Raw genomic sequence first — 250,725 nt, 5'->3', positions numbered from 1 at the left:
TACAGTAACAAGAAATGTAAAGCAGAGAGAAAAAAACCAATAAATGAGTTTAGAACGTTTAGAATCATATGCACATTTTCGTGATATTCTAACCTCAATCGCTCTTTACTCTCAGTTTTACATTCTTTATATCAACAATTATTTTATAATTTAAACAGGAAACGCAAAATGGTTTAGTGCGATGTATGCCAGCAGAATATTTCGGGAAACATTTACAAGCACAAAAGAGTTGAGCACAGTTGGGATCGAGGTGGTATTAAATTGATTAAACAGGAAGATAAAACTCTGATCGAAGCTATACAAAACGAAAAAACATTCGTTGGACCTTCGCTGTTATATTTGAAACGTCTCGCAAATTATGCGGTAACACAAAATTTTCAAGCCACATTTTTTGGAGTCGACTCACCAAAACCAGAACTTGTCATTACAACGGGTACAATTGCAGAGAATAGGAACTCTCGCAAAATTGCGTTATGAAAATAATGTGTTTATGGTTTTGACAGATTATTAATGTCAACGTATACGTATACGTAAACACTTTCTCCACATTGTGGAGAAAAAAACAGATATGTGGCATACCAAGAGATGGTGTTGTATGTTATGAATCTTTTTTCATTGTTTGACATCAGGGGGGGTTGGTTACAACAATATGCGACAGTGGAGGGTTTTGTTTACAAGGACCACATCCGTTTGCGTCACTAGAATGATTTTCATTATATTTCGACAGTTCATTTGCCACAGAATTTCACAACGGTATGAGATTTCATACTTTTTCTTATGTCAAAGACGGTGCAGTACGTTTTTAGCAAGTCGCTCGTGTAAAGCGATAAAACTTGATGTAATTGTGATTCAAAGTCACTTCAATTTGTTTCAGTTTCAATCGCAATCGACAACACTATCATCGGCCATGAAGTTATTCCTGTGGAATGATCGAAACTGGAAAATTGTGGATGAAAACACCGACTATGATACAGAGGACTATGTGATCGCTCGAAACATCTTTGTTCGTTGGTTTCCACACGTAAGTGTAAATTGTGGTAATTGTTTTTCTAAATCAACCGAATCAATCAATGGAAATTAATTTTCCAGCAACTACCCGGCTTGATCAATGAACAAATTCACGAAGTATTCAAACAATTCGGTGAAATAGAATCAGTTCAACGCTCAAATGAAGACGATGTATTCGATGGTACGTACAAAGCGATTGTAACATTTACGCACAGCGAATCTGCATACAATGTTTTGGTGGCTCATCACAATGGATCGTTTATTTCGGAGCATTTGATTAGTGTAATGCCAGCCGACACATGCCATCAAATCAATGTGCAGCCAACGGAATCGGAGCAAATGGATACGTGTGATGAGAGTGATGATGAGCCACATATCAAAGATGTGACCAATGATTTTCGTGAATTGTCATTGCACCAAATGGACCATGGTTGCAACAATATCGACAATATACTCGAAATCGATTTGAGCCTTGGATTAAACTTAAAACAGATTCGCTCACGTATTTTCGAAGCCAAATCATATCAAAATCATTTGATTTTGAGTTTCTACATTGAATCCGATGATTCAGATTCAGATGAAGATATCCCATTGTTTCGGCTTGATAAATTGGAGTTTGAGAAGCGTGTTTTGCAAACGGTCGCAAAAATCGGTGCCAAACGATTTCGAAAGTTGACAATATGTGGTAAAGATCAAATTTCCATTGAGTTTTTGCAATTGTTGAAACCATTGTTGATGCGACTCAAGATTTTGAACATCGAAACGTATTCAAATAGCCAGATTCTGCATGCGTTACCCAAATTTTGCATGAACGTGAGCAAAGTACAATTCTGTGGCTTCAAATGGCGTGGTAATATCATTCAAACGATTGATGTGAAAGCTTGGCCAACACTGACACAATTGGTTTTGAAGTATGTTGAATTGGATATTCGAAGTGAAACGGAGAACGGGCAACAATTCCAACGATTCATCGAATTGAATCCACAATTGCAAGTTTTGGACCTTGAACCGATTGCCGATGCAGCGCTGTTTAATTGTATTTCAAGTAATTTGAAAAATCTGCGATCATTGACGGTCACACGGCCGGACTGCAGTGATACAGCAAACATTGCCGATTCTCTCAGCCGATTGAAGTATTTGTCAACTGTCATGATCACGACATTGGTTGTCAAACAAGGCGAACTACATTTGATTTCAATGTGCACGGAACGGTTTCATGCTTTTGAGCTGGTTATACTCATTCAAAACTATGAGACAGATGAGGAAGAAGACTTTGAACGATTGGCTGATTTCCCAGCAATATATCACAATGGATGTCTTTGCGACTCGGATAACGAGCGAAGTGTTAGTTTCGGAGAATATTTGGACGAAGTGGCGATTCCAAAGGAACAACCAGCACTAGTTTTGATCGTCAATACACCGAATCCAAACAAATCAATTGATGCAACACACCATGATGACACGATTGACATGTTTGAAGATTCAAAGAAATTTTACCCAAATGCTATTGAACTTCAAGTGCTGAAAGAGGAAGATCACTTTACCTATGTCCATGTGAGCAGCGCATAGATATCCGACACAGTCATTCATCAAAGTTCATTACCTGATTGCGTTACATTTTAGTTTTGTATTTTTGTTGCATATCTGTATTGCTAAATATTTTGCCACATTATTTCTTTGATAATGGACGTAAGAGTCCAAGGTACTTACAAGTCGATAAATTATGCAAATTTTGTATTAGTCATTTGTTAGTGAATAAAATGAAAATGTAAAAGAAAAAAAAAAACCAAACACCAAATTTCGATTGATCAGTTCAGAGATCAATAAATTAAATATATTCAATAAATAAATTAAAAAAAGAGTGACTTTTTTTGTGTAAATTGTACAATTATCGATTAAATCGATCAAAAGGAATCATCGGTATGTGATAGTAAAAAGGAAATGGTGACGTCGTCAAGTACAAGTGTCCAACAATGACCATGTTTTCGTAGAAAATTCATGCACTCGTCACGCAATCGATTTCGTTTTTTACATCCAAATGGCAGAAAACGGTCTTTTTTATTGTTTTGAATGTATCGATAATGTGGATCATCGATTAAAAATGAAATGGGTTGTATGACGGCTGTTGCAGCGCATCGTTCACATTTGCACTCAAACTCCCAGTGCCGTTTGATGTGTTCCTGCCGTTGCACTCTGCTCCCTTTTATTTTATCACCGATATAGTTGATGAATATTTGTTCATCTTGTTTGATCGGCCGAATTGTGATGATGTATCCCTTGCCGTCTTTGAAGCCATAGCAAGCATTTGGAGCACAGCTGTGGTTGAAAAATGACAACGTGCCATAGATGGATTTTGTTCCGGCATTATCAATAAATGCATTGGCTGGAATGATTGCCGTATAATGCAGAACCAAGTGCATCAGAAAACGTTTGCTGCGATCTGTGTTGAAACGGCTTGTGATGAAATCCATTGTCATCAGACACTCGAATGCTCGATAAGCGCGTAGAATGGTATTATCTCGCTCCATTTTCGTTAAATTTAACATAATCCATTTATGTTGCGTGTAATTTTTGGCAAGATTAGATTTTTCAAAACTATTTATCATGCCATAAGCACTCGAAAAAGTTTTAACAGTCGTTAAAACCATTTGAATGGCCAATTTCACATCATAAAATTGATCCGAAATCTTATGAGAAATTGAAGTGCATTCAATTTTGTGGATTTTATTCGCTGAACGACATTCTTCGCTGCAAAACATGACATCATCGCAACGTTCACATTGGACGGTGACATTGTTTTTATGGCACGTCAAACAATTCGATGGCAAAGAGCTATTGTTGTTTCCATCGATCGATCCATAGATGATTTGTGAGAACGGCTTGGCTACACCAATGATTTGGCCCACATCGATGTCACAATTGGCGACAATGTGACGACCAAATAATTTGCTCGTATCCACTTCAAGTACATTGGCCAAATCTTCGTAATTTTTATTTGGTGGATAACTTAAACATGGCACAAACCGTTGCAAACGTTTTTCATATTTTGGCCTCAATCTCTCCGTTTTGCTGTATATTTGCCGAATGCCATTCGTTTGCTTCTCCAAAATTCTACTGCTTCGTTTGGGCACAATCTCTGGTAGTGGTTGATTTGCCTTTCTTTTCCGAGTTTCACCATTTTTTGATATTATTTTTGGTTCGGACCGAAAGCCACACAGCCAGATAGCAACCTCTTCGACAAAATTCTTCGGAACGCTGGCGAAACAATCAATAAAAAGTGCATGCGGTTCAGAAGCTTCTTTTTTCCATAGACTTTGCATATTTCCGAGAATTTTTACAGCAACAGCAATTGGGTACTGTGGAATGGAACAAAATGAAATTGAATTATTTTCTTACACTGAAATTTATTCCTGAATCTTTCAAAAATCATGAATTTTCATACAAATATCGCATGGCTCATATTACAATAACAAAACCGTTATCACATGGCAATATTTATATTTATATTACTATGTTTTTTCAACGATTCCAGAATATGAATTTAACTTACCTTTCGTGGAAAAACACTCAAACTTTCTTTTAACTGCAAAACAATCTCTGATTGCTCAAATAATTCCTTTGGTTCGACTATTTTGATTTTTCAACAATGATAGACAACAATGATAACACGAAACACACACCGTAATAAAATGTCACAAATTGACAAGTACAGCCAACCAGTTTCATGTGTCTATGTAGTTTGGCGCCAAATTTGCGCTGACAGCACAGCATCTTCATCTCTTAATTGAACGTATCAGTGTATCAACGTCCCAATGTACAATTAACGTCCGTCATCGTGAATGTATTTGTGTGCTGAAGCAAACACTCGCAACGTCAAAATTCATCTCATATTGACGCGTGCATTCTTCATTGCAAACATCCAAAAATTGAATTCCGCACATCACAGCATAGTTGGAGAGGTTTAGTGCTAAATAATACACATAAATTTTCAATTTTCGTTTGGTTTCGTTTCGTCATTTTGTTCACGTTAATTGTTAAATCATAAATACAGTGCACTGTCGGCTAGCTTGATTTCTGTTTTGTTATCCCGAATTCATTTGTTTATTTGATGTTAGTAATTTGCGTTTCTTTTCAAAACCGGCAACGAGCGTATCGACGATAAACTAACACCATACAAGGTATAGTTTTGTATTTAGTTTAATGCCAAACAATATTAAACAAAAAATAAATTCCATTTGCAACATCAATGGCGCCGATATCAAGCCAAATATTTCGTTTGAATCTCAACGCTTCACGCAATTGGTGTATTAATCATTGAAATTGATTTTCGTTTCGATTGTAGATCATATTTTCCGTTCAGACATAACACTGGAGTTCGAACAAAATGTCCAGAAAATTATTCATTTGGAACGATAGAAAATGGAGACTAATTAATGCAGAGGACGAGTACGATAAAGTCAATTTTTTCATCATCAAGATATTGTTCGTACGATGGAAGATGACCGTAAGAAAAGTCATTTTTTCTGAAAAAAAAAAAATCTATGTTCAACCATCTTTATTTTTATTTTGTCTATTTTCAGCCCGTTGCAAATGACGAACTCAATGCCGTTAGAATCGAGCTCAATAAAAAAATTGGCGAAGCATTTGCACAATTTGGCAAAATTGAAGTGGTTCAAACGGTATGCTGTTTTTATTTTGTTTGTGCTGCGAAATTTCGGTAGTTTAAAACGTCATGTGGCCGTCATTTATTTTAGGTATGCAATTGTTCACCAACCGATCATGATGTATATGTCACATTTGAACGCAGCGAAGATGCGTACAAAGCGTTCATGCACAATCGTTTTAAGCAAAAGGTGTCAAACGACTTGGATTATGTGATGCCAATAGATACATGGAAAATTTCGACGCGACAAACTAAATTGGAAGAAGTGAATGCATTGTCCAAACGAATTACTGACGTTGATAATGAGAATCCACAATGCATATTCAGAATTGACATAACCGGTCGATTTTTGCTTAAATTTTTCCGTTCATTGCTTCGCCTTTGTGCATTTTCAATAGAGGGTAATTAAAATAAATAAATATCATCTCCACAGTTTGGTTCATTAAATTTTACATTTTTTCAGGATTGGATTTGGCATACAAATTAGCGCCTGGCGATGAAGACTATGAAGAATCCTCTTCATTGGAGTTTTTTCCTGTGGGAGAGGCGATCAAGGAGGTAGAGAGAGATGAAAAAGATGATGAAGACACCGACGATGAAACCGATGCATCGGAATGCTCTGTCGAAACAGTCGTCCCCCAAAATCCCGAACCTGATGATTATTTTGACATGGAAATTGAAACAGACATATATGGTGATGAATATGATGCTAACATGGAGGACGGATATTATTGTTTGGAAGATTACGAATTTGAAAAGAACATCGCCGAAATTGTGTGCAACAAAGTTGGTCCAAAATTTAAAACGTTGACAATTCGACACGAGTACATAACACCATGCATGTTGGCATCTTTTGTGCCTGTTTTGCAAATGTTGCATACATTTAATATTCATACGGAGTACAATGGCAATCTGTTCTTTGTGTTGCCCGCTTATTGTCCGCAAGTTAGAAGTTTTCACTTGAATGGAATTGATATGGATGGAGATTTCAACGAAGCGCCCGTTTTAAAATGGCCAACATTGCATGAACTCTATCTATGCACAAGCGATTCCGATGTTAAATTTCTTGAAAAATTTCGAAAATTCATTGAACTAAACGACCAACTGGAAGCCTTGCAAGTTGAATGTGATCTTGATATTCCGACAATTCAAACCATCGGCAGAACATTGAAGAACTTAACGACGTTGGCACTGATTCGGCGCACGTTTGAAGGATTGAATGGCCTACTTGACTCTGTGGTCGGTTTAAGCGAATTACGTGGCCTTAAATTATCGGTGTTGAAAGTTGAAAGGCATCATTTGAATGCTTTAGGAAAATGTGCTAAACGTCTGTGTCGAATGCCAAACATGCAATTAAATACAATTTTTTTGAATTGTGAAACGGAAACTGATGAAAAAGAAAAATTCAAAAATCTTGAAGAATTCTCTATATCACATCATTACAATTGCAAATGTCATGGAACAGAGCGTATTGTCATTTTTCAGAATAAATGTGTGAAAGTTCCATTTGACAGTAACGTTTTAGTCTTGATTGTCAACACAAAAAAACCTATAAAAACTGCAGACAGAAAACTTGAAGCCGATATTATGGCTGCATTCCGAAAAACAACCAAATTCTTCCCAAACACCGTCGAATACCTTGAAATGGAGTCCAAAAACAACTACATCTACATTCAAGTTGGCAGCGATAAACCAGAGTAAAAGATCCGTTGAATTTATTATTTATCCAATAATTTTTCATAATTTTTTTTTTATTTTGTTTGTCTCTGAACGTGCATAAAAATCAACAGTGAATATACTTTGGTAAAAAAAGTGTCACTAACATTTATTCGTACATTAACATTTTTCTCGTCTTCACATATTTTTTTTCGTCAAATAATTTATTGTAGAGAGATTTTCGTATTATGAACATTCCACCCAATACAACTAAATATTATTGATAAATTTTAGAAAATTGTCAAAAACAAAAAAAAATCCAGTAAAATCAAAAATTAAAAATGATTCTTTTAGCAACTAACACAGAGGCAAAGTTTTGCTGTTTAAAAAATTTTTATAAATAAAATGTCTTTCTATTTTCTGTCAACAAATTATATGCGTTATCAAATTTAATTGTAATTGTAGCTGTAATTAACTGTCACGAATCACTGAGCGAAGTGAATAAAATGACTCAACTAATGCATTCTTTGGCTTTTGATTAACAATCAACTATTTTTTTATAAAAGAAAAAAGCCCGAATATTATGCATTGATAAGTCTACAATAGTTTATCAATGAAAATATATTTAGAATTTGGTTCAGAAAGAAAACTAAAACATTCCTCACCATAAAAAAACTTTTTCACATTAATTGAATCATATACATCATACTGTGTATTCTCGTATGACAATCGCATTAGGAATGAATATTGAAATTGAATGTGATGTATCGATGGAATGAACAAGATGAATGGATCGTTTGGTTCATTCGTGCCCACTATAATGTTTTGGACCGTTATAATATGGTATTCATTTCTGCTTTCCGTTTTTTTTTCTGAGCATGAATTACTGTAGCATGGAAACTTTTTGAAGGGAAAAAACTTTCGGCGAACAGCGATTAAGAAAGGCAGTAAATCATTGAGATTCAGTGGATAGAAGTTTTGTCACTTGTGCAATTGCCAATGAGTGGAAAGCGAGAGAATGACTTTGAGAGAACTACGGAAATATACATGCTTTTGCCATTTCATTCACTTTTCCACAAAATGTTGCTTAATTCGGCATTCGATGAGATTTTGTTTCTTAAGTTTTCGTTTGGTAGCTATTGAATTGATACGGCACGTCTTGCAAAGCCTAAGAATCGTCTTTTTACTTGAGTCGACGCGTACAATGTACCATTTTATGAAATCAATATCATTTTCTATACATATTGCACACATATATCTAAAAATCTAGCTAACGAATATTCCACTGAGAAATACGTTCAAGTAGAATGAGAAATTGGTGGAAGAAAGTACAAAAGCAAACAATATCACATGAAAATAATAAACAATAACACAAAATATAATAACATGGGTTTTGTTAAAACTTTGTTCTTTAAAGTTTAAAGTTTTTGGCATCGTTGTTGCGTCCTATCGCCTGAACACTTGCACAAAAGTTGTTGATGTACAAAACCGGCGCATGTATTCTCCATTATATAAAAAAATCAACTAGAAAGAGTGAGTGAGAGAGTTATGAACGAAAAAAGATGGTTTTTGTAGTCTGTTCTGTGTTGGGTATTTGGTGTTGATGTAAGCGTTCTTCGGTTACGTAGCTTTGTGTGTGTCTGTGTGTGTTTGCTTGCTGTCATAATGTAATTCGTTTTTCGGTACAAAAATGCCGTGCTCGTGAAAATATTATAGACAAGACTATTTATAAAATTGTCTGTTGCCGTCGTCTTCTTCCTAGCAACTTGGTCTTACAAACTACTTGCTCATGCCAGCGAGCTATTTTCTCTCTCACACACACATACTTTCTCTCTTTGATGCTTGCAGCTTCATCTTTAATGTTGTATATACTCAGAGCGTGGATCCAAACAAACGATAAAATGAAAAAAAAAAGAACCATGCACCGGTGTAATAAACATACGTTATATTTCAACATACACACATCAAGCGCCCATGGGAGACTATACATTTTACACTATTCCATCCATTAAGCTTATTCTCAAAATACACAATTTTCTGCACACAATGAATCCATTCGAAGAGAGTAAACTTTAGAGTTTTTGAACGTCTTTTCAATGCGTAACCAACATATTCTCGATTGTTACGAATTATGAATCAGCACAATAAGTTATTGTTGCCTGGACACACATACAAAATGAAACAAATTGATGAATGAACGTGTATAGAAGAGCGAAACAAGAGCAGGGGTTCGATTGTTACACAAAACGTATGCTTTTGAATTCAAGAGATAGTTGATATTCGTTAACTGCAAAACCATTAAATTTTCAACCCTCTCTCTCTCTCTCAATGCATATTTTCATACACCTTTCATCCATCATATAACGAAAACATTGACAGACAGACTCATGGAACATCTAGACTGCTGGAAATGTTGAAATATTTTCCACAAGTGATAAAAAGAGAATAATATTGTAATTTCTACTTTTTCATTGATGGAGTAAATACGAAAAAATAAAGAGATATACTTTTCATACGGTTCAATGAGAGAAAATCACATCAAAGCCATTATTATGCTCTACAATGGAAACGAATAATGAAAAAAATGCTGCTGATTCATTAGGTTTGTTTATTATTGTGTGTTTGTATGAGTTGCCAACAATTACTCCGAATCCAGCAGCAATTTTTCATTGTAAAATGTGTGCAACAATACGTACAATCTGGATTTATTTTAATATCATTATACAATTTCATTCACTAGTTTCATTATCATTATTATTCGAGGCGTTAATATTACAACATTTTCAACAATTACAATACCATAATTAGTACAATTATTTTTTCGCTACTTTTTTCCATAAATAATGCCGAATATTCACAAACTGCTTTTCTGCTTTCATATTATGCTGGCAAAATTTACAATTTTTTTTTCTATCATCGTCACTATTCGAAGGTTTAATCATCTCTTATCACAATTGGAAATTATGCTTTTCGTACTCTATAAGTTGGAAGAAATGGTAGATATGATGTCCATTTGCACCTATTAAAAGTAATCAGTTTTATTTTATCTCGTTAATTTTACGAACAAAAATACATTTTTTTTTATTGAAATAATCATTTTTGCATTTTACCTGCGTAATGCATCCATTCCAACTGGAAAATCAAATGTCGATGAGGTCGGCTCGTTTTCATTCGAATCACTTTGGGTCAGTGACATTTCCTTTTCCCATGCGACCAAACCGCGTTCCTCTTTTGTTCCTAGCAATTCAATTCGAATGAGCATATATTTAATACAAAAATGTTGAATGAAAATAACCTGGGATAAGATTATCCAGTAAGCAGCCCAAAAAGCCTCCCACTAAAATGGTTGTACTTAATAACACAGACAATGTACTATCTAATTCTTCGATGCCCGTGTTGATAACGCCTTGATGTTTTTGCATCCACTGGCATAAGACCAATGGGAAAAATAACGAAATTCCAATAATGTACAGATTGCGTGATGATCTCAAGTCGACATATTGTAATGCTGACAAACCAAATGCTGTTATCATTCCAAACATCACGCAAAATAAACCACCGACAACCGGATCAGGAATCATAATAAATACAGCACCGAATTTATTGATAACACCTTGTAAGATCATTATTAAGGCCGCCCATTGAATTACTCGACGGCTTCCAATCTAAAGAAGTCGGTAGAGAGATGCAATGTAATAATGAAAAGTCAGAAAATAGGCTTGGAATTTCATTATTTGGGATTTTTCCTCTTCAATAGTCAAAACAGATCTATATTTACTTTTGTAACGCCGATAGCACCAACATTCTCACCAAATGTATTTGTTCCGTTTCCACTGCCCCATAGACCAGCTTTGAATCAAATTAAGACAATCATTAGATAGTTGTTCATATTTCTGTTTGAATTAAGATTGAAATAAAATACCTAAAATTGTGCCAAAACCTTCAATACCGATACCACGGTTTATTGCATGCAATGGCGGTGGGGGAGCGTTGCACATTTGCGACACAGTTGGATAGTAGCTTATTGATTCTACTGTACAAGCCAAAACTCCAGCCAACATTCCAAGAACACCTGTTTCGATTTACAATGGAGGTAAATTTGAAATTCAATATTAAAAATTACAAAAAAACATTAATAAAAAAGGTAAACAAACAGGTTCCAAAAAATATCCATAAAATCACAAAAAATAGTATATTCTCACCTGCGATTGTAACGGTGGGGGTGCCAAATTGTCCTGGATATGGAATGTAAAACCATGCGGAATCAGTGAGAACACGTATACGAGCATCTGTTCGTGCCGGATGTCCTTCTTCAAGTATATTAGTCACAGTTAAAATGGCACACAAGCTCCACATAATCGATATCGTAAGCAGAACCTATAAAACGACAACAATCATTATTAATCAAACGATATAAACTGGTTATCTGAAATGATGTAAAATGGTTATCGAATGGAGAAAAGAAAACAATGTTATGCAGGCTTGTCGGATTTTCTTTCTCGCTGCGAATAATTTGATATTTTTGTGGATTTTCACTTCAAAAACTCAAACTCGGTTATGAATAAATAAATAAATTGTGGATACACTCAAACTGTAGAGATACACATCATCTTCATCATATTATAGTTTTACTCTAGCTTTGTCTCTGCGGTGTATTTCTATCCATAATTTGAATTTTGAGTGAAATTCCACAAAATTTTCAAATCATGACATTAGTAAAAAAAAATCTCAGCTCGTAACAAAATCCGACAAGCTTAATTTAATGTATGTTCAAGAAATTTATCACGAACCGGAAATAGTTTGAATAATCCACACCAACGTATTTGAAGTCCTTCGTTTTTACGATAAACTGGAAATGGAAATTTTACATCGGCCATTACTTGCGAAAATAGTGTCAATAGAAACGATGTGCTGTTTCAACGAACGAAAATAAATAAATGAAATTATTGTTGAATGGGAGGTGTGTGTGTGCATATATATCTTTTTATAGCCTTTTTGCAATAAAATATAATAAATCTGGTCATTTGAAAATACCTAACAGCAATTCCCCAGTGTTTCGATGCTGTTTCACCCGCATGCTGAAACAGTGTTAAACCAACAAGAGCCACCGTTGGAACAATTGTGAGGGGAGTAATAATTTTCAATAATTTCCCGACAAAACCCGTAAATCCAATCACTAATTGAAAAACAGCTGAAACAGCTATCGCACCCGATATCTCACGCATCCTTAGTTGCCATAATTCCGTACGGTCTTCTGGTGACATTGCATTCAGTTTATCTGGATTTGGGCATTTCCATTGTGGCAAATTGAGAATAGCAAGCACCGGCACAAGAAATGAAATTGTGCCACCCTTTGTTTGTTTCAGTGAAAGTAGAGCACATGAATTTTTTTTAGAGAAATTTAAATTTGCCATTAAAATTCTTCAAAGATATATAATACCTGTACGATTGGCAAACGACATCCCCATGTGACTTGGATGTAAGTAACAATCCCAGTCACAAATATCATTGTCGAAATAATTAGTCCACGAGCTGGGTCCTCATCACTCATGCATAAAGCCGGTGTTAAAATAAATGGAATCGACACAATTGCTCCAATCATTGTCAAATAATGCTGAAACGCCATCGGAATGCTGAGATACCATGGTGGAATATCATCGATTCCATACAAGATGTTTGAGCCACGTTTTTCATCATCACAGATGCTGACGCCATTCTCCTGTTCAATAAAGTAAAATCAAAATGAGCCTTTTCTGTTCCGAATTGTTCATCGAATAAAAAAAATACTTTTGTTTGGTTATTTTGTGCTTCAGTTGCATGCAAATCGCTCAAATTGTAATTTTCCATCACAAAATAAACTCTAATTTAATTCGACAATTTTACGGTTTAAAAATATACTCTCTGTGTAATTACCACTATTCGCGACGCGACGCGACAAACAACAGATCTGTGTTGAACAACGGGATTTCCTAAAATGTACTCGTCCCGCCAATAATTTGATTTTATCTTTGAGCGTAAAACAATTTCAAAAGTCGAACACGAGCGATAAAGAGCGTTAAGTGATTTGAATGATTTGTCTTGTTCGACATTCAAACACACAATCGACCATCATTCATTTTGACTGTAGCCAAATACACATGCACGCACACAATCAGTGTGGCACTGTTTCAGTGTGTCAAACTATATAACTACATTATTAAAACAATCACAGCCGCGTAGTGTTTGTGCATCTCAAGTGCCCAACAAGAATTCGGCGACAGAACGAAGTTTTGTCATCATCGGCGGTGTTTGTTGTTGTTGTTTCTAAATGTAATCGCACGAGACTTGTGAATAGCATTGAACTTGTAACACACACACAAAAAATGTTTGTGTCAAATATATTGAATTCACTCCGAATTGAGACTAAATGAAAATCACACATGAAGCGACCGCGCTCGCGCCCGCTCGATTTCAATGTGCAAATTATTATTCGTTTGCTTAAGTTGTCTATTATTAAAATTTAATTAGCAGTAATGCAATTTCATTTCGAAGCGTCGGCAACAAATTTTGTTGTAAAGTGTGTGAGAGAGAGAGAGAGAGAGAGAGAGAGAGAGAGAGAGAGAGAGAGAGAGGAAAAAACACATTTATTTATTATACTATGCAAACAATTATACGAGTTTCATTATCAGAATTATCATCATGTGTGCTCTGGTGCTTGCAAATCAACCGTGATGATCAGATGAAATTTAATCTATGTACAATTGTAAAATTATATTACTTGAGGTAATTGATATTGTTACGATTTTTGTGTGTTGATTTATAATTGTTTTATTTACTTTCGATGTAAAAAAAAATTACTGAACAAATGGTGATTGTTCGGATGTAATGAAATATTTTTATTTTCTACAAATGATATTTTGCATATGTCGAAGTTTGAGATGTGCTAAAAACACCACTTTGATTGAAATTAATTCTGATGCTGAATTCATTAAATTAGTACGGTTGTGTGAATGAAAATAAATTCTGATTCGAAGGTTTGTTTTATTGATTTTTACATTGCGCACATAATCACTATTGCTTACACAGCAATTCCACAACCATAATTCGTCTATTTTCAGTTCTTTTTTTGCCGATAATATTTTGATCAGCGATATCTGTTTAAAATTCATTAAATATTGAACATGACATTTATTTTTATGAACACGTGCTGGACCGCATTTTTGGTTTATTTATTTTGATTTTAATTCTATAATCTCTATTCTCTTGGTTTTGATTCTATTCAACCGCTCTTTTCATTATGAGAACACTAGAAAAAAATATGAGAAACCAAAAAATCAACAAATATTATTGATTACGTCGAAAATCAACAAATATAATCTATGCGGAAAATCTAACAAGTGTAACCACATGAAACCCAAGAAAATAAAAACTCTGCGACAAAGAAAAGCAAATACGGCATGTAAATTCACGAGAAAAAGAGATGACTTAACGAGCGTTTGTTTATGTATCGTGGATGGCATAGGCTGTTAATGTTTTGTGTAAATCCTTGAAACGTGTGTGAGATGACATTGAGTCGTGGTGGCACGTCTGAAAATACTACATTAAAATTATTATTCCTAGTTGTGATTGTAATTTCTCTCATGCTCCACCGAAAATATTTTGTCATGGTTTACTTGTTTTTTCATCTCAACCATTAAGCAGCCACCCATTATTATTCTATTCCCCCGAAAGACATCGTTTATTTTTTGCTGTTTGCAAGGCAAAAAGAAAGTATTCTTCTTCATAATCATGTTCTATTTTTAGTATGTTCGTCTGTGTCATCACTTCACATACGACACCACTCTCAAAAAAATATTTACATAAAATGTTCGCCGTTTAATTCCTCTAATGTCATTGCATTAAACACGCAAAATATGTTGAGACTGTTGAACTCAAAATATGCGCGTGTGAGCATTGTCACATTTGGACGATGCTTTTCTCAGTTTCGAAACTCCGTTGACACTTTATCATTGAGGGTGTTTGTTTTTTTTGCGCTCGAAAATCAAGCATATTTTCGCAATTAAAAGCGTATATTTTCATTTTGTCACATTGTCGACTATGACTCTTCGGTATCAAACCCACTTCGAGATGTTTCGCACATACATACGCACAATGTACGAGCATAAATTTCCACATATGGAAAAACATCAACTCATTTAACCTTTGCACCACGAACAACATTAGCAGCAATAGTCGCTTCACATCTCCGTGGATATATGTACGCATAAAACCGGAAAATGAGTGTAAATGAGAACTTTTTAAAAGAGTTTAATTCATTTGTTGTGTTTGTGCAAACGTTCAGTAGTTGTTGCTTTCGGTGTGAATGTCTTTACACATACGCAGACCTAAGTGTGAGTGATGGAAAAATTGAACAAATTCACAGAGACGACGATGAGCAAAAACACATACATTCAACAAGCCAAATCAGAAAAAAAAAACGAATTCGACTTAAACGTGGGTGTGTGTGTGTGTGCGCTGGCAGTTGAAATGTGAACTGTAAAAAGTTTGAAGTGTGCATATTTTATGTGTGTTCCGAATTATACATCGTATTTGCGGTTGGAATTATCTGTACTTTAGGTATTTGACAACGTCAAGAGCAAATGGTTGAAAGATTTCGACTCACATACACACTTGTTCTCACATTTAAAACTTTCTTGCGCTTTGCTGTACATCAGCTACATTTGCCATTATGAAGCCATTATGACACTTTGTTTTTCATCAATTTGAATTAAAAGTCTCAAAGCACACACACACACACGCTCACATTCGAATGCACTCCATTCAACGCAATTTCCACTCATTAAAGTGTACCCATTGTTCGCTCGAACAACTTACTTTGATAACTACAAAACTGAAATACAATAGTTGCAATTTTCAAGCGACACATATTTTTTTTTCTTCGTCTTTCCACCACTACAGTGGCCATATGTTAAACGTACAATGATGGAGTTTGCTGAACAATTTTGAAGCATTTAATTCTTGAAGATTTATTTCAAAGCGATGAAGAGATCCGTTCTTTATTCAATTTTTATATCAAATAATAACACAAATTACTTGAAACTTTAAAACTCATACTTTTTTAATTTAAATTTTTCAGTGTTCATATATTCAATTAAATTCAATGGGGAGTTTTGATAAAAAAAATTAACAAAAAACACGATTCAACCCCGAGATTAAATTGAAGCACATTGTTAAATTGCAATATTTTTTTTAATGATTTGTATATTCAATGTTTTTCGCTTCGAACTCCATTTTTTTTAACCACGGGGCATATTTTTTATTATGTGTGTGTGTGTTCTTATTGTCCGGTATGCGTCAATTTTCGACATTAATTTTGGGGTTTTCATTTCAAAAATAATTGTGATATAAATGTCCCCAAAAATTATAGCGCAAAATATTTTTTTCGTTGATTTTCTGTTCGATTCCATTTTGTGCGAATTATGTGTTAATTTAATTATTGCAAGAAAATAAAAAATGATGAAAAAAATATATCATCTCAACATATTTTCAGTGCATATCTCTGCTCGTGTATGGCAGAAATATTTGACATAATTCGGAATATTTTCGAAATATTTTAATCTATAATACGATATTGAAAAATACACCAATAAAAATGTCATTTCACAGATGTTTGCATCTTTTTTTCACTCATCAATTACCACGAGTGAGTTATTTATTGAAACCACGTACCGTTCATATGTCAAAACAACACCATCGGAAGTGTATCGGAATAAATTCTGACAATTATGACGCATTTTTGAAACAAACAACCAATTGTAAAACTTAATAAAGGGGTCCCTTTTTTAATGAGATAGTAATATTCGTTTGTTTTTTAAATAAAAAAATGGTTAATTGCAACTAATTTATTACCAACGGTGCTAGAATTATTACTGTTAAAAATCGGTTAACAATGTTTCAGGGAAACTGAGAAAAAAATCACGTGGCAAATAACATCTTATTTTGTTTCATTTTAGGAGGTGTAATGCGCGGATGAGCATTGAACACATTTCCACTTTATATTAATAAAAGAAGTAACACTTCTCCTCAATGTGATCATGGTAGAACTGAACGATATCAAATGACATCAAGTCTCAGGAAGCGAAGAATAGGCATGAGAATGAATCGTTTGATTTTCCCACAGCTCCAAAAATAACCTAACGTTATTTGATGCCGGAAATTTCCATTTAAAAGTATTATAAATATTCATTTCGATATGTCATTTCTCTTATTTCTAATTAGACGAAAAATTTTAATTAAAATATCTTTCTGTCTAACGAATCAAAATACGGCGCATAAGTTGGATCATTTAACAATGAAAATGAATTGGCCAAAGAAGAGAATGGTGGAAGAGATAGAAAAATATCAGAATAAGAGTGGATATCAGAGCAGTAAGATATAGGTATCTATCTACCCACCTGTGTGTTTACTGCTAATTTTATCCGGCAACAAAATACTTTCAGTCTTCATCGTCTATAAACATCACATCCGCCAAATTCTTTTGAGTTCCTGTTTTTCGTTCGCACATTCACATAAATTTCAATATAAAATGATGGACCATACGAATGAACCGCAACCTCAACATCAAATGAATTTGCAACGTGACAACCAGCAAATGCTACGAACACACGTCACACATACAAAACCCTGGCTGTTTCCTGTACAACAATTTCACAATGCAACGTATTTGTGCGGTAAGTGTATAATCGGAAGGAATGAAATGTAAATAATGCGTTTACAGTGTAAACTTTAACTTTTAACTCCTGCCTCAAAATACAACGCGGAGAGAAAATGATTTCCATTGTTTGCCAACGCTAATGAAATGCAAATTAATTCAGTAAATACACCGAATTAAATGACATACAATGAGAAAGTTTTCTAAATGTTGCAACAACGGTGGTGTTCTTGCAAATAATAATCTTGTTTTACAATGTCACACCGCCGTGATAATTTTGACTTTCTTTTTACGGCCTCGCTCAGTTTTGATATTTTGTGTACACATTTTTGGTGTGGACTGTTTTTTCGCGATGTCGTTGTGGCCGAAAAAGTTTGGAAGTTTTGAATTGCTTGGGAAAAAAAATTGGATTACTTGATTTGCACCAGAGCTGTTGACAAATTAGTTATTTTCTTGTCAGAATATGATTGAATGAATCATGTTTTTTCCTTAATGAAACATGTCACAGTTGAAATTAACATTTAGTCATCACTCCGGTTTTACTGTCGTTCTACGTTCAGACGTGTGTTTGATGATCTACTGAATTTTCTGTTTTTATTTGGTCGTGAAATGGTCATTGGCCCTGTTTTTCCAATACATCGTTTTCATCTTTCCCGTTGAAAGATGAATTGTGGTGTCATAGTTTTTGCATCACATGCATCAAAGATGTGTGAAAAAAAGACTAGCGAATTTCAATTCAATTGATGTCGAAAATAAACGGGAGCTGTCATCTAATTCATCCATCACCGAGGATGGAACATTTCAGCGCGTACGTCTAACATTGTACTTTTCTACCATCTTCCATGTTTCAACTATGCATGAGTTCATATTTGAAACCATGCTCAGGGGTCTTTCCCAATAATTTACACAATAGTTTCGAGTGTGTCTGTCGTGCAATATACCATAATTACGTATTCAGTTTCGAAACCATCCAGCTGATGTCAATGCAAAGCCGATTCAAAGCCATTTTTTCCCATTTACGTTTTTCAATTTTGTGAAGAGTAGAAAATATACATGTGCACATCGACCATTTCACACCAAAAACGAAGAGAACACAAAAATATGAAAGCAAATAGCAAACCAATCTTATTTAGCTCTGTACACACCGCCAAGTACACACACACACACATAGCAAATCTATCAACTAAAAAACCCCAATCAGCTAGATTGTATGCACCGGTTGTACTCGACTTTCGTTTTTGTTGTTTTTGTCTCTGTATGCTTGCAATCAATTTGATAACGTTCGTATGCCATGAACACGTCCGCAATAGATAAAATCCAACGCTACAAAACAATCTATTCGAAAGTCGTAATCCATTCAGATGCCATTCCCCTTCTATTTCTTGTTTACACCGAAACCGTAAAATTGACAGTCACACCGACGAAGAAGAAGAAAAAAAAATGGTGAAAAACTAAAACATTAAAAAAAAACACGAAGAATACGCTTTGTTGTTACATTCTCCAGAGATTGAGGCTTATCAAGGCCACAGTTGGTTTAATCTGTTGAACGAAAAAAATGAGTTTTTCATCAGTTTGACTGCAATTTGTGGGTGGAACTTTCCATCCGTTCAGGGGGATTTTTCTACACACGCACTTTTTTCGGCTATACAAAAATTTTCACTTACACGAAAAACATGAGCAACAAAAATCGGATAATATACAACTTGTACGGAGCAAATAACCAAATTTATTATAATATTCAGTGTAAACAGAAAGAGAAAAATGCGGGCTATACCATCGATTTATGTGCAACGAAACATCTGTTCCCAATACACACATTATGATTATTATGCGTACATATTGAGTTACGGCGTAGCACATTTTAAGTGAATATGTTTGTTTGCGTGCATTTCACTTGCATTCATGCAATTTAGCGCACTGTGATCCGGGGAAAGCATCTAACTAAATAAAACTAATAAATAACAGATTAGTTCATTCGTTCGACTAAAAATGCATCAATTTCAAATATCTCACTGTTTTTCCGCTTTCTAAAGAAGTTACATATGAACAAGGGTGAAACACGAAACTGACGCGTAAATATTTTGAATTGAAGGGGAAGCATATAGTTTCAATTCATAAATAAAGGAACATAAAAAATGATTTTCAAAATCCTACCTTGAACCTCTTCAGAACACTTCATATTAAACAAATCATTTGTTTCAACTGAAGTTTTTTTTTTTTGATAATTTTTCATTCTTCAAATTTCTTTAAAAAATATTTCGTAAAATATTTGCTCTAAACCGATAATACCATATATTGGCACTAAACCGCCACTTCATGGAATATTCATAAAAAACACATTACCTTTCGAAAATCTAATACAGATCGGAGATATACGATAGTAGTCGCTCAAAAAGTTGCTTTCTTATCGATTGTTGAAAACAGAAAAATAAGAACAAAACCAAATGACTTTTGAACAACCGTTTGTTTGTTTTTGCAAACAGTAATCCATCAGTCGAATATAAATAGGAATAACTCATCTGTAGACATGTAGACTAGTCTACAATAGTAAATATAAACTTATTTAATTGGTTCAAATTAATTTTCATTACGATTTCCTCTCATTCAATGAACATGAAATTCAAAACTACAGTTCAGTTGAATTCGTGAGTGAAACTAGAACACTTATTGCTTTTTCAATTCAATCGTTTTGCTTATCAATCGATAAAATGTTATAGATTTATTCAATATAATACTGGTTTTAGCGTTTTATTTACGCGCAATAAATGCTGTGTCATTCCATCCGATTCAACTTATAAACACGCCTCAGCTACAAGCGTGACAAAAACAAGTATTTTTTTAGTATAAAAATATTAAGAAAGCGTTGAGTAACTTTATTTGTTGTACAATATTTGTACAATGTTGAACCAAGTGTTTATCGGAGTTTTTAAAACGTATTCAATAGTAGAAATGTCACGTTTAAAAATAGAAACAATCAAGTTATTGATTCTATTCTCAGTGTACAAGTGTGTTTTGACAAAACCTTCAATTTTCAAGTCACCGGATGATGGTTCGAAACTAATTGTTATTTCTATGGATGGTTTGATGTTCAGCCAGGTTCAAGAGAATGTTATGCCATTTGTCACACAATTTTATAAAAACGGAGTTCATTGCCCACGGCTGCAGCCAGTTTTTCCAACAAAAACTCTAGTTAATCACTTCTCTATTGCAACAGGTATTATATTATATAAACCGATTATTTCAGCGAAAAAAGTGTAACACGTACATCAGTACGAATTGAAAAGATGTGAGAAAAAAGAAAGAAAATCGTGTGAAAGTGTCAGTAAATCTGTTTTTGATGAAAAAGGATCGATATTGAAGAAAAAGGTTTACTTTTTTATTCTTACTCAATGATTCTTTTCTTTTTTTTATACTTTGTAGGTTTGTATGCAGCCAATCATGGCGTAACTGCCAATGAAATCTACAACAGAGAAAACGGTCGATTGCTTAAATACTCGCGTGAGCTCTTTATGTTGAAAGACGACATAACACCAATTTGGACGCTCAATGAATTGGCCGGCAAAAAATCAGCTGTATCCATGTGGGCTTCGGCAGAGTTTGATTTTCGTGGAAAATCGATAAGCTACCATGAGCGGTTTGATAGAAAAGTGCATTGGAAAGCACGTATTGACAACATTATACCGTTGTTAAAGCGAAATGAGTCACAAGTAAATTTTGTGATGTTTTATATCGATGTGCCCGATTTTCCAAGTCATTCATTTTCTATGTTTTCAAAACAAGTAAGACCACTTAAATGAATTCACATTGCTACCATTCGATAAAAAACAATATTTTTTCATTTCAAAATTTTCCGTAAATTCACAGGTGACGGAAAGTTTGCAAGATATGGATAATATGGTGAAGTACTTGAGCGAACAGTTGAACGAAGAGGAGCTCTTGCATAAGACTGATATAGTATTATTGTCAGATCATGGGATGGATACATTCTATTTCAATAATGAAAGTGTCGATAAAAATATAATCAATCTTTATCGAACGTTGAGCAATGACTCTTGCAACATGTATGGAGCGTCACCTGTCTTTCAAGTCATTGCCAATGATGGATACAATCAAACTGAAATTTGCAAGCGGTTAAAAGAAGGTGCAGCCCAAAACGGAAATTATAAAGTCTATACAGATGATGAGTTGGATGAAAATAATTGGCACATTCGAAATGAGCAACGTTTCGGACCTTGTACAGTGGTGGCTGAACCAGGCTTCGTTTTTCAAGACCTATGGGTTATGTTGAAGAAGTACACCGATTATGATAGTTGTAAGTATTTTAGTGTGACGTTCATCTCTATCTATCTGTTGAATGACAAAATTGTGTAATTTTAAAATAATCCGGCCAGTAGATAAGTTATGAATTAACACTCGACGGAGTGATAATCAATCATCCTAACAACATTTTGCTGTTTTTAAATGATTATTCGATTTAATCTTGAATATGAATTTTTCTTTTATCTCAATAGTGACACCAGACACAAGGTTTGGCGTCCACGGATATGACAACAGAGCACCGAGCATGCAAGCAGTTTTCATGGCAAATGGCCCGAGTTTTAGGAGTGGTGTTGGGATTCCGCACATGCAAAATATTGATTTGTATCATTTATTTGCGAGACTTCTAAACATCGGAGAATTGGCCACAAATCTTAATATTGATGGTGTTGATCGACAAGATATATGGGATCAGATGTTACAAAAACATTGAACAAAATATCTGTAAATTATCTGACATCAACTAATTAAGCGTAGGCTACAAAATATTTACTCTATTTGAGAGAGGTAGAGAGAGAGAGCGAAATGAAACATAGGTATGATTGGAGTTGAAGAAAATAAGATAATAGGCATACATTATTAATCTCAATTTGAGATAGTACTTAATTGTTTTTTTTTTATCATCTTCTAGCAACCTACTTGATACATTTTTTACTCAATTTTTTCCATTCCATTTAATTGACATCTTGTTAAAAGTTTAAAGTCGATAATATTAATGTCATTAACACTTACCTCGTTGTTTAAAAAAAACGCCTTTTAATTGCTTTCCTGTGTCAATTTGGTTAGTGATAAGAAAAACATGGTTTATTTTTGAGATAAAATATTTCTTTATTTCTATTTATGTTTCCATTCTGTGTACGATTTTTTTTGTGTGAGAATTTCTCCTTGTAATTAAATACTTTTTTTTTAAATATTTTATTCAATTCAATTTGTAATCTTACATTTATGAATAGCATAACTTAAACTGTATCAATTGATCTCTTCTTCAATAATGTCCGAAGAGACATAAAATGTATTTATTTGAGATGTTTGTGTGCAAATTGTTTCTTCCCATCTGATAACTTCTTTTGCAACTTTACAAACTCAATCTCTATAAATGTATTTTGCCACCAAAACCAAATGTTAGCGTGTGTGTTAGTCTTTATTTTGTATATTTATTTCCAAAAAAAATCGTCTATCGACTTGTAACAAACGTTGTTATGTATTTTCTGTTTGGTAGAAATGAATTGAAACGTAAAATTATTATCGCGCGAATAGTTACAAAATGTGCACACATTTTAATTGATATTATTTCTCTGGACCTGCTTAAATTGTGCGAGAGAATTAATAAATAACATACATGCTTCACAAAATACAGAATATCGTCCATAAAATATTGTGGGCAGTTGGCATTGTGTGTGTGTGTGTGTGTTCATGAAACATTTATGATTTGTGAAAATGAATCTAGTAGTTAATATTATGTGAACGCTATGATATATTTGCAATACTAAATGCTATGCTGTTGTTTGTGTACGGAGCGGTGGTGTGTAATTCACATATACATACCATCTCTCACATATTATCGATTAATTGTTTGTGCCCGTCCGAAACAACAAACCGTGAATAAAAATCAGTTTTACCCAAAAAAAAAAATTTTTTTTTTGCTTATTTTTGAATTGTGGCTCTGACCAAAAGCTGAATGCTAGTGCTGCCGATTGGTGAACGGCAGACATAATGTTATTCGACAGAAACGCGATAATAAGTTTTTCGGTCAACGTGCAAAAATGTTCTCTCGTTGCGTTAGTTAATTTTTGCGATATCCTGTTGATGATTAAATATTTAATGAGTTCGGCGAGTGATTTTGCTATTTTGCATGAATTTGGTTTTTGTTCATGTGTATGTGTCTGTGTGTGTATTGGGTTTTTATGTTTATTTTCCAGTCAAAATATTGCACATGTTTATTTAATAAAGTGTTATTATTCATGAATTTTCTCTCTACAATCGACTATAACTCACTGCTTACGTTCTACTGCATTCACAAAAAAACCCTGGCTTTCACCACTTTTGCATTATTTTTTCGTTTGTTTGTTTTTGAGGAACAATTTTATTTGATGGACCAAAAATCGGTTTGGCAGCAGTTTTGATATATTTTATACTATTTTAATATGAAATGAGTGATTGGAAAAAATGAGTACATGTTCCAATGTTGCATTAATAGAATTTTTTTAGTGAAAAATAATTTTTTTCATCAGAAACTATTTTATAAACATAATATTTCCAATTGAATCGAATCAAGCATTGAACCTTTGCAACTTTATTTTTTATTACTATTTGCATTTTCAATGCTAATTTATAGTGTGCATAGAACGAAAATATTCTGGAATTTACGCATTCAATTTAATGGAAAATAATTTCGCTTTACATAGAGATATTTTTCAAATAAAGTGGATTTAAATTCATTTACACGAAAAATGTTAGAATTACAATAAAAACAAAACAACTATATATCGCATTAAAAAAACACACACATCAAATTCCAAATTCATTTGAATGGGATGAAAATATTCGTTTGACTGAACATTTCAATTGTCTGTTAATAATTTTTTGTTGCAAAAGTTGATAAATATTATTTTAATTATTTAAATTCCATTTTCCATCTCATTCAACCCATCTGATTCAACCAAAATGTATTCAAAGTGTTGTCAATTTCACATATACTTGACGAATTGTTTCGTGTGAAATATTTTTTGTTGTTGCAATGATAATCAATAAAAGTGTCAAATTTATTAAATGTATTCAATTTCAAAAAATGTACGATTATTTTTTCGCGGAAAAAAATATATATTTGAAATGAGAATCAGGTAATTTTAAATATCGCTGTTTATCAATTATGAAGCCAATTGCAAAATAAACGACAATCTAAAATTGGTTATTGATTAGAATCCGCAAATAGTGTATTCATTGTAGGCAGTATTTTCTGTTTGGAATGGTGATGAAATATAGTTTTTGTTTAAATCGTGCGAACATTTATAATTACATTTAGTTTTCTATTTCAAAAGTCACATCGATAGAAATATACTGATCGTTAAATATACTTTTTTTTAAATTATCAATTAACGCTAAGTGTGTGTGTTTCTGTTTTCTTTTTTTAATTTCACTGAAACTTATTCACCGAATATATCAATAGACTTATGAGCTTTTGCACCATCATCATTTACAGATCTCTTCCACCTTATTCCTTAACTCTCTTTAAAACTAACCTTAGCTACGTACGACTATTTAATGAAAATTTCAATAATTTATCCTACCGTATGGGATATTTTGAAAAGATATTTTTTCATCTTCTTAATTTCTCCATCACTTATGTAATTTTGGCTTAATAATGCTGTGACCGTAATAATTTAAATGTTTACCTATTTACACTTGAAATTGTGTTGGTTTTGGTTTTGTTATTTTAAATTTAATACTACGAGTGTCTGTGATGGGGTCTAAAAAAACAGAATCAACATCGATATGGAATGTGAAAAAATCGACGGTGTGTCACAGGAAATCAAGAGGAAAATTGATATATTTTAGTATTCATTTTTCACAGATAGAGAAAAGTGTTTTTTAGGTAATTATTTTGCAGCATTAATTTTCACATGTTTTTTTTTTGTCTTCTCTTGAAAAGTTTTTCATTTTCTTGTTCATTTTTATTTAGTAAATTGAAAAAGGCACAAGGGAAATTTGTATTGGGGAAAAATAGATTTAGAATCATTCGGTGTGTGATTTAGCTTTGAATGTGTTTTGTTAAATCTAAGGGGAAAAACTTTCGAAAATGTGAAATGAATCACATTTATTTTTTTTTCGAAGAAGAAGAGATCTCAAAAATGTTTCGAAAATAAATCGATTTTCGTTGACCTTAATGCAATGGATCTAGGCGATTAGGTGGATTCAGGCGTTGTGTGGTGAATGGTGACTCTTGAATAAATGTGGTATTCACTGTTCCAATTTCGGTATTTATTGTTGTGTAACGGACACATGTATGTCGGACGTGATTGGTGTGGATTAATTGATTGCGGAAGCGAAAAAAATAGAACGGTAGCACGCAATCATAAATGTACATTTACCGAACTAACAAAGACCATATTTTTTGGTGTAATTTCATTGTTTTGCAACAGCATTCTTAATTTGTATACGTTATATTTACGATAGGGACCACTAAAATGTATTCCAGATGCATGGATAAATGGCTAGTGCATACCTTGTGATGCTTAACATGACATTTATCTTCGTTGTGCACATCCTTGTGTCGCATCATGTGTACCGAATTCCGTCGAGAGAAATAAAGAAATGAAGATAACTGTGTGGGGAGAAAGCGTAAAACACAAGCATATATTCACACACACTCATGCGAGTTATTGAGATGGAATAAATATTGCACGCATAGCAAGAGCAGAAGATGGTACGTGTCATGTGTTTACCTGAAAATCATGACGAGCGCGATAGATATGCGAAGCGTGGAACGTGTATATTTTTCGGTAGTTCGGTGTGTTCGGTTCCGATTTGTGCCACCAAAAGCAAATAAATAAATTATACGTCGAGTTTTGTGTGTGTTAGTGTGTATGCATTTGGATAATGGGCGAAAAAAATACCACACACATATCCCCCCTCTTTTTAAGAGATAGGGAGCATGCATGCAATGTTAACGTATTATTTACTTAAATTTGAATTTATTGGTGTATCCATGAAAAATCGTCTGGCGCAACGAAACAAACACTGGTGATATGGTGAACCTTGTTGTCGTCGTTGTTGTCGTCAGACTATTGTATCGAAATTCATGCAATTCCACCTTTAAAGCGCATTACTCGAGATGTGTATACAAGTTTGCATGCTTTGCGAGTGAGTGTATGCGACATAAAAATCCCATAGTCTCAAAGCAGCAATGGTGCAAATGGCATAGACACACCATACCACCGTCATCACCACCGAACGAAAAAAATATACTAACTACTACCAAAAATGCGCTCACATAACTTTTTAGACGGGGGTAATGCTTCCAAAAGAGGAAGAGAAAAACGACAATGACGACGACGAGAGATCGAATCGCCAGTGAATTGAATCGAACAAATATCATGTTTCAGGATACTTAAGTCGTTTTTTTGTCAACCACCTTCGCTCCCCCTTCGTTTTGGCGATATTATATCTAGTTTAGTCTCTTGATCATATGCATTTTGCATGCACACGAATTTTTTTCCATCGGTGTGTGCATGTATGTGTGTTATTTATTCGGGTGAAATTTACCAGACCAAACCTCAATTTTTTTTTCCCGTGCACGTGTATTTATAGTCTATTATAGACATTAGGTTTTACATATGAAATGTATTCGTGATTTGCATGATAAAATCATAATGCGCTTCTCTTTCCCTATGAAGGCGCAGAGAGGAAGAGACACACATACAGAGTCAGGTGTATGCAACGGCTTTATCAACAAAATCAATACGTATCAATGCATATTTTCATACGAGAGAGGAAAAAAAAAACATTTCACTCGCAAAGCTATTTAATAAATTCAGTAATATCGCGTGTGTGTTTGTGCATTTGTGAGAAGTTGACTCGATAAAATGCGCTGTTCATAAACTAAATTCAAACTAGAGTGAACAACATATTACCGAAGAATTTACGTGCGTAACGAACCCGTGAGTGGTTCGTTCTTTTGAAGTGATACTTCCTTCCGTGATTCAATGTCAATGTTTGATATAAACCGTGTTTGTCGCTTGATGAAATTGTTGCGATAGCAGTTTTCATTGAAATCGAGCTCATTACATGATGCGTGCGGAAAAAAATTCACACTTTATTAAATAAAACGTCTTTCTTGCGAAAGTGATTTCAATGTAAAATCTGTACCTTTAAGGATTTTGTCTATGTTTTTGCTTTAAATTTGTGAATCACCACAGCAACCGCCAAAATGAAGACACAACTACCGACGTTCAATGGCCTCTTCTACTTAAAGTATGAAAAAAAATAACAACGTTTCAATTTCATTTTCTGCAAACGCATTTCTGCCATTGCTACAATGCAAACATCTGTTTGGTTTCATTGGTTCATGTCCAATTGTTCGCACATCCAAAAAAAAACCTAAAGGAATTCATTCAAAATAGTGGTTCAGTGAAGTATATTGGAATTTTGCCCAATGTATAATGCCCTGCTTAGTTTTGAAGAAAAAATATTCAATTTCTTTTATGCTCGGGAATATGACGCGTTGGGCATAACAACACACAAAAAAAATGAATACGAAATTAAAGGCTTTGACGATTTATACGTTGGAATATGTCTGAAGAATATTTGTTTAAAAAAAGTGAGCGAAGGCATTTAGCAACCATCTGAATGTGTTTCCATGTGGTTTTATGTGCAACAAAAATGCTTTCCACCAAAAAATCGATGTAGGGTCTTTTCTCTTTTTCTCTTATGCTGAAAGTGTTGCTTTGAGACGATTATCAATTTGGCTCCCTTTTGTGTGGACATTAGTATTAGTTGGGTTGCTTACAGACAGAAAACAGAAAATCTCCTTTCGATTTATATCAACCATTGCTGCGTAACAATGGTTGTTGTGGTTTTATTTGTGATACAATTTTTTCTTCTGTCAGTTTATCCTATTGAAAATCAGCGTCATGGTTAAAAACGAAGCGCACCGGTACACAAAACTTACTAACTCAGCTTACGTGCATTCAAAATGGTGCACACTGAATGTGTCTCTTGACGCAAAGTTGTATACATATATCGAAAATCCACAATCCTGGATAGAAGTAGAGATATATATAGTTCGTGGAGTATGAGCAGGGGGCACAACCTGGTTTGCTGCTTTTATTTTTCATTTGATTTTCGTTTTCTCGCCGTGTGATAAAAAATACAAATACACATTCGATGAATTTTTTTTTTTCACTTGTTCTCAGTCCCGATATGCAATTCGATGACTTTAAGTTTTGTTTGTTGACTTGGCTTGGTTTTTTTTTCTGCTCTCGTCCTTCTACATATAATATGGGTTTGCCATAAAATTTACATTTCAGCTGTTGCCGTTCAGGCATCCCAGATTACCGCAATTCGACTCTAGTTTTATTCACGTACCTTATGCCCGACAAAATATAAATATAAATTTTTATTAAATTGAAATCGGAAAAAATGCAGTGCATTTCGAATATGAGAGAGCGTCATACGAATGGGGACTGTCGACAACACCATCGGGTCACAGAATGGGGAAGTGAAATAAAAAAAAGAGTCAAAGCTGCGAACAAGCCATTTCAATATGTTTTTTGCACATGTTCTTTACACTAAAATGCCTTCACATGCAATAAATACCGAGCAAAACAAATGGGCTTTCGCTCTCATGAAACAAACAATACGCGCGCACACACATGATACTAGAGAGATGTGACAATGCACGATGATATGTGTGTGGGTGTATGGTCATGACGAAAACGGAATCGAAATATCTTCAAAACAAATTTCTCGGGAAAATTGTAATATTGGCCAATATTTGATGCAATATATTTCGATATTTATGCTATTGTGGTGGAGGTGGTTTTTTTTTGTCTGTTCATTTTATCTGGAAAAATGGGGGGTATGGGGGCTTGTCAAGCGTTTTGTGTGTCGAAGAGTTTGTGTTTGTTTGTAAGTGTAAAGCGGAATATGGAAGCGTGTGTGTGTGTGTATGTTTGTGTATGTGTTATATTACGAACTATCAAAGCAAAATAAATACGAGCACAGAAAACTTATTATAAAATCCCAGATTTATAACGACAGCAATTGTAACAACAACAAACACAGTAGATGAGCTCAATGTAATTCCTTTCCATTACTACATTTTCTTCTTCCTCCTTCTTTTATTTACGTTGCATGGCTTTCAATTTCCATCAATTTCTTGCTTCCTCTCTTCCTTTTCTTGCTACTTCTTCTTCGTCTATTTCGATTTCTATATTTTCACATGACTATAAATTTTCCTGTGGTTTTGCACATTTCTTCCTTCCTCTCTTCGATCATTCTTTCTCTCTATCGCTAAGTTCAAATGATAAAATATCTTCTAGCTTCAATATTTATTTGTATAAAACGCACGGAATGAATCAATGATTGAAACACGGAACGAGTGAAAGGAATATGATAACAAAAAAAAAACCAAATTGAATGAGAGAGAGAGAGAAAGCGAGCGGGATGAAAAACAACGACTGAGACAAAACGATGGAATAACATTTTCATTCCTTTTGTTCAACGTTCAGTGTGTCTCGGCAGTGATTTTTCTTGTTTGTGTAAGTTTTGCATTTTATTCTTTTCTTTTCGATTATTTCTTATCATTCGCTCTTTGCAGCACAATTCCATGATAATCGATAAATTTTTATTTGCTTTTTGTCTACAAAGTGCATGATTTTAACGTCTTGGCTATTGTATAATATGACTGTGTCTTCTATCGAATTATATTACGCAATGTATTTTTTTATTTTCTATCTGGATGTGTGTGTGCGCGCCTTGATGATAATTCCTAGCTCTTTTTTTGCTATTTCTCAATTGTCATTTGTCCAATTCATTGGTATGTCTGGCGATTCTCATTCGTATTTTTTTTCTTTCGTCATTCACCAGCAAATTGAGAATACCATTTTGCATTCATTGAGTCTCAAGTACTTCTTTCTGTTTGCATTTCTCATTTTTATTCCCTGTTTTTTTTTTGCTATTATTATTATTCTCTTGGTAGTTTCGTTATATATATTTTTTTGTTGTTTTTTGTCGACGCCAGTCATTACGTATTCTTTTCGTACCAATTTATTTTTCTGTCACTTTGTTACTTTGATCTAGAAACTGCGATCAGTATTGACTTTATATTTTAGCACATTTTTTTTCTGTTCACTGCCGATGAAGACGACACTGTTGTTGGCTATGTCTGTTTATCTTTCGTTAATCCCGGTGTTCAACTTTCGAATGCAAATCGACGACTTTTCACTACACTAGTTAATTTTCTCTCTCTCTCTCTCTTTCTCAATTCATACTTTTTCTCATTCTGAACGCTCACATAAAATTGTTCTTCACGTAGCATTATTGAATGGCCATTCTGAATGATTGGTTATCGATTTGTGTAAAATTAACATAAATTGTTTCTCTTTGACCAGATTTTTTTTTTTGTTTTTGGTCGTATCTTCAGCTTCAATGATTGAGACTGTTTTTATCTTCTTTAACATTCCGTGATTACCTTGTAAGATTTGCTGGTGTTACCTATCAATAAAATACAATGCATATTTCTTCACATTTCTTTTACTCTATTTACAACCATAACATTGTTAGTTCTTTAGTTATGCTTATAGTTTCGCCCGCTAAATGTAATTGTTCAAAGTGTTTTAGGAATGCAAGTTAAAAATTAATTTTCAAATTTATTGTTATTGTCAAAAATTCAATTCATTTACCGTGCGAATAGCTCTTGAGCAATTATTTCACCATCATAATAAGACATGGCGATTACATGTGAATGAACGTGTATGTGTATTGCCTTAAAGACGCGTGTACATTTCAATCGTTACCCATTTTCCATATTTTTAGCTTAATAAATTTAACAGGCAGTAATTTCAATGTAAGTATATGTACAGGTTGTCCAAGGATGAGTTCAAGAAGTTAAATGTGAAAAGGCAAGAGAAAGGTACACATTTTTTTGCGGAATAGTGAAAGGGGAAACAAACGAAAAAAAAAAAACAAAAATCAGAGAAAGAATTCAGCTGAAAGGGGAAAAACAAAGCGAAATCAAAACTATTCTACAACACATAATGGATGAATTGTATGAACGCAAAATAATCTACAAATAAAACATGATTGATTTTTTTTAGTGAAATTGAAATAATTTGTTTTTATTGAACATTTTGAATAAATGTGTTTTTAAAATGAGAAAGGAGACAGGACAGGCAATGTTTAAAGATTGTTTCAAAATAAAAGATATGATTATGTGCTAAATATATTAGTATTATTGACGATCTTATCGATATAAATAAATGTGAAAAATACGCTCCTTAACAAATAAAACTGCTTAATTGTTTTAAAACACAAAACGAAAGAACAAAACTGCCAAACATTCTATACACTTGCTGCTTAAGAATTTTCAAATTTGTCTCTCTGTTCTCTTAACATCTAATTTTGTGTGTATGTGTGTGTTTTTCTTCATTAAATGTGCCTAAGTGTTTAATGCCTACATTTTTCTTCGACTCATTCATAAAAAATGGAACAATCAAACACAATGGTTCGATGTTCCATCATCGGCGTTTTGCTTGGTATAGCTACTTGTCTTACGATTCCATGTTCGATGCGGGGAAATGTATTCTTTTAACATAAATCTACACGCAAAATTGTACAACTATTTAAACTGTTTCGCTGTCTTAGTTCAAGTTTTTTTTTTTAATTTTCTTTTATCTACAAGAAGCTTATTCTAGTCTATCTGTGTGGTGATGGTGGTGGTAGAAGTACACAAATGGTATGACAGAAAGAGAGAAAATTCATTAACAAAATAGTTAAAAGACACAAAGAATGAATATCGAGACCCCGAGTTATTTTAATGCCAACATAGAAAGTTTAAAAACGAACGAATATTTTATTATTTTACAAAAACTGTGCGGAACATTAAACGAAAACTATGTTTAAAATTCGAAATGATTATGCGCTTGTTGGTAAAGAAAGTAAGAAAAAGAACCACAATGAACTAGGATCATTTTAAACTGAAAGTAATTTTAGTTCTCTAATGGAATTTTTTTTTGGGGAGCTCGGCGTTATGTGGGCAAAACTTTGTTGACCTCGTTTGGGAAATTTGGCCATGTTTAACTATAGTTCGGTGAGTTAATTTTAAATCCGAGTTGGGAAAATAATCAGATTTAATTGGATTCCGTGTGTCTATTTTAGTTTAGATAGTTTTTTGTTCGTCATACCGAGTAAATGTATGCATTTGATGTTTTGGCTGTGTTTGTGTGTGTGTGAATCCATTTCGAGATGGCCATTGTAATTTTCAGTTGCTTGAATATTGAATGGATTGTTTTGCCCAATTTTGAAAGTTGATATTTTGCCGAATACCATCGATATAGCATAATTGAGCAGCAATAGAGATGAAACGGGGCGGGTTTTGTATACAACGTATTGACTGAAATCCACATTGATAAATGCCATTTATGGTATATTTCAAATGCCCGTAAATCTATTGATAAATCTATTTTAATTACGTGTTTATTTAATGATTAAGCACATGCAATTTTCCGTTTTGCTAAACGCATCTGTGGGTGTTTGAGTGTGTGTGTACAGCGCGATGCACATGTGAGTGCGTTCAATGTTATTATTTTAGTTGAAGTCATTATTCAAACAATCAAGTCAACATTAATAATTCCGGGTAAACACTACAATTACTATTCTATTTGTATATATATACTCTTTGTTTTTCTCTCGTTTTGTCGTTCATTTGTTCGAATCGATGGAAAACGACCGATTGTAATAATAATTTTGTTTCTTTCCGCATACAACGTTGTTATGACATTTATGAAAATAGACAGCTTTTTTTAAAAAGTTTCTTTTGTTTAATTATGATATCAATTGTGTTGTACCGTGCACTAAGTTTTACATGAATTGCAGACGGTGAACCAAAACAGATGTAGTTTTCTGTTAAATATTACTTTTAATACACATTTTAAATAATGATGCTTTTTTGTGGTTGTTATTTAAATGATACATCAATTAAATACACACACACATTTGCATACATAGTGTCGATTGCACCATATTGCTGCCGGTTTTTTTTCGGGGGCAGTTTTTATTATTTAGCAAACATTTCTATGTTATCTCATTTTCCACTTATTTTTTCTTGTTCCAACTTATTCTATGCCATTGAGTTACTTAAACATTTAAATTTCTAAAAATTCACTATGATACACGAATTGGAATTTAACGGTTTTTAATTTATACAAATGGGTTTTTCGTTTTACTATTTTGGAAAATGGGCATTTTGTATGATAGAGAAAACCAAATTTCTCTAATGCGATCTGTTTTTATTTTAGCGAAGATTGTTTGTTTGAATTTGAAATTTAAAAAAAAAGATGAAGAAAGATACACTTATCGTAACGATGACTTACTCACAATAGTTATACAAAAGCTGATGAGACAAACTGGCAATCTTCATCACAAGATGAACGCATTGCCTGTTTGACTCGTTTTGTTTATTCTTTTGTTTTTGCTTAATATTTAGTGATTATCGCAACCGCGAGACCTTGTTTTCATGAAATGAAATCCATGTGATTTATTATACATTTACAATTTTTTACGCTCCCTAAATTCTTCTCAATTTGATCGTGATCAATTGAGTTTTTCATTATTTTCTTTCAATTATGAAACACATATCTTCTGATTTTTATAACTGGTAATTTACATTGTTGTGTGATGGGGGGAAAAATATAATTGATGTTGCTGGTTGTGGTGGAGGTGGTGGTGGTGGTGACGTGCTTAAGTGTTGCTTATCATTCTGTATATGCCTTTAATTCTTATTTGCTCTCAATATTAATATATGAAAATTCACGAAAAAAAAAACTTGAGATGTGTATCGTGTTGTTCTTTATCGTAACGATATATAGTTATAATACTTAACACAAATGAATTGTTTTGAGTGTTTAAATGCTTTTCTTTTTTCTCTTTAAAAATTAAATTAATACGATTTCGTATGAACGATGATATTTCTTTTTGTTTATTATTTTATTCCTTTTCCCCTAAAGACTAACAAAACTAAAAAATAAAATTTTAAATTGTATGTGTCTGTTGTTTCTAAATGTTGTTTATGGATCAATTAATCTCCATGTGTTATGTTTTGTTTTAGTACAGTAGCATATTGGTTGGCTTGTAACCCAGATTTTTTCGTTGTAAAAACAAGTGAATTTCACGGAATTTCGGTCGATCACTTTCGTTACGTTGCCAGCATTCGCACATCAAATCGTAAATTTCACGTGGACAATTCGGTGGCATCGGTGGTAGAACCTATTTTTTTTTGACGACCATGAACGGATTCGGATCGACGAAAAAAAAATGACAAAGGACAAAAGAAAATACATAGAAATAAGAAAACCATAAATAAAATTCATTTTGATAAAATGTTTTGTGTTTGTGAAATAACAAAAAAATCATAAACGGGTTAACAAATTGAATAAAATGAGTTTGTATGTGTCTTTGAATAGGACAAAAAAAGAGGTAATTCAACAACTCTTGAAATTATACAAAGTGAGATAGATATCGAGTGAAAGCGGAAAAGAGCGAAAAGGTTTCTATTGCTTTCGAGAGGTAAATTGATTTTAACATTTATTAAACGACAAAATGGAAAATGTGGGTCGCCTGCTCGTTCGTTTTATCACATTCCGAGATAATCTTCGTTTGTTCTACTATTTACACTTTTTTAATAAAATTTTCTCTTTGAAGATGTTATCAGTTCAAAATTTAATTTGGAAATGAAAAGTTATTCAAGTACTCTTGTACAGTTTCGATACTCTGAATTCCGGTATTTTAAGCTCATTTATTTCGAAAAACCCAGAGCCATCCGCATTATATTCCATGTCAAAAAAGATGATGTTGAAGCGAGGCGACCGTTATCTTTGTCCTTGCATAGCTTTTGAAGTATAATCTGCTCGTTGACCGTAGTCTTACACAGTGAAACAGATTATGAGCGCCTATTAATACTGCGGTCGAGCAAATTCATAATGACGCATTATTTTTGAACGTTTTGCCCAAAACACACACAATAAGATGAGGGTTTCTTCACCCACATTTTTTTTTTCATTTATTTCGAACCGAGAGTGAGACTCAAAACGTGCAAAGATAATGCCAAGAGTGAATCAATGTTTTTTTATTGCGCTATCGTTTCATCAAAAATATTATATGAATATAATGAAAGTGATTAAAATGAAAACTTTTCCGTTGACTCTTTGTAAAACATCAGAAAATTACAGCAAAATTATTTTCATTTGCCCAAAATTTGATTTGAAAGTTGTCCAAAGCTTAGAATTTGCCTTCGCCTTCCATTTATTCGTTTTGTATTTATTAGCAACGCAAATTCCCACTTTTATGAAAAAACATATCGTCAACGGTATTCATAGGAAAAATGCGTGAAGCCTTAGAAAATATGCGTAATCTTTTCTTTTAACCACATCAAAATAGTGAAAATTCCAGGTAAGCTATACTGATGGCATTATACGCATGAAGTAATTCGTATCGCAAATGTTGAAAACAATGAAAAGCAAGATGAGGTTTCCGGATTTTGTTGGAAATCCCTCACGTACCCGAAAAATTCCTTTGATAATAATGAGATGCCATGTGATTCTTTGAGTGCATTTCAACAATATTTTTGCGAAGAAATTATACGGAATGGTTTCGAGCATTTTTTTGCTAGTATTTTTTACGTTTTTTTTTTTACCACAAAACATGGTTCTCAATCATTTACCTCTCGGTATGGGTCGAATACACAGCAACAGAAACGAAACAAAAAATGAAACAAAAACAATGAAGAAAAATAAAGCGAATGGAACATTCCGTGATGCCTAGAGCAAGCATAATATTATTATGTTTTATCTCATATTTACGCCGAAAAATGTCTTGGAATGCACCTTTCGATTATTCAAAGATATTTCAAAAAATGAGAAGAAAAAATGGAAAGCTACGCAACGAAGACATGACCTCGCAGAAATTTAATTATAAAATGCATGTATGTTTTGATCGACTGAATACCACATAATCGAATATATGTGAGTTTAAAATCAAACTAAAGAGATAAAATTGCTGATATTTCTGCAAAAAAATGTTACTTACATGTTTTTTGTCGTCTTTGTAAATGTGACCAAAGTTCTCCACGACCTTTTCATCGCTGAGATTTTCGAACGGTTGTTCGCGTGCGAATGTCAGAATCTCCCAAAGTGTAATGGCGAATGACCATACATCTGATTTCGTACTGAATTTACCCTGTAACAATGACAGATGAGATTGAAATTAATGGGTTTTCGATTTCGTAAAACGGAGACGTTATCATTATCGGCGTCGTCATTTCAATCGTTAAATACATGAATAACAACTAATTTTCGCTTGAATAGAGAGTTACTTTAGATACAAATTAAAAGGAAATTAAGATTCTTATCATCGAATCGCTTTTTGTGCTTGAACAAAAGGCCGCGTCAATATTTCCATTGCATATCTACACATGTTATTCATGTTATCCTTGAAATACGACACGACAGACGTCTAGACATCATTCAGTTATTTTGTGAAAATTCCATTTTGTGAAATAATTCCAAAAATTACTTGAATACTTGTGCACAAAACTAACATTAAAATAACATTCAACTCGTCTAACATATCGAGATAAAATATTGTGAAAGAATGAAAGCAAGAAAGAAGTGAAAAAAAAACGCTTCCGACTTGAAGACGACAATATAAATGAGAATGTAATTTGCATTCTAAAAACTTACCAGTAAAACGCTTTCCCAAGACATCCATCGAATTGGCATGGGTTGTGACTGGCGTCCAGTACCTTCCAGTTGGCAATAGTCTGATGGATATGCAGTTCGATTTATCACAGTTCCAAGTGTGCATACCTTAACTTCTAGCTGCGGTCCAATTATACAACTCCTATGTGTGTCGAGAAAGAACGAATATTAAGTAAAAATTGCGATTAAAACTACTCAAACGGAAATTATTCAGCAAATATTTCAAACAAAACCAAAATCAATTAATAAAGTCACTGGATTGAAATGCACGCATGTATATAAAAGCTACTAGTGCTTTTGTAAAATGACATTGCAGAAAATAAAAATAAAAGCTAAACGAGAGTCGTAAAATGCTAATTGTTTTCATGTCATGAGTATTTGTGTTCTCGTGTTTTTGGCGTCAAAGGGCAGTGAAAACCGATTGCTATGTGAAATTTTTTATATTGTGCTGTCATAGAAACCGAAAAAACCACCACACACAGTTTCATGACAATGGTTTTCACACTGACGAACTGAGGAGAATGATACAAAAAAAAACACACACACAAACCAAAACGTAATAAAAAACGTTGTTGTTGTTAATGCAACCAAAAATCAAATGGGCGATGAATGAGCGAGAGATGAAAAAAAACAGTGAATGTAGAGAATTTTCCGCTTGCTCAAATGTTAAAAATTCAATTCAAAACATATGAATTCTTTGAATTGTTTGTACCAAAATGAAATGTTGTACATATATTTTATTTTGTCATTTTATTTAAAATTTGAGCATGGGCCTACCGGTGAGCATCCAATGTTCACATACACACAAATAATATATTTCATCATTCAAATCCACGCATGGTTCTGTCATTTCCATAATTAAATATTTTCATATTACAAAACATTTTGATGTCAGTACAATGTACCGATTTACCATCAAATCGCAATTCTATTTTGGTTTCGGTTTCATTTTTTGGGGATGAACATACATGTTCTCTTTCTCTCCCTTTCTATCTCCATGTTCGGGACTATGTTTTTGGTTCACTTGTAGTCGTCAACGCTGATGTAGGATTATCATATTAAGTCGGTTGATTGAACTGTTTTTTTTTTTTTTTGCTTACACACAATATAATATTCGCAATGTTTTTTGTGGCCATGTATTTTTCACGTGGTTGTTTGAATGCGAATGATAAGGTTTGACAGATACTAACCATAAAATGATTTCTAACTTTCATTTCATTCAGCCCAAAGCTACTGTTTGTTGAGCGTGTGTTACGGTGTATGTAACTTTTGTGCATTTTATTAAAAATTTAAACCCATTAAGAGCGAGTGAACAAACGAGATCCATAAAGAGAAAAAAGTGGTTACGTTGAACAAATGCAAACATACGGCAGATACATTATGTATTAATGGATATTCATTATTTTTTGGGAATGACCCATGTCTAGCGTATCATAAGCAGCCAGCATCAAATTAGGGAATAACATTCGTATCTAATGGCATTGAATCCAGGCAGCAGCACCACCGAAAAAAAACAAAATCAACAACAAAAAATTGATGCTGAAGTGCTTTCCACATGTGCATGCCCGCGTGTAATATGTGTATGACGAGACGCAAATTTTATGTTGTATTAGAATTAGCTACAATTATAGGAGCAGTTATGTTACAATGTTGTTGTTTTTTTTTTGATCTGGGTTTTATTCGTTCATCGACATTGTCCCTTTTTCGCCGAATCGCGAATACACATTAAAAATACCACTGAACGACAGAAAGAGGAGAATAAAAAAAACAACACAACAACGCATAAGCCCGATACATGATGAGGGTCGACACATACACTAGCACACAACATAATCTCGAGGGTTGAAACCGACCACGGATACACAAAATGATTAAATATTTCTTTGTATGACGTCAACGAAGAGAGAAGAGAGAGCGTGCGCGCTTATTCACTTCGTAACAATGCGGCTTTAGAAAATGAGAAACAATAACAACAAGGCGATTTGAATAATAAGGCAAGTTATAAGTATGCATTAGGATTACATTGAAACCGATCACCATTAAGCCATTTGATATGTTCTTGGCGCGCGCGTCATATACCATTCAAATAATGAGTCGTATCAACGATTGCAAGGTAAAATGGTTGTAGTAATGATGTTAAGCTGATTTTTCTTTTTTTCTTTGTCTTTTCTGAACAACAAAATACTTTTAACAAACAAAAGAAACATATTCAAATTCATTCCCAGTACATATTTTAAATATGAGCGTAAATTTTCCGCACTTCAATTCCTATTGGAATTGATATATTTAAAATGAAAATGTTTATTGTTGAAATATGCATATTTTTTGCTCACAATTCAAAGGTACTCCGTTAGAAATCTCGTCAATTTCATTGTTAATCAGACAACATGGACAGCAAAAAAAAGACGTTGTTCAAAATCCAATTAAATTGAGTCATGCCTATTTTTTGCTCTCTCTCTCTCTCTCTCTCTCTCTCTCTCTCTCTCTCTCTCTCATTGAAATATTCGAATAACCCGGAGATGTATCAATTTTATCCATGTAACAAGTATTTGTGAAATGTCGATCAAATTTGACATTGCTGAATAACTCTATTGCAATCGATTTAATTAAAAAATATTTGTTGAATGGATTCGTCTCGTCATTTTTGTATCTCGCTCGCTCGCCCTATCCCTTTCCATTATTTAGCAACGACCAACCTTTTATTCACCGTAACAAGTGAGATTGCAACAGAGCAGTAGCATATGGAAAATGTTGATTGGTTGGCATTTCAGGTAGAAGAGATAGATATTATTTACATGAGTCAATGGTTTTATTACGAAAATTGACCTAATAACTGTCAATAGAAAAACGAAAAAGAGATACGGTACAGTGCACATATTGTGTGGGTACAAAATGAATTACACTTGGATTGCAATTGGCAATACAGTAATATTGCACTTCAGATCGCTTTTGCTTTCTCATTTTTCCGGATGGGCCACCCTGTTTCATGCCATGCTTCTCTGCTATATCTGCAGCCGATGAATGTTGAATGCAGGCAGAGAAATAGAGATGAGTATATTTGATATTAGTTTCCAATATATATAAATATATCAATAGTTTGAAAAAGTATTTGCAGAGAAGCGTGCGGTGATTATTATTCTATCAATAGAGAAAATGCCCAGGTTCATTTGACAGCAGATTACACATTTACACCAACAACTAAAAAATATATACATCACGAACGGCATCTGTCCAACGGTTGATGTTCATTGTACTCTTATAATTAAGAGAGTGAGCGAATATGTCAACATAATTTAATTAAATCGATGGATAAAATGCATAGTGACACATTGCAAAAATGCAGCAACTTTGTATAATGTTGATATCATGTCGTAAATAAACACGATTACACTATATAATAATGATTTTCCAAAGGCAAATAACCGATATAATGATAAATAATGCCTGAATGAAGGAGTGAACAAATCGAGGAAAGAAAAAACTATACCATGTACCCATATCGTGTGTATTCAAATAATTATCTCCTGTGTGTCATTACGATGGCAGCGAGTAAGTGTGAAGAGTGTGTTCACGATTTCAGAAAAATACAATATATGCACATTGAAGAAGCACACTGATAATTGCAATAAATTTTGCACCATAAGCCGGGATGTCGAGTTCGCGGGCGACATTGGCGGTGATGTTGGCCGACAATCAGAGCAGAGAAAAAGAAGACGACAAAAAAAAACTGTACATCCCAATGAGTTATGGATCGTCGAGTGTTCGATAATCTGGTAAATGCATGGAAGTCGTAAAGCGAATCGCATTTGCTTGAACGAAAGGTGTCATCGTGGGTGCTGTTTTTCATTTTGCAGTCATCCATGCAGCCCGCTTTTCAATATTCAACATATACATCAGTAAACAAAAAGGTTAACCATTTTCTCGCTGAATGAATCGCAATTAATATATATATGTATTCAATGCTCACTTTTGTCATACACTCTATACGATTTTCTCTGTTGTTCGGTGCTTGTTCACATTTTTCATATGTCACGATTGCACAAGTGTTCCATAAAATGTTTTTAAGTTATTGCTTGCAGCCGCTCGAACTTATCAAGTGTGTGATTTTATCATAAACCCAGCGAATCCATAAAAATCGCGAACTCACAGACCCATTACATACTCAAACACCGAAGTGATGCGATAAGATATGGTGGAACAATTTTCACTTTTTAACGCAACTCATTTAATGGGCTCGCATGAAGCGACAACCCAAAGTGCGAATATTATCGCACAATCATCATAAAGTATCGTGACGAAGCGCATTTTCATGTATGCGGTGGTGTGTATTTTTTTTTATCCTCGGCGCTTCCTTTTTGGGGAGGCATAAAATGTGAAATTGCTCATGAAAATTGCTTGGATAGATGTATGCTTGCGATAGAAATTTAAACTAACAAGGAAAGAGCAAATGTAGAGTGTGAGGCACGGCTCAGAAAATAGAAAGACCGAAAGAGTGTGTGTGAGATTTGTAGAGTCATCTGAAATGAATATCAATTCAAAACCGCTTTCATATCCCATTGAAATCACTTTTGATTCTTGCGTCAAGTGATAGAATTGAATGCGCTGAATAATCCACATTTTAACTATATAGAATTGTATTTATCCACCTATATAGAATTGTATTTATGCCATTGAATAAGATCGGATAGGACAGGTATGCGCCAGTTTTACACTTGGTCGTTATCGTTATCTCAACTAGTTTTTTTTCCTGTTTGTCTGTTGCAAATGCAATTATGAAAATTTGCCGAATGGGCAAATTGTCATTAAGAAGCAGAAAATGAGATGCGCACAGCATTTCTTTGTTTCGCTCTCGGTTTTACATTTCACATCGTTTCATATTCCATTGAATCTCAATTCAATGTTAAATATTCTTAAGGAAAAAAAATACCAGAGTTTTTTCGTGTCTGCTATGAAGATGGCAAATCAAAAAGGCAATAGTTTAATCGCAAAAATGCCAATTTCGACGCTGATTTCAAACATCAAAGAGAACGAACAACTTACACAACTAATCTTGTGCAGATATTTAACGATAAACTTTTATTCAGGTTCGTTCGCTGTATGTGTTTGTGTGGAATTTTTTTTCCTCCGGTAAATATCGAAATGCATTATGAGTGTTCGTTTTCAGCTAAAAGTTGCGCAATTTTTCTTTGAATGTTATTCAACTGCTGAAGCCTGAAATGCAATTTTTCCAATGCACTTTTCCATTCTCTATCATTTGCTCTGATTCTGTTGCTCTTTTACTCTTGCTATTACACTCGCTCTTGTTTTCTGTAGAAATACGCCATTTGTCAATAGACGAAAGAAAAACACGACAACGACGACGACGACGAAAAAAAGACTCGGGAATTCGATTGTAAATCTTTATTTTCTGTGTCATGCAAAAATCAAACGAAAATTCTTTTCCGATTTGTTGAAATAAATTTGAAATTTTAATACGTTGAATTGTTGACATGAAAAAATGAACAAAAAAAAACAGACGAAATGCAATCTCTTCATTCCGTATACTATATTCAATGAAAACAAACAAACAAAAAGCAAATATGAGAGAACGAACATGAATGCAAGCAGTACGGAAGCGGAGATTATAACTTTCGTACATTTCATTTTATGCTACGTTTGATTACTTTAGAAGAGACATAGAGAGAGCGAAGTTTATATGTATATCTCAAGCAAGTGAACAGCAGGTAAACATTAATCGTTACATTGGCTCACATCTGTGTGGGAACAACAACGAAAAAAATTTGTCAAGGAATAGTATCTATCTCTCATTCTATGGTAACCGTTTTTATAGATGAAAAAAAAATAGTAAAAGTTATTAAACGAAGAACGACAGTCGAGTGGAGTATGTTATGGAAAGTGCCAAAGACATACGTTTTAACAAAGTTCACAAGTGAATAGTGACAGAGTGTGTTTGAGAGAGAAACACGATAAGGATGTTACAAGAAAATCTAATAAAACTTGTGATTTCGCTATTTGTAATCCGATTGAATGAAGACAGAAACCGCTCAACGGCCGTGGCCGTATATGTCAATTGATATTCATGCGGAAATAAGAAGAAAGTTTTTAAATCGAATCATAAGTTTTCGCAAAACCCCATATTTTCAACTGCATACACGGTATCCGCTTTCCGGTTTCCGTTTAAAACTCGAGAAAATGTAAATATTATTCATTTGTCGATGGTTTGCTATTAAGTGCGGTAATTTCGTTTTAGAAAATTTAATGAATATCCCCATGTCGTTTTTCTCATTCCATGTGCCCTTATCATTATTTGCGACAACGACTACGCATTTATTGAAGAAAATACGATTTATCTCTGTTTCCCATTGAAATGGCCAGCACCATTTGTCACGACCACCGCCAACATATATCGGTAACAAACAAAGTCGAGAATGTTGAAAGCTGTCGCATGCAAAAGTATTTGATGTTGACTGTGACTTCAAGTATGACATAGGCATATGGTTCCATTTTTGGTGAAAATTTAATCTCTTAATGGTCACATAAAATGATATTTTACGACATCTTTGCACGCTCCGTCTTCAAAAATCACTTTTGTGAGTGAGAATATGTAAGTGGCGGAGAGTTTTATCTCTTTTAAAACAACGAAACAAAAGAAAATATTCTGACAAATTATTATTGCCATTGAACATCATCAGCAATTGTCGGCTTTTGGTTCGAACATGCAAAGTGACGACTTTTTGATTTCAAATCCAACTGTCGGTTCTTCTTCAAATGGATTAATTCGATGTTTTTTTTTCTTTTCTTCATTCGGCTAATTGTGACCGACCGAAAATTGTAACAACTTTTATGTCCATGACAAATGCCACGGCGCCGCCTATACATTTCGTTTTTTTTTCGTATATTTTCAATTTCGTAATTGCAATTTCAATGAGAAAATTGCTCTTTTGTGAATGACAGCAACGAATGAACTCGCGATGAGCGTAACAAAATACATTTTTTTCCAGATTTTCCATGGAGATTTATGTAGTCTTTGCTCAATGAATAAACATTGCACATTAAAATTGAAATGTCCCAATCTAAGACACCGTCTTTGGTTGAGACAATAAATATTTCGGAACAACCTGATTTCAGGGGCCGGTCGCAGACTGTGTGCGTATGCATTCGAGACGGTACATTGGTTTTTCTTTCTGACATTGGGACACACATAAGAAGCTTAAGTGATTTAAAGTTGAAAAGTGTAAGTGTCGAATGTTCGCTTCAATGCACCGCACCGACCGCGCCACTCCCCGCAAAAGGAATAGTGCGTTTTCCCATTTTGACTGTATAATCCATCTTTGGGTTTTTGAAGTCTCAAACTCTGCACGTAGACAGATCAAAGCGTTGCACATCACATGTGCACGCATTAATGCTGATATTTTTATTCTAATGAAAATGGCAAAACACATCTGATGTCAGGACTTCGGCGTAATACACACACAATTACTACCAATGAAACGGCAAGTGAAAAAAAAATCGAAACCAAATGAAAACGTTGGAAGCGACAAATAAGAGGGAAAGAGTATAGTGCAAATGATTCGATGTGTTACTTTTATTTGTTTGAAAATAATTGCGTCAGAGAGCGAATGTACGATTGAAAAGTGCATACGTAAGTGAAAAAAAAGTATATATGTGAAATCGATTTGTTCCGTTCAAATGAATTGAAATGGCATTGTGCACGCCAAGGGTAAGATATATATATTTCAATGCCCCGAACAAGATACATGCATACACATACAAACACGGAAAATCGAATGCAATGAGGACATATTTCACTTTGATTCATGTTGTTAATCACGAAATACACAATCAACGATGTTCGTAGCAACGGTGAACCATATAAAAAAAATGCTATTGTAAAAAGTGATTGAGAGTGCATTCATCTTCCCCTATCATTTGTGCGCATTCACATATACACAGCACATCTACAAACACGCACACACACACGAAGAGACACATACACACACATCAAAGAGCACCATTCGTTCGCATCAGAACTCGTCATGTACTCAAGTAATCACCATTTAATATTCTTACATAAAATGCAATACAAACACGCACAATGGATCCCGAGAATAGAAAAAAAGACTGTGTGCGCTCGTTCGTGCAGACCAAAACTTCGTCGGATGCATTTAGTTAATCGGGTAAACCAAAATACGGTTTCTTCTATTTGAACATTTTGTTTCATTTCCACCCGAACTAACTCACTCACTCGATCTTCTATGAGTTTCGTGCAACGCTTCCCAGTTTTTAATTCATCCATATGTTGTTTGTGCAAACAACAAAGTGACTGTGTGTCTGTGTATGTTTTCTTTTTCTCTTTGCTTTATTCAAATTTTCCATTCATGTTATTTATGCAGTGGATTAGGATTTCATTTCGATTTGGTGTACAACCATTGACATTCGATGCATCGAATGCATATTTATATTTCTCTCTATGACTTTTTGTTAATCGGTTTCCGTAAAATATATGTATTTGTTGATTCCTATTCGATTTTACTTATTCCGCTTGTAAATACCATTGCCATATGGATGTTTTTCATTTGTATTTTCACCGATTTTTTTTTTTCGCAATATGTTTCAAATCTATAAATCAGTTTTTCGGTAATCGTTTCGAATAGAACGAGCTTCTTAGTACCAAAAATATTGAGAAAGGTATAGTTAGAGAAAGAGAAGAAGAAAGAGCGAGCGTAGAGAGTGATTATTTTGTACAAAATAATACGGTAAATAATTTTATGATTTGAATAAAATGATTGTTCATCATTTTCATCGCGTGGAAAATGCAAGAAATCGTCTTTGACTTGGGAAAAACGCCCAAAAACGAGCAGTACTTGTTGGTACGATACAAAGGAGCTATGCATCGACTGTGTGCCTTACACATTGAACATATGCAACGATGCAAAGTGCATTCGTTCATCTTTTATCGATATTGAAATTGCTCGACGACAAAAGAATTTATCGTCTGTGCATAACACTTTTGGGGAAAGAATGTTGCGGCATATTTTGTCATCGTCGTTGTTGTTGGTGGTGTCTAAAAATGTGCAGCCGGTTGCCATAGCACTTGTACGTACATCATACGTCCCGATTCATGGTGTCACTTTGGATAATTTTATTTTTCGGGTGTAATTTTCTATTAAATTAAACATCGTTCGGGAAAAAAAGACAAGTGCACAAAACGGCATCCAAGCCATAAATGTGTTAATAGTTTAGCATATTAAATAAAAGTGTTTTGTCGTGCATTTTTTTTTGTTCGTCTTGTCTTTCATTTCGTTGTGATGTTGGCAATGGTTAAACAATGATGTGACTGTTTCCTTCATTTAAGAATATGCTTAACAATTTTATGAATAGACATTAGTTTAACGGACACAATCGATTAAAATTATGTGCCATGGTAAAATAGATTCAAAATCTGTGTGGCATTGAATGTCTAAAACAGCAGCAATAACAAGACTCGTCTCTTTTGCTTTTGTGTGCATTACAAAATTTGTAGCACCCTCGAAGCAAAACAAAATCATTAATCACAGAATGAAAACTGTACTATTCTCTGGCTTCGTCTTCTATCGTGCTTGCTGGTTATTCGAGAGTGGAAAAGATGTTATGTGTGTGTGTGTGCTTCGGTTCAAAAGCATTGAACTTGTGAATGTGCAGCATGATTATAACCACAGGCGTACAATTTATATCATTATATAATGATGTGCTCTAGAACCAAGACTTTCTCTATTGCTCACATCCACTCCGCTAAACAATGCCGAAAGAAACAATAAAATGAGCAATGCAGCAAAGGATAGAAACGACGAACTCAACAGAGATGTATATATTTTGTTGGTTGAAAAATTGGACGAACCAAACACCGACATAAATTCATTTTATCCTTGCTCGATCCATTTGTGTTTAAATCTAATTTTTCTTTTTAGTCATTTTTTTTTCGACGGGTTTCGACTCGCTATTTGATTGTTATTGTTGATGATGACGTGAGAGTGGTGCCCATTGCATATATTGGTCACCCAATGCATACACGCCTCAGCAATAAAAACAACCTCCGCACCACCGAATTGTATGAAAAAAAAAATGATTATACCAAAAATATGCTCTCATCTATTTTATAAATTGTGGTTGAAATTATGTATACCTTTAACGACTCTAAATATACAATTTATCAAGTAGCGCAATTAGAAAAATGGTTGAAATACATTCACTAGATTAACCAAACGAATGAGCGAGTGAGCCAGCGAACGAACGGGCAATTGCATGTATCCAAATGTCGAATTAGCTGAAATTACCCATTGTCTCAAACAAAGATGCACACTTTGTTTCATCATCACGGAAACTTCGATGCGCAACACAAAGTAGATGTATGTGTGTGCGCGTGTAGATTCTCTCATCCATTAAGCGTTTAAAACGAATTATTCCATAAAAACGGATATAATATTCGTTTATGTTTTCGCTCGAAATTGTAATAAATGTTCTAGATGATGCTTTTTACCATTCTATCTCTCTTCCACTCGCTCGCAATCTCTTGCCCCAGTTGAACGAAATAAAGACAGATAAAGAGAGCAAGCACAAGAACTTATTGGCGAGATGGAGAGTGTGTCTGTAGATGTCAGTGTTTGGTGATGCCACAAACATAGCAAAAAACTTTTTCGACCCGTATCCGCATTGTGCAACTGTGTATGTATGTGTATTCATTCGCCCATACAATTCTAATTTATAATGATAATTTCACCAACAACGGCCATTATAATAAACTTTGTTTGGTTGAACAATGAAAATCATGAAAAATTATTATGTTTAACTTTTCGCATGAAAATTTTTCAATATGTAAGTAGTAGAAAGCTCTTTGCGAATGTATGCTCGTGTGTGTGCGAGTGTGAGGATGTTTGGTGAAAACGATAGGGCATCTAAAACTCATTTTAGCTTATCCAACCAAAATGAAAACCTTCAGAGAATAATCATGTCATTCATTCCAATCGAATTCACATGCATTCGTTGAATTTTGTGCTTTGTTTGTCTTTCCGTGTGGTTTAAGTTTTTGTTTGCTACAAAATTATGTGAAATGTATCATTCTCTCAGCACTTTTGCTTTAGGCACATTTCAAAAATGCTTTTCTAATAAACGTTTGCGGACGAAACTTCATAATGAAATTAACGCAATGCAATAATAATGGATGTTTGTTTTTTGGTGAACGATTCAAGAATCCCTCTCTTCTTTGGCACGTCCACATTCACTAGTAGTCCCGATTCTCCATTTACAATTTATTTGTTCACACACACACTCTTCCTCGATGAGTTTCTCTTTTTCTCTCTCATTCTCTCGAAAAAAACAATCGAGCTGAAAGTACGTAATTATTGTAATAAGAACCATCGATGAGATCGTTTAACAAGTGATGTTAAGTGCAGACTCTCGTTCGCTTGTTCTTTTCTCATTTTTCCATTTATGCCTCTCTCTCTCTGCCTCTCTCTGCCTCTCTCTGCTTTATGGCTCAATTTCAGATTTTTTAAAATCGTTGAGTTTTTGAATTTTTCGAACAATTTCTGTTGCCAATTGGCCGGAGATGATTAATGCATGGCTATATTAAAGTGAAATTACGCAATTTTTTTCCCAATAAACAAGAGCGTATTTTATATTATTGTACCCCGGAAATCAAGCCATCCATCCGACGTTTTCGAAAACGGAACATTATTTATTTTGTATTTTATTTTTGTACCGAAAAATGGTTTTCATTAAAAATAAATATAATTTTCCATTGGTAGAGAGAGCATGTGCGGCATTCTGTTACCTTTTAAACCAATTTATATCTTTTGCTTTTCACACGAATTATTTTCCAGTGAAAGCCACACGAGTGTATTTGAAATGGATCGACTTTGTAATGTTGTTGTTTGTATGGTTTTTTTGTTTCTTGCAAATTTTCGAGCAAATGGTTTCTCTTCTACCTGTGTACGGAATTTGAGTATTTGCAAAAGGTTCGAATGTCATTTTAACATCATTAATAATGTAATACATGTCCAAAAATTCATGAAGAAACAATGTTCAAAAACAGACATTTTCGCATTCAATAATTCATACGGATGCTCGGCTTCCGGTTCATGGAACTTTTCATTCAATGAAAAAAAAAAGTCGATGTATATTTTGAGTGACAACCACTCAGTCCGCTGTCTATTCACCGACATCATTGAATTGATTTATTAAAATTGAAATTATAACGATTCACGTAAAGATAAATTGATCTGTTTTATGGAATTCGTCATTCACATGCATGATTGTGTGTGTGCGAAACAATTACGGCCCATGTCCAAAAATATATTTGGATCCATTTTTTTCCGTTGGATCACCAATTGTTATTTACATCAATTGAAAATCAAAAGCGTTTCATACAAACGTTTAAATGTTATTATCATCAAATGAGTAAATAAATCATAATCTTTTGTTTTGCATAGACCACAAAATATACTGAAATACTGAGTGAGAGATAAAGCAGCAACTGTGTGACCGAAAGTAAATAAAACTGTGGAAAATCAGTCATAATTATGATCTGTTATGATTTTTTTTTTGTTCGATTGTTAGCGTGTTTTTCAAGCGCACACACAGACAGGTCATTACGATGACAAACATTGTGATTAAGATTTATCGTGCAACGGTGGTGTTTTTTTACTCTCTTTCTCCTTCTCTTTCTCTCTCTCTTTGTCTGTTAGTTCGAAATAATATTATAGCCATCCGTTTTGTTGTGAGTTTATGAAAGCCTAATGTCGCATGAAAAACCAAAGATAATTAATATGTTTATATCGTCTGTTTTTCTGTGAGCATGTCGTTCACAGGTTTGTTCATTGCTGTGTGCCATTTCTTTTTTCATGGAACTTTCTGTGAAATGATGTTCATTTCAAAATGAGCAGCACTTGGACACAGCAACATCAAAAACCGCATGACATTTCACGAATGCAATCAAGACACGATGAGTTGAATAACATACACAAACAATGGGACAAGAGAGCGACTCATCATCATTCATTTTTCAGGGTTGCCGTTAGCAATCGAAAATACCAGACACATGCAAGCTTTACCATTGCTACCACATTCCGTTGCAAAGAATGTCTGAACACATTTATTGCTCATACAGAAAGTGAAGGCGCGCGCTAGCATACAAGTGAACGCGCATTTTGTACAAGAAGTGAAAGGGTCGAAAATTAAAGAAAATTCCTCCATTACAACTCGACAAAGCAAACGATCACTACAGATGAAGAAAAAAGCATTTTGTTGAAGATGGGTACACACACACATTTGCCTCGCTCTTTCACTCTCTGTATTATGTGTCTGTGTTATGTTCGCAATTTTGTTTTGTTACAAGATTTTTCATTTTCTTCATGCCTTTTGTTTTCGTTTGCATTTTCTGGAAACCGTTATGAAGTCAGTATTTTGTGTTGGGGAATTCTTTTGCGTTGTTGTTTTCATTTGACATCATCTCCATCCTTTAGCAACCACATTCACAGTATGTTTTGCTCGAAAATACTTGGGTTGGTTTGTGTTGCTTATCATTCTCTCCTGCCATTGAATTCTCTGCTGTGTTCGATGCTTGACTAGTGTTAGCTTGCTACTTATGATATGAGAGAAAACTAAAGGAACCATTGTAATCGTTCGTCGGAATGAGAGTGAAACTTTGTGTGTGAAAGAGGGTATAGCAAGCGAGAAAGAGTTTAATTTAAAAGCAATAAATCAGTATTATGCTTCGCGTAAAATGGAAAAATATTCGAAATGGGAATGGTAGCAAGCGAGAGTGGCAAAAGAGCTGGCATACAACAGTAGAAAGGATTGAAGCGGCGAGAACAAAAACCAGCGACTGTAAGTGACGAAGTTGTGTATGTGAATCGCGTGTTGAGTGCTCACACTCTCTTCAAAATCCGAATACTCTCTTCAATAGAACACAAACGAACTTGGATGACGGCAGAGAAAGAGTGAAAAAAAAGAGAAGAAATCACGTAATATACAAAACAAAACATGGTGCAGCCACAAGATAAATACGGCATTCGCACAAATAGCTCAAACAATAAAGATAGATTAATATAATGGGCACCGCGTGATATTTAAAATTATTAAACAGTGTGCTGTAGCGCGAATGTCTTTTTTCCATATGAGATTTTTCCTGGCGCTGATTTTCAATTCCCCCATCGCATCCGTTTGTATTTAGCCGAAGGAAACGCAATCGGTATGAGACCTCTCTTGATTTTCTTATTAACTTTTTTTGCACCGATCGTGTGCCATTGTGTATGAATGAAATAGAAAAACTTGTGTTGAAGTCATCGTAATGATTAATTTGCTCAGCAAGATTTCATTTAGTTTTTATGTTTGTCGGGCAATAACAGAAACCGGCTCATGATTTGTTTATTACATCATCGAAAACACATTCATTGTTTGGAAAGCGACATGAAAAACGAAAGAGTTGCTGTGCAAAACACAGTCAAATGGCGAAAAATCAACGTGTTTTGTTCATTTGTGTTAAAGCATGCATTGATTAGATTTAGGGGCCGATCTCACTTGATAATGAATTATTATTCATTTTTTTGACAGCGTTCGCAACATAAACAACGCCAAATCCACTTGTCTGGAATGTATATATATCATTGCAGCACCGGCGCCTGATGTCAGAATGCGATATCATCGAAATCTGTTTTTAAATACCTAACCACCGTTTGGTGCTGTCGCTTCGCTTAGATGCGCACAATTCAGACATCATTTCTTATTTAATTAAATGAGAGATTTAGCAAAAGTGGCTTCTCTTTGCGCAATAAAATAACTCATCATTTATATCCATTAAGTTTGGTGGGAAAAATGACTTACTTTTAACCATTGAAATGAAGTAACTCGGTGTGCATCCGAAAATTATGCATTATTTGACCTAATAAATTGAAATCGCCAATAAATCTTAAACTCTGAACGCTTTTGCTTACTCGCTTTAAATTGATTTTCTCCGAATTTTATCCAAATACTCGTATAATTCCATGTTGCAATTGCTTCTGCTGTATTTGTCGCTGTGAAAAATATCCATTTGTTGGTTAGAAAATATTTCCACCCCAAAATCCAAACTAATTCTCGAAGTAATTTATTCAATTTTTGAGCTTGGGCTGCATTTCCATAAAGCATAATCAATTTGCTTGCACATGAAAACTGCAGGTCGTTTCGGAATAATTGCCAAATTTATACGTAAATACTTTCGGCTATTTTCGACTATGTTTTACATCGAATCGTGTGGAAAAAGGGTAACCAACTCATACACATATGCAGTTGATGACTCTATTGGCCAGTTTCATGTGTGCCATTTCCGATGGCAAAGTAACTGCAATAACGATAATAATAATGATATATTTTATGTGATCCCTTCTCGTTACGACAAGAATGAATTAACCGGTTCCGAATCGAAGACAATTAGCATGAAAATATTCATTGCCTTCACGATTACGACTCGACTACGAGTGCTTTGTATGATAATTTTTGCCAGACCAGAGTGCTCTAGTTTATAAAATAAAACCGAAAGGCAGAGAATGAGAAATAGAGATTGTGTGTGTGTGTGTGTGTTTCCAAACTGCAATTTACATTCGGTATGGCCAATTCATAGAAATTTTAATTTGTATGAATTGTTATTCGACAATAATGAATGAAGATTATTAAAATTGTTAGCACAATCTACCACTCTCTTTCTCTATCTCTCTCTTCCGCTCAGTTCAAACAGACAGAATTAAATTGTCTACCAAACATAATTTTACAAAAGGTCAGGGAATAACATTTTAAACGAAAAAAAAACTGACGGCATAAAGACCCTTCAATTGAAATGTTGGCTAATTAATTTTGCAATGGAAAATATGTTTTGCACAACGGCGTCGGAACCGTGCGACGGTGAAAAAAATGCTACAAACACACACATTGATATTTACTTAGCGCAAGTAAATTTCTTTTCAAGTTTTTCCGCTCAATTTCATCTTGGTTATTTTAATTGGATTATGTTTATTTATGTAATTGAGTTGAATCGACCGAACATAAATGCGTTACAAATTGGAATTTGTTCAGTGTATCGAATAATAATTTTCTGTTTTTTTTATTGATAAATTGCTACTGAATGGGTTCTTTTCAATACTCCAATACTTCACGTGATTTACTTTAATATTGGTATTTTGTGATACAAAAGTGCTTGGCAATAATGTAAATCGCTGAATGGAAATATGAATTGCTAATATCTCTTTCTCGAAGCTTCAAGGAACAATGAATCGATGCACCATTTTTTTGAGAATTGAAAAATATTTTTCATGCTTACACTTAAGAAACGTTCCTATCGCTTATTCGTTTCGATAAACTTTAAAAAATTGTAACTGAAACACATTTACATCCCACTTTAGTGTGTGGGTTTCCATGTGAAGGTATTGTGCGTGGTGCATAATACGAAAACAATCAACAAAGGACTCTCAACACAAAAAAAATCTCATACAATGAAAAATGAAGAGAAAAGCTTGAAAAAACACACACAACAAAATGGAAACATTTTTCCATTCATTTTTTTCTCTCTTACCTTGTTGCTAAATCCCTGTGTACAAAGTTCATTTGTTCCAAATATTTCATACCCGAAGCTATTTGTGTAGCAATGTACATTAAACAGCCATAACTGTTTGAGTGAGTATGTTGTTGTTGTTTTTGTGCAGCCACCGAGATAAGCGTCGAGTCATGACACGGACAGAAAAAAAAGAGAAAGAAAAAAAATTAAAATGAAAAATACATAGTTTATAAATATTAAAATATTGTTCGTTTCTGGTACTCGTTTGTATGTGTTCGAGCGCAATTGTTGGGTTTGGGTTCGATTCGGTAACGGTGTGTATGGTGCATACACTTTAGGAAGGACACTCATATCCAATTTCAATGGAACCACTGTTTTTTCCACCATCGTTTGAAGCAATTTTATAATTTTTCTTTTAGATTGTCTCATTTTATTCACTTTGTTCTTCTGTGTATGTGTTACTCTTTTTTTTCTCTTGGATTTGCTTGTTGTTGGGATTGGTTCGACAATTCCAGGAAAAATATGCGGAACATTTGCAAAATGAAGCGAATAAATAAACGATGTAGCGAACGCATGAATTCGTTATCAGAAAGAAACGAAATGTCCGAAAGCATATTTTACAACAACAACAACCGAGACACAGAACAAAAAAAAAATCGAAACACACACAGAAAGAGCTCGAAATCAGAATGGTTGCTGAACATGAATCGTTTGCTTTTATGCATGTTCAATTTTTGATTGAGCTCAAAGGCGAAAGAGAAAACACATTCGAAATAATGAAATGACGACAACGATGACGCTCAAAAGAGTATTGAAATGAAATATAAATCATGAAAGAAAGGACTCTGAATCGGATTTAAAAAAAAAAACAATGTTCTTCTGTATTTCGGATTTTTTTTTCTCTTAGGTTGAAATAGAAATTGTAATTGAATTTGATCCAGAAATTGAAACTAATTTGCTTCAAATCTGTAGAGTATTAACACTGAACTATTGTTGGTTTGTTTTTGGTGTTGTTTTCACTTTTCACATTGGCAAAATGTATTTTTTGGTGGTTGTTGTGAATGAATTAAGGCCCGATAATGATTTAGAATGGATTAAAAACAATGTACACTTTCCCATAGACCGAAAACCGAATCGAAATGCAAACTAATTTCTTTAATGCCACTACTTAAAATTCTATAATTGCAAGCACACAAAAGAGACAAAACATGAACAGTTTTCAACTAGCTAATTCTTGTTTTATTCCAGCTACGTGTCCGAAACGGATGGAGAAATGTAGATAAAAGAAAGAGAACAAATATCATTGTTACGTACCTCAGTGATTTGTTCTGAACGCCAACCGGTCCAGTTTCAGCGACATGCTCCTGTAGAAATTGATTTAAATCCCCTTGGCAATCGCTATAATCGAGCACAATACAAATTGGTTCATCGCGTAAACATGCACCCAACAATGGAGCCACATTCACATCCTTTAAGCGACCCAGGTGTTTTGCTTTGGCACGAAACTCTTTTTTCGTATTCTCGGAAACGCCGGGCCGTAATGTTGCAACCGCTACCAGATTATAGCTGCACACATACACACAGGCGTTGATGAAAATGAACCACAATATCGAAAGAGAGAAACGAGATTGTGAATGAGAAAGAGAAAAAAAAAAATTACAGAATGCACAAATGAAAATTACGATAAATTGGAAAATAAAAGAGTACTTTTTTTCGTTTCGCATGACAGACACATACATAGCAGATACAAATGAGCGGTTATACGCTATAGAAACGCTTTATCGCAATAAAGAGAAAAACAACAAAAAAGCGACATACGGCAATGATCAAAATTACAATATTAAAGTGCAGCCGGAAATGAAAGAATGAAAATGCGCTGGCTTTTGTTTCAATACCACTCGCAAGAGAGTGAAAACGATACGGATTTTAATATGCAAATAAAAGAAATGAACAGAAAAAAATACGCGTACACAGAATGTGAATGCGGGAAATTGCCCGAGTTCTTTTGGTTAACGAAATAGACTCCCATTTTAATTCGATGCTAAATTATAAAAGCGCTCTTTTTCTCCGATAACACACACAGACGCGATGCCATTTTCTTTTCCTCTTTGTGTTCCTCATTTTGAACTGCGTGTGTCTTTAGTCCGTCGATGAAGCGAAAAACAACACCAGAGAGTGAGATAGAGCGAAAATATACTGAACGATTTGCAAATAAATTTCAATAAAGTGTGCACCGAACTATCGTTTGATTTGCACATAACCGTTTCGTTACACTTTCTACCAGCACCAACATCATCATCATCATCGAACCAATTGCTTCATTGTGTCGAGGTGCTTTGTTAAGAGTGGGTATGTGTCATGAGAAAAGTTTGTAATTGAAATTAATGCCTGGCAATATCCATTTTCGATGGAATGGCTGCAAGCTCACGAAATCCTTATAAACTTTGAGTACTCATGCGACAATCGAAAATGTCGAATGAAAATTAACTGGCATATCGATACAGCAGTGTGTGAGTGTGTGTTGTGCATGTGTCGCTTTCCTTACAACCCATAAAATGTTTGCTTCGTTATGAGTTTATGCGACAATTATCGTTGCCACTTTTATCGAGTGTGCAATATAGAAAGAGCATCATGCATTCACTATCCATTGCCCATATAATGGCTGACAATGGTTTAGGATAATTCAAAAATATACGATGCTATTTTAAGGTTTTTTTTTGTGCTATATAGATTGCCCTGGTACTTTCGATGGGCGACCGATTCTCTTACACAGAGACAGACGATGGGCAAATAAAGGACAATTGTTATTTTGTGCAGAGATAACATCCCTTGGCTCTACTATTATTTTCTTGACTTGAACGAACGCAACGTTGTAATTTATAAAGACAAAGTCGAAGGCGAATGGCTTCGGTGAAAGAAAAAGCCCTTCAAGCTTCATTAAGAGAAAAAAAAACCTTTTTCTCCCATCAAAGGCACATCAGATGATTTAAATATATAGACTTTTCAAAATGTAATGGCATATTTATCTTCTTGGAAAATGACACAACTTCGAAATTAAGTAGGGTGCTTTTCAATTTTGATGAATAATGTTATCCATTTCAACGTAATACTTTTTCAAAATTGAATAAATAAGTACTCGACGTGAACACCCAATGTTCCAATGAAAAATGATCTAAAAATTACTCTCTCTCTCTCTCTCTCTCTCTCTCTCACACACACACACACACAAATGCAATGGAATCGAATTTCACCTGACATTTTAGTGATAGTTGATGATATATTTTATGATTTTATTTTAGTCTCCATTTGGTAATTTTTATACAGCAATGCACACCTTAGTGAATCATCATCAACTACTGATGGTTGATTTGCCGTATAAAATAATGATAGTGTATTTTCAAACTTAATACTGGATAAAATATCAAATTCACTTGACTTTAAATTGCATAAACGTTGTGTCATTGGATGCCATAAAAATGCACCGTGTGCACCGCGCCGTGTGTGTGTAAAAGTGACACACAGAGAGAGAGAACCAAATTCAGAAGAAAACGACAATTTAAGTGGTTCAAAATATATGCATTTGCAAGGTTGTTTCCGTGAAAATACACTTAAAATGGTTTCAACGAGCATAAAGATATTTTAGTGAATTGCCTTATTTTAATAAATTAACATTTTTCCAAAATGGTGCACAACAAGAAGACGAAAAAGTAAAAGAAAAAAAAAATGCAAACCCTGGCTTGCCAACAAACGAACGAAATACTATCAGTTAGTCGAGTGTCGTGTTTCGCCGATTTTATCACGTACAATCCGCGTGCACACGGGAAGTTGAAAGACTATCTGAGCCCATTTTAATAGATTCATGTAGTTATAGTATGTAGTACTACTGGCTGACAAACTGCGTATAAATAACGGGACAAGCTTAAAGCCCATTAAATGTTTAGTGTTATTTTCATTTTTGAGACGTGGCTGCTTACCACTTAAATGCTCATTTAAATTTATTTTAAACTCTCTCGTGCGCACACATACGCTCATTCACGTGTATCAATTTCAGGCACGAAACGATCGAATCGCAGAGATAAAGCAATAAAGTGACACATAATGCGCTACTAAATTATTATTATTTAAACAGACTGTAACTTCTTGCATGTGTGACGTGCCGGAATTCTCGGGAATTATTTATCAATGAAATGGCTTTGGTATAAACCGTTTTCGGAAAATAATAATGTTGAATGAAAAAAAAAAGAAGATAAATGGAAAAATTGAAATGAGAATGGTGTATATTGTAGCCTTACCTTAATCCTTTTGTTTCACATAAATGCAATTCGCCGAACGCACCGCTGCCAAGCTTCTCCACAATAACCAATGAATGTCTGGGAAATTCGTTCAATTGCTGTAAATCATCGTCGGTCGATGTTGCATCGGTATCATTATATGAGCTGAGCAGATTTGTTGTAGCCGTCGGTTGTGCAGCCGACGTCGTTGATGATAGTGGCATTGTGTTGGTCGTATGAATGTTATTCCCATTGCCGTTTGTTGCCATCGATGTAGCCATCGTTTTACAAATGGCAGTCGTTGCATAGTATTTTTCGGTTGGCGGCGGAGGAACGGGTGGCGGCTTTGGAAATATGCTTTGCAAAGATGGCGGCGTATTACGAACGCTCATATAACCACCTGGTATTTTCGGTATTAAATTCTGCATATTCTGTGGCACAGCATACTCTTGGCAAACAATATCAGGAACGTCTGAAAATTCAGAACATTAAATAAATACAGACATATACAACTGGATAGAATGCGATGCGTATATGGAATGAGACAGCAGCCAGAAGAGAGCAAGAGAATGAGTACCAACCAAGCAACGATAGAGGCGATAGAAGTAGAAAAAAACACGTCGAAAATATTAATAGAGCGAGAGTGCATCCAAAAGTAGAGACATAATAAAAGAAATTCGTAATGGAGTGGAAGCAATATTACGTACGATAGTCTCTCAAAAGCGCTTCAGCATATGCGTTCGCCACTCAACAGTGGAACAGTATATAAAATCACAAAATATTTTTTTTTGTATTATTACGAATGACAAAAAAAGGCTAAAGTATATTATAATAAAAAAACATATTGTACCGTTGTCTTGCACTTTCACAACACAAATAAAGCTTGAAAATAAAATGGGCAAAACCAAATTATTTTCGTTAAGAACACCTACACGTAAAAAAAGGACCGCACACTACAATTGTTTGTTTGTTTTTTTTTGTTCTATCGCTCGTCTGGAGCAAAGGCACTTAGATGACATTTTTTTTACTCTGTTGCTATTACGGCGAAGACTAATGTGCTTATTTGCATAATGTCTCCGACGTAGGAGTTTATATAATTTGGTACTGTATTTTTTTTCTATTTTCGACTGTCCTTACGAAACGACGCCGATTTTATTTTCGTTTGTTTGAAATGAACAAGAACCGGCGTCAAGTAACAGGTGACAGTAGTAAATTTAATTAGGATTACATCCAACGCATTGACTATACATCGATCTTCATTAAATCCTTTCCATTTGTGACTGGCTGGCGGTTATATTGTTCTCGTTTCTTTTTTTATGTGGAAATGTTGGTAGTTAGCTTTAATTATGTTTTGGACGCCGGGATCAATTTAAATTATTGGTGGTTTCAAAATGATAATGGAAATGTGGAGGATTGTGTTCGAAATATGTGTGTACTAAAAATGTAAAATGTAGATGTTGTGTAATATTCTTACCTGTGTAGTCGGGTGTAACATGGTTGCGTTGCAAATCGTTTAGCGAACATCCGCTGGCAGCACTCGTGTACATATTCACATTGAACGGTTCATGATACAAACTACTTTTATCGATCGATTCATTATCGTCCATTGTCACCTAAACAATAGTCACATTAAAAGAGAATATGCATGAGTTTTCATTTTCCGAGTTTACCACCATTTGGTCGCACATATTTTATGACATGAAATGTATATGTGCATGAGATTCATGCTCTATTAAAATCTGTATCGGTCTAACATTCAAACGTATAACGTGCCAAAATGTGTGTGTGTGCTCAATGATGTACATTGTACATTCATAAAATCATTTAATTGAAATTTTATGAGCGTTGAAATAACGGCATATATTAAAATGATAAAATGATTTTGTGTGATGAGAATCGCACGTATTACAAAGTTTTTGGCTTTTGATGATATTCATTTTGAAATTGGTGGGTGTAATTAACGGGCTTTTTAAACTAAAGAGAGCCCTGATGAATGACATATTTTGTGTAAATCATGAGCGAGCGCGTACACACAAACACACATAGTGCCATTTTCTATTCGATAGCTTACCTTCATATGATGACGTTTATCGATGCCCAATCCCAATGTATCTTGATTAAAATTGTGCTGTAATGAATTTAAAACGTCAGAGCGTGGAGATCGTTTATTTCGTGATACGATGAACATGATGGCAGCCACCAATACCAATATAATCGTTGTAAGTAGAGCAATGATGACGCCAACATAATGTGAATCTTGATCTTGATCAACTGGTTTTGCTGAGTGCACTGTAAATTCCCAATGAAAATTTAGCTTTAAATTAGGTCTCTTGAGAGAGTTTTGATTTTACTGACAATAACGATAGCAACGGAACGCACACAAACTACTGAACATTAAAAAAAACAAGTCACTTTGAAATTTTATGAATCAAATTCGTGCTGTTTTCCATATAATGACATTTTTCATTTTCTGCAATGCATTACTCTCACCATATTCGAATCGTGTCATATTGAATGTTTTGGCGTTTTTTTCCCTTTTCCTCTCCGTTTGACAAAAACATGATTTATTGAATTTGAAATCAAGCAAACTCATGGCAGCATTTTCTTCAGTGTTTTGCCAAACACAAATACACACAATCGACAACCTGTTGTGAGTTTTTCAATATTTGATTTATATGAAATCATAAAATAAGCGTCTTTTGTTCCGGCGTACAGCCAAAACTGTGAGATTGGAATGCTGTATTGTAAATAGCAAACAGAGACGAATGTATGAAAGCAAAATAAACGCAGTAAAATAGATCGAATAACAAAGCGATTGTGATGTGAAATATTGAAAAAAAAATGAAACGATGAAATTCGATGTCGAACAAAACAATTTGCGGATACGAATCAATTTATAATAAAAGTCACAATAAATGTTGTACGAACAAGCGGTGAATAAAATAGGCAAAGGCCTGGAATCCAGGCAGAGAACAAAAAAATTGAAATGGCGACACCGACCGCGACAAGATTTGTTCGAACGATAAAAATGTCGTGTTACGAAATGTCGAATACGACGACGACCCCAACAAAAACAAACATTCCATAAGACAAATGATATCGAATATGAAAGCGCAATTGCAAGTTAAGAATAGAACAACAGGCCTTGAATGCCTCGAACAACACATACCCGATGGTATTTGATGATTGCGATCTCCTTTGGTGTTTTGTGTATGAACTTCGTCACGTTGCAGGGGGTATTCTAATGTATCCTGCGGCACTGTGTTACCGTTCGCCTCCTCCTCGGTGAAATTACCAACGACTGGTGCTAAAATGACAAACGAAAACAAAAACAACAACCAACAATATGAGAAATGGCAAACAAATAAAATCGCACCAACTCAATTGAGAGCCAAATACCCTAGGAAAGACGGCACGACATAAGCAACTAAAGACAAAAAAAAATCTAATCATAATCAAACGTATGAAATATTTTTCAACCGCTAGATGAAACAAAAACACAACTGATAGCCGAGTTGAGTGCAATTTTTGCAAGAGCTTTTTTCACTCATGTCCCGTCACAAAAGAATGGCATTTTTTAGCGTGCGTATTGTTTCGGTATTTGCGTTTAATAAATGGAAACTATATTTAAAAAAAAAACCAACAAAGGAGTTGTCAAATGAAATGGTTGGATCGTGGTGCAAAAGCCACAACTTATTATAGCGTTTTGAAATGAAATGAATAAACTGAAACGTTTGTGTGAACAGCAAAAAGCTCAAAAGCATTTGTTTTTTTTTTCACATATTTTTGTGTTGTTCCATTTTTTATCACTCCTGATTCTCTTTTAAAAGCAATTTTTTTTTATTGAGAACCAAAATGGCTTTTGTTGTTTATTTCGTTGGTCGTGGTTTTATTTGCAACAATGCCATCGGCATCTTCAGTTGATTTTTTTTGTTTGATTCGTGGTCGCTTAATCGGTCGCGCATTGGCTCTCTGTATTGGATGGCAATGGCGGTGGTGTTGATGGTGTTTATAATTGAATGTATTTTTTGAGTGGCTTACCCGCAACAAAGGTCACTTCACTTAGCATAATCCAACGCAACGCAAAATACAAGTGCACCTGTACGTATTTTCCGATACGATGATGTAATTTAATGGTAACGTCACGTGCATTTTCCATTACTGTGTCTGGCATATATGAAAAATGTACGGGCTCACCGTTGAAATGTTGACCACCGATGCTGAAGAACACCTTTGCATGTGTGAATACCTGTATGAAAACGAAATGAAATTGAATGAATAAAAAAAAGAACGGTATTTGTAAAAAGAAAGCGAAACGAAATGCCAATTTTTATATCGAAAATGGAATGACAAAAACGCATTCCATAAGCACATTCTCTGATGACCAGTTTGAATGGGACAAATCAAATGAGATGGCATAGCTACGCGCGCGCACAATTTCTACAACGAACGGTCTTTTGAAATGGAATCGCTGCCGTTTGAGACACGAAGATGTCATATATTATTAGCTATCTCAAGGATGCAATTCAATAAAATTACAAGCACACACTCAAGTACCGATAATGCATCGATTTCAAGTGATGCTGTTACTGCTGTCAAACATATACATGAACACTTAAATTGGCATCATTTTATGATGTCTGCCATCATTTTCACTTAATTACAGTCATTGGCAAACATGAGATGGCTTTTCTTGTGTCACACTAACTAAGATACACTAGTTAAAGTATTCGCCATCGTCATATATATATACACTTTATTATCACATATGAAATCACTTCGCCCTCACTGCTTTTACTACATCAAGTTACAAAGTTGGCTTTCGATATCAATTCACAATTGTTGGTGATTTTTCTTCCACTCTTACCATTGAACTTCTTAAAGTATTTTAATGATGTGAATGTATAAACTTCTTTTTCTTCCGGAAAACTGGAACTATCTTTTCATGCAAAAAAATCGATTTGCTACAAATCTGTGTGCGTGTGTGTGTGCGCGCGTGAATAGAGTGAAATCGTAAAATGAAAAATCTTGGCACTTTTCACAAAGAGCATTCAATTTGAATATATGTGCTTCTGATGTGAAGCGAAAAATACACATTTTATTCGGTTTGACAAAGAGACTCAATGCATGAAGTTGTTAAAGTTTTGTATTTCCAAGAAAATGGATCGCGGAGCGTTCGTTTTTTTTGTTCGGTTCTTGTAAAAAGTGGTCTTGTTATTGAAAACGAAGAAAATTAAAAAGTACCAACGAAAATGTCAAAGAAAGGCAAAACGTAATATAAAATTCAACTTTTATTAACAGAGTCAACATTTTCAGATGTATTTTCGAGCCAGTGAAAAAATGACAGACGAGAGAAGAAAAAGATGTGAAGTAAATTGAGAATGAAACGAAAAACAGTATAAATATATGCATTTTATCAAGACCAAAAAAAATCATCTTCTTTTTTTCGTCTCTCGATTTCAGTTGGAACAGCAAAACTATGGCATTTTCGATGGAAAGTTGCTCGGCAAGCAAAATATTATGTAGGTCGTTTATCATTTACCCAATACTCGGATTTTGCTTTCCCTAGTTTTTGTTTGACGAAACTGCCATTTGAATCGACAAATTCACCCGAATCGACTCATTGAAACTCCTGACTTTTTCCCCAGTTTTTATTTCATTCTTTCTCGTCTTTTATTCAAATTATCATTGAAACGAAGAATTTGCCATACATTTTCATATGGGATTTGTTTGACTTTTTCTTGAGATTTTTGATTGGTATAATCGCATGTTATGCTATATTTTTTTGGCCTTTGTTTTTCCACTTCGGTTATCTCGTTAACAAAACAGCTTCAACATTTTCGTTTCACTCTGAAACTTTTTCGTTCTGTCGTTGAAAACATTTCAACTTGGCTTTTTGTTGTTGTTGTTGTTATTCTAACCAGTGTATGTATGTGCGAGTATGTCATTTAAAAGAAGTGTATTTCTGGGCAAGACTTTGTACGGTTTTTGAGTGCTTTGACAAAAAATTTGTAATTTGAATTTTATCATATGAAATTCATGCTTTCTTTTCTTTGTTGTTTTAGTTGAATGTTACTTGCGGACCTACTTTTCTCCATCGAACACGTAAGCTGGAAGTAATCTTTTTGATTTTTTGTTTTACTTCGCGTGACAATGCCAAGGTATATTCGGTTTATTTAATGTATATTTTTTTCTCTTTTTTATGGATTTATTCATAACTTCTTGTATAGCCTTGTCTTTTTTTCGTTTTATCTTTGGTAGCTTTTTTCCTTTGTTGCGTCATTTCAGTTAGTCACTTGAAATTTTATTCTTCGTTTGACTTGTTTGAATTTTGTGTGTATTTTTCTTTTCCTTTCAGGCGTCTTAACAATGTTACTACTACTATTCTTCAAGAACGAAGCAATTATTTATGCGTAATTGAAAAATTGCCCGGAAGATGTAAGAAAAGAAAAGAACATCAAGTAAAATTAAAATTCGCTCAAAAGAAAAATAACGAGAAAAAAAATGATGTGCGAAAGCATTACATTAAGTGAATGTAAGAAACAAAGTTTCTTTTGCTAATAAAATACAAAAAAAAAATGTGCCCATAAAAATAAAAAGAATTTATAAAACAATTAGAAAACCATCAATCGCGGCCTACCTTAACGGAAATTTAATTATAAATACTATTCAATCATGTTTTCTGTTTTGTTTTCACTGTTCGTTGTGCATCATTTGCGCGTTTATAGCAAAACATACAGCTACGTACCTACATGGAAGCAGTCATTCATGTATATGCACTTCGTTCGCTTTACTGATCTGATGTAATAATAAAATCCATTTGGCTACTTACCGCTACGTCCTTTGAAAACATGTTATTCGTGTGCAGTATGATGGAGCTAAAATTTCGCACCGAATCGAATTCGAATGTCATTTCAACAGGTCTGCCGGCCATACCCAATGAATCGTTTCGCCAGCCAACCCATTCGTAACCTGTTATTCGAAATATCGAAATGGGGAGACAGAGAGATAGCAAATAAATGTGTGTGTGTGTTTGCAAGCAATTAGAAAATAGCAAATAAATAAATTTCAAACAGAATTCAATTAGGAGGTAATAACAATCATCGTCATTATTTCGTTAAAGTCAATTAAATGTCCAAACAGAATCGTAAATTAAAGTCGAAACCCCTTTCCATCAACGAGCACGAAAACATGCATTGAAGAACCATAATTTTCGACCATTTCATGTAGTAAATCACAATTAAACCAATTCCAACCGGGACTTGGACTGAAACAGAAATACTACAGACAGAGAGAGAAAAAGAGCACAACAGCATGAAAAAAAAATAGAAACAGCATCATTTCCGTCTAATTTACTCGCAAAGAAAGATGCACGTTCTCTTAATCGGATCGGAGATGTTTTGCAATCTTATCACCAATATATACCAATATCAAATGATTATTTCCATGCAAGCGCACATATATTGGCAACAAAACGGACATTATTCACAAAAAGAGAAAAACTCATCCGAACGCAGTGAATGGTTCAGGTTCTTTTTTTTTCTTGTTGTTGTTGTGGCTTGCTGGCCAGCTTGTATGCATCAAGCGAAAATTGATGAATTAATGAACATCAAGTGTTTATCGTCTTGGGCCATTGTTCATGTAAATGGACGATTGGCGTACGCACAAAATGCCCCATTCAGTATTAAATTCGATAGCATTAAGTGAGTGATTAGATCGAAACAAAATTTACGGCTCTGTTTTATTATTCGTGTACAAGTAACACACATTAATAAAATCCACTTGTACACGTTTCCATATTATATGTTGGCAACAAATGGCTCGTATCCACTTTCTTGATATTGGTGTATTCGGAGAAAAAGAGAGAGGAGGATGGGAGAACGAGAGTGTAAGCAAGCACATTAATCGGCGAATACAAAGGGAATTGTAGAATGGATGGGTCAAATTGCACCGCATACACCGATCACTAATCGCAATATGAATTCAATTTCGTTTTATTATATTGCTTGCTCGGATTGTCTGAGGATATGTGCCCTGGCGCATTTAAACCATCGTTTTGTCTGCCAATGTACTTTCTGTGACGACGTCAAACATTGCACGTCGTTCACCACACATAGAGTGAGAGAGACTATCCCTGCACGTTTCTTTCTTTTTCTGTACTCATGCTTTTATTCTTTTATGCTTTCGGACACTTGACATGAATTCACTTACGTGTGCAGCTTTGATTTTGCTCTCTCGCTCGTTTTTTCGTTTTCATATAGGTATTGTGTGTCAGTGAGAGAATGAAAAGTGCTTCACGTCGTTTGGGCACGATTTTTCATTCGAATTCGAACGTTCGAAATGGCTAACATCAAATAAATGACGTGCCATGACGGTGAATCAAGAGAACAGAAGCAGCGACAGAATAACATCCACAATACAGAGTGAGGTCAAAGCAAATGACCGAACATCAACTCAAAGAGAGAGAAAGAGAGATATAGAGACTGATGAATATAATTTCATTGCCAATCTATTGGACCGCATCCAAGCGCCATAAATCTCATGCACCGATTTCAAATAATGTTTGATCCGTTGCACTCGTCGTCGTTATTTGTATAGAAAAAAAAAAAAGAGCGATGTGAGTCTGCCCTTCAAATTTAATAATGCTAATGGAAGAATTCCAAACTTTTTAAAGCAACAACGTTTGTCTGTCGTTTTATGGGTGGAATTCCGGTTTCCTTTATCTGTCTCTCCTTAATAAACGTCGGGCAATGAAAATTTCGACCCGATTGCCATCGAAACAAATAAAAGCATGGCTAAATTTTTATTCGTCTTATGTGATACTGCTGTTGCTGCTTTTTTTTATTGAAAAGAGTTAGAAGATATGAAATAATTAATGATGTGACTGGACGAAAAGAACAAATTGCTTCAGCAACATATCTCTCGATGTGATCGATAAAAATGCGTTCATGTTGAAAACCGTGACGAAATCAACTCGATAGAAAAGTTTTCGCAACTATGTTGTATATACACGAATAAAAAGTGACCAGTAACTTATTTTTATTTGCAAACTTCGTCGTTGCGCCATCATACATTTTTCGGTTTTTTTTGCTCTTGTGCATTTTTGGTAATTCTCATAAATTTATCTCTTTCTCCCTACTGAAGTATGTGTTTTTTTTTTCTTTTTAAATCCTCGGTTCGGTCAAGCATATCCCGAATATATTGGATATATATATATGGTTATCTCATTTTTCGTTTCGGTTCGGGGTTTTTCTTCTCATTTTTGGCATTTTTACAACGTCTGTGTATTCCCAAAATGATATTTTCTTTAATTTATCCAAAAAATATGGCATAAACTTATTGACCGGCGACTGGAATCGTCTGCTAACTTTGTTCACATGGGAATGTGTATCTTTTTTTTCCACATTATATTTGCCGATATAATTTAAAAACTCAATAGCATTAAAGTTTTGCATTACCTTTTCCATATCCATGAATATCGGTGCGGAAATTATCAGTTCCACGTTGTCCATCGACTAATTGACCCAAGCCATCGACCAATTTATCGTTTTCATCGTGACCATCGTATGTTTGATCGGATAAATCGATTTCCAGGCCACGTTGTACACCTTTTGGAATGCTATACGAAACTAATCCATCTGAAAGATTAAAAAAAAGAAGCAATCAATAACATTGTACTCATGTTTTTCTTTTTATTTGCGCATTCGATGATATTTCATCTCAATTTATTTAAAATCTTAACTTATTTGCTACCAACTGTGGCTTCTCTCTTTTTTTTACGCTCCATTGAGATGAAACGAATATATTTTATTCAAATGATGTATGGTTTGAATGCTTCATTCGATTCAAATAGTTACTCGCGAGTCGTTTCGATAGACTAAACAAGTGTTCAATAGAGAGTTCACTTTTCTCATTTTCAAAATGGAAATGATCATCAAAGTAAGTAAATACTTCCAAAATCGGATGGGAACTTATTCCCGATCAACAACAAAAAAATTCTCATGTAAATAAACAATATTTGGTTTAGAAAAAAAAAATCGAAACAGTCGTATAAACAGTGTTTGGTACATGTCATTGCAACGCCATGTGGTTGATGGAGAAATGGATTGGTACGACGAAATAAAAAAATGAAGAGCAATCAAAATCAACATGCATGGAATACTCAAGACACACGAGATTTGTTTATGTTCAACGTAAGATTTGTAACGGTTTAATAACTTGTTTATACTTTGTTGCATGTTCCTTTCGTCAACACAGAACACTGCACCGCACACAGTATGCGGAAACGATGTGGTTTTTTAGGAAAAAAAAAAATAACAACAAAAACTAACGACATAAAAATGCAAAAGAAAATAAACAGAAGAAAGATCTGACTTCGATTTCGGAGAAACAAAAAAAAACCATCTAAGGAGCATCGTGAACATCTTTAAGGTTTCAGCTTCGACCATCTGTGTGTAACTAATTATGTTGTCAATGTACTTAATGAACGCTATAAATACCAACTTCTTAATCGATACAAATCACAAAACCGCACAGATTAACGCAACAAAAACAAAATTGAGGGCGCCCTAATGGCATCTGACTGTGACAAGCGCAAGAGAAAAATGCGTGGTCATGATTCAGTTGAAATCAATTTTTATACGAATTAGTTTTAAATGAAAGATTTTAACCATTTTCAACAAACAAAGAGCCAAACCATTGAGCAAGCTAACAAGAAATCAATTCGATAAAAATAATTCCTTACATGTTTTCACGAAAATGAAAGAAACGAAAAGATATAAAACAAAAATAACGACTAAAATAATAACGTTCATTTTTCTCTCTTTGTCTCGCCTTTCAATTTTCAATTAAGAGTGGCAAGACATCGAAAATCCCATTAAACGTATTCGCCTTGTTGGTTCGCTTGGCGGAAAAGCAAATGTAAAAATGTACGTCGATGTTGTGGTGAAAGGAGACACAATTCAATTGAATGAGCTGCAATAATAAAATACAAGTGCAAAATACGAAACGCCAATGGAGCAAATCAATGAAAACAACGAGCAAAATGTCAAAACATAACAATTCAGTGACTGTAACAAACAATAAAAGGCCAACACAATGAATCAGTGCAGTCGACAGAGAGAGATATGTGTTCACTGTTCACACAGGCCAAAACATTTAGTTTATTGAATGATCCTGTTGTATGGTCGCACAGCATGCGATCAAATAATGAAATGTTATAAAATGAAAAAAAGAAGAAGAAGAAGAGAGAAGAAGACAAGTCTCTCGGTGTCCAAAACTCTGTACGTATGTGGAAAAGATATAGAGAGAGTATGTAAGTTGGTTGTCGGTTAGCTTGTCTTGCATGCGTTTTTGGACGCCCGCTAAGTCACGACTAAATGGATGTGAAACCAAGGTTCTCACATCTCATTATCTGAATAATGTACAACAACTCAAGACACGGATCACAAACAAACGACCAATACAATTGCATGTATTTAGGTGGAATCGAAACACATAAGCACACTTTGTTAGCACACCAAGGAATATCGAGCACAACAGAAAAGCCGTTCGAACAAACTATATTGAATTAAATACAATTCACCGAATACAGACAGCAAGTGAAAATAAATGGAACATAAGAGAGCACATACAAACGGTACTGGGCATGTGGCATGCCACACGGTGCGTTTGATTGTTTTATCAAAATATTCCATGAAATCACACATACACACACAGCATGTCTCATTCTAGACCACACTTTCTATAGATGCCATATCACAAAAAGACATCACAAATTGCAATTTTGAATATGAAATTTTCAAATATATCACATGTTGCAGACTGCAACTTACATTCTAATATTTTCAAGACTTTGCAATATATTCGAATAAATGAAAAGAAATATTTCACGAAGATAAATTAGAAATCAATTTTCTTTTTTCATTTTTCACATTACACTTGAAAATTACGTTTTGCTCAAGTGAACTCTTCTTATCTCCTCTTTGGATAGAAATCAAGATTTTCTTTTATAAGTTCAATGTTGTTTTGAGCGAGGAAAAACTCGCCGAGCTATCTAAAAAAATAAAATTTCTTCGTTATTCTTATGCGTTGGCATTATCATACTGCAAATTTAAGCGTAATGAACGAAAAATGAGACAAAGTTGTGAAACAAAATCTTAAATAGGCTGAGACATGCAAATGAACGAAAAGAACAGTCTTTGCCCAATTTCAAATACGATATCTGTTATGCGCTTAAAGATGTTGTTTTTTTCATCTCCGAGTTGATTTGAAATTGTTTTAAATTTCCATTTCGAGTCGTTTATAGAGACAATGCGACAGCGAGACATACATAAACTAAATGTTGTTCGTGTATTTGTCTTCTTGAAGATGCTATATCGGCAAAGTCACCAAAATACCGAAACGGTGGCTACGAAGGCGACGAATGAAAAAGTTTAAGCATCGTGTTTATATTTTCATGTAACAAGATTACGGATTACCTTTAATTTATCGTATTTTACATATTCATTAGCATGTTTACGTTCTTTTGGTTTTTAAACGGGCAACAAACTGTTGTCTCATTTGCATTTCGGTCGTTTCGCTGATGTTATGATTTTGTTGCTGCTGTGGTCGATCACAGCACATGCCAATGCCACCGACTGAGTGAAAATAGACAATTAATTAATTGGATTCACTTGAAATAGATGCGATGTTTTCTTTCTAAATGTTGACTGTGACAAATCGTTTGTTTTGTTTAAATTTTATGTGAATTGTGGGTTTTAATATTAGGCTTTGATGATGACAGTTTTCATCATTTCAATGATTAAAATCAACTTTTTCGTATGGGAAAAAGTTCATTATTTTTTAAAAGGAAATTGGATTTTCGATGTTCTCTCCATTTACCATATAAGGAAGTCATCATTTGTAATTAAATTGAATAATAGCTATTTACTTAAGAATAATAATGATTGAAATATGGAAATTCACTTACCAGTCCATGGGCAACCGACTAATTCGACTCGCAAACAAACGGTTCGATCATATTGACTGTATGGATAGATACGGACTTTCGATGCGACTATTATCGGTTGTAAAATATTTTCCACTTCACTGTAGGTGTTCATGTTACCAGTCAAAATCTGTGAATTGCCAATAAAACCATAGTTATTATTCATATGCATACGTTTAATAGTCAATTTTATGTAATCATTTTGAATAAAACATTTGCGGTTAATAAGACAATGGAAATATGAATATTATTATTGAATCGAATTGAATTTGGAATGTACCTCTTTGTTTTGTGTATTTTTCCAGCGTTCCCACTTTGTGAAACCGGGGCGCCAGTACTCAACGACGTATGCTTCAGTATATTCCTGTCCCTGTCCACGTCCAAATCTACCTTGCGATCGAATCGCACTGATCACATGCATTTGTAACAAATCAATTTGCAAATATTCCTTTAATCCACGTGATACGATATGTTTCGGGCACCAAGCTCCTCCGTTATTATCAACCTTCAATCTAAAAAAAAATAAAAAATAAAACGAGTATTAAATGGATGTGAATAAATTTGACAAACATGGTTTTTAGTGGCCCTTTTCAAAATTAAAATATCGGAACGATTTTCTTCATTTATTTATGACCAAACTGGATGTTTATGGTTAAATTAAACAGCTTTTGAACTAAATGAGCAATTTCTGTATTTCAATTTACGTTAGTATTTTTCAGTAAATGAAAGCTAATGTACCAAAATTAAATTTTGAAATGAAATGAAGGATAAAAAATTCAATAAATTTTTCTCTTATCGAAGAATTCATAAAATTGTAATGTTTATGGTCAAATATAAATAGTGAAATGACATATGTGACCTGAATTGAATTTACTCAGTCTCTTTTAAAAGCGAACGAAAATAAGTGCGATGAATCAAGTTAATTCTAGACCAAAATCGATTTCCACAAATATACGGCCTCGCCTGTAAAAGTACTGAATCAAGTAGGTTTTCTCGTCACTCTTACGTCATTCGGAGATCGAAAAGGTAATTTCACTAAATTCCATATAAATCATTATTAGCCTATTCGTCTTGTGGGCCAAAGTTTGCAGAAATTCATGGCCTTCATTTCCATTTTACGGCCCAAAATACATAAATTAGTGAGGCATAAAAATGATCGCAAACGAAAAACCGAATCGTATCGTGTGTGATATAAACAAGAAAAAAAAACCGAATTCTTCGAATGTTGTTTCGCATAAAGTGTATTTCGCATTTGGAATTTAGATCAATATTTGAATATGTGTATACATTTCGTCTCATGTGAAGTTCATAAATTTTTCAGTCGCCATGTTTTCTTTCTCTCAATTCTGTGAGCGTTTGAGGTTTTGCAAGGAAATTTCCCTGAATTATGGACACTTACACACATCATCATAAACTAAATTATTACAGTGGTTGCCATTAAAAGAATTATATGTTCTTGTCGTAAATGGCGACGGCGGCTACAAATTCATGTGCGTTTTGCTATGTGATTTTTTTTTTTTGCACAGAGTTTTTTCTGTTGTTGTTGCGTTTTGTTGTTATTATTGTTGCCCTCTATCTCTCTCACTCATTTTGACTGACGACTTGATCCTCATTTAGTGGCGATAAAAACTGAATCGGAATTTTCTGAACTTGTCATCATTAAAAGCAGGAAAGACATGAATTGGCCCGAAGCGATGAGCCTTAGCAGAAATATCAACTCACACATGTTAGTCTGTAGGCGCCACATGATTATTTTTGCAAAACGTCCGACCATAAATCGTTTTTAGGTGAGTTTTTATTAGAGTGCCATAATTCATGCCCGCGAAAATCGATAAATTCATATTGATGTGTGTGTGTGTGTGTCAGTTCGTAAGCCACACATCGTAATCTTATCACATAAATAACGCGGCTGAATGAAAAATTTATACCTTTAAACTTTTGTTCGTAAATTGAAAATGTAGAGCACGCGGCAAATACAGAGTGAGAAATAAAAGAAATAGATCGATCGAACAAATTATAATTGAGCTGTTATTTTCCATTTTGACCTGAATTCACACATATTTATTTGTACTTTATCTACCTCTCTTACTCTGTGCACATATGGAAAAATGAAGTTTCCAAGTTTCACAAGAACGAAATCTCCGTATACGAAATACAAAAAGAAAAAAAAAAGACATAGAAATGGAATTAGAGAGAAACAAAATCCAAGCGGCAATTATGGTTTATCATTTGGAAATTCGAATAAAGAAAATGCGCTGGAATATGACACGAATTGTCGTTTAACGTCACAAAAGAAATGGAGCGAGAGCGAGCAAGTGCCATTCAAATATATGTTAGTATCAAATATCGAGATTGTCGTTCGGTTGTTATTCTAATGGTAAGTATAGTGTTGCTGGAGTGTATGTGTGTATGCTTTCGAAGCAGGTGAAATATTAAATTGCAGCAAACATTCTGACAACCATTATTGCGGGGCAAATAATAGCGCACTGAGATACGCGCACAATGTAAACGTTGCCATCGGTGCTTCTGCAATGAATATTCGTTCGTCATTTCATTTTAGCCGTCTCTGGCACAGTCATTTTGTGTATGGCTCGTAGTATTGTGTGTGTGTGTATATGGCAATTTAAAGACACAGCACATTATGCATCTCTTGTGCCGTTTGGCTTAATGATATGCTTGTATGTGGCAGCAACGGTGAAAATGCGATGTGAATACATAGCGAAATTTTGTGCAGAAACCAAGCCAACATTTTCCATCCTCATTGCACATAATAATAAGACAAAATGCGTCTTATTTGCTTGAAGCGAGAAAAAATAAACGGAATCCCGACAAGAAAAGCGATTGAAAAGCTTAAACGTCGTTACTCCTTTTCCGAGCGCCATTTGCAACAATAGCTTCGCCATCAACATCGATGCTTATCTGTTCACTGCTCGCACATATGTTTGCAACCGAATAACTTTCGGTCGCTCAGTGAAAAGTGAGACTTTTATAGTTCTAGACAAAAATAAACATGATGAACAGACTGGATCCAAGGTGAACGAAGGAAAAAGATGAAGAAAACAAAGTGAACTGAACGCATCGAAAGCACATAAAAATTAGCATAAAACTGCTTGAGACGATATTTCGCTTTCTTTTTCGCTTCTCTGCAATAATACAACTGGCTTAAGATTTTTGCTCGGGTATCACACTAACACGATGAACCGACAGCATGAGAAGAGGAAAAAAGGATTCAAAATAAAAAGAATGAAAATATCTATCGAAATTTGCATTAACTTCGCATAAACCAAAACATGCGCCAAACGGAAAATCGATACTTATGTTGTGTGTTACTGCAAAACTTTCCAACACCCATATTTATTTACTGCACTTCCACATGGTATACCTTCGAGACACCGTTACAATTTTAAAATGGAGCGCTCACGAAACGAATCAAATTGGCGCGACAAAGATGCCGCATTATGTAAACGACACTTATTTACCGTCTGTTTCGCAAAAGAAAAACACACAACAGGCAACTCAGATTATTAGGCGCAGAACAAATGATGAAATAACAATCACTTTACCTGCACGACCACGAACACACATTTGCACGAAACTCAATATAATTGCAATAATCATTTATACAGAATTGAAATGGCAGCAATTGAACGACTGATCGATAAACCATCTACCTGCTCATATCGGCAACGATTTTTTTTCTTCGCGCAACATCCTTTTCTCATCGAGCAAAAACTGCTAGCAATGAACTTGAATGGATAATAAGCCAAGTGAGCTGAGAAAAATATAGTGAGGCCAATATTGAAATATGACACAATAATTTTCGATAGCACTTTTGCATTTTTTTTCTACTTCTTCGGAGAAACGTAGCCCGACCGAAATGCGTTTGCATATTCATAAAAAATTCATTCAATTTGTGTATGTACATTTTTTCTTCTTTCATGGCTTTGTTCGACGTGCGTATTTCACCGCCGTCATATTTTCTGTTCGCCACAGTTCATTTGAACATTGCAGTTGAATTTTTTTCATGTTTTTTCTTTATTATATAGTTTTCATAGCAATTTTCCCCCCCATAATTTCGACAAAAACATTCATTTTTCATTACAATCGGTTTGCTTGTTCATTTCAATATTTCAGCTCTTCGTAGCATTTATGTGGTGTGTGCTTTTCTCATTCCCATTTATTTTGGCCTACGCTTTCGATCGTTAGTTATGTAGCATAGATTTACAGGTATCAAGTTTCAGTTTGTGGAACAAAAAATAGTGCGGAGAAATAGGAAAACAACGACAACATTGAACTTCTGTGCGGTGAAACTTCGTTGCTTTTTTTTCGTTTCGTTTTGTTTGAAGTGTGGGAACGCTCTATCCGTGAGAGAGCGAGAGGACGAGAGAAAAGAAAAAAAGCCATTGGCAGAATAGAGTGGCACACGGAATTGCGCGTATTTGTAATAATCATAAATTATGGCAGCCATTCACAGATGGAATGGGGAGAAATGCAGAAAAAATATAAAAGAAAACAGTTAAACACGCCGAATATTTATGTTCTTGAATTAAAAACGAATTCATGCGCAACGAAGCTCCTTCATCGAAAAGTATAAGCACTTTTGCATGAGCTCTCTCTTTCTCTCTCCCTCTCTCACTTTTGTTACTTTTCCGTAGCTTCTTTCTGTTTATTTTCTTTTGTAATGAAACTTGAGTTTTTCGTATTTAACTTTCAGGTGGAAATAAAACAAAACTTTTGATATGAGTTTTCATAGGTTGAAAGCTGTAGAGAACGAATGTTGAAATATGCAAACGGCCAAATAGTTTGATTAAATGCGATGATTTACAATTCAAGTTCATTTGGGCGAATATCGGATTGTTTGATCAGCAGTTGCTATATTGCCATGCATACACTTAAACAATCGATTTTCGCCAAAAATTTCCAACGAAAATGCTATTTACATGAAGAAAACGTGACAGAAATTGAAATGATGAAATGCACGGGAAAGGAGTGGGGGAGCCGAAACTTCGTACTTAATTAAATCAAGATCAAAATGTTAAATATTATTTCAATTAGAATTTCCGAGCGACAAACAGAGTTTTACCAAAATGCAAACATTTGTTAAAAATGGAATTCATCATTATGGCTGTATGTTTATTCAATGTTTTGTTGACATATTTCTGTTAACATTCCAACTTGTCATATCTTTTATAGTTGAATTGGAATGAAAATGTAAAACAATTCTAATTAGACGGACGAAAAATACGATAGCAAGAAATATTTTCAACATCATCGAAATGTACACAACAGCATCAAATTACGTTCAAATTTACGCATTGTTTGTCAGTGTGATATAATATCGCAATCTGAGATTTATATCAAAATTCAAAAAATGCGAAACGCATTGTTTGCAACCAAAAATGTTGGCATTTTCTCGTTCGAAATTTCATTAAATTGCCAATTATAAAATAAAAATATCCCAAATCTATTTTTGCTTATGGCAAAAATGTTCAAAGTATACATAATATTTCAAGTTATATTCACCAATTGCACGAAAATACGGTACATTTTCAAAAATATTTCCACATTTTACATGAATATTTAATTACGAGTTTCGAAAAGCATACGATTTATAATACAAATACTATGAGGGAAAAAACCCGACACGGCATTCAGTGTTTCATTTCAAATGAACCGGCAATGCAACATACCAAAAAATTAAATCCTAATTTGGTTGGTTTGGTGTGTGATTATTGTTTAAAATTTAAATTCAACTAAGCTTATGCTTGCACTTTGCAGCACGGTATAGCTTTTCAAAAACATAGATAGAGAAGCACACACAGAGAGAGAGAGAGAGAGGCACAAAGAAAATTACACATTCATGAGAATTTATCCCTAAAACTGTTTTGTTGAATTGAAATATGTCGAATAGAAGGTAAAATTACGGCAAGTAAATAATATATGTGAATGCGTATAGACCGGATATCAACATACCGAACGTTCACCGGTAAATATTTTTGTGATTGCTAATTTTGAATTGAAAATGGCTTATATAGTTCTATGCAACATGCATCATGAATGAACAAAATCCAAAGCTATAATGTTGAATGAAGTATAATAAGAGAAGCAAAAAATACTAATTACGAGCGAGTGAGAGTTTTGATGAAGTTTGAACAACAATAATTTTGTATGACGTCTGTTGGAAATGTGACAACTTCGTGAAGTATTTTCAGTGTAAAAGCTAGCGAAAGGCAGTTGCGATGCGCTTCAGATGTTCATCACAATGTCAGGCTTATAATATGCGTACATAATGAAATATGTACAATTTCTGATACTGACGAAAAAGTTTTTTGTTTGAAATGCGTGCGCTAATCTGGAGGCAGAAAAATCCAGCCATCAAATTTACACCGTATTCAATTTACATTTCTAAAGTGAATTATGTAGACATTCGAAGCGAAGAAAAATGGCAAAACCTTTTCAGTAAAATGGAAATCAATTTTTTCATTCATTTTGAATATCACGTTTACCGGGCCCAATGGAAAAAAATAATCAGAGAAATGAAGAGTTGGAGCGAGTGCTTGATATGCAATATCATTTTACATGCTATGTAAATATTTATTTTGAAATAAAACTCATTGTAATAGGGCATCACCGAAAATATTCTAAATGAGCTGGGATTGTTGGCAACAATTCATATGATATTGCCGTAAGCGTGCTGGCTCACGATGATTTTGTTGCTGTGTGTCTATTGGAAGATTCGACAAAAGCTTCATTTTCGGTGCTCTTTCGAAATGATTACATATTTATAGACGTATGTGACATATTCGCAAGAAGATTCAGTTTTTTATGAGAGAAAGTGTGTGTTGTGTATAAAGAACATTGATTCACACACGGTTGCCTATCAATCCACTTAGAATGAGCTTAGTTTATTGTAGTACATATGCCACATTGTCGTCGACGCAGCCGTTGTCGTTGCTATTGAGCCTCACTAATAAGCATGTTGTTGCGTAATGTTTATGCAGCATAACAGAGCATCGAGCGTAATTAGCAATTTGTAATCGTACGTTGTGCAAACAAACTTCCAAGTACCTGTCGAATCGAAATTATTGCGCACATAATCTAATTACATGTAAATAAATGAGGTAGACATTTTGTAATATATGAGTGTATGAGTACGTCTATTGAAACCGCCACGCACACTAAATATCTACTTTGCGAATATGAAAAGCAATTGAATGCTCAAAGAGCTTTGCTCAAACACACCCACGCTCACTTCTTTTTATTCTGTTTATCGTTCCCTTGAAGTCTTTTGTTCGTTTATTTCTTCGGCATGAAATATGTCTGCAGCGTGAAGAGAAAAACCACATTGTTGCCAGCTCATGCATTTGAACCGAAAACACGCAAAACGATCATTTTCATCACTGGCGTTTAATTTTCACTGTGATTTTTACTAAATATGTATGTAGAAAACGGTGTGGCGTGTGTATATGCCAAAGCTAATTAGCGCTAGATGATTTTAATGAAAGGATTCTTTGAGGCTGCATAAGGCATAAACGTGGTGATTTTCGCCCGACGGTAGGTAAGAGACGGTTTGATAATGGCATCTTATGAATAGGTTTTCAATATCTTTGAGAGAAAGACTAACAATTTACTCTTTTAACAACATTGTCATCGAAGAAGTTGTACGCAAAAAAGATTTTACCAAGACAATCATGGAGAATAAAGTTGCCCATTCATATTCGAGCAAAGTTGGTGACGAGTTTGCAATTCTTAAAGATACTTTAAACAAAAGCATTTGGGCTGATGAATTTTGATTTATATAGACGGATGATTTGAAAACGTTTCACTATTGCTAAATTTGAAGTGAGTGTGCGTGCGTGTTCGAACTTAATAGACTTTGATTTGATTGAATGTGATTCATTGGAACGCACACTGACTACCAAAAACTGATATTTTTGCCTGTCATCATTGCATGTCTATTGAATTTTACCTTGAGACGGGTTTTCGTCCGCACACACACACACACACACACACCGTCCCATGATAGGTATAATATTTCATCTGCTGCTGTTGTCGAGAACGCCAACGACAACGATGAATACGTGCTAGTTTTCTCTAAAATCACAACCAGACAATCAATCCCCCAAATCGAATCCTTATTTCATTTAAATGAAAACAAATCGACATTGGATCAGCAATATTGTGTTTTTATAGTTTTCCGTTAATGGAATACATAAGCCAAAACGATACTAATGAATCGAAAGTGAAACGAGAATGAGTTTGAGAAATTCATTTTATTGAAAGACAATCGGCTTGAAATTGCGAAGACAATGGTTTTTGATTGTTGATGACAGTTTAAGAATTTCACGATGCAAATGAAACTGAAGGCAGCAAATATTGCAGCTAAATTCAATTGTTAATTTTCCAACGTAAAATCTTTGTCGAAAATTCAATTGTCTATTCGATTATGCCATTAAATAATTGTGTGTATTGTACGGGCATTGAATTTGAACCGAATATCTTTCAGGTTTTGGATAAAGGTACATTCTTCGAATGAATTTAATGCGATAATACGCTATTATGCTTGTTTATTCAAATTTCGAACTTTCTTCATTTGTTCGTTCGTTCCGAGGTGTTCTAATGGAATGATGTAAGGGATTTTCTCATATTGTCAGCAACCAAAAAGATAATAGAATTACGATGCGCATCGTTTAATTCGTTTATTTGCAATATTGAATGGGTATATACAATTATACATATTTATTTGTTGGCTGGCATGGTACTTTCAAATTACAATTTTCTATTACATCGTCTCACCGAAAATGTATTGATAAAGCCATTTCTTGGGCTATTTTAATTAAAACGACATAAAAATAGCAATCGCCTCAGATTTCAGGGACGAACAAAAGAAACACACAGAGTAAGAAAACAACGAGCATTTTGATCGCGAGTGAGTGTACTTTATGTGCTATCGGAAACTGAGTGTGTTCACCTGCAATCGCTTTATAATCTATTTGATGTTTGCATCTCATTTCATAAGTAAAGATGACTGACACATATTTCTCTCTTTCCTTCTATTTATCCAATGCCAGAGCATTGTATTAAAATATACGCTTAAAATGGTAAAATATATAGATAAATGGTTTTTGCACAAAGATTTGTTCGGCACGATGATGACGCTGGATTTGTGTAAATTTCGACGGCACAAACAATGAAACACACTGAATTTTCAACGTCCCGATGAATAAATACAAGAAGGAAATTCATAGATTGCTGTGCTAGTACACTGAAATAATACTGCTGACAGTGTACAAAAGTGAAATGTTTTAAAAGACGTTTTTGGAAAGTTAAAGGCAGAGAACGAGATAAAGCGAGAACGAGAGGATGAACGAGCGAAAATTCACCAAGATAATGTTCATAAACAGATGTGCACGCATCAAGTGCGCTAAACAAAAGCATCCAAATGGATAAAGCTCAATTTTCAAAGAATATCAAATTCATTATTTAAGTTAGACGATTTTCGTTTTTCATTAATGCACAATGTTCGCGTAAGCATTTCCACTCCCTCTCTTTCTCTCTGTTTCGTTTTGTCCTTCTTACGTCCCCGTCTCAACAGATCTATCTCACGTGTGCCCATGTTTCATTTTACCTGAGAGTAAATTCACCGTTCTCAATAGAACAAACAACCTGTCTGAAGACTATACACATTGCTGAAAGCAATTTTATTTCATTTTTGACGTATCCGAAAAATGAGAAGAGCCAAATAAAAAAAATGGTTTCAATATAATGCCCGGCTCAGCTGCTTCGCGAGCGCTTTGCTCTATTTTTTTTTCGAGCAAAAAAAATACAAGGCATTTGCTCCAATCAATGCTTTATGTTTTGTTCGCTATCGTTTTTATGTAAATTAATGTGAATTCCAAGCGTTATATAATGTGCAACGATACGAGAACTATTTTGCAGCGAAGAAGATTTCAGTCTCGTGTAAAACAAAGAAAAAACCGAACACGGGTGTCTTTTTCTTCTTTAATAAAGAGTAAAACTATATGGTTAAGTTTTTGTTCATTCTCTCTATCTTTTGAAGAAGATCAAACTACCCGTAGTATACGTTCAATCAATAAATATAGAATTACTCGTGAATACATGTTGGTTCGTGTTTTGTTCATTGAAATTGATGCTGTTATTACTGCAGCCGTATCGTTGAAAATTCATAAAGAAACATCATTTTTACATCCCAAAAATTTAAGTTTGTGCACAAATGGGACGCACTGTGCATGTTTTGGCACCTTTGTAATCAAAATCAAATATTTGTTGATGAAAATACATGGAATATTTCTGCAACGTCACGTTATGGGAAGAAAGTATTTTTCGTTTTCGCATAGCGATGCAGTTTTTTTCGGTACACTTTGGCCCAATATTAAAATTTAACAAGCTCGATATATATATATATTTTGAAGTAAGCAAAGTCTTGTTGTTCGGCGCGCTCTGAATGCTATGCATTGAATTTGCAGCACATTTTTTGCATACATTTGAAACAGCGAAAAGACGATTTAATGGAAAATTGGTTGTTTATGCGTTTATTTACTTTTTTGAAAGAAATTGAAAGATAGATGGGATAAAACAACAGCAAAAGAGTTTGATTTCGAGGAAGGAACAATCTCTGCTCATATTTAGATAAGGGAATTGATAACATTTTCCATCAATACTGTTATTTAATTATAAATTACAATGAAGGTGAAAAATTTCATCAAAGCATTTGATAAATGACAAAAATGTTTGCGCACAACAACAAAAAAGAGATTTGCTCTGGCTTGAATATTTTATTATGAAATTACGTACAGTGATTCAAAACGAAAGAAAAACAAAAGCCGGGGTGGAAAAGAATGAATGCAAAAGATTGTCAACGCAACAGAAAAATAAATGACAAACATTCCAATCTGATATATTCATATATTTGTAGAATGGACACCGAGAGGATTGTGAAAGATTATTATGAGCGCCTGTGTAATATCAACGGCACATTGAAAAAAAAAAAATCAAGCATGAAAATAAATGCAAAAATAATAATATGCGTTTGGGGTACACACATTTCATTTATTTATTGCTTCGATGTAAAAATGAAAAATAGCGACAACGACAGAATACAACATAAAAAGAAATATCAACATGGTAACGAAAAACATTTCCATTCAGTCTATATGAATCGGTGAAGAATAAAAAAAAATATGATGGAAATGCATGATAAATGAAACGATGGAATGGTTACGGAATGAAAAAAATGCCGGAGAATGAGAGATGGTTTATCGCAAAACATCATGTTAAATATAATATTTATGTGTTGTATTTTATTTGAAGGGGAATGGTATTTTTTTTTTGCTCTTGTTGTTTGTTGCTGTATTCATCCTGTTTGTAATTCGCGAGGTGATATGACTAAAGTGTGGTAAATATATGTGCATATATGCAAAGCTTACCTGGCATGCTGTGGTCCAACATTTCCTGGGTCATGTGCACTACTGGCGGTTATCTGGAAATCAGCTATCGCACCCGATTCCATACCCAGTGCATTATTACAACTCGCTGCAATGACAGATAAAAACAAATTGACAAAAATGTATTAATGAAAAAAGAATCGAACAAACGCATTGAATTACATGAAAAATTTGTTAACACCAAAATAAATATGCCGACGATATTTTCTCTCTTCTACTTCTTCTTCGCCACTCGCCACACTCGATTGCTATCGGACGGTGAAAAAGGGAGACAGGGGCTTTTTCATCGACTAAATAAATCGCTTTATTAGCACTTATTTGAGTGTACACATTGAAAAAAAAAATGAATAAATGTTGAATCTATGTCGATTCATCCTTTGCTTGTTAATTAATCCATTTGATTGGAAAAATAGTTAAATATTTATAAAATTACCGTGGATTTTATATATTACTTGACTGATTGCGAGTAAAAAGCCCCTGGTGACACATTCTCTCTTTCTATATGCACAATACAAATATGAGATTAATGAGTCCGATAATAATTTGCTGATAAAAAAACGTGGATGACAGAGAACGGGCCCAAATGTGTAATAAATTTAAAAATTGTTTTCTCTGCACTCATGGCTTTACTCAACAACAAGTATTATGACTTTGACTAAATGACAAAAATAAATTGGAGATGGAGAGAGATAGAGATAGAGAAAAAAAGTCGGATATTTTTATGCTTTTATTTTCATCAATTTGGAACAAGCGAAAAAAAATTTAAACATTTTCATATCAATCGTTTGACTTCTGGCAATTGATTTACGACTGAAATGATATATTGTGCCAACGTTGACAAAATTATAAATTTCCTTCTGATTGAAATGTCCCGCTTTCATCTAATTCTCTATTTAAAAAAGACCTTCTTTTTCAATTATTCTTTTGAAAATTGAAAGTGATTTTCGCTTTGAACTGCTTGATATGGAATATCCATTGTTTCGATCAAAGTCTTTAAATATTTCAAATATGAATCGAAATTAGAATTTAATTTAACATTGGTCATTCAAGTTTGAACATTAACTGAATTACTCGAAATATTTTTGCCGTTCGTGTGTTACAGAATTAGCAAAATTAATTTCAACAACGAAGAATATTAAAATCGAACATAGATTGAGTCCAGTGTCTGCACCTCTGAAAAGAGAGTGGCTGATGGAGAATGCGAAGAAACAGAGGAGCACAGAGAGTAAAACATACAGATAAACGGATGGTTCGATGTCCATTTAATTAAAACCATGTAAGTTTTTGATGTCATGCACATGTGACGCACTTTTATGTGTCCCTTGTTGATTGGATAAAATGAACGTTAATGTAGAATGACGCCTGAATTCGAAATCATTCATCGGAATGGTGAAACTCATCAATCGATTATATTATTGTTCGAACATGTTATGGTACATGTTCACTTCAATTTTTCATTGTTATTACAATTATTTATTATCGTAACGCAAATAGTGTTCATCATTGTGACAGAATGACCGAATGAATAAACAGCCATAAACAAAACGGACATACGGGACGGAAAAAGGCAAAGACACACAAATACGAGAAAAAAAAATTGCTCAAAGTTTTTGCTGCTACATTTTGTGGGCATAAATGGAATGGTTTTGTAGCATGAATGGAACATCTAGCAGAAAATATGACACACACAAAAGAAACGACGACGACGACGACGACAATGTATACAAATAATAACTAGCGGTAAAAAGTTGTCGATTTTGAATTGTTAGAAGCCAAACCAAATAAATGTGCTGAACGCTGTTTGGCACGGAAGAAATTCGGTAGAAAAAACATGCACATGTATAGCATGATAAGTGATGATAGCGTGACCGACGGTGTCGTAATCGTTTTTTCTCGCTCTATAATCACTAATTTTTAGTGTACACAGGTTACATTTATCTTCTCTTTTTCCATACATCCACCATCTCGACCGAGTTGGTTAGAAAAATGGAAACAGCGGAAAATTCATTGGAAACAAATGTACAAAGCAACACAAACATAGAGAGAGAGGGAGAGAGGAAGCATGCTAAGGGAACAGGGTATGAAAAACGAACAACAAATAAATGGAGAGAAGTTCGAGGCCGTAAAATGCGCGAAATGCAAACGTAAATAAATTATTGTACGATTTTCCTGATTACAATCGTACAGTGCGCTTTTTTCCTGCTTCGTGTATGTTTATGTGTGTTTGTGCAAAGGCTTTCAAACAGGAATACCACATAAACTCAGGTAAAGCTTCCGAATGGAAAAATAGAATAACGAAATAATAGAGCTCAAAGTACACACATTGTTTGCAATTATTGCATTGAAATGGGCAGAGAGAAAAAAAAATGTGTAACTTTTTTGTGAGTGTGTTATGCAGAAGGAGTGAGAGAGCGAAACCGTCTACACTTAAATTGGTATCCACATACTAATCTAAGCTCATGGTATTTGCAGGAAATCGCATCGGTTCTATTGTGTGTTGCGTTGTGTGTTTTTGTGCGCTTTGCCAATTCGATCGGCGGTGATAAAACACACGTTTATTTCTCTTTCTCTTTCGCTCATTTGCTCTCTCATTCAATACTATTCCCTTCTATATGTTAACGGTCATTTTATGTAGTCGTAATATTTGTGTGTATTATATTGTTGTTATTTAGCTAGTTTTGGATGAAGAGTAAAATGTCCTCCTAATCATGCTTTAATCTTGACATGAAACAAGTTAAATGAACTGAAATGAACACATAAAGTCCATTGTGAACGAGAGCAAATTGTACGTACGATTTTGATTCTTTTTTCTTCTTCTTCTCTTCTCTTTCTCTCTCTCTCTCTTTCTCTCACTCTCTCTCTCTCTCTCTCTCTCTCTCTCTTGCTCTTGCTCATGCATTCGATGTCGAATTTAGTTGCACGGCGCTTTCGTACATGGCATGCACATCCAGACATAAACAATGCATGAGCCGACATTGGCGGGGCCCAAGAGAGAAAGAGAAAGACAAAATGCACAATGCTCACACATTGAATAAGTAACTAAACTGTTACGCCAAACAATTGTAGTGTGTTTTGGATGGGATTTTATCATGAGTCAAGCTCTTGAATCGTCCGAACAAAAACGTAATGTCAGTCGTCGTCTCTCTTATGCTTGCACACACAAACAATTTCTCTAGCAATTTATAGCAACAACAGCAATTTAACAATAACCAAAATGTATTTTATATTATTCAATTCGGAACTCGAAGCGCACGTATATACAGTGAATGTGTTTGTGTGTATATTTGTGAATGTGCTTGTGATGTGGATGCTGCTTGATTTTCTGCATCTCTTACATGGCTATGAAAATGTGTTCTACACCAAATCCAATGAAGCCAATGTGTAATTGTATCCCCATGAACTGAATGAACCTCTACAATGTACGATGTACATACAAATGCAAAACACACACAGAGTTACCAATTTCATTTGCAAAAGCGTCAAGTTGTACTGGGCCGAAGAGATGGCAATACGGCGGTGAAATATTCAACGTTGAGCTAGGTACAAGCGCAAATAAAATATGTATATGCAGAAAACATTCGATCGACATTATAAAGCTATTCGATTGCTTTGGATGTGTATGCGCCATCAGTTCCCTGTTCTCATTCGTAAGAATGTTGTTTTGTTTTATTGACTTAACGTTTTGTAAATATTTGCATTTTCACATGTAGCAATGACTGACGAAGAAGAAGAAGAATAAGTAGATGAAAAAAAACCATGCCGTGCTCAACGCCATTTCGTCTCTCATTCTATCGCCGAACATAGAACAAATAAAAAGTGTGGCACACACGACCCAACAAGATTGATATTTTAGTTTTCAGTCAATTTTATGTCAAGTCGATATCAACACACTCACGTAAAGAGAGCCACAGAAAAGTTGTATAGTTTGCAGCCCGATATTTTATGTACCGTTGAAATGAACGATAATCGAGCACTTGTGTACACGCACATTTCATTTCAATGAAGCAACAGCAGAAGAGTACTTGAAAATCATGTAGCTCGCAATGTACTATTTAATGTCTGTTTTATTTAACAACGGACTTAAATTGGCAAAATAGCTTACAAGACACTTGATCGCAAAATAATCGTATTCCATTCCTTTTGGTGAATCAAATGCAGAAAAATACTTTATTCATGCCGTATTTAGCGCTTGTAAATAGGATAGCGTAATGAACTCCGTACAACTCATCACATTGTCAATACTGGTCGATCGATCATTTGTTTGCAATTTCATTCATTTGCTTTGTATTTAACCCCATTATGTTCACTCACTTCCGTGCAGTATTATTTATTCTGCCAATTTTTCATTGCAATCGACTGTCTTTTTTTAGCTTTTTTTCCATTTTCATATTATAAAACTTTTCAACAGAATAAAGTTTTTCATTTTCTTTCTAAAGTTATTTTCTATAGCAAATTGGATAATTATACAGAAAATTGTGTCGGTCGATTGCTTGAATACACAGTTTTATTCAAAAGCACACCCTTCTTTAGTTCAGTTTCAATGATTGAATATCGAAATGACAAAATTCAAATGACTTTTCTCAAGAGCTCCATGTATTGAATGATGGCGTACCTGTGTGCCAAACGACATAAATTGGCAATCGATTTCAATTTTGAAAATGTAATTGCAATCGATCAGAGATAGACAGTGGTATTAAAAGATGACATATCAGAAAACATGAAAATACGATGGGATATAATTTACATGGGCACATTTGGTTTTGAAAATACACAATATTAATACAAAGGTGTGTCTCATTTTGTGCAGAATTTGTGTACGTCTGGCGGATTAATATGTATCAATTTATAAACATTTTCACACATATAAACAGAGTGAACGACATAGATAGCCAACTACATTGTCAATTGGCTTGGAAATGATTAATGTTGATCCAGATAATGTTTTCATTGCACAAGCCAAATTAGACAAGCCGTCAACGAAACGGGTTATTAATTTATAAATTGAAAATACCTCTCAATTAAATATTTTGTTATAGAAATGTGTGCACAATTTAATGTTGTTTTCATGTTTTCCATTTCAATGTTGGCAAAGAGAGAGAGATAGAGAGAAGTAGAGATAAAGCGAAACCAACAGCACAATAAATTCAATTAAAAAATCTCTCACAATCATAATCGTCAGCATTAAAGCATTGAATTTGTTTTTATTTCTGGTACATTTTTTTTTCATTTCAATTTGTTGAAAGTTTGTATAAAAATGTTGAGTATTCGTTGCAACTATGCATCCAGAATGTAGCAAACAAACTAACGAAAATATTCAATTCAGCTGTTTTTGTGTGTCGAGAGAGGCAAAAAAAGGAGAGAGAGAGAGTTAATTCAAACTCAACAAACAATTCGTTCAAATGGAAAATATTTTAATCGCCTCTATAAACCGTGCATACAAATTTTTCAAGTGGCATCCATTTATATTCCTCTTTTTCGCCTCTTTCTCGCTCATTCATTCAATGCACTCGTTATTTCGATTTCGTTTTATATGTGTTCAACTAGAATATAGTGGCACAATTTACACAGGCGAACAAACGAAGAAGAAAAAAGAAAGAAAAAACAAACTTTTTCGAGTGGATTTTCGAGCTGCGATTGTATGTTCGAAAATAATCGACGACTTATGAGAAAATTAAAAGCGGTCTACATTTTTCTAGCTGCAATTCGAGAGAACCGAATTGTTCGCATTGTGATGACGGTCGAGCGCCGGGTCGGTTGGCCAAAACCGAAGGGGATAAAATAAATAAAGATGCAAATACTTGAGAGCTAATTTCAATGTTTTATGTATTTTGTTTTTTTTTTTCGTATGTTTGTATTGCAATTGGCATTTCATGTGCCCGAGTGATTCGGAATGGCTCTTAAAAATGTATAATTATTTTATTGGTACTAAAAGAACGGATATCATTCATCTCGGGCTTAAAAGAGATTACAGATTTAAATCAAACGCAATGAATTATAATTCACATTTTTGCCCCTCATCACGGTGCAATAAAATGGTGTGCACACACAGAGAGAGACTCACACAAATTGAATGCAAATCTTAAGAAAAATCAACACACAAACCAGCCATTTGCATTGATTGATTCGACCAGTTGTTCGTACCAATTTATATTTATTATTATTATTGTAGCGAGATGCACACGATCTATCACAATGAAATTTATGGTTTAACTCATTCGACAAACATTTCGCTAATGGAAATTTATTGTAAATACGTTGTGTACAGTTTTGCAGCGATTGCCATAAAATCGACCAAGAGCAAAAGAATAGGTTATACGGATGCGAGGCATTGTGTGTGTAGGTTGATTTTTTATATCGCTTTGATTGATTGCAATTTTCGATTTCTCTGTCCACAGCGGCAACGGCAGCATCTGCAAACAAATGCAATGAACAAAAAAAAGTCGCCCCGAACTCGTTCGCCGAATCGAACATTGTAATTGCCGCAAATGAATTCTTCAATCAGCATTTTGTTAGCGATGACAAACAGTGCGAACATAAAAATCAACGCATTAAAACCGTTTTACGATATGAATCGAAAAATGAATGTAAATTTGCCATGACTTTTTCTTGGTAAACATTTTTCAATGTTGATCATAAATAACTGCGGCAGTCAAAGCTAGTAGTACATCGTGTGCCTCTGCTGTTGCTGCTGCAGCTGAACCATTCGTCGTCTGGCTAAATTGAAATATTAAATACACTTCAAACTAATCATAAAAACAATAATGACCCGCCAAGCTCTGAAAAAATGAATCACATTTACGAGTTTGTGTGTATGTGCATACGCCGGAATACAGTGCATCAGAGCTACTGATGCTGGTGTTTTTGTAGGGCTTAGACAAACACACACACACACAAACCATATAAAACAACATGCGACCAATGCCAATTTTCTGTGTGGTGAATCTTTATTATTCAAGTTCATTTGGTACGTTGCAATTGCTGGTAAAAGAGTCTGTAATAATGCATAAAGGCAAGTAGCAATCGCTGTCGAGTCTGATGACGACGACAACGACAACAACGGTGGCATCAACAGCGGCGGCATCGAGGATTATTTCATTTATTTATTCTCGTTTATTTTTGTTGTCTCGGACATTCTCTCACATGTTGTGAAAATTTTCAAATGCTTTCTCTTCCTCTTCTCTCTCCCTTTCTCTGGCTATATGCCGATGCATTTGCTAAAAATGGTATTTTCAGCCGCCGTCTCACACAATTCGTTTATAATATTTTTTGGTATTTCAGATTATTACACATTTTTTTGTCGGTTTATATGTGTGTTTCTCGTGCCCTTTGCACTACGCTATAAATTACGTATTTAATATTTTATGATGACTTTAATATTTTTCGTATGTGTGCACGTTCGTATGTACGGAGTGTAAAAATTTAGTGGTACATTTGCAGTGGCAATGCAATTGCATATGGATCTCTTTATTGCCACTGAATCAGTGCCGGCAAGCTAGCCGGTTCTACGGCACATTCAATTGCACACAAACACAGTGTGAGTGTTCGGTTTACGTGTGAAACGAACATATCGAGACACTGAAAAACTACATCATATCCGAGCTACTAAAAATACAATGAGCACACAAAAAATGGCAAAGAAGTTGTAGGGAAAAAATCATTAAGCGTTGTGTTTGCGGCTTGGTAAATGAAGGCAAAAGGACGACAAAAGAGTCAGAAAATACCTAATTTATGACCGGCTCAACTATTCAATTTCGTTTATGCATTGGCCATATGGATTTAATTTTTCAAATCGCCGGAACACACACACGCTCGATCATTTTTCTTTTTCACTCACTCTTTGAAAGTCATCGCAGAAAAAAATGAGCGGAAAAGAGATGCAAAGAGAGAGAGAGAGAGAGAGAGAAAGCTTGTTTAACAAAAGTACAGAGCCGTAAATAAATAATGAAATATGTATCTTTTTCAGCACAAAAGCAACCAAAAACAGCTTTCTGAAAGTACTTTTTAAGCAAGCAAAGGAGGTACAAAGTGCAACAAGAATGAAAGAATATTAAAGCAAGTGATTTTTTTTGTTGCTTTGCAGCGCTTCTCACAGACAACCGACAATATTTATCTATGAAAAATGGTCATGGGCAATATCAATGTGTCTGGCGAAATGAGTGTTTGTCGATGGCGGCAGCAAGCGCATTTCTGGCAACACATTCAATGTAATAATGTAATATTTTCTAAGATGTTATTATCAGAGCCGGAGCGAAGCGTTCAAATGGGATCGTGATGCAAGCGCAAACTTATCTCGTTGGCAGCTCTTTTTACTCAATACACTGTTCGTCGACGTTCAAGTGCGCAGTGCACAATTCATGTGCGATAGCCACAAATCGAAAAATTGAACCCGCCAAAACACTTAAATTACTATGATACGACTGGCTCGTTCAGATGCTGCTCCTGCTGCTGATGCAACAAAAACTTACATATATTCAGATAGAAGGGGATAGAATGATAGCAATATTCTGATTTTCCATATATTCCCACTTAATAGACTCTCGACAACGAAATTACCTCAATTAAATCGCACTCATACACTCAGTGCCAATTTATCTGATCAGGAAATATGCAGACTGGAATATATATGTATTTTTTTTTCTCTGTGCATTCGTTAGAAAATGCAATCACTCGGCTTTTTATGTACTCACTTACACTCTTTCGCTCTCTTTTTCCATTTTAAATTAAATTTAATTGAATTCAATGAAGTCGACGAGTGCACGGATTTATTATTTAATGCATAAAATCATTGAATTTCGTTGTTGTTTTTTTTTTGTTTTATTTCAGTAGAAACAAAAATGGCCAGAATGGCAAACTGAATTGAAAATGGAGCATTTGCTGACAATAAACATATATATATAGTATGGTAAATGGTTTTGAAAATGCCGTTTTAGTGTTTTCGATTCGCCACATTTCAACCGATGCAATTAGATTTTGCTTTTTCATTTCAATAATAGTTTTGTTCTGGATGCATTCTCGAACATTCACGGTTGCTTTTCACATTCAGAAACCATTGTCAATCTTAATTTGGCCAATCAATTTTCGTACAAATTTTTGACTACATAAACTCTTTACATTTTGGAATATGGCATTGCACAGCTCATCTCGGTCATACTATATGTCTTATTCATTTACTCTGACTCTTCGGTATCTCTTTCTCAATTTATTGCATCTGTCACTCTTGGTTTCATTCTCTCATTCATTGCAGTCGCCACTCATCTCTGATTTGAATTTTCGGATTGTGCAGAGCACTAAAATCGTTTACCATCATATTCAGACAATGCTCGCACTTCACATCAATTTTAATTTTATGTTCAACCGAAAATCGGTATTCGATGGGGAATGTCGGTGGCTGCATCGGCTAATTGAACATGGAAATATTATTTCAGCTCTCATAGTTCCGATATCGAATCACTTAATGCTCGAAAATGAACGAAATATCTATAAATGTGTATGTTTTTCCATCCGACATTCGCCTCCCTCTCCCTCTCTTCGATTTTCGTCTCCGTATGATTTTACAAAACATAGAAATTGCATTGTAGGGTTTTTAGATTGTTGGTCGCGTCAGTTAAACCATTTTTTGACTCTTTTCCATTGTTCAATTAGAGCAGCATATTTGCCATAAAGTTGCAAAAATCAAAAACGGCAACTAAACTGAAACAAACACGTTCATTCTTTCTCGTTTTACATGGATTTCATTCTAATACTAGTAAGAGAGAGAACATTTAGTGCGAGATTTAGTTGGAAAAATGATTGCTACAATTTTGCATGACGTGTGCTTGGTAAAATTGTAGAAGTGGAATATGTGAATGGCTGTCATTTCAGACTCATGCATGATTTACGATTTGTAGAAATATAATTGAAAATACGATTTATTTGTCGTTTACCCTACATAACAGCGTTAGTCTTTGTAGCGCGGCCTATTCGAACTAAATCTCAGTGAGTGTTTTGGTGTGTTTAATAAGCACCGAAAAAAAGTCACTCATTCAGTCTGTTCAAATGCAAATAGGGTATAAATGCCAAAACATGCTGCTGCATGCAACACTGTATTTACGCTGCATCTGCATTGTGATAACGATTTGCTGGTTGGTTTTACAGCGGATACTCGTTATTTTACTCATTTTAGATTCCGTTTGAAGTAACATTAATATTTTTTGAATTTTATTAAATTTATGACACGCTTAACTTTTCCTCTTTCGACTTGATCGAAACTGCAAAAGCCATTTACATTGAAACAGTAAATTTTAGCATTTCTAATTTTGAATACATGATGTGTTTGTGCGAGCGCGCGTTTATGTGTGTTTATGCAAGTGAGTATGCGGGATTGAGTTTGGTGTGAGTCTGATTAGCACCAGAAGAGAGTTTGAGAAAACGAAAAAAAAACACATAATTGCAATAAACGAAATCACATCTGTTTTTTCCAATTACATTGCATTCAAAAAACTGTTTTCCTTACATGTCGAGTGTTGTGATGCATTTTTGAACGGTATGCAATTCGACTATTCTCTTAGACTTTTTTCTGTGTAAAATTAAAAACGATAAACGAACATGAATTATAATTTCATAAATCTTTTAAGTGGGTTTATATGTTCAACTGAAAAGAAAAGAACAACATATAACAAAACTAGCAACAACACGCAGAGGAATGCGCGGATGAAAAGAAAGAAGTGTTGTTAAAAGTATCAGAAAACATATCTCGCGCATCGACGAGCGAAATGATGCATACACAAGGCGCACATGCATAAGATTCCCGATTCGAAACGATCTATGATATTACACATACACAAAAGGAGGCAAAGAAAAAATTATGCGAAGAGAAGAGGATAAGCCATTAACAAAACGACACTAAATCTTGGGAATGTTTAAAGTCGTTTTGTTGGCTTAACATGAACCTCTCTTTCTTTCACCTTCTCATAAATGTCTCTCTTCCTCTCTCTACATTTCTTTCTCTTTGCGAAAGTAATGCTGTTATTCATTACGTTAAAGCGCTTTTCTCAAACCAACGAGTGCACGAACTGCATTTACACGGTTAGTCTGTGGCAAAATATTGCCGTTTGCATCGTTTCGAAAATTTTCAATTCGAACGGCTAAATAAATACAATAAAAATAATATTTATTCCACATAAAACTCTTTGATTACTCTCTAGTGTTCGTGTTCGCGCGCGCACTCGGCACAGTACATCACCACAGTTGTTGTGTGAAAGACTGTCGCACTCTTTCAATAGACATTTTGAATATGAGATATACACACACACACACAACATATACATGAGATCACGAGAGAAGGAAATATTGTATAGAAAATGGCAAAATTGCCGCCAGTTGCCGTGTGAAGCACACACATTGAAAATATTGAGCGCTGAACTTCAGAAGTGGTGAAAAATTGTGAAATGTGGACCGAAAGAGCGCGAATGTGCGCGTCCATTTCGCGAGAAACACGAAATGCACTTTAATTTATTACATTTAAACGGCTGTGTAATGAATTTCCCTTTTATTGCCTGTGCCACGGTGCCGCTTTAGTGCTTTGCTACCAACTTAACGGCAGCACGACAATAAAGAGAAGAAGAAGAAAAAACGCCAAAGTTTTGCTCATAAGCGGTAAAAAATCTATATATATATAAAACAACTAAACACAAATTAAATACGAAGCGAAAACCTGGCGTGCCAGCTCGATCTCAATAATATAATCCAATTCATACGTGATTCGGTTCTATTTGTATCACATTTTAACCCATTCGTACGGTGAAAAAGTAAAAGACTCGACTGAAAATACAATAATAAATTATATTTACATCGGCATGTGCGTGTCCATTTCAATCTCTCATTCGCTTTATGCTAAGTGCCGTTGTGATAACCGTGAAAATCAAACATAATCATAATTGGAATAATATTTTTTTTTTTGCTGAATACAAAACAAAAATTTGTAATTAAATGGCAAATATTTTAATTCATTTAGCAAACAGCGGGAGATCATATATATTTTCTTCGTTTGATGCATGAAAAATGTTGAACTTGTTTGTGCACAACAATTTCATTAAGTCTTTCATTTACACTGGCCATTCAGCGTTTTTTTTTTCTCTTTCTCTTTGCTTCCATTTTTTCTCATTGAAGACATTTATGGGTCTGTTGTTTTTTTGTCTGTTTCACTTGGATCGGTGAAAAAAATGTGCAGTTGATTTGCAAATTAAAAATGTGATGTGCGCGAATTCTCAGCGGAATAAAAATGTAAATCCTTTACATTAAATCCAAATGACTTGTTTAGCAAAATTTTAATGAGCAAACATCAGTCGTTGAATTGTGGTACACGACTATGAAATGTGGGCAGAAGGAAAAAGAAAGAAAAAGATGAAAATTCTGTGTCTCACTTGTAAATAAGAAGAGTTGAATAGAAATCAGGAAGCGAATGAATCGTATGGAAATGAAATTAAAAGAAGACGAAAAAAGCATCGAAACGAACGAAAATGTACCGGTTTGGATGTGAGTGAGTGAATGCTTGTGTAACATGAATTATATTTTAGTCAAAATGATAAAGTGACTTTTTGACTTTGTTCTTTTCTCTTTCCTTCTCTCTATCTTTCTTTATCTGCGAATCCATTGAGATTTGCGATTAAAGTGCATTTGCTGCAAGGCTCAAAATTCTTCAAGTGCGCAAAGAGTGTCGTCTTTGATTTTTTTTCTGTGTTCTTGCCATGGAGAAATGCGCACATTGGATACATCCAGGATGCAATAGCATTTCGCTGTCAAATGAAAAGGCAACATTCATGACAATATTAAATATAATTTACATGTTTGATGACTGTCGCTCTGTCCTCACATGTTCACCGACTCATTCTCTAATTAAATTACATGCATTCTTTTTCGCTCTGTACAAAGAAGCAAAAACAGACAAAGAAAGCACACATTGAGAGAAAAAGAGCAAAAGAAAAATAGTCCCCTTCCGTTTTCTTTACGAATTGCTTTTTATCGTTTCATTAGAAATGCGCTTTTGCGTGCATGCTGAAACGAACGGTGAATGGCCATTTCTCATCCGTTGCATGCAACAGCACACATCATATTACATTTCATTGAAAATGAAAACGCGTAAAGTAGTCGTAGAAATCGTTGTAATTTGGGTGTTTTGGTAAAATGAGCGTAGCGAAAATCTCTCGTGAAAACAAAGCGCACACTGCATGCTGCAAGAAATGAACATTTATTACAATTATAATGCCGTCATATTTTCACCAGTTATTTTTTTTCTGCGCTGGTTTTTCTGTTTTCTACTCTTTCTCAAAAATTATTTTTCATATATAGTTTAATTTTTTTTCTTTGGCTGCCAACATCAAGGCAGTCGTCGTAAATCCATTTTAATTTTCATTTCATATGTTTTTCATATCTTTGTCTTCGACTCTTATTAGCAATCTCATTCATTCAATTTTACCCTTTACAAAGTCGAAAACGAAAATAGCTCAACGATTGAATACATTTGCTGCTTGCTTTATTATTATTTATGTGTTGTTTTTGTTTTTGTTGTTATTGGTACGGTTCTGTTACAGTTCATGTTTTCTTTTTCTCGGTTTGTGTTTCGATTTTTCATTCAGATGTACTCATCGTATTAGTGTCATTTTATCTCGCATTGGCCGGTTTTGTGTTCGTTGAGCACGTCGTGTCATATTAAAATTACTTGTTGAACCGATGCTATGCATAAGTAAATATGCAACATTGCTCGAAAAATATGCGACTCTTTGATCTTTTCAATGGAAACGACACAGAATTACAAAGAAAATGACATCTACAACAACAAAAATCCCATTGCACAAAGTATAAAATAATTACATTTCAAGCAATTTATAATCCAGAAAAAGATTGTACAATTTCAATGAACGAATGAAAAAAAAAATGAGGAAAAAAACACGATTGTGGAATGAGAAGTGAAGTGCACAAGTGTGTGCCGACCATAATTCATGTCCACACGAGCGCGAAAAACAAAAACAAAATTAATGCAATTTTTTTTCGTTGTCATTCAGTTGTTCTTCAATAAAAATCTCGAAACGTTTCCAATGTTATTTATTATGACAGATTTTATATGTGTGTGTTTGGCTTGAATGCTTAAAATAAATGCGTGAAATGTGTGAACAATGCCACACATTCCGCCGCATTTATACAATTTTTCTGTTGTCGTTGTTGTTGTTGTCATCTCGGTTTTATTTTCTGCGATCGCTTAAGAGTGCATATGTATGTATTTGTCACGTATAATTGATAATTTAATTTAATTTAATTTTCAACACTTACCCCAATCAACGGCTGCATTTGTTTCGATTGTGTTGGCGATCAATAAACCAATTATCGTCAATTGAACGCTTCGCAATGACCATTTGTATGTGGCGCAATTGCGTCTTGCAACAAATCTCCTTGTCATCATATTGTTGTGCTTCGATGGAGGCTGTCGTAAGCGCACAAAGAGCAAACAAAAAATCACCAATGTCCAATTTAATACATAGGCGAAAATGGTATATATTTTTTTCAGTCAAACGCTCCAAGTACGCTGATATCGGTGCTTAACTGCTGCTGTTGGAATGCCGTTGGTCGAAATGAAAATTTCAATTAAACGATATTTTTCCAATTTCGATTGCAGTAATTGAAGAATTTCACGGGCAACCAAAAAAAGTGAATGAAATGATTTTTTTCTCTCTCGGCTGTCTCTTCCTCTCTATATATTTAATTTCAACTTGAAGTTCACAATTCTCGCTTGTCAATTGCACACGTGCACATTTAATATTGTGCAAGGCAACGGCAGCTTATGCGGTTTTCAAAGCCAATGACACACAACACATCAAAACGAATAATAAATTGATAATATAATTAATTGTTGAAAATCCTCTTCTCTCTGGTTCGTCGTTCGCTGTTGTGTCCAGAAAACCGATTAGACAACTTCGATGTTGTTCGATGTGAGATTTTAATTATGAGGCGTCGATTTAATTATTGTTATTCAATGTGATTTCACCTACAAATTATGCCCACTTTTCGACCTCTATCCCTCTCTCGTGCTCTCTGTATGTATATCTATCTATATTTGATCACACACTGTTTTTGGATCCTCTGTTGCCAATGCAACCAGTAATTATGAATGCTTTGCTGCCGATTACAGTTCTGTCATTTCCATGCAACGGACGCTCACATCAAATGTTTCGCTTTATCTTTGTGTATCGTTGTCGAATCCTTTCGTTTCTGTCGCTGCTAGTTGATTCAGTTCAATATGAACGTGCGCGCGCGCGCTCACTTCAAATACACAAAGCTGCACACAAAATTAACTCAACGTATATTCGGTTCTTCTTCTTCTCTGTGTTTAGGTCGCCTTTCACTGTGCGTTCGAAAGCGCTTTTGCAAAATGATGAATAATAATAGGATTTATGGCATCATATCTGGAAATAAATGGAATAGAAAATGTTTGGATTAGTAATGAGCTTGACACGTTTGTAAACGGAAAATCTTTAATATAGTTGTAAATGGCAATATGTGTATGTTGGTAATTCGAAATGCTGAAAATTCCGGTGGGGGTTTGGGGGAGAAAAGTCGTTTGAGAGAGAGAGACCAGGATTTTGGTATTTGTTTTGCAGTCAGATTTACTAAAGCCATGTGCGTGTACGATAGAGCAGTATTTCCAAAGAAATCTGTTGTTCTACCGGAATCGAGTGGAGCTCATAAATTTCACAATTTGTGTGATATGGTTTCTATGTGTTCTATACAACTAAATGAATCGATAAAACTTCTAAGTGCTCAAATCAAAAATTTATTATTAAATGTCTCAAGTGGAAACGTCACATGGTGTATTCATGGACTCAAACAAACTCAATCTATATGGCAACCAATTGTAGAAAATAAATTTATTATCTTCAATTTTAAAATAGGGAAAATTCTCGGCACACTTGCACATTTTATCATTAAGCATGAACCTTTCATTTTGGCATGCCAATCGGAGTGGGGCATTGTGTAGATTTCAAGGTAAGTAAAAAGTAAATACTCACTCTTACCAACGGCGATTTTCGATCTTGAACTAATTTTTGAGCGAATTATTATTTAATCGAAAGAACAAACATGCAACTGTCGTGCATCGTACCGTACAAAACTGATAACATAGTAGATTTTCCGTGCACACGCCGTCAAAAGTAAAAATAGCAAAACGCACAACAATGACACATACACTCAATGTACAAAATGCTTAAATACATACATTCGCTATAAAATCATTTGAAACAGTTTAACGCACGCATCGAGCGAGAACAATGTATTTAGTTAGTATGCTTAACAGCCCTCAACGTTATGCTGCCTGAATGCGTGTACGATGAAAATTATATACATTGCATATATACGGAAAAACAAAGCAAAGACACGGAGAAACCGACACAACTCAAGTATACCACCAACAATGATAAAGAGCCAAATCTCCCCAATTTGAATACAATTTGAATATTTAATGTATGTTTGTATTCCAGTAGATTTCTTCGCTTTAAATAGGCAAATATACGCAGCCAGCGCATAGATATGGATATTTTCAGGTTTTGCAGATAGAGAAAGAGAGAGGCCAAACAAGAGACAAAAGCAAGTGCATGCAAATAGATCTTTTGTATGTGTCTGCTATGAAGACATACACACAAAATCCCTATCAAAAGAAAATGAAAGAAACAAAGGTAAAATATAGAACAAGCGAGGTAACAAAAGATACTTGCGATCAACCACCCTCTGCTTCTCTCATCTGATTGAAATCGCATAAAGTAGATAGAACGAAAATAATGTAAAAGGTAAGTTTTTGAATAACGAGAAACGATGATGCCGTGTCGTCTGTGTGGAAAATAAGTTTACGTTTGCGAAAAATACAAGAAGATGAAGATATCCACGCTGGATTTTTTCTCTCTTACTTCATGCTTTTTTTCGATCGGAGAAGGGCGCGAAAACTTGAAATATCAAGATTTTCAGCGAGGCGATATGAATACATTAACTTGGCTCTTCATAACTGCTTGCTTCACCGTTATTATGTACACACACACATTTTTTCGGTGTACTCTCTCTCACCAAAGTTTTTCCATCTCAATTCCGATTTTTTTTCTTGCATTAGTCGATGTTTTGTTCGCCTTCGTTTTTTCTTCACCGCCAATCAATTTGTAATACATTTTTTTGCTGTTGCTTCTGTTGTTTCTGCTGCTGATGTATCTATATTTTGTTTCAGCATTTTTTGTTCGCATCCATATCCTTTTCAGAAAACCGGTGTCTTTCAATTCGATTCACCTAGTTATGGCATCGGTGTTCGCAATTGAGTTTTCCACCGAACAAGTGAAAAATAACGGAATTTTGTTTACAAAATTTCATATTTGTGTAACATTACTACTATACCAGTCATACGCTAGTTCACCGTTTCAAGCACGATATCAGTCAAATGTTAGCACAAGCTTCATGTTTCAGCTATCTCACGCTTTTCAAAAATCGATCAAATCGAAAACATATTATGGTATATTGAGTCTCAAGAAAAAGAGAGAGAGAGAGAGAGAGAGAGAGGGAGAGAGGAAGAAAGTGAAGAGAGCTTTCCGAGGTAGCGAACATCAATTCACCAAAATGAATAAATAAATATGAAAATGAATATTGCTTTATCGACAGATGGATCGAAGGGAAAGAGCGAGCAATAAATTCCATTGATGTGTATGCATGATGGAAGAGGTATATGGCAAAATCGAAGTTAAATGAGAATTCGGGGTTTATGTAAATTTTAATGTTCAGTAAAGTCAGTGTATTCTCGTCATTCTCTTCATATCCTTGCATATTGATATAATACAAAATATGCATGCATATATCCACTGTCTCTTTTATTATTTTTTCAACCATTTCGTGCCAAAGTGAAGATTCATGTTTCGCATGAAAACTATGAAATTGTGTGACTTGAACCAATCGAAAATGTTCAATTCATAAACTATTTAAGTTTACAGAAAAAGCAACAGAGCATTTCAAATTCAACATATTAGATTGGAATTTACAATTTAACTTAAAAATAGGAATAGAGTGGCTTTGGCGTTTAAAAAATGCATACTTCAGTTGATAACATTCAACGTTTTGCACTTTTCTTGATGCAAATTTAATGTTTTCATTTGAAATTTTGTTGAAGCTAAAAATTCCCAATTCCACTACATTTTTTTTTTTTGATTGTTCATATTTTCAATTCTCAATCATAAATGGCATTTTTGATAAGCCAACCGGAATTCAATTTCGATTTAGTTTGATCTTTGGCTTTTTAATGTAATTTTAATAATCTTTTTAAAAAGGTCCCATTCTTCTACCTTTTTTTCTCTTTAGTTTCGAGTTCAAACAGGTCAAGAAGGTTGCTGCCTCACAACTTTTTCCATCGATTTTTAATTGCGTGCGTGAAGTGAATTTCAAGATAAAAAGCCAATGAATTTCAATCCATACGTTATTATAAGTGATGATCTACCGTTATATTGAATGATATCATTCTACTTTTATCGCTAGATATTTATTTTTCTGATTAGTTGTTTCACCTTCGTGGCTGGCCTGATGTTTTGTTCAATTATTTATTCACAGGTGGAATAGTCATTACGATGAGATTATGTCGATGAAATAAGTCAGCGAGCGAAGTGTAATAAATCGTTGTATTCAATTTCCGTAAATTGAAGGAAAAACTCCAACACAAAGCGTTCAAAAATGGCAATCATCGACGATAAATTCTCGATAGAGCAACTGCGCAGAATGTAGCTTAATCATTATTATTATAATGCCATTAATTATTATTATTATTATTATCTGTTTTAATGATTTTGTTTGTGCTCGTGTGTTTGTGTGCCCGAGAATGGGCGAAAGAGTAAAAAAAGTTAATATATGAGAGTGATCAATGCGCATTTACCTTAATTAAGGACTTAATTAGTTTTATTTGGTTTGAATTGAATTGGGACCGTGAAAAGAGAAAAAAATGGCAAGAAACTCTTTTCTCCAGAAGTTTGTTGTTTTCCCGCATATCTATCTCGTTGTTGCGTTGTTTGTTCCGTTTTCAGAGTTTCATTATCTCATTAGCAGTGAATTTATGGAGCGAATAAGCTTACAAAATATAAACACACGTGAAAAAACGGGAAAAACAAGGGCGGCAAATAAAATGAAGCACTCATAAATTGTTAATTGATTATTTAATGCTATTTTCGCGAGAAGTATTGCTGGAGCTGCTGGAAAACGTAATTGACGTGACCCGATTCTTTTATGTATTCAACAAAGTATGGCCATTGCTCACACAATACCATCTAGCACATCGATAGATAAATTAGCTATTGTTGTATAACGACATTTATATCACCGTAAATCGAAAACGTTTTGTGTGTTGAATGGATATGGTTTTGTTCATTTTATACGATCAAGAAACGAAAAGTAAAGAGAAAATCGATTCCGTGGCGAATGTAATGCCCGTTATCGCAAGTGACAACGGACATGAAAAGAACAACAGCATTCAATTTTACTCCGATATATTTAATTAATGATCTAAATTTAGATAAAAATGGAATCAAGAGTCGAAAGAGAGACAGAAAAAAGAAGAAAAAAAGGGATAAAAACTGTGTAATAACCCAAATGTACTGGTTCTACCAAAGAATATATATAAAGCTGAGTATAAAGTTGGCTCCAAAGTACACATGAGAGACAAACACAGCAGAATGAGTGGGAAAAAGGAGAACATAATAAAGGACACGGGTGAATGTGTATATGCGTGAATGATACGAGATGAGAAAATCCTAAATAAACAATCGTACGGACGCATAAAACACCGAATTAAATTCTCAAAATGATCGGAGAACCGAAAAAACCCTAGGCGAATAAGCAAACGAAAGAGACTAAATTATATGTTGTTGTCGTGATGTGATGTGTCTCTGTGCTGTATAGTCTCTTCTCCATATCGTAATCAACAAACAATATTTTGAAAATAAATGCGCGTTAAGCAACGTTTACTTTTCTCTAAATTTGGCCTCGGTCATCCATTGTCTGTTAATTCCCCGAGTGATGTGTAATGATGACTAGCATATGTGGGTTTATGAGTTTTATGCACTGCAAATGAGTTTGTGTGTGTGTACGTCGATTTTTAAAACACAAACACACCAAAATAGATGGTATAAGAATCAAAGTACAGGATGTACGACGCGTGTGTTGGATGATATTTGGTGCCTCCTCTCATGCCATCCACGTCGTCATCATCATAATCATTATCATTGGTGCTATCACACGCAACCATCTCTTTTGCTTGTTGAATAACGAGTGAAAACATAAAAACACATACTGTTGTATTGTATGTTGAATACATGTGAAACATACATCCATTTTCGAATGGTTATTTTTCATTAAGGCATTCTCATGAAGCACAACCGTACATGATATACTCATTTTACTAGACAATTAATGCGAATGGATTTTACGGTTGCAAAGTGAATAAAACGCGTGATAACCAGAGGGAGCGAGAGAGAGAGAGAAAATGAATGGCCAACGATAGCAAACGTTTTTCCACAACGCTTTTCACCACATAAAAGCAATTGTTTTGTTGTATACACATTTTTTTTTTCTCTTCGATATCCCTGTAAAATAGGTATATCAAAACAGTTTGGTTATATTTTCGACTGTTTTGTGAAAACAAACATCAAATACGGTAAAATACAATAGTGAGTACAGCTTTTGCTGTTGATAATGATAAAATTGGGTTTTAGTTCATTGTTTGAAACCCATTCATTTGGTTGGCAAACACGTATTCACGGTTCACACACATACACGCACTCTACATTCAATAGAAACTTCACATGCCGTTGGAGCGAGAGAGTTTTCCAATGACACATTTGGGAGAGGTTGTGTTCTGAGTTCATTTTGTCGGATTTTTCGGTCGGTTGCAAATTGCTTTTGAATGGATGAAAATATAATGGTTTTTTGAGAGGGCGACACAAAATCCATATCTTTACATTTAGCCAAAGGAAATGATGTGTGAATGAAAATCCTGTATTGCTGTGAAAATGCTACGATTCGCAACAAAGATCAAACTTTGAAGGTTATAGCCCAATTATTGCTTCCATAACTTGAGTCCCTCTAATCGCTTTTATGTGGCCATTTACGTTGAACAGTAATTTCATTAGTTTATCAACAGTTAAATAGCTAACATCATATTATTAAAAAAATAAAGTATACTGCACGCATTGTTATCGTGTCACAACAATCATTCATATGAGAAATGTGAAACCCTTCGGTTTTTTTCGGGGGTCGTCTAGCGTTCAAGAAATTGCCACGTGACTTCCAGCGAATGGTATCGTCGTCCACTTGAAAAACGCACGTTTTAACAAATAAAAATCTGATAAGGAAATGGGTTCTGTTTAGAGCCCCCGACTGGAAAATGTAAAGTCTTATTCAAGTCATTGTGATTCCGCTCCTTCGACTTCATGGCCTGCACCGATGATGGTTGAAACATTGTTGGAAGTATAATTTCTTTTTCTACGTCATTTATTATGACATGATATTACTTGGGCATTTTGAGTGCATGCTGTCTTAATATTGTTCGAAGCCATTTTTACGACTAATGGCCTTTTGAAAGAAATGTGACATGGTGTCACGCAGTCAACATAAGCATTGCAAATAAGTCTCTGATGCATACACATATTTTCTACATAAATTACGATTTATGTGTACAGCTCGTTCCTTTCTTTTTAATTCACTTAAATTTGAAATGGTGTTTATTCACCGGCTATGCCGGACCTTAAGTGACTTATTTTGTGTTATAGATGTGTAATGTGGGAAGTGATATGCATACCTATTTTTCCCTCACTTTTCTGTTGCCTTTGACATCAACGCGTCGCATACATATTATTCGAATGTTTGAAGACGCGTACACACAGCGAGCGAGAGAGAGAGATTTTCGAGTTAATTAACTTTGAAAGTTTGAATATTTATTATGTGTGTGTATGTATGCTGCTTCGGCAATCATTTACATAAATTCGCCGAATGCCGTTTGTCGTGATGGTCGTTGTGCATACAAAGTTAACGCCACGCATTTATATTATATACACTTTGTAGTTGCAATTGAAAGAAGTAGAGAATGAGAGCGACCGTAAGAGTTTTTGTTCGATATACCGGCGCATGAAAATTTATCTGAATCGTTAAATCGGAAATAAACAAGGAAAATCAAACAACAAACGAGAAATAAGGAAGTTTATCAGCAAATCCGGTGCACATAAACTTTGTGTGCAACAACGATACAGCCTGTTCTTCGGATAACGACTGAAAATGACTCTCACTCTCTCTCTGATTGTTGCATACATTTTGAATTTATATATATTTTCAGATAAAAACTTTCGATTTAATGAACAACAAACAAATTGAAAAAAAAATGCACGAGATAGAGAAAATACGTTTTAAAAAATGGCCATTAACACAGTTCGTTTTGAATAAATTCAAGTTTTGATCAAAAAAACCAACCGGTCGGAGGTAAATCAAAGTTAAATGAATATCAAATTGTGAAAATATATATAATCAGCTCTGATTCTTGATTTTTATTCGTCAACTTTATGACAAATGCCGGGGATGGTAGTTATCGAATCACGCGTCAATGGTTTAAAATCAATTTTCCCGTTCAGAAAATTCCATCGATAAAAATTCATTGATTAAATACACCATTAGAAATGGTAGAAAGAAAGAAGAAAAAAAAAACAGCCCCAAACAATGTAACTGCAGCTCGAAAAATGTCATAAAAATATTATATTTGATTCGAACGGATCATCATGTAGAAGAGGAAAAGCCATCGGAAAAACTGGTTGTATGTTTCAGTAACGAGTTCGTTACATTACATTCGGAAATAGATAAAAGCTGCGAAAAAGAGAATGAGCAAAAAACAACCTCATTCTCTCTTGACATATTCTGTTTGCAACAGACAGATTTAATATTTCCTGCTGCTTTTTTTTGTTACTACACTGCAAGTTGCCAAACAAACACAAACATTTTTTCAACTCTTATTTGCAGCGAGAGATTTTTACGCTTTTACAATGTGTACTCTTCCTTTGGATGCTTTTCATGCAAACACAAAGAGACACAAATTTCTAGTAACAACAACACGAGAGAGAGAGAGAGAGAGAGAGAGAGAGATAGAGAGAGAGAGAGAGAGAGAGAGAGACATAGAGATGGAGAGGAAAAACTAAATTTGAATTTAATAAAGGGTATGAAATGAATTTATCATTTTTAATGCAGAATTTTTTTTATCCTCGTTGTGCCTTTGCATTTGAGTGAATTTCATTCACGTTTTTTTCTCGGTCATGTTCTTGACTGAATCTGATTCACGAAATGTTCCTCGCTTCTTTCAAATGGTTTGCCTACATTAGTAGTTCGCCTCTCATTTTCAAGAATTCGTCGACATCAAGCACATAATTTCACTGAAAATTACTATCAAAATGTAAGTACATTTCTCAATCACTTTTTATGATGTCTATCTCTCGGTCTCTTCATATTCTTTGGATTTTGAATTTTAAAATCGTTGTGAATTGCGTGACAGAAGAACGAAATTCATTTATATAGACGAGGAATACAAAAGTGGAATTGGAAATTGAAGTGGTCTGTCTGTTGGCGTTCGTTCAGATTCATGCAAAAAAATCTACAACACAATCTTGATGTTAAACCAAAGCCATCGCTCATGAAGGTGCGATTGTTTTAAAAAGCAGAGATCCTAAATGCTTTTTCTTTCAACTAACTGATCACGTTGTGTCTGCACAAAAAACTCAATGCCATCACCATCACCACCACCATCAGCATCCCCCAACACACCATAAAAATGTTGTGAATTGTTGGTTTTGCAATGGCAGCAAATGTAGGCACTTTTGTTCATTCCAGCCATGAATAAACAAATTGAAAAACAAAAGATGACAGCCACTTTATCCTGCAGACGACATATTAAACGATGTCATAGATATACGAAATAAAATAAATGCACCAAAATACATACATATAAATGGCTCTATTTTCTCATCTCTCTCTCTCTCTCTCCCTTCCACTTATTTTGAACGGTTGAACGAATAGAAAAGTAGTTAAATTCTGTCGTCTACCACTGAATTTCATTTCGATTGTCAAATTATTTATTTTTTGTTTTCTTTTTCTCTGATTTCATCATGAAATTTTTGCTTTGTACTGTGTAACACAGCGGTGAACCGACCACATTTTAAAATGCACACACTCAACAAGCGCATTGGTCTTCTGCCATTGATTTTTTGATTGTTTGATGAGATATATTATACAGCACTTTGTTTTAGTTGATCCCAAGTTCCTGGAACATTATTCATAATAAAGACGATTAAGCGAATAGATAGTAAATACGAACGAAATTGACAATTAAATTTATTTGAATTTACTTATGCGAATAACACCAACAATAACAACAACAACATTGAAAACCAATAGATAAATCTCATATCTTGTGTCAGGCTTAAGCTTGAGCATATAATACTCGAACTCAGTGTATGTGAGTACGAAAGACAGAAAATGGCATGTAATGAATTTTGTGTACAGAGAGCTCATGTACATGAATATAAATTTAATAGGAAATACAATCAGTGCCATTATAATGTCTTTTCCCTCTCTCTCTCTCTCTCTCTCTCTCTCTCTCTTACACACCTCGCGTTCACTTTTTGTATATGCAAGCGATGCTTTTACGCAGAGAAAAACAAAACGCTCATAATTTTTCGCCGACGAACAAAACAAAATAAAATACCAACATGAACCACAGAACCGCCGCCGCTGCCACCACCACTGTTGCTGCCACAGTTGCCGTCATTCCCACAATACGAAAAAAGAAGAAGTTAAGCCAAAGTCGAGCTCTCAAGTCAAGAATACAACCGAAAAAAAAAAACCAGTTTCGATGCTGAGTGCGGAAATTTAATTTCGAAAAGTAAATTTTCTTTTGCCAATACAAAATTTAAGGCCAACGCGTGAAATGGAGATGAACGCGAAAACACGAAGAGACAACGAAGTATGAGAAATGAGCTATGGCAGAGGCAGAAAAAAAGGTCTATGCTATGAATAGTGCAAAATTCTCGGTACATTCACCGTAAAATATTCACCATTTATAATTAATTGGTTGGGTCGAAAGAGCGAGAGATAGTGCGAGGGAGACAGAAGCGTCAAAGGTTTATTGTTGTGTCAAATTGAAGTTGAAAAAATATAAGTAACAAGTAAAAACACCATGCGCTCGGTTCAGTGTAAAAAAAAAGAGTTGCGGTCGCAAGATGCAATTTCTGAAAACATCGACATTGCACAATTCTATGAATTATTTGCTCCTTCCGACGAACAATCAATGCAAAAAAAGATTGCCCATTTCTCAAATATATATATATATATTTTAATCCCATGTTGTTGGTATCACAGTGCACATTTCATTCGGCATTAATTTCATTAATTTATTGCAATGGTTTACTCTCTATTCAGAGCTCAATCTCTTTCCCTCTATCGTTCGGTCAAAACGACAACCGCGAATAAAAAACGAACTGTGTAAATCGTGTTCATGTCATGAATCAACATCGTCACATGATAAACGAATGCATTCAATGCGGCCAAACAAACAAGTGAACATTAGCCAATGGAATTGTGGCGGCAGTGGTGAAGACACAACAACAACAACGACGACAACAGCAACGAACTAAAAAGAAGAAGATAGATAAAACGGACACGCTTGAAATGCAATTCGCACATTTGTTAACCTAGAAGACGCGTATGGGAAAACGAAAGAGAGTTTACTTGGTGTATTATATGGGAAGATATCGAGTTCGGTACATCGAAAAATGTGACATGCGAAGATGGTACATCGAAGCACCATGCAAAATAGACATCGTATCACAAATCTCACGCAATCGAATTGCTTACACACACTCGTATTATTGCATTCTCTCTCTCTCTATCTCTCTCTCTCTCTCTCTATCTCGAATTGTAGAAAATGGAATTGAAAGGCAAATTAAGCCTGTAACTAAATTGGAGTACCGAACGCAGAAAAAGAACAAAATGAACGAATGAGCAAGCGGTAAAAACGGGCACGTAAATAGATTTGAACAGCACATGCATATTACATTCATGTTTAATTACATGAAATAAATCGTTTTGAACGGTTTTTCGCTCGGGTATTTCGTTGTTGATACCTAATATGAGTTTTGCTTCTTTTTGTGTTCGTTGTTCTCCATATCTCGGCGAAAATGTAATAAGTCGACGTCGATTTCTCATGTGTGATGCTGAGTCTTTATTTCATTTTCGCGTGTAACAAAAAAAATATCCGAAAAATAAGAAAGCGAGAAAGCGAAACGATACGAGGAAAAATATCAATGAGAAGAAGATTTTTGCCACAGGAAAAAATAAAACCAAAATTCATAGCATGAAAAAAAGAGAACCGAACCGAATTCATTCCACTTAGCACACTAAACGCAAAACATTTTCCATGTGCATGCACTTTTTTCTTGTGCTCTTATTTTTCGGTTCTTCATTTTATCTATCGTGAGTTCCATTTGCGATTACGCGCATCTTAGTAATTCACACTTATACACGCCCAAACTCTTGCTATGACATCACATACACAATCAAGCAGTTTATGTGCACGAAATGAAAATTACCGCTGTGGAACATCTAGCGATTCGTTTTAAAAAAGCGACGATAAATTTACTTGTCTCACTGGTGCAGGTAAAAATAAAAAAAAGGAAAGTAGACATGAAAATTCAACGAGAGCTAAAAGAAAATTGTGTGTGTGCGCGTCAACTGCCACGAACAACATAAACGACGTACATCAAGTGCACAAGTGTACGTTAATCGTTACAGAGAGCACAGACAAATCAAAAGACTGACTGAAGAACGAAAATGAATGGAAAAAAAGAGCGCATTTTGTGAATATAAAAATTATTTGAACGCACACAAGAGAAAATGATATTTTGCGGTGTATGTATGTGTATTTGTGGATAAAAACGAGAAGCTTAGTCAATTTCTGTAACGGATATTATAATAATAACCAGAAATAAGCAGCAATAATGACATGATGGTAACAGCAATCATACATTTTTTTTTTTGCTTCATTCTCCCTCGTCTGTCTCTTTCTGTCGGTGTGTCATTCAAGGTGGAATTAATACTTTTCTGTCATTTTGCTATCGCACCGCGTTTATCTTAGCTATTTCAATATTATTCTTTTTCTAATTTATGACTCGCGGAAAAACTCTAATACCGTTTAATGTGTCGCTGCTTGTCACTTTGTCGAGTGTATAGCATAACGATTCAACGAATTCAGAAACATTGTCCGTGTACGGTACATCGGAGCAGAGGAAGACAGCAAGTAATAGGAACATTGCGATCAACGATGCACACCGAACTTAATTTGAGGTGAAAATTTGTTTGGCAAAATGATCTCATGGTTTCATGTCATCTATTTAATGAGATATAAGTAGAGCGTTCGCTTCTTCAATTTCTTGAGAAATTTTCGTACATCATCGCATCGGTATTTTGTATGTGTGTGTGTCATTATCACGCGGTCGATACACATTTCCTCGTTATGCTCCACCACATATATATCATTAAGTTGAATCATGTATATAACATAGAATCTACATTTTGTATATGGCTTGTATACTTATTCAACTTTTTTTTTCCGTATTTTTTTTCGGCATTTTTCCAATTGCCATTTGCTACCGTTTATATCCATTCACATTTTCGCAATACATTCTGTTTGCTTTGTTGCCTGATTGTTTCGCTCGACGTTTATGGCTTCACTTTTATATCGTATTTTCTATTTCTTTTTCCGCAAACAATGAAGTCAAACGCGCGCGCACGTCATCAAACAAAAAGCCAAAATTCAGCATATGTGCAAAAATGAACCAACCCGAAACGACTTACGTAATACACACCATTTTGTCAGTGCCAAAGGAAGCGCACCGAAAACAAACAACGAAATGATCTGTTTAATTATTAACAAGGGTTCGTTTTATACATTTCTTTGCTGCGATTGGTATTGCGAAAATGGTGGAAAATTTTTTCGATGGAAATGTGTATGTATGTGTTGTGTATGTGTGTTTGTGTCTTTGTAAATAAATAAAATTTCATTTGGCCCGAAGATCGAATGGAATGGCTTCGTATCGAATGGAATATTTTTGCATCACATATATAAACGTGTGTGCAAATGAAATTGAGTCATAAAACTTTTAAGAGAATGTGTGTTTGGACCGACACACATGTACACTTCTATGTTCATTCCTATGCAGCTTTATCGTTTTATTTATCAATATTTCGCATCATTACGGGGTACATTAGAACGAATGGGGAAATCATTTTACAAAATAAACAAAGCAATTTTCGAAAAATTGTTAGAACAACAGCAGCGCTGAATTATGCATTTACGAAATTTTGTGTGAAAATTGCTTCGTTTATGCGATTTGGCGCAAGAGGAAAAAATTTGAGCCTATTCTGCTTCGTCTTATAAGACGGCGCTCAAATCCCAAAAAGAATAAAACGAAATTAAAATTTAATCTAAATGAAATACGGTATTTGTTTCAATTTACCGCATTTAATTTGGTTGTGTTTTTGCTCCTGTTGTGTCCCTTTCATGTTTTCAAAATTTGCTCAAAACTGACTAATTAAGTCGGCAAACAAGCGAATCAAATATATACAAAAACCCCGGACCGCTGGCTGATATCGTGCCGCAAAACAAACGAAAAGATATGCAATGATAATTCCTTCCAGCTGACAAATATCATAAAGAAACATTTAATTTATTTTACGCAAGCAAATGAAAAGCAATGCAATTTGTTGGTTTGCTCACTCGCTCGCTCGTTCGCTTGGTCGCTCGGTCGGTTGGTGCATGAAACAGAGCGTGAAACTTTATATATGTGTGTGTACAGAGTGAGTGTGAATGAGAAAGTGTAATCAGTTTCCGTAATATATATTCGGTCGAGTCATTGCCGGAACATTTATATGAAATTATCCATTTCGTTTTTCCAAACAACCATTTTCAGTTTTATTTATTTGCGTTGCAATATAATGAAGAAAAGGAAAACACGACGGATAGTAAACAGATGGAGGCAACATACACAGCGTGACAAAGGCGCACACCATCACTACCACCAACGACAAAACTCCAACTCGATGAAAAGAAGTTGAGCAGAGCGAAAAAAATGTAATGGTGAAAATGGCAAGTAAAAGTTTTTTCATCCGGCTGCTCATTCTGCATTAGCAATCGCATCATTGAAACTGGCTGGAAATTTTACACGCACGCAATAATTTCGTGGGCTGTAAATGCCAACAGCCTGATCGAAAGAGCATGGGTGCAAAGGAGCTGGAGCACATGAAGCTAAGAATCTCGAAATGGATGTTGAATAAACATTTAATTTCGGATGCCTGAGGATATTTTAATCGTATTCTACACACTCCATTCATCGCAGACACAACCAACATTTCGATGCGTGTTACGTGCGCTCAACCATTGAACCATGGCCTGGAACTTCTTCGCTTTGCACAGGCATTATTATTGGCAACAACGAAACTAAAGTAAGTAGCTACCACGAAACTCATACAAAAACACTCATACATGTAAGAAATAGCATATTCCAGTTGGGAAATATCATATTGCATATATGTAAACACAAATCTCACCGAAACTTACTGTTTATTGCACATTTATGCGTTACGAAATGCCGCTGGCGCTACAATGAAATTTTCGCTTTACATTCTATCTTTCTTCAATTCACTTTTCATCTTTGGCACATGAAACGAACATCAGCGGGTGAAAAAATTTAATAGAAGGCAGCCAAAGAGAGCGAGAGACAGCAGAAAGTATGAAGCAAGATGACGATGGTGATATGATGTTTGGAGGGTTGCAATTTATGAGTTAGATTCCATTGAATTGAACCGCCGCATTCACCGACAAACTGTTAATAAATAGTCCTTTAAAAGTGAAATTCTCAGTGCACAGAATTCATAATAATTCTCATGCTGATATGCCAAGATATTTAATAATAACAGTAATAATTGCCATGGAAAATTGCTGGCTTTCTTTCTTTTTGTGTGATCTTCTGATGGGGGACAGACGGAATACGTTAGTGAGTGCAATAGTATTTTACCTAAAAGCATAATAGAGCTGTGCCGTGTTGTGTGCATTGCACAGATTGAATTTTATTGAAGTCCCATGTCAATTTCATTACATTGTTGCGCACGATTTACTCTCTTAAAGAGATTCTCTTTCTCTCCCTCTCTCTCTCTCTCTATGTATGTAATTCACATCACTTTCATCGTATAAAGTTTAACATGTTAATATTTATTTAATACTTTTACCACGTTCGCATGCGAAACACATATTTTCATCAACTCAAATTTCAAAGACATTTTACGAAAACTTTTTTATAAGCGCAACGAATAAGTGAGCAAGCAAGAAATGAAAGAGAAATACGTAAAGCGGGGAAGGGGGAGGTGGCATGGTAGCGAGAGAAATCATGAGGCAATAAAATGATCAGTAGCTGTATATATTTTATGCACGGGAAAACAATCATGGGGTGGCACACATTGAGCGCTAATCGTTTACCGCAAACAGGAAAAACATTAAAGAAAATTAAATTTCGTCGACGACACGTGGTTTCGCCGTCAGATTTTCATAATTCATGGCATTAAAATTGAAGTGAATAAAAATAGAGAGAATTCAAATCAACGTGTACAATGATTCGTTTGTTGATTGAATTGAAAGCATACTTAAATTTGTATACAATATACATGGCATAAACATAATTAATATTTCTAATTTTAGCACCCGAAAAATATGTGCATTTCCAATTTTGTTGGAGCTAAAACAAAACCGTGCTTAGAATTATAAATGTTCTTCTGTTAGAAACATGAATTAATAGCACTGATGTTGTGCTCTAGTTTAAAATGTCTAAAATCATAAATATAATTAATGAATTCTGTCGATTGAATTTCATGACGATCATTTCGGTTGGAGAAAATAAATTTTCCATAATGTTTTTGGCACGGTAAATGCAGATACACACACACACATAAACACCAGGTCATCAAACTTTATGCTATTTATTTGTTCATTTTCGCCCAATCACAAAGAACAGTAGCAAGAGCAGCGGCAACAATGTGTCGTTCAGCATCTGATTCCCAACCATGAGAACCGAAATAAGATTGATCGCTGTATATACATCGTCGTCGTCAATTTTGGGCGGTAAAGCCGAATCTAACAGCCGCTCATTTAACAGTTGTAAATGAGTACGGAATGATATTCAAAGAATCTCACTCTCAATCGTTCGTTATATATCGTATACGATATATGTTTCGTATTTAACGAGGAAATGTTAGTTTATAAATGGACTGTGCATCATTCACTCATTCATTCGCTCACTGACTCGCACACACAGTGAGGCGTGGTAATGCGAGGTGTGAGGTATCGAACGAGTTTACATGTTTAACTATTTAAACCAGAGTAAACAATGATTTGCTCCATGAAAAAGAGAACAATCAATCAAATTTTAAACTGCAGACGATTCGTCTATACATGGCATACGCGCCAACGGGTATAGTGTTAGGCAAAGGTCGCACACCATTCAATGGAAGTATTTTCATGAAATCTAATTAATTTTGTGTATATCCATCATGAGCATTCTGCACACACACATACACATATTCGTACGCAGACAGTAAATAAATATCACGATTTAAATGTCAGAAAGACATCGTTCAGTGATTATTGGAACGGCGGCAAAGAATTTCAACCATTTGAGATTATAATCATATGATTAATTGATATTGTTCAGTCCCTCTCTACTCCTCACGCACTCGCTCGCTCGTTTGCTTTCAGTAAGAATTGATGCGTTTTGTTTTGTGCTCATTTTTAATTTTTTTTCGTTTGAAAAGAAAAATGTCAAAATGCACGCAAACCGAATGAATGATAGCAAAAGTTATGCAAGTGAGATAATGGTTTTTATTTTCTTTCATTGCTCGTCTTAATTGTTGTTTGTTGCGGTGCATCGAATGTGCACTGTGTGTGTATGTGCGTCAGTTTTTCCATTATCCCAGAAACTAAATTGAGTAACTTGCTCATTTCTTAGAAACGAACAAAACAGAACGGAGACGAAGGGAAAAGAATAGAGAAATTGTAATTAAAAAAAAGACTCAAAATATTATTGTTATGCTGGTTTTTGGCATTCGCTGGGCGTTTTTCTTGTAAATTCATCTTGTCGCATTTCGTGCACAGCATTCAGCATTGTGTGCCATTTTCATTGAAGCGAACACACACCATTGATATAATAAATCGCACATTCAACCCAAATACCTGCAGCTTTCTTACCGCTTACTCGGAAACACAAGGAGCATTTTTTTTTTGTTGAAAAACGAATCAGAATGAAATAGTAAGAACGAATGCGAAACGAAATGTAGAAGAAATAAGCGAGAGTGAATTACCCTTCGGTTTTTGTGATGCGAACCAAAAAATGAGAAATTATGTCGGCGAGTGAGAGTGCGAGAGAGAGTTAAATCCAGTTAAGAATGAAAACTACTTTGTACATACATTTCGTACGAATTCGAAATTGGTTATGCTTAAATTGGTGGAAAATTATTTTCCAGCTCTGATGAACGGGTGAAATAGCGAGAGAATGTATGTGTGTGAGAGACCGAGAGAGAATGAACGCATTTTCAACAGTTGAGTAATTAGTTTGAAGACTTGAAATTATGTTAGTTCGTCGTTTTTTTTGTTATTACTTCACCGTTTCTCTTTTCTTTCCACAAAACTAATGATGACGAAGCAAATCTGCTATGTAAAAAAAAATTTGCGTGTTGAAAAATAGAATTCATAAAATCATAAAATCATAAAAACATCGCGATTCATAAATTCAGCGAAACAATATGTGTATTCTTTTTTGTCTCTTGTTTAACAAACATATCCATTTGTTTCACACCTCAATAAAATGAGCATAAAGTTTATACGCAGGTAATGGTGAATTTCATTTATTGAATCGTAAATTGTTAAACCATATCGTGTGAATATTTGTTTAGAAAAGTACGGAACTATTTATGATATTCATATCATTTTGCCTTACCCAAGATTATAAATCTGGATATTGGTCCTAATAAAAGGAATACGATATTTTCTACATTTCTTTCATATGTCCTACTCATATCACTAACCAAACGGACAGATGGTAAATTATAGCAGTAAAATTATAATAAAAATTGTCCATTATGTTAAATTGCAGAGGTTATTCAAGAGCCATATTCAACTGTTTATTAATTAATAACTTCATGAGCGGCAAATGGAAGATACACCTTTGGCCAAATTATACGTTTGATGTTGAATCGTAAAATGTGATAAAGGACTGGTGATGTGACCAGCACACATGAGCCTGTATGATAACAAACCCATTTTCCTAATCGATATCACATCAGAATTTGTCAGACAAATTTTGTCTTCACATGTTCATTATAATAATAAAACGCTAGTAATAATTCTATCAGTATTAGTACACATTGTACATTTTCTCATGGATACTTTGGCATTGTGTGTGTGTGTCAAAGTGGATTTTGATTTCACAACGTAATCACCATTTTGAATTCATAGAAGTATTAAAACCTGTTCAAAAACCCCATTTGAATCATTAAATTGGAGAGTACGCACACAGAGAAATAAACAAAAAATTAAATATTCCCATAATAATATGTGTCATTTGTATAGGTCCATTTCCTGAATTGAATATGCTATTTGAAGACCAAATCTATCATAATATTGTATTGTTTCATTGGCCTTTCTGACCGATCAGAGTACAGAGATCCAAATGACAATAATGTTACATTTGCCAAATTGAAGTATTTGTCATACTTTCTATGAGCTTATAATGAATGGTTCCATGTATCGTATTATTTAAAACAAAAGAGATACCGAGATACAGATAGAGAGAGAGAGGGTTTTCCATTGTTAAAATAATTCACATTCATTGTTACCAAAAAGAGCCAGTGATTCAATCGTTCATTTTTAATGAGCATACCATTTTTACCTCGTTCGTCTATTCAGAGAAAAGTTTCGATAAAAAATCGTCCATTCATTTTGAAGCATAGAACTCAATAATTTTACAATAATGCATTTAATTTAAAATTCGTTTTCATTAAAAACCGTCAACCAATATAACTACTGGTATATTGCTTCGGAATTGAAGCTGTTTAAAACAATAAGCCCCACCATTGTGCATGTCGTTTTTTTGGTCGGTTTGGCCTTTAAGTAAATGCACGTTTTGATGGTTTGTCCATTACGTTCATGCACTAAAAATGGACTAATTTAAATGGTTAAATGTCGTATGGTTCAGTAATGCTACTGAAAATGGGCAAACTACAAAAATGTCAATGAGTTGTGTGCTCTTTGTGCATTACACCTCGACCGCTGTAATATGCTTTCTGCATAACATGCCAACTGACTTGAGCACATTTTTAACTCCGACATTGCATTGTTGCAACGTACCGATGACAGAATCTCGTTACCATCGCAAAAGCCACACAACAAGAGTAATAATAATTCATTGGGATGCTTTGCCCGCAAAGGGAATACCAAATAAACATGAAAGTTTAAATTAATATTTCTTTTTTTTTTCATTCTTGAATGCTCTTCGTCAATTTCTTGGTTTGCAGCTGCAGTCATTTGGTCGATGTGATATATGAATGTAAAACAGAGTTTCAAGATATATGTTACTGTATGAAATATTCACTTTATAAATATGCATTTACCAACTTCGTACTTCGACTCGGAAATTCATGACAATGAGCATTTTTTTTTTGCGTTTGCAAACTTCTTTTATTGAACTGAAAATGGCGATAGCTTCTTTTTTCCCAACAGAAATCAACAAAATGTAGCCAATGTGAATCAATTGTTTTTGAGTTGTTATTTTACTTTTAAAATTCTTTTGAATCGCCGTCTCTAAAAGGTAAACATTTCAATTTCCGATTTTCGTTGTTTGAAATTGTATGAATGAATTAAAAATGGCGCAGAAAAGGAAATTGCTATGAAACGAGACAAACAATTGCCTGGCTAATTCAATTAAATTACACTTTTCCGTATCGGTCATTTTACCATTCGAAATTTGATTATTATACATTTTCCATTTCATTCGTCCATTTTCAATTGCCGTTATTCTATCGAGAACTACTGTAATTGCTTTGTTGTTTGTTTAAAAGGCACTCAAATAGAATTTCCTTTGTGGTTTGTGTGCAGTGAAATTTAATAATGTTTTCTCGGTGAATTTTCACATTCTATTCAATTGTTTCTGTGATTTTGAGTTCAACTTTGCAGCCATTTTCATGAGACGCTTTTTCAGGCGAACGGAGGAATGATTCGTCACCTTTATTCAAAACAACAAAATGGTAAACTTAAATATTTATTCCGCTGTGGTCAATCTACGTAGATTGAAACAGGGCATTGTCCTTACATAATTCATGATTTATCAACAGTGAAATGTACATGTATAAACTTTAATTTCCGCAAAAACTCCGCTTGCTACTTGTTAAAACTAGCAGCTATAGCAGTAGTTCTTATCGTAAATCACATTTTTCCAACGATGCGCAGCACTTTTTTTATCGTGTTTCCGCGATATTTTTATCACCCGTGATGGGTTTTTTTTTCGTTCAGTTCTTTCGCATTCACCACTTTTCCACCATATTATCGTCGTTGAGTTGCAAAACAGTGGAGAGCGTTATTTCTTCTTCTGTATTATTCTGTGCTAGTGGAAAAACTTTCTTACAATTTTCCACTAAAACAATTGTTTAGAACAAGTGAAATAAAATGCAAAGTTGGAAAAAGTGTAGCACGCCGTTAAATGAAATGTTTGATGCAAAACGTAAAGAGCGATTTTTCAATTTGAATATTAAATGGAAGCGGGGGTTTTCCCAGCATATTCTGCAAATGCATTTCTTCAACTGTCAGAGAGCAGCGCCTGTGTGTGTATGTGTGATATTTTTTTATGGTCGCTAACTCAGTGCGTACATTTCGTATTACTCAATTCGAGATTGGTTTAAGTAAAAACCAGCGAAACAAAAAGAAGTCGTCACAGAGAAGAATGGGCTATTTTTACCAAATGTGCACATTGACTCACTCTCTCTCCCACCAGTTTAGAGATAATTATTAAAACTTTTGCGAGCTGTTTGCAAAATTCAGTTTTGTGGTGTGGCCGAGCAAAGAGTTTTCTTCGTTGCTACCGATTAGAAGGCCATTTTCCCAAGGAACGAATCGCTACGCTGCTTGCTGAGAAAAACGGGTTTGATAATGATTTCGGGTGATGATAGGATCGTTCGAAGTTTTATGCCGTTTGTCACATTCGAAATTTAGGTCAGTGGTGAAGAGATAAGATAGCATAAACTTTTCATTCGGAAATGTCTTCGAATTTTTATTAATCGACGAACAAGTTGAAAGGTCACAACTTTTGTTTTTGCATCGTACACAAAACGAAATGACTTTTGATTTGGTAAATCATCACGATTTCAATGTGCCCGAGAAAGGGATCATCTCTATCTCGTCGCCAGTGGAGATTGTTTGACCACAAATCGAATGAACATTTCAAAGTTGCCTCAAACCGTTGACGATGAGATTCGTTCGGCCAAAATGTTTCAATCATTGGTTGTTTCGATAAAAAGGGAAAATCCATTCGATTCACAGCATGTGATTATCGCAATAAACGAGCATATTTATCGAATTTTTGGACCAATTTGCCACGAACAAAATCACAACCCAAACACACGCACATTCATCCACCGTACGTACGCTTATTTTGTTCGAATATTCATGCAAATGCTGCAAAAATCAATGTTTGATCAGTTAATATAATCGCGTACATCGGCATTCATATTAATATATGCATGGATTCACGGAACGGAATTGTGTATGCCACTTTTGACTACGCACTTGTTTTTCGATTAGCCACAAGTGTTGGGTGCATAGAACTGAGAGTATTCGCAGCGAGTTCATCGTTTGATTTTAATCAACAATATGTACCAAAATATTCTCAAATGCAGCAATTTCGATTATATATTTTAAACGCACGTCGCTTCCCCATCGATTTTCAAACGATGTACGGAAAAAGAATTTTATACATGTGTGTCGTTGTCACCTGCCGCTTTTTGTGACCACCAAATTCCATTTAAAACAGTAAGTTTCGACTTTTTCCTCAAATGTCCATTCATGCTGTGTTACTTTAAATTAACGACGAACCATTGAATGTGCATGTGTGTTGCAGCACGCAATCAACATTGTAATTACACAAAAATACTCTCTCTCTTGCTCGCTCTTTTTGTATTTATCGTCGATACTGTGGTCAAAACTTTAATGACCATCGATTGTTTTATAGTTTTAGTTCGAGCGAAAAAGGGAATGAGACACTCAAAGAGGGAATACAACAAAAGCTGCAAAGCTTGATGCCAGATTTTATATTATATATATATGTAGAGGCCAAATTGATAAATATCAACATGAGTGATATAGTACGTACATTTAGCTGTGGGATATTATGTTTTGGATGCTTGAATAACCAATTGGAATGTATTTAGGTAATCTCGTTGCTTGGGTCTACGGTTCGAGTATATTAATTACAATTATTGTTGTTGAATGTTTAGATAATATTTTCAATAAACTAAAACACATTCGTTTTGAACGAGCTTAAAGCGTTTTTGAGGCAAGTTGGCAGATGTGCAACGCATTGGATATTAAATAATAAACAAGAGCGAGAGAGATAGTGACTTTAACATAACAATGTTTACTGCTATCAAATGATAAGAACAGTTGAGTTAATGTGTTGGACGATACAAAAAATAAAAAAGCGCCCGAATAAACTGTGATTAATGTTTAGCTTTTCTGCTTGAAGCTACTGGACCAATGTGTGAAACGTTTGCTTGCTTGTTGGCCCGAAATACATACATTCTGGTTGCGCATCAAACTCATAGTAAATCAAAGTATATTTTTCTCGTCTTTCCTTTCATATATTCTCTCGTTTGGTCATGGCATTTACCCTCTTCTTTCTCTTGCTATTTTTTTCTGCCTCTATTTCACTCACTCACTCACTCATTCATGATATGCCAACAATTTCGGTCGTTTGCAAAACATTTTCCAAAGTTCTGTGCCGTACGTTTTTGGGAAAAACTGTCCGAAAAAGGGAGCGCAAAAGCAAGCGCACCGACTGTGGGATTAGTTAAAATTTTGTGGCTTTAATTTTACATCTGGCACATGAAAGACTTATGAACTTAAATGAAATTCATCGTCATCAACACACAACGAAACAAATCGTGGGGGCTCACACAAACACAATCTCATCATAAATATAAACTCTATCCGTGCTTGAATCAAGCTCTCTATGCGTTGTTTTTTATTCATTATTTTCTCTCTCTCTCTCTGTTTTCTTTTTTTTTTGTTGCTTTACTGTATGTTGTCGACTGGCCGTTTGTGATAGTATTAACTCTTCGATATCTATATAGCAACCACACATTGCTGAAAGCCACAGAGGTTTATTTCCATTCCAAACTCTGTTTTTCTTCTTTTCAAAAGCTGAGTTGTGTGTTCATTTTTGGCCGAATAGAGAAAAAGTTTCCGTTCAATTCGAAAGAGAGAACTTTCATTCGAAACCAGAATTGAGAATGCCGTACACACAAAATATGTTGAAAACATTGAACAATAAATGAGATGACAGCAACCGAGTTGCAAAAGTAAGACACATCGTTTGGTGTGTATGGGTGTATGGCCATGTAGCCCATACACTCAATCTCAATCTCACTTGTTCAAATTGGAGCAATATTCGATTGTTATTTGCTTCAGTGCATCGAAATACACAACTATATACAACTTCGAAATGATATCTTTGTACATTATGCAAACTGAATGCGAAAATATGAGCCAGTGCCAAGCAATGAAGCGAGGATAGAGTGGGAGAGGCATGGAAAGAGAGATGACGATTTAAAGAAAGAACTATAATGGTGATAAAATATTATGCATATTTCTCTCATTCGGAATTATCACTATTATTGTTGTGAGCGAGTAAGCAAACATTTTTGATATGAACAAACCACCACTTCTACTGCCACCACTACCATCATCAATGCATATGGTTCGTTCGTTGCCAGACGGTAAACCAAAAGACGATCAAGCAAGACAAGAAGCAATTCAACTAACCAAGATGTACATAGAATCATCATCAAGCCCATGTACAATGGCAACTTTAAGAAAAGCCAAAACAAGAAAAAAAAGGAAAACTCGGCTCATTCAAAACAATGCAAGAATTGCACAAACGTGAAATGGATAAAGTTTCTTTCTTTATGGTTTGCATTTGCAGTATGATTTTGAATATTAACAAATTCGAAAAGGAGTCTCTCTCTTTCTTCCGTTTTCTTCATCGTCAGTGGTTTGTATCGAAATATATTACGCCAAACAATAGAAACTTTATGCAGTCTCAAGGCTCAAATGAAGCATCCCAATGAGCAAATATATTATTCACATCAAAATTGCGCTCATTTTCTGGCATTTTTGGTTATAACATAAATACTTGCAAGATTTGATTTCAATTATTTGTTAATGCATATTCTACCTGAATTTTGATATCTCAAGTGCCATTCCATTTTGTACTTTCAATGAGGATATTGTTTGCATCGAAACAATTACAGTACGAGTAACACATTGTCGCTTTGAACAATTGCTATTGAGGACAACATACAAAATGAAGCGAAGAAAAAGAGAAAGAGAAAAAAGTATAGTGTGAGCGATAGAGTTATTGTGGCGTTTTTTAAGACTTGCATCATTCATGGAGCAAAAAATAAATAAATCTCCTGTTAAGCGCTTTATATGCATGGGATTTGACCGATTATAATTTCCACTGTCATTCGTCCCCACTGCTGCCGCCATTCGTGATATAGTTTATGGTTAAAATGTGCACATTTAAAGTACATGGCGCGTGGTGGACTGCGGCTTCGCAAATTAAGAGCTCTCTATCTCTCTTTGTCTATGTGTGTCTGTGTGCTTCATATGCATGCAATGAACGTTGTGTACATCGATGAGATAAGCTAATGAATGAATATCAGTGTGGTGTGTTAATAATTCACAAATGCTTATACAGGTAGGAGTTAAAAAAAAATAAAGCAAAGAGAAATAATAATGGAACTTGCTGTGATGTGTAGGAAAAAAGAGAATAAACACCTTTTTAAAACTGTTGGATAAATGGATGAAGAGCAAAAAGAATACCTTATGATGTGAAAATATGGATTTATTAAAGTTTATTGTCATTTTCCCCTCGGTGTTTTTTCGGTCTGGTCTGTGTGTTTCAATTTTAACAACTTTTATGGATTGTATTCGTTTTTTGTGCAATTTGATGCTTGGCTAAAATTGAATCACAAAAGCGACTGATGCCAGAGGTAAAAAAAGAAACAAAATCCGAAATCCATTTGAAGCTTAGCTTTAAAACAAACGAAAGAGAGAAAATAAAACATACACGCAAATCCAAATGATGAATGCCGAACGAAAAAAAAAACTTGTTTCGAAATTTAATGGTTAAAAATGTTTTTTGAATGAAAAATGGGGAGAACGACGAGATACAGAGAGGGATGCAAAGTAGAAAAGTAGTTTAATCCAAAAAAAATGTACGAAAATTGATAATTCGTCCATAAATGCAATTTCGATCGATTCGTCCAATCATCGTCCCCATGGATGGATCAACGTTTGATGAAAAAAAAAATTGTTTTGTACGTGATTGCGATGAAGATGACACTTACTGCATTTTTATTTCAATATTCGGCCAACATTTCGAAACGCACATCGAAAGAGAGACAGAGACGGAGAAAGGGATAGAATGTGAACAATTTTTGCATGTTTTTCATTTTCCGGATCGATTGAATTTATCTGCCAACGACTTTCAACATCGTTCCAAAGATTATAAATGTGACACACGATCTATACAAATATTCGCATACACACGTAGTAAAATAGATACAAAGCAAATGTATGAAAGACAGATCAACAGCAGCAGCTCGACAAGTTACATGGTCGTCATCAAATGAGATGTAGTTCTCTGGCGTTCTTTCGGTCGTTTGTATATGCTTGATATGGAGTTTTGTTGTCATCTCATATGCAAAGCGACTTTTATTGTGATGACAATATAGCCAATCCAACATATATAACAACGTTGTATTCATATTATGTTTCAGTTGCTAATAGAATCGCAAATTTTTTCTTCAGCAGCTTCGATAGAAGCTGTTAACTAAAGGATTTGTTGCACACAATGTTGGATATTTTCTGCTTTGGAAGTTTTCATGTATGCACTTGGGAATTTCGATGTGAGGGAGTGGAACGCACTAAAATGAAACACATTTACACACTGAAGTTTTAAGTGAAGAACAATATAATCCGAGAGCTTATAATCGGAAGTGTTTTTGAATAATACACAATGGCCATAATTAGAGTTCAAAGCCGATCTGATGCAACTATTTGCGAAATTTATATATACACATATGAGCACGCATACACACATGCCCATTGCAAAATCCCCGTACCGCATTTTATATTCCAGAATGCAGATGCATGCAAATGTGTTTATAAATTCCCAGCTTCGCTTCGACTGCTTTCCAAGCAAACGTTGTGGCTGTATATGTGTGCATAATGTGAGAGAGCCGAGCGCGTAGACATCGGGGATCAGATTAACAACAAGGTAACAACAACACATCCCACACACACACACACGGTAAATAAAACACTATGCACATAAGGAATTAATTCGATGATTTCCTCTTCATGGAGCGGAAGCAACGGGGTTTTAAGCAGAAAACTTGTTTATTTTTTCATGACATCATACAGGAAATACGAAAGCCACAAAAGCTATGCGTCCGAAGGCAATGTTAAATATTCAGCAAAATTGTTGCAATTTTTTTTCTACTTATTCAACTTCTACCACCGAGTGAGAGAAGAACAAAAAGAGTGTGTGTGTTTGAGAGAGAAAGAAAGACGTTAAGAGTGTGAGTGTCTGTTGACTGCTATATGAGATTACCTTTTCCAGTTTCGGATACAATGATCTCATTAACTTTCAAGTTTTGACTTTTCAAGCATTTTCAATGATGCTTTGAAGTAATGACCCGTTACCATCAAACTTTTCTAATAGCTAAATGAATGACTCGTCCAATCATGAGATGTGGATGATTCAGTGGAAAATTTCCTGAAAAATTGAAGCAAAGCATTTACTGCGGTGATTGAGTGGTATACCTTTGGTTTTCTACCTCTAGTGTTTTGACTAGCACATTTGTCCGCTTCATTCACATTTGCCAAAACTCATTCTCCACTCACTTTACAAAAATTTACGTTGACAAGCAATTGACTCTCTCTCTCTCTCTCTCTCTCTCTCTCTCTCTCTTTCGATTCTCACTCTTTAGCGATATAGTCATAATTAATTAAAAAATGTGAATGTCGAAAAAATGTGTGTAGCAAAATTGGCAGCTGCACGCGGTCCATTAAGCGACGAAAACTTAATCGAAAATTTAACGAGAAAAAATGTGCTCATATACTCAACATAAGGGTATTTATAAGTGAATGGGAGCATAATGATGACAGGGGAAAAATCACGTGAACAGGAAATGAATCTTATATCCTGAATGCCCTTTTGCCTCTTTCTCTCTCTCTCTCACTCTCCCTCACTCAACCTCACTAACCGTTTCGCTTGCACAAAATATGAACTCTTCTCCCATTGAAACCGTGAATTAAATAATAAATGTACATTATACCGTATAGTATATTTTGCGTATGCTTGCAACAGCTCAAAATGCTTCTATCGATCGGAAAAACCCTTCCCATAACGACTTTTCATAATAACAACCAACAACAACAACTACAGCAACAAAAAAGAATTTCAATCTATATTATGTAATACATGACGCTAAGTGTTATACGAGCGACGAATTGCACACGTATATAGTTATGAAGCCATGTATACACATTTGTACGTGACTTGAACAATAATCCGAACGCAGTACTACAAAGTGAAAGAAAGATGAAAAAGAAACCTATTTTTCGGCGAAATGAGTCTCTTTCTCTTTATTTTTTGCTCTGGAAATGAGCAGTAGCAGCAACTAAAGTCGACAAACGACAACGACTAAAAAAAATTGAGAAAATTTACGAAAATCATAACATGTATTCGAGAGTCGACGTTTGAATCTTCACTTCGGCCTGATGGTGAGTGGTAAATGCGCGTCATTACAGTTGGTCGGAGAGGAGTTGAAGAAAAAATAGAAATTATTTTCGACAAATTTCCGAATGCTTGTTCATTTTATGGCATAGTGAGAGATCGTTGGTTGTTTTTGGTATTTGCCGAGGTTTTTCTGTCAGTTTTCATTTTATACGCTTGTCTTTTTTTTGGCATCAATAAATTTTCATTTTTTCTTCTTCTCCTGCTATGTTGCTGCATGTCTTGTCTTCGACATCTTTGCCCATACATGTAAATATTTGATGGTGAATGACTGAATAGTACGGTGTATCGAAACATTATATTTTGGGGTTCGGATGGTGAAAAGAATGCGAGGATAACGGAGGCGCGCAACGCATGTCGGAATTCCTTAGGAGAAAGTGAGCATCGACAGTGTTTCGGTTTTTCTTGCATTTTGCCTTCGTCACAAAAGAAAATTAACTCCATTTTCGCTTGTTGCTTTGACAATGTTAATGTATTGAAACGCCTTTTAGAGTCCTTGAAAACGACACAAAAACACGCAGCATACGAGATGAAAATAACATCGATTTCATCTGAGTTGTGAGTGAGAGAGAGAGAGAGAAATATTTTTCTCGCTGTTTTCCATTCGTATTCCATAAAACATGAATGCAATTCGATTGACACGAAGAAAAACGGATGAAAGGCATAATGACAAATGAAATGAAACATGCACAAAGAACAAGTGGTTCTTTGGAAACATGGGAAACGATTGAAAATTATTTGAGCAACAACGGCATCAAAAATGTTTTGATAAATTTAATGACATGAGTGTGATTATGTGACGGAATTCCATCAAACGACTAATGTGTGTGAAAGCATAGAAGCAAGTTTCATGTCTCGATCATTCGCAATTCAATCATTTTATGCTTTCAACTCTTGTATCTTTCGACTTTGGCACCCTCATATGTCAGTCTCGAATTGCACATAATAATTCGTGTTCAAGGCGATCGGATCATTAACATCAACACGAAGACACCCACATTGGATATCCCCCCATTTTCATCACGCACATACATTAACTCATCAAAAGTGCTAAAAGTGTTGTAGAAAGAGAATTGAGGATATAAAAAAAATTGCGACTAACAAAAGTTGAAAAGTGTCAGGAATCCATAGATATGTGGAAAATGATGCTTTGCAAATAAAACTGTGTCTATGCGATTGCTCGTAGCCACGAAACAACTGAAATCGAACAAGTGTGTAACAAACATACGCATTCCATTCCATATTCCATATGCATTTCAAAAGTAATGCCATCAAGTAACAGAAGAAGGCAAAGTCGAAAAAACACACATTCACACCACCATCGAAAATAGCTAAAGAATGTTTGATAATGGTTTAAAAAGTGCCATAAACGAGAGGGTGACTTTTCAGTTTTGGCCGATTCTATTCGCTTTTCTTTTATCATTTCGCTTTCGATTCCGTCGATTTGTATTCTTTTTTCTCTGTGTTCTTTTACTTTTCATGCCTTTTGTCATTTTATATATATGTGTGTGCTTGTGTGTGATTGTGTGAGTTTGTTTCTGTTGTCAAATGTAATGTTGTGTGTCAATTCGTTTTTGCTTCGTTCACTTTTAACTTAGTTGGTTTCGTTTGCTTTGGGTCCAATCAACTGTGTGCGCTTTCGTTTGAATGTGACTGCAGACAAATTGTTGGCATTTTTTCACCAGCTGCCACTTCTTCTTCATTTTGTCGCACTTTGTGTGTATCGCCCGGCAACTTAGTCGCATTGTTTCGTATGCGATGGGAAACAAATAAAGAAATTACATGTCTGAGTGTTATATATATCAGATGTATGACCAAAGAATGGGATCCCCGATATCTAAGTGTATTGGCGTGAAGCGACTAACTCTACTCACTAGCTACTGCCACAGTGTTACTCTTAACTTCTCTCTATTTGCGCTGTTGCAGACAATTTATCTATTTTCAACGAAAATTGTATTTGTTATTTTCCACCACCGAATCGGTTGGCATTCCAGGGTTTTTTCTCGAGCTATTCGGAGACAAGGGCAGAGAGCGAGATAGAAAAATAGTGAATAGAACGCGTTAAAAATATTTATTTTGTAACTTCATGGGATATAAAATGGAAACCCATTGCAAAAACTCAACGCAACCACATGCACACATATTCAACAAAATGATTTTTTTTTCGGTTTTTCGTTTACGTTGTTCGATTTCTTCGGTTGTTTGACTTTTCTGAAATGGGCACATCAACTAAATGAAATTCCATGAACGAAACATTGTTCGATCGGGGGTGATAGCATCGCTTGATGAATGAAGTGGCGAAAAAGTTCTTTCACCATCGAACACATCATTGTGTGGTGTCGGTCTACAGGCACACACACATGTTCTGGTACTCTATAAACTCTTGGTTCATTTCATTGAAGAAATGTCTTTTACAATGTCAGCGCGCATTGCGAACCGTCGACTTGATTTGGGCTCTATCGTCTTGCAAACTATAAAGACACTCTCACCATATATCTCAATTCTTCGAACAACAGCTTGAGCATTAGTATCTCTCTATATATTCTTCTTTTTAATTTGCACACTTCAAAAAATCATGCACAAGAATGGAGAATTGAGATAGAAAGAGAACGAGTTCGAGAGTCGAAAAGTGTTTGAATTCGATCGAAATGCGAAGAAAATTTGTTGATTTTCCGCAAAATTCTCCTTCGATTGGATTGCAACATTTTGCAATTGGTTTTATTTGTGCGTGAGCCGGTTTAATTCAAGAAATTGCCAAGCACAAATGCACTCCAATTTCTTAAATACACAAACTGAGGAAGAATGGTCAGAATGTACCGTATGCACCGAGAACAACAAAAACAAAAAAAAAACATCTAGAATGTTTCACTCACAAGCACACATAGTTCAAGTTACATAATTAGAAACTAATGAAAGATAAGTGTGACTAGCGAACGAACCATGCTTATCACTTTTAACAGCACTTTCTTCACTTCCATGTTCGCTGGCGCTCTCTATTTCACTGTTTACTTGGTTCACTGTAAGAGTTCGTATCTTCTGAGTTTGATGTTTTTTTTCTCTATTTCTTCTCTGTTCACAGTTCCTTATTGCATTACGTTGATTTTTATTTATTCTTTCTGTCGCTACAATATCTCTTCGTTGGTTCATATTAAGGTACACCAACGTTCCAAGTTATATGGGTTAGTTCTTTTTGTTCATTCGTACTTTTTTTCACTGTTCCATGTTAAATGTTCGGTGTTGCGCGAAACCAAAGTATAACCCAGTAATTATAAAATTAAAAAAATTACATCGATGTTAGTATAGTGGGAGCGAATCATCTCATTGCAATTTATCAACATCTCAGTGCACCATTGGCCAGTAATTTTTTTTGTGTATTGCTTTTCAGCGGGGCGTGTAATGCAATTTCGCTTTGGATAGTTGCAAACATTTTCCTTTCATTTTTCACTCGATCGCTTCATTACTTACATTCGTCGTTCTGCATGAATGGAATAAATAATAATTTACCGTGACTTCGAAAACAAAACGCTCAATGATCTGGCACTCATCGTCATTCGTCGCTTTCAAAAGAATGAATATGTAAGCAAATTCAATCTCGCTTTTTCCCAAGCAAAAGATGGCGAAATGAAATTATAAAACAATATTCTTTTGCGAGCAATTTTCTCTTTTTTTTAACTACAAAGTTAATGCGCTTGAGTTTATAATTTTGTTCCGCTCCGTTTGTGTACGGACGTTGATTAAAAAATTAAAAATAAAAACAAAGAAACCGCTGAGAAAAGATGTCGTCAACCATTATATGCAATGATAAAACACACACACTCATATTCAGCGGTAATGTGTCATGGAGATCAACAAGGGAGACGAGGACATGTGAATCAAGTTCAGCCCTAATGATTGGAAAGCAACAAATCATAAAAATAAAAATCTTATTTGTGTGGCCTCAAGTCATTTTCTACATGAAATGAACCGCATTTCTCTTCTCATTCGTAGCATGGTTCGTTTTATTCGTCCTCTATTTCCCCATTCGCCTTAGTGCATTTTCCAATTTTTCTGTTTAACATTATTCTATTTGTGTACAAACGCATTTCATAGTGAATTAGATGGAAAATAACGTTATCTAGTGGTTTGCATTTGCATTCATAGCATTAAATCATAACACACATGCATAATTCGCCTTTCTCTCCCTGTCTATCTGCCGCTCACTTTGGCCGCTCTCTTGGCACATTCAAAATCAACAAATCCGGCTGTACAACATTTTTCTCTTGCTCTCATTCGCATTTTCACCATTTGCATCATACATACATACACATTTTGCATTGTGCAGCAGATTTTTTATGCATCCGTTCAATAATCATCCTTTATTGCATTTGCAAACGCGTTTTGTTGTGCAACAACACCAACAAAAAAACTGAGAAAATATTCACATTTTGAGCTAACTCTTACTGTGTGTATGAGTGCATGAATGACTGAATATAAACGATGACAAAAATTTATTTTGCATTTTTCACTTATTTTCTGCATTCATTGTGGTCGTTGTCCCAATGGAGATTTGCATTGCATTGCTCTTTCGCTCTCTTTTAGTGTGTCAACGGAAAATTTAATAGTTTAATATTCTTTTGCAACAGAATTAGAATGCAACGGCGCAATGAATAAGTGAGCTGGGTGTGCTGCATGCATCACGGAAGGGTGAGAGTGGGTGTGATGGAATGGAATGTGATAAAAGTAGTGGTTTTCAACGGAAAAATGGCAACGCTTTATATGAAACCAAGAGGAAAATATGTATGAAATGGCGGATGTGTGATTATTCTCACAATATTTTGTGTTAAATCTTTTTTTTTTTCATATGAAATGATCTTCTGTTAGAGCTCTGTCGACCTCATTTTGGTCTTGACAAACGGAAAATATGCATTTTACTCGTTCACTGATATAAATTCGCTCCGTTTAGCCGGATTCAAACAAGAACTTAAAGAGCCTGAGAGTTGCCTCGTTCTCTTTATTTTTCTTTTCGTTCCAAACTTCCAAAAGCCGCCGCATTCATGAATGCTGAAAATCTTTTGAACCACTTTTCAATTGTGTGTTGTCTTTCACAGTTCTGAAGTGGAATAGTCGATGTGCAAAAGGCGCGCCAAACCATACAACACATTTTCTAACGATGAATTGAAGAATTTTGCACTCCATTCAAATTACATAAAATAAGTTTGTTTATTTTACATTCAAGGATTTTCTGGAAAAAAAAAGACTCACGCCATTCATATCAAACGAGAATGAGCATATTGCTCGATTTTTTTTTGGCGGCGGTGGTCGTATGACAAGGAAAGCATTCCACTTTTAAATGGGTGCACATATTTTTGATATTTCATTTTTCAATTTAATTTTACTTCTTGAAGTGTTTGTCGCGTCCATTGTTCGGTGTAGTGGCATGTCATCTTTCCGGCTCGTAATTTGAAAAGATTGCTTCAAATGTCTTCGATAATAATAATAATAATAATCGGTATTACGAAAGATAGAAATTTGAATATTTTTCAATTAACGCCGAACGATCATGCCATTTGAAGTAAAGCAAAACAGCGCCATGAATAATAACCGATGATTTATAATAATTATCATTGCCGTTTATACGTATATAAACTGAATAAATGGACTGAGATTGCGAGGGGGTTTCGATGAAGAATGGGCGTGCTATTCAATTGTTTTACGAAAAAATATTTTGGTAACTGTGTAATGGGTGAAGTCAAAAAAAGACTGAAAATGAAGACATTCGCGGAATGCGGTGGGGATGAAATGGAAACGATTTTTCGACTTCAACTCGGGAAGATTTTGCCATATAATTTATGACACATAAAAAAGTACCGTTTCAAGTGCACCATGCCAACCAAAATAAATATCGAAATAAATTTCAATATAAATAAAACATATGCGATTGGCTTATGACTGTTCTTAAATGTGCACATTATCGTCGAACAAAGGTGTTGTATTGCTGTATAAGAGGCAAAATAAAAGTGAACCAATGTTTGCAGGCCAATATTTTCCAATTTTCACAGTGTGCCATTGTTTTCATTGCATGTATCAAACCCATATAGCCACAGGTACACACCTATTCTGTACATCGAATTGTGACTGTGAGTGAGCAAGATTGTTTGTATCATATTTCCGAAGAAGCCGAGCGAAAAGTGTATCCACTCAATTTATGTGTTTGCGATGCTCTTGCGACAAAGACATTTTTCGCTGCTATTGCAATTGTTTTCATCCATTAGTCACTTTATAGCGCCAACACAATCGTTTGGCAAAAAAGAGATGCCGATGTACGCGCCATAGATGTGTTTGTTCTATATTTTCTTCGCTCTCGCCACCATCTATGATAAATTAATATTCTTTCGAAAATAATGGAGTGCGTTTGTTTGTTTATGGCCGCTTGGGGCTTTCGCTTTCTGGTTCTCTATTCTTCTTCATTTTTTTTTCTTTTATTTTTTGACGAGGCTTAGCTGGGTGGTTTTCTTCGCCATGCCGTTAATACTACTATCAAAAATCATCACTTTTGCACGTCGTTTCGTGAAATTTTCATAAATCACTTTCATTTCGTACATTTTTCACATCGATTCTCATCTTTGCTCTTACTCTCTCACTCTCTCTCTCTCTCTCTCTCTCTATCTGTGTCGGCCTCAGCTATCAGTACACGTTCGCTAATCTATTTGTTTCGTGCAAGTGTGATGAAGTATAGCATCAGTTTGCTTAGCAGGCGGTATATTTTACACTGTCAGTTGCATACGTACACGGCAATATGTTTGATCAAAACCTAATGAATTTATGACAAGAAATAAATAGATTTTAATGGCACAATGCTTTCAAAAATGTTTGCTCTTCGTTTTTCGCATAAAAAGGTGGTAATCGAATGCCAATAAAACGTTACTACCTGAACATTACCTAAACGATTTTCAACGATTAAGAATCAAAATGTATGAGCATTATATTTACATTTTTACCTTTAGACAAGCGAAAGAGTGGCATCGATCATAAATTTTGTTTCACATGGATTTGAAATGAGCACGTGTCAATGGATTAATTGCCAATTATCCGGTTTAACGCTGCTGAAATACGCTAATCGCCAAAATTTATATGTCTTTCTTTGTCTCTCTCTTTCTCGCTCGTGCTATCTCGAACCCGCGGGAAATCTGTCGTGTTTTAATCATAGATACATACCCAAGTGAGCCTGCAATGAAAAGAATGAGACATAAGCAATTATTCCAATTAATATGAAAATGCAGAGAAGCGTAAAATGTTTTTTTTTATCTCGAACACAGTATGTTGTTTATGGCATTATTATCAGTATAGTACGGATTTTGGTATGTATGTGCACACTGCACAGCTCTTCAACACGAAACGAAGAATGAAAAGCGAATGGGCTCCTGTTGTTTTGCAATTACATGGTGATTTTAATCACAGAGCGAATATTGTAATTTACACATAATTACAACAATCGAGCATTTGTGCTTGCAAAAAACACACATATACACACATACACGAAAACAAGTGTAAATAAAACAAGCACGACTGTGAAAAAAAATGTGTAAGTGTTCAAAGTTGACAAAGTTGTGATAACAGACGGTCAAACAAAAAACCCATTCGGATAATGAACAAAAAAACCGTGTCATTATCTATGGTAATTAATGACGACAGAATATTTGAAGCCAAGTTAAGTGTATATTTTTGGTTGTGGCGACCATGCGACTCCGCTTTCGATCAAAATTCTACTGATAATAGAACAATTGTAGCCGTTCCTTCTGTAGCTTGATGACAATTTCTCGTTTTTCTATGCCATTGCAAACAAAAGTTTACGAGTCCATGAGTAATATGTACTCTGTGTGCCTATCTATCCCATCATATGTGTAGTACAGCTGCTTCGTGGTTTTTCTATTTTTCTAGTTTGAATTATATTGTTCTCACTAAAATTATCCATGCAAATGGTTTTCATTATGTTAATTACATTCCCAATTTAAGTACACTGACGAGTTGTTGATGAATTATAGCAATTTTTCTACTGAAACTAATGGAAAGCATGAATAACCATGCTCCAAACAATGTAGCATTTTTTCACTCCGTTTTAACGACATGAAAAGTGGCCAAAGAAAAATTCTCAATAATGAATTAAAGAAATTGTTTTACTTTATTTTTCTGTGTATTGAAAAAGGTCTCGGTCTTTTCTATGTGGTTTCTTCAAATAGTGTAACAATTGTATACACATATATTTCTTTTTGTTTCTCAAAGTAAACAATTATGGAATTAAAATCGATTCACATATGAGAACGGGCAGAATTTTCCAAATGAAATACAAAGAAAGAAATATTCTATCGGTAATAAAAACAAGAAAAAGGAAAAATACGAACACGAATTTGTACAACTGTGATAAAATGCAAAGTGAACGTGGTGTAACGTTGTACGTGGAATGAGTTCCTTTTTTTCGACTTTCGACGTATAAAGTATGCAATAAAATAATACATTCGCTCAGCAGTTTAGTGGAAAATGTTGCGTTCTGTAATGTTATGATGAAAACGATCTACGAATATATCGAATACAACAGGAGTGAAATCGGAAAAAAAAAACCACGAAGATTCAGGCCCGTCGGTAGGATTTTATATGGGGGGCGTTATTCTAAAGACGATGGCTTAAGACAATCGTAGTTTATATTTAAGAAAAAATTATCCCAAATATCAGACAACCGTTGAAATAGTTGTCAAAAAGTTGTTTATCAAGCCGTGCAAAGACTGTATATATAAATAAATGCAAAATAGAATTTCGCTCATTTAATTTTGAAGATCATAGAAGGCAGCAAGAAAATTGTGAATTACGTGATAAAATCAAATTTCAGTGAATTGATTTAAATTTTCAAATAAAGTTTAATTTTGAAGAAAAAGTGAAGAACGAAAATGTTGAATAACAAAAGAAAATTTTTAAATATAAAAAATTATTTCCAAAAATACTACACTCCAAGTCCAAATCAACCGGAAATAGAAAGGGAAATGGAACATTTCGAAAAAAAATTTGATGCCTTATTACATAGGACAAGTATAGACATTGAATGGCGCTGTATCTATCCTATAAACATCGAACTAATGAAAATGTGTGGTGGTTCATGTCTTATTTAATATACAATATTGGAAATTTATCCAATGCACAAACCATTTCTTCTAGTTCCTCTTACATTAGTGTAGGGGGATTCTTCTAAAGTTCAGAGAATGACGTTTGCATATAAATACATGTAAAAGACACTTTTAGGCTCGTCCTATGCCTTATTACCGAAACTTCAAGAGCTTGGTTACTCTAAAGGTCAATTATATAAATTTGAAGAGGGTAAGTTATTCAAACATATAATTGTGTAATATTTGAAGGGAATTGAAAATTCAAAATTATCTCTTTTTAAGGCGTTGAATGTATTGTTGAAGACTCTAACGATGTATATTTGGGGCCATTTATAACTTTTAGAGCAGTAATCAAAGAAAATACTGTTTTTTATGAGGTCATCGATCTACGGGGGTACTAGGAATTTTGTTATAACCTAAAACAATTGGAAATCATCATAAAAATATATTTTCCAGGAATCTTTTAATTTATCCTGAAGTTCATAATCGACTTCCATGCGTGCAACTTATGCATCAACCGCCGTAACAAATATATACCCGATGACGGATTTTTGGTACAAAGGCATTTGATGAATCAACACGGTTATGATGCATTTGATTTTCAAGAACTTGAAGGGGGTAAGTAATTAAAACGTAGAATTGACTAGTATTTAAAGAAAAATTGGAAGTTTTTACTTTTCTCTTTTGAAAACATCGAATTTTTAAAAATAAAATCCATTATTTTTGATTAATCCATTTCAGGACAAAATACAGGAATAGCCTTGGAAGTGAGTCCAAAATCTCATTGTAAGTGCAGTATGTTCATGTTCAGTCCAGACAAAAAAGCAGCATTTGAGGCCCAAAAGAGCCACAAAAGAAGGTGGACCGATTCGGAAGAAGAAGGACCTTCGAAAAAACGAGCTCGCATGATTAAAAAAATTGTTGCTGTTGATGTATGCAGTACGTATGACACTATAGTACAGCAAAACCACCACAAGCACATAACTCTTCATAATTATGGAATAAAAGAGCAACCGGAACATCCTTGGAAATGCAATATATGTCTCATGGAATATATGGACGATAAAGAATTTGAAGAGCATTCCAAAGATCATTTTTAGAAATATATAAAAAAGTAGAAAAGATAAAAAGAGATTCTCACATTTAGACCAAAGCAAAAAAAAAATCAGAATAGATTTGAGTAATTTTCTCTTAACGAATAAAATCCAAAATACACGAAAGAAATCGGCCAAATTTAAATTAAAAATTGTTGAGTATTGAGAAATACTTCTAGTTTGTATAGACTGATTATTGGATTATTGGACAAATATAACAATGGTTACTTGATATTTACTAAGGCTACTTAATATCTTCCTCTTTTTTAAATAAATCAATCTATTTAACATAAAATTGATTAAGTGGTTTGTTCCATAAATCAAATGCGTTGAATCGATTGATTCCAAAAACGTTAAGGTGAGCATTGTCAGTTACGTAAATTGACCATTTTTCACCTATGAATCGCGCATCAAGAGAAATAATTATGGTGAATTCTTTATTTTTAAAAGAAAACCCATATATTATACTTTTTCGGCTTTAGTCATGAACATCTGACTACGGGCCTGACTGTTTTTTCTCTCTCACCGGCTCTCTGTCTACGTCTCATATATTTTTATTTTATTTTGGGGAAAACGCAATCATTAAAATAATTGTCTTCACAACATTATATGAAACTGTCACGAACACTTTCTACTCCTTGCTTATTCGTTGTTTTTTAGTTTTTTTTCTATGTGTGTGTTGTTTTTTTTGTGTCGGCGAGAGCAATTTTTTCCCGTTTCGGTCTATTTATTTATTTACGTTTGTGCGTTTTGCTGCTATAGTCGTTGATTTCAAATGTTATCGCTTGTGTACACGAGCGCGAACGAGCCGAATGGAACGAGTCTATGTTGCTGCTGTTGAAAACGTGAAATAGTTGATGAATTTGTATATTTATATTTCATGTATTCTTTTTATCGTTGTCGACGTCTCCGTCGCCGTCTTTGTGGTTCTATGCATTCTGCACGCTCTCATAGCGTCGCCCATAGCTTCGCTTTTCACGTTTTTGACATGTATTTTTGTGATAGACTCAAATAAACATTTTTCGACTTTGTTAAGCAATGATTTTTGTTTTCGGCAGTCCGACCGAACTCCATTTTAACGAAATGATTATTTGCGCTACAAGCTCTAAGTTTCAATGCGTTTTATACTGTATTTTTTTTTTCTTTATTCATCAGTGTTTATGTACTTTATATAACGTGTGAGTCGCTTTTCATGGACACAGGACATTTTTAAAGGGTATTATAAGCTCTTTACAACAAAATACATACTTTTTCCATTTTTTTTTTTTGTTCGTTCAACTTGAACTTTTCTCAATTCGTTTTTCGCCTTGTCGTCGAGCAACATTTCGCGTCCGAAATGTACATTTCATTTGTGGTGGTGGCGGCGGCGGTGGAGGGAGAAGTTGAAGAATCGCTGCTGTTGAAAATGCGATGAGGAAAAAGCAACAACTGACATTTGTACGAGCATTAGGCAAAAGCAGCAATCTTGTGTCAGTAGCAAATAATATACTAAGCGTTCAGTTTTATTCACCGAACGACTAAAAGAATAAGTAAGAAATAAAAAAAAAACACAAAAAATACATTTTTTCGGTTGATGTAATTGTTTTTGTTGGACGGGATTTACGAAAGCATCATGCGTTAAGACAATAGCGTCAGCACATGCTGTATATGTACTGTTTGGTGGAATATAGGAACAAAAACTCTCTAAAAGTGTTGTATTGGTATGGACTAAAACAGGGACACGAAACATATTTCGGAGCATACAACATGGGTGCATCGAAACGGGCCGCAGTGCTCGAAAAATACTATAATGTTTCGTTGAGTTTGGACACTACGGCGACATTGTAATGTTACTTTGCACGAGAGATAGTATCGTTGACAGAGACAGAAAAACAGCCAACCAACTTTCGTATGATAAATTCAGTCAGAAAAGGTCAGAATAATATTTATTTTTTTTCAGTTTTATTTTTTTTCCATTGAGGATTTTTCATTTTCGTGCACATGTTTCGACGATCACAGGGATTCAACTGTCCATTCACACAACCATTCTCGCGTGAAGAGAAACATCGTAAGAAACTTTATTTCCGAGTGTGAATGTGTGTGTACGATTCAATGATGTTGTTGTTTTTCAATATTTTTAGAGTGGAATTTATATCCCTTCGGATTGAAATAGGAAATAAATACGAAATTGATTTGAAGCTTAAGGTTAACTGACAGGGAATTAAAATGTCAAAATAATTTTTTGACGTGAATTTCGGAATAAACGAACGATAAAGGGAAAAATAAACGAAGGCTTGATGTAGAACTTCTATTCAAACATATACACTTGATGCTATATTTATGTGTTGTCACACACCGTCCATGTTTTAATATCAGTTTAATATTTCAATTTCTCTAAAGCGTCACATCAACCTGTCTCTGTTTCAACGAGACAACACAGAAAGAAGAAAAAGATGATTTTGTCTCTTTTAAATTGATACCAATTTTTTGATGTGGGACCTTACATTTTTTATTTATAAAATAAAAACACCTGCATTCATATTTTGACGACATTTTCTCTGATGGAGATTTTTTAAGAGTGTTTGAACGATATTTTTTCCTCATTCGAACTTCCCTTCGTTTCTCGAAATGTTATTATTTTATTTTCATTCATGCCGTATTTTATCCCTTCCTTGTGCATATTAATATCAAATGTTTTAGATTATTTAAAAGGTTTTAATTAGCAAAAAGCAATAAACTACTCAGTTAATGTCATTGAATGATGTTTGATAATGTGCGGTACATTTTGAAATTAGTAAAAGTAATGACGCATAAAACGAAACAAATCAAATATGTAAAAGAAATCGAGTTCGTCCCAATCAAAATACACAATCAATTGAGATTGCAATGGTTTTCACGTTGGTTCATAAATCATTTGATTGAATTATGGTGGAAATGTTTTGTTGACCGAATCGATAAGACGGTCGTGTCAAATGCTCCGCCACTTTTCGATGGCCATCACACACAAATTTATAAATAAATTAAAGAAAATACTGTTCCAACATGAGCATACTCACTCTAATTAATGGCTTACATTGATTTGATTGTTGTCATCATGGTTGTCACTTCGGAATAATCGAAATTCATTCAAATAAACATGGCAACAAACGCACAATGGATTCAAAGTAGATTATATTGAAGTTGTATGAATATTGTTAATTTCTAATAACTGCGAATCGATGCCGAACCCCATCAATTATATCAAGAAAATAGACAAGTAAACAACATGCGTCCCATTAATGGAAAATTTATTCAAATAGCAATTACATGCTTTATAACATAGCACAACTTGAGGAATTAAGTGAAAGAGAAAGAAAGAATGTGATTGTCAATAGACACTTAGAAAGAGAATGCTTGTTTGTTTTTCTGCTTTGGGGCTTTTCATGTTTTAATTTAAGCACGAACAAACTGCTGTTGCACGTTTTTCGATTCAAGCCAAAAATGGAAAAAAGCACCATCGTGTATGAGTGCGGCCCAAATAAAAAGCCCAAATTCACTAAACCGAAACGAAAAAAAAGAAGTAGAAACTTCAAGGAATTTTTTTTTGTTATGAAACTCATACATGACACACATGGAAAATAAAAATTCTATTTAAGCCATTTTCCACGTGTATGAATTGGCGATGGTTTTTTTTTTGTACCTGCGGTTCGGTTCATATTTTCATGTTTGAAGATAATTGAAAAAGCCAACCTACCAAATAACAACCTGTGTCAACCAATCATCCAACATTAATTCGAATGACGATGACGAGAATAATGCAAAAAGTCAAGCACCAACATTCACCTCGAACACCCGCACAAAACTATTCATTTCGAACAACAACGATGACGACGACGACAATAACGACAAGTGGAATTGAACATTTTTTGGCCTAATAAAATTCTGCGTCCCATACGGAATATTTGGCGCAAATGAACATGAGCATGAATATTGCCAAAAATACAAGAGAAAGAGAGAGAATGAAAACGAATGGCAAAATCAACTTCGACGGATGCAAATGCCACAATGGCACAACGAATACACAGCCACAGTGGAACTTTTCCAAATGTGCGTTGTTCGCATGCATGTTGATAAAACGGGAATCGTTGTGCAAAAGCTTCAAAAGGAAATCGAACAAAATATTAATGGCATTTTTGGTATATGCTGGAAAACGCGAAGCAGAACAGATTATTGAGCAAACGAACTACCAATGAGTGCGATGGCAGAGAAATAAAAAATGTGAAACCAAATGCAAAAAATAATAAAACCGAAAAACAAATTTCGGATAAAATTGGAAAACTTTTAACATTTCCAATAAATGTCGGTAGTTTTATTATCAAGCGGGTGGATATGAGAGTTTTGCGCTCTCTTTGCTCCACATTCGGCACATATATGCCGAAATTCATTTTTCGTGCTCGCCAGTTTTTTCACCACTTTTGAGCGCATTCATTAGAAGCAGAGAAAGGCGACCAGAAGAGAGAAAAAGAGAGAGCGGAAGCGAGAGCGATAGTTTGTGGCGCGCAACATTTGCCGAAAATTTATAGGTGGAAAAGTGACAGAATGTGGCTTTTTTTCTGGCTATTTGCATTCGCATTGCACACATAGTTTGTTTGTACGACAATTTTTGTTTGTATTTCGATCGAAATGCTTATGTGTTCAGCGAAACTTTGCAACTCTCAATAGATTTGGCAAACTCTCATTTTCACACTCGCATATACGGGCCTCTGGGTCTCTTGTTTTCATTCTAACGTAATCGAAAGTACACACATTTGTATCCACATCATGATTTTATCAACAGAACAACATATTTGTTGTCAATATGCACCAACAAATAGCAATGGACCGGTGCCGAGTACGAAGATAGAGCTTGATATATATTTTGACGTCGAAAAAATAATCAGGCAATGTCAAATGCCGTGCACACCATCAATGATTTTTCGAATTTTGTTTCGCATTATGAAAATATCTAAAATCTCTCTGAGTTGCCCAAGCTCCGAAAACTCATTTATTGTACGCAAGAATATGTATGTATTTGTTGGTGATAGTGGGCGATATTTATAGCAAAATGTAAATAAATTGTGTCCTTTTTTGTTGCTGTTCTGATGGTGCCTAACTTTTCTCCACCACTTTATGTCTGGTCGTATTTCATGTAGATGTTCTTTTTTTTGCTCTTCTTTGTCCTGCCAATGTTTAGCTGCAGGTTACCAAACAATAAATGTGTCTTTTTTTTCGTTAAAAGAAAAAAAAATGTTTGACATAAATGCTTGTTAGCTACACTTTTATCGATTTTTTGCTATCAATTTTATGTTCGGTTCAGTGTTTTCTGATGCAACGATACAATAGGTAGGCAGGCATACGATGAATATGTTCGAAAGTACCGATGAAAAATCTAAATGGTCTTCCCGTTGCGTCGTCGATGGTGTACACAATTTCATCGTTTTGTATTGAAATGTTGTTGTTTTTCTTCTTCGTGGGAGTGGTGGGGGTGAAAATGAAAGCTTGTAAGCAAATCGCTGATATTCGTTTCTTCAGGTGCCACTCTCTCTCTCTCTCGCTCTCATACACAAAGTATTCCGCTCACTTGCGCATCCGGACATATGCATGGGTATTATTCGAATGGCGATGGTAAAAGACGATAAGGAAAGAAAAATTCATGTTCATTTTTCACTTGAATGGAAAATAGCACGGTGCTGAACAGCTTAAAACCACCTTTTATAGTCATTTGCTATTATGCCTACCTTCATTTTTTATCATCGGCCATTTTTTTTTTATATGTTCTTTCGGTGCTGTGCCGGCTTTTGGTTTATTATTGTTACCAAACACTCACCACCACACACCCACACGTCAAGTATCGGTATCGACATTGGAGTGATGAAGAGAAATAGAAAGAGCGAACGTGTGCATGAGTGTCAATTCTCATCGAATGTGTTTTTAAAGCATCGAAATCTCATAAATATAAAAAGACGATTCAAAGATAAAACACACATTCAAGCCAAGTCATAGCATCAACTATTCACCCTAGCATACGTTAAAATGGGATGCAAAGACGAGCAAAAAAAAGAGTGCGCTTTAGAGAACATAACGGCCGTTAGTTGTCTATACAGTCGTCGTATCCACTTATCTTCACCATCCAACAAATTGAAAAAAATACAGACGAAATCAAAATGGTTGCGGTGCGAGTACCGAGTAATAACATTGAAGAATAACATATATCCTTTTTTTCTTCATTTTCCACTCCCGGCCGTTGCATATTATTTGCTGTTGCGTTTTTTCGACATTGTATAATATATATGATGTATATGAAATGAACATGAATGATGCTAACAAAATCTAAAAAGAAAAAATCGGCGCATATTAAACCATGTATGAGCAACATTGAAACATTGTTCGTGAAGGGAGTCGAAGATGGAATGCACATGAGCGAATAATGAACCGATTCCAACACAAAATAAGGGTAAAAAAATACTTTATAAAAAATATAGAACAATCTTTCTTCGTCCATTGACTTTTCGTTGAAATAAAAAAAAGAAGGAAAGAAAAAAGAAACAAGAAAGTATAATCTTGTCGATGTTGCATATGCAATGCAAATGACATGTTGGTTTATCGGCATTCCACCCCCCTAGTTTTGTTTTTTCTCTTCTCTTTGGTAATGCGCATCGATAAACAAAGTGCTTCAAAGTGATTTAATTCAATGGTTGCACCTACTCTACTTGCTAACTTACGTAACTTTTACCGCATAAATCGTGATTTGGCGATGATAAATTCAAATTTGTGTGTTTTCAATCACAAAATATGCCTACATGCACATTTTACAACTCAAACTCTCGACGAACACGTAAAAACAACGTACAAAACTCCATCTCTCGAAAAGTTAGTCGACGTAAATGGGTCTTTGATGCATTCTCGCTTTTTAAAAATTACCATTTTGAATTTTTTTTCTCAGCCGACACAACAACGTGGCAACACTCAGACATTTAAAAGCACGCGTGTATATGCTTCACGATTTTTTTTTTGTTATTCCGGACGTGCGTAACATTTTTCGTATCTGGTTGTGTACACTCGCAACCCCAAACCGGTGCATCCATTTTAATTTTACCGAGAGATCGAATAGTATATGTGTACATCGTGGGCGGAAATAAAAATGCCACTGCACATTCAATGGAAACCACTCGAGGAACACCATCCGTATCTCGTAAAGCGCATTACACAACAAAACATTCCGGCTTCTTTGTTTTTGTCTCCCTTCGCTGTCTATTCAATCATTACAATGGCAAGCCGATCTCGTCAACGTAATCACAACGAATGGCTAAATTGCCAGAGATGCTCTCAGTGGTGAATGCGGAAAATAGAAAAAGTATAAAAAGGGTAACATTTTTGGATCTTTAATTTGAGCAGGGAAAAAAAATCAGTTAACCTAAACTAAACTTATGCGTTTACTAACTGCGCACACGGATATCATATAGTCTGTTTTTATAAAACTGCGCCAAAGATAAACAAAATACCTTTTTTTGCCATGCAGACAACATATATGCTTCTAACATATTCTCGATACAAATGGCTTCTTTTTGTTCACCTTCCGCATTTGGCAACAATACTCTTCTTTTTTTTTGAACTTTTGGGTTTTTTTCATTTTGATCCACGAGGATATAGCTGAAATGGCTGAGTGAATAAAAAAAATGAAGCGGAAAAAGATAGATCTGCTGTAGAGATAGAAGATTGTTGAGATCTGGACAGAAAAGTGTCTCGATGTGTTAAAAATTGGCACTTGCCAACCATATGAGCTGCCATTTCAATATTATACATGTATTTTCTTTCTTGCCATATATCCATTTTCAGTCATTTAACTCACACTCACTTTATGTTCGCTTCATCGAATTTTAGCTAAATGTAAACATTTCCATCAACTTCACCTTTTCTCTCAGAATGATTCAACTTTTTTTTTTGTGTAAGTATGTGTTTTTTGTTGTTCTTGGTTACATAGTTGTATGAATTTTCACCATTTCTAGTCGGTATTTTTTTTCGAAAAGCCCGTAATGGCTTTCGCTCATCATTGATGCGCTGCAAATGCCTCTACACATGTATGGCATTACTTTCAGTTTTGTTGACACGAATGAAATAATAATAACAGAAATAATATTGTGGAATTTGTCTTCTTCTTTATTCTTTGTGTTGGACTGTCGCTCTAAATCGTGCAATCAGAGGATCCAGGTGTGTGTGTGTTATGTATCTGAATGATTGGCTTTATCTCGTGGATATAAAATAAATATTGAATTTGGAATGGTATTTCGTAAAGCTCACGGAATGTGGCCAATCGATCGAACAAACGCTGACCTGACAGGAAAATAATTGAAAAATATTGGCGTGAAGATAATAAGTTATTTTGACAGCTTTTTTCCGCATTGTTGTTGGCGAAGGCAAAACACACATATACACACGTGGAATGGTTGCTGTAAACGTTCAAGCACAATCGTTTTCCCTTCGGCGAACAAAGCCAAAGAAAATGCTCTTTATTAAAATGACAAAAAGGACTTTTCAATGTATTCGCAAAGATGAGAGAAGAAAAATTGCCATTTGTAGATCAATGGTTGTGTGTGTGTGCTGGTGTTTGTCTCATGAAAACTGAAAATACACGTGTCATTGTTTCGTGTTTGGAATTTCTTTTTCTCTCTTCAGTTATTGCGTGTGTACGCTCTCCGCTTTCACATACGCTACAAACACAAAAAAGAAAATACTTGATACCCAATATTTATTCATATCTATTCATCCGGTGACCTAGAGCAGTCTTTGCAAAGTCATTGTATTTGACCAGAAACATTCGAAAGATCTATTTTCTTCACCACTACCACTACCACGTTCATATAATCTGAAAATTGTGAGAACAAATAGTCTCATAAAATATTCATTCGAAGCCATCGCGTTACTACCGCACATGTCCATTTTCTCATTTCTCTATCGCTCTCTTGGTTACTTTTTGCACACACGTCACTGTTGTTCCCCAACATTCATGATGAAATTGAATTGGCGCACCGAACGTTTTACGAAAATTCAGTTTCAGTTATTAAACCATATTATTTCATCTCGTATTCAATGCAAAATAATAAAATCGAGAAAGAAAACAAAAAATCGCTTAAGCGACATGCACCACAAACACTTGCTCCATTGTATTTTCAAGCTGAACGAAAACTGAGCGAGCACAAGAGAATTTATGATGTGTTCAGTTCAACGCTGTTCACATCCTTTTGTGTGTGTGTGTGAAATAGAGAACGGAAAACTTACATTATTGCCAATGATAGGGAGTTGCAATGCCGACACCACCATCATCACACACACACACACACGGAGTACACTACATATGTAAGGGATCCAATGTGACTATGGTTTCTGATTTCGTGCTCAGAATTTGAAATAATTTTGTCACCAGTGAGTAATTAGCACGATCCATGACATTCATACATGTACAACAGTGTGTTTCTGTAAGAGTCTTACGTGTTTTGCTTCGTTCTTCTATACTTTTTCATATGTACATATGTGTGTATTTCGTTGCAATGCACATTTTACGAAATATTCCAGTGTGTCGATGACGAACAAAAACGCTCATTTCAGCAAGAAACAATGTGAACCAAATGAGAAATTGTAATTCTTATACACTCGAACGCCTTCAATGTCGACGTTGTTGCTGTTGCTTATGTTTTGCTCAAAAATAAACAATTAATATTATTACATTTCAAAAACGGGAATAATACCAACGCCACATACTTTATGAATGCATTTCATTCGGCTGAATTTTTTTATGTTTTCATTTTCACCGAGCGAGAACAGAATCGCGACTCCATTCGACAACTTATTTTTTCCCCCTAATTATCATACATATTGTTTTCAACACATGTTTCAAATGGGATACTAAAGAAGTTGACGAATGACATTTATTTCATTTTTTTAGGCCATTTTATGGAGAAAATGCGTGCTGTTACTTTTCGACAAACTTCCAAATGGAATGCAAATAATTCAAATATTATATATTTTGACTTTGATGAGAGAGCTTGTGCTATTAATGATGTCAAATTGTACAGATTCCCAAAGCATGAAGTTAAAATGAATAAATAAAGTGAAATAAAAACGTTGAAAGAAAAAGAATAAAAGAAGAATACAAATGTTGTAAAAAATTGCGTATTTCTGCATTTTTGACAAATGTGTGGTCATTTTTCTGATTGATAAATAATGATTTTAACACTTGTGATGAAGAAATAATGCGAAATAAACCGAAGGTCCATTAAAAAATCATTCGATGAATGAAAAAACCGGTAAGCAGCAATTCAAGGCGCCCTTCTTTCACATACTACACATATAATCAATGAATCAAAAAGTATCATATCAATTTCTTGCCTCAATTATATGCCACTTGATGTGGGTCTCAATGGGTTTTGTATTATATGCGTATGTTTGTTGAATAACAGCCATTTCCATTGCGATTGTCGTTTTGTCGAAGATATTGACGACAATGACGCAAAAAATAAAAGAGAGAATTGAGTGAATATAAGCGATTTTGATTTTTATTCGTCTCGTTCGGTTCGATTTTCAATTCAAATCCATAAATCATTATTTTATGTGAAATTTACGCACATCGTTCTTTTTCTCGTTTTTTTTTGTTATATCGCTATTATAACTTTGTCGGTTTTCTTTCTCCATCGAATGGCAACAGCGGGTCAACCAACACAACGATTTCACATTGTTCCATCCGGTTGAGTTTCGAATGATGGAATTCATGGAATCGAAAAAAACGTATCTCTGTCTGATGTTTACAGCCACAAATAATACGATCAAAATTTGATTAATGACCAGATTTGATGTCATTATGTCGTTTAAGAGATAGTCAAACACGACTGAAGGACCGAACGAAGATGTCACAGAACAACAACAATGTAAAAAAGAGAGAAAGCGATAAAACGACGGCGAAAAATTGATAAAGAAAATTGCTTTTTAATCAAAACGAACAGGGAGAGAGAAAAAACGGAGAACAGAAGAAAAACGAAAAAGTCAAAATATTTGCGAGATGTTTCATTGTCGGTGAAGAGGAGGAAATTATGGTTTTTTTCGCCTTTTTTTTTCAATATTCTGAATTGAAGTGAGCACACAGTTTGGACCGACAGTTTTTCATTGACACATAAAATAAAATCATCTCCATAATAATCGATGATGCTTCCATTCTATGCTCTCTCTCTATCTCTTTCTCTGTTGTGTTATCATCATTGATGGTGATACAAAGTTTTTCGGTTGCAAAACTTTATGCATTTAGGGGAAAAGTTTATTGTTTGTGCCGAAGTAAATGACGGTGTCGGAATATCAGTTTGTAAAATGAAGTGAGCAAAATATAATAGTTTGTCTGGTTGAGTTTTTGATTGTTCGCATCATCGATGTCTGTGAGTTTTGATTCCAAAAGCTTTTCAATTAAATCGAATTTATAATAATCAATAATCGGCGAGCACATCGAACGACTTAGTTCAAAATACTGTCTGGTGTTTATTTCTCACGTCTCAGTTGGTTGTTCCCAGGCGAAAACTAAAATTGTTATGCTACAATAACAGCCGTCACCCACAGACTCACACACAAACACATATGCGTACAACTCAACTAAACACGTACACAAAATACGACCAACATCCAAGTTATTAGTGTTTTGCAAAGTTATAATATGTAATTCAATTTACATATCAAAACATTTCGTTATATCGGCGTCGGCAGCACTCGCACAATGGACACAACAACAGCAGCTCCACCACACGAACGATGAGTTGAGCAGAAGCCAGAAGAATGAGAGAGGGAGAGAGAGCTACTGACTGACGAGAAGATAATCGAGTTTCAAAGTTGGAAGCGTTATGAACAACCATCACATATCGCATAACAGTTAATTCCCTGAAATATTCCAACTACTCGTAGCTAGTACAAATGCATTAGCATCGATTTAAAAGAAAAAAAAATTATAATATAAATATTAACCGCCGTCGTCTGTTTGATGGTGCGCACAAGAGGTCGGTAAGCGGCTGGACACAAAAGAAAAAGCCCCAGATCGAGAGTCATTGGGTGCTGGTAATTTGATAGAATGTAAGTGAGTACAGTTTGTAGCCGGAGGCGAGAAGCAGTGCAAAGCAGAGGGAAATGAAAAAAAAAATACAAGCACAAAAGATGCATATCACACATCATAATGACCAAGCGCACTACCGGCAGCGCATTCGAATCAACAAGCAATCATAAAGAGATCGTGTAGGCTGAACGCAGTTGCTTCAAATGGCCGATAATTATTATAAAATGCACCATCGCCTATGCCAATTGTGACCAATGTTAATTAAATCCAATCGAACCGAACAAATCGATATTCATCGACCGGTCGCGCTAATAGAAATGCTCGGCGTGCGTTCAAACGTTACTTTTTGTTCGACTTTTCGTTCGCTCTCTGATTGAGAGTTAATCTGAAATTACGGTATTTTCTAATTTTACATGTAGCACTCGTATCGTGTTATTTTCATCAAGATTAGTTTTTATTCGATGCTGTTGGTGTTGTTTTGTGTTTTTTTTTTTTGTGTGTTGCATTTACAATTTATTTGCATGTTCTTTAATCATTTTCGATGTATCTGAAGCGGATTACAACGCCTTACGAATGCACACAGCGATGAAAAGAACAAAAAGAAAACGCGCACACACACAGAGAGAGAGCAATGAAAAGGCGCATATTGGCAAATCTCACCATTTGCTTGTAGTCACACACCTCTCTTTTGCAGCTATTTAACGAGTTTAGTGTTTTTATCGTCACTCTCACAACATTATGATTATCGTGCATCGATATATTTAGAAGAAGAAAAAAAAAACATTCATACAATTAATATCAATGCCATGGCAGAAATCGAGTTCTCATGCAATTGCATTCTCTCTAGATTGCACTTCTTTTATTCACAAGGAGTTGGACGATTGCATGAAAATAACATATCAAGAGTACGACTTCAGAGTGCGAACAAAAGAGTAAAGAAAATAATGAGAAAAAAGCAGCGCAAGAGAGTGAGAGATGCTTAACAGTTTCGCACAATGGGTAATAATCACATGTACGAGATTGGCAAACGAAAAGGATGCGATAAATTTACGCCTTTCTCGCTCGTTCTGTTTCGCTCGCACTACATTGTGCGATCTGCAAACTCACGCTTTATCTCATCACATTCATCGCATGGAATGTGTGTTCGATGCGATCTCGTATTGTGCTCAGAGCGGTGTTTGTCAAGCAAAACGGCTGGCTCTGGTGTTGCACTTGTTTCTCTCATTCCACACTCTCTCTCTCGAAAACGTGTCATGTCGTAAATGTAATCAACAATAATTATATTGTAAATATAAATATTATTTCCTTTTTGGCCTGCAGAGCAATGATTTTGCCTCTAACAACTGTACATCATCGAGACCGAAACAAAAAATAAACCGACCGAGCGAACGAATTGTGAAAAAAAATAATATAATTCATTGCTTTGGCGCTATTAAGCTTTCATGAAACCAGTTATCATTTATTACGCATACACACATGGCCTGTTAACGCACGATGTTACCGCCGCAGCCAAACTCTTTCGTTGTGTGACATTTAATGGTTTTAATTTAGTTGAAAAAGTGAGAAAGGGAGAGAGAAATGCGCAAAAAAATCAACAAGAGGCACAAAAACACGCGAATTAAAATTAAATTGATAAAACTCAGCCGCTGGCTTCATAATTTTTAATGGTATTAGTAAATCGATTCGTTCAAATCGCACGCCAGAATCGTTGTCCAAATGGAAGAAGACAGTCGTGTTGAAGTCGAGCCCAGCACGATAATGTGATTCAAGTGGCGAGAGGCAATCATCGGAAGAAATACTTAAGCTTCCATAAAAATTCAAAACAACAACAACAAAACGGACCCGATGCCAATTGTGTCTTTTACACTTGAACCGTCGACTATCAAAAACTATTTACATGCATTTATTATTTGCTTGCGCGTTTATTCAATTAAACATTACGACTTTTACAGATTGCTTTGCCATTTGACTCTCTTTCTATACCGATTCGCCATCTCTGTCGTTTTGCATTAAGCATTCTAATGGATATCGCTGGAGAGAAACACTCTAACGTTGTGCACGCAACAAATGGAATCGAATTTAACAACGACGTCATGGGACAATGCCATCAATTCATTTCAATATACAATAAACGTTCCTTTTGCTCGTTTTTTTATGGTCTTCGATTGTTCGACTTTTTTTTTAGGCATCAAAAAACCGGTGTTTGTATGTCTGTTCTCATGTGCAATTTGTTCGGTTCAGCTAGAGATAGATAATCTGGGAAAATAGTCGTTTGCATAGGAATTTGATAATGCGTACTTTACGACGAAGCATTTACGGTGGTCGATTCAAGAGTCTATAAAACTGATTCGCTGGCTTCTCTCTCTCTCTCGCTCTCAACACCCACCTTTTTTGGTGTGGCACACGATATGGACCCGCTAAGCCAATATCTATGCAAAAGAAACAAATATTCATTTCACAGTTGAAGTGAATGGAGCGCGCGCGAAAAGATTTTGCTTGTATCAATTTCCAAACACGTTTCATTCATGCAATAAATATTCGATTCATTATTTTCGGAACAATAAAATCACAACGGTTTTCGCGTGAATTCCATTTTGAAATGCCATCACATTCGGACATTGACTGTGTGTGTGTGTGTGTTTAGTTACAGTTTTTGTATTGAAGCGAAAGAAGCGTTATTCGAACAAAACCATTCGTTTCGCTTAAGTGAAGTGAATCGAAATTTATTGTGCAAATAACTTTTTTGCGTTTATCTAATCCTTTTCGTGATCTTTTCACATCTTCCTCTGTTTCTCTCTGTCTATCTCGTGTGCGTTCAACAAACTTGGGAAAAATTATTGAAAAATTACTTGTCGCGAAATGCACATAAAACGGAAGATTAGGCAAGGCGTTTATTAAAGTTGTTTCACGGCAATTGGCCATGTTCATTCCAGCGCAATGAATTTCTTGAACCGTTTCTATCTTCAATTCAAATGTTTGTTACTTTTTGCCGGAATGTTTGAATGAATATTTTCTATCATTTGAATGGTGCCAGAAAGACGTGTTCTTCACACCGATTCAAAAAGTACATTTAATCTGTTGGTGAACTCTTATGCTTTCGCATGGTGATTTGATTAATTTTTCAGATGAATGAGAAACATTCTGTATTTTCCATTTCCATAAAATGCTACCTTTTTTACTTTGTATTTTTGATCATTTCTTTCTTTTTTTCAGCATTTAATTCGTTTACCGTAACATTTCTTAGAGTCCCTTTGTGCTTATTTGTTGCAGTTGTTCTTTCTCGTCTTCGTCTAATTCTGTTGGAAAATGCGGATTACGTTCACGTACACTCGTCGTTGGATATTCACATTGAATTCACATTCAAAATGCAATAAACAAATTGAATACATAAACTTATTATCCTCATTCTTGTGTCGAGTGAATACAACATTTTATGAGCGAGTGAGCCGAAAAAAATGAACACAATCCAAAATATAATAATAAGAAACAACATCAATAACAACATAAGCATTGGCAACGGCGTACAAATGATGTCAGCATCTACGAGAGAATGAACAGCGATAACACACAAAGATTTGCACGTAAAGAAGAAGAAAAGACACAATCAAAGAGCATGAGATTTTTTTCTATCATCATCATCGTTGTCTGTTCAACAACTGAGAGGGGCATGAAAGACCCGATGATGTATGAACTCGACTTTAACAATAAGACTGTACCATAAATATGTGAATCGTAACAACAATGCATGGCCAAATGAAAATCGCTAAGATTTTTTCTCTAATATTTCATATTATCCAATTTAATACATTACTGCACATCACCCACGAATTGCGAATGTATCGTAAAGGGTAGTTGAATACAGTACACGCGCACGCCATTCACAGAGAAAAAAAAAATAAATATCCATGTTTTGTTATGTGTGCAATATTATCGTCATCAGCGTGTATTATCGCTAATAATACCAATGGCGCGACTAATATTTACAGGATATTTACAGTGAATAAGCAAGACGTACTGTATCGAAAAGTAACGGATTTTCGGATATGATTTTCGTCTGGTGGTTGGGGTAAACCACATGCTCGCGCTCATCATTGAATTCCTGGCGACCGCCATAGAATATGTGCAAACGAACTGGGAAAATAGTCGTCAATTTTCATTTCGACACATCATCCCAATGAACAGATTGTTCGATGTGAGCGAAAATGAGCTGAAATTCGACAGAAATACGATGACTAAAGCAATACAATATTTGACGATTGTTTCATTGTGTTAGGAGCAAAGCCCGTGTATCGTGTTCAAGGATATAAAGTCATTACTATGCCATGCATTAAGTGAATTCAAGTGTATCATTTTGCTTTGTGTAATGTGTATACAAAGACAATTTGCCTGGTGCCAGGGCTCTTCTTTATGCCAAACATAAAACTCAACTAAATCCACATCATCATCGTCAACACGAAATATTCTAATAGAAAGTATTAGTTACGCCATAAAAATGCATATCAAAAGCATTGGACATACAACATTGAGCATTCGTTTATGCTGTTGCTGTTCTTATTTTGGGGAAAATAGAATCTTGAGCATATTTTTGGGGCGAATAGTATTTGTACGATATGATGTTGTAACCATTGTTCCTGATTCCGTTGTTATGATGTGCATTCGTACAATTACATTGACAAAGCGAAAAATAACAAGATGGGAGAGAATATACGCGGAGACATACTATGAGACTCATAAAAACGTACAAACTTCATCTTCATTTTTAGTGTTTTCTTTCTTTTCTTTTTTATATACTTTTCATCTTATTTTTCTATCATCTTATACCCTTGTTAGAGCATCATAGATGTGGGGTGCTCTTTCGTTGAGCTGCCAACAGATTTGTTGCCGGTATGAAAATTTGTTCGTGTGTACATTTTGGATTGAAAACTAAAATTATTACCAACAAGCTGTACAATTCTCTCACTCTCTCAGTATGTATGTGTGTGTATTCAATCGACAATCGTGCATTGTGCGCATCACATTTTCAACATGTTTATGACGCGATTTGCCAAAAACAAGAAACTTTGAGAACTTAAGTACATTTAGATATGAATGCGCGCTCTCCCATCTTTTCTCCTTCTTATCGAAACGAGACTCATGTTCGCACATGGAATGTCAATAAAAACGCTTTGTTATTCGACATTTAGCTAATCTCAAAATGCGTTGCATTTGTTCCCAGGGCAAAATAATGCTACACTTCCTTGTTTACAAATCACTTTGATCTTCTTTTTCGCATTCAGTCTCCGTAGTTGTTTTCGTCTGCCAACCAAATGATTTCTCACAGTCGGTCTGTATCCGTTTTGTATTAGTGCAACAAGAAGGATTTCCGATTTATTTTAGTGTCATCACGATGTATGTGTATGTGAATATATGTGTATAGTTGAAAGACAGCTTGTGCAAAAGCTTTCAAATATTGTGAATAGAGAGAAGCTGTCGGTTCTGTGAAAAATAAACAATAAATTTTATAAATCTATGAAATGGGCCAAAATGCACCTCAAAAATAAATAGAAAAATCGATGATGTTGTTGCAACACCAACAACAACATCCACACAACAATTTCCATTTTTACGATCTGAGCTCAGCTTTTGTGCTTGCATTTGGATCGTTACTCGTTTCCCGTTGCATAAATTTTAGATGAAGATATGCAAGCGCACAAAAGAAAACTACATTTAAACGCATCGAACGAAGACGAAAATGAGAAAAAAAATACAAACTAAACAAAGAGCACATAGAAGCCGAACCCAACATACAGACAAGGTGAGAGAGTAAGAGAGCAAAGTGTGGCAACATATGGTACATTGCTGTTAAGCAAACAATACCTTCAACAACTTTTTGTACACAAACATTTTTCGGTAAGAAAATGTTACAATAAGGTAAAGGTATTACGTTCTTGTTTATGCCCGAGACTTTTTCTCGTTTGTTTCGTTTGTGTTCTTTATAGTTGCCATTCGATGCTTGTCTCGATGCATCGTTAAACTTGGGTGTTATTTACGTTTTGTCGGCGCGCATATAACGAAAAATGAATTTTTTAACGAATTGTATTGCAGTTGATCCCTTTTGTTGTATTTCAATTTTCATCAATGTTTATCGTACCATGGAGATGAATGCGCGATTCGGATGAGTGAAGGACGCTTAAAAGGCGAATCGCTCATACATCAATCGCCCCAAAAAAGGAAATTGGACGAAAATCATTCACGTGCAATATGTAATTATAATATAAAATTAAGGCATCGACAGACGAGGAAAAATGTAATTTTTTGGTTTGATGAATCGATCGCCTCAGCGTATATTGAATGCAAACCATTCGCTTGACTAATCACAATGCAATGGATATTTTGCCAAAAAGTCACGTACAGTATTTCATCGCAAAGGTGAAATAAATTAATGTGAAAATCGAAAGGAACGATTAAACTGAGTAGAGATAATAAAAAAAAAATCGAGCAACGACGAACACATCTTTCCGTAAAAATTCTAGCAATTTTGAATATATGGGCAAACAGCAACAAGCTGCGCGCAATCAATACAAAACATTCAATAACATCCATCCAAAGACTATAAGCGAATAAGCCAAACATATAAATAACCAATCAAGATTATAATTTGATTCTGCCAATCTGTTCGCTTATATTTCGCGGTTGATTACAGCTGTATCATCCCAGCCAGTTATTGGATCGAGAGTGGTATACATGTATATAAAAAGGAATCGTAAAGAGAGCGAATGGAACAAAAATCAAAACAGCATACTCAATCATTATAAGAAACAAGATTTCACATATAATTTGTGTTTTTTTAAATAAGAAAAGGAACTCGGTTACACCTTTACGCGGGCAAAAAACCACAGCACACGCTAGTTTTCAGTTAAGTATCTGATCTGCTTATAAAATAATTTATAAGATCTCTTATTAAATTTAATCGACTTTAGTCGCAATTTGCGTCGATATTTTTTTTCTCTTCTTTCTTTTATCGTTTATGTTCTCTTGTCTCCCTTTTGTTTCTCTCTCTCTGTGTGTGTGGATACATTTCCTTTCGTAAATGCCGTAATAGCTTCAATAGCAAATTCAATATTATTTTAAATATGTGCCGACAAAATAGCATTTATCATGTGCGGATTTAAAGGTAGAAATTAAACGCATGCAAACACATTGTGAAGTGTATAAAAACAACAACAACAAGCAGCATACAAAGATGGGCATAAATACACTGCACCGACGATGAAACGATTATTATGTTAAGCAAAGGAAAAAGCATTGAATTCATTTTGTCGTTATTCGAATTGCTCGTTACATTTGACCTGCGTTCCGATTTGCAATCGACGTCATCGTCGTCGTCATGTTTGCCGTCGTCGCCGGAGTTTAGATTGTGATCAAAGCAGCGAAATGAACACAATTCAAAACTTGAACGATATCAAGTCTGAATGTGAATTACAATTCATGCAACATATCTTAGTTGAAACACACGTACACTGTCTCTATATCTATTTGCGCTATTTTAATAATCTCCATGATTGGATGCAATTGCTCTCTTTATTTATGATCCAATGCATTTTACATATATACATATTTTAAATGCAAGCTGTTGCATTCGACGGATTGGGTGTTTGCCGCATCTAGTGTTGGTTCGGTGGTTTTTTTCTTCTATTTTCCCTCAACAATGTACATCATTTTATTTATTTGCATTTAAAATTTATTAATGTTTCCTCGTCTCGTTCGTCGACGTTTTTTCGTTAGTCATTTCGAACGCACAAAAGTAACGAATTGCAAAATATGAGCTATTTGATTCTTAATCCATTACACTCAATGCAAAATGTAGCAACAAAGCATTCGTTCTTTTCCTCATTTCAGTCAATCGGGTTCTTTTTGTTCGTTTTTGTTACATTGCGAAACGATTTAAAATCGATTTTATAAATCGGCAAAAAAGAAAAGTGGCGAATCAACGGAAGAGAAGCAAAAATAAGTGAGCGACTTGTGCTCGAAGAAAAACACTTCAGCAATAAACACTTTTCAAGAGACAGAAAACAAACACACAAAAACCAATCGTCGTAACGATTTATTTTATTTGATTATTATTATGGGAGAGTATTGAGTGTGTGTGTGTGTGTGTTGCTTTTGCAATGATTTTGTGAATTGTTTGGCGTCAAGCGTTCACCGTCTAGCCGAGATGTTCGTGCATTTTGTGAGCAGTTGTTAAATTGTGCTATCCTTGTGTCTATTATTTGGCTTGATATTTTGATATGTTTTTTGTTTCTTGTTGCAATTGTCGTCGTCGTCGTTATGGTGGTGTGGAATTGAGGAGTGTTTTTCCATCACTCTCAATATATTTCTACCGAATACGAAAAGGCAGATTATTGGAGCACGACTTTTAATGTGAAATGAGATTGTTACAGCACAGCGTTTTTCGAAGCAAAAGATTAATGCCGCTGGATTTTTTTTTCTCTTTAATTTACCGATCACACCAATGACACATGAAAAATGCAGCGATTTTCACCCAATAATCTCTGTCACTCTTCACTGATTTTGGCTTGTTTCTGCTCATTTTATATTTGGAGTCCACCATCGATTTAACACATCTGCATGGGGTCTCTTTCTTTTTTCGTGTGTGTTTGTGTATGTCGGACATTTATCTTGGCTGTAAATGTCATCAATTCAAATTGTTCCAACTAGTCAATTGACCTAATGAACACATTGCTCGCCATTTGGTCGTCATTTTATTGCATTGACTCCTCAGTTCGAAGTTGTGCCATTAAATGCTTGCAATTTGAGTTGTGTGTGCGTGATTTAAACTCTGGCAAGAAATTGCATTGTTAGTATGTGACAGAGGATGGCAACGAGAAGCAAGTGAATGATGAAAAAAAAAACAAGAGAAAGAGTAAAAAAAGTCAACATAAACAAAAACGCCAAGCAGATCACAAGACAAGATAACACGACATAATTTACGGAATTATTGTTGAAAATTAATGAATGTTTTATTTTTATCTCTGTCGGAAAAATGTTGGCGACTTGGTCGCGCCAACAACTTTAAAACGTTTCGATGCAATGAAAGAGTGATTTTATGTTTGACCGGCTGCCTTTTCTCTTCTTCTTGCGATGACGCGCACAATTGGCACTGCATTTTCTTATATATATATTTAGAGTTTTTGGCTGCTCGACATTCTGTCAAATGATTGTTGCTCAATCTCTTTCATTCTTCCGTTCATTTGTTCGTCTATCTTTTTTCCTTTTCGCTAAAAATCCAGTGAAAGATCTCTTGCTGCTATGTTATTTTGCGTGCGCTGCAATCTTTTCTGCTTGATTCACAATTTATTTGTTTTATTGTCATGTTTTGAATTGGTTAGTTGCTGTTTGGGGCGCACCAAGTTTTGTAAAAGATGTTCGGCACAATAAAATCGCAATGAATATTTAGTTTTATTTCTTGAAACAAACAAACAAACAACCATGTGAGCGCGCACGAGATGTGCGCACGTAAATTGTTTGAGTTCACAGTTGTTCTTGTCGTGCGTTGTCTTGTTCGCTTTTTGTGGTGTGATTGTGAACAGCCACAAAAGTGTCGAAATAAAACAACAAGCACGATGAAGAAATTGCGTCGTCGAGAAAGTGATTGCAGTTCAGTCATGTTTCAATGCCGGAATCAAATGCATGCACAGGAATACAAACAAGCAAAAAAAAAAAAAACATCGGTTGTGCTCATGTGACATTTCTATTTTATTTAAACGTACGCCTTACTACTCGTTTGCTTTATAGTTACTCTTTCGGTTGTGTATTCGTTTATACGCCGGAATCGCTGTGTGTGTGTGTCAATGATGCCGCACCGAACAATTTGTAATGTAATTTATATTTTATATGTTAGATAAATTTTATTATTTTCACTACGAGGAGTAAATCGTTTCATGGAATGTGTGTAATTGCATTGCAGTGTGCATTCAACATTTTTCGGTTAAGGAATGCGAAAGAGCGGGAGAAAATTATTACGCTGAGCCGAATTATATTCTTCTATGTTTGGTTTTGTTTCCAACGCTATGTGTTTGAACACTGGAAAACTGGCGGCGTCGAAATATTTTGCCACTAACATGTATAAACTTACACATATACACGTTCAACGAGTGGAATGGAGAACGATTGAAGTGGAATGACAGAGATAGTTCCCGTTGCCATTGAAGACTGAATTTATTTTATAATTACATACAATTCAACATTGGCTTGATTATCATTCGCATGAAATCAGCAGTCGCTGTCTCGAGACTAAAACTCATTCAATTGACAACGCCAAGGCTAAACGGAGCACATACTCGACAATTCCAACAATGAGAGACAGATATAGATAAAACGATATGTGTGTGTGTGTATAAAAGCAATTATAAAATTGTCGTGAAATTTTAAATTGATTCAAATCGAGTTGAACACACGTCGATACAGATTTACAAATGCTGGTTTGAAAATAACTGTTTCGATGGCAGCATACATATGGACTTTAAACTTCTCAAGAGAGTACAAGAGAAAAGGCAACAAGAGATTTTCATATTTCAATTGAAAATTTATTGTTGGACATTTTATCTTGATTGCCTATCAATATTTAATTTACTGGAGTTTCTATTATATGGAAACTTTAGATTTTGCCCAGTTGATCGGTGCCTTTTGCATTTAACTTTGGCCACAGTTACAACGTACATAAATACAAGAAATGCATTCAGACAAACATAACTCATTAGGTATTTGGACGGAAAGTCTCTATCTCTTCCTCTTTCTCTTGCTCCCGACTTTGGTTCTAGCATACAGACTTTAAAGCCAACCAACTTGGAACTGGTCGATTTTCTTTTGAAGACAAAGGAAAAAAGGAACGAATGTTGTTCGCTTGTTCTCCGGCAAGTTTAAAACCGCTTTTTAAAGAATAAAAATTATACCCAGCAGCCATTTCATTAGGCTAGTAAAATTATGTTGTTTTTTTTTTATATTTTCGACCACAATAAACTTAAGGGGCCAAAAGGAGAGCAACTAATAAATTCAGTTGTTGTCGGTTACGATAGTTTTGAGCTCACAACAGCCCAACTTTTTCGGGTGGTTTTACAAAACCAAAACATTTATAAACATTGAATACAAAATGGGAATATATTATTCAATTTGAAGAAGGAATTCAGTGATTTCGATGAGAATGATATGTTTCCAAAAGTTCTTTAAACATACATATACACACATACACAGGAACAACAAAATACGGTTTATGTTAAACCGAGTGAAGGAAAACGGAATGAATTTCAGGTGAAGAAGTCAGAATGGAATTGCATTTTGTGGTGAAGCGATGACGGCAACAAGGATACATTGTGAAACTATAGAAAAATGGTAACCAATTGCTGATAAGAATGTTATGGTTTGAACAATGAACAACTTTATTTTGCCAAATCTATTTGGATGGTTTGTGTCGAGTACACAAAATACATCCATAAATGGAAACTTATGAAATCGATTTAGCCAAGGCTTGTTTTGCCCTTTTATCAACGAATTTTAATTTATTTATATTTTCAACTTTCGATTTGGAATATTCGCATGTATTTATTTTCTCTATCACAAACACTCCTTCTATCTCTCTTTCCTTCGTCCGCTCTCTCGTGGGTTCATTGTGAACTTTTTTTGGCTGGTGTACCTTGATCGGTAATGTTGTTTGTTATCGCATTGTGCAAATGGAAGTATACGAAAGAAACGTTGCGTTCATATAGAGAATTTCTGTATGGTAGTGAAAATGAAAACAAATTCTCCATGCATGAGCTCTGAAAAAGGCCATATGCTGGCCCCAACCAAAGTGAGTACATTCAACAAAGTTTGTTTTTTTTTCGGCATGGAACTCGAAGTTTGTTCGGCTTACCATTCAGCCTATATGAAGTGAAATCAATGTGTAGTCGGCAGGTTCATATTTTATAGGGGAATGGAATCCTTTTTTACCTGCTATTGAAATTCTTATCATTTGTATTTTATAGCCAGAACGAAACACAATTTTTTGTTCTGTGTTCAAATCGTATGGTGGCCCATTTCATATCGCATTCGAACATTGAAGTACTTCATCGTTCTCTATCATATACATACATGCAAACACACACAAACCACACTTCCGTGAGAGTATACGAGAATGTTTTTTTATTATCCGGCATCACATGAAAAACTTATGAAATGCCACACACTCATTCTCTCTTTCTCTCTCTCTCTCTCTCTCTCTCTCTCTCTCTCTCTCTCTCTCTGGCTCTCTGCGTGTATGTGTCTCTGTGTATTTCACCACTAATGAAAGATAACCGAAAAGTCTATACACCGAGACAGAGTTTTGCCGTGCTTAAATTGCAAGAGTTCACATAGCCATCGCTAAATGTGTACGTTTATGGTTGGTATTCATCGACAAAGCAAATGTGTGCTTTGCAACCATATTCTCCAATATTTTTTTTCCTTCTATTTTGCTGTACCAGACCAAGTAAAATATTTGTACCGAGAGTGTGTTTTTTCCAAAGCTATGTGCACAGCTCTCGGGGTCCCAATATATGTAGGCAAGAGATAGAGAAAAAAAGCTCTTAACAAGCTATCACCGAAAAAAAAAGCTTAAAGTACAGCGAGGAATTTGTATTTTCTCACCAGCATATTTGGCAATTGGGTTGTAGTGAGATACAGAGTAAACGACTCCAGGTTTTTCATATAATGTGCATGTGTATACGGGTTTTTACCCAGACAACGGAATGAGAAATTCCCAAATCGATGCTGAAACCGAAACCATTTTCAAGCCGAATCGAAAACAGTAAGAGCGAGAAAAGACAAGAAAATAGCAAAAAAAAGTGGCAAACCGAAAAAGAGAGGAGGCAAGCTAGCAATTTCACCTAGAAGCAGATTGTTTGGCGTGTATTCGCCATGTTTTGCTATTTATTGGATTATATACAGAGTACAACGAATGAATGCACGAATAAAGTTGAAATTTTCAAAATGTTTGGATGATATGCTTAGATCAGCAGTGAATTCTTCGTTTTTTTACCATCTTGCTGCTGGTGCATTGTCGAGACGGTAAAAGCTTGTTTCTGCCCGAAGCTGGAAAAACATCGAAAGATCCAAACAATTTTTGAACATTAAAAACGCGATCTTTTTCAAATTCTCTCTGTAATATTACACAAAAGTATTCTAACTTCGTCTATTCAGTTCCCGTTTAATGGGGGCAAACTGAACGCAGGTGGTTGAATGAAGTAAAAAAATATTACATTTAGTTGGTTTTTTAATGTCTATTGCCACATGGAAATCTCTTAAAGTCACTAGTACTTTGTAAGCGAATGCCGTGCATATTCGCGCTATGTATTTTAAAAGAGTTAAAATGAGAAAATAACGAACTTGTTACTCCCATTACAATACAAACATAAGCGTAAGCGGCTGTGCCAAAACACTATCGTAAGGGCATAGTCACCAGCAGTTCTACTTCGCCTTTTTTAATGGAATGAATGTGCAATTTGTTTGTTTCCATGTCCTTGTTTTTGTTTTGTGGTGAAATTCAAGAAATCGATGTTCATCGAATGTATATTTCCATTCAATCGGTTTCGCTTCGATATTCATCTGATGTCAATCGTCTCGATTCCATATCGGAGAGCAAGAGCAACCATGTGAAGAAGAACTACAAAAAAGCGGAAGTATTCTTCGATTATTTTTTTTTATTTGCTCATTTGATTATTTATTTACTTTTTTAATTTTTATTTTCTACTTTTCCGTGACGATGTTCATTTTTTTTTGTGTGAGCCAATGTGTGAGTGTGTCGAAGTGTGGTTGATTTTTATGTTCTGGTTTTAAAGCTCTGGGGCGAAACCAAATTTGAATCAATTTCGCCGTGGAAGAAGATGAGAAATTTTTCATTGAATGCACACTGCATAAAATATCGATCAAAATTGCCTTATGTACTTAATACGTGACTGTGTATGTGTGGCAAAATGCTCACTTTAAATGGAAATATTGTATGTACAGGCATTGCGCTCTCTCTAATGGTCGTTAGTACCGAATGGTGGAGCAATGAAAAGTATTTATGTTTTTACCTATATTTTTTTTGCCTTCGTTTCTCCCCAATCTGAAACTATATATACATGTATGTGTGCGTTATTCGGGCGCACATACTCCATCCATATATTTGTTGTACGTTTATTATTTTCCTTCGGCATTACACACTGTGTGTATCATTATTTTCTTATTATGATTGTTATTTCTTGTTCTTGTGCAAATATAGATATAGAAAAAAGTCTCAGCATTTATGCTTACACGGCGAGTACACAAAACGGTGCCTGGCAAAATATAACACTTGCAATGGAATTGCTGCTGCTGCTGCTGTGTCTCGCGCACACGCTAGATCGTCAAAACAGCGTGTCTAAAGGCATTTTGCTATGATTTATATGCATATATTATACGCAAATAAATAACGATATGACTATTTTTACAGTATACAAGATATTTTCTTCTATCTCCCGGTGTGGCACGCTTTTCAAGCACATTCAGTTTAATACGAAGTTTCGCTTATGTTTCTCTCAATACAAAAATTTGCCGCTCGATAATTGCGAGGGAGTGAAAAAAGAAAACGGCGAATTTCTCAAAATTACCCGAAGAATATCTCCTTTTGTTACCTAGAAGCAACCACTCGTTCCGCCATCATTTGCTCACTCAATGAGCACTAACAATATTTTATTGAAAGTATCTCGCTTCTTCGCCCACACCACGCACACATACACCCAACGACTATGAGATTCAATTAATAACATCATATATTTTTTGACTGCGTTCGAAAGACTTTTTAGTGGTGATTTTCCAGCAGCGACTTTGTCGCACAGTTTTCCACAGTTTCAACTGACAAAGTCGTTTTGTGTTCGTTTTTGGTTTGGCCCAGATTTTTTCTGTCAAAAAACTTTCTCGAAACTATTCATCTCAAAAGCCAAATCATAGAGAGAAAGATGGAAAGAAAGAGAGTTTATAATTGTGAGCAGCAAACTATGAAACCGATTTCAAAATTCATAACCAATTTATTTTGAAGAAGCGAAAAAAACAATCACTTTCAACTTTAATTTCAGTATTTCAACTATGTAGGTCAGTGCGATGCAATCATTCCCAACTTTACTCCGGTAGAAACTAGTCAGGAGAAACGAAATGGTAATGTCAATAAAAGAGAAAGAGAGAAAACTAAGTAGCAAAATGGAGGAAAAAGGATTTAATTTTCCAACTCTGTAGAGCAAGATTGAAATGCATTATCATTGTTGCACATTTTCGAAGTGCTGGATTTTTCAATCGAAATTCGCCATTCACAAGAAACGTTTTATGGATTCAGGGGCTATATGTGTGTTTCGTTTTTTTTCTCTCGCTTCGTTTCTTGTTCTGATGTCGGTAATTCGAACCCCAGATGGAACATTGAACCTGTAATCCCAGTGAATGAAACATGCCATTTAAAGTGAAGATGAAAAGTGCCAGTATAATGATAATGGGATTTTTTGAAATGTATATTTTTGTGCGATTTTCATATTTTTTTCACCATTTTCGAAGCGACTATGTTACTTTTTTTGTCTCTGCATTGTAAAGTGAACAGGTGTAGTTCTGCGATGATTTTTTTTTTTTTGGTTATTTATTCAAAATAACGAAAATGACTCGCAGATTTTTTTACTCAAAGCACAATTGCATGCGACAAGAAGCTATTTGCTAAGAAACGATAAAGACGAGCCGAAAAAAAGCATTATCATTAAAAATGCTCCCATTTATGTATAATTTATTCGAAACATACGATTGCCATGATTCAGTCGCTGAATGTGTTAACGAAAAAAAAAATATTCTAGACTTGAAATACGCCGTCATTTTATTTCATGCCCTATCTTTTTTTCGCGTTGCTGCTGAAAACTTCGAAATTCATTCATTTTAATTTACTTGAGCTTTCGTTGTAATATACGAATTTATTCCATATCTGCAGCAAATAAATTAAATTTGTACATTTTTATTACTATATTTTCTGTTTGGGATCCTTTGAACCAGCGTTTGCGTCTCTTTTTTTCCTTGTCTTCGGTTTCTCAAGTCATGAAGAATATTCCCATTTTTTTCATCAGTATCGATGTTTATGTGATATTTTATTCGTTCATGTTTCATTCTTTTTGTTACAATTTTTATCGTTGATATGTATTTTCCGAGTATATATGCTGTTTTTCAGTTGAAAATAAGATTTTGTATTTGTTTTTTCGCACAGAAAAATGGAAATGTCGATGTTCTACATTAGAGTAGCTCGAGTACATTTCTACGAAAACAAAGACGGCGTGGGGGAAAACGCAAGTAAAAATTCCTTTTTGAGAAAATTAAGTGAATATTATATTGAATAAGAAAGACATAAAGTATCTTATTACAGATGTGACTGCACATTTAATAATGTTATTTCGTTTTGTAAATATGCGAAAGTGAGCTAGAAGGAAGGCGAAATGGAAAATTGCTTTTTAGTACGAGCCACTTGAACCCGCCAATTTAGCGAATGTTAATTTTCTCTCTATCTCTCGTTCGCTTGTTTTTTTAACTGTCAAGTGTGTGTAGATGGTGTGTATGTGTGGGTTGTTGCGCTCAATGTGCAGGTCTCCAAGGAGCTTGACAAAACACCACGACAGATCGAAAGAAGAAGAAGTGAAAAAAAACGACAAGTAAATTGCTCAAAGAACAGAAACTTCAGCGTAAAAATGGAGACACTAAAAAGAGCACCGAAAAAAGCAACAGCGGCAATGACAAAATTGCAGGAAAAAAGTGCCTTTAGCTCTTAATCAAACGTTATTAAGCAACAACAAGACAAAAGAACAACAAAGTCGAGTTTAAAAAAGTAGGAATAATGAAAGCATTTGGAACCGTAGCAGAAAGCGCTCAGGAGCGCGCACATACACACACACTCACTTACATAAAGCATATATCGAGTCGATTTCATAATAAAACTTGTTGCCATTCTCTTAAACATGTTTTGCTGCACGTTATTATCATCCACCGCTAAATGATACAATATTCTATTGTACGAATGCACAAACTGTGGCATGATGAACAAAACAAAATAAAAAAAAACCAACAACCGAAGATAGAACGAGCCAATGTGGAGAAAAAATCGTAGTTCCTATATATATGCGAATGCTTTGAGCATCTATTGCGACAGCTCGAAGGAACTGTAAGAAAAAACCATCGTAAATGGGAAAAAAAAGAAACAATTGAAACAAAAATGAGAACATAGAACAAATGAGAAAAAGTATGAGCACTGTGTGCACACGAGCTGCTGCTGTCATTTCGTGGTGATGTAAATTCTAACGACCAGATCCCAGGGCTTTCTCTACTTGGTTTACTTGCTATTTTTGATGCCGTTGCCGTTGCCGTTACTGCTACTGCCTTTTGTTTCTTTTTATGGTGTTTTCAAGTGCGTTTCACATAATATGTAATGTTGTAAGCGCCGTAGATGAAAAATGTTTTAGCAAAACGCTGAAAATCGTCACCAAAGAAAAGAAACACATAAATCCAATAGCACGACTTTACATGAACACATTCCCATTTTGAAAGAGAAAAAAAAAACTTTTTTCTTCTTTCCTTTTCAGTTTGAACGTGGTTTTTCTCCGCACTTTGCACTAGAATCGAAAGTAAAAAAAATTCCAACGGAAAAAAGTGCGTGTTACTTTGAAGGATCTTGTACACTTTGCCCACAAATTAGTGTGCCGTCATTGTTAAGCTATGGTCACACAATTGGATTTTCGACAAAGCAATATAACGCTTTTTATTCAACTTCGTTTGTACATACGGAAAAACCAGTAACGCAGTTTATTTGGATGATTTCGGCTTTTTCTACTTCAACAAGTGCGACAACCGTATTTTTAACCATAAATGATAAAAATGAGAACGAATGTTTCGTCCCGTTTCAGGATTTTCATTGCTTTTCTCAAATGGCAAAGGGTGTGGATTTTGTGGGTTTTGTTTTACCCGCCGTCCAAATAGGCGGCTAAGAGTATATATATATGTGATTTATAAATAATTTGTTAACTTCGACGAAAAAATAGCATCTCTAGAGTCTCATAAAACGAAAATAAACTCCGAAAAACAGCCGGCCAAATTACTCCCTGCACACACAGAAACGAATAAGTTTTTTTTTCTCGGTTTCGTGACGTTGGAATTTTATGTGGATGCTTTTCTTTTTTTTCTTCCATGTTTTCTTCTTTGTACATCATTTTTCCAAAGTTTTATACCGTGTAATTGAATTTCCAGCACCTAACCCACACCTTTCACCGTCACTGAGAATAACAATAACAAAACAATAACGAAATCAACAAATCCAAAAAGAACCCAACATAAAAATGTCGAAGCACGATTTTGTTTGCAATTTGCGTAAATTTAAAGACGACTTGCATAAAAAAAGTTGGCATTTTTATGGTTTTGCTGCCGATCAAAAACCGGCACGATTTATTTGCATTCGGTTGAAATTAGATAAGCACACATATGGTGTGATTGAAAAATTTGTTTACTTTGAAATCCAGTAAAAACCTCATAAAAATTGGCGATCGGAAGAAAGAGCCCACCCAATATTACGAATATAAAACACATCGTTTCAGCAATTCAATTAAATGTACTTCGGTAGTATTTTATTGCATTAAATATTAATTAAATGTGTTTGTGTCAGACATTAAACAGAACCCTCATCCGTGCCAATGTAAAATAATAAAGTGAGGATCCCGTCGGTTGTTTACGAATTTTAAGTGAAGCGACTCGGATGAAAAAAAAAAACCAAGAACAACTACACAGAATTCATTTGACGAGTTAAAATGTAAACAACTTGTCTGAATGTCAAAGATTGTCATGTACTCGGAGTGCTAATCTGTTGAATGGTTGATGAGAAAAAGTTGGAGCTGAGTGAAAAATCAACAAGCATTTATGGTGAAAAAGAGAGCGAATGTGATCAAAAGCAAGCGAGAGAGGATCAGAAGACAGAGACATTGTGTTATGCGATAGTACCCCGTTGATGGCAGAATAAAGGCGATACGAAAAATGAATAAAAAAAATATTCGAGTTCAAAGACCGATGTATAAATATGTAAATGTGAGTTGAGTGGCCGAAAAATAATTATCATGATATCTATTGGCAAATCTTCATCATAATATTCCATAGGAGTCCTTTAATTTAAATTTACACATGCACATTCGCATAGTCGAAGCGGGTATATGGAAAAAGTGTTTGCTTCGACTCGAGTTGTATAAGTGCAGTTTCTCTTTGGCCCAAGTGCTCAGAGACGAGCCGAATTTAGACGAAAGATTGGAATTCTGAAATGATGGTGAACATGCTTTGTGTACTCAATACATAGCAAAGAAATGAATATGCTCTCGACAATGCCAGCACTCGCTCGCATATCATATGAACTGAGAAGCAGAGATAGAGAGAAGAACAGAAAAAAAAACGAGTGAACGGAGATTATTAAACATGATAAGGTCCGGACACCAGAGCTGCTTGTTGATGTATGCATGAAACAATATTACTCGCAAAAACATATTGGTTATTTTGGCAGAGCGATATGGTGTTGGAGCCGAACCGCATAAGTGAAAAGAAATTCATGGGTTCCAAACAATGTTTTTGAATAAACATGTGCGATGAGCATGTATTTAATTGTTTCTTCCCTTTCTCATCAAACATTCTTGTCGTTGCCTTTTGCGAACAAAGGCATGTGTGAATAGTGTTGATGCTGGATTTTAAGCTTACGTTGTTCAACATTTCAAAGTGTTGTTTTTTTATGCTGCAAAAGTGAGTGTGTGATAGCAGAGACTGAAAAAATTTCGGATGTATAATAAGTTGCTCGATGATGCTTTTCATGGCTATTCAACGTGTATGCCATACAACACTCCATCGGATCACATGAATCCATTGTAATGCGCACATTGTTATATGGGGCCACTCACTCAAAGCGTGTTGATTTTAAATTCATTTTCATTTGTTTGGATTTGTCTCTTGAGTTATTTTTCATTCCGTTGACCATTTTATGTGTACACATTCAAATATAATGGAAGCAAAATGCTAGAGTTCATTATTCGATACATGCACAGAAAGTGGAAGAACGAGAAAGTGAGTCTTGTTTATCCTCGATCCAGAAAAAAGCAAAACATCCGAACTGTTCACAAGCACTTTCTAAGAACAGAGTATCGCATGAATTTAAATCCACTTGAACGAATTTCCACTCCGATATTTTCAAGTGGAACTTGTTTAGACTCTTGCTCTAGCTTTCTCTACACTTTGCACTCTCTACCTTCCATTTTTTTTTTTTTTTTGTCACAACCACGCAAACTTTTTTCGCATTCTATTATTCGGTACATTCTTTCGTGATTTTTTTCTTCTACTGATTTTCATGTCCTCTACAAATAAAACATCATTTCCATCGTTTGGTGAGCTAACCGAACTGGTACATAACGCAATATAAATCTATCATGATGTAAATTTATGAATTTTCCAACGATATGAACCACTTATTTTTATGTGTGACGTAAAAAAGCTGACTACATTTTTTCCATGCACCGCAATCAACCGATTTTATGGATCATTTTTGACAGGTGAACGAGTCCGTTAAATGAGGATAAAATCACAAATATGATGGATGAGAATGAAAATCGACATTGAAAAGATTTTCTATTTAAATCTGAATTACGTTTCGAATACAACCAATCTGATTTATTTTTTTATGAATAATCGAAACCATGTTATCAAATTTAATACAAGACAGCAAACGTTGCTTACATTGCTCTCTTAATGTTTACATTTCGTGCTCATGCCATTGTATTCAAATTAGTTCAGTTTGTTTATTTATTTTTTTTTGTTCGCCGAAGAGAGAGAAACGGAATTCAGGAAATGTAAATAAAAATATTAAAACTTTTTTTTCTGATGCCCTTCGTACAATGTGGACAAATCCGAATAAAAAATTCACGGCAAATGTGTATATGGGCAAAGTGGAGATTTGGCAAGTTATTTCGTTTTTGTCGCAACTCTGGAAAAGAACACATAATTCGGGCTTGAGTAAATAGAACGCTCAACGTAGTTATATACCTTCAACCCCAAATTTAATAACACACACATTTTTTTGTTTCTTCTTTCATTTCACCATCGAATACCAAAACCACTGAATGATGCAGAGGTATTTCTGTGTTCATGTCGATGACATAAACACCGCTATAAAAAGCTGAAATTAAAAAAAATTGGCGAATTTCCGAAAAGAAATTCCATAAAAATTGGGAAAAAAATGCTCACAAACGAATAAATGATTTTGTACGATTGAAGCAAAGGAATGCAAATAACACTGAAAATGAATCAAGTTATTCTTGTCTGTCTGATCCGCATTGTTGGGATGGTAATTTCCATACACTCAGAGACCGCTTCATCTGTGCAATTTTTGTTTTCCGACGAGCTTTTGCCATTTTTTATATCAAATTGGTTAAACAAAGAGCATAGAGCAGAATAAATTCCATACTATCAAATCGCAGCTCAGTGGCAATGTGCACCGGAACATGCATATAAAATGTATGTAAAGTATTCACGTGTAGAAAAATGTAAACAATGCCATTGTAGATTTTGATTTACCGTCTATCACTCATGAAGTTGTGTGTAGGTTAGAGTGGAAAAAATGATACAGCCCGAAAAAAGATGAAGCGAGCAAAAAATCTGGACAGTGAAGAATGTTATATGTTTATGGCCGTACTTTCAATTTATTATTTGCTCTCTCTCTCTTTCGTTCTGGCTGGTTTTTCTGGTTAAATTTGGTAAATTAAAAAAAAACACATACACCGAATGGAAACAATTGGCTAAAATGTATACGCTGAATAAAAAATTCATCGACTGCGACTGGGGAACAACTGGGAGAATAAAAAAAAAGTTAAATTGTATTTCGTGTGCCACGTATTCTTTAGATGTCTTTAATCATTTTGTTCGTTGGTGCGCACGAAATTCGAATATCGTTTTGTGAAAGGACTCGTGCTCACCGAGACAGTGAGAGACTCACGTTTTGATTTTTAGTATTTTGTTGAAGCGCTGCACTGATGTAAAGAACAAAAAAATCACCGTAATTCTTTAGTTTATGTATATTGGCGGACAATGTTCAGAGCTCAAGTATATAATGTTCATGAGCATAAGGCGAATCACATTGAATGAGTAAACATGTTGATTTGAATAGTGTTACTGTCCTTCATTTCACCTCAAGCAATATTAAAGTTCGAATAAAGCATTCATCACGCTTACGATTTTCAATGCAAGACCATTCATTCTTGATGCAACTTTTGAAATTGTGAGTGAATGGTAAGCACTTTACGATTGTATGCTGTTTTCCTGTCAGACCTTTCTTCCTCTTTCACACAATCTTATTGTACGTGTGTGTTTGTGTTCAATATTTTACTTGTCTAGCACTCTCGTGCATTCAAATAGATGTTGTCCAAGTTTTTGCTCGGAAACTTGGAAAGTTTTTCAAAGTGAAAACTGCGTCAAGAAGTCGATAAAAAAAAACTTTTCTTTATACTATATATAACATGAAAAGTGAAATAATTTTATCAATTTAAAGAGAATGAAAAAGCAACCATTTTCTGGATTTTAAGCATCAAATAAAATGAACATGTTTTGCGTGTATATCGGTTACATTTTGGATCGATAAAAGTTGAACTGAAAATACCATCATTTCAATCCACTTCATTCCCGTTTCACCTACCGCCATGTTTACAGTATGAAACAATATACCATTTTCATTTGAACGCCATCGAATAAAATTCAGAAGATATTGCAAAGGGAAAACGCTAAAAATGTGCGGATACAACTACGAAGCTTGAGCACAGGCATGGTGAATTCATTACCTGTTTGTTTTTTATGACCGACAATTTATATTTTACCAAGTTTACGGGGTTTTGTTTTCTCGAATATAAGTGGATTTACGCATTTCAAGTTTGCCAGCACAGAGAATGGCCGCTTTTCTTTTCCACATAGTCTTGTGGTGAAACACATTATGATTTAGTAATAAACGTCTATTGAGCAATAATAAACATACAAAAACAACCGTTTTCGAGAAGAAGAAAAATAAGAATATGTATAAATGAAATATAAGGGAGGAAAAAAGCACAACAAATAAACTTACATCAAATTATCCGATGGTGTGGTGTGTATTGAGCAACCGCTGTAATTTCCTTCGATTTGGAATGTCCGCTCGCTTATGGCTCCTGTAAATTATAAAGAAAAATGGACAAAATATATTATTAAGCTTAATTTATATTTGATTTTTATATTGTTTTGCAGTTACAAGCCGCCGCCGACGCCCGCTGCCATCGTTGTAATAAATGGAAAACCGAATAACCGCACATTATGAACATACACGGTAAATTATTTAGTTTGGAAAAGAAAATAAATGATTTTCTCGTTCATTGCTTTTTTTCTCTCGTCTGCAACGAATTACTGAATTTTTGAGTCATAACGGAAACATCAACTTCCGAACGAAGCGGTCATTTACAGCAATAACGATGAATGAAAACACGTTGCAAATGTGTATCGCATGTTTCAAGATTAAAACTATATTAAGTCGCATTTTGGCTGTACGTTCCAAGCCATACACAAAGCACTCTTCCACAAACGGTCATTCGTTCAATGTTACACAAAACAAAATGATCGATTCTTTTTCATTTTGATACGGTACGATTTGATGTGTGTATGCGTGGTATCAAAAAATAATATCTTCTCTTAGAAATCGATATAAAAAAAAATGGAAGTCATACAAACAAAAGCTTATCATTTTCGCATTTTATGTTCGCATTGGGGTCTAAATCCAAAGGTATTTCTTTATCAAATTCCAATGCGCTTTAATTCACGTGAAAAAATGTGTATGGATGGTCTAAATGATTGTCTATCTGGCATTCAACGGATGAATATTTCTTCCTTTTGTTCGGCCATCGAATCAGGTAAAATGTGAAAGCGATCCATTTCAATGGCGATGGCAAAGTGAATGCAGGACAGGAAATCCAAAGAGGAAGATAGAGAGAGTGTGTAGAAAAAACAATCAGTGGCTATAAATATTTATGGTGATCAAAATCCATTCAACTACATCATAGATGAATGGCAAATGCCTTAATACAATTGCGCGTATTCAATATATGTCGAATGTGTGTGTGTGTGTGTGAGCATCAAGCATGCACTACAATTCAATTGGAATCCAATCGATAACATTCTCGCATATTATGTTATTGTATTTGATTATTCTCATTCCCGTATCGGTTCAGAAGAACATTTGCCGTTTGAGCACGCATCATCCTTTCCGATTGAATCTCTGGCTGGCTGGCTGGTGTTTGTGTGAGAAGAGTGTGAGAGAGAGCTCGCTCGTTGCTGTTGTTATCATTTTGAGAGATTTTTGTACCGTGCTGTGCTTACTGTTGGCTCTCAGGGAATCATTTGACTGGCGGCTCGACATTTCGCGTTGCCAAATCGAAATCGAAAGGTAATCAGCGCATATAATGTGTGTTTTATGTACGCCGACTGCTCTCGGCACACTCAGATATCTTTTCAATGAAAATCTTCCGATCGCATGTTTGTTTTGCGCGATGAATTTTCTATAGACAGATTCTCTTTCTCTCTCGACCGTTCTTTTTTTTATTCGCCTGTCTTTACATCACAAACATATCCATTATACAGTCGTTAGTATTGTGCTCCTGTGTGTGTGTAATAACAGTGGCAGTCATCGAATCTCTTTTTTTCTCATTGCTCGTTCATCTCATTCGTTGGTGCGCCTATTGTGCTGTTTGCAAGATTGAAGTGAGCTCAAAAACGCATATGTGCGAGAGAATATAAACGACGATAAACGGCGTGCAGCAAATCAAATCCAAACATTGTTATTCACTCTTCTTTACATTTCGACGGCACATTTCAAGCGACGCTCAAAATTCTATTCAATGGAATATACTATAGATCGGAAAATCCCAAATGCCAAAACATTTTTCGGGCCCTTTCTCTCGATACAACAAAATATTGGATATCCCAACAAGAAAATCGAATAAATCAAGCAGCTAAACGAAATTCAACCGACTACTGAATATATACAGAAACAGAGAGAGAAAGAGAAAGGAGTGCGCGAATGCTTTCAAGCCGAAAAAAGAATCACAAAGAGAGGGAGAAAGAGAGAGAGAATGAGCCAGAATCACAATACACAAAGAACAATCGGCAAAAGTAAAACAAATAAAAGTGACGACGGCAAAACCGAAAACCTAATGAAACTAAATCAATATATATATATTGTCGATGTGTCGAGTATGAGGCGGCAATATATTCATGTGGATTAAAATAATATTTGTGTTTTCTTTCGGCTTTTGGACTCAACGCTCACTTTCATGTCGATTGCTGTTGCATTTTTGCCCGTATATTCGTTCTCGTTTTTGCTGAAGAGCCATCATTTTTGTTTCGTTTTCTCTCTCTCGTTTTTGCTTGTTGGCACGTTGTTTCAATTGAGAAAGAGGAATGCAACAAAAACACGTAAAAAAATACACTCCCTGAATCTGTGAACCATGAAAGAATAAAGTGAATTTTTCTTCTGCATGATTTGAAAAACGAGGCCTTTGTTTTTCTTACGGACTACTGAATCGCTGCCTTTTTTGCCAATCTTATTTCGATCTACGCAGAAAAAAATCGAACTTTTATTCAATAAAATCGAATCAAGCGAAACGAAAAAAAAAAGAATAAAAAAACGTTGGAAAACAATTTGCAAGCTTTATTTTGGGGAAAAAACCGTCCATTGTCTACTTGCAAATAATTTAATTTAGAATATTTCAATGGCATTTTATTTGCATTTCAATGGAATGAATGGATTGATGCAGTTTTAAAATTAAATTGCATTTAACAAATTACTCGGCAAAATATTTTATTTTTCGTCGCATACCCGGTTTGTTTGTTCGTCATTTTGTTTAAATGAGCAAATTATTTACTTTATACATTTTGAAAAACGGCTCCGATAATTGTGTGTATATGCGCATATTTGTGCACTGATATTTACTCAATACACTAAATGGCTCACTCAATTTATTCAATTGATGTTTAAATTCTAGCATTTTCAAACTTTCGGGTAAATTATATTTCCGGCCAAGCGAACGTTCATTTTCAGAATGCACTTTTAATTAAATTGAATAAATTCAAATTGGCCAAAGTAAACACTTATCGAATCGATTGAATCAATTGTATGGAATGCAAACACAACGCACCGCCGACTCGAAATGGCATTGTTACCATTCGAAATTGGTTGAATAACATTTAATACAATTATTCAACCAATAACAATCTTTCTCTGTCTTCAGTTATTATTAAAAGCATATAATTAATGGGGTTGAATGGTATACATAGACGATGGTCTATAGCTCGATTGAATTCTTCTTGAACATTCTAGCCAATATCTATAATCGTTCATACACCATCTCTAATGCAAAATATTCGTGATTAATAATTGGTAGATTAGTGTCAACATCATTTCTACATCATCGATAAACAAAATAAATTTTATGCTAAATAACAAACAAATTAATTTACATAATTTTGGCTAATTTCCGTATTTCGATTAAATGCATGAATTTAGAACTGAAATACAAGCATTATGGATGCAACGAGTGCATTGCACATAGATCGATATTTCAATATTATGCAATAATTGAATTAAATCGCATTTTCCTCCAACATATCAAACACCTAAATTCCGTCTATGGAATTTCAAACTGAACATTTTTGCCAGCAAAATATCTAGACCATTTCGGAATTTTCATGTTTGTGAGCGCACATGAATGATAGAAAGCACATTTTGCACGATGATTCTGTGTATCCAATCACAATGTCCCATCCAATTTGATAATCATAAGACACATGACGAAAAAATTATTGTGATTATTACCAAACACGCATAAATCATGATATAAGCGTCGAGACGCTTCATTTTTTTGAAAATAATGCCAATCACAAGATGGATTAAGAAACGTTGTTGACGTTCTATCGTTTGGTATTATTGATTGCTATAATTTGTCTGCTTGTGCCAAAATCTTTGGCTGATTGCCGATTTCCAAATTCTCTTTGTTCTCTTTCCCTAAATCCCCAAACACTCTCCCTCACCCACCCTTCTCTCTGTCACTTTACTACATTTCAAATCACAACTGGCGTAAAAAAAATGTATAGGCGATGTTCGAAAAACGACATAAAAGCCCACGTAGCGAAACTTGCGTGTCAAGGTATTTAATTAGAAATTATGTCGGCGCTAGCAATATGTATGTCGACCGCCGGAGTTGACAGCCCAATCAAAACATTTCAATCTCATATTTTATGTTTCGTTCTTATTTTGCCATCGTGTTTAATAAACGTGACCAAATGCGATTCGTAGACAAAAGAAATCGAGAGTGTGAGCTTATTTTCGTGGAATTTTCATCTTTAATTCAATGAATAACAATCTCTTTCTCTGCATTTGAGCTTGTTTTGTATTTTCAAGCGTCTACAACTTGCCATGACGTTTGAAAATGCGTTTTCAAGGTATATGAAAAATCACTGTCAAACAAATAATAATAAGTATCGAGACAAATCCGCTAACTTGACGCGTACTTATTGCAATCCTGAAGCTAATGCTTTGACTCGCCACAAAAATCTATTATAATATCACCTGCTTGCACAAGAAATGGAAACTTTTGAAGATAAACGCGACTGGAAAAAAAAATTATTAATTAGTCACCCTCGAAATTTCCATTAATTCGCAATAATAAGCATGTGCCGTGTGGCGCTCTCCCCCACCACGTAATGATAAAATCCCGACGCATTCGAAGAGGAAAATTACAGTTTTCGGTATGTATAAACGGTAAAGTTTCGAAAAGCCATAATTCATAATTTATATTTTAATTTAGCGGACATTCGCTTCTCATGGTGGTTTTTTGTTGTTGCTGAAAGAAAATACACGGCCGGTACGGTACGTATATCGACTTCGTGTCATACTGTTTGTATAGGATACCAAACCATGCACATCATTCTCATCCGTCTAATTACTTTCTTATTTTTTCTTTTTTTCTTTCTTTCTTTCTTTTCGTCTTCTTTCTACTAAGATGTGTTTCAGATATACTTTTCATTTTTTTTTCTTTCTCTTTTTTGTCGATGCTTTCTTTTTGTTCTTTTGGCTTTTCCAATTTTTCTTAACATGTTGCGGTTTCTCTGGTGGCTGTTGCTACTTTGCCATGGTTTTGGAAAGGAAGCCCGTATCTGACAGATCATTAATAATTAATTTATTATGTGGACGAACAAAGCTCAACGAATCATGGGGACATAGCACACACACACACAAAACCATACAACGTGGAAAATCAACGATTTTTTTTGTTGTTGCATTGTATGTGTATATCCAATGGCTACTTCATTGTTTATTTAGTCGGTTTGCGCGGCTATTAGTCTTTTGGCCGATATATCATTTTCATCTGGTCGTACGTCTCCATCTCTTTGTATTGCTCTTGGGTTTTTATTTCGATACCGGTTTCGGTAGAGACTTTTATCCCGCTCTTCTGGTGCTCATTGTTTCTTGTCATAATTATCTTCGCCTTCGGTTTCACTGTGGTTGCTTTATCGGCATTTAAGCTTTGCCATGTGAAAACCGAGAACGGTCTGGGGGAGAGAAAAAAACCGAGCAAAAAAAAAGACGCCACAAAATAAAAAATGACTGAAGCTATATTAATGAAATAGCGTCCGTAATTTAGATGAAATATCAAGAATTCAACCGCAAGCAAATATGATATCATCGAACTCTAGTTTTATGGTAATTAATTTGGCAGTAACCTTTTCAATTGTTTTCTGTCAAAATAAATTGTGATCTGAAAAATGCCGTCTCATCTTTCACTTGAAAATACAGAATAACTCTTAATAAAAAAAGACAAATGATACGCAAAAAAAGACAACATTCTTCAGGGTAGAAGAATCTTTTTGTGTGAATGAAAGTCACTTTCACTTGAAACCTTCATTAAAGAATGTGAAATTCTTTTCATTTTGGTCAATTATTTTTTCAATTTTTTATGAAAAATTCGTCTTTTTCCTCCGATTTTTTTTTTTGTCGAAAAAATGTTGTCATTTAAGGACGAAAGAATGTTATTTTAACAGATTCGAAATGACAATGACTCAATAGACTTTCAATTTTCACCATTTGATCTTGAAACGAGACAGTTTGCATGTTTCAAATTGAATTTTGTTGAGAAAATTACATTCCATTTGACGAATATAGCGTGAGCGTATGTGAATGAAATTCTTTATTTCGACTCGATCAAATTGATTTGGTCGCACATTTATAGATAGCCACGAACTTCTAGACAAATGGAGTCAACGTGTGTGGGTAAAAATCGATGGTGCCAACCGAATTGGATAAAGTAGAAAAGCGCATACAAAAAGAAAGAGAAAGTTCAAGAACGAAGCAATTGAGCGGGTTAAAGTGAAACGAGTAAAAATGAGATAGAAAAGTATGAAAAAAAAACCACCAAACAAATGCTAACTTTGTAACTCAAACTAACCTAAATCAAGCAAAACATCTTCACTTATGTACATTTGAAAAGGGTGATTGGTTAAGACTAGTCCAGTGTCTATCCATTGACTTGTATGGTTCGGGGGGTGTGAGTGTGTACGAGTATGAGCGAGAGAGGTAGAAAACGCATAAGTTGGATCTATATATTTAGATAAAAGTTACAAAGTGAACGCACGTCGTTCACTATGCCGACGACGACGCGGCACGAGTTAAGTGCACATGTTAAGTGAATGGCAATAGACTGAATGTATGAAGTGATATGGTCGTTTTTTCTGTGTACATTTATGTGTGGGTATGTGTGAACAACTATTTAAACATCGTCTTCGACACACAAACTTTTGGCCCGAAATCTAATGGGTCGTTTTTCTACTTCGTCCGTCTTTTTTACAACGCTACGACTTATGTATGTTTGGCTCCTTTTTTCCGGCTGGCTATTTGACTAATCTACACATTCGCCATTTCGTGAATGGAAAACTGACTTATTTTCCCATTAGACGCACACACATTAAGCAGGGAAACGGTCCGATTCTATTTTGTGTATTGCGTCGGCCAAAGTCATTCAAATTGTATTGCTGGGGTATATATATATGTGTTTGTATACAATCGACCGTGAATGCCTAATAGTAATCGAATCGATTTGTTTGAAGCCTTCTTATCGGTGATTCTATTATTACATCGATATCAAACGTGCTTTACTTTTTTTTATTCCGATTGTAGCCTCTTGAATACTTTATTTCCGACTGAATTTGCAATGTTTGATCAAATGGAACGAATATTGCATAAAGAAAAAAAAAGACATGGAAAATACCGGAAATGGGAGATAGAAACCGACGCCCATTGACATTTTTCATTAACATTTTGATATTGGATGACATCTTTAACATGAATTGGATAGTAAATCAACGTACAGTCAATGAGACGAGCATAGATGAAATGAATGCGTATGTCTCACAAACCCATTGCATTGCATAAGCACATACATTTTCATGTGGTGAATTCGAAAATATATGTATGCAAATCAGACCAGCGACAGAGTTGTTTAACATTCCACAAACTGTAATTTGAGTTTTTAACGAGTTCTCCAAGTTGAAAGTGGCTTGTTTAGATTATACACTAAAAACTCCTTTGAATAACATGATCACCTTAAAGATTTCGTATCGTTAAAAGCGATACACATCCATGTAAGAATAAACAAATAAAAGACTCAAAAAACGTAAATCATTGAAATTGATACAATTACTAGGAATATTTAAATAAACGATCATTTAGCAAAATGACTATAAAATGAATAGAAAAAAGTGCTGCACTTAAGAAAGAAAACATCTTTGTGCGAAAAAGTGGAGAGAAAAAAAAACCTTGACTGAAGAGAGTCAAATGACAATTTAGCGTTTCATAAATTTGCGGAAGCAAAACGACAAAAAGTCGTACATGCTTTGTGTCATGGATCCGTAATTTGTCTTCAAATTCACAGAAATATTTAATGATGCACATTCGTTTTGCTTTCCTCGCTAGCTTGCACTATCTCGTTCTGTTTCACTTTATGTTTCTGCCTCTGTGGGTTGGTTTATTTTTTGTGATGCTCTCGTACGTGTTCAAAATCTCATACATACATTCAACTCATTTGAGAAATACGCAAGAGATAGACGAGATGCAACGAATATTTACACATTCGATTCATGTGCTCAAATAAAATCTATTCAATATTTGCTGCAATTAGCCTGTGCTCAAATTGCTGGATTTGGCAGCGACCGAGAGCAAGAGTGAGACAGAAATTGCATTTATGCTGTGGCTGGAAATTCTTGCTAACGAAAAAGAAGCAGCACTAGTATAGTTGTAATAACAGCATCAGATGCTGTTATGCGTTGCGATTTTCTTCGTTCACTTACGAATTGCAGTAACATCAAAATGCAATAAAGACACGTTTACATAAAGCGTCTATTGAATTTAGTGCCTTGTTCTGAGTAACGAAACCAAGTCGTAATAACAGCTAGAGGCTCATGCACAATGCTTAGTGCACACACACAGTCACCGAAAATTGGTTCATCTGTTCACAGTTTTCAGAGCCATTAAAATGCTATATCGCGATCACAAGTGCACTGTTATTATTCTTTGCATTGGTTGGCCTAAGCTGAGCGTGAATAATGTCGCATTGGCTAATAATCATGCAGATCGCGAACTCAGTCGCACAGAAATTCATTAAAACCAGAGAGAGAGCATTCACAATTGAATTTTGGCGCGCGCGTGAACACACGGAGCTCCCCGGCCCGCAAAGCAAATGAAAACAATATTCAAATTCAGAGTAAAGCGATTCAACGACTAAATCCCGAGAATGGTACGTTTTATGTGCGCGAATGTTTTCCAGCGAAAACGCGAAAATTATGTTTCATATTTACACCGATGCCGATTTTGTGTGAATGCACTGAAATTTAATTGCATGCAATCAAATATGTGTGTATGTCAAACTAAAAACCCCGGCTGAAAACTTTTTGCACAAAATAGAATTTAAAATCAGCATGGAACATGTATCCCGAAACACACACACAAATGAAATTGGGCAAAAAGCGAACAACGAAACAAATCCCATTGCATACACTCTCTCACACGCATTTCGAATGTAAAGCGCTCGTAGTTATATTAATACGGAAAAAAGTGTGAGTTTTTTTTCTCTCTTTTCCTCTCTTTCAATCTCTCACTGTTAGTGAACGCAGAAAATGTTACTAGAATTGGAAGTTTTGTGCCATACATCCGAACAGAGTTGAATGGAGAAATTATGTAGTTCTAATGAAAAATAAAGCTGAAAAACAGCGAAAATTTATAATGACGACATGAATTAGCTTCTAGCATTTTTGCTAACACATGCAAAAATCATTGAAGAGCACGGAAAAATTGGAGGAAGAAGAAGAGGATATGGCATTCAGTTCTGAATGGTGAATCATTGTTGGCGGTGTTGGCGGCGACGGCGTCATGTTAGATAACAAAAAAATTTCGATCCAAAAGCACGCTACTCACCAAAACTATGCACTTTTGAACACGCACTTCGCCGTACTACATACACATATAAAAGTCTAAACAACGAGTTGCCATTGAATTTATTCAATGGAGCATTTAAAGTCGTCAGGGCACATGTTTTTGTGGTATGTATATCTATATATATTGTTTATGTATATGGAAGCGAACGTGAATTCACGAATGCATGTTGTATGTCGATGAACGTATGGAAAATATGAATGATGTAGCTGCATTTCAACTAGGTTTTTCTATGTCTACCAGTCTCGTTGTACATTTCACAGCGACGGCGTTTGCATGCTCAATTCTTTTGGTTGATGGTGTGTGGTAGTGGCGGTTGGCGATGGTAAATACACTACAATACACTTTATGCGGGAATGTAAAGACACGGATCACTTTAATATATCGAATTTAATATCAAAATGAATTTAAATTTGTGTGGGTATTATGTTTAAAATCCTTGTAGTTAAACCAAACCAAAAACACCCAGAATGAATCGAGAAATATAAATGGCGAAGGACCAAGAATATTTAACATTATCGCATTGCATCGATGTTAAACAGAAAAGAAGCAGAGAGAGAGAGAGCAAGAGCTGAGTGAATGCTGCTTAATGATAAGTGGTGTTGTAAAATTCATATATGTCAGACTTATTTGCAAACGCATGCACAGACTCTATTGTTTTATCAAACAAAAACATGCAACTGCAACGCACGAATTCATTACAAATGCAAAAGTTGTGTGCCATGGCACATACAGGCTCACTCAATCTCAACTATATCTATTGTCTCTATACCATATACCATGTATGGGACTTTTTTCCAGTTCTCTCTTCTTCAGCACATCGGTAAAATGGTATTATATCAAAACGCGAAGTGACGACTCAACAGAGTTCATACTTCCTTTCTCGGCTTACGAGTTTAACCCATTTATGCGCTAATGATGATATTATTTTGTGCATACGTAAACATTTGCCACTACATCCAATACTCTCTCCATTTGTATTGTGTGTTTGTGCCGAACGACCGACCAACCGACCGACTTGACGAAAAACGTATCGATTTCATTCCGTATTCGATGCAACGAGTGAATATCATGTTCTAACAAAAGCAAAATGTATGTGCATGGTGCATTGTGTACGAAACGATGTTTGTGCTTCGGTTACATTGGACTTCACTTAATTTATGGCTCAGTCACCTATGAAATATTTGTCGGCTGCGAGACAGCAGCGCGCAAATTCTATACGAAATTGGACATGTGAGTGTGTGTTGGTTTGGTATGTTTTTTTTCTTCTGTTGTTGCTGCTTGTCTTTTGTTTAAACGTGTCGTTGGTGATGTGAATAGTGACAGATACAAATCAGCCGCCACACAAAACGAACATTCCAACACAAAGTCATCAGTCAATGTGTGATCACTCGAATGGAATGGATCAATCGATATGTGCACAGCCTGAATGAAATGATTTTTTTTCTAAAGAAAATTGTAGATTTTTTTATGCGCTCTTCATCGGCTGAAATCGAAAACATGAATATATCACGACGAAAAGGTTAAACTACAAATTATCGTGCGCTGCGATGTTAAAGATCATCGATTCAATGGTTTTTACACAAATATTCTTTCACTCTCTCTTTCTCACTAATTTGACATGTTCACCGCGATTTTAAACAATGGCAATGGAAATGTTACGAAATACCGACGAAAAAAATGGCACAAAATCGAATAGCAACGAAAAACAACTGAACATTTTGAGTTGGCTGAGGCATGACGCAATAAATCGTTACGACCGGTCGAATTCATTGAAAGAAGCAAAAATTCTTTTTTTCGCCGTTTCTTTTTTTGTTATCCCCATTTTTATCAATGTTTAATGTAGATTTACTAATAGTCTATTTCTGAGTTGGATTTTCTCTTGCCGTGCACCGTGTTGAAAACTAATACGTCGGCAACAATAAGTAAGAACCGACAATCGAACCGAACGAATGTTCAAGAGACAAAAAACAAACTTCTTGAATGAAACGATAGCAGATAAGAAAACGGCCATAGAAAATGGGAAGGAATGAAGAACAAGAAAAGTTTCGGTGTGCGACATGAATACAAAATAATCATTTGGTATTCAGTTAAGCGAAATTCGTACGATGTGTGTGATCTATGAGTAACGAACGGTATGTTATGTGTGTGTATTCGGAAGATAGACAGAAAAGGAAAAAAAGAAGATCGAGAAGGAAGAAGAGAGAGAGAGAGAATTGTGGAAGTGAAATAATTGAAATCGAAGTGATACATCGCCGGTAGTGGAATAGCTAAAGAGACGAATTTGAAACAATTTTTATTTGTCGCCTCGAAATGGAAGAGAATCGAATACAAAAAGAATTTCAATAAAATTCCTTTTTGGTTTTCATGTTCCGATCGATATGAGCGCGACCACTTTTTGCTGCACAGTAGTGGATTTTGAGGCAAAAAAAAACCCGACACAAAGCTATAGTCTCTCTTTGCAGAGTGGCGAGTACATTATCTGAATCGGTTTTTCGCAAAACGAAGTCAAGCGAATAGTGGAAACAGCATAAATGAAAAGGAGAGAGAGAGGAAGACAAAGAGAAACAAAAACAACAGTATTGAATTGCAACACATCTCAACGCATCGATTCGAAATCGACAAACGAGCTACACGAATAGCAATGCAAAACAACGATCGAACAAATCACACACACGTTTTGTTGGTAGTATGAGGCCAAAGAGCGTGTTAAATTCACACCAAAAGAACCTCGAAGTTTTAACGATCCAATTTTGGATAAGACCATTGTTGGAATGGCTTGCTGGACGAGCGCGGTACTCGTTGCTATCAATCGACAAACACTGAGTTTCGATGCTTCAATTGAAAGAGGTGAACGATGCATGTAATACATAAATTTTGATCAACATCGTACGACCGACAGACCAACCGACCAACCGATAGACACAAACACAACGCCGGCCACATTCAAACTAGAACGAACATTTAACGTGAAGTGTACAAATTGAATGGGATCTTGCAAGTAATTCCAAGAACATTACCGCTGAAAGTTTAAAAGCAGCCTTTGAAAATTGCTCACAAAAACTGTAAAATCAATTTGTCTTGGAGTTTCCCATTGCAATTTTTTTTATCCGTTTTGCTTTCACCCCGTTCACTAAGACACCTTCTCTTCATTCTTGGTTTTTTTTCCTTCTCTTCGTATTTGGCAATTCGTTTCTGGCTTAATTAACATTTTATTCGTACAACGGCGAAAAATCATGAAAATTCACTAGCAAACGCTCACAGCGCACACTGAACGACATTAACGATTTTCCGTCTTGGTTGCTGGGTGTTGAGTGACAAGCGCGAATAGCGCCACAAACAGACAAGGTTAAGCCAACAACAAGATGGTAAAATGTTTTATGTAAATTTTAAATGTTCGATAATTACTGAGTGTTTTTCATGCTGAATTTAATATCAACGACACAAAGTACTTTATGATGCGCACTGAATGAGAAATCTACGAGCATGTATACTTTGTTGAACGGCAAAATCATGCAAATGGACGGGAAAAAAGGGGCAATAAACAGTAATAAAATGACGGATGAGTCAAATGTTAGTGTTACGCGTATATGGTAGCAATAGTTATTTTTTACAGAATGAAAATGTGAAATTTGAGACGAGAGACGACAACGATGAAATTATGCGAGAGACATAACCATCAGCGAACATTCAATATGTATATATTCCTTAAATGGAAACACGGAACATAGGCCCATTGAATCGAAAATGTGTGATGTTAGCGTAGTTAAAGTGAAAGAAATTCAATAAAAAAACGTGTAAAAACATTGATTTGAATGTGCATATTGATTGGAAGACAATTGTTTGCAATATGTGTGCTCGCCAGACGGTAAAATTAACTTCTTGTCGATTCAAACAACGAAATTAACCGAAACACACACACACTTACACAAAAAATCAAAAATAGAAATGAAATACTATATAGCCGAAATGTTCGTCGCCACTTTGAATATATGTATATCAGTAAATCGAAAAGCAACGCCCAAATCCAGAAGAAATGAAACAATGACTCATAAATCCAGTCCATACACGAAAGAATGAAATATCGTACACAAAAGGAGCTAAATACATTGTTTTTTTATGGTTTTAATGGTGGTGATGTTGTTGTTATTTTTTCGACGTGCGTTTCGAAATTATGATCATTAATATCGATTGGATATTAAAAACCGTGCCCTTCATCGACTATTTTTTTGTTTCGTTGATTGCCAAGAATCGAATAGCAAAATCATTTTGTAACTAATAGATAGACCGTTTATGATTATTCATGTCTATTTCAATCGAAATTTGTATGGCAGTCGATTTAACGTTGCACATTCAATGTTCCACGAAATGTACACAAATAGCGGAAATGTTTTCTTTCCCAATATTTCACATTTTTTCACTCAAGAAATTGTTATCACAACCAGAGGTGTGCAAATATATCAAGCCAATCGATTGTTATGGAGCTCGCGTCGAATACTGAACTGAATCAATATTTTCTTATCGCGACTTGTCAATCCACACGTAAGCGAATACATTTCTAAATATCCGAAATACAGTACGGTGGAATATTGGCGCCGAACGCCAAATACACCGTAGTCGTAACCGCATTTGAATGAAGAAGAAAAAAGATTATCCACAATGACTGAGATGAATCTGATAAAAACAAAGTACGAAAAGAACCAAATCTCCGTAAATGACTAAACATATCTGCATTTGCTTTTCAAATTGTTGCCTCCCCCTCTCTGTTCCTTTTTTTCACGTTTATACTGACTCGATTGTTTTTTTTCTTTCACGTGTATTTTATGCCGCACCGTTATTTTGCAATTACTTTGTTGTGTGGTTCACAACATGCATCACGATTAAGTATTCAGCTTTCAATGAATCCCCAAAAACAATTTTCAAACTCTCGCTCAGTAGCGCATTTTTATTTTTCCATTTGTGTTCGCTTTCAATTTTGTGGTGGAAAAAAAAGAAGAAGAAGAGAACGCCGTTTTATTCTTGCTTTCTGTGTGCGTTGTCGTTGTTACGATTTTGATTTCCACGCTCTTTACATTTACAGCTTTATACGGTTCATATTCAACGAAACATGGGAAAAAAATAACAGTAATCTGATCCTGATATAGGTTTATAAATATATACAGAATGAATTTAATTGGTACCACTACCCGAATAAACATGCAAAACCGAAAGACAACACACACACAACATAATAACACATAAAAACGGTATTAAACGCGAACGTGGTGGTAGTGGTGGGAGTCCGTTTCCATCGATATAATTCATGTACAGAAAAACACATGTACACCGTCGAAGGGAAAGTTATGCCGGGAAAAATGCCGAAGACGAAAAATGGTAGCGCATTCAAAAAGAAAATCCAACATACATGTATAATGAAAGAGAAAACGGTTCCCAAATAGAAGGTATTAGCAGATAGGGTGCTAGATCTGCTTCGGAATCGTGCTATTTTATAAAAATTGAGGCTAAAACTTACGTGCAAAAGATGAAAAGTGAATAGAGCAAATGCAATCAAAGCATGTACAAACAAATAACAAACAATTATCCACTATCCCATTTCAATGTGGATTTGTTCGTCTTTTTTTTCTCTTCCCGTTCTGATTTGGAATATACATAGATCCGGAGCTGAGATAAGTGGCAGCGATCTATACGAAGTAGTTGTGTAAATTTTATTTTTTTTATCGAAAATCGAATAAGAAGATACAAGTGTGGTGCGGCTAATACGTGCTCTTGAATCAGAAGGTCGTTGAATCGTCCCCGGCGAAATTAAATAGCAAACACTCTTGTAGAAGCATCATCAGCAGTGGCTGCGTAGAATGGGTGACGACGATAATAATGCTCTCTTTCAATTCACCCCAAAATATATTCAATTCGAAAATAGATTAATAATATGATATTTGTGCGAAAGAGGAGCACTCTATCTATATCTGCTTGTTTCGTATGTTATCTCCTTACCGAAACGATTTCCTTGTGTTTCGTTTTAGATTTACGTTTCAACATTTCTATATTTGAACCGTCGTTTGGTGTGGTGGAAAAGTTTTTCTGAGCCGATAAAATTGCGATGTGCGTGCAATATCCACGTGAAGTGGATATATTTGTTGTAACGGCGACAGCCATAGACAGTCCAAATAGACAGACACTGAAAATGCTTAATGAAAGTGAATTTTCTTGGGCGAAAGGTAACGAATCGGATATACAACCAATTCTATTTGTGAATGAAGGAAAAGAAACGGAAGGGCGAACAAATGTGAGCAAATAATCATAGATTTCAATATATTTTCTCCCGTTCACGTGTGCATGATATAAAACAGCGGCGCCGACAGAGTGGGTAAAGAAAAAGTTTGAAGAAATCCACGCACATGAATACCGAAACAGTTTGTGTTTCGAGCGCACCAACACAAAGCAGTTTTCACATGAATGATGCATGTCAACCATTTGTAAGATTTCTTATGCTACCATTTCTAATCGTATCTTCTTCATGCCTCGCAGACTTTGCATCGATTTTTTGTTGTTGTTCCCATTATTGTTGTCTTCATCGTCAAAAACGACTACTTTGAAAACGGAAATTAGAAATATGGATTTTTTCTCGTTTTCTTCATTCTTCTGTCGGCTTTGCACATTTTCTTTGGAAACAACATCGACGACTCTTTATATATTCGACTTCATAATATAGGAAACCTATATGCCCCGAAAACCAATTCGTTATGAATATTGAACAATATTAATATGCATTGCATACGCAATGTTGTCAACGTCGAAGAGCATCCACTCACTCCCACTCTTTTTTTTTTGTGAGGGATGGAAATGAGGCTGAATTCATTTGACTCACAATATTTTTCTGCCATCATTCACATATTAATATGCCGTCATATCTACGTTTTTGAAAGAACATTGTCAACTTTATACAGCTACTGAACAAGCAAAATAACATCAATCTCAAAGTAACCGACAACGATGGCTGAAAAGAATAAAAAAAAGTATACACAATTTTTCCGTAGGTATTTTAATATTGTTTATCAACCGAAAAAAGTACGATTGCAAAAATTCTCTTATGGCATTTTCCATTTTCGTTTCTTGAAAGGGTATTCAAGCTTATCGAGAAAAAAAAACATGTTTCGCCGAAGCAGAAAAAAGAAATGTTTGTTGCGAGCAGCGAAAAATGTGCGTTTTAAAAAGATGGAATTATTACATGGAAAATTTTCTCTTTTTTCCTGAGCCAAAAATAGTCACTGTTTACATGAATGATTATTTACAAAACGGCACAACTTCCGAACGCACATACACAATGCAATAGCGCGGAAGTGAAAATATCAAGCCAATGAATGATGACAACAATGACAAATCAATGGCAAAAATTTACGCGAATTGAAGCTTTCAATTCAAATGTTTGATAAAAAGAAATCTTTTTTTTTACAAAAAAGTAACTCAGAAAAATAAGAAGAAGAAGAAAACGTTGTCGTCACCATATTTATTCAGTTTTCTTCTTTCTCTCTATTGTTATCATTTACTTAAAATGAATGCAAACAATTTCGCTGATTCGATCGAGCGATTTTCAATTTTCCATTCTTGTGATTTTCTCATTTCTTCTCTAGACGTGTGAAATGAATGCTTCAAGCAATAATCTGTCTGTCACTGTTTGTTGTTGCTGACAAATATGATGTTTTGTGTATGTGTGTTGCACTTATGAACAATTACCCACGTCACCGTTAATATCAGTTGCGCATATAATACGCGAAAATGACTGACTGACACATCTATAGCTAAATCTCATATTTCAAGTATCAAATTAAATTTTTCAACTCAAACCAGTAATATGTGAATACTTGTTCCAACAAATAAAACAAACTTTTCGTTGCTCGCAGAAGAAAGAATCAAAACAAAACCTGAATAAAATATTTACATTGAAAAAAAAAAGCGCACGAAATTTAAAATTCATTTGTAAAATGTGTAATTTGATGCGACGAAGAGGGCAACGCAGTTCATAATGTAACAAGATAGTGAAAGAGTGGAAAAAAGAGCAATGGAGTAATTACATGTACGGAACGGAATGCGTGTATGGAATCCGACGAGAAAATTATATCGAATCATTTTCACAGTTGTTTTTTTTTTATAAAATTCAGTTGTCTTCGGTCCGCATATCGCGAAATCGCACGCACACTTTGCTGGTGATGCTGGGACGAGTCAGAGTGTGTCAGAAATCAAAAACCCGCTGAATAATTTACGGATCAGTTTCAGTTTAATAACATTAATAACAATGTGTACAAAGTGAGCGTACACAAGCCGAAAAACTCATTTTTCGGCACTGGTTCGGGGTATGCACCAAAAACCAACCATGCTCAATCAACGAATGAACCAACTGAGCACGAATGGTACATATAACATATATCCAAAAATGTAATAAATAACACGAAATGCGATGCAAAAGGAATAAATGGAATCCACTATCGCATATTCAAGCCAAAACATCATCGAACGAGAAAAAAAAGAGAGAAAGCGAAAAAAAACGTGGACGAAAAACGCGCGCGCAAAAACAGCGAGAAGAGAATGTGTTAATTTTTAATTCATCTCATACCCTTGTAGTGAGCGCTTCTCTTTCTCATACACACACACACACACGAATACATTAAATAATGTTCGGTGCGTCTGGGCTATCGCATTCATTCGGTAATGGCAAAAGTTCGTCACACCATCATCGTCATCATCGTCATATAAATTTATGTCTCTTTTTTGGGCTGCCGGTCGGTCGGTGTATGTGTGTGTGAATTCGTTGTGAGTGTTAATGTGAACATTGCCACCTTTTGAATTAGCTCAAAATAAATAAAAAAAAGTATGATGAATTTTTATAGAATTTATCACATAAAAGCCGAAACGATGAAAAACTTGTGCTCCGACAAACGCATTTACGTTAAAATTTATTCCAAATGTATGTGTGCGTAAGAGAACAAGAGAGAGGGAGGGAAAAAGAGAAACCATTAAAGTGGATATTTTTTCGCTCTCCTCTAACTAAGCTACCGGTGTGACTTTGTACATACATTAAATGGCGCTGGCTAATACTCATAGATCGACAAGCAAACTACGGCAACATTATCAACGTTGGAAAATGAAAGAATACACAATTACGATTACTTGAAATGCAAACTTTCATCTACAATTTATTCAGAAGCGTGCCTTCCGTTTGAAAAAAAGAACGCGGGCGTGCACGAGCACACCATCAATGACAATGGCAATAATAATAGTAAAAAAAAAGTTATTATATATTGATAAATTCTGTCCAATGATTCCGTTTCTCTTTCCCATCGGACTTTATCGTGGTGCTCGGCACCGCTGCTTTATGCTCATTTGTACGCGGTACAATAATTGAATTCCTCCTATATCGCATACATATTCATCGTGTCATAATTTTTCTAACAGTGAAAAATGTACATTTGCCTTGAATAAAAATTCAATTAAAATTACAGAAATATACATAAAGTGTATGAAAATTGTGAGAAAGTTTATCATCGCATTAAAGTCATGGAAAGAGAAAGATAGACAGTGAGCGAGAGAGACGAAGTACAGAAAGTTGTCATAACTGACGTTGATTTGTTGAATGGACAGATTAATTTTCAAAAGGATGTATAGATAAGCACAAAAGTAGCATCAAAATATAAATACATAATTCCGAATGTTTGCCTGTCAAACTGCCATTGAGAAATATTGACGGATATTTCCGGTGACGATAACAATAATTCGAAATGTGCGTCTGTTTTTGATTAATTCAAATATGATTTTCAGCTGTAGCACAGATAATGCGACAAACAGGAATGATTACAGTGCTATAGAAGTATATTTTTAATTTTGATTGAGATTTGGTGTTCATATTGGCAGAGAATATTTTATTAGGACATTTCAAACAATGGATTTATGGCATACAAAAGGGATTTGCGAATAAAGGCTTGCGTTTGAATATCTCTGTGGCACACAGGTACTAATGTGTGTAATCTTGTGGCAGTAAACGATGAAATGGCTTCGAGATTGACTATGATGGTTGCACGGTTGATACGAGACATGATTGTGAACAATAAGGTCTTATTTGTTATCAAAGAGAAATTAGAATAATTAGGATTTAGCGAAACGGTAAATTATTCGGAACAATATCGTAAAATTGGCATCAAACCTCTCTCTATCTCGCTCTTTCGCAGTCGAGAAGTTGATAAGATGAATAAAGACCAAGTGAATTTGCAAATATACGACTGACAAGCCAATGACTGAACTAACATGAGCTGGCAGGCAAGTAAATAAATGAATTGAGGTGCACGATGAGGAGAGTGAGAGTAAGCGTAAGCGGAATTTGATCTTTTACTGTGTGTATGTATGCATATGGTGGCAGGAGTGAGTGTTTTATGTTGACTATAATTTGAAATTCTCTCCACTGAGAAATGGTTAGCCGCAACGCGTAATGGTCGATTCAATTGATATTCACTGACCATTTGAATATTCAATGCCAATGTAAATAGTAAATGTCTTGGAACATAGCACGCAATCAATATGCATTTATTTTGCGTAATTTAACATAACCTCAAATTTTGCCATTTCGAATCAATCTTTTGGCTGATCTCATCTCCATTCTACTCGCTCGGTCTCTCTCTCTTTCTTTTCCTCATCGATGCGATGCCCACCAGCTGTGTATATATATGTACGTTATTTAAGTGCAATATCAGAGTGACCGCGTCGTTACGGTCAAGTATGAATTATTTGCCACTTTTGCCCTATCATATTCATCAAATATTAAAACACAAGATGGATTACTAAATCGATTATTATTATGATTATTATCATTATACAAGTGCATGCATTTAACCGCAAAGATGTAGCCGCAATTGCATCGCTTTTCATCTCATAACTGAAATGAGAATTTCAAGCTTTTATGGCTTTTAGCATACACAACATACACACAAACATAATGAACGAATACATCAGACATATTACGCGGTCGATTTTATACAGAGTTCACCACGGCTACTGGAACAAATGACGATATTGTGAATTTAATTGTATAACGCTCTAATGTCGATGTGTATATTGCGTAAACCACATTTTCCGCTTTCCGCACAGTTTCAATTTAAAGTTTAATAAATACAATTTTTTCCCATTTATTATTTATTGATAGTATGTTTTTTTTAAATATTAATTTTATTATTTTTGTTGGTTGGCTTTGGTGGCGTTGCTAATTTCGATTTTATGTGCTTTCATAATAATAAAAAGGGATCGAAATGTTAATGCCCCGAGTACATACACACCCACAAGAACCCAGCAATCTATTTATGTTTGCCAAAACAATAAACACAATTCCAGCGAAAAGAATTGAAGCGGAAAAGATGTGGATGAAAAAGGTCAAACCAAAAATGTGCAACATGCATTGTCTCCAAATTGATCCAGTTTCAATCCCGTTGCGAACTAAATAACAATTGATGCTATTGTCCTCTTTCGTAAGTATATGTGTGTGTGCACGCCGCTCATTCTCTCTAGTTGGCAATTATCAATGAGAAAACGAACGAACGAACAAACCGATTCATTCACAAATAATTTCTGACATTTATTGGTCCAATTTTGAGTTTTTGTATCACCAGTTAGCCAGCCGGTGCGTCACAGTCGTTGTTCTCATTGTTGACTCGATTTAATGGTTGTCGCTTTATAAATGCGAAATTGGTTATATGTTAAAAACCCGATTTCAGTTAAATTTCATTATGAATTGAATATGTATGTGTGCATGCGTATTGAATTCGCCCATGCAGTGAGTGCTATGTGCATGTAGATTATTGTTTGTTTTTTTTTATATTCTTTTGTCATAATTTTATTCCTTTGCGTGATATTAATATTAATAAATAAATATATGCGTCTGTCTCGGTACCGACAGAAATATGATCAAACCGAAAGACAGGAGGGTTCGAGAATATGACGAACGCACACAGCCGGCACAACTAAACACATTTAAATAAATAGAACGAAATGGTGTATGGCACACCGAGAGAGAGAGAGGGTTGTTCTAATGAAAACATATTAATTCAACTGGCGCACTGACTTGATCCAATTCAATCAGCGTTTTGACACGATAAATGTATTTTGTCATCGGGACAAAAGCGAAAGATTTTATGTGCATGGAAATATTTCTGAGCTGCTGTGTTCAAAATCAACGTATTATTTGGAGCGCTTGACAGTATGCAATGTTTTGATATATTTTATTTCTCTAATGGCATTTTGGTGCCGTTTGCATCCGTTGAAAATGAAAATAAGTTCGATCGATTGCGATATTGCTCTTTGCCATTTACTCTGTTTCACGTCTTTCTTGCGCTCCGCCAGTCGTCGATACCATTTTCATCGGGTTTTTGTTGTTTGTATATATGTACCGACTTCGACAACTAATCTAATTTACTATGACGTTCTCAACTCAAAAAGGTCACATATGCATTCAATGGGATGCACTCATAGTGTATGCATTACTCTATGCTCTGTGTGCTCTGCTCTGCTCTGCTGTGCTATGTGTGCGCGACGTTTGCTTTGGATTTGGTGTATACGTTTAAATAAATAAATTATTATCGTTATTATGATTGCGAACAATATTAAATTCCCTTTTCGCATAATATTGACATATAATGTCATAAATCACATTTTATATTAATTGCATTGAGACACAAATGCAACCGAACACATTGTTTCCGTATACATAAATGCACGCAGCCAATTTTAACATCCCTAATTTTGACGACGACGACGACGAGAATAGTAGCGATGGTGGTGGCAACGAAAGCAATGGCGAGTGTGAAAAGTGTTTGTGCAACTATTTACACACACACTGTTCGCGTTTCTCTTTCTCTTGGCCGTTTATGTATGCTCCCCACGTCACCACATCAAATGCGAGGCTCATTTCGAAATGGCACATAATTGCATTTTCATGCTGATGGAAATCATGGCTCAATTCTTTTGTTTTTCTAGGACATGCCAAATGAGTGCGCATAAATGGACGGGCGTTTGAATGGGTGTCAAAAACGAATGGTCGGTGTAAAGAGCGAAGTGTGTGGCGTGCAGGATAGAGTATTTGGGTGCAAGTGTCTGTAATGGAAGTATCGAATTAATGAAATTCACACATTTTTCGAAAAGTGTGCAATAAATATGGCACTTGGCTGGAGTTATGCGCGCGCATTTGCCCATAGACCATTTGAATCGAGGAATTTGCATTTAATCTGACCTCGAAACGATAAATACATAACACATTTCAAGTAATTATTCATTTCGAGTGAATGCGCCTGATTCGAAATGAATGGCGAATGGGATTTTTATGTGAATTTTTTTTTATGTTTGTTTGCCTACACGCCCGAATTGTTCTTAACCATTTTTCTGCAGAACATTTCTATGTTCAAATCGCATGAAAGCAGCAATTATCTAGAATTATCACAAAGAGTGTTTATGATTGTGAAGAATGGCGACGCTTTCTTGGTAAATATTTTTTCTCTTAAAATCGATGAACAAAGGCCGACGAAATAAATGAGCAAATATATACCCTCTTCATGAAACAAATCCATACTCTTGTTATTTACACACAATATCGAGATATGAGATTAATTCCAATTTTTTTTTTGCTTTCGTTTTTTGTTCAGGATTTTGTGTGAATTTTTCTCTTGTGCATTGTTGTTTGAACCGTTTTAAATGAAATCGTCGACAGAAAAAAAAATTAACTGATTTTAAATCCGTCTCGGCCGTTTCATTTTAATACAGTATAGACTCTTGTTGAGCCTGACCGAATGCGTACGCAAGTTGTTGCATTGTTTCGATTCTTTTTCTTTTTCTTCGTTGCTGTGTCTTTTTTGTTTCGTACTGTGTACGCGTTGGCATTGTTATTTCGTCGACAGTTTGCGTTCCACACATTCAATGCGAATTTAATTGTTACAGTAGCAAAAAAAAGCGATACACTAATGTTAAACTGCGTTTTGTGTGTTGAGTGTTTGATATAGCCGTCGTTATTATTGTTTTGCGCGATCTCTTTCTAAGTGCCTTTTTTCGCATTGACGGCTCAATGGTGCGTATTTATTTCCATTTCGCTTCGTTATTTTTGCCTCTTCACTTCTTTTTACTCTCTCATCACTAAGCATAAAGAATACTGAGCCTAATTCTTTTAATTCTCGCTCCGTTTATATGAGTGTAGGTTTTTTTTTTCTCTGCCTGGTGTGCTTTGCTCGATTTCAATTCAGGCATTTCAACCTCGGCATTTATATATTAACGTCATATATGACTTTTGAATGGTGTATGCATAAACGTTCTGAGAGTATAATTGCGTTTAAATCCGCTTATGTCAAATCGGAACTGAGAGAGCAACAGAAAAATCGGGAAAAATGCGCACTAACTAACGATTCGCTTCGGCAAACTGGCAACAAATCGATTAGAAATAGCTTCGTTATTGTTCGAGTTTCGAATGCATTTCTTGCCTTCTTGTTAGCAGGTTGCCTGATTTCGACATTTTACACACAGAAAGAGAGAGATAGAAAAATTCGATGAAATCGAATGCAAGCGAAATAAAAACCTTAATGACTGCAAATGCATACAACTAACACAAAGGAAACCTATGCAACGATTTCGATCCACTAACGAGTGGATTTTGACATGGAAATTGTTCGCATCTTATTTTTCATTTTCTATTTGACATGGGACGAGTCACGAGTGAGTTGAAAAAAAGAGAAAGAGAGATTTTTATATGTAATTTAAGCTTGCTTTCAAATGGATGTGTGTATATTTTGCTTTTGTACACCCTTGATTTACGAACTATTAATGGGTATTTTGTTACAAATGCGCGGAACAAGCAATATTTTTTTCGTTTTGTCCTGAATTCCCGGTTCCCGGTTCCCTGGGCTCGATGAAATTTTGCTAACAACTACAAAATGAAAGAGTATGAGATGATGCATAGAAAACATGGTGAAAAAAACGCACGAAATTTAATATGAAATCGATATTTTCATCGAAATATTGAATCCAACGATAAAACGGCGTGTGTTTGGGTTTCATTCACGATTTTTCTCCCCATCCCGCTTTTTTTTACCTTGATTTCTCCCTTTTTCCTACAAAATACGTTCTATGTATGGTTGGAGTTTATGCAATTTTTGTTGCCAAACGAAATGATTTTTAGAAAGAGTTTGACCACTAATCCGATAGTTTGTTAAATTGAGCGCAGTTGGTTATGTACAAAAAAAAAACACGCGGTTATTCTGCATCTATTGCGTGAAAAGCGGCTCGTTATGCATTTTCGTTGTATGAATAAGCCAAAAACCAAATGTGACAAACCTGAAACGAGAAAAAAAAGGGGTAACGTCATCAATGTGGTTGGAAAAACATCGAATTTTAAAAAAATCAATGAAAAAATGACTCAATTTTTGTGTTTTTTCCTGTATTCATTTATTTTGCATTTGAAAGGCATTAAACATGCACTGACGCTGAGTACGATTTTAAGCGAAGAGTTCAATCAACATTGATATGTGCGCAAAACTGATACTAATTGCATGGCTCGATATTATAAGATCTCTTAAATTTCACACCGGTGCCCGATTCGCTAAAAATTCACTTATTTGGCTGTGTCATTAAAATCGTCATATGATATTCCTTTTGTGTGTTGCGTTGGATCTTTTTTTATTTCCTGGCATATTTGGCAACGTTTCATTTATTTCCCAATAAGGTCGATTTCGGTAATATAATTGACGGGCGCATTTGCAATGTAAATGATAAGGCGCTCAAAATCGAAATGAAAATGAATTTTTCAATGATTTGAAATGCAAAAAAGGATAATAGCTTAAGCGGCTTATCAATTGGAGTGAGTATTTTGTGTGCGTATGCGCCGTGAAATGTCGCTGGTACACACAGAAAGAGAGAGAGAGAAAAAAAAATCGGTTAATTAAAATGTGCAAAATCATTAGGGGTGGCAATTATATTTACCTCTCGCACGCAACCAATGACTTAAAAATAATTAATGATTGAAAGCAATTAGAGGGGCGGTGGTGTGTATGGATTTATCATGGCATGAATTCAAATGAAAATATATCGCGGAGATGACAGCATGAAATTTCATAAATATGCAATGGCTCACCATGATGAAAAATCATATAATTTATCATTATTATTGAATTGGGCATGTTCCATAAACTTTTTTCACTCTCTCTCTCTCTCTCTGTCTCTGTTTCTTTCCCTCGCTTACATTGTGCACGATATTTAACCAGAATTTAAAGATTGAAGCTAATTCGGTATTCAAAAATTCTGATGAAAGCCAGAGAAAAAAAGTGCCGATTCAATTTGAAATGAAAACGAATGATTCAATCTTTTGGAAATCGGAGCAATTGAATTCCCATTTAAGCTCAGATTTTATCGATAACTCAATATCGAAAATGTGAATGAATTGCATATTTAACAAGGCGAAGAATAAATGAATCGATCGCATTGTTATCGTTTGACCGCATTTTATAAACGTGCACATTCAACTCTTGAATAGGCCGCTGTCGATGATGATGATGAGCATCATCATCAAATCGCTCGAACGCAATTACAAAAGCATCAAAAAGTATAAAATCAGTGATAGAATATAGTGTTTTATGTGCGTTCACAATTGATTTGTGTTATTTCATTTATTTATTGACATGATTTTATAACTAGCTGTAAGCAGAGCCGTAAACAGAGTGAATCAGTTTGCTTTATCTCTAGTTTGCGGCAAATCGAATTCAATGGGACAATTGAAGCGAAATATATTCAAAAACCCCAGCAATTAAGTTCTATTGAATTAATTATGCATAAATACTGAAAATTATTTTCATAAAACAGAGAACACGCATAAACCAATACAGTATTTATCACAGTAGTGCTTAGTTATCCTTTTGTGTCTGCTGCACTCAAGTACATGCATCGCATCACATACGTACAAACGCAATTCGAAGAATCACACATTCACTGCAGTAAATAATATTTTCACTTACATCCAAAGTGAATATCATTCGAATGCGTTATTTGTGTGGTGCAAACCAGTTGAAAATCAATGCACTCACATAACAACGACCAAATGTGATCTGATTGCGTTAAGTTGTTTCATTAAAAGTCGGCATAAGCCATCAAAGTGACTTTTTGATGGTGTGTTAATTGATTGATATTTATATATGTGCTTATGGATCTATGCGTCATGGCATTCGGTACACAGTTAAATGCTTTGTCAAATATTATTCAGAATAGATGTGAAGAACAAGTCTAAATACTAAAATGATTTTCAATTTTCGACTAATTTTCTTATAAATGGAATGCCCATTGAGCGACCACTCCACTTAATAATCGTCGAACCGATTTGAATGTTTACACAAACTATGAAATACTGATTTGCACATTCAAATGTAAGCATGTAAGTAAACGAATCGATAGTAGAGCGAACGACGTCAAGAACATTGGGCATTTATAACATGTAGTCTAAATATGAATTATTACTTGGTTGAGATTTTGACGTGTAATTAGTGGACATTCATTTGAAATGATGTAGATTCAGTCGACGCCATGTTTGGCTTGTCTCATTTATTATTCGTGTTTGCCCACTGAACGAAAAAAAACGCAGACACAAAAAGATTTCGATATTTCGTGCTTTTTTAACGTGTACAGTGATATCGATTTTATGTCATTTACGTGTGGTTTTCTCTCATTCTTTTACATTCAAATTCTCCCCCTGTCGATAGATTAATGAAGGTTTCATTTTCATTTGTGGAAATGTTTGATTAAAATTCACTTGGAAACGAAAAAGAAAAAAAAATACGTCAGTTCGTATTTTCCTAAGCAACCGAACAAGTGTTCAGGTCATGGCATTTTTTTTAATCATTGGCCTGTGTGTCGTTATGCACGCTAAAGCCAAAAAGACACGCTCATTTAATTGGTAGGAGAATTTTAAAACGCACAATATCTGTCATCAGCCGTATTAATAACTGTCGTCGAGTGTAAATAGAGAGAAGCGCCGTTTAGATCGAAAAGAACTACGGTCCAAACGATCGCATAAATTACCCATCGCTGCCTGGCACTGCAACCGAATGTGTGTACCATGAAGCAATCAAATAAAAATAACCATCTCCATTTATAAATATTTATCAGATTATAATCTCTGTTTTCTTCGTCTGTATTATCTTTTTCCTTTCAGAAATTTGTTACATCGTATATGTCTTAATGGCGGTTGCTGTTGCATCGCAATTCTGTAAACTTCGTACAAGAGAACCCATCGAACATGTGGAGAAATTGAAGAAAACAACAAAATTAAAACCGAATAACTGAATACCATTGTCGGTGGGATGCTCTGCACAAGAGATTATTTGAATGCATTCAAATGGTTTTAATATTATGCTGTAGCATAAAAACAATAAACACGCACTCCTTCTCCCGAAGCCCCACACTCATTTCAACAGCCTCAACACACAAGAAAATAAAACAAAATTAAATTTACAAGTGACAATATGATGCCAAAGCCATTTGTTTACTATGGAAAAAGAGAAGCAAAAAAAAAATACGTGGAAAAAATCGGAAGAAAAAAGTGAACAACATCTAAATAAACAAAGTCGAAGAAAGTATAACAACTTGAAAACTCTCTGTGTGTTTCACTTTGACATTTGATACATTCAAGTTGAAACATGGAGAAAGAAATCATATTTTTTTTGTTGCTGTTCAGTTCTATTCTGAGAGTTTGAGATAGTAAATCTGTAATGGCTCATTTTTAGAGCAGTTCGTTTATTGTGAACGAATGTCAACTGAATAGAGATTACGTAGACAGAGATAATTGGAAAAATCTCGATGAGAATTGAGAGAACGGAAGCAACTTTGTTTGAAGGAAACACACACTAAATAATAATTAGATTTTAAATGCGCAAATAAAAATTGCATTTCAAAAATTAAAGAATATAAAGAAAAAGGCGGCAATGTGCCGCGCCAGTTTTACTTTTTTAGTGTGTGTGTGTGTGTTTTCCTGTCATCGAATTTATGAGAAAATTAAATGGATTTTAATGCTCCTGGAGATTTAGATGTGGCCATAGAAACGGTACACACAAAATCCGGCAAGAACTATACTCTATTTTTAGATGTTATTTATTTGTTTTGGGTTGAGTGCGTGTAACAACATTGAAGTAAAAATGTTTTGGGGAAGACAGTGAATAAAAAGTATTCATATCCTTTGCCAGTGGTACGTATTATGATGAAAGCAACGATCGACACTTTTCAAAGAGACGAAAGAATAGTGCAAGCGTATAAGAAGAGAAAAGGAAAAAAAATGGTGTATGTGAAGCGTTAATTGGAAACAGGCGTCCATGGAGAATGACTAAATTAAAGCATATTGCATTTTGTAAATGTTCAACATGCCGCAGAATATGCGACAATATTGCGGTGATAAGACATGGTGATTCAAAATTACATGATATGCTCTCAAATAAAACCATGTTCCATTTGGCGTACGCCATCCACACATGCACTCACACTCGTTCACATCTCACTCAGGGATGCAGTTCATTTTTTTCTGCACTCTATCTCCCATTGCATACACATATATATATGTGATGAGAAAATATCAGATTGCACCGATGATGCACCAGGCACACATAGCATATATGGCACGCTCATATTACATATTATAATACAATAAAAAAGCTGCTACAAAATGATACTAATAACCGGGCACAAAAAGTCATATTCCTATTCCTGTATAACTAAGCAAAGAAAATGTACGCAAAAACAGCAACAACACCATCATCGACCGACCAACGAACGAATTGCATGAACCACAGTGAGATTCAAACGGAGAAACATGGAATATATATATTCCGAGAAATTATGGTGCGTTATGTGTAAATCATTAAAAATGCATGTTCTTGTCTTTTACAGTGCATTCGGAAGAAATAAATGAACATTTCATTTGCTAACTATTTATTATGTTTGTCTCGCTCTTTTTTCGATTTATTCGTTCCACGATTCGATTGGTCACAGCAACACTTGAAAATATTCCTATTTTGTGCTGTTCATAGTCTAAAGATAAAAAATAAAGACGTTTCAAGAGTCAATTTTCAACGATAATTGCATGATGAAATCGTTTCGATGTGCATTTTAACTTGATAGTTTGCCATTATTTTGCATCATATTTGGAATTAGGAGTCAATATCTGTCGGAATGGCAAAACGTTCTTTGAAATCAAATGTGTTCGTCCTCATTTGGTACGTTCAGTACCGTGAATGGTAAGATGCGCGGGCGCAAATGCGCAAACACAACCAAATTGCATACATTATCTACTATTCATAACATTCCAGACTCCAAATAATATCATCACAATTTCTAAATATTCACACATTAAATGCATCCAGAATTGGTGTAACGACTTTGTTTATTCATATCATTTGAATAAAATCATCGCATTTAATGCAATTCATAAGAGCAAAACGGCAACAATTTGCTTGGAACGAACGAGCAAACGGAATGATTTAAGCGAAAATTGCCGCGACATTTGCTCGGCATGTATAATTATCATTTAATAGAGTCGACACACAGTCATCCTTTTTGACTGTACACACATATCTGTCGGCACAACTGTGAAATTACTCGTAAAAAATCTCTTGCGCGCTCATTCGTTTTTTTTTTTTGTTGTGCCCAGGCAATATAATATTTACTTTTATCTCTTTTTAAATGGAGCCTATACTCATGTTATCAATAAATGGCAAAACATCAAAGGCGAATGAATATCTCGCGCGCACACACAACATTGCATTGAAAATGCAATTTATCCATATATTTAGAATGCCCGACATTTATTCCATTTGATTCTCATGTTCTTTTTGTTGTTTTTCATTTGAATAAATTACAGTGAACTATTAAAAAATTCATCATTCCAAACATTTTCCAAATCTGTCGATTAATGAAGCAATTATGTCGTTCGAATTTACCATGCAATTTTTTTCTTCTTTTTAATCCCTTTTTTTTCGACTGTGTTATTAATGCTGCTGTCCGTCGAGCGAAAAAAAATATGGTTTATTTCGAAATGAGAACAAAAAAAAATAAATATGAAACTGAAATGAAAACCTCAAAAACAAAAACATATGTGCGGTTTTACAAATTTTATGATATTGCTTTTTAATTGATCTTGCCGTTGCTTCATTTCATTATTGCAGCATATCGTTAAAATATTCACTGCATGCATCAATAAAATAGCTAATTGGTTTCAGCCTTGCAACTAATAACTAAATTCAAATACCCACAATTAATTATTATATGATTTGGATACATATGCGCCGTTCATCTTCATTGCGTTCGCCCATACTCGTTTCGAAGTTGAAATTTCGAATTGAAAAATAGTCAATTTGCTATTGACTGCGATGTAAAAACGATTTATCTGATTGATATGTAGGATGTACTAGTTGTAGTTAAATATGCTTGGATTTCGAACGCGTTTCTCTTGCGAAAGGAGCAGATGCGGTAGTTAACTGTAATTTGGATAGATAAAGATGTACCATCTCTTGTGAATTGGGATTGAATCGGAAATTGTGGAAAATAATGAATGTGCCAAGACTGAGATTGATTGGATGCGTAAACAGTTGAAGAAATAATCGATAATTAATAAGTGAGAAACAGCTTGATACATTCAATTTGGCAAACATAGATACAATGCCCACATCATTTGGTTCACATCTACAAATCGACACTGCACTTTTGTTGTTTCACTTCAATTGAGACAACAAACGACAAAGCGACACAAATGACAAAAGCGAACAGTGAAAAAAAAGGAGCAAAATCTGTCGAATGCAAATGATCCGATCAAATGTAATCAATCATTTAAAAATTTACTGATATTGTTTACTGTTTACAACGTGAGTGTGTATGTGTTTGGTTTTTCGGGACATTTTTTTTACGCCAGACCGAGATGTGCATTTTGGGATTTTGTGTAAATCAACTTTTGTCGGTGGGTTGCATTTCGATCCATTAAATAGTCATGTAGTGTTTTTAATGTTTAATTGAGAAAGATAAATGCGGTTGCACGTTGTATATGCGCGTCGCATTTTCGCTCACTTTCACACACACACACACACACACCCACACATACATACATATATACGCAGAGTGATGGTCATTTGTGAGCGTTTATGTACATATTTGTATGCATAATTACTCCTGTCTCTCTCTCGCTCTCTCTTTTTCCGAGAGTTTTTTTCCACTACTCAAAAACACTGTATAGCCATTTGCACACTGTGCAAATACGAGCCAAATTTTTTTTTGTGTGGATTTTCAATGAAATTGACTGTGTCGAAAGGGAATGCGGGGTAAACGAAAGCAAAGCTTTGTGGCGATTTGAAGTTTAGTTTAACAAAATGCAACCATTACATTTCTGAAAATGGACTGTGGCCGACTGTGTGTGTGCGATATATGTAAATTTATAGGGGCGTTTCAGCTCAAAAATAAACAAATTAAATGCACATCAATATAAGGGCTTTTCTTGGCCACACTCACTTTAAATCTGCTGATGCATTTCGTCATTTGTGTATGTGAATGTTTGTTTTTTTTTGTTCATTCTCGTCGTGGTCATCGTCGACCCGCTCACTTATTCGCATTGTTGTCTGGACTTTTTACACTATGTAAATTCTATAATAGAAATGTTTAAGTGAATGGCCAAATATTTGTTTGCCAGAGCGCAAAAATTTACGTGCACACATTCAACTGAAATTGGACACACTTGAACTCACTGTGCTCAACTGGTTTATTCGTTTTTAACTGTTTGATGCTTCCTTTATTCGACCACGATAGAATCGTGGAAAAAAACTAACAATCGATTTTTCTGCTGCTGTTGTTGTTGTTGCTACTGTTGGTGTGCTCGAATGATATGATTATCACATATGTGGCTGATGCACACAAAAGTGATGAGAACGGTCTTTTTGCCGGTTCCCTCGTCTGACAAATTAGATAATGGGATTAAATGTATTCACAAAAAAAGTAACTGAATAGACCATATGATGGCCATATGTATGTGTGCGAGCATGTTGGCGTTTTATTGTTTTGACTACGATGGTATTCGGTAGATTTGTTGGCTCAGTTCCACACATGATACATATATTTTCAATACAAATACCGAAAATAATTTGTCAAAGTAAATTAAGTTATCAAAAAAATAAATTGAAGAGTGAAAGGGAAACCATTTAAGGCACTTTAAATTCAACCAATATACAGTTGTACCAATCAATATACAACCTCAATATGGAGTAGATAGAGAGATACAGTAGCATGCGATATGCATGGATGGACAGGCGATCATAACAAACTGGTAAGTTTAGCTGCAGCACAGAGACAACGAGAGTGAGAAACACAATGTGTTAACGGCGACAACCATAAACTGGATATTTATTGAAAATATATCTAGCGGCATGTAATAACTAATGAGAAATGGAGCAAATGAGATAAGCCAACAATGAGATAGAGATAGGGAACAAAAGCAAAATGGCCCTTATAATACAGTGAACTACATAGTGCTTGGCATAATAAGAAACGGAATGGATAAAAGAATGTATGGCCAATAAAATAATTTCCAGTTTACGCACAAAAGTTTATTGAGGATATGCGATTAAGCCAGCAGTTTTTGGGTAAGCGTGTTTGCTTACGCTACTTAGTGTTAGTCTCCTGGTTCAATTGCATTTTCGATGATTGAGTTTTCAATTAATTTATTTCAAAAATCCAGTTATCGTCTCCAATCAAAACACATATCGACAGAATGAAGTTGTATAGACGACTCCGATCGCTCTCTCTCTCACACACACACACTTTCTCTATGCCACCTTCGTTCCAACCAATTCGTCATGTATTATATCATTCAAACCGCAAATTTTACAGATTCGATAAGTAGCAATTGCCGAAACGCTATTCCCACATTTTCTATCAAGAAGTAATTTCATCAATTTTAAATGTAAACACGATAAAACGTCTCCCCTGCTTGCTCATAACAGGAGTGCAAGCGAGAGCGCGAGTGAGCGAGAGACACTTTTTCGCTTGTGGCACTTTATCATTACCCATCGCCATCGTCAATTGACGTGGAACGTCGTTCTCGTCGTTTCATTCTCCTCCTCACCAATTTTAGAGACAAATCGAATGAGCAGGCATACTAAAAAATTGATTAATTCAATTTCGTTTGTTTATGTGAGCGAGCAAACGAATGCGCGATAGAAAAATTGTGTCTCTGTGTTGAAATTTTGTGTGTTTTGGGTGCATATTTCATAGGCCAAGATTGTAATGGTAGCGGCTGGGGTGAACGGGTGTGTGCGTTTTAATGGAATAAATTGAATTTTTCTTCTTTTTTTTTTTTGAGAAATTGAAAATGAATAAAAAAAACCCACGACTGCAAATCGTCATGAAGCACGCAACTTTTTCTATTTGGCTGCTGCGTCATATTTTTGGTTCTCACCGATACGACATCCAATTCGACTTTGCTTGCATTTTGTTTTATTATTGAATTTCCCATTTCAAACAATATCCACTCGATCGATTTCATTATTTCAACAACTGTTACTCGGTTTGATTTTTGTGTTTAAACTTTAAACAGCATCTCTATTAGCGCATGTACCAAACAAAAGAAAGCGTTTGTTTACTGCATTTCAATCAAACAATTTTCGGGAAAAGAAACAAACGCTCATTGTGTCGACGGGTAAATCGACGATTAGACTACCTTTTTTTGTATTGGGTCAAAAACGTGCGCCGTATCATTCGAAGCGTTGGTATGGCTGTCGTCTACAGACATTGCACGCATCTCTTTCACATCATTCTTGGTACCGTCTCTTTATTAGCAAGGTACACACACACACACACAATTGAGAGGCATAGCGATTCGAAATCTAATAATAGTAATCAGAAGCACGGCATCAACATTGTTAACTTTTTTTTCTCTTGCACGACGCTATGCTTGCTCACAGTTTGATCAAAACTGTAATTGAATTATCAAAAAATTTGTCGACATACACTACACAAGCATCGTAAAAATCTCGATACGAACTAAAAAAGGGGAAAAACTTTGTTTGTTTAGTACCAAAACTGTAATGGCATTGCCATGTAAGCCTCTTTTTTTAACTAAGTTCACTTCACTTTTTTTATGATTAGTTCAATAGTCAGGGTACTTGTTTATCTTTAGATTCACGAAAGCGTATACAATCCAATATTATTTACCTAATGCAGTATATCGGGGAATGTATGCGAAATGGTGAAAATGCAAGGCATAATAATAAAAAATAGGGCTAGTTTATGCTCTACCATTGTACCGAACAATAAAAAAAAGATATACAAAAATTTCGTTAAACAATGTGCGCAACGCTCAAATAAAATCTATTATAATGGCATAACAATTAGAATTAGTAGCAAATGGTTGTGAACCGTGTTCTCACCGGAGATTGAATATTTTAGGGCATTGAAACGAAAGCAAGCGAAAAAACTACTTGAAACCAACATATTCTGGTTGCCGTTTACTGCTTGTTGTTTTGTGTTGTTTGTGATGCGATTTAGATCGCTGTACGTTGTCGATCGATTGCTGACTGTATATACACTGGTAATGACATTATGAATTGAATATCCGAAATTTGTATGTTTTTGCTCTGTACATTGTTCGACAAATGTATGTGTGTGTGTGTGCGTATATGATACCCCCGAAAAGTCAAATTCCGAAAATGTGCAGCATTTGGCATGCAACGCATTAAATTCATTCTCAACAGAGAAAGAGAGAAACAAAGAGTGAATGGTGTGTGCACAATTTGTCGTTGCATTTGCAGTGATTTGTGTTTGACTTGTGTCAACCTACCGATTCAAATGGTTTTTGAACCATTCAATCTGGAAATTAACAATCTGACAATAGCTAAAATGAATGAACAGAGACAAATAAAGGTAAGTGACCGCCCCATATACACATTTCTCTCTTTTCTGTGTTCTTTTTTCATATCCCATTTTCAAAGTAACAACACACGGCAGCTAGCATCAATTTTATGGCTGCAAAGAGCATTGAAGGTATGACATCTGGGTATTTCATTCATACAAGAAAAAGATGACAGAATAAATAAAAAAAAAACTTTTTTTGACAAAATATCGCCACTTTCTCGGCTATTCGAATTCGATAGATTGACATGGAATCGGTTTGTATGACAGCTCGTATGAATACAATACACCATTTGAATGACAATTTTTCGTTGATGAGCTATCAACCCGTAAGCATTGCACTATTGTTGATGTCATTTTCGACTCGATTTTTTTTTATCTCTTCTTCCCTCAATTCCACATTTTTGCCGTTTTTTTATTCATGTACATGGAATATGGTGCGGCTATGGCTTATAGTGGTAAAAAAATAACGACGAGGAAATAAAATCAAAGAGGAATTAGGAATAACAAAATGTGTATATATGATGGATAAATCTATTTAGTAAATATCCGCACACTATTTTCTTTTGCGTCGAATGGAAATTGAAATCACGTAGATTTGAAAAGTAGGAAGTACTCACAATATGAAAAATCCCAAAGAATCAGATTTAAAAAAAAACATCAAGCATTTTTTTAAGTGGATATACAGATATAATAAAAAAATATTCCCCCTTTTTTCAATAAACTCAACCATTATGTGGAATCAATAGAGCATATTCAAAGTGCATACATTATGTTAGGCGGATTGATGTTGAAATTCAATGGACGTTGATCCATAATATTGACGAGAATTGCCCAGACCTCTGTTGTTCTCATCAAGTTAGTTAAACATATGAATATACTCCGAATCATGAGGAATGTACTGTTGAACAAATGGCCCGATGAATAAGAGAGAAAGAAAAACATGGATTTTACAAAATTTAGAGAGATAAACTAAATAGTGCCCGATAGGAAAAATTAATTTGAAAGGTCTTCGTCGCTTTCATTCTTTAAGAGGCTATTCTTCGTTCTTTCCGTCTCAAAGCATTCTTCGTCGTTTTTGTATTCATTTGTTTATTTTCGTTCGATATAAACATTCATTTATGTATTTTGTTAGCATTCTCGGCTCTGCCGGGTAAAATGAAGAATGATCTTGAAGAAATGTCGAAGCAAACGAACGAAATGAACCTCTTGAGTGTTTTATTGTGTTTCAATAGATTTCGTTTGGTTTTCAATATAAATTTTTGGTTAGTTTCGTCCCAATCAAATTTTATTGATTTTCCCATTTTCGGTCGCAACCATTGTATGTAATGTTTCTCATTCACTCGGCGACAAGAATTTCTACTTTGAAATTTTTTATTGTTCGATGCAATGCATTTAACTGAACTAATATTCTGAACTTCCACTTTATCTAGATGTTTCAATGTCAGTAACTTACACCTTTTTTTTCTGATATGCCCCGTTCGTCTGCTGATAACGCTGTCGAACACACACATCGGATACAACGCTGACAAAATAAAAAAAATAAGAAACATCCATGTATTGGAATATAATTGAAAGGGAACCAAAGAAAAACAATCACAAAAAAGAAGTAGAAAATAGATAAACTGTCGATAACCGGTTAAATTTATGTTCGGTTCGGTATCACATTTAATTCCACACTCTTTTCGTTTTCTTTCTGATTGCGATCAATGCCATGGGGCCATTTAAAATGCACTAATTCGATTCTTAAATCCTTGTTCGGCTACTAAGCTCAATCTCTAAATGATATCAATAAATCAAAATGTTCAATTTCTTTCTAAGACCTTGCGGCAATTTAAAAACCATGACTAGAGCCAATCGACCGAATTCGGTAATCTGATGCTACAATTAAAATCGACAAAGTCAAGCATCAATCTATTTGATTTAATATGTCATAATTTCTTCTCTTTTTTTTCCAACAAAGAAAATAAAATCCGATCCCAAAAGTGCCGTAATCTGACATTTCCTTTTATATCCGATGGACTATAACCGTTCAAAATACTAATAAAAAAATGCTATGAATGATTTGGTCGGTTTATGTACTGGACACAGACGCACATTACCGTGATAACGAAAAGTGTCAGATAAATGTGAACATGATTTGTTTGAACAAACTCAAAGCGCATTTATGAAATCATTGCACCTCAAAAACATCAACAACATCATGTGATAATCACACACACTATTGGCAATGTGTGGATGTGCGTTACCCAAAATCACAACACCAAAAATGATTGAATCGAAGCGAGAGACAAAGCGTATGTCAGAGAAATAGAGCATTTGCCATAAAATGACTGTTTGGGAATATGATTCGAACAGATATTTCCGGTCATTAATTATATAACACCGAAACAATCGATGCGCTTGCATGGCAATCTGTACTTTCAACAGTTTATGCGCTAACGGCTCACAGGCATTATTATCTCAAGCATATATAGATGTAACAAATTATCCCATTGTGGTTGAAAATATGTGCGTTCGGTTTTAGTGTCTTTTGTACAGTTGACTCTTTGGTCCACACTCACATATTGAGTAAAATGAAGAATGGAATACAATGTATCTACGTTTTCTCTGTTTCTCATTCGCAAATACGCCGTAACGGAATTCGGAGAAGACGAAATGGACACACACAAACACACAAAAACTGGCCCATAGAAAATTGAATGTATACTGTGCGCATATATGAGTTTTTGTGCTCGAAGGAACATTTTCGCTCGATAACAGTAAAAACGTGTATATTCTCGCAATTTCGGCAATGACATATATAAACGACAAATATGGACTCTTTTCATTAGATAAAAACATTTGTTTTGTTATTATTCTTGACTGGAAATACTCTTTGCCAACATTCACAAACATAAACGAGAGAAATTGGTGTGTTGTGTACGGTTTTAATAACTGTCATAATGCTTTCGGAATGATTATTTGCTGCACAAAGACGATATAATGACCCATTCAGATATTTGTCATCGTTTTGGAATTTCAGTTTTGGCAATGGTTCGCGCATCATTTGTGTATACCTCCACGATACTATCCTATAATTTGACCCAAATTCTTCATTGAAACCAACTCATATGTACTGTACACCGAAGAAAATACATAGTAGCGATGACGATGATGATGACTTTTTGCATGCGCATCTCTTCAGAGAGATAAACAAAAAGCATAACCGTGCAAATTTTGAGCATTTCGTTATGGTTTTTTATGTATTTAATTCGAATGGAAAATATTTCATTAAAATATGGCCAAGTATGAAAATAAATGACGATGATATAAGCTGTGCGAGAGTTATTTTTTGGATCTGATTTATGTATATTCTCTTGATGGGAGCATATTTTTTGAACTGAAAAAGGACAAACAAACACACACGACCAAAAAAAAAACGAAAACGGCGATGACGATAGGAAAATATAGTCTAGAATATGCATATACATGTATAATCACCACTGCATTATGTGAAACGGCCTGATTTCCTCCGATATTGTTTGTGTCTGGGTGCTACATCAAAGCAGACCAATATGTGTATGTGTACGCGTCACTGCTACGAATATTAAAATAATGGAACAGAATAAATTCATATTTATTTAGCCGCAAAATATGTGTATACAAAATATGTAGTAGTTGGTTTGCGTTCCGCGGATATAGAGATACATTACATATGTACAATGGAAGCAACGCCAAGAGAAACTGAATGTCCGTATAACGAACATAAAAAAGGATATAAATATAGAACGTTCACATATAATGTAACACATTCCGGCTATTCAAACATAATTATAATAATAATCTAGGACACATACTCTATCTCTCTCTCTCTTTTTCCATATCTCTCTTTTATACACTCTCTCTTTATTGCTGTCGTTCTCAACATCGCCTGTGTATGTGTGCATTTCAATTTTGAGTAAATAATTTATACAGTTTTTATTGCCCGGTACTTATATAACATGCTTTCTCTCTCTCTCTCTCGCTCCATCTCGATCATTCATCTTTTTAGAACGAAATATGCATGCGTCGACCATAGACTGTGTGTCTCATTGAGTTCATTGTGTCCCTTTTGTCGTTGTGTGATGTATTTATGCCCAGTTGATAAAATTTTCTATTAAAATGTAATGTTCGCCGCATATCATCATATTCAATTATGGATTTGGAACGGCAAATATGCAGAGACTGCCTTTTGTTACATTGTATGAGCGCTCCACATTGAAATATGCGGGGATAGCCACGTTTATAAAAGCATATTGTTTTCCAGTGTGGAGATATTATATGTGGTGTTTACTGTATATTGTGTACGCAATACACAATGCTAGTAGTTTGTAACTATAGTTTTCAATTTTCCATTTTCCCAACCAAGAATGCATGTTTTTATAGCTTGTTGCTATTGAAAATCAAAAACTATACAAAATACACAACGAATTAAATATTCAAATGAAACTTTCCAGACGCGAAACAAAAATGTTGGGTATACGGAAAATTTTCAATTTAACACGGAAATGGATGTGTGTGCACGAACGGTATACGTGCGAATAGAAATGAAACTAATTTTCACATTTTCGCTTAAATTTTACTTAAATGGCAATTAATCGAAGCAAGTATCTAATTGTGAAGCGTACCAATTATTATGAAAAATAAAATAACATAAACTTTGATCGCCATACTGTTGCCGTACATTTGTGATTGGTTCATGAAACGAAACAGCTCACACAGCACGCCTTTATTCAAGGCCCTTGGAATATATATTATCGACCCCCCAATCAATACATAGTCGATTGTACGCAAAACGACCACTTGAAATAAGACAAACCGTACAACCGAATCCCAATAATTATAATTTATAACCATATAAAAGAAACACCAAATAAATATATGGGAGATACTACAACAATATTTTATGTCGATTTGCTGTATTGAACCATATTTTGTTGTTGTTCTTCTTCTTCTTCGGTGTCATCCAAAATACGGTATGCATATCCAACCAATTTCACCATTTCTCTCTTGCCCATTTCGCTTGAATTCAACAAACATTTATTATCACCGTCGTAACTGTGCATTCTTCACATGCTGTTCATTGGCATTCAATTTTATTTTATCATAATTTATAGCCGAAGTCGAATTGAATCATTTGTATCATTGATAAATCAATGACCTCCTCGAATCGCTTTATGCATCGTTAAGGTTACCATTGTTCGACTGGTAATTATATGACAATGATACCAACACCAATCGAAGTAACAACATTCGACATACCAGCGAAACTGAAAACTCTCTCTTTCTCCACCACACTTATACACACACACAAATATTTATTAATATTTGGAATCGATCCAAAAACACTTACTGAGCATATCGACTCCTGTGTATATTTCTCAACCGACTGACTCAATCCATACTCATTTTTGGTTCGATTCACTTCGGTCTATCGAAAGACTCTTGGGTTTATACATTGGTGCTGATGCTCGAATGTACTTGTCTCAATCGATTTTAGTGACAAAAACAAATGGGTATAACACACTACTGTGTTAAATCTCTCTCTCTCTCTCTCTCTCTCTCTCTCTCTCTCTTTCTCATACACACCCAACCCAGTACAGTTTGAAAGTCGTTTGTTGACTTTTGTTCTACGCGGCACAAAGTTCGAGGATAAATAGAGATAAATTTGCCGAAAAAAAAATTTATTTAGCAAGTCAAGCGGAAACGCAGTTTCTCAAGACAATTTGAAATTGAAAGAAAAAGGGCCGCCAGTTAAATTAAATTAAAGATTATTATTGTTGTAAAGAAACATTGAAGCGGATCGCTTGCAAGAGAATGCGAATTAGTATAAACTGTGAAAAGTCATAAGATGGCAAAAAATGTTCTTTTGAATTATGTGCTTCCAACCGACTATTCGTCATTCGAAATGCTTCGTTTTATTATATCGATTGCAAGGCACAACCAAACATTATAACCGATCATAAAAATTTAAATATACTTTTTGGCCCAAAGTGAATGCCAACAAACAAAAATATATTCAAACATTCGCCAGGAATACGAAACAAATGAAAAAAAGGGATACACAAAAGCTGGAGACGATAGTGAAATTGCAAACGCAAGGCAACTTACGCAAGCAAAAGTGTCAAAATACTTTTCCATTTGGCGAAAACTTAGCGCCAGTTCAAAAAATGCAAAAGTATACAGAATTTATGGGTGGCAATAAGAATTCTGATTATATTGAGAGCAAGAGAGAGAGAGAGAGAGAGAGAGAGAGCGGAACGGAGAAGCAATCTGAAATGCACATACATGAATATGCGCTCAAGCCGTAACATTTTTGTTTATGTGTGTATGGAGAGAACTTTTACGGTGGGTGATACGTTTTCGCCCGAACACACTGATAAAATGGCCTGGCTGTGAGATCAAACCGTTTAAAAATCCATATTTTTTTCTTCCATTGCTCAGTTCGGCTCTGTTTGCACCAAAAATATCGGTGAGTGTAATCCGAAGGCAAGCAGGCAAGCAAAAAAAAAACTACTTCACAACTAACGAACTAACGAGCTAAAAACTTTTTAAATTTATTTTATTATTTTTGGTTCAGATTGTTATGAGTTTCTTTCCCTTCTCTGCACACTCTACTATCGTGTACTCTTCTTATGTATATATTTTTTTTCTTCATCATATTCATTTGGCGTTTGTGTCGTTCGAATAGAGTGCTACTCATTTCTTTCATTCGTTCTCACAGTTTCAATTTCTTCGAGCCATTTTGCATTCGCACATATTTCCATAAGTTATTTGGTGGCAGTATGCTATCGCGAGACACTGCAAAAGGTCGCACTTGATGGTTTTTCATTTTCGTTGTTTTTTGTGTGTGTGTGTGAAATTTTTTTCTCTTTCTCTTAGTTTGGGAGTTGGTGCTCGCTATTCAGAGTGTCGCATGGCAAGCAACAAAGTTTCAAGTTTGTTGCCGAGTTCACCGGCGACACATAAATTGATTTATATATCCTTCGAGTTGGTTCTTTTTGCTGTACTTAGCGCACACATACCAAGTGAAACAAACACATAGTCAACAGCAGCAACAGCAGCCTCCAGGGTCAATAGTATTATCGTGAAAATGATATTCAACAAATTCGATAGTTTAATCCATGCACCGAGCAAGGAAGAGAAAGAGATCAAGAGAACGAAGGAACCGAATACGGCCACAACGCCAAAAGCCATGAAAATCACTTTTGCATATGTCGTTGCAAACGAGTGAGTATTTATCATTGAGCCCACAACTCAAACTCCCAAAATTCAGCACCAGTGTACACAAAAAGTTACAAGTTTTTTTCTCTCTACTGTTTGCCAACAGGAACAGAAAAATTAATAAATGAATAGAATTAATACGATTATATGCCTTGGAGCGACGTGGGCCGCCAGCAAGAAATGTACACTTTTTTTCATGCTGCCGGTCATGAAACACTATGTGTGATGCTCAGATTGGTAGACGGCTGGTCTAGTTATACGCTGCCACCACTTGCATGCATTACGTAATTACATGCATATGTTTTGTTAATTATTGCTGTTTAAAGGAAATTTACATAATTTCTTGTTCTAAAATTGCCGCTGTTCGTTTTAATTTTTTGAATGTGTTGAGCGCACTTTTTTATTCTCTGACTGTTGTTCTTTCTTTGTTGCCGTTTAACAGCATTTTGTGCGTTTGAGAATTGATGGAAAAAGTCGTAAACCAAAGTTATCTCATTCTTTTACAAACCGACAGGGAATGAGAAAGCGAAAGATAGAGATGGAGGTTGAGCGGGAATGAGAAATACAGAGAACGATCATATGAAGAAAGACATAAACCATACAAGACGAATGTAATTTATCCGTAATTAATATCCATTATCTAGTTAAGTTTCGTTAAAACGATATTATTAAGATCGACAACGTCTCAATGAATACCGTATGTTTGAATAGATGCGCCATTGCAAGAAGAGGCGATGTGCTATTGACAAAAACCAAAGTGAAATATTACATGCTCGTGCTTCAACCCTGACGCACTGTAGTCAAAACACCACTAATTAGTAAAACAAAATTTTCGCTTCGTATCTCATAATACATACGGTGTTGTCGCTTGGGATGTTATGTGAATAGAAATTGCATAGAAGCAAATAAATATGAGAGTTAGAGAGAGTCTGTGGGCGAAATGCGAGCAGTTTGTTGAAAACACAAAACGCAAACATCAACAAAACGGATAACAAGATGAAACAAAGTTTCATCCACATGCCCTTTAGGAAAAAATATGTTGAAAATTTATTTATTTGTATATATATTTGTGTGTGTGTTTTTTTTTTTCTTATTCTCTAGTTTAACGCGCGTACAAGAGAAGAGATTGTGTGCCGTCTTCGATGATTAAATGTAGAAGTTTTTGTGTGCTTCCTTGTTGATGCCAAGAGCACAGTGAATTGCCGTTTGAAACAGGAAGATGTCGAAAATCAAAAGAGCAAAGAGTCAGAGTATGGTAAAAGAAATATATCGTATATTTTATAAGAGTATTTGGCCAATAGAATTGACCAACAAATAAATACGAAATGGTTCAAAAATGTATGTGTATGTGTATTTGGTTTGGCAAAAACAGAAGCCAACGTACATATAGACAGATGCGATTCGTGTTCAAGCGAGACTATCTCAAATAATAACCATTCATAATTCGGTTACACTTATGTTTATAATACGGGAAAAAGTTGTTGGTGGTGTGTGCTTCATTCGGCAGTAATGGTAGTTGTATATGACCGTCGTTTCACTCATATAAGCCTACCGCAATGGCAAAAATTTCGATCCCTTAACTTAAAATCTTACACATACAGCACATATATGTTCATTCGTTCACCCATTACAAGTCAAAAACATTTCCTCATACAACCGTTTTTATTTATGCGAAGAGTGTTTTTGCGCTTGGTATATCATTACAGCGATCAAAACAAAAACAACAGAACAGTAGTAGTGGCAACAACGACTTTTCTAATAAACACATGCGTTCATTATTATTAATATAAATAAAGTAATATTATAAATGAACACAAACAGGCTATTCATATCGACAGAGCAGAAGGCCATTGAGAAAATAGTGAAAAGAGATGTGAAAACATGCACCGAGACATTGGTTCTCTTTATCTTATTTAATGAGTAATGGGCAAAAATGTTTTTGGCCATTCGATTAAATGGGTTTGCGCTTTGCACTATGTTTGTTCTGAGTTCATATGGAATTGTATGAATGTTTGGAGTGTACAAATACAGTAGAGAGACAGAGAAGGGGAGAAAGAGTGAGAGAAAAAAGATAAAAAGAATAAGAGCACTTATGAAGTTTCACTAAACGAATGAACGTACTCTCTCACTCAATTTTCGTGAACGTGCCACTTAGAATACACACACACGCACACACAAATACGAAACGTGGCCATTACACATATTTTCCACCTAACGAAATTATCAACACATACCATATTTATGTGATGAAAATATGGTTTGTGTCTCGTTATAATTCCACATTATCCCGGGTCCGAAACGAATTGAACCGAAATCACGCTGAATAAAGGAAGCATTGAAACAATCATAAAAACGATATGCATAATGGTGTGCTCCAACAACGACAACAGCATCAACTTCAACACACTGAAATATGTGATTTTAGCTTTTGTTTTCTTGCGCTCGATGTGGCTGATTTAGGTTCATATTCTTACTTCGTTGAATACCATAAAAAAGAACGTGAGACATGAAATTGAAAATGAAATTAACTAATGATGAACCGTGACGCTAAAACGTCGACAACGTTAAAATAATAAGCAAACGAATGCGCTGTTGCGCGCATAAATACACTACTGCAAATATAATATATTTTAATGCGATGCATAATATTGGTTCCCGTTCATGTGGTTTGGGATTTATTTTTATTTTTCGTTTGATCCGATCGAGAATATGAGTGCATACTTCAACTTTTACGACTTCATTGTTTGAGATTTCATTTTTCGATTCTAATTAAAAACTGTGAACAATCAAAATATTTTTCTTTTACGCTCCTTTGGCAGGTAGACCCTTCCCATCGACTCTCTGCTCGCTTCGCTTCGACTCGATTCAAACAAAAACAATGTGAAAAGAAGCGTTTGAACTGAATTCAATTGAATTGAGAATGCATTTGTTCGACGAGTTTATTCGTGATAATATGACCATAAGGGAGATTTAAACCATTGTTCTTTTATCTTGCCAAACAATAACTCGAGCCCCGAAAAGATATGTTCGTCGAATAAAAACAACATCACGCTTTTAAACACACTGGGATTGTAAAAAGTGAAAGAGAAGTGAATGAGAGAGTGACTTGTTGTTCTGTTTGGTTTTAACATATGCAGTGCCGAGTCAGCATCCACCACAAAAACAACTAACACATGTACTGTTTATTTAGGATTCTTTCCTCTGTGTTTACACATATTCCAGTATAGACAACATAGTATGCTCCTTCGTTCGCCGAGACTCCCAGGAATTTGATTTTATTCGAAAAGCCGGAAAACAGCCCGGCGAGAAAATCAAATGAAACGTGGCAAAATAAAGGAAGAACAAAAAATAAAATAACTAACAACGGGAAAAAAAACAGAGAAATGTAATGAGCATTTACAATAAATATAAATGCCACATATTGAGTTATACCAATTGGAATGCGTCTTGTGGTTTATGTTCCGTTCGTTTCAATGATTCGATTCGTTTGAAGTGTTTGCCCATCGTACGTCATTAATTTGTTATTTTGAAGGTCGGCGAGTGTGCTTTGATCGATTTTTTTCTTCTGTTGTATTCCTTATTCATTCGTTTTAATATTTTTTCTTCTTTTTTCATCGACACATTTCAAGTTTTACAAGAGAATTGCTCTCTTTTTGTGATGCATACATATGACTGTGTTGATGTTGTTCATCGGCTTATGGTTACAAAACAAAAGGATATATATGCAATTCGTTTGCCCTAATGATATATGAAAATGAATTGGATGCATAACAATAATCGTAAAATATCGACGCCTGTGAGAAATTGAAAGAAGTTGAGGAAACGAAGTTCAATGGGCAAACAAAATGTGAGGTCAATTAGTTTTGTTTATGGCTGCTATAATAATATTTTATTTTGCTGTTTTATTGTTGAAAATTGAAAAATTTCCACTTCGAACTGCATACGCAGTTCGTTTACGAAGAATCAGTCAATTAAGAGCATATTGCGTCTGTTCGACCCTTTGTTCGTCGATCGGCCATTGATTTTTATCGACCATCAACAACTCCTATTGTGCATCTTGGGCTAAAAGGTGTTAATTTTTCTATAAACGAATTAATTCAATGACGCAAAATGTGAACCATCATCTGATCGTCATGCATGCCTTTTTTATAGATAAGCTGCATACATCAAACGAGAATTTTGACAATGGGCAAATTATGAAATGCATTTATCGTCACCATCATAAATAAATTCGAGATGGCAAATGGATAAAACCCATGGAACAGACGGTGTAATGGGTGAATTGGTCTGCATAATAATGAATCATCACAAAATGCTTGAAAAAAAATTGTTTATAAAAAAATTATGTTTTTTTGTTCGTCTTTCATTCGTTCAAGTGCCCTCTTATTTTTAAATGTATTTTCAGGACTCTAAGCGACGTAAATAGTTTACATTATTTGTGTTTAGTGAGGAGAAAAGCGAAACATTATGTGGAAAAAAAGTGAATAAGATAAAACTAAGCGATTTTATTGTTTATAATATGCGTAGTTCCCGGGCCATTTGTGTTTTATGATCGTGCACAATCGCAGTGTGGCAGAGATGGGTATAATGAGCAAGCACATTCGGTAAAATTGAGGCGACCGCGCTTTTCATCTATTGATTGTTTGAAAAACAAAGCGAAACATATAACGCCATTCACGACGCCCAATGTTCAAAGCGCGACATAACAAAACAATACATGACATCATACGGTATATGTGAGTGTGTATGATATAGTGAAAATGATTGAGGCGTGAGGAATTGTGTTATGTGTGATTAACGAAAATTATGACCGAACAATGAAAATTTCGGTTTGATATGCTGAACATCAATTGGATTTGTGGCCTAGTACGCTCATAAGCCATGGTGGGTGAACAATATACATGATCAAATCGCATCAGCAGTCGGAGTCAAAGACAAAAGGGTGAGAGAGAGAGAATGAGAATGAGTAAATGAGTGTAGATTGCATTAAAAGTGGTACTGCAACATAAAGAGAAAAGGACGAAAATGGAACATGTAAAAACCCATACGCACAAACGCGCACATAATAAAATTAATGTAATGCCATTGCCGTGTTATGCTCGACGATTTTCGTGTTACACAACGACTTTTCTATGCGACAACACACATACGTAACGTACGTACAGAAAAAACACTCGAATTTTACTTTCAACCGTAGAACAACGTGTAATGTACATTCACAATGGATCGATGCAGAAAATGTACACATTAAAGCCATTTAAACGCAATGTATTGAGAGGAATATGCTCTCTTTGTATTTTAATGAAATCGATTTTTACGCTTTAATTTTTATTTTTATTAGTTTTCTCTGCACTATTTATTTTTGTAGTGTGTGTGTGTGTATTTTCATCAAAAAGCGTGTTGGTGACGACCATTGATTTTTACAGCCCAGAGTCGGTAGAGCTCATTTCCATCATATGTGCGTTGTGTGTGTGCAATGGATTGAATAGAGACACAAATCGTGTGCAATTTTAGTTGCTCTCGCACTTTGTATGCGTGAATGTTTTTTTTCTCTCTCTCATCGGTGTAATGAACAACAATAATAACAGCAACAAAAATCCCAACACTCAAAAGGACATTTTTGACATGTTATTTCAAGTGAGTGAGTGTACCGTATGCAGCTGAAATGTGAACAGCAGACAGTCACAGAACATAAATTTTGAATGCGCGCTCTACATATTTTTCAGTAAGTGGCTTATCGTAACCAGAACGCGTTTTTGGGAGCATATCTAAAATGCACATATGTGTCGCATTCTGTATGTGTTTGTACGGGAGAGTGTCGCGTCATTGAATAATATTTTCTCTTTCTGAATGTGGTGGTGCCACCCTTCACTAGTGAATGGACATGGTTTTAGCACTTTAGTACGTTATAGGTGTTAGGTCATAAATTAGTAACACAAACACAGCATTGACTTCAAAAATGTGTACCGTTGATCCGAGCAAACTATTTCCAACCAAATCATACGTTCTCTTATGCGCAACGTAACGAGCATAAAGAGTGCATTAATTCAAAACAATACATAAACGTAAAAAAAATGTTTTAATTTAATTGGATGGCGTCATACGTCTTATACGCGCCCAATGCACACACACACATACAACAGCTACTGCAATTTAATGTTATCTTTTGACCTTATGTTATTTGTGTATAATTATCGCCGGTATCCAATTAAATCCGCTTTGGTTACATTTTCGTTGAGCACTGTCTCGAAATCCTCTTCACTCTCTCTCTCACTCACTTTATCTGTGTTCGCTTGTCAATATAAAGTATCTTGATGGCTGTCGTCGTTGTCGTTTTTTTTTGTATGTTCATTTATTTGCTCGTTCGTTGTATTGAATCGTCGCATTTCGCGTGGAAAATGCGCTTCAGTAAAGTGCTTAAGGATTTTCGAATGTCAGCACATTTATCTATATTTTGCCGGGGTGCAATTTGTCTGAAATTGAATGCTATTTCAGTCATGAATGGCAAGAGTCTCGAGTACGGGGCGACCAAAGTGGATTTTAGAAAGTTGAGTTGATTTTGCTAAGTGTTAGAAACCAAACAACTTTATCGTAAGTAATTAAAGAAAGTTGAAACTTTTATCCGCATGCACAAATACCCAACGATCCGAATGCACACGCTCAATGCCAAAATCCAAAAGAAAGAAACAGACAGAGGCAGAGACAGAGAAAAAAAAATTAAATGAAATTGAAACAGTGTATGTGTGTAATACAATCCGATGGGGAAGAGAAGCTTGCAGTCGTTGAATGACAATCGAGATAGAATTTCTATTCAATGCATTTTAATTTGTAAAATAACAATTAGAAGTGGTGTGTTTCAGAGTGCGTCATCGGTTGATGTGTCGACAAAACGATAACACCAGCATGATGTTGCAAGCGCACGCTCATGCTCCATCCTCAACAACAATAGCAACAAATAACCGCATTAAATGAGGAGCACAAACAGCAAACCTTGAAGTCAACTAGAAACAATATGGAAGTGAATTTATATTGGCGACGCGTTGTTCGCTATTTTAGAAAAATCGTTAAAAGTTTTGTCGTTTGCGATTTTGCTAATGTAAAAAGCAAAATGATGGTAAGAAAGAAATGAAAAACCACTTGGATTTAATTACTGTAATGCCCTGAGAAAATGTAACAATTCATACGGGAGCAAGCGCAAGTAACAAAAGCGCGGGAGGAAGAGAGAGAGAGGAAACCCGTTCGTTTAAGCGCAACAGCAATAACAACAACAAAAATTGTGTATCGCTTCGCATTAAAAGTTAAGAGCCAACAATATTATTGGATTTGCACTTGGGCTATGAACTGGATTAAGTTTTTTAAGTAGTAATTCGATAAAATGATTGTATTTATTTGCAAAGTGTAATTTCCGTCGTGAGCTGCTGCTGTTGCTGTTTAACCTGTTCTCATCGACAATACGATGGATGATGTTGGCCGCACAATTGCTTGCATTGTCGAATGGAATGCGTTTTGTCGGATTAAACAATAAAAATCGCTTTGAATGAACAGATTTTATATCGGAATTTTTCGATTTAAGTAGATTTCTACGTTATTTTAAAACATAAACCATTCGGTTTTAAATTGTGCACGGCCAGGTCGCAATTTTAAGTAGTCATCGTCCAACAAAATATGCAATGAAAATGAAAATGTTAAATGTGTGTAAATGTAAACTTAAAAATTCAAGAAAAATAATTTTGTGCACCAAGCAAAAGTGATGTAATAAATGTGTATGGTTTAATTGCATTTTTGTGTTTATTATCGTTGAATTCATATTTTAAACCGAAAAATATCAAAATGTAAACACATCAACGACGCATAGAGAAACCGATTCACAGGCAACGCTTTCAAGTGCATCTGTGACTCAATCCCATCGAATGGGAATGGAACAAGACCGACCGTAAACAAAGTAAACATATAAAACGAATTTCATTCGAAATGCAAACGAAATGTTTTTCGACTTTTTTTTTCTCTTTCTTTTTTTCCAGTCGACAGAAAAAAAAACCGTCCGAAGCGTTGTTGAAATGATTTGGCTATTTGTTTCTTTGGGCTTTGCATGTGTTGAACGCGCATTTTTCCAATTTTCATTTCGAATGTTTGAGTTTTATCGCGGGTGTGTTTATTTCCGTTGTCGTGTTTGAAGCAGAAAAAAAGAGAAAACACACATCGATGTTTCAATGAAAGCAATTAATCTATTTGCCGCGCGTTTTTATTTGCTTTCGAATTGAAACGCGTACATCAGTGTCCGCACCATGTCTAAATCGATCTACAATTTTAGAATGAAAAATAATAAAAAAGTGTATCGAATCGATAAAGATCGATGTTTTAACACGCTGGCTCCAGCAATAAAAAAAGTACTCCGGTCCCGAATAAATATTGAACTCTTTGCAACACAAGTATAATGATTAATTTTGTTTATCAGATCATATCGCGCGCGCGCGCATCAGCAGACGAACACTTTTTGTCGATTTGAGATATATAGATTTACACTAGCTGTTGGTGTGTAGAGAAAAAGAGAGAGAGAAAGAAAAAACAGCAGAAATGAAAAATCCCAAATGCAAACATCGAATCAACATATTTCCCGTCGTTGCAAAAGTGCAATGCCCTGGTGCAACATATAACAAACACAGCACGGCACTTATCAAGATAACGCCGAGCACTATTTTTACATGGTGTATATTTTTTCCACGACATTGTTATGTTTGCTATGATTTTATGACGACAAGACGTAGCCGTTTTTTCTTTGTGTGTGAATGTGTTGTCATGCCAATGTGCTTACATAAAAACTTGAAAAGCCCTTTTTCGAAATCGCTTTGCACAAAAGATGAATGAAAATTGATAAAGAATTTGTGGATAATTTCGTTTCAATCGACAGTCATGGCTTACAAATAAGCAGCTTATCGACATCGTCAAATCACTGAAAATTTCACTTAATACTTCATTATTCTTTTTGTATTTTGGGTTATTTTTTTGTGCTAGAACCACCGATTTTTCATAATACAACCGATTCCATTCCATTCTTTTGATATTTTATTTCATGTTATTTTACATATTTTCAACATTTATTACAATCATCACATTGACTCTATTCTTGGAACAAGTCGATGCGAGTCTGTCGATAAAATGTTACGGCTGGGAGTGAGAAAAAAGAACGTTCTGTGCCATCAACTCAATAAAAAACGACTTTTTAAAAGTCGATTCACTTCCATTATTTCATCCGATTGAATGATTTTTGTTACTTGATACAAACATTTACTATTCGACAATTTTCAACATTTGTATTCTATCTCTTTCTCTCGATCTCTTGCTCGCTCTGCTATATCAAATTCGTGTGTGCCTGTGACATGTGTGAAGTTTCCGAATATTTTAAATATAAATTTTTCAATTTATGGCAAACCTATGCAAATGCGTACCCGTGAAACCGAAACTCATTTCCGATGGCTTGTACCTTTACACCAGGAGCGCGCAGACATACACAGACCGACTGTGCAGCGCAGCGCACACACGACGTGTGAATGAGTGAGTGTCACGAGCGTATATTCGTATGCAATCGAACCTGAAAATCGAATTGAGGTTTTATTTATGTACCTTTTGTTAGATGCATTGTTTATTTTGCGTTAACGCTTGATTGAAAATTAGAAATAGATAAATTCCAATGGATGACGGTTTTTTGTTTTTGTTTTTTACACCGTGTCACACACACACACATCGGTCCAAAACAATCTCAACGAAAATTGAATGCAGTCGTAAATCGTTGGGCCAGCGAGAATCAGAATTTATGTAAATTAATTGGTTTTTGTTTTACCATTTTAAATTCAAATCAAAAGAACCAAAATATCATTTATTCATTCGACCATATTTCATCGATTCATTCGAATCAATTTTGAGGCTTTGCATATGTTGTATATGAGCACCCATCGTGAGGGGTAAATTGGAAATATTGTGTGTAGTACTTGCATTTGCAGAGTTTTTTTGTCGATATCGATTCATGATTAATTCACCAGGTAACGGTATAATAATGAGTATATTTGTTTTTGTTCTCTATCCCACTTTGATAAAGTTTGTTTTTTTTTTAAACATTTTATGTTCAATTTTCAATTCCCATCAATTTTTAATGTATCAATTGATTGCTGTCACATTGAATCCCACATTCACAACATTCTTTTTGATGCATAAGAAAATAACAAATGGAAATTTGTTTTTCAAAATGCGCTGCATATATTCAATAATTTCTACTCTTCGTATATATCAGTTTTGTTTGCTATTTATGTGTGTTTGATAGTGATCGAAATTGGATTCTTCGTTGCTTAAATTGATACGTATTCGGAACATACGGTCTCTCTCTCTCTCTTCCTCTACTTTTCTGTCTCTTGTTTTGTGTATTGTTGAGAGGGATCCGTAAACATATATTTGCTGCACAATAGTGCATATTTTTTTGTTGTTCTCATTGGCTTCTGTTTGGGTTTTCGTCCACATGTGCGCGACACGGTGAGACGCATGTAAATATTTAAACAAGTGTCTGTTGTTGCTGTTTTTAAACACAGAACATAATTTATGAGAAGCAAAAGCAGAGAGTGGATGGAGGAGGATATCTGTCGATGTGATGGCACACGTTTGCAGTTCAACACACATGCAAACATACAAACACGAAATATTGCTCGCAGCTAGTTACATGCAATAGCATAAGGTTCATACAAACTAGAAATATGAATTGGTTCGAAATGGTAAAAATGTGTTCTTTTTTTCGGGTTGGATTTGAGTTCAGCCAAAGACTTTTTAAGTGAAAAAAAGACACCAAGTGGAGAGACAAAGAGGAAGAGAGACAGAGGAAGGCATCGGAATCGGAAAGCAGGAACTGAGCGACCACATAAACATTTTGAATGCCAATCAGAAACATTGTTGGTTGACATTTGAATGTGTTGGACGTGTGCAAAGAGTTGGAAATAGACACATTGAAAAAGCAGCCATATACGAAGTAGTAGTTTTGTTAAAATGTCTACATTATGCCATTCGCTGTGTAAACATGCACGATCTATATCGTGGCAGCAGCCACTGCTAGTACATAGATGAGAGGTGACTTGCTGACATTTCGATAATAATAGTTCGTCTACGTGTGTCGCCCGACGATGGTTTCATTTTTTTTGTTTTTCATTCTTTCATTCATTCCAATGCCACTGAATTATTTATGCGATGCTCTTCGAACTTTTGATCACAACGACACCGCCATCGCATCTTCTTTTTTTCTGTCTCTTTATGTGCCATTGTTATTCGGCGTGCATGTTCAATACAATGGATTTGCTCTCGTTCATCTTCGGTAAATCTATATTAAATCAACGTACATAATTAATTTTCAGCCCGTTTTGTTTTCAAATTTCAACGGAAGGAGAAGAGAGAGAAATAGAATAATAAAATGTGTCTGTAACTGTATTTTTCTTTGCAACTGTAAATGGTAATTTTTCTCCAAAAGACATCTCATTCCATAAAACGGTGACATAGAATAACAGGAAGTTTAAATGGACGGGATGGGTACAGCAAATGGACATTCGAATACCCCGTTTAAACTTCACTTATGGCATTTCGGCTAGACAACTTATTCACCATTACGATCGATAAAATGAAGTAGTAACGGTATTTGCATAGCATTTGTTGGCATTTTCATGATAGCTAATATCCATTCGAAACATTTCAATGAACCCACCCATTTTATTCAATCGAAAGTGCCAAAATGAAGCAACAACACACATATGTTTGACGGCAAAGTCAATTAAAACACTTTTCCACAGAGAACAGTGTGTAGAAATACGAAAACTATTTCGAATATTTTTTGTCATGCGATTCGGCATGGAAGTTTTGTGGTGTATGCATATGCATGGAATGGTTTCTTATGGACAATCTCTTCTCCAAGTTTTGTATGCTATGACATGTGACATGTTTATAATTAAATTTTGTGAAATAATTTTGTCTATCGCAACTCACACATCCGGACGGCCAACCGTATTCGAAAATGGATTTTTTTACTTACGCATCATATGTTATTCAATGTATACACAGAATAAGAGCTTGAAAAACTTCTTCTTTTCGGTTGACATTTTTTCTATTTATTTTGTTGCTTTGGTCGCTTGAAGTAGTGATTTATTGTTGATTGTATACCGAATAGACATTAATTTATTAAGAGCGACAGCCGCAACATTGAATCGATCTCATTCAACTTACTTGGGTCATTTTCAGAGCGATTTCTCACTCTCTTTCAATTTAATTTATAACATGAATGCAAACAACAAATTCTTTGCATATTAACTAACATTTATCGAATTTAAATTGGGTCTATTTAGCCGCACCCCACCAACAATATTAAAAGATGAATTTTTGTTACGAAAACTGCATTTTAGGCTGAGTAAATCAAAAACAATTTTAAAAACGATAATTAACTTTTTTCAAATATTTTTGTTGTTGTTCATTTAACACATGTGTATCAAATCTGTTGAACGTTTAACTTTGAAGGGTATCTGATTTTAATTATGTTTCACCCACACGTATAATCAATGTTGATGGAATTTTTACGGGTAATTCAATTAATTAGCGAGACATATAGAGACTGGTCGACGTGAATGTCGAAGAAGAAACAAAAAATAACCGAATGACAGAGAGAAAACAGAACGGCCCGAAATGATAAATGGGCCGAAAATTCAAAGCAGACCATATCAGTATGAAACACAAAATACGACGCACGTCGCGAATACAGGAAGTAAATGTCTAAAAGGTTTGCTTACATCAAAAAAATAAAGAAAAAAGATTATATATAAAAACCGACGAAATGGCGAAAATCGAACGCCCCCGAAAAAAAGGGAATTAGTATGCAATAGAGAAAATCAGCGATAAACACTCACCTTTAATTTGTTGAATTGAAATGGATCGACATTGAGCTTAGCTTTAGATATTTCGATAGATTGCGGCAAATGGCGCGGTTTATTATCCGATACGATGATATCAAGAGTCACTTCGTTCACCGTGTTAAAGCGAAGAAAAAAACAAACCTAAACTGTGTTACCAAAATCAATAATACAGCATGTGCCTTTGTCTTTAATTGTATTTTTCGTGTGTCTCTGTGTCTATTTTGTGTATATGGGCTAGCGTTCTGGGCGATTTATTTTGATTCGTCTTTGTCTTTATCTTTATCACTTGAGTTTCAATCTCTGTTTATTTCACAAGAACACGCTTCGCGTACTATATTTACTTCTTCGTATTATTATTATTATTTTTCTTTTCTTGTTTTCTCACACTCACTTCGGTTGTGCATGACACACCAAATAAAAGGTGAAATCTCTCTCGTTCAGTCGATGTCAGCTATTTTTCTTATAGTCTTTCGTTCAGTGTGTCTTTTTGTTTCAGCTGATTTTCGATTAATGTGTACTAAATCCGAAATTCGTGTTGTTTGGCCTTCCAATCAAAGACAATCCTCTCCGCTGAAAATAAACAAATGATTCGTTTTAGTAAGTTGGCGTGATATTTGCAAAATGCTACAAAAACAACAACAAAAAAAAAAGAAATTGTATGCATGGCATATGGAATCCTCGAAGAGTGACTTAGATCGAAGCAAGACAGAGATAGGTGAATGCATGAGAAAAACCGTTCGCTACGAATGAATAGAAGAATGTTGTACATTGTTGGTTGTTGTGAATTGTTGTCGCTTTACCGATTGCCAAATAGATGGATGGTTCCTTTATTGACTGCCATCCGATTCAAATGCATACACCATTTCTCACATCCATTCACTGTTTCTTTTGCTCTCTAGCTGACTGTGCCTTTTAAACAACCAAACATACAACCAATTTAAATAAGTATCACGATTTTCTCGATTCAACGGAATAAAACGCGTGCTCACATGGCGCAACCGATAGAGAGAGAGAGAGAGAGAGAGAGAGAGAGAGAGAGAGAGAGAGAGAGAGAGAGAGAGAGAGAGAGCAAAAGAGAATCAACAAGCGAACGTATAAAATGGAAAACACTTTGCCAGTGTGGAGTATTTTTTGTTCTTCAATTTAGTGTGTATGTTTTTCTTTTTGCTGGAATCTGAGTGAGAATGCACGCCGAAAAAACACACATTATCGAAACGAATTTGATGCTAATCCAGCGACGTGTTCGTTTTCTTCGTGTATTCTGCTTGTTCGTTATATCGAAGATCAAATTAAATCCTCACACCGAATTTCAATGTCTGTTCAACACCATCCTGAACGATTTTTTTTTGTTCGTTCGTTCGTTCCTTCGTCGCTCTTTACAATTTCCATTCAGAGCACTTATACAGCTAGGAAATTTGTGCGGATTTTTCACACTCGAATTCGATTTACAATCGATTTCGATGCAAGTTTCGTTCGCCAAAACAATTTAATTGGCAACAAATGTTACACACATTTTTTCGGGTTTTACTAGTACTTCTTCTTCTTCTTGCCTAGGCCATAAATCACTTTGGCTTCATGTTTAACATGCTTGAAATCTAATTGTGTGCAATTGAATTAAAGTATATTCCTCGTAACCCTTTTCACACTCTTTCGCCTACTCTTACAACATTTTTTTTTTCTTCGCTCGAAAAGTTTTTTTTCTTTTGCAAAGGCATTTTCTCGATAAGAACCAAATGTACGGATACAGTGCAAAAGAATACACTTTCGGAAATGTGAAAGCGTTTGTGTGTGTGTGCAAATCGTATAATTTGATCTGTCAGAAACACAAAACGTCGGGCCGAGAGCGGAAAAACCTCAGTTTGTTAAAATTAAATCACTTGACGTATGGACAGCACACGTACTTCTCTCGTTTGCATTTTCTGTTGAAATTTTTTTTTTTTGTTGAAACACAGTTTCAATCAGTGTGTTCCAATTCATGCGTGCACAATTCGATCAGCATGTCAGTTTTATAAATGAATTTGACCGCCCTATCTCGCCCACTCAGACAAATTCACAATTGAAATATATACGATATATTCAATGGATTTGCATTATCAAATTTTAAAATGTCTATTTTCGGGCGGCAAAAAATCATTGAGCAAAAAGAAAAGACAACTAAAAAATGAATCTCATCATATAAAGTTTTTAGATGAATGAGGTCGTGAGAGTTACAAAAAAAGTGCTCATTAGAAATTGTGCTCGTCCCACACATTGCACAATTGCGTGTTGAATACACATATAAACGGTTTTGCATGCGTTGAGATGGATTTAATGTACCTGAACGAAAAGTTTTTACACATGAGTTCGTTTCAAAAGCAATTATCACCTCTGAATGACAGAACGCTAAGGGTTCCCGGAGTGTATGAGAGAGAGAGAGAGAGCCAACATCAACGGTATAATCTAGTCAATGTGTGACGATGGTCATCTCCGACATCACACAGAACACAAGTGAGAGAGAAAAAAAACAACAAAGCTAAGGATTTATTTGCGTTCTCGTTTGGTCATTCGCACATTTATTGCACACGAGAGCTCGGTTGGTTCGTCGTAATTCCATTGCAAACACATGAAATTTTCGCACACTGGAAAAACATTTACTCTTCTCCGGTCATGTGTGTGTGGGATTTTTGTTTTTGTTATTGTTGTTTGTGTGCTGGATTTTCAAGTGGAACTGAAAGCAAAATGTTCAATTGGTCATATATTAAATAAAGCATCCGAAAAAACACGAGAGAAACACACAGACATGAAAGACATAAACTCATGATAAAAACTCAATAATGTGCAGAGTCGGTGCTTTTCGATGAATTAAGCGAGCGCGTGCACACACGTTTTTTTGGGACGGTGGAATTTTTCAGCAAAACCTCCGATTAAACAGTCTTATGCTTTCATACACTCACACCAACCTCTCCGTCCACAAATTCTCTCATTCTAGAAATAAATATTTTACGTTCGTTCTTTTTTCTATGGTAATTGGTGGTCATGCTTCAACATTTTACGAGATCGTTACATCGAAATGACGTGAGTGCTTGTTCATTTTCTAGAAACAGGAAGCATTGATCAATAAAATAACTCTACGTAAATTGACAGACTCTTAGAGACAGAGCGTTAATCGGATTTTTTCCTAGCCATTCGTTGTCTGAAATGCGTGATAAATTAAGTATTGACAATTTTTTCCCTTTAGCAAACTTGCACCATTCAATGTGATTGAAATCGATATTTTTTTCCATCGACCAGTCAGGATATATTTTTTTCACTCGTCTCTATGTTACAGCGACTGTGCAGTCACAGTAATGAGATTAAAGTGCAACTCACCAGCTGGCATCTCTATTAATGGTTGTTATGCGTTTATTTTGTAATTCGATGCGTAAATAAAGGCTTTACGTTCAAACAGATACCGACACAAGAGTGTGAACGTGTATAAAAAAAGAAGTGAATGTGTTAGAAATCGATTTTGACAACAAATTACATCATCGGGATGTGTATCCATAAAAAAAAATTCAGAAAAGTAGCATAACTCGTTTTTTGATGTGCATTCGCACTCGCACTCGCACTCGCTCATTTCGGAATAAATAATTGAAAAATGTGTTGATTTATTGATTTGCTTAATTGTTCGCTTGCGGATGAAAACACAGAATAAACAACAAATAAACACACAAAGATAACCAGTGAAGCAGGATCATTTTTTTTTCGGTTGGAATCGAGATCGAAGCATATGCACAAGCAATAAACGGAATTTCTTACACTCAATTACACACAGTCATGTATAGTGAAGAAAACCGAATAAAACATCGAAATGCAAAATCCGCAGAAGTGAATTGGATTTGAGACGGGCAGAAAAAAAACAGTAAGCTAAAAAAAGGAAATGTGCTGTTGATTTCGCGCTAACCAGCAGACGAAAGGCTTGACTTCTTTTATATTTATTTTTTTGTTTCAACTGGATTGGTTTGGTTTTTGTTGTTATTCGATGCCAGTAAAAATTATCGTTTGTTCGGTTTTTGGGTTTCTTTTTCACGTATTTGTTCTTATTCCTCATATTTACACTGTTCCATCGCAATCTGGCCAATATAATCAACAGTCACGAACTCCTAACAACTTCTCATTATTCATATCTGTTTCAAACCACATTGACGCTATTTTCTTTTCTCATTCGTGTCTGTTTCGTTTGCACAATAATTCGCGAGCCTTCGTGTCTTTTTATATCCAAGTTCTCTTGAATATGTGTATACAAAAATGACGGTCCGATTGTGCGGTTTTGAACACCAAAAAAAATCGTGGAACCTCGGCATCAAGAAGTCAACGAAAGAAGAAAAAACTAACTACTCCGAATGGATGGCTATTTATTGCTTCATAACAACATTTGCCCATCGGGCGCTCATTCTTGACTTTCGATTTGTGTTTATTCATTCAGCTTCGTTATGCATTTTTTTTTTACACTTCGTGTGTTTGGTTTTCCGTTGATTTTGTTTTCTGTTCAAACTCTTGGTAATTGTTTTCTTTTTCTTTCATTTTGTTAAGCGGTGTGTTATTTATCTGTTGTCAGTTTTGCGTATCGATTGTGTGGATTTAGTGCCGATGGTTTGGTGCATTTGCTTCACTTGTGTGTCTTTTTCACAAAGATAGTGAGAAATTAACGCTGCCGGCATTCAATGATAAATGCATACCGTATTACATGTAAAATATACTAAATGCCAAAAAAAACGGCAGTAGAGTAGGAAACAATAATCTCGGTTAAAAAGATCGATTACACAATATGTGCTTGTTATAGAATTTTTGTTTGCTCTTTCGTTACGATTCATTGCATTTTTTATTGTTTGCAGTGTTTCGTTTGTTTTTCTCTCTCGCTTTAAACTTTGTTTTGGGCTTGTTTAAATGTTAAAAACGTTTAACACCTCTTTTGTGTTGAGCAGCTGATTTTTCGTTGCCAAATTACTCAACTCTCTGTTATTCACACTAATTATGAAATTTTTTGTTTTATTTGCCGATTATTATCGTTTTATTTACGCGGCCAAGCGATTTCACATATCCTACTTTCCGTTTTCCGATGTGTGTTGTTGCTTTTTCACCAATGCGACTTTAATGAAATTGTATATTTTTTTTGGGCGAGATTAAAATCAAGATTTATTGCTACTAAATGGTTTTTTTTGAATACATATTATTTTACCACGAGAAACAAGTTGCAAACTCACATTGAAAAATAATTGGTAATCCAGAAATTTCGTTCAACAATTAAAATTTAGTGTTTATAATTTTTCGCACTCACTGTCCTGTTTGCAGCTATTTCGGTTTTTTTTCTCTTTTACACAATCCCTTTTTTTGCAAATATAAATCACAAACGATCACAATCTCACTTACTATTTGCACAAAAATGTTGGTCTCTCTTTCTTTCTTTCTCGTTTCCTCTTTTGTTTAGTCCTTATTAAAATTTCATTGTTTTTTCATTCACTTTTGTTCTTAAGTTCTTTTTTCTTTCTTGAATGAGGGAATTATACTTTATGATGGTACCTTTTCAATTCTTTGCACTTTCCAATTATTCACTCAAGAGAAGAAAGAACGAAGAAAGAAAAAAAATGTAAACGATTCCGCAAAACTTCTTTTCTCTCATTCGGCAAAACTCATTCTTTTTCCGTGTTCTAATTGTCCATCTGACGGATGTTAGAGTTCGAAATGTTCTTTTGAATTTCCATAAAATAAAGAGCGGTTCTTATTTACTTTTGTACGACGTTGAACAAAAAGTTAAACGCACGACCAAAGTCGATAACTTGAATCTTCTTTACGACCACACGGCAAGCCAAAATACCAATAAGAATTCATTCAAATTCACGCGCGACGGCAAAAAACAACACTAGTCTCGTCAACAGTTCCAACCAAACTGAATCATACAGTTCATTCCGTTGTGGCTAAAGGCGTTCGAGTGATACACACAACAACCGACCGACCGAGCAACGACGATGACAACGATGCCTATGAGCCAGTCAAACATATTGTTCGCTCGAGCTCGTCGATTCTGTTGCATATTGTGAGAACAACAGCTGAATTAAAAAACCATTGGCGCGGCATCGGCTCCATTTCTCCAACTGCAACAGCAATACTACCTTTATAGACGTAACGCATGTTTGATATAGTCAACGTCGTTCAACCGACTTCATTCAGTGCTTCGTCCAACAGTATGTTATTGAACTCAGCAGACAGCGGGGAAATGTGTGCATTCAGTAATGAAGGGGAAATGTTTCATTCACACACAGGATATGTCTGTGTGAAAGAGACGAATAGTCGTAATATTACAAACATTGTTTCCGATATGATGAATGGTTTTTTCATACTGTGCATGGACTTGCTGTGCTGAACGATGCTCTCCTTTGGTTTCATCGGTTCGCAGTATTTCGTGTAATATCGAAGCGAACGATAACACTGAAAGCAGTACTCGGTCTTTTGCTCACTCTTTTTCTCTGCATGTATCGTTCATAAAACGCAACACTACCTGGATACAAATGATAATGTGCTCGATACAAACGGTGAGTTCTTCATTTTCGGCTTCGATTGAATATTTATATCGACGAGAATTGATGTAAATGTGTGTTTGTGTGTATGGTGTGTGCTCCGCGCATCGAAAAGGAAACAAAGCATATGTTCTTTTATTTAGTGATCTGCTTTGCTTCGGTATTAAATAAAAGATTAAATAATTCTTTCGATTCTTCCGCTGGATTCAATACAAACTATCCAAAAGTGATTTCACATCACTCGGATTTATTTATATTTTTATCTGTTTCGTTATGTTTTGCACTGAGCACAGCATGCGACTGGGATTTTATCCATATTATTTTATCATATGAATTATGATTACAGTGTGTATGAACAGAGCACGGTATTTGTGCTCCAATTCGTTTTAACGGCCCGGACATACATATGTTTTGATTATTTCGTTCGGATTTTTATTGGCCTCTGCTTTCACCCTCTCTCTCTCTTTCTCCCTCCCTCTCTCTCTCTCTCTCTCTCTCTCTCTCTTTCAACCTCTCTCTCCCTCTCTCTCTCTCTCTCTGTCTCAAAAGACAAAGCGAAAGAGAGTGGGAAAAAATCAAAAGATTAAATTAAGTGGTTTTCCGCGCGCTCTCAAACAAAATTGTATTGGAATTTCTTAACGCCACTTCAATAATTTCATTAGTGAAACACACAAAATTACAGTCTTGATCCGATTTAGTGCTAATTGTTTATCGTAGTGTTGCTTAATTTCTGACATTACCTTTAATCGAAAAGATTTGTGAGACAAATTGAAGCGAAGCGCATAGAATGAAAACTTTGGATTTATCTTCTTCCTAGCCCTTACCCACATTTTTTTCTCTTTGCAGGTGCATTTTCAATGCATTTCATTTTTGGCGTAGTCAAAATTTGCAATGGAAAACACTGTGACCACAACCGTAATTTAATTTACTTAAAATTTTCAGTTTCTTCCCGTCCGTCTTTTTCTTCCCTGTTTTCCTACATTTCAAAGTTGTGGTTGCTTTGTAGCGCTCTTGCTCTCTTGTAACTTTGCTCTTTCTCTATTTCGAAATAATCGTTGTCGTTGACATTTGAAAATCGTTGCAATTTTTGGTTTACAAATGTATATAAATATTTGAGCATGTCCTCCGGATTCAATTTTACTTTTCAATTTGAGTTGAAACGAAGAAAGAAGCGATTAAAAATCGGTACGTTTGCAGCCAAAAGGCAGATTTTGAACATTCTATGGCTAAGTTAATTTAATTAGATGTCTTTTGTTGTTATGCCATTGCAATTCAGCAACAATTGGCCCCGACTTTTCGAATGTCACTTGGGAACAAAACATCCATTGCTACACATACATGCACAGACATTGCTGTACTCTTGTTCTGTCTCATTTTATAAACTGCCATACAAAATATTATGATAAACTTTCTGCTAATTTACATTACATTCACCTGGAGAAACTTTGCACTTTTCAACACAAACACATAATTTTGTTTTGGACGTTGTGAAATGAAACAACGACGATGACGACGATGTATGGTATGGAAAAAGTAACCCCCTCCGGGTTTGAACGAATAGACGGTAAGACTGTGATTACTAAAATCTACGCGAATGAATGAGTGAACGAATGAATGAGAGAAAGATTAAGATAGACTTGGGTAGAAAATGATTTTAATGTTTGAAATTTGTGAAATGACAACGACGACAAAACAACACAAAACTTTTTCTGACAATCAAATGGTTGAGAATTTTGGATTAAAAAGTGAGAGAGGCACTGAGCAAACGATGAAATGTCATATTGTAAGTGGGGTTTTTGCTCTTCGTTGAGAGAAGTCGACAATTGGAACGCAGTGAAGGAGAAGAACTAACGCAATCAAGGAAAAATTATTCATGACGAATGCGAATGTGGTGTGCACTTACTGTGTTGCTCAAAGGCGCTTATGAAAAATGCATACCGAAAGCAGGAAAAAAATACACGTACACACACAACCATTTCAAACAAATGTAAATGTGCATCAGTGTGGCAACCACTCTCACTAGTCGTATATATGAAAACCGAACATTTTCGGCAGTTCGTTCGATTCGGTTCTTTTTTTTTTCTTTTTCAGTTTGCTCTCAGCTGAAAAAGTGATTTATGAAATGAAACGGCAGCCAAAAAAGTGAAGAGAACGAGACGAGAATATGAGAAAGAGAGTGAACGAGACAGAAACAGACAACTATGTAGTAGAAAACGAGAGCAACTGGCAATCGTAAAACTGATTTACTATTTTATATTCCAAAAGACGAAATGTAAACCATCGTGAATCGTATACTGTCTTTCGGTCGTGTGCTCGTTCGTTTCGCGCGAGCGTTTTCGTGGCACGGCCATGTCATATCGCATCGAAATAAAATTTAAATTAGTTTTGCAAGTAAAATTGCATGAAAATGGTTTGAATACGGAAAATTATGAAATAAATTCACTTTTAATTGAATTTTCTACGATGAACAATTTTTTGCCTCGTCTCTGTTCCCGCCACTTTTGCCACCAACTCTTGCCGCCGTATGTGTAAGCTCGAAGAGCGTTTGATATGTTTTCGCTCAGGTTTGTTTTGCCTCTTCGTTCATGATGGTATTGGCTTTGAGCTGTGGAAACGTTGGTTCATGAATACATTGTATTGAGACACATCCAATTGAATGACGTAGACAATTTTCTAAAAGAAAAACGAACGAAAGCCAAACCATGAAAGAAAAAGGATGAAGCAAAAGAAAGAAACAGATGAATAGAGATAGAGAGGTAGTGGGAAGCAGAATGCAGAAAGAGAAAAACATAGCAGAAAATTTAAATCCACTTACAGATTGGCACGCGGTAAAGTGTATTGCAACGTCGGAAATTTATTGCGATAAAACCAATTGTAGATTTATATACAAGTTATTATAAATGCATTATACAAATGAAATTATTGAAAAACATGCACTTTGTATACATACACACAACGACGACGATAACGACGACGACGACGACGACGATTGAAGACATCAATTCTTATAGTAACATATAGTAAATGGCTGAACAAAAAGGTTTCCCAAAGATCTTCTTCCGACCGACTCTTGCTATGCGAAGAGTGAATTGAGATATAGAAAGAGCGGTATGGAAAAGTTGATAGAATATTGGTGCTACGTGACAATTATTCAAACTTCAATTATTGCTATCTAAAGTTTACCCTATTGATTCGTCGTCGCTTGCACATACATACAGAAAAAACGGCATTCAACCAGACGTGCAATGCGATTTTGGCTTGAGAAAGGAAGGAAAATATCTCCCTCTTTCATTCTCGAATGTCATTGATACGAAAGCAGTTGGTACGAACTGTTGATACATTCTCTTGAATTAAACAGTACAATCTGTGCACTTTAAGAATTTCAACTATTTTGAATATCATCGGGCAAATGCAAATCAAGAATTTTCAACCACCAGTGCCGTTCAATACATTGATTGAATTCGGTATTCAGAATTGGTAGTTTTTGGTTTGGCAGACGGCATGCATGAAATTTGTTATAAATATGATTATTTTGTAATCAGATCGGTTTACTTTCGCACTTTGTGTGTTTGTGGGGTTTTGTTTTAATCGAATTTTAATTTACATTTGTAAAGCAGCGACAGAAAACAAAAGAAAAAAAAAATCTGGTTCAAGTCAACAATGGTCTCATTTTAATGCTCCCATTTCTGAAACGAAATTGATATGATTTTTTTTTATTATTTCAATTTGATATTTATTGCAAAATGTTTTATGGATATTTAATAACGAGAATGGAAAAAAGTGCTTTTTTATTGAAAAAAATTCATTAGAATTCAATTCATCGAAAGGGGAAACATAACAAAAACCGCAGCTTTGGGTGTGCTGTCAGCAAAAAATAAATATATATACAAACGGAATACTTTATGCGGTGGTGGAACCATGGGAAGTGTGCTTGTTTTTGATATTAAAAACGACAGGTGCCGACTCAGCACGAATGCGACTTTTTTATTGGAAAATACACATATTTGATGTGGTCAGATGAATTTTAAACCTTTCTTCTTTTCAAGAAACAGCAAAAATTCCATACACATCCACACGTATACCGTTATAAAATCAAAGTGAAATATCAAACATATATCACACTGGCGACTACGATATGCAAACGCATCTTTTTTTCGCACGAAATATCACTTCATGAAAGAGAGAGAAAAAAATGGGAAATGAGACAAAAAGGCATGACTCCCGTCACGTAAAACTTGCGGGCTACCACAGGCTTTACTTAAATGACTGCCACTTATTTGTCATTTTTTTCTCTATGTGTATTTTGGTGTGCAGTGTTCTCTCTCTTGCTCAAGCGAAAAACATTTCACTCAAAAGTAAATTGAAAAGTTTATGTTTTTCATTATTCGAGTCTCTTTCGGCAATTTCATTCGCTGTGCACATACACACAGACAAACACACACATATATATATAGTCTCTCATTATTGTTATCAAAACGTGTTCACATTAAAAATGCTATGCATACGAAAGCAGAGTTCAGGTGCTTTTGGAGCGAAAAGTTTTTTGGTTTTCGGATGCTTTACGAAGATGATGATGGAATGAAAAGAGTGAGCGAGAGAGTGAAAAAGAGAAACGAAATATGTACAAGGCAGGAGAGCGATCGGGTGAAGGAGGCAAAATTGGGTTAACGAAAATTAAAACGAAAAATAATATTTACTTTGTGTCCAGTGTGCGAAACGAAAGACCAAAGTCTCTCGCTCTCTCTCTCTCTCTCTCACCCTCTTTCTCTGTTAAATTGAGTTTCTTGTTTATGTGAATGTGAAAGTATGGAGTTGGTTTTATTTTACTTATGCTTACATACATTTGGTTTGTTATTCTTTTTAAACAAGTTCCATTTTTTCACCCTCACTCTCGACCGTTGAATTACCTTTCCGATTAATGTCTGTGTGCGCTTATTTTGGTTGTCTCACGTTTTCAATCTAAATTCTATCCATCTGTCACTTTCTCGCCCGACTTTTCTTTACACCAAAAATGTCTCGGGTTTCGATGGCTTGCAACGAACGAAGCATTTCGTTCAAAAACCATTGAAAACAGAAAACTTTTTAAATATTTACAGCTGGTGTACATCGTAAGCTCCAAATGGCCACTCTTCATTCTCTTCTGATATCAGCTAGTCCTCCATAGATCGAATGAACTGGGGCCACGCTTAGAGCTTTCACACCAAACCCAAAAAAATAAACATTAACAGCAATGGCATTGTGCAGCAGCAACAAACGAGAAAATAAATTCAACTACACTTTATGGTTAGTACAAAGTGTAATTTTGTAATATATCTCGCTTTTATCATGAGTAAACTTAATTTCAGTCTCGGGTCATTGTTATGGCGTGTAACCGTTCATCATATATACCGTATTCTGAAGGCTAATCAGTTCTTCATGGTCTTCGTGCTTTTTAGCCATTTCCATCAGTCGGTTGATTTTCTTCTTCATACAAGTTTCGATGCATTTTATATTGCTCTTATTTATTATGGAAATTGGCAATTTCATTGATTTTTTTAATTGGCTCGAAAGCTCCATTTGTTGAACAATCTTATTCGGTTTTACATTTTTGATATCGATTGGTGTTTTTTCTTAATTTTCCATGAAAATTATTTCAATTTTTAGTCCTTGTTGAGGGCGAAATCATTATATGAATCGGTTGGAATATTCAACACCTATGGAATACATATGAAAATAATCCAACAGGTGAAAATAGAAGAATAACGTGAAATGAAATGTTATTCCATTTGAAAAAGATATTAGCAACCACAATCTTTGCTCCAAATGATACTGAAACATAAAGTTTTTTTCATAAATATTTCTAATTGACGATTTAATTGAGGATCACTTTAAAGTATGAAATTAAAATTCAATATTTTATGTTTGACATAAGCCCCCGTGACAAATGTAAGCTTCATAAAAAAAAGGGAAAAAATATTCTCTCGAAAATCCGCAGGTTACGAAGACTCCAACCGTTTGAAATGTCTTTGATATTTCAATGTAAACCTGTGTTAATTCTACAGACAAAAAAAATCTTCCCAAAATAAACCACTTCCATTCCTCATTTTCCCACCTTACCTTCTTCTTAGCGTCCATAAAATTGGCTTATATTTTAAGCGACAAAGTTTTTCTTGAACATTTATTTGCTTCATTTCTCAGTCTGTTGAGTTTTTGACTTTTTATTTAATTTTCTTGTCATGACAAAACTTGATTATCAACCGAAAGAAAACTTCTTAATTTGTATTAATTGTATGCCGTGAGCGTGTTCAAATACAAACTAAATATACATCTTAACATCATTATGAATAACTCTTAACAAACAAAACTATACAATACACATATAAAGCAGGTAACGAAATAAAATATGTATATATCGATCAAAATCATCCATTACGAATGTGCACACAATGGAGTAAAGGAGAAAACGATTTAATTACGATGAATCATGCAAACGAGAGTGCGAGAGAAAAAAAAGTGGAAAAATCACAATATTCAGTGTGATTATTTTCCGACCAGTTTAAACCAAACATAATCAAATTGTTCCGAACGAAAAAGTTATTTTCGCAATTTTAAATGCGATTAATTGTTGTCACCATTGCATAAAAATCCATGCAGTTGATTTATTTGTGAGTGTGTGGAATGTAGACATTGGCAACGCTTTTGTATATTACAACGGGTGTTATTTTTTTATTCGTTCTTTTATTGAATTGTATATAATTCGATTGAGTAGATTTTAATGTTATTAAACTTTTGGTTTAAAGGCCAGTGAACCTTTTTATGGTGGATTTTCCAAACGGTAAACATTTACCGAGCATCATTCCAAACAATTGTCGAAAGCCTTCAAGCAAAACGCACATTCTTTTGACGAGGAAAAAAATGCATGTAAAAAAATTACCATTATGTTAAAAGAACTGACCATGAGCAACAAAAATGCGTTCTATCATTGTTGTAGTCAGACCTCTAACGCTGTATGTATATGTATGTGCGATAGAGAAAAAAATTTATCGTGACCAAAGTGTATTCACATTCAATTTTCTGCAGGAATGTTCATTAAATTGCATTTTCCTGCTCTGGAGAATAGAAAAAAGAGCACAATGAAACACAAAACCAAAAAGCCAAAACTCATACATAGAGAAAAAGAAAAGCGGAAAGAATGGGTGGACATGGAAGGAGAAAAAATCGTATTCGACGTAAAATGTTAACATCATTATCTGCAACGAACAAACTCAAAACTTGACTATTCGCTTGATGTTCTGCTTACAACACATAATTCATTCTTTGCACTCACTCATTGTATTAATCCATTCATTTAGTTTGCGTATGCTCATGTCCATCAAGCGCCGTCTTACACACTCCTACGAATCATATCTCTCTCTGTCTCTCTCTCTCTCGTTACACATCAAATCAAATTTTTACACTCCGTCGTTCGTTTTGATTTGTTTGTGCTCGCAGATATGATTTAACATGATGGAATGCATCTCGCGCACGCCAACTATTTTTTTTTCTCAATTCTTGGTCGTTCTCATCACAGAATGAGCAAGGTTTTGCTAGCGCTTACACAGCTCGATGTGCATCGAGAATTCCATTAGAATGGACGAAAAAAAATTGGGTAAGAGATGAAAATAATCCTAACCATAAATGTAGCCAGATAGAATGAGAAAGAATAAAAAAATGCAGGTGAAACTGACGAATTCCAAACCAAAAAGTTTGAGAGAATGAAAAACAACACCGCCGAAACAATTTCTTGAACGAAAATGATGTTAAATATTTAAATTGTTTGTCTAAAAACGTAGCGAACCTGAGAGAGAGAGAGGAATAGACAAAAAAGTTATTTTGAGTTTCCAACTCAACAATTTCTGCAAATGCTAACTTTCTGACAATTTATTTTAAGTTTAATTTTAACATTCCGTTGTTAGTGCATTTGTAGGCACTAGAAAGAAATGAAATTAATCGAATGCTATGGCACACATCACATCACCGATTAAATGTGTTTATTGTATTCACAAGGGGTTTCAAAATCATTTCGCAATTCATTAAATATGCACAACTAGCCATTAAAATCGTTAATTAATAGCGAAACAAATCGCATTGATATTGTACAAAAATCGATATAAGTACGCTTTATTTCCCGCAACTTAATTTTCTGCCTGCCAAATGGATTTTCAGTTTGCTTACAATAACAAAAAAAATCAGGTCATAGCAAATATAAAATACATCCTATTTTAAATACATTTAATAGGATCCATTTCCATTTTAATGCATTTCCGGACTTAAAATAAAGTGAAAATTTACAATACAAGTATGACCTAGTAAACAAATAATGCATTGACTAATGAGTAAAATCCCCTCTCTAGTTTTAAGCATTGTTCGTGTAATATATTGTTCACTTGATATTTCAAAACAATCGTATTGTAATTGAATATTCATTAGAACTCTGATACAATGCTTTATGCATTGTTCAGAACAAATATAACACTAAAAAATCCATTTGTTTTTGTTTTATCTCACGAATTTTCTTCATTTTCATATCAGTAATTAGCCACGGGCCATAATTCAATGGACATGAAAAACAATTTTCAGCTCTTAACTTTTGGTTCTCATACAAAAATATCACTTAAAAAGTTCATCTCTTTGAGCCGACGGTGGCGCACCGAATTTCAAAGGGGACGTCAATGTAATTTTACAACTCAAATCGAAACTAAACAGCGCGCCAATTTTAAAATTTGCTGTCATTTCCTCCCATTGACTCTTATAAAAAGAAACTTTTTCTGTGTTTTTATTTAAAATTCTCATTAACATTTTTCTGCGTTATTGTTCCAAACTGAAAAGCACTTTTTTATTTTGTTTTTGAACATTTTTATTGTTTGTTCTTGTTCTGGTTGTTTGTATCATGCAACCACATATGCACGCATATCTATTCATCGTTTCGGTACGTTAACATTATATCCCATAGCCTTGATTGTTAAGCTGTTGCCATGAAATCTCATGGTTCGCGGTTCAATTCTCGTTTAATCAAAAAAAAATTTATTTAAAATTTCTCTTGATCTTACTGTGTGCCGGTTTCTCATATATTGACTCGCAGTCAAAAGTGAGCCAGAACCGGCACAGGTATACTACTGTAATGCAACCGCAAATATTTCTTATACACTATTTTGACGAAATGTTATTTTCAGACAGCAAATTTCTTACCAAGTACGGAATTTTCTCTTCGAAGCACCAATTTTGGTTTGAGTTAAATTTCAATCTTTTGTTTGTTCATTATAAAATTCTTCATATTATTGGATTGATAAATGTGCATTGTGATTATATCCTAACGCATAACTTAATAACGAGCGTTTATTCTACAACATGAACAGTCATTTATAGGAAGGGAAATATGGATGCAAATGATCGAATGATCTTAATATATTTTGCTCAGTTCAATAGGCGATTATGTTTGTGATATGTAGGTAATCGAAAGATTTTACAAAACGATGCGTTGGCGTCGTTAAAATGATTATTTTTTTTGTGGAACTTTCAAATCAATGTTGTGGAACTTGATATCCTCAACACATCATCTGTTTTTGTACGCGAGTATTAATTCTCTCATTCCAATGTCAATAATTTTTTGCAAATTAAGTCGAACAAAGTACATACTCTCTTCTCAAACTGAGCAATGGATATCATAGATATAGATAGCGATGGATGAATGCATAGCATTTCAATTAAAATCGATGATTCCGGAAATACAAAACCTTTCTTAATTACTCGAAATAAAAAGCTCTATATACAACTAACCGTTGTATTTTCAAAATATTTCTAAAAATATATTCACAATCATGGAGAAGAGATTGACCAGAGTAAAATTGAATGCAATATTTGTAAAGTAACATAACCTCCTATACATATTTATATACCAACCACCTTGTGAAAGAGATAACAATGTATCCATTTATTTATCATCCCCAATGTAAATGCGAAGTAATAAATGCAACTATAATTTAGTTAATAGTCAAATTTTCCTTCAACATTAATGGTAAATTTTATTAATGTAAAATTCATAAAACTGCGAAAATGTGTGAAAAAGAAATAGATGAGAATGAAAGCGTTTAAATATGAAAATCATAAAAATGTGAAATTGGTATTTTTCCGCTTGTCGGCACATCAAATCACTGTGTACGTTATCCGGTTTGCATATTGGAAGTATAAATTAAAACGTAAGGATTTTTCACTGAAATTGGGCATTTATTTCAAGAGGATGGTACACATTTTTTTATTCAAAGTATTGTCCATCGCTAGCCACTACTTTTTCCCATTTTCCAGGCAATTCATGGATTCCGTGCCAAAAGAATGGTTGTTGTTTTGAACGAAACCACGAACCGACCCAATTTGCGATTTCCTCCGAAGAAGTGAAGCGTTTGCCTGCCAATTCGTTTTGCATCGTTCGAAACAAGTAGTAATCAGAAGGAGCAATGTCTGGTGAATACGACGGGTGGGGTAGAACTTCCCATCCTATTGTCGACAAGTATTGTTTGACGACATTTGCGATATGTGGCCGAGCATTGTCATGTTGAAGAATTAACCGGTTGTGTTTTCCCCTCCATTCTTTCCGATCTTTGTCCAATGCTTGCTTCAATCGCATCAGTTGTAGTCGATAGCGATCTCCTGTGACTGTTTTACCCGGTTCCAGCAGCTCATAATACACGATACCCTTTTGATCCCACCAAACACAGAGCATTACCTTGAAACCATGAATATCTTTCTTTGCTTGCGATGGTCCTGGTTCGCCGCGTCGAACGTATGTTTTTTTTCGCTTTGGGTCCTTACTATGGATCCACTTTTCATCGCCCGTAACAATTCGATCCAAAAATCACTTGCTTTTTTGTCTTGCGAGCAGCATTTCACAGATGGTAAAACGCCTTCCAACATCGCTCGGTTTCAATTCGTGCGGCAACCAGTTTCCAAATTTTTGGATGAACCCTAATGCTTTTAAACGTTGTGAAATGGTTGCTTGAGTAACTCCCAATGATTAAGCGAGTTCTTCTTGCGTTTGGCATGGATCTTCATCGAGTAACAATTCCAATTCTTCATCTTCAAATTTTTTCGGCTGGCCTGGACGCTCTTTATCTTCCGTGTCAAAATCGATGACATTCAGCAGCACTTTTCTTTTGATTAAAGTACAAAAGCATTGCTTCCCGCGAATGCTGTTTTGTTGGAACGTAATTCGACATTTTAATCGCAATAAAAAACTTGTGTGTGCAGAATTGTTTTGACTTTGACAGATCGAATTTAGTAGATTTTTTGACGCTCTTTAAGATACAACAGCTTTCACTGTCCAAACAATTGCATGTGTGATAGATATGAAGTTAGATACGAATCCTTACGTTTTAATTTATACTTCCAATAATATATTCAAGATGCATTTTCACTAGGTTGATGTTTAATTTATTAGATTCTCTAGAGAAAACATTTCTCAAACATTTTAAATAACTGTAATGCTACGGTATTCGAGCGTGTGTACGAATCATGGTGCGTATGTGTGTGTGTGTGGATGGAAATGGTAAAATTAATTATGGAAATATTTTAGCAATTATTTGCTGCACAAATATGCAATGTCCATTCAAATATGGCCAGACGATCGACATGTTTAAAATCCACAATTAAATAACATTTTGTGACTGCAACTGAATTCTTTATTTGTTCAGATTTTTCTCCCTTCGTATGTGTATATTTGTTCGCATGTACGTTAGTCAAATAAGGGTGAGATTAGCCATCATACACAATGTTGCCAACACCATTCCATGTGCAATTGAAATACCTTCAATAAGGAGTTATTTAGAGAATCAGAGCGTTACTGCTATACATTCGATGTGAAAACCAATGAGCATAAAGCATATAGTACACTCTCTATATATTTCGAAATCTTTTTTACTCTCCAGCAATAAGTTGAGATCTTTGTTTTATTGAATAACATGCATATGAGCTGTGCGCCACATCCGAATGCAATATGCCAACAAATCAATTTTGAAAATCATTGTGATGAATGTGCCAATAGACAGCTGCAACGCGAAATGGACATATTTCAAAATTGAATTCGAATGGCATGCACAGAAACAGAGCGACATCAACCTGTGGGTGAACAAAATAGAACGAGCTGGAGAAAACACAGAGGGCTAGAGAATCTTGTTCGTCTTTTGAACAACACAAATGCCTGCAACGGAATTTTGGAATTAGACTTTGTCAATATTTCATCGATGGAAGAGGAGGGAAGAGAACAAGGCAGAGAGAAAGAGACATAGAAGTGAAACAGGAAAAAAAAATGTTTTGTACTGCATTTGAACTTTTCAAATAGCTTCATAACTTTTTCGCTTCACCCCTTTGACGTTTTATCTGCTATAAATATTCCAAAGACATGAAATGTGACGGAGAAAAAAAAATCCAATAAAAAAAATTATTCGATAGAAAAATGAAAAGCCTGTATGAGATAGAGAAAGAGAGAGAGAGTTGTTTGTTGTTGGCGTGCAATCAACATGAAAATTGTTGTCAAAGTGTTTTCATCGAATTTTAATATTTGTTATTGCACGTTGCGAACGAGTGAAAATCGGGTTTATCAAAGGTCTTTGACAGAAATCATGTGGCGATAAAACTAATAACAAAGCTTTCTTTTTCACAACATATGAAATACATGCTCTATTTTTTTGCTGCATAAAAATATTTCCAAGAATTCTTTTTTGTTACACTAAAAAATGTGTAATCAAAATTCAAATATAGTCAGCGGGTTTTTTCGATTCACATCTCGGCATAAATACACAAAAAACAACTCCGTTTATTTCAACGTTTGATCATAACTTTTTATTCTTTTCCATTAAAATTGTATTTTAATTAAAAAATTGAACGAACCACATTGAAATATGAAATTTCGTTTAACTAAATTTTGCTACAAGTTTTGAATTAAGTTGTTTTTTGAAGAATGTTCTTTCTTTTTTTTTTTTCTCAACATCGCATATAAATCTGAATATATAATCCTATCGTAGATATAAATCCGGGAGATTGAGTGCTGAACAAAGTGAAAATACCTTACTTGAAAATGATAAGCTGGCCAAAGTCAAAGTGAAATTCCAAAGTTTTTGCCGAACCGATGGTTTTGAGCATTTGCATCGTATATATACTCATTTTGAGATTGCTTAAGTCAGTTTTAATTCCCTTTTCTCCGAACCTTGATAAAATTATTGCTCGCTGCTGTTGTTGTTATTATTGTTGGTCTTCTTCATCATCGTCATCATCGTTGTCGTTGTTACTTTTTGGATTATTGCTATAGCCAAGCATCATTTTGGCGAATAACATTGAAAAGGTGATGTGTGTGCGTTTCGCTTGATGCATGTAAATGCACCCAATCCATGCACCATTAAACATTTTCTATATTCCTATAAAATGCATGCATCTACCAAACTTAAAACCCATACCAAACGCCAGAACAACCAGCACCCATACATAGATACATACGCGCAAGTGGCAATCTTTAGCAATATTGAATTCTAAACACAGTTCAATTTGTTCATTTATGTGTACGTAAAAGGAATTATTTTGATTAAAGTTTGCGAGCACAAGTGCACTATAGACACAGAAAGTGAGAGAGAGAGTGAGTCAGAGTGATAGTGGTTGGGTATTTGGTAGTAACAGAGCCCATACAAATAGAGAATACAAAGAGAATGAATATATTGAAGTTATGCATATGTTAAACGATGCATCATTGCATCATGATACATTTTCAAAGGGGGGAGAGAGAGAGAGAAATCCAAAAGTGCATTTATTCATTCCGGAATTGTGCTTGAGATAAGTGGCATTGCTGCACACACGCGTTCATTTCATTCATGTTGAAAACACATACCACCATATAGGACTTTTAGTAGACATTTATCAGAGTTCAGATAGAGCAAATGGCCACATATCACAATCTACACACGCACATTTCCATACAACTCCTTGCGATTAGAATATTCAAACGATGGCATTTTTCTGTGGTGAAGGTGTTCTGTAAATTGGTGTTTTAATAGTCTCTGCACTTTGCCAAAACTCGAGATACTCTTTCGCATTGATCGGATTGTATGTGAATAAATTTCATGTTATGAAAATGACTTTTATTTGACTGAAAATCCTTGGCGCTGTTTTGCCATGTATTTAAAGTGATGCACAAAACATACACACACATATGATAAATACAATACACAAAGTGACGAAGAGAGACGGAATGGGAGATGGAGTAAGGAGGATTAATAAATTGTTACATTGCAAACTAACAAAACCGCAACTTCAACTGTTTTATGTCGACCAGATGATGGTCAATAGTGCGCTTAAGCAAGGATTTTAATTTGAAAAATTAATAGAGTCAGTCGCTTTCTCTGCCTCATATTCTATTCATTGAGAGAATTTCTCTTGCATTTATTTATTCAAAATTTCAATAATTACTTTAGAGTTAGTTGCAACCGACTTTGCATACACAATATTACACACAGAGTAAAAAAAACGCATAAGCTTTTTTATTCGAAAGGAAAATTAAAAAAAAAATTACAAATTGTATTTCTTCAAATTATGTTCAACGAACAACTTGGATACTATTTTTATTTTGTTCACCTCTTTTTCTTTTTTTTTTTTGGTAAATAAAGCTTCTGCTTTTAAACTTTTGAATAAAAGTTCATTTGAAGCGATAACTTTATTCATCATTACTGACTAAAACCACATCAAAGTTCATCATTACATACATCGACAACAAAATTCAAAACATACCAAACACACGAAACAGATTGACAAAGAGAGCGAAAAATAAGTTGAATTGAATGATGTTATCAATGACCACAGTGTTTGTGAATGCAAACTAAACTAAAAAGATTGCATTTGTTCTTGATGTTGTTTTCAATTGTCAACGCAAAAAATACGTTTGAATTGTTTATTATCATTTAAAACAAAGCGAAACAAAATGAAAAACCATTGCGTGCTTTGACACATTCGGGGATGTTTAATTGTTTATACTTGGGATCGGCCAGGCGGCCGATGGTTGTTGAACAGCACACGGGAAAAAAATGAGCGCACATAGAACGAATTCATGGCCGGTTGTGATAGACGAATACAAAACGACCACACCTAGACGCTGCAATATTGCATATATTATATGCACGAAATGCTATTGTTTATGCGGCATATTGAACATAATTCGGTGTAAATCTCGATTACTCTTTCTATGGGTGTTTGTGTGTCTCCTCATGCACAATGCCACATCGCTTGGCTTCGATTGTGAACAATGTTTTGTGTTTGTGTGTGTGTGTTGAATGAGATAGAATTTGTGGTTTTGCAAAAACATTATATCGCAAATGTAAATGCACATATGCCAATTTTGCAGTTGAACACATATGGTTTTCGTTGACAAACCACATATTGATGGTTTTTATTAATTAAATATTTGTTATATTTTATATCCCCGGATTTTGATAGTGGCAAAGTGAAAAAGATAAACGTGTCAGGAAATCGGTGTGTTATGAACAACGAATTACTGTGTTGTTTTTTTTTTTTTTTCGTGCAATTTCCGAGCGGAGAAGAGAGATATTGAATATGTTTGTGTTGGCTGCATTTGGAAATTAATGGAAATATTATGTTGTTTCAAATGTGTTTCCATTGATTTGGGCAAGAATGAGCGGTAACGATACTATTGCAATTTAATGGATTATGCCATCAAATATTCAATATGTTTTCGGATGGACGGATTTTTTTTTCTTCGGACTTACATTTATCAAAACAATATGTTATATTTAACGATGGAAAACTGCATTTCCATTTACGGCAATCATCAAATTCATTTTTCATTGAATTGCAATTGTGGTTTCATTATTTAACCCAATGTTGTAATTGATATGAACTCGCGATTGAATGTCATTCATTCAATGGTGTTTTGCAATTTTCCAAACATTTTGCATCATACTCTATCTCTAATGTTGTGTACACACAAAACTTTTCACGATTGATGTTTGTTGCTTGTTGTTTTACTTAAAGCGCTTTCAAAACATTTTTGATTCTCATGCGGTTCTTGTTTTTGGGTACGTAACACATTTTCAAAATTTATGCGTGCAACACTGCCGCTTCTATCTTATCTCGTTGATCAATTTTTCACCACGAAAACCTAGCCCACACACACACACACACACATACATTGTCATTGTGCTATCTTTTTTGCAACTACAGTGATTGCCACTGTGTTGACTGACGCTCGCTCATAGACATTTTTCCACGTAGAACAAAGTTTATTTTGACAAATAACAAACCACAAGCACGCAGCTCTAACTTTTAAATGATATGCATTTCTTCGCATCTAAAATGCGCTTACCGAACAAAGTCAACGGAAAATGTTTGTGTCCGTATTTTGCCACTGTGTAGAATAAATGGTTTATGCAGTGTTTTGCACATTGAATAAATTAGAAAATTTGATAGTCAGGTACTACTTTTCGTCTGCCGCAGAACTGGAGTTTTAGATAAACAACAGCACATAAACGCTCAGTTTAAACACGAAATTTATGGACGAATCCATACGCAGACAAAGTTATTCAAAACAAAAACTCTCATATCCATAAACCCTTTGACCATAAGTTCAGAACCCGTCAACATTGTGAATCTATTAAAATGATTATACATCGGTTTGACCGCTTTTTGATTGAAATAACATTTTAAGTATTTTATTTTGCTTAACCCGCATGAATACATTGATATTAAAAAGTCAACAAAATGTATGAAATCAACTGATAATTTTCATCAAGTCCAACGTCTATGGCAGTAATGTGCGAGCTACATTTTACAGGGGGGGGTGATTTTTCAAAAACTAAAAATTCTCTCATCTG

The 250,725-nt window shown here is 34.9% G+C and overlaps 6 protein-coding genes and 1 long non-coding RNA gene across 8 annotated transcripts in view; 4 read left to right on the top strand and 3 right to left on the bottom strand.

Annotated features, from left to right (window-relative positions):
- LOC116338072 overlaps positions 1–2,669 on the top strand; it is a 3,041-nt gene extending 372 nt beyond the window's left edge. The window contains exons 2-4 of the mRNA XM_031763128.1: positions 159–794; positions 875–1,021; positions 1,090–2,669. Of these exons, the coding sequence (XP_031618988.1) occupies positions 756–794; positions 875–1,021; positions 1,090–2,577 (1,674 nt within the window). The 5' untranslated portion in view covers positions 159–755 and the 3' untranslated portion in view covers positions 2,578–2,669. The remainder of the gene's footprint in view (positions 1–158; positions 795–874; positions 1,022–1,089) is intronic.
- A 137-nt stretch (positions 2,670–2,806) lies between these two features.
- LOC116338155 (SET and MYND domain-containing protein DDB_G0273591-like) lies at positions 2,807–4,689 on the bottom strand. The gene is made up of 2 exons (XM_031763241.1): positions 4,559–4,689; positions 2,807–4,364 (listed from the first exon to the last, which is right to left on the bottom strand). The coding sequence occupies exon 2, from the start codon at positions 4,326–4,328 to the stop codon at positions 2,913–2,915; it is 1,416 nt and encodes a 471-aa protein (XP_031619101.1). The 5' UTR covers positions 4,329–4,364; positions 4,559–4,689; the 3' UTR covers positions 2,807–2,912.
- Positions 4,690–4,892: 203 nt separating this feature from the next.
- LOC116338061 lies at positions 4,893–7,710 on the top strand. Its single transcript, XM_031763112.1, has 5 exons — positions 4,893–5,186; positions 5,351–5,512; positions 5,589–5,687; positions 5,763–6,072; positions 6,135–7,710. Exons 2-5 carry the CDS (start codon positions 5,393–5,395, stop codon positions 7,370–7,372), a joined length of 1,767 nt encoding a protein of 588 aa, XP_031618972.1. The 5' UTR covers positions 4,893–5,186; positions 5,351–5,392; the 3' UTR covers positions 7,373–7,710.
- Positions 7,711–10,004: 2,294 nt separating this feature from the next.
- LOC116338024 (solute carrier family 23 member 2) lies at positions 10,005–13,413 on the bottom strand. The gene is made up of 10 exons (XM_031763050.1): positions 13,115–13,413; positions 12,768–13,046; positions 12,362–12,678; positions 12,118–12,238; positions 11,530–11,704; positions 11,250–11,399; positions 11,106–11,176; positions 10,623–10,992; positions 10,438–10,564; positions 10,005–10,346 (listed from the first exon to the last, which is right to left on the bottom strand). The coding sequence occupies exons 1-10, from the start codon at positions 13,172–13,174 to the stop codon at positions 10,289–10,291; spliced, it is 1,728 nt and encodes a 575-aa protein (XP_031618910.1). The 5' UTR covers positions 13,175–13,413; the 3' UTR covers positions 10,005–10,288.
- Positions 13,414–13,982: 569 nt separating this feature from the next.
- Positions 13,983–24,446, top strand: LOC116338266 (ectonucleotide pyrophosphatase/phosphodiesterase family member 5-like). 2 transcript variants are annotated; one of them, XM_031763399.1, is made up of 7 exons: positions 13,983–14,089; positions 17,320–17,535; positions 17,643–17,744; positions 17,806–18,036; positions 21,438–21,796; positions 21,882–22,329; positions 22,529–24,446. In XM_031763399.1, the coding sequence occupies exons 4-7, from the start codon at positions 17,892–17,894 to the stop codon at positions 22,765–22,767; spliced, it is 1,191 nt and encodes a 396-aa protein (XP_031619259.1). In that variant the 5' UTR covers positions 13,983–14,089; positions 17,320–17,535; positions 17,643–17,744; positions 17,806–17,891; the 3' UTR covers positions 22,768–24,446. The 2 variants fall into 2 exon arrangements, with proteins under 2 accessions (XP_031619259.1, XP_031619258.1); XM_031763398.1 differs by lacking the exons at positions 13,983–14,089; positions 17,320–17,535; positions 17,643–17,744; positions 17,806–18,036 and adding an exon at positions 20,803–21,231.
- A 7,815-nt stretch (positions 24,447–32,261) lies between these two features.
- Positions 32,262–233,202, bottom strand: LOC116337968 (epithelial discoidin domain-containing receptor 1). Its single transcript, XM_031762969.1, has 20 exons — positions 232,538–233,202; positions 227,310–227,885; positions 171,775–171,856; positions 133,525–133,534; positions 97,394–98,523; positions 83,072–83,177; positions 71,905–72,136; positions 71,607–71,754; positions 68,095–68,274; positions 65,469–65,608; positions 62,678–62,885; positions 61,806–61,943; positions 60,708–60,925; positions 60,111–60,249; positions 58,658–59,108; positions 55,680–55,931; positions 54,384–54,476; positions 37,787–37,946; positions 37,134–37,283; positions 32,262–35,315 (listed from the first exon to the last, which is right to left on the bottom strand). The coding sequence occupies exons 5-20, from the start codon at positions 97,521–97,523 to the stop codon at positions 35,154–35,156; spliced, it is 2,907 nt and encodes a 968-aa protein (XP_031618829.1). The 5' UTR covers positions 97,524–98,523; positions 133,525–133,534; positions 171,775–171,856; positions 227,310–227,885; positions 232,538–233,202; the 3' UTR covers positions 32,262–35,153.
- LOC116337969 lies at positions 135,398–136,685 on the top strand. Its single transcript, XR_004200836.1, has 4 exons — positions 135,398–135,672; positions 135,744–135,855; positions 135,918–136,079; positions 136,203–136,685. It is a non-coding gene; the product is annotated as an uncharacterized LOC116337969 (long non-coding RNA).
- Positions 233,203–250,725: the final 17,523 nt, after the last annotated feature.

This window comes from Contarinia nasturtii, unplaced genomic scaffold (assembly GCF_009176525.2).
Source record: "Contarinia nasturtii isolate CC-2019 unplaced genomic scaffold, AAFC_CNas_1.1 Cnas_scaffold_350, whole genome shotgun sequence".
Lineage (NCBI taxonomy): Eukaryota > Metazoa > Arthropoda > Insecta > Diptera > Cecidomyiidae > Contarinia > Contarinia nasturtii.
The sequence above is the reverse complement of the archived record's forward strand: the minus strand, read 5'-3'. Positions and strand labels throughout refer to the sequence as shown.

Bases quoted from the DNA above. Each gene is read 5' to 3' on its own strand.
- LOC116338024 (XM_031763050.1), bottom strand. From the start codon at position 13,174: ATGGAAAATTACAATTTGAGCGATTTGCATGCAACTGAAGCACAAAAT. The intron at 12,239-12,361 runs GTATTTTCAAAT...TCGTTGAAACAG, and splicing joins CACTGGGGAATTGCTGTTAG to CACATCGTTTCTATTGACAC. The intron at 11,400-11,529 runs GTGAGAATATAC...AAATCGAAACAG, and splicing joins CCCCACCGTTACAATCGCAG to GTGTTCTTGGAATGTTGGCT.
- LOC116338061 (XM_031763112.1), top strand. From the start codon at position 5,393: ATGTCCAGAAAATTATTCATTTGGAACGATAGAAAATGGAGACTAATT. The intron at 5,513-5,588 runs GTAAGAAAAGTC...GTCTATTTTCAG, and splicing joins TCGTACGATGGAAGATGACC to CCCGTTGCAAATGACGAACT. The intron at 6,073-6,134 runs GTAATTAAAATA...ACATTTTTTCAG, and splicing joins TTGTGCATTTTCAATAGAGG to GATTGGATTTGGCATACAAA.
- LOC116338155 (XM_031763241.1), bottom strand. From the start codon at position 4,328: ATGCAAAGTCTATGGAAAAAAGAAGCTTCTGAACCGCATGCACTTTTT.
- LOC116337968 (XM_031762969.1), bottom strand. From the start codon at position 97,523: ATGATGACAAGGAGATTTGTTGCAAGACGCAATTGCGCCACATACAAA. The intron at 72,137-83,071 runs GTAAGCTTTGCA...ATTTTTTTTTAG, and splicing joins GTTGGACCACAGCATGCCAG to ATTGAAGGTTGATAATAACG. The intron at 37,947-54,383 runs GTAAGAGAGAAA...CGACACACATAG, and splicing joins CACAGGGATTTAGCAACAAG to GAGTTGTATAATTGGACCGC.
- LOC116338266 (XM_031763398.1), top strand. From the start codon at position 20,916: ATGTTGAACCAAGTGTTTATCGGAGTTTTTAAAACGTATTCAATAGTA. The intron at 21,232-21,437 runs GTATTATATTAT...TATACTTTGTAG, and splicing joins TCACTTCTCTATTGCAACAG to GTTTGTATGCAGCCAATCAT. The intron at 21,797-21,881 runs GTAAGACCACTT...GTAAATTCACAG, and splicing joins TTTCTATGTTTTCAAAACAA to GTGACGGAAAGTTTGCAAGA.